The sequence below is a fragment of the Spermophilus citellus genome (genome assembly GCF_964194105.1).
Source record: "Spermophilus citellus genome assembly, chromosome: 14".
Taxonomy (NCBI): domain Eukaryota; kingdom Metazoa; phylum Chordata; class Mammalia; order Rodentia; family Sciuridae; genus Spermophilus; species Spermophilus citellus.
Genome location: NC_138194.1, coordinates 93,893,555 through 94,137,347, shown reverse-complemented (window position 1 = coordinate 94,137,347; position 243,793 = coordinate 93,893,555). Strand labels below are relative to the sequence as shown.

Here is a 243,793-nt window from a genome sequence, read left to right as displayed (position 1 = left end):
AGGGACTCCTCTGAAGCTGGAGCCCTGCCTCAAGGGTGGTGACCTTGCGGGCCATCGCTACGCCTCGCGGAGCTGGCCCTTCCTTCTCCATAAAGGGAGGGCAATGAACCCCCACCCCCAGCGCGCCCCACACAGCCTCTGGCCGGCCTGCTGTGACTTGCCCAAGGTCACCCAGCTCCGGCCCACAGCGCCCTGGCCGGGGAGGGCACCGACCAGCTAGCTGGGCGCTGCAGCCCCGCGGCAGGTTTTGGGGTGGGGGCCGGCGCGGGGCGGTCCCGGGGCGCGGCGCGCGCTGACGCCGGGCCCCCGCGATGCGGCGGGGACGGGGCGCGGGGGGAGGCGCGTCGCGAGCGTCCTCCTTTTGTGCGAGCGCCGGCGGCTCGGCTTCTCGAAGGTAAACAGCGCTTCCTCTTCCTCCTCGCTGCGTCTCTTCCTTTTATAGTTATTTCTCGCCTGGCACTCGCCGGGGCCGCTGCTGCTGCTGCTGCCGCCGCGAACCTGTGGCGGTGACGTGAGACCCGCCAACCCGGAAACGGCGGCGGCGGCGGCGGCACCGGAGGATCCGAGGCTGCTGCGCTCCCGCGCTCCCCTCTCCCGCCCGCCGGGGCCGCCAGGTACGTGCCGGGGCTCCGCCGGCCGGCGCGCGCCCTTGGAGCCGCCCTGCACCGGGCGAGGGCGCGGGAGCGGGGCGCGCGTGACGGGGGCGGGCAGGGTGGGGTGCGCTTCGGGCCGCGTGGGAGGAGGGCGCGCGCCGCGGCGGAGGGGGCGTCAGGCCGGGCTGGCTGGCGCGCGGGCACGCGGAGGGGGCGCTTGGGTGGGCTGGGGCCGCGGGGGCCGCGCGGGGAGCACGCCGCGGGACCGCCGCCCGGGTCCACCCAGCTGCGGGGAGCGCGCAGCGGCGTCCTGTGCAGCCGAGCCGTCGTGCGCCCCAAGGCGGGGGGCGCCCGGGTCGCGGTGGCAGCCCTCCCCCCCGCCCCAGGTGGACCCTCCTGTGAGCCAGGTGAGGGCGCAGGGCTGCCCTCTGGCTAACTTCATTGGGGGGCTGAAGGCCAGTCGTTTGGAATTGAGGAACTAGAGGGCTGAACAAAATCTCCATTGGTCTCAAGACTTCCTTCTGGGGTGGTCCCCCCGCCTGTGTTTAACGAGCACTTCCTCTTTGCCCTTTATCTTTTCATCTTTTTTTAAAAATGGAAGTTCAGTGTCAATGGGTGGATGCCCTTGCAGTATGCAGAGCCTTGGGGCTTGTATGCGGTGGGTCTGGAAGGAACCTGTGTGTCCTTTGAACGTATGTCCTGTGTTGGGGTGGGAAGAAAGAGGAACCCAGGAGAGGACTTCCTTTGCCGCAACCCTGGTGGGGTGTCTTTGATCCCCACCTTGCAGCAAAAAATGGAGGGTTGGGGAGGAATTGAGAGGGAAGGAGGCACCTCTTGGACTCTGCCACCTATTAGTTTTGCGACCTTGGGTAAGTTGCTTACCCTGAGTCTTAGGCTCCTGGCTGTAAAATGGGCTAGAGAAAATGAGCAAATCTGGCCTGCAGGGGCCGCAGTGATGGGAAGTGTTAGTCACCTTTCATTTCTTCAATCCTAAGGTCTAAGAGGGGGACCTGGAGCACAGGTCAGGCACTCTACAGATAATTGTGAAATGAATGGGTGGATAGTGAATTTTGAGAAGTGAGCTGGTATGGTTCCTCATTTTGGCTTCCTTGGCCTGCAACATCCATCCCACAGTCCCCCCAGAGACTTTTGCCACCTGGGCTCTGGAATCCATCCTTTCTTTGAGAAGGATTGTCTTGGGGAGGTATTGAGTCCTTGTGAAAAAAGAGCTTCAACTCTGACTTCGAGACGCTCCCATTCTTGGAAGATTGCATTTGGTGGTAATAAAGAGGAAGCATCGTTTTGATTGCCACTGCCAGACGACTGGCCGAGGTGGCTGCCAGGGCTGCCAGCTGGGATGATTTCCCAGGCCTGGGGCTTTCTGTAACTGTGGAGGAAGCTGGAGAAGAGGTGGGTTTTCTCCTGTGGTTGGGCATGCAGAAGTGGTCATATGGCTTGTGCTTTCTTCTGGGTAATTTGCATTTTCTGGATCCTTGTTGGTCTTTGAGCAAGGGTCAGGCGGTCTGTGTGTGTGTGTGTGTGACGGGAGGGGGGGGCGGGGAGGGAGAGAGCAATATGGAGTGAGAGAGGGAGACTTGGAAAGGCCTTTTGAATAAAGGCCTAGGGTTCGATATGTCTCTGCAGTTAGCTTGGGACATTTTCAAGACATTTTGCTTTCTCTTCAGCCATTCCTTCTTCTTTCTCAGTTTCCAAAGGCTTCTGTTTCCCTCTTAGGATTCTTAGCCATGTGGGGTCCCCTCTGCCCCAGGAGGACAGGAGATGAGTCTGAGTGGTACTGTTATTTTAAGGGGCAAGAGCAGGTGACTCCGTGCAGCCACAAGCTGCAGTCTGAGCATGTGCAGACTTGTTCTGAACTCATGTTGTGGTCAAGGTTACCTGTGTTGGTAGAAGTCTTATCCTCATTTTGCCCAGGCTTGGAGAGAGTATAGGACTTACCCAGGACCCTGGGCCAGTGAGGAGCAGATTCCCTGTACCCACTAAGTCTCGAGCTGCAAAGTCAAGGTTCTTTCTTGTAGGCCCTGCTGTGTTCTGAATGTTCTTTGTGTCTCTTGGCACCTTGCCGGTCACCTAGCAAATGCCGGAGACTCCGTTCATGCTTTTTTGACAGAATGAATAGAAAGCAATGGTTTCCCCTTTGTTCTTTGTGAGGTACATTCTGTCTGCATCTCAGGGTCAGCATAGTGGCCTGTCGGTGACCTTGAACTTGTTCTCTGGTGGTTCCTCCCAATGTGCCAGTCCCTGACAACTCTTCCATCAGGATCCAGACACTGATGCACAGGAAGGACTCCTGAGGGACACTGGTGCCAGGAGGTTGTGGGCTCATGCTCAGCATTCCTGGTTTCTCTTGATTGACGAGACCACCATTCATGTGGCTTAGGCAGTTTAAGACTTGGATGTCTTTAGCGAAGCCATCTGAGGCAGTGCTGTGCAGGTAAAAACTCAGATTTAAAGACTGGGCTCTTTAGCTACATGCTGGCCATGCAGCCTGGAACCTTCTTTTTCTACCAGAGTAACAGAGTAAGATCCAAATTCACTCCTCTTTTCCTCTCACTGATGATGATGATGATGATTTGTGTGTGCGGAGTGTGTGTGTGTGTCTGTCTTTCTGCCTAGAGCTCTGAAAATTCAGTTTCCCATTTGTAAAGTGGAGTAGAGGGGTTGCTTGCAGTAGCAGAAGCAGAGCACTGAGCACAGCTCTCTCCCATGTCTAGTGAATGGGGTCATGCAGGATTACCACCATCAACCACAGCAATAATGGCTGTTCCCTCAATAGGAGCACAGGTGTCTCTAAGGCAGGAGGTCTGTCTTCACTTGAATTGGAGCTTCCTGAGGGAAGTCCCTTGGGGTGGAGATGGGGACCTTCTCTGGGGACACCTGATAAAGGCCTGTTGAAGACAGAATCAGCTTGATCTTGTTTTTCATCCTTATCTCAGGGTAGAGGGTCTTTCCCTCTCTCTCTTTGTGTCTGCCTCTTATACAGTTGGCTCTTTATGCCTGTGATACTTCCTTTTGTATTTTTGGCAACCCTCCTTCCTGCTTTCAGCCCAGACTGGATTTCCCAGGTTCTCATATGGACAGAGCTCCTGTTGCTTTGGTGGAACTTAGGAATTGAGTCTTTGAAAGTCTTAAAAGAGTGATGGCCTCTGGGGTTGAAAGATAACTTTGTAGCCAAGGATGCAGGAGGCTAGCAATGACTTTTTTTTCCTCCCACTCTTTTGTAGTTCTGGAGACAGCAAGGGTGTGGGTTTGGGACCCAGACTGCTGGGGTTCCCACCCTGGCTCTGCTGCTTATGAGCTCTGTGACCCTGGCCAAGGTCCTTCCTCTTTCTTTAGGCCTTCATCTTTCCAATGAGGAGCAGTCAGGGCCACCTGAAGTGTCCTTGGACTCAACTCTCAGGTCGTGTGGAAAGCCTCCAAGGAGAGTGCAAGGCACACAGTAGGTGCTCAGCACATGTTTGCTCCTCCCACGCCCCTGGCTCTTTCTGTCCCTACCCCAGCCCCATCGTCTTGCGGTTCCCCTTGGGAAAGGCGCCCATGGCTGGCAGGTTATTCCTAGATTTAAGTTGGATCCTCCACGCTTTCCGAAGTCCAAGTGTGCTATTTTAAACCGATTGTTGACCGGCTGTTGTATGGCGCTGCCACTGAATGGAAGATGATTGCACCATGCTTGTCAGGAAGAGTAAATGCGGGAGTCATCAAGTTTACATTCTGTCCCATTGATTTTTTTTTTCCTCCTTTTCGAAGACTTACTAGCTGCCATCTGCTCCTTGAACATCATGTTCATAAATATATAAATAATCGAAGTTGACGAGGAGGTTTGCTTAAAGGAGTGTTGCTGAGAGTGAGTTTTATAAATATTTAAGATAATCCGAAACCATTAAAGGAATTGCAGGGCTTATTAAAAAAAAGACTGAAAATGTGTTTTGGAAAGTTTCCTTTTCTTCCCAATTTGAATAAATGGCAAGAGTGAAAAGTGAGAGGAAGGGGATAGCGATGTCACTCGGTGATAGAGTGCTCATCTAGCATGTGTGAGGCCCTGGGTTCAGTCCCCAGCCCAGTAGTAACAACAAAAAGACCAAAAAAATAAAAAATAAAAAAAATAAAAAAATAAAAGAAAATGGGGCTGGGGGAGCATTTTCTTTTCTTTTTTTAAATTGTTGATGGACCTTTATCTTATTCATTTATTCATATGTTATGCTGAGAATCGAACCAGGGCCTCACACATGCTAGGCAAATGCTCCACCCCTGAGCCACAACCCCAGTCCATGGGGGGGGGGGCATTTTCCGAGCACAAATACAGCAGGCAGCTGGTCTCATCATCTCTCCTGTTAGATGATGGCAAGCATGCAAGTCACCCATTTTAATTGTGGGGTGGAGAGGGCAGGGGTAGTCAAATCCAGGGGACCAGGACAGGCCTCACTGGTTTCTAGAGCTTCCTGAGCTTCCTTGAGATTCTGAGAGGGCCACTGAGTAACATGTGCCTGGCACCCCTCTGGGACCTGCACATTTCAGATCTTGCCGTGATAGTCATGGCCGTCTTCTAGAAAGTTCCTCAGATGAATCTTTTTTGGGTAACGATTGACTCTGTTTTAGTGAGTCCTGCTGAGGTCCACAAATTGGGAGGCTTCTAGGTGGTATATCGGGAGGAATGTTGTGTTGTGACTGGAGTGTTCTCACAGATCACTTGGGGCTTCCCCTGCAGATTCTGAGTCAGAGGTCTGGGACAGGCTGAGATTCCTCATTCGTAACCCTTTCCCAGGGTGTGATGCCTCTGGGTTGTGGGTTGCACTTGGAGATAGCTAGTCTGACCTCTCCTCCTCAGTCACTCTGATCTGGAATATGCAGAGGATGCAGATCCGAATATGACCCTGGAGGTTCCCAAGGCAGCTCGGAGCTAAGTTAGTGGAAGAGACAGACACAGAAAACATATACAGAAAAACCATGGAGGCCCAGGATGGACTTCTGTGTAGGCCAGGGTGGGAACACAAGGGCCAGTGGGAAAGAGAGGTCTCCTCATCTGCCAGCAGGTGAAGGAAGGCCCAGGCGCTGTGCACCAAGGAGTGGAGATGGTACAGGGAGAGGAGGCAGGAGATAGCTATGGAAGGTTTGAGCAGGATTCTCATGCCCAGAGTTTCGGGCCTTGACTGTGCTCTACTCTCATACACATGATGAGGAAACTGGGACCCACAGGGGGAAGTGTCTTGCTCAAGAGGAAGAGTCAGGGCTGGTTCTCAGACCTTCTGGCTCCCCAGCCCAGCTTTTCCCACCACCCTACAGCAACTGCCTGTCTGCGCCTTGAGGATGCCCCTGTGCTGCTGTGCTTTAGTGAGGAGGGGGTGCTGAGTGCTGCACCCTTCCCAGCTCACAGTGTACCTCTGCCCTTGATGATCTGTGGGCAAGGGTCCAAGCCTCTAAGTCCACAGTGAAAAGGAAGGCCCAGCATGGACGAGCGGTGGCTTGGAAATCAACACATACCACAATAGAAGCGAAGGGCTGGCTCCCAGCGCCAGCATCGTGGGATTGGGAAGGGGAAGGACAGCGTTTAGGGGGAAGGTTTGAGCAGCCAAAGGAAGAAAAGAACCATCTCTGCTCATCTCCTAGGAGTCTTCTGTGATCTGCTCTGTTGGCCCCACCCCCCAGTGCTGTGTGACCTTGGGCAAATCACATCTCCTTGCCGAACCAGAACTGTCCTTCCTAAAGGTGGCCTAATACCTCTTTGGGATGTTTGTAGGACTAAGTGGGGTCATGTGCATAAAAGCATCTAGCATAGCCCTTAGCAGAAGTGCTCCCTAGACACCTCCTCCCCAAAGAACATGGTCCTTAGTGGCCTAGAGCCATGATTTGTCCAGTGGTCATTTCAGGCCCAGGCTATGCTCCCAGCAGAGACAGGGTATGAATTGGATGGAAGGGGGTATTTCTTCAAGGTGTTTTTATACTGCCAAGGGAGAAAACCAAAATATGCAAAACAATTCTCTACCGAGGCGGTTGGCACCTTTGAAAGGGGACAGTGGTGGGGTGAGAAGTGTGACCCTTGGAGCCGGCATCTCAGTTCAGACCTGATTCCTTCACTGTGAAGTCTCGTGCACATTCATGCCCTGCCTGGCACTGCAGTGCTTGCCTTCCAGCTTGCTGAGGCTCTTCAGTCAGAAAATGCCCGCCTGTGCCTGGCGTGGGGTCTGGCATCTGACAGGCGCTCAGTGGTGGGAGTCTCTGGTCCACACAGCCCCAGGTCTGGGACTCAGGGAGACAAGCGTAGGCCAGGGGACGTCTTTACTGCCAGTCTCTACGGCAGCCTCAGCTTTGCTCAAAACCAGAGTTGAAAAAGAATGTCAAAGACAATGTGGAAGCGAAACTTGGGCAATCACATCCTCAAATGTCTGATTTGCTCCCCTGAACTCTGGGTTTGGGCACTGCCCTGTGTGCCCCGGGCACCCAAGACCCATGGTGTGCATACAGATCAAACAGGCCTGCGGGGAGAGTGGCAATGGAGGTTTCTGGGTATTCTGCAGGGTGGTATTTCATCATCATCCCTGAACGCACCTTCACAGCTCTCAGGTTTTAGTTCATCATGGAGACGTGAGCTTCGTCCTGCTGTTCAACAATGATAATCAATTGTGTAGCCACTTGTGTGCTCGCCCTGTGATGGACATGTGTGGGGAGTAAATACCATATGTCCCATGGCCAGCCACACCATGCCCGAGGGGCCTGAGCAGCGCAGAGAAGGACGAAGGGGCCTTAGGACTTGTTTCTTCTGGCTGACCCATGCTCAGCCCTGCTAGGCCTGTTCCCCACTCAGGGCTAGATGGGCGGTGGGGAGGGGCTCTGTGAAGGACAGACCAGCAGCTGACTGAAGGGGAGCAGGAGCCGGGGAGTGCGGCAACACTGCAGAGCCTTTGTGGAGGCACTCACAGCCCAGGCAAAAGGCCACTCAAAACAAGCTGCCATAAACACGTTGTGGGGTTTGTGATTGTGGTTGTGCCAGTTCTTGTCTGTGTTGTGTAGGAATAGTTTGCCACGGAGGTGGGATGGTGTGCCGCGCACTTTGTCTCCTCCCTTCCAGTAACTGGGCAGCAGGGCTCTCGTCCCATTTCACATGTGAGGATGCTTAGGAAACTTGGTGGCTAACTGGAGTTCAACGTTTCATGCCACCATCGATGCCCACCAGCTGTTTTTACTGTCTCCTTTGGGTGACCTTAAACATAATTCAGAAAGTCCCTCAAATGGAGTCATCTGTCAGGAATAGACACTACTTCTATCTGTGGATCTTGCTAAGGGACGGTGGCATCTCACAGGACAGGCTTCACAGCAGCCATCGACATAGTGAACTTGCCATAGTGAACTACCCACTGTGAACTTGCCAGTCCAGGGCTCAGAATTGAAACGAGGCTGTTGCCAGTAGATCGCTGGGCTCATTTGCCCAGTGAGTTTCTGGTAAGTTCAGTGTGAAACCGACTCATACCGATACTGCGCATCTCGAGGTGCGTGGTGTTGGGATCATGGTGTGTTGCGTGGCCTGCATTAGCCTGCCTGTGTGCAGCCCTCAGAAGAAAGATGGGTGAAAAAAGGAGGGTCCTGAGCCCTTGTGCTTTGGGAGGTTGAATTTGAGAGGAAAATCTCAGGGTTTGGGCACCGGTCACTGTAGACTGAAGAAAGTGGATACGGGATGGGTATCTCTGCTTTCAGTGTTTCCCCCACCTATATTCTGTCTGTGAACTTGTCAGGATGTTCCGTGTGTGTGATTCTTCTTCCCCAGTATTTCCTTCATGTCATCATAACTGGAAGTCTTTAAGCTTGTGGGGAGGGTCAAGAATCCATATTTTTGAGGAGCTCTCATGTTCATGAGCACTGATTTCTGAGGTCGTGGTCACCGTCACTCAATCAGAGAAACACCTGTTTAGAATAACCTTTAGTCCATGTGACGGCTTTTCCGAACTCTGAGTGTGTGTGTGTGTGTGTGTGTGTGTGTGTGTGTGTGTGTGACAGGTAGTGGCTAGTTGACATGAGACAGAACATAGTGAGGTATGTTCTACTCCCCAGCCTTTCCCTGGCCGTGGCCCACATAGGAAGTAGAATTTGTCAGGCATGGGGTGGGGGCCACTGAAAGAGGAAGCAACTCACTGCTGGCAGTGACTGACTGGGGCCCTGCTGCCCGAGTGCTGAGGCCCACATCTCAGGACAGTGCCACCTCTTCTTAGACTCTCTGGTGGGTTCCCATTCTCCTTCAAGGTGGGCACCTGTTCAGATAGGCAACAGGGCCCCAGAGGCCATGTGAGTGGCCCAGGGTTGTGTAGCAGTTTGAAAACCCTCCTCTCTGCTCCTCATTTAAAGAATGGATGGCCAGGCCAGGGAGGTGCCAACCCTGCCAGGACCACACAGCCAGCGCGTGGCCCCCAGGGGGAGCGAGACTCTGGGCCAGACGGCCTGTCTTTGGAGGGGGGTTCTAAAGCCACAGGGCCCTGCCTGGTGCCTACCAGCCACTGAGTCCTGGCTTCCTGTTCTCATGGGAGGTGGCCTGTTTTTCTGCTGGTCCCTGAGTTTCAGACATCCCCCACGAGCTGAAAGCACCCGCATGGAAACCTGAGCAGCCACAGTCACGTCCATGTCTTCATTGTGACTTGGGGAGCCAGCCCGGCAGGCAGAAGTTCACAGTGAAAATGAGTCCTGACAGGCCCTCAGCCGCCTGAAGGGCAGTTTTCCATTCACATGGTTGTGTGTAGGCAATGTCACGTCAGCGCACAGACGCATGGTATAAACGGCGGGGACAACGTACGAGAAGGCACAGTGCTCACTGTAAAAAAGAAACACGAATATAATGCACAGGGTGAAATGCACGTTCATATTATTTAAAGTTTTTAAGTTATAACATTTTGTTTAAAGTTCACCCTCTGGGCCTAGTTGAATGAGACTCAGAAAGTGAGGGCCTGCTGCAAGCCCACTGTAGGCTGTGACACACCGAGGACATCTTCAGAATCTGTGTGCAGTGGGCTGCATGTGTTTTATCCACACCTGTGCAGGTGTTCCAGATGTTCTCTGCTCAAGGTGTTACCTTGGAGATATCTGTGGGCATCTGTCCATCAGGTGTGGGACCAGAAGGAGATGCCTCTCTTGACCTGGCAAGGCCCAAGTTTGTTTTTCTGAATGAAATAGAGCCTCTGGTCAGAGCAGCACCTCGATTTAGGCCTTTTAGGACTTTGTCATGTCTGCGTGTCTTGCCTCTGTGTTGATGCCCCATCCTGGGGTTGATCTGAAAGGGCCTCTGCCTCCTGGGTCCAGGGGAACCTCAGCTTTTGGGCCTGAGGCCCTGCCTCCCAGTGGACCTGTATCTCCCTCGTGGAGTTTCTCAAAGTTTCAATGGTGAAATGCAGGGGGAGTGTGGGAACATGCATCCGTGTGCTTCTAGGGTTACCTCAGACCTGCCATTCTCAGAAGTGAAGGAGAAATGCACCAGGTGTGACCCTCAAGTATCCCCTCACTCTGCTGGGTGCTGTGGCGCATGCCTGGAATCCCAGTGTCTGGGGAGAACGAGGCAGGAGGATTGTGAGTTCAAAGCCAGCCTCAGCAACTTAGTGAGACCCTGTCTCCAAAAAAAGGGGGGGGGGCTGGTGATGTTGTGACTCAGTGATTGAATGTCCCAGGGTTCAATGCCAGGTATCAAAAAAGAGTCCCCTCCCCCCAGCTGCCAGGATGGTTGTGGGTAGACAAGGCCTCTCTCCAGGCGAACATGACTTCATGGCTTTTGTCTCCAAACCTTGGACCCTTTAAAACGGAAAAGCAAGCAGCCTGGTCCTTTGTACTCCCTGAAAGCTTTGGAGTAGAAGGGAAAAGCTGGTCTCACCTTCCAGCCTTTTCTGTGCTGTGCATCTCGAGCTCCGAGGCTGTGAGGCAGAGTTAGAGAGAGCCTGAGGTCTCACGTGTGGACGTGCAGAGCCCAGAGTGGTCCCTGCGAGCTCCTGCAGAAACAGATAGAGCCCGGCAGGCCCCGCCTCCACCTGCACTGCCTGGGAAAGAGGTCACCCCTGTGAAGCACGGGCATCTTCTTGCTGGTGGCTGACTGGGTCCTTGAGTGACCCCTCTGGGCAACCATGGTCACCAATGTTGAGAGCCAAGAAGACCTTCATGACCTCTGACCTGGCAAACCCACTCTCGGGAGTCTCTTCTCAGGATGCGACTCAAGGTGTGGAAGGAATGTTGCCCAGAGACCCTCAGTGGCTACCATAACAGATTGCAGATGGAAGGAGCCTATGTCTGACAGTAAGTCACTGGAAGTCAGGGCATCGGAGGAGGAAACAGAAGAGCAGTCCGAAACACACGGGAACGGGGTCAGGAGCTGAGTGGCAGGCAGGTGGGGCGGGGGCGAGTCTGGAGGGTTTTCTCTTCCTTTGTCTCTTGTCCTTTTCCTCATGTGGGTTACCCCTCTCCTCCCCTTTTCCCCCTTTTTCCTTTCCACTCCCCTCCTCTCTCCTCTTTCTTCTCTTCTGTGAAACCTAGCACCTTTCTGTTTCCAGGGAAAGAAAGAAAACCAAATTTAGGCCACTTCATAAGTGAGATTCAACAAAACAGATCAATCCTTAAAAAGGCCCAGGCATCCTTGAGATAGAATACCAGTGGGGCTGACAGTAGGAGCTTGAGAGACAGCCAGCAGTTCCTGAATGTCACCACCGCTGCGCTGGACTCTCCGGTCCTCTGCAGAAGACCTGATTGTGGCCTGTTTATGAATCGGAGAGGTCACGTGATTTTTCCAGAATCCCACCGTTCCTTCCCTGTGAACAGTGGGTGGGATTAAGGGAATCTAGAGACACCCCAGGCAGTAACTTTCTTGAAATCATACAAAAACTGTTTTCAGGAAAGGGTCACATGAATGACAGCTGTTGACAAACAGGAGCAAAGTGTTTTGCTTGGATGTCATTGCCTGTTGGTGTCAAATTGGGTGGGGTGGAGAGAGCTGCGGTAACCTGTAACCTGTATCACCAAACACCTCTCCCTGCGGCCACACGTCAGGGGAGGGCGCACCTGACCTCCCAGGGGCAGGAACAACCTTCCAGAACCCTCTTCCTGTGGTCTGAGGCGGGTGCAGGCAGCAAGGAGAGACGGATGCATCTGCCATAGAGAAACCCATAAAGAGCAGGCAGATGAAGAGCCCCAGCGGGTGGCAGAGCTGTAACCGTTTATGGGATTGCGAGTTTCTAGGCAGATTTGCTGGTATTTAAAATGCCATCCTCTCTGGAGTTCCGTGTCTGTTATGCTGCCCACTTGTCATCTCTGCCTGCGTCTCGGGGGTGATCGGATTCAACATTCCTCAGGCACTTTTGAAGGCGAGGCACACAAGATTGAGGCTAAGGGGGCACACGCCTGGAATCCCAGCGATTTGGGAGGCTAAGGCTGGGGGATTGTATACTGGAGGCCAGCCTGGGCAACTTAGTGAGACCCTGTCTCAAAATAAAAAAAAAGAAAAAGGGCTGGGGATGTAGCTCAGTGTTTGAGCACTGCTAGGTTCAATCCCAGTTCCCCCTGAAATTAAAAAAAAAAAAAAAGGTTCATAGGTATCAGATTTGTTTGGTGAATGTGAATATATTCATTAATTTCCTGCTTCAGGTAGACAGTTGAAATTGGCATCTTTAAAAATACGTATGTCCCGCCCCACAAGTTTCCCCCTTTTTGCGGTGTTGGCGGTGGAACCCAGGGCCTCACACATGCAGATCTGCCATCTTATATGTGTACATACGTGTTTCTGAGAATAGACACCAAGTGGGCATCTTAGCATGTCACATAGACATTGGTTGAGTGTCTAGAAAGTGCCTGGTTTTGCCTTTGCCTCCCGCCTCTGTTCCTGTGCCCGCGATCTCGTGTCCTGGCTGGGGGCTCCCTGCTCCTCAGTGCAGTGGCTTGTCTTGCTGTGGATGGGAGGTGAGGACAGGCACCTCCAGCTGCTTGCTGAGCGGGGCCTGGGCTTGCCTGGCTGAGGGATGCGAGTTTTTCATTCTTGGGGGTGGGGGGAATGCTGACGGCAGAGGCCTCTCCTGGGCTTACAGCGTCTTGGTTGCTGCTGATGGGTGCGAAGTGGCGCGGGGAAGCTCCCAGCTCATAGCGACTGCAGCGGCTCCAGGTTGTACTTACCTGAGGGTCTGTGTACCTGTCCTGGCTGTGCCTCGCCTCTGCCTCCCAAAGCTCTGCTGTCTGTTTGCTCCTGGGCTGCACGTGTCCTGCCAACCTAGAGGACAGGGTGGAGTGTGGGGACCCCACAGGAGGCCCTGGTCATCAGCTCCACTGACATGCCTGACACTGCTGTCACCTCCCCCTGCCTGCAGGGCTGTGACTGCTCTCTGTGCCCCAGGTGGGGTCTTCTGTGCCTGCCCTCCCACTCTTCCCCCTCCCGTACTGTTCTCAGGCCAGGGACAGTTCCTGTTAGGGCGAATACTTGAGAGTCCGCTCTAGGGACAGACGTCTATGAATAGAGGTGCTGGGAGGACGCGTTTGGCCAAGTTCTAGCTGAGCCGAGTATCGTCAGCACTGAATTCAAGATGAGCTTCCTGGCTCTCTCTTCCTCTTAGCGTTGACCAAGCCCCAAGCTCTGCATCTTTAAAAAAAAGAGGAGAAAATGAGGAAGAGAAAAAAAGAAAGGGGCTCCTATGATAGAAAATAAAGTGTGCTAACAACACCTGGCATTGGGGAGCACTTGGCATTTAGTGCTTACACTGCCAACCGCAGGGCTGTCCTCTTCTGTATTGGATCTACAGGTCAGGCTCAGAGTGGGCCTTGCTCCAGGAGTGTCTGTAAAGTGAGTGCATGATTGTTTTTGTTTTTTAGAAAATCAAAGGCCAGAGAAGTTGAGTGATTTGACTATAGCTGCACAGCGGGTCAGGGCCACAGTGCAGACTTATTTTCTTAGCTCTGGCTTGAGTTATCCACTTGCTGGCAGATATGCGCTTCAGGTGGAGAATTTAAAGGTCAAAAGACACGATTTGTGAAAGGCGTGTTTACTGAGGCCAAGCCCCCCCTTTATTCTGAAGCCCAGGGGTGTCCTTGTTACTCTCACAACCCACCTGATCTCGTGGTGGCCATGTAAACCACCTTCTCCCTCCCCACCCGCCCCTGTCTGTTTAAGCATTTTCTCCTTCATGTGACACTCACTGGATTTCCTCCAAAGATCCCAGAAGCCCCATGGGACTGTATTGATTAGTGAGTTGAAAGTCAGGGTGGGCCGGAGCCGAAGGAGAGAAGACATCATCTTTGCTGAGAGGGGCCCTTCTGCTCTGTGCTATGTGGCCCCGAGCGGGTCTTCTCAGGGGCAGCCAGCTGGCCACCCATCCTTTCCATTTTCTTATCTATGGAGATGGTCACTCATCCACCAGGCTCTTGCAGAGCCCCTGAAGGGTGCTGGGTACTGTGTGGCAGGATCCTCACAGGAAATGCTACCACTTCCCTCCCGCCAACCCTGGTGGTCCCATGCTTGGGATTTGGCGCCTTCAGACTCCCAGGATGGTAGGGGGCGTTTTGAAGGTACAACACAGGTAGACTCACAACACAGAGAGCCTCTGCACCTCTGTCTCTTGTCCCTTCTCCTTTTGGGTCTTGTGGGTGAAACCTGCCCTTGGGCAGTCTCCTTTTCCCTTGTCACCCAGTGCTCATGCAGCATGAACTGCGTGCCAGGCTGTGGATTAGGTGCCAGGACACAGAGATTAAGAGGAGACAGATGCTGCACCCCAGAGGGTCCCAGACTGGACAGAGGTCATTGTAGTCATACGCAAAACTTTGAAAAATTAAAAACCTACAGAGCAATGCTGCATGCTGTTTGGGGGCACCATCTCATACAGCAAAGTTTAAAGAAATGCACAGAAATGATAAATGCCAAATTCAGGATAGTGTTTAGCTCTGGGGTTGAGAGAGTTACCATCAGCAGACCTGGAGACTTTGTAAACACTATTTCCTTCATTAAGCCGGGTGGAGGATACAGGAGGTAGTTTTATTATTATTTGTATCTTAAATACTTTAATTCTGTGCAGTAAAAGTTTTAAGATAGAGTTGCAAGCCGGGTGTTATTTGGATATTCTCTCGCCTGGTCAGTTCTCTAGCCAGATATGGATGTTTCTCCTCCACCCTTCCAGTCAGGGGGAGGATTGTGTCACTCAGGAACTACTGACCTGAACTCTGCCTAGAGGGAGGGGCAGGCTTCATGGAGAAGGTGACAGTTTGAACTGAGTTTCCAAGGCCAGGGTTGGAGCAACATTTTCAGAAAGGTGCTAACACAGGCAGGCAGGGGGCTCTCGAGGAGTTTCAGGTGTGAAGGGGCAGGTTGATCCCCGCTTTGGAGTAGACCTTCACCTGTCTGGCTTCCTCCTGACCATTCACCCTCAGAATGGCTTAGATTCCAGGCTGGCTTAGGGCTGACCTGGGAGGGACTCAAGTGTGGTGTTAAAACCCAAATCGTTGCCCGATAGAGCTTTAAGGTTTATGGGGGCCTCACCATTGTGAAAGATGGGTTCCAGCCCAGGAGACTGGCTTCATTGTCAGATGCAGAAAGCCACCGGTAAACCGAGGCTGCCACGAAGGGACTTGGACTAGGCCAGTGCAGAAGCTCACGAGACAGCCTCAGCAACGTAGTGAGACCCTGTCTCAAAATAAAAAGGGCTGGAGATGTAGCTCAGGGTAAAGTGCCCCTGGGTTCCATCCCTGGTACAAAAAAGAAAGAAAGAAAAAAGCTGGTGAGAAAGAAATGAGCCTCTGAGACTCTCGAGGTTGTCATTGTGTGACATGAAAGACCATCTGGAAAACCGATGCCTGCCCCGGGGTTGGGAGGAGGCCGAGGACCAAGCTCCCTGCTTAGCGGCTTGGGGAATAATGTATATTCAAGATGGTTTTCTTTGAAAACACTGGAAAGGCGGGGAAGCTCCTGGGGGAGCCAGATGAAAGCACTGATGAGGAGTTTCATCAGCGCTTAATCAAAGACATCGATTGTTTTCTGGGCCCACTGGTTCTCCTATTGTTGTCTTTAATTGTGGAAACTTGTTCATTAGGGTTTCATTAGGGCAGGCCCTGGGAGCACCCCTGCTTGCCCCTTTGATCTCTGAGACACTGTCCACTTCCTTGGGGAGTCCCTAGGCCTCCCCAGCTCCTCTACATCTTTGCCACTCATCCAGATTCAGGCCGGACTCTTCACACATATCTCAGAAGGGAGGTACTCCTCTGCACCCCAGTTCCTGCATCTGAGTTCCTTCTTGCACTGAGGGTTTGGGAAGCTGTCTTTGGAAGGGACCTGAGCTGGTACCTAGTACAGTGGCCAGCTGAGGAGACTGAATTCCTCAGAGATGAGAAGATAGTGAATGTTCTCGAAGGGCCTCCTCAGCTTCTGACACTTACAAGCCTCTTCTCATCTGAACACAGGTCCTCTGAAGGTGGTCCCTCTCCAGATGCAAATCCACGGGATTTTCAAGTGCAGTGTTGATGTGACATGTGGAACCCCATTAGCTGAATCGTGAGTCTCTGGCCCGGTCCGGAGGTGCTCAGCACGCATCTCCTGCTAGGGGAGCGATGACTTCTGTAGGAAGTTATGGTTTACATTTTACCCTGGAAACTCCAGCACTGTGCACATGTGCCTGGGCCCTTGGAGCATCCTCTTGCAAGTTGTGTTTCATCACAGTCTTGATTGAAAACCTACAGCGCTACCTTGCTTCTATTAGCTAGTCCTTATCCACATTTCATCTGCTTTCTTAAAAACACGTTTTTTCGGGTCTGTGTTTATCGACCTTGAGTAAATGCAAATCCTTGACTTTAATTAGGAAGCCAGCAGTGGCTAGAAGAGGAGGCTCCTTCTCTTCTGTTGTGCCACAGATATTGGAAGGGGAGGAAACCAGACAAGGGGTCCCCCAGTGGATGATCCAGTGGTTTGGAGTTGCCCCCTACCCCAGGACCATGCGCTGAACCAGCTTGAACACAGCTTGAATGAATCACTTCACATGTCCCTGTGTGTCAGTCATTCATGGAGCAAAAGGACGGTCTTCCCACCACATTCCATGATTGACCTTAGAGGTGGTGCTTTTTGCCAGTGTTCACTTCTGCATCTGTGTCTACAGTGCCACGGGGCTTGGGGAGCATCTGTGTAATGAATAAGGGGTTATAGGCATTCCATCGGTAGGAGTTCATATTTTTTTGTTAATCACAGCTTTAGGGTATCTTTCAAAAATAACCCTGGAGGCTGGGTAACAGAATGCATTAGGTCCCCAATGAGTAGTTAATCACAGGAAGGCAGATGGAACCCTAAAGTCCCCAGGGAGAGGGACTCTAAAAGCTGGCTGCAGCATGGAGTTGGTTTGGAAATCGGTATGGAGTTGGTTTGGAAATCGGTATGGAGTTGGTTTGGAAATCAGCATGGAGTTGGTTTGGAAATCGGTCTGAAGAAAGAGAAGTTAGAGACCGAGCTGGTTTTACTAGTAGGCAAGTCACTCAAGCTTTGAGACAGATTTCTCCCCCTGTAAATGGGGGAGAGAAAGGTAATGCCAGGTTCTTCCCTGAAGAGTCCTCACCCACCTGTCCCTACTTGGTTTCTGTTTCTCATGATGCAGCTGTCTTCCCACTGTGTGCCCTGGGGATGGCAAGGCAGAGAAGCTGTTTTTCAGTGGTGGTGTGGTGACAGTACAGGGTGCTGTAGCAGAGGGAGGCCTGGGTTGCAGTGGGCACATGGAGGGTGGGCATGAACCTGACCAGAGAAGTCAAGGAGGGCTTCCCAGGGGAAGCGCACCCAAGGGGTAAGAGCTGTTTTTTTTTTCCTGAACTTGGATTCCTAGCTCTAAACAAAGTGCCTCACATATGAGTGGTCAGTAAGTGACCGATGACAGGTAACTATGTCAAAGTGTCTTATTAACTGGAAAGTGCAGTGCTGTGGTGGCCTGGATGTTATGTGGAGGGTGGAGCTGGGTCACCTAAGACAAGCTGCATCTCCAGCTTCCCGAGCTTTAGCTGCTGCCAAGAGCTGGGATCTGCCCTGAAGCAAGGTTTGTGGATGACAGGCCAGCCTCTGCCTCCGTTCCTCCCACTGGGGACACAAAGTTTTTGGTAACCAGCAGCGTTCCCTCAGAGGATCCAGATTTGGATACCCAGCCCTAGTCCTCTGGACCACAGTCTCACGGCTGGTGACTGCTCAGGAGGTCACTCACTAGGGTGTGTGTATAGAGACGTGGGGTGACATTCAGTAAAAACTCAAAAGGTCTGGAGCATAGATCACACCAGTGACCTCTAACCACCCCCCAATTCTGTTGCCATCCCCCAAAAGATGCTTCCTCTTTTATCGTCCTCTTCGTAGCCAGCGGAACTTTGGAGATCAGGGAGGGGGACAAATTTGTCACTGGCATTGAACCAGGGGTGCTTTGCCACAGAGCTATATCTCCCGCCCTCTTCACTTAATTTTTTATTTTTTTACCTTTATTTATATTGTGTGGTGCTGAGGATCGAACCTCGCCTCACACGTGCTAGGCAAGTGCTCTACCACTGAGCCACAACCCCAGCCCTCTTCATTTTATTTTTTATTTTATCTTTTCAAATACTTTTTTAGTTATACATGGTCACAATGTCTTTATTTTATTTATTTATTTTAATGTGGTGCTGAGGATCAAACCCAGGGCCTCACATGTGTGAGGCAAGCGCTCTAGCCCTGAGCTACAGCCCCAGCCCTTCATTTTATTTTGAGACAGGGTCTTGCCATGTTGCCTGAGCTGGCCTTGAGCACTGGGTGAGGCTGGCTGATCCTGGACTGTGGGATTGGGGGCTCCAGAAGGACAGGACCTGATGTCCTTCAGTGCAGCATCTCCAGCATTTCTCCAGAGCCAGGCCCATATGAGGTACTCATTAAGTAGCTGGAGAATGGAGTGCGTTCATGACGGCAGAATCCTTGTCACCTGAGTGCTGTTCAGAGGGTTAGGAGGTGTTTCTGGCTCTCTGATAGGTGGGCAAGATGCAGAGGGGATATTTCCCCTCCTCAAGTTTTCAAAACTGACGGTCAGACCACCCCTCTGCTTCAAACCCTCGACAGCTTCCTGTTGTCATTTAAAAACTAAACAAAATGCAAGGCCCTGAGGCTTCAGCCATCTGCCTTGGAGTCCCCTTCTCCTGTGCTCTTCTGCACCGGCTTCATTCTGTTCCCTGGAAAACATGCTGTTCCCTCTGCCCCACATTGTGTTCCTGGGTCTTTGCAAAGTGGCTCCTTCTCCCTCAGTTTGTCTCTCCTCTGACAGCCTTTCTTGTAGGTCACACCTTTCTTCCTTCCACGCCCTCCTCTCCACCTGTGTGGTTTGCACGCCTGTTTGTTAGATCTTCGTATCACCCAAGGTAGGGGCCACGTTCCCTGCTCCTTCAATGTGGCACCCAGAGCCTGGCACAATGCCTGGCACTTGGTAAATATTTGCTCAGTAGCTGTTTGTTGTGTGAAACTAGGCTGGTGGTTCATCCTTTCAATCAAGAGATATCTATTGAGCACAGACTAAGTGCTAAGTGGTGCTAGGACCTAGGTATATAGTATAGAACAAAGGAGTCACAACATCTGCAGTTTCCATTTCAACTCCTCAACCTGTTCTGCCTTTAAATTGTGTTGTCTTCTGTACCAATTCATGCATGCATACCTATTTCTATGTATCACCACCTCCAAAGACCTGGTGTGGGCTGAGAGGAGGCTCAGGCTTTTGGGGGAGAGCGAGCGAGTTCTGGTTGCTTGTTTCCGCTGCCTGGATCAGGAGTCTGGCACGGTGCCCGCCCACCCTGTCCCCGCCGAGGGAGCGAGGCGGAGTGGCTCCTTATGTATTGATTTAGGTGCTTGCCAAAATCAGATTGTCTAGGGACTCACTTAATTTGGGTTCTTTTAAAATAATCAATGAGATGGAAATTTCAGAACACCAGGAGACTTAGATCCGAGTAGACCTAAAATTCTCTTTTTCCTTAGAACTGACAATAGTGTGTGTGTGTGTGTGTGGGGGGGTGTCAAGTCAGTGGCAACTGAAGGCATTTCTCCCACTCGGCCCTCCTCCCCTCCCTCACTTACCCCTGGATCTGTTCCCTAGCTCCCCTGCCAGGATTTGTCATTCTGGTCCCATTCTCCCCTTGGCTTAGAAGCCAAAATGAGGAGGACCCTTCCAGGTCATTATGCTGTGAGTGGTGCACCAAGAGCGACCCCAGGGGCTGTGTGAGTGGTGGGGATTCTAGACAAGACCCTGCAGGGCCCTCCGTATGGGCTGCACCCTACACTGGCTCTTTGCTTCTATAACAGTCTTATGAAGGTTGATGGCAGAGGGGATGATGGCCCCCCGAAGATGTCCATGCTCCAATCCCCAGAACCAGTGAATATGGTACACAGCAAAGGGACTTTGTAAAGGGGACTAAGTGTGTGTCTTGAGATGGGCTATCTGATAGGCCCTCTGCAGTCATTCCGTCCCTGGAGGAGGGAGGTGGAAGGGTTGGGACAGAACAGACTGCGAGACACACAGAAGGTCGGGGTGGAGCTGAGGCTGCTGACCTGCTGGCTTTGAATGTGAAGGAAGGAGCCACCAGCCGGGATGCTGGCTGCCACTAGAAGCTGGGCAAGGGAAGGGGTTGGGTGCTGCCTGGGCCCTGTGGCCCGCAGGAGCTTGGTCCTGACGTCACACCTCTGCGGCAGCTCATGAAGCCCATTCTGCTGACCTCTGAATTATAACGTGGACTGTTTTAAGCTGCTAAGTTTGTGATATTTAGCTGCAGAAGCAACATATGAAACTATTGCAAGATACATTTTGCATATCACAAAATCTGCCTGTTTCAAGTGTATAATTCAGTGATTTTTGGTTACCTTTTTTGGGGGGGTGCCAAGGATTGAACCCAAGGGCGCTTAACCATTAAGCCACATATCCAGCCCTCCCTTTCATTTTTTTATTTTGAAACAGGGACTAGCTAAATTGCTCAGGGCCTTGCTAAGTTGCGGGGGCTAACTTTGAACTCCCGATGTAGCCTGATCATATATGGTTTTGGAATATTTTCATCACCCCAGTAAGACCCTCTATGTCCATGTATAGTTGATTCCTGTTCCTGCCCCTCTCCCCCAGGTAACCACTAGTTGTCTTTTTGCTTCCCTAAGTTTTTCCATGGCTTTGCCTTTGGGGCATTTCCTATGCATGGACTCACGATGTGTGCTCTTGTGCCTGGCTTCTTCTAACTCAGCACAGTATTTCTGTGGTTCCTCCGTATTGTACTTTGCTCCTTTTTATTGTTGCATCATGTCCCACTGTGTGGGAGTTCCTGGCTCTCCTGAGCCTTCGATTCCTTATCTTCAAAAATGGTGGTGACACCCTCCACTGGTTGGAGATATCCCCCGGGGGCCCAGCTACTCACTGGTGCAGTGATGGCCACCGGCTCGCTGTCTTTTCATTCCTGCCGTGCGGTGAGCAAAGGAGCAGCCCCAAGTCCAAACTCCAAGCTGGTCCCAGAGTCTGCCTTGCAGGAGGCCTTTCCCTGGGTGACTGTGAAATAAAGCAACACTGAGCAGGGAACGAGCATCCTCATGCCAACTCACAGGGTCTGGTAGACATTTCTCCAAAGACCCGCCACTGCCCGGTCCACCCGGGACGTGGAGACACTTTTCGTTACCCACCTGCTGCTGCTGACTGTGCTGCTGATGTTGGCAGTGCTTACCTATGGTGCAGAGGGGCAAAGCCACCTGAGGTTAAGGCCTGGAAGGCCCCAGTCATCCTGCCAGTGACGACCCAGACCCCATCTTCAGAGACCCTGCAACACAGAGCCGAGTGGGAAGTACATAGAGAGCTTGTCCGTGGCTTGCGTTTTTAAGTGAGTGTGTTAGGGTTGTGATTGAAAGGAGTGAAATGAAGACCGAGGTATTTGTAAAGGTTAGCCAGAAAGGCTGAGAACCTGCCAGCTGTCCTGGCCTCTCTGTCCCCAGCTGCAGGAGAGGGATTTTACTTCTTGGAATCTCAGTTTCTACCTCTGTAAAATCAGAAGGTTTTACCAGAAGATCTCTGAGGCCTGTTTTTGGAAGTAACTCTCCACACATTGCATGTGTCAAAATATGCTCAGTGTCAAAAGAAGTTTTATTTGTGGACACTGGGTTGAATTTCACTTAAAACAGAATACCCCTCACTTTAATTGACATAACAGAGGCCGATTTAGCTCAGAGCCTCTGTCTGTGGGAGGTGGGTGTTGGAAAGGCCCTGAGAATCCTGGAGGGGCAGGAGCTATTTCAGAGGTCCTTTCCCCCTTCATCCCTGCAAGGAGGAGCCAAGGAGTGGGGCTTTGACCCGTGTGGACCAGATGTAGAACGTGAGGGGTCACTCTTGTCTCCAAAGCGCTCTTAGTGCTACCTGGGATGATGAAAACACTGCTCCTCTCTGGTGACATGCATGTCCCCATGTCAGGAGATGGAAGGACCTCTGTGCTGTCAGGGAATGCTCATAGGTTCCTACGCCTGAACTAGAGGCTTTGTGAGAACACAGGCCTTCAGGGTGACATGTCAGCTGTGTTTCAGGAACTTGCATCAGATCTGCAGACCCTGTGGAGCCCCTGGAGGACTTGTGTTTTAGAAAAGGTGGCAGGTGGGAGATGGAGTCTGGGGTTCCACAACGGGAGAGGGATGTTCAGGGCTCAAGGCCTGGACCCACCTCCGTGGTGCCATCTGCAAGGCACAAGCCAGACCTGAAATGTGGCCAGGGCAGGAAATGGGGCCTGCTGGCAACAGCAGCCTACCTGATCCACTGAGCTCTGTATTAGTCAGCTCTCTAGGTGGCAAGTGATGGCATCTAAACTCCAGCCAGCCCAAGTTTACTTACCCCCAGGTATGGCTGCTCCAGGACCATCCTGGCCCAGTTTGTCTCCCTTTGCCTCCTGGCTCAGCTTCCCCTCACCTGGCTGCCCAGGTGGCCTCTCCCTTCCAGAAGGCAAGAGGCTGCTGGCAGCGTTGGCTCAGGCTCCTGTCCTCCCACCTTAGCAACCTTGGGTGTGGAATAAAAAGCACCCCTTTCCCAGGGTCTTTAGCCAGAGCACCAGAGAGAGCGTTATTGTCCAGTCAGGGTCACAGGGCTGTTTTGAATTGTCCGTTGGTTCTGGAAGATTCCATGCTTTAATTGTCCTCCTGCAGGTAATGTGCCCCTAGAGCACTTGGAGAGGAGGGTTGGGGATGCCTCACAGGAAGACTGGGAGTGCTCCCAGGAGGGACCTGGGGTTGAGGCAAGCCAGATGCAGCTGGGCATAGGGGGCACAGCCTTGTGTCTGTCTCACTGTGCCTGGCCCTGGAGGCTTCTGCCCTAGTGGTGACCTGCACTTGCTGGAGTGAGTAACCTCAGGAAGGGAGATATGGCTGGCTCGGTGACTTGTCCTTGGGTCATTGCCACATGAGCCAGTTGTCCTCCACTGCTGTCTCCCTGCCTCTTCCTTCAGCATTTTTTGGGGTGCTGTTCCACTCTGAACCATTCAGAATCTTGCCCTCTTCCTGCCCCTTACCGTACCCTGCCCAGGGCCGATGGCTGGAGTACTTAACATTGAACTCAGAATACTTGCAGAAGGTGTCTGCTGCCTCTGACATTAACTCTTCCCTCCCTGGATGCCAGGGGTCTGGGAGCACAGTGGAGGGCCCCAAGGGACAGGGTTGTCTGGCAGCAGCTCTTTCCAGCCTGTCTGGAGGTATTGCAGTATTTGATCAACTGTGCGGCCATGGCCACGCGGTGTGGGTGGCTGCAAGCCAGGAAGTGCTCAGCGGGGCTGGAGGGCATGCCTCTCCTCTGTCCCTCCCCAGTCCCATGCACCACTTCTGTGGGCTTTTTGCAGAGGATACATGCCATTGGCCCTCCTGAGGTCGATGAGGAAGTGCGGGGTGGCTGCTTCTCTGGGCTCAGAGGTGTTCAGGATCGACCGCCTTTTCCTGGGAGGTGACAGTAGGCCACCTCGGTCACACTCATCTCTTTGCTCCCAAGTACCCCATCCCTTTACCTGCTCTCCCGAGAGCAGTTCAGGTTTATGGGTCTTGGAAAGGGTGCAAATATTTGATTTTAATTAAAGAGGTCTAGAATGGGGAATAGAAAAAGGTTACTTCTCCTTCATTATTTACGGACAGTGGTGGGTGGGGACACAGAATGCCTCCAGCCACATGGTCAGCTGGCATTGCCACTAGGATGAGGACCAGGCGCCCAAGAGGAGGGGCCAGGTGAGGGCAGAGGGTCAGCTGGCTAGGGGGCAGGGGATGAGAATGGCAGGTGAGGCTTGCCTGGGCCTGAATCCCGAGTGTGGAGAAGACGGGAGAAGGAGGGCACCTCTCATCTGAATTCGCTTAGTGAAACCACAGATAAGGGATAACTGTAGTCTGGTTTCAGTTACCCTCAGTCAGCCATGGTCCAAATATATATGGAAGTTTGCAGAAATAAGCAATTCAAGTTTTAAATTGCACACAGCTCTGACGAGTGTGTTGGGATCCCTGACGTCCTCCCCTGTCCTGACCAGGGTGGGGACCGTTCCTTGGTCCCGTGTGTCCACACTGTGTGCTCTGCCTGCCCCTGGCAGTGGAGACAGGGAGAGGCACGCAGGCCACAGTCACATGACTTTTATGACCGTGTATCATTACAAATGTTCTGTGTTATTATTATCATTGCTGATCTCTCACCAAGCCTGGGAAGGACCGTGTGGGAAGTGTAGTACACAGGGCTCGGTTCTGTCTACAGATTCGGCACGCGCTGGAGGACGGGGAGCGTATCCCCTGTGGCTGGGGACCCCTGTCATACTTGCCACCTGTGGGTTCTTGCTGCCACTGGCTCTAGCATCCTTTCCCTTCACTGACCTCAGTCCTCACCAAGCCTTTAGTGCTAAATATTCTAATTCCCATTTTATAGCCAAGCAACCTGAGCCCAGAGAGGTTAAGAAACTTGTTCCAGATCATCCAGCTTCTGCTGGTGAGGCGCCAAATCACTGCTGAAAACCATGGGCCCGGGGGTGGGGGTGGGGGCTGGGCTTGTGGCTCAGTGCTTGTCTAGCATGTGTGAGGCACTGGGTTTGCTTCTCAGCACTGCATATAAATAAATCAAATAAAAGTCCATTTGAAATTAAAAAATATTTTTTAAAAATCGCTCCTTAAGGCTTTGAGGGCCTGTTAGGGCAGCCTGCCCACTACTTGAGGATGACCAGTGGGCTCCTACCCAGTAGAGCCTGAGAATACAAAAAATAAGATTTTTTCCTGATGGGCAGAGACTGTCTTTTGACTGTAAAAGGGTGGAAAAAAGGTGTGGGGGATGGGAAGGTCAGTGGGCCGCATGGGGGCGTGTAAGAGGAAAGAGAATAAACCCAGGAGCCCAGGGTTCCTGTCCCAGTCCTGCCCCCAGCATCATGTGGCTTTGGGTGAGTCATACCAGCTCTGGAGCTGCTTCCTTCTCAGTGAAATGAGGGTAGCAACCACAATAATGGCATTTATTGTGGGTTTCCTAAGTGCCAGGTGCACGGAATCGGCTCCTGCCGTGCTTTCTGGGTTTGGTGAGGACGTGGAGGTTGTCCCTGCCAGCTCTGCTCCGGAGACACTGGATGGGAAGATCCTGGGGAACCGGGAGGTGCTTTACCAATAGTGGGGGAGGGGGAAGCCACTTGTGCTCTTCTGGCTCAGAGCCCTGCAAGCCATCTGACTGTTGTCCCTACAGCCAGAGGGAGGGAGAGAATCATTAACAACAGGATTCCTTGCCACAGCCCTAAATAGTGCACCTCTCTGTCGGAGGTCCTGCCTGGCTTGGCTGCCAGCAGAGTCACTTCTGCAGCATTCAGTGGGAAAACAGAGTACCCAGCTGGGCACACCGTCACCTGGGAGCTGTCTGCAAACCCTGATGCCCAATTCTGGGGCATAGCATTTTTAAAAAGCTCCCTGGGTGGTTCTGATTGGTGGTTGGCTTCTCTTGGGACCCACTGCCCCTTTCGGCCCAGGGATGTATTAATTAGGGCCGGAGGGGTACCATGGAGGATGGAGGTGCACAGCTGCTCTGGCTTGCAGACCCAGCCCCGCACCTGGGGCTGGAGGGGCCAGGTGGCCGCCTCTGTACATGCACCGCAGCACCTCTTAGCAACTGGGTGGAGAGTTTGCCTGAATGCTCTTTCCTCCCTGCCTGGATCCCTGCCCCTGGGGCTTTGTGGGGCCTGCTAAGGGTAACCTGGCACAGGAATTCCACCCAGTGCCCTGTGCTCTGTGGCACCTGCTTTTAAAAATTTATTTTGTTATTTTTATTTGGCAGGGTATTTTAATGATTTTATTAAGATAAATATAATTGATATACAATCAGAGAAATTACATATACTTAATGTATGCATTTTGGCCAGTTTGGACATACGTATGTTCTTCACCTAGATGGTGGTGACCTGGGTACCTTCTGAAGGGACTTGGTGATAGCTGGCAGCAGGCTTGGGGACAGAAATCAAGGTGTGGCAAGCCTAGTGGGCAGCCATGAAAATGTAGAACTACAATTTAAAATGGACAGGGATTCTGGAGGTCTGTTCAGAAGGGTGCTCATGCAATCACTTATTTTTTTTAGTTCAGAATCGGATATTTTCTAGCGTTGTAACATAAATTTAGCCACTTGTAAGGAAGTCCTATTTCTGGAAGTTCTACTATTGGCCAGCTACTTTCTGAACATTCTTGACAAGTAAATTTCAAGGATTGCTGATGAAGAAATTAGCGTCCCTGAGAAGTCCCATGCCCCATTAGTAAACAACCAGGCCCAGACGTGGACCCAGGTCTGCCTGCCTCCCACGCTCATCCCCAGGGATTGGCCATCCAGGACTGAAATTCCACATCAGTAAACCAGAGCTGAGCAGTCCCACAGAGTAGCCACTAGCTACTTGGAGCATTTAAGTTTAAATTGGTTACCATAAAATAAAATAAAATATTTGGTTCTTCAGTCCCACTAGCCAGACTTCCACTGCTCAGTAGCCACATGTGGGTGGCTGGTGCCGTGGTGATGGACAGTGGAGGTATGGACCATCTGCATTAAGGCAGAAGGTTCTGTGGGACAGCACTGAGCATGATTGGCCTGTCAGGGCTGACTCCGTTGGTGTCCACCACTGAGGTGACCAGCGTGCTGGTTGGGACTGGCATTGCTACACCTGGGAAACTCCTGGCAAATGGGGATGAGATGGACACCAACTTCATTACAATTTCCAAGTCCATGTCACTACTGTTTCCAGTGCCAGGACACAAAAAGGAATGTGTACCTACTGACTCCAAGTCCAACACCGTTGGAAGAACAGGTGATGGCCTCCTTCATGTTTATGTGAGCAATGCTGAGAGTGAGGGTCACTTGACCTGGACCCCAAGCTCCCAGTTAACAGTCTTTCAATGTTCAAAAAGGTTACAATCTTAGAAAAGATAGCATGTGAATAATAGCAGCTCCACTAAGCTTTATCCTGTCAGCGGTTAGCACAACTCAATTATTAAACTAACCCTGGTTATTTTTGAAAACATAAGACAGAGAATTTTTATAAACTTGTGATGGACCCTAGAATTAGTTATCCTGTCTCAAAAGGATCCCGGAGTGTGCATGGGATTCGCACATTGGTGGTGAACGTGCTTTGAAAGCCCAAGGTACCCTGTGTGGTTCTGGCATTGGGACTGTAGAAAGTTGTGTTTTAAAACCTGCACACACCTGCACAGAGCCTTCCTATTAAACCCTTCACGCTTTAAGGACATTCTTGGGGATTAACTTTGGCTTTGCAGATATCAAGGACACTCCTCAAGTGTCATGCAGGATTGGGAGCTGCAAAGACAGCTAGCTCGAGCTGTGATTGGGAAATGGAACAGTCTGGAGAGTGTGCCTCAGGGCCCTTTCCTAGCCTGTCCTTGGCAAATGATAGGAGTATACAGTGGGTCATGGGATACTTCAGAATACCCCAGCGCAAGGTAGAGTCCCTCCAGACGTGTTTATTCCAGGGCTCATCCTTGGTTCTCTGGTCTCTAGGGGTCCTCTGGAGGTCTGTCACAGTAGGGTTTCAGATGGTGCAATTTTTCCAACAACAAATCCAAATCAGCCAAGACAAATTAGAATCACTTGTGTGAGGGCTTCTCCATAACTATCTCACACTAGTAATTTAGTGCTTGGCTGACCAGAATATTAAATGAGACATGAGTTAGAAAGAGAAGGTCTAACATTCAGGTAATGGAAGTGTCTAGCTATTTAACATACCTAGAGGATCAAAACTAAAATTAATACTTCTAGAATACCGATACTGTGGGCCCACCTTGAAAGTACTTAGGATCTCATTGAAAGTGTCAAGGTAAAGGTGATAATAAAAAGTGGTCTGTCACTATCAAGCAGAGGAGTTGAGAAGAACCTATTAGGGCTGCCACTTCGATGCTGTCTTTGTGTGCCCTCGTCACCCTGTCTGAATCCAAGTCACCCTGTGTTGCCGTAGCCAGTCTGCATGCTCTCCTGGGTGATACCCTTGAAGGTGGAGTCTGGAACACAATGGTCAGTCATGATATTCTTTTTCAGGGTGCCAAGCCATTGTCCCATGTACGATCGCTTTTTCTCTCATTAGGATGTAACATACAGAGACCTGTGAGCCATGCTTGTTTTTGGATATAAGGTTTTAAGTCCAGTTGGTTTACAACATGGGGTTTGGAGAGGACTGTAGAAGATCTGCTGACCGTGAGCACCACCACGGGCAGCACATTTTCCCTTGTGCCCACTCCATGCCTGCTCTGCCTGGCACACACCAGGTCAGAGGGTGAGGCAGGAGTTCATTCCCTTGGCAGGGCAGGGAGACACCTGAAAATGTTCTTTAGTGAAACATTCTCATTGTGAATCAGGAATTGTCTTTCTTGTCGTGTCTGGTTTTCCTTCCTTCCTTCCTTCCTTCCTTCCTTCCTTCCTTCCTTCCTTCCTTCCTTTCTTCCTTCCTTCACTTCTCAGGACTGAGGGGTGCCGTGGACGTACATAAGACTGTCTTTCCCATTAAGCTCAGGGGGAAGTTGCAGTGAGAGACCCTTTGTGACGAAGGGCAGAGCTGGGGTTTTCAGGTAACTCTGGAACAGCTGAGTGTTAACCAGTAGCTGTTTCTGCCCCCCTGGAGTGGGCAGGTGAGTTACCTGTGTGTGTGGGGGGGGGCAGGGGGAAGGTTACTTGTGCTATTTTCCCATGAAAATGTGAAGAGGAACTGATTTGCATACAAGCCTGTTTCTGTGCCCAGGGGCACCGCAGGTTCTCCTCATTTTGCATGTTCCTGCTGAGTCGTGTCCTAATAGGGTGAACAAAGTTTCGGCCCAGTTTAGAAAAATGACCATGAATTAAAACAATTCTGAATACTCATTATAAATAGCTAATGTCTATGGCCTCTTTACTCTTTATTAGCCACTGTTCTGAGGGACAGTTTTATTAAATAAAATGATTCATGGTTGTTGGAAATATTAGAGTACTTGTAATTGAATGGGATTATGGGTATACATTTGTAATTTTATTAGCAGGGACAGAGTGAATCACGGTAAAGAAAAAAATAACAAGTAGTAAACAAGCCAATAAAATTACAAGATGAATTCACTGAGGGGAAGGTGTAATTATTTGAATTATATTTTCTTGTTTAATTAACATTTATTGTCTTCTGGGGAACAGGCCCTATTGGGTACTTTCAGATCTGCTATTTTATTTAATTACAAAGAGTTTGCCACTTCCAGATAAGATTTCCCATGGGCTTCCTTTGACTAATGAGTTACCCAAGCCTGTGCTTCTTGGTCCTGGCTGCCCAGGAGAATCACCTGGGGAGACTTGGAGACATCTGCAGCTGGGGTTCATCCTCTGAGAGTCTGTTTGCCTGTGCAGGGTGGTACCTTGTGAGAGTGTTTTAAAACTCGGCTCAAGCCAGAGATGTCATTTCACTTGCAGAAAAAATATTGACTTAAACTTTTCAGCAATAGGCAATGGTTGTGAACTTGAATAGTGTTTTCTGTGCCTGGGGGAATAAGCAGGACACCTATTTTCCTTTGCTTGTGTCTTTTTTTTAAAGTATTTATTTTTTAGTTGTAGTTGGACACAATATATTTTATTTTTATGTGGTGCTGAGGATTGAACCCAGGGCCTCGAGTGGGCTAGGCGAGTGCTCTACCACTGAACCACAACCCCAGTCCCCTGCCCGTATCTTCTTAAGTGGGAAGTGTCATAAGAATTGTGGAATGAAGCAGGCTACAAAGAGCTGCTCTAGAGGTTTCAAACCCAGAATTTCCAGGTGTGTTTAATTTGTGGCCTGGGTTTTGCTCTGTGGTGTTTATCAGAAACATTATGCTAGTGACTTGCCTCAAAAGAAGGTTATTGTTGTTCATTAGTTTTAAAGAAAACGGGACCTATTTAAGGACCTTCTGTACTAAAGTCCTTCTGTACTAAAGGTGATTCCTTTTAATGGAATACATACATATGGACAGACTACACGTATGTGAATAAAAAAGCTCAGGAGGACACAGAATTGTAAGGAACTCTTTTCTTTTGGTAGTGAGATCACGGGTAGAATGTCTTCTTTAAACTCCATTGTACCGAAGGTGCTTCACAGTGAACTTGGAAAGAAAAAAAACAAGTAAGTGGTTCGGAAGGCTCAGCTTCTCTTTAAAAATCATTCTGGCTTTAGATCACAGAGAATTAGCTCTAAGAATGATTTATAATAAGAAATATATTCAGTTCTTTTATAAATGACCAAAAAACCTTGGTCATCTTCATAAACAGATTTGATTCAGTGGGGACATTTAGTCCTTCCTGGAAAGCCTGAGGCTCCAGGTGTGGTGTGGCTGGGAACTAAAAATGGTTGTCAGTTTTCAGATCTCAAGGCTCAGTGTCCTAGGGAGCACCGGGAGGTAGAGTTCTGGGCTGGTGATCCAGCCTCCTAGGAGCTGTCCCCATGTGCTCTGGGTGAATGCTTACTGAGGGAAAGGGACCTAGGTGCCGTTCTGCAGGCATTTTGAGGATCTGCTGTGTGTCAGGCATAGCGCAGGCAGAGGGGACAGACACTGGTTCCACCAAAACCCGCAGCAGCCTTCAGGTATCCTGACACAGATTCCAGCCTTCTTCAGCTGAAAGAGGGAGTGGCTGAGAGGCTGATTGTGTGAAGGAGCCCTGGGTGGTTTAAAGAATCAAATGATAATAGAGGATGTTCTCTCCTTTGAATTCCAAGAGGACAAGGAGGAGGAAGGATAAGGGCTGATATGGGATGGTTGGGACCCCCCACTTGTGCCCCAGAGCAGACTCCAGCCTTCAGCATGCCAGTGACAGGGTTCCGGGGGAAGAGACCCCAGGTTATGGAGGACCACAGAATCGGCTCTGAGGCTGGGAAGGGCACTAGGGGGCCACCTGGTTCCCTTGGCATGTCCACCCTCCTGCACATCCAGTCTTCTCTGTTTCCACCTCCCGTGCTTGACCAGGTGACAGAGTGACCTGTGCAGGTACCCCGAATGCTGCTTCGATTCCACTTGCCTCTGGCCAATTCTAATTTGTCTCTTCCTCACTTTCACCATGTTCTTGGGGCCGTCTGTCTTAAGTTCTCCATCACTGTTCACCCCTGCTGAGCTCATGGGTTACCCCCTTCTGTGGTCACTGTGTACCTGTCCTCACCCTTCTGGTTGTTTTACCTTCTGGGTTGTAACTGCTTGTCCACCTGCGGTTGCTCCGGCTGATCTCTGAGAGCGGGGAAGGCACTGTGCCTGAAATTACTCCAGGGCCACAGCTTGGCACCCAGAGGGCACTCAGGAGCTCTGTGTGTGGAGTGAACATGAGTCCTTGCTCTATAGCAAAGGACACTGGGGCTCAGAGAGGTTAGGGGACTTGCTAGGAGTCTAGCAGCTCTGGAGCCCACGGTAGGAGTCCGCAGAGGAGACAGGAGGTGGTTTCTAGGGCCACATCCAGGTTCTCTCTGCCCCTATCTTGTAAGGGAAAGACAGGTGCCCTTGTTTTGAAATGCTCACCCTGCTTCTTCCAGAGCCATTCTTTGTGTCGTGGGTCTGTTTCCAAGTGGCACAGTGTTCCTAAAAACCAAGCAAGGCGGGAGTTCTGTGAGTTGTGTGCTTTTTCTAATTTCTAGGACTTTGCTGAAGGCCCTAAAATTTTTCCCAAGTTAACTCTTTGTCCCCATTTCCCATTTTGTCAGTCTAGTCCAAGTAGCAGAGAGAAGGAAAGCTCATCCTTACAGTGACAGGCGCGTGTCTGTAGCAAGAGGAATCAGGAGAACTGTCGTCCTGGGATGGGGCATGTGTGTGTGTGTGTGCATGCATGTAGCGTGACATACATGTGTGGCGTGTTTGTGGTGTGTGTGCATGTGCGTTCCTGGTGATCCATGTACGTGTGTGATGGGGTTCCTGGCATGTGTGGGATGTGTGCTACATATGAATGGCGTGTGGTGTGTGACATGTGATGTACATGTGCGGATATGTCCATGGCGTGTGCACCCATCTGAGGACACGGCTCGTGAGCACGGCAGGTGGCTCTTCTCTGGCCCCTGAGCCCCGGGGTCGGGTTGGGTGGCTGCTGTTTTAAGGGAGTGTTCAACCCCCAGGGCAGCAACCGCAGAAGCACTGTGCTGGCAAAGCAGCAGAGGTGGCAGAAACCACCAGCAGACGGTGGCTCCCACGGCAGTGAGACCTGGCCCCCAACCTTTTGTGAATAGAATGTGCTGGTTAAGTGGCTTCCGGTAGCTTCAGCACCCAGTGAAAAGCAAAACGAAACTCCAGGGCCACCGCACATTGAATCAAAATAGAGGCCAGGAAAAGGCCTGTGTTTCAATCCTTCCGGTGACCGGGCTGTCCAGACTGCAGGCTTTGCCCCGCTTTCCTGGCTCAGTGTGGTGCATGCATCCAGTGGGATGTTGTTTAACTCTGGCTTTTCTGAAAACTCTCTTTAATTCATAAACGTTTGCTGCTGCAAGAGATTTGGGGGGGGGGGTGACAAAGCTGGTGTCATGTACAGGTTTGCTCTCCTTTCTCTGCAAAGTAGAAAACTAAAACAGGAAGTGATTCAGGGGCACAAAGGCTGAGCTTTCTGCTGGGACCAGGACATGCTGCTGCAGTCTCCAGTTCCAGTGTCTTTCCCTCAGAATTTGTAATCTCAAAGGACAGACGGAGCCCCCCTCTCTGCCTCTGGGGCAACACTGTCCTGCAGTGGTAGGAGTTTGGTTTGGGTCTCTGCTCTTGTTGTGCAACCTTTAGCAAGTTGCTTAACTTCTCTGAATCATCATTTCTTTATTTGTAATACTCATGATTGTTTTGAGTATTACATGAAACTAGTGTGAAAGAACCCCGTAACAGTCTATAAAATGCTACTTGGACTTGTTATTCCCAGTGTATCCAGTTTAGGGAAAAGGAACAGTGACCAGAACTTACTGGGAGCTGTGTGCGTTGTAACTTGTTTAATCCTCTGTAACTCTTTTACAGGAGAAGGCACTGAGGCCCGGAGTTGGAGTCATTCGTTCAAGGTCACCACGTTGGTAAGTAACAGAGTTGGGGTGTGACTGTGGCCTTGTGGCCTCCAAGCCTGGGCTCTTCATCACTTCACTGAGGAGGAGTTCAAGCGGTGCGTGGCTATGGCCTGGGGGTGGGTGTGAGTTCAGCAGCAGCAAGAGCCTGTGCCTCTTCAAGTCAGAACACACACCTTCTTCCATTTGCTCTGTGGATCTCTCTTGTGATTATCAGATCCGATTTTTATTCTAAATAACTATAATTTTGGAGGGAAGGTGACATTTCCAGCCTTCCTATTGTCCATATTGAGAGTAGTAGGTCATACTTATGCATTTTTTTCTGGATGTAGGCTCTGTGCTAAGCACTATACAGGAACTGAGCCTAAGAGCAGCCCTACAAAGTTGAGGTTCGAAGAAGGAAAGTCCCTTGCCCAAGGTCACTGTGTTAGGACAGGGTGGAGCCTGTCTTCAACCACTGTGGTCTTGTCACACCATAGGCCCTTGTGGAAGACCACGAGGCTCTATGAGCCTCTCTTGGAGCCTGGGTGCCCTCTGCCTGACGGGCACTTCTGGCCTGTCTCTTCTTTTCTGGCCTAGTCTCCTCACTGCCCTCCATTTGGCCTGCTGGCTTGGGTGAGACTTCACCATAGAATGGAGACGCTTGACCGAAAGCCTGGTGGCACTTTGCTAGGGCATGCGACTTGGATTTGAGTGGAGCTATACATCCTGTAGAGCGCGCGAAACTTAATCACACAGCTTGAGGAATTTTTAATATATTGCAGCCCTCTAGCCACCCCTAAGCCAGGGTATTCTGTACGCCCATCCTTCCAGGAAGATCCCCCATGTTCCTTGGCGGTTAATATTGCCTAAGAGATAATCATGATTCTGACTCTATCATCAGATATTCATGTTTCTAATTTATCAAGATCCAAACATACCTGCTCGACCAAAACAAAACCAGGTGCAAGTAAAAACAACGCTTTGACAGCGTGGGTGACCCTGTCATTCCACCTGATGGGTGTCTCTCTTGGAGTGTGTGTGAATGGGGGCCACGGTCTGCTGTGGCCTGTGTTCATCTCTCTTCCGCGGTTATTTGAGAGTGTGAGCATCTTGTGCCATCGAGTGTTTTTCATATTTATACATGGTAATTATCCCACAACATGGCCCTAAATCTGAGCTAGCCCTTTCATGTGGTGCTCAACCCAAGAAACCAAATCCTGCTGGAGGGAGAACTGGCAGCATTGGACCTCATGAGAGATGGTTTGTCCGTCTCCAATGCAAGACCTTATTGTGGGACTTTCAGGAGGATTTGGACTCTTTAATTTTCATATTTAGACCCTAATCCTCGAACTAGATGCAGTTTTAATGCAGACAAAACTCAAGTGTGGGTAAGTGTTTATATTGGATTTGGTGACTTCTGGGAAATGGGGGACCAAGCTGATTTACATGAATCTTTCCTGGTACAAATGCACAGTTGAAGAAGATATAAGAATTCTATCCAGGGGAACTTAGGAAAAAAGAAAATCCACTAGTGTCAAAAATGAAGAGAGAAATGGAAGCCCAGTGGTGGCATGTGGGCCAAAGCTGTGACCATTCCTGGGGCTTTTACATCCAGGTTGAGGCCCACAAGTCTGGAGGCTGAGGTCTTAATATCCAGTGGGTCTAGAAATGAGGTCTGGGCTCAAGGTATAATTAAATGCTCTGGAGCCTTGAAGGTCTGATCTCTTCATGATAAGACTCTAGAAAAATTCCACTGACTGGAAATTTACCTTGAGTTGAAAAATGTCAGCAATGAGAAGTTAAAAACCTGGCACTGAACCATATGTAGTTGTAGAATATGTGTGGATATTTGTATATGGATATATATGTGTGTGTGTGTGTGTATGAACCCAGGAACTTACACTTGCACCTGCTGGGTGAATACCCTACCACTGAACTAAATCTTCAGCCCTTTTTATTTTATTTTATTTTGAGACAGAGCCTTGATATGTTCTCCAGGCTGACCTTGCACTTACGATTTTCTTGCCTCCTCCCAAGTCACTGAGATTACAGGTGTGCATCACCACACCTGGTGTGGAACCTATATCTTTATTACTTATAAGATATGAGATCCTTCTACCTGAGCAGTTAACCCTAGTAAGTGGTCTAATACTATAGAATCCCCTAAAACCAACACAAAATCACTCCATAGGTATATTTGAATAATCTATACCCAATGGAACTCCCACAGGAAAAACTAACTTTTCTGAAGATGAGTCTACAATTGAAAACTAATAATTAGGAAACCAAGCATTCTAACTTGGAAATATTAGAACATTCTAAGAGAGATTATAAAGTAGTATATTTAAAATAATTAAGGAAAAACAGTGAACTGGTGTGGTGGTGCACACCTGTAATCCTAGCTTCTCGGGAAACGGAGGCAGGAGATCACAGTTTGATGCCAGCCTTGGCATTTAGCGAGACTCTGTCTCAAAATTTAAAAAATAAAAAGGATTGGGATGTAATTCAGTGGTAGAGCTCTTGCCTTGCATACATGAGACCATGGGTTTGATCCCCAGCAATGCCAAAAAAATAAAAAAGGAATAATGATACTAAAGAGGTAAAGAGTTGTGAAAAAAAGAATATTAGAAAAGAAACCAAATTGAAGTGAGAAATAATATAATTAAAATCTAACCAAAGTTCAGTGAAAGACTAGACATAGCTAAAGAGAGAATTAGTAAACTGGAAGGTAATATTAACAGTTAACTTTTATTAAGTCTATAGTATGTGCCAGATACCGTTCTGCATACTTTACTCAATCCTCAGTACAAAATTATGAGGAGGCAGTGTCATTATCATCTGTTTTATAGATGAGGAAATCACGGCACTTGCCCAAGATAAGTGATAGAGCTGGACTGTTTAATGTAGCCTTGAGCTTGCGCTTGCAATCACTACACCACAAGAAATCAGCAGGAAATCCGCTGTAAATAATAAAGAGATGGAAATATGAAAGGATAGAAAAGAAACATAGAAGATACTACTTAAGTCTATATACAGGGACTAACGGAGAGGTAGTATAGAAAACACAGGGCTTAGATGGCCTTTGAGATTTCTTCCTGTCATTAGGTTTTTTTTTTTTTTTTTTTTTTTTTTTTTTTTTTTTTTAAGAGAGAGTGAGAAAGGAGAGAGAGAGAGAGAGAGAGAAAATTTTTTATTATTTATTTTTTAGTTCTCGGCGGACACAACATCTTTGTTGGTATGTGGTGCTGAGGATCGAACCCGGGCCGCACTCATGCTAGGCGAGCGCGCTACCGCTTGAGCCACATCCCCAGCCCCTGTCATTAGGTTTTAAGAATTTGTGACGAGGTGGGGTGCGGGGGGTCACTGGGATTATGACTCATTGATAGAGAGCTTACCTGGCACATGTGAGGCACTGGGTTTGATCCTCAGCACCCCATGAAAATAAGTAAATAAAGGTATTGTGTCCATCTACAACTAAAAAATATTTTTTTAAAAAAAGGAATTTGTAACCAGGTCAGCATCAAAGGCAGAATACTCAGTGAAGGATGGTATAGCCTCAGTTTACCCTGTAGTATGCATTGATATGCTGGTAAATATTCAAAGCAGACTCTCTGGGGAAAAAGTCCTCATCAGTAGCAGTTGCTGATTCCTGTGGTGTCCATACTTCCATAAGAAGATGTACCCTCTGACCCTGCAGTTCTATGTCAAGGATCGTATGACCTTATGTCTTATGATTTTTCTTAGTTATCACGTGTGTGAAGGTGTGTGTGATGTTTATTCATCGTCTGGAAGAGTGAGACTCTGGGAGCAACTTAAATAGACATCAGTAGAGAACTGACTAAATGTATATCATTAAAGTAGAACCTGTGCTACTGTTCAAAGTAGTTAGTGTCCTATATGTGAAGAACGAATGGTTTCCAGGATATGCACTTAAGCAAAAAAAAAAAAAAAAAAAAAAAGTCAATGTATAGCTGATGTGGTGGCACACTCCTTTATTCCCAGTGACTTAGAAGGCTAAGGCAGGAGGATTGCAAGTGTGCCCTAAGCAACTTAGTGAGACTCTGACTCAAAAATAAAAAAATAAAATGGGCTGGGAATATGGCTCAGTGGTAAAGTGCCTGTGGGTTCAATTCCCAGTTTAAAAAAAACAAAAACAAAAGTCAATGTATAGAAAAGGATGTGTGGTATGCGGTCATATGTGCAAAAAGAAGGGTATAAGTGCTTTTACACACCTCACCCCACACAGACACAGACACATGGTTGATTATGCCTAGACTATAGATGGAAAGAGACTTAAAAAAGAAAGAAAGGTGTTTGGGGGACCTCACACTTCCTAGAGAAAGGTTAGGGGATTATGGACTGAGATGGACAGAAGTCTTTTGACTATACATCTTTTTTTTTGCGGGGGGGGGGGGCATTTATTTTCCCAGTACTGGGGGCTTGAACCCAAGGCTTGGCACATTTTATTTTGGAAGTTTTTTTTTTTTTTTTTTTTTTTTTTTTGTGTGTGTGTGTGTGTGTTTTAAAGCATATAGTAGTTTTTGCATTAAAACTAAATTGGTTAAAATTGCTTGGTTGGGGGTCTTTACCATGAAAGCCCTTCCTTCTTTAGAGGGGGTTAGCAGGGCTTCTTGGTGGAGCCTCTAACCCACAATGGGAAACCGGCATTTAGTGAGCTGGGGCCAAGCCCCAGGCACATCCCTGTGCTGTCTGGCTTAGTCTTCAGTCGCCCAAAGGGCTGTAGGCCTCTTCGTTGCCTGGCCGATGAGCAATAATGGTGAACTTCATTTTCAGAGATGGGAAGAAAGTAGTTATGCAAGGTCCTGGGATGTGAGCAGAGGAAGTGCAGTTCCAGAATGTCCTGGGGGAGTTTCAGAAGCAAAGGTGATGCGGCTGTATGGTAGGGGACGGGCAAAGCACCCAAGACAGCAGGAAACCATTTTATGTGGCTGCAGCCAGGTTCAGAGGACACCACTTTCGTTGTAATCAATTAATCCCCTGAACCCCGAGTTCAGGTAGTTTCAGAACTTTATAAACCCTGCATGTAAGGAGAGGGGCTCAGAAGTTCACAGTCTGAAGAAGTTCACATAAAAGCAGCTTTTTCTTTCACTGTTTGGGCAAGTTAACCCTTCAAGGGCAACACCTGAGAAGGGGGGAGCTGCTTCTCCCCTTTCTTTCCTCCCCTGCCAGCTGTTACCAGGGAGCCCAATTGGTAACTTCTTTTATCTTAGAAATGTAGACATCTCTGTGAAGCCCCAGCTCAAGGCCAGAGGCCTTGTTAAAGGTTCTAACTTTTTTTTTTTTAATCAATTTTTGCACTTGCAAACACACTTCTACAAATGACTATACTGGATAATGTTTGTGAAAATCAAGTGAAGGGGCGTCCAGCACCTAGAGTGCTGATTTCTTCCCAGCCAGTGGCCAAGTAATAGAGCCACAGGAAAACAGGAAGTTTACCTGCATTGAACTCTTCTGTAGAGACTCTTTGGCTGATAGTCCTAAAATCAGTTATGGTGAAGATTTCTGGAGAAGTTTGGTTAAGATTTTCTGTGGGGGAGGGGGTGCCACTACAGCTGCCGTTAGCAATCTGAGGTATCCAGAAGGCAGCTCAAGCCTCCCTACCTCCTGCCACTGGTCTTGGCACCTCCCCTGGAACCACATGCAAGGATTCTGTCACTATTAATTCTTCCAACTGTAAGATTCTTTGCTCTGGAAAGTTCTGGAACAAATGAACCCCCCAGTGTGTTTAGAAAACAAGAAGCAAGGAGAATGTGTCCTGCAGTGTCCCCCTTTTCTGACTTAGTTTTTATCTGCCCAGTTCTGTTGAGGATGCATCATCAAAGTTCCCAGAGACAATTAACTTCCATTCACTGAAAAAGAGTGACCTTTAGGACTTTTCCAGAGCAAATAGATGTTCCCAGAAGAGCTTGTATTGTTGCTGTTGTTGTCCACGGTAGGCCACATGCCCAGCCACCACCAGGTGTTTTCTAGAACACAGGTCTCCTCCTGCCCTCTGTCCTGTTGTCATTTGGACATAAACTCAGGAAGTGGGTCATTCATCTGGAAGGGCTGTTTTTATGATGCTGCTCTAGTTTGATCACCATAGTCCAAGTGGGCAGGAAAATGGGAAAGACGAGAATCAGCCTCACAGGAGCTGAGGGGTCTGTTACTGGTGTCGTGTCGTCCGTAACAATCCCATGAAGTTCTCCAAAGTGAGGGTCGTTTGACCTTAGCACTTTGCTGGTCTCCAGACAGTCATTTTGTGCTGAAGTTTCATTGCCCTTCTGCCGCAGGGGATGCCGTGGTTTTAGTTTACTGGAAGGTGAATGTGAATCTGCCGTGGTATCTGACTCCCCCAGATTCTGTCTTTGGCGTCTGAGCAGTGGTGGAGAGTGTGCCCTGGGAGGCCTTCCTCATGCCCCTTCCTGTGCTCCCGCTGCACTCTGTGGATTTTAATTAGAGTGATTACTCCACTGGCCTCCCATGCTGCCAGTGGTGTGTGGCTGTCTCTGTATCAGACAGCCAGGGCCTGGGAGGCTGGTGGGGCTTATCTGGCCTCATCTGTGGGTAGCCAGTGTGGAGCATGTCACAGCCCTTCAGGTTTCATGAGTCAGGATTCTTTCCATCTCCAAACAGAACCCCAACCCGAACTGGTTTCTGTAGAAGAGGAATTTTGTTGGTTTATTTAATTGAAAAAATCTAGAGATGGAATTTAAGGCATGGAAAACCCAAGGCTTAAACAGTTATTACTAAGCTTTACACAGTTTTTCACCAGCTCTCAGTGCTGCCTAGATTTCATTTTTGGATTGTGGTATAAGATGGCTGTTAGCAATTCTAGCAGTTCCACTTTCTCACTAGTTCAACCAAAGTCTCAGATTCGAGTGTCGCTATTTTTGATTGGTCTTTTTTGGGTAACATGCACATCCCTGAATCAATCCCTGTGGTGAGATGGATGCAATTCTCTGACTGGCCTTCTTGGATCAATTGTCTACCCCTTGAAGAAGCTAGGCTGGGGTCTACACGTCCTGGGGCACAAGGACTGAGAAAGGGGAGCCGGGTGTAACCCAAATCAGTCCAGGAACCATTTGTGAATGGTGGGTAGGCAAAAGAAAGGAGGTCCAATAGAGTAGGTTTTTAATCAGTGTTTACTCGATGAATGAATTAACAGATGAATGAGCAACCGGGAGCTTGCTGCTGATTCTGTGAGCTGGTTACACAATACTCCAGAGTGGGGTTTTAACAGATGGAGCCTTTACAGAGAGGAGAGAGAGAAGGGAGCCCTGAAATCAAGTCATTAAATTGGTGGAAATATTTAGCAAGAAGCAGGAGACGGATATGTGGTAGCTAATTCCAGATGTCTGAAGGGCATTCATAGAGAGGGAACGTTTGCCATTTTCCTACTTGAGGCGCTGGTTAGAGACTTTAATGTTATCACCTCACTTTTATTTTTATTAGACAATCAATTCATGTTGAGTGTAGAAAATCCAAAAATGCCCAAGAAAGAGAAAAATGAAAATTTTACCACCTAGGGCTAATTGCTATGAATATTTTGATATGTAGACTTCCAATCTTTCTTCTCTAGAGTTGCATTTTCAAACATTCTTATTTAATTGTGTGTGTGGTGCTGGGGATTGAACGCTTGGCCTTGTGTACCAACTGAGCTATATCCCCAACCCTCTTACTTCATTTTGATAATTGTGTTTGTCAGAGAAAAAAAACAAACTGTGGCTCAGAGAATTTAGGAATTCGCCTGAGGTCCAAGACCTAGGCACTGATGGGGTTAGAATTCAGTCCCGTGTGCCTGAGGCTCAGAGCCCTCTCCCTTTCTAGTCTGTGATTTAACTGCTGCACAGCCAGGAGGCTACTCGATATTAGGGTTTCCCTCGAGTTCTATTCTGAGAATCTTGATTTTATCACTGGTTGTATGTCCACTCACTCACCTTCATTGGTTTACTCAGGACTTTTCACTGGGTGCTTTCTGGGTGCCAGGTGACAGCCTCTTTTGCCTTTTGGTTTTGTTATCAGATGCCCTTCTTTTATGGCTTTATGGCAGCCTTACAGGAAGGGGCTACCATCTCTCCCCAGAGACACGGAACAATATTTCTGAGCTTCGCTCTGATTGGACCATCTCAGGGCATGTGTCTATCCCTCAACCAATGATGGTGAACGATGGGGTAGCGCTCATTCAGGATCTACCTCCAGACTAGGAGACTGGTTGATGTGGGGAAGGGAGTAGATGTTGACAGAGGCTGGGACAACCTCTCGGTGGTGGTTGGACGTGCTGGGACCAGCAAACAAGGTAAGGCGTTTTCTCTTTTCATAGGACACTCACCTTCTTAGTACATGAACGTTACATTCCTGGAAGGCTAGGCACTTTCATGTATTTGCACACTTAGTTCTTAGAGCATCCCTGTCAAGTAGGTGGCTGTTTCCATGTGACGGGAGGAAACAAGTTTAGAGAGGTTAGGCTGCTGCTGGCAGCCCCCCTCCTAGGAAGCTGGAGAGAGGTGTCTCTGGGACGGTTGTTGGGAAAATAGATTGTTAATAGAGATCCTGAAAAGATTTGTCTAATGACTTCCATGATAAGCAGGACCTTGGGAATAGTTCCTGCTTTTCATTTTAAGATTTTACTAGGGAAATCCTGCCTGCTCTTTTTCTTTAACCAACTATGGATGGGAGGAAAACTCCTCTCTCAGGTTTAGGTAGGCAACGGGTAATTGAATGAGCTTCTAAGAAAAGCAGAACCATTGTCAACAAACAATGCTCACAAGAGATGGTTGCATCAGATACTTTTATAAAAATGGCTTCTCTCTCCTTTTGACTTTTCTGCCTGAGGCTGCCATTAGCTTTTAAGGCAGTAGAGTAACTATTATGTAATTATATATAACGCTTCTTTCCCTTGGGCCCAAGTTAGCTTGTGCCTTCAAAAAACAGATTACCTTTTTTTTTTTCCCCTTGCAAAGAGTTTACATAAAGCTAGTCTGATTCTTAAATTAAAACGCTAAAATGAGGACAAACAAGCTGGGTTTTCTGGTTTTCTCCAGACTCTGCAGAGACGTAAAATCCCACAGGGCAGATAGATGATTTGCTGAAAGTTGTGTGCTGGTGGCAGAATGTGCTGCCACTGCGCCTGCATCCAGCACATGTGACCTGCACTTCCTCTGTCAGGTGAAAGGGTGCTCCTCTGTTCACAGCCCCCTGACCTCACTCGCTTCTCTCCCAGAAAACACAGTTTCTCCCTAGAAGAAATTAAACAGAGAAGGGGAAATCCAAATGATGGCTGGGACCAGTTGACAAACTTTTCAGCTCAGATGCTATGATTTTTGAGTTCTTCTGTTTTTCATTTTTTTTAGATTATTACTAATGATAAAGTAATTTACCTATCCAAATTTTATTAAGTTGTCTACTATGCTTTGGGTCTTAGAGAGTTGGGCAAAGTGTAGTCTTCTTCAATAGTAGTCTCTAGTTGCCCTCCTCTAACCAAATTTCACCCCTGTTTGTTCACATCAGTATAATTTTGGGGTTCTGATTTACTCCAGGCCTGGCAAACTTCTTCAACTGGACCTAGGAAAGGTATGAAGTAAAAAAGTAAATAGCTGGGCGTGGAGGCACAGGCCTGTAATACCAGCTATCTGGGAGTCTGAGACAGGAGGATCACAAGTTGGAGGCCAGCCTCTGCAACTTAGTGAGACTGGGTCTCAACAAATAAAAAGGACTGAGGGTGTAGCTCAGTGATACAGTATCCCTAGTTTCAATCCCTAGTACCCCCTCCCCCCAAATAATACAAGAAAGGCCTGAGGGCTAAAATCTGTTTTTCAATGGCAGTTAAAGACTAGAAAGTTAGGGTTGCCGGGCTCATTGCTCATTGTATTACAACAGCAAAATTTTGCTTATCCTAACTGATGTAACCACTGCTGCCATAGAGGGAACAAGATTCATGGAACCGGGGCTGGGGATGTGGCTCAAGCGGTAGCGCGCTCGCCTGGCATGCGTGCGGCCCGGGTTCGATCCTCAGCACCACATACAAACAAAGATGTTGTGTCCGCCGAGAACTAAAAAATAAATATTAAAAAAATTCTCTCTCTCTCTCTCTCTCTCTCCCCCCTCTCTCACTCTCTCTTAAAAAAAAAAAAAAGATTCATGGAACCTGGGAAAGGTCATTGGGTGTGTGTGGGTGGGTGGGGGGATATGTTGCTTCATTCTGTATGACAGTAGTTCCCAAATTGTCTGCAGATTAGAATCACCTAGTGATATTTAAAAATTCCCAATACCACACACTAATGAATTGATTCACAAAATTCTGGGAATGGGGTGGAGACAAGCATTAGTTGTCTTTAAGCGTTTCAGCTGATTCACGATTCAGAAACCACTGTCACATGAGAGATATAATAGTATCATTATTATTTGAAGAGGAGTGGGATAATGGTAGTGAGAGGGGCAGCAGCCACTGTAGTGCTATGAAGTGTCATGACTGTTTTACAAATAGTCTCAGATCTAGTCTTTACTGTGCTTTGTAGGTAGATGGAGAGGAAAGGAAGGGACCATACCTTTCATATGTCAGCACGGAGTTGGCTGGCTCGGATTGTCAGGTAAAGACCAGAAAGAGGAGGTTGCTGGGCTTATCATGTTGACCCTAGAGGGACCACTATGTTAATCCTTAGGCTGAGATTTAGGTGTCTTTGTTACCATAGCATAACCTGTCCCATCCTGATGGCTGCAACCATCCATTTAAGAACCACAACAGATTCAGGAGTCAGCATATTTTGTGAAGTTATAAATTGAGGGTGAGTTTATTTTGCTTTGTGGCTTGGAAAGAGAAAAGAGTGGATGTAGTAAACCAGGCTATTAATCTTGGGTTGGTGGATTCAGCCATCAAAACCACTGTGCATGTGTCTCAAAGAATCCGTTTAAATGAATTAATGAATTATTACCTGTGTTTTTGTAGCACTTTTCTCAATGGATACAGTGCTATGCGAACCTCACAGCATGGCTAGTATGGTGGGCACCCCAGGAGGATTGCAGAGGGTAAATGGGACTGCAGCAAGTTACCATGAGGTGGAAAGAGAAACTAAGTTACGTTGAAATGCTTATTCAACAGCATAGAGGTCTCTGACCTGTAGCTCCATGTGTAGGTAGGGGCTTGGCAGAAAGCCAGGAGTGCTAGGGAAGGTGTTCCTAGCAGAGCAAACAGCTTGGGCAAAGTTGTATTTACAGGAACTCTGTAAGCAGTTAGTATCACTGCAGGTGATATCACCCCCAGTATCACTGCTGGGGGTGCCTGGGGGAACCTGGGTAATGTGCATGTCTACTCGTTTGTTTGTTTTCCCCTCCTGTAGCACACATAGCTTCTCACAATTTTTTTTAGTGATGGGAGAGAGTTGTGTGTAATGAAGACTAAATAAGGGTCCTAATTGAGTTGTCCCCCTTTTACCCTGAAAAATAACACTGGCCATTCTGAATGTTGCACATTGCTTATTCGTAGAGTTTTCACAGGACTCCATTGATACCCCAGTGGCCCAGACTGACCTTTGGAAATGAGTTCAGCAGTTTTCTGACAGTGTTGTAGACGTGAACTCCTGTGAGCTTCCCTTTGGGCTCAGGGTCCAGGCCTGGGGATTGATTGTGCTCTTGCAAACTCCTCTGGGCTCTTGAAGAAGGTTAAGCACTCTCTGGTTTTGTCTGGGTAAAAGATTGGATCGAAGGTGAAATCTGAAATTCCTTCCATTTCTAAAATTAGGTGATTCATTCAGAAATTCTGACGCAGGCACTCAGATATACAAATGGCCTTTTGTATAAAAATGTTAAATAAATACTGAAATGGGCACCACAGACCTTCTCTGTAGTCCATGGGTTGAGCAATACAAGACCCTGGGGAAGGTGACCCTTTTCTTAAACCTGTGCTTTGCCATGAAGTCACTCCAGGACTTTAGGGAGGAAGCTACCCAAACCAGTTCAGCTTCTTAACTTGGTACATACTGCGGCATCTACTGCCTTTTTGTTCAAACCTTATGCAATATCTTTCCTTTCTCACTTCAAAAAGTCACTGTGAGAATCTAAGCTCTTTACACTTTCAGCTCATGTTGGACTTATCCCCATTGTTCTGTCTGAAGCTCTGTATCTCAAATACTAGGTCACAGAACTAGCAACTTTATCATATAGACTACTTTTGAGGGGTTGTAGCTTATCTGATTCTCTGGTTGCAGGGCTGTAGCCATATTGGAATTCAGAGTTGGGTTAAAACCCTAGGACTGGGCTAACTCAGGAGCAGTGGACAGATGCCTTCTCCTTAACTGGCTGCAACTGTGTACTGAGTGCATGCCTCATGTCAGTTACTGTGCTAGGCTCAGTGCTTGCACTGGGGAATAGAGACAAAACAGCATGGCCTTTGCCCTGGAGGAGCTCTCAGTGTTCAAGGGACTGCACAGATAACCATTAATGACCGTGGTGATCTGTGCTGTAAACAAGAAGCTCTGAGATACTCGTAGCAGGGCATCTGACCTGGTTTGCTCAAAGTGGCAATTGCTGGACTTGCTAAAGAGTCCAGGCAGGCGGGTGGGGGCTGTTAAGAGCAGCATGTGATACCAAGTGCAGAGTGGGGACAGAAGAAAGGGTCAAGATTTAGCCCACAAACAGCCTGAGTGTCCCTGTGATGTGGTGAAATGCAGGACAAGGTTTTCCTCGGACATCTTATTACCATCCAGTCTCCTCTTTCCTCCCAAAGTAGGAAGGAACATCCTACTTCCCCATGTGACAAAGGATAGAATGATTGACTAATTGGGTAATGATGTTGGTGGCACATCAGTTAGCCTTAGTATGTGGCCAAGATGCATTTTTCTTGCATCTAGAGCAATAGAAGACTCTGGGCCCATGGCACATGCCTATAATCCCAGTAACTCTGGAGACTGAGGCTGGAGGATTACAGTTCTAGGCCAACCTCAGCAACTTAGACCCTCAACAACTTGAGACCCTGTCACACAATAAAAAAATGAAAGGACTGGAGATGGAGCTCAGTGGTAAAGCAGCCCTGGGCTCAATCCCCAGGACACACACACACACACACACACACACACACACACACACACAAACTTTGGACTGGTGAGAACAGTAACATGTACCAGCCTGGAATGCTCCTTTGTTCTCAAACGCACCAAAGCTTCTATTGATTGAAGCAGCTAATGGGGAAATTTATATCCACCTGGGAATAGTTTAATAGCCATTAGCTTATAATTCAAAGTTCAAGGTAAACTGGCTTTTCCTTATTGACATGATATTACCTAGTCTTCTTTCTGCCCCTGTGATTCTGTTGACATTAATATAGTAATAGCCACCAGCCACGGTCTTCTTTCTTTGAGTGCCTTCTGTCCTTCTTTATGTTCTTCATCTCCTTTGGCTACTTCTGATGCTTTTCTTCTTCTTGTTTATTTTTTGTTTGTTTGTTTGTTTGTTTTTTTGGTATCAGGGATTCAACCCAAGGCACAACCCCAGCCTCATTTTTACTTTTTATTTTGAGACAGGGTCTCACTAAGTTGCTCAGGACCTCGCTAAGGTGCTGAGTCTGGCCTTGAACTTGTGATCTCCCTGCCCCAGTCTCCTGAGTCGCTGCATGGAGGTGTGCTTCATCACACCCAGTGCTTCTTGCCCTCTCTTCCTTTTCTCCTGTCTAAACTCTTCCCTTTCCAATCACCATTTTTTTGAACAACAAATTGCTCAAAACATTAGAAAAGAATATATTTCTTTTGTGCTTTCACCCTATTATCATTGAGTTTTAACTTCTCTGATCCTTTCTGCCGTTTGCCCATATGAATATGTATTGTATATGGATGCTACTCTGTTATACAGACGGTTTTGTACTTTGCTTTTTTAATGTAATATTCACACTTTTTCAATTGATAGATGTTAACTGGGCTCCTGCTATGCACCGGGCTTTGTTTTAGGGGTTAGGAACGCATCAGAGAACAAATCAGACTAAATCTCTGCTGTCGTGAACCTAGGTCTGGAGAGAGATGGTGAATAATATACGCTATGTTGAGAGGGGATAATGTATGGAAAAAGTCTTCTTTAGTCCAGAGTAGGATTAATGAAGATTGGTAATGTTAATTTATAAGAAATTACATTTTTTCACCTTTCTACCTTTTCCCTATATACTTACTTGTTACCCTTAATGTCAATAATTATAATTTATTTAAAACCTTAGGACTATACAACTTTAAATCTGGAGAGAACTTCTGAGTTACTGGGCAGAAACCCTTCATTTCTGAGACAAGGAAACAGAACAGAGAAAAGAAGTGACTTGCTCGGAATCTCATAGCCCCTTGATAGTACAGCAGGGTCTTTAAAATTAAAAATAGTCATTAAACAAAGTTTTTCAGAACACTACTATGCTCTTTCCCCACTGTGGGAATTTTAATTTGTTTCTGGTTTCTATTGTAAATAATGCTGTAATGAACAACTTTATAAACACCATCTTAGTGAAAGTAGCAAATTCATTAATAAAAATAATAGAAAAGACTAATATTTATTGAGTACATTCATTTGCCAGGAACTATGTGAAATGCTTTCCATGAAATAAATAACTTACTTCTGACAGTGAGCCTTCTGACTCAGCCCCTGTGATCTACAGCCTTCCAAGATTGAATATTGTTTTAGTCAGCTTTTTTGCCACTGTGACCAGAAGACCTGACAAGAACAATGTAGAGGAGGAAAAGTTTATTTTGGCTCATGGTTTCAGAGATGTCAGTCCATAGATAGCTCACTTTGTAGTTCTGTGCCCAAGGTAAGGCAGACCATCATGGTGGAAGGGCATAGTGGAGGAGAGCAGCTCAGGACATTGTAGCAGAAAGCAGAGAGAAAGAGAGAGAGCGTTCTGCTTACCAGAGTTAAAATATGAACCCCAAGGAGTGACATTGGCAAATTAAATTTTTTTATTGTATGCATGTATGAACATGTAACAAAAGATCCCACCATATAACAACTATAATGCACTAATAAAAAATGTGGGAAAATATAAACCCCCAAAGGCATACCCCCGTGACCTACCTCCTCCAGCCACACCCTGCCTGCCTATAATTACCACCCAGTTAATTCAAATCAGTGGATTAATCCACTGATTAGGTTACAACTCTCATAATTTCATTTCATTTCACCTCTGAACGTTCTTGCATTGTCTTACCCATGAGCTTTTGTGGGACAACACTATATAAACCATAAGAAATATTAAAATAGCAAATGTCAAGTCCCATCATAATCAGTAATATGTTTATTTAAGAGTGTACCAAACATTTAAACTTTGCTGAGTTTTTACATGTTAGTTTTAACTGTATGTAATTGTATGTAATTGCTGTTTTTTTTTTTAATGCCTAATGACATTTCGAACATGGGAAGGTTCATATGTTCCTATTATTTCGTTAATTTAATAACTATTATTAAGTGACTACTGTGTCAGTCTTAGGGATGAGTACTGTAGCATTTTAAATGGAGCTTGGACACTGAGAGGTTTAGCTAATATTTACTGAAAGAAAGGAAGAAAGAGGGAGGGAAAGCAAGGAAGGTGGAATGGTTGATGCGGAGCCAGCACCTGCTAGGACCAGGGCTCAGCTCCTGCCTCTGCCTGCTAGAACCTTTGCCACCTTCGTCAAGATACTTGTGCTCTTTCCCACTCACTTTTCTCGTCTGGAAACAAGGGGTAATGATATATCTGTCATAATGTTGTAAGGCTTAAATGTAAATGGGTGGAGATCATTTTGTACAGTGCCAGCTGAAATGTAGCAATTGATAGGGATATTGGTGGCAATAGTTCCATCTGTCATTATATTTCAACCAAATTCTTTCCTCCTAAGCAGATTTCTGTTGAGTATATAAAAGAATTTTTAGAATGGCATTGATAAATTGATGACCCTGACTATGATGAGGGGTTCTTTTTCTCTTAGGTAAAGCTTTCATCAAACTCTGATGGTGTCATCTGTAAGGTGGGTGGAGCAGCAGAGCTTAACCTCTGTTTGGCTTTGGGGTCACCGAAGGGTGAAGCTCAGAAATGAATGGCCCACTCAGACATTCTTCTTCTTTCTCTTCCTCTTGTGCCATCCCTGAATTTATGGCATCTTGTCCCCACCTTCAGGGGAACCCCCTCCTGGGCCTGCCTGTTACCCTTGCTGGGGGAGGGGATGTCATTGTCAGAGCTGAAGATGCCAAGTGGGCGGTCTTTCGTGCTGCAGAACCTCCCAGTGGGCTGGAGGAGCTATTTGTGGAGAAGGGCAGCATATCCTGAGTGTGCCCGCTTGGATTTTTTGGCAGCCAGTGAGTCTGTAAAAGGAGCCATGGGCTTTGAAGGCAAACTGCTTTCAACATCAGTAACCTTTGGACCAGCCCCTTCCTCCTGGGAAAAACCTTGCCTTGGGGTTGGGCTTGGGACAGGGAAGTGAAGGCGTGTGCAGAAGTCTCTTTTTCTTTTTCCAATTAAAATCTTGGCAAGAAAAAGACCTCGTCATTCTTGTCCCCTGTATCAGCAGCAGATTTGAACTTTGAGGCATTGTCCTTGCTTTATCATACTTCAGCTTTTCCGGCTGCAAACAATTTTATTTTCCTCATTGACAGGGCTTCTGATAACTCCAGGTGGTGAACGGGCTGCAGGGGTACAGTTCTGTGGAAGGCGACACTGAAGCAGTACAAACACAGAGGGAAACAGGAGAAGCTCCACAAGGGGAAGTGCTGGAATGAAACATTTTACCTTTATTGGGGTTGAAGAAACCTCCTCTTTAGCTTAACTCAGACTTGATTTGAGGGCATGTGTACCCAATGGGGCATTATGTAGCCTTTAAAAATTATGTACCTAAAGTACCTTTCCTAAGGAAAAGTGACCAAGATATCTGTGAGATGGGACACAGAAGATTACTATTCAGACATGGGAGCCATTTTTATAAAAATATATGGTATCTTTATATAGATACCTAAAAGACGTTTGGAAGGGTATCCACATGGTGTGGGTGGCTAGATCATGGCTATTTATATTTTCTCCCTTTTGCTCATATTTCTTTTCAAATTTTGCTGCAGTCAACATGTATTACTCATACTGTCATGGTGAAAAATGTACCTGAGGCTGGGACACCCCGTTTACTGACTCCCTGGGCACAGGCCCTTCTTTTATCACTAAGCATATTTATGTGCCTTCCTAGGAGCTGAGCACATGGCAGGGACTGTGGGGAGCATGATAGCCCAGTCTCTGCATTCACAGAGCTGACATTTCCGAGCTTAAAAAAAAAAAAAAAATGGGGGAAGGAAGGACAAGGTGCTGTGAAGGAGAAAACCAGCCTCGTGGTAAGGAATGGGTGAAGGGAGGGGGGAGCACATCTGTGGGAAGGGGGATGGGGAGGAAAGTCCAAAGAAGTGTGTTTGAAGTTCTGAGGAGGAACAGTCAGTGTGAGGTGGTGGGTTTTTGCCCCTTCTTGCCTATCTCTGGAAAGAACAACTTTATGACTCCTTGGGGGTTGGTTAATGTTTTGGTAAATAACAGGAAGGTGTGGGGTTTAATTTGTTGGCTTTATTCTTGGGCTCTTTTTGAATAGCAGCTCTGATGTCATCTTTCAGTAAGGAATGAGCTTCTAGCTCTACCCAAGGGATTCCCAGGTCCCTCCTTCCCCCTCTTCTGCATTCATACAATATTCACTGGATCCTCAATCTTAATGCTACACTGAAGTCTTAGCCTTGAGCCCCTGGCTGTGATGGAGATGTTTGTAAGGTGTCTCTTTATTCAAGGATTTCTTGTTCATTCATCTAGAAAAGGAAGGGAGAAGCAGGTGATAGACCCCCCTAATGTTAGATCGAGGAGAAGATTGGATGCAGAGGTAACAAAAACTATTCTGTAGGTGCTGGCACATACTGAATGGTATATTTAGGTTGAGTGCTCTCTAAGGCTATTGGACAATACAAATCAAGAGCCATAAAAATGTTCAAATTCTTTGACCTAGTAATTTCAATTCTGGGAATTTATGCTGAGATTGTCTTTTTTTTCTTTTTTTTTAAGAGGAGAAATGAAACAGATGTTTATTATAGAAAATAACAGTCAAAAATGACTGTTTTGGGGTTTAGAAAGTATTTTCCAATACAGTATTTATAGGAGCTTTATAGCATTCATAGGAAGTGGGTAGATTCTTATGCTCACTGCACAGATAGGAAATTGATGTTTAGAGAGATCAAGTGAGTGGCCCTGGTTCACTGGCAGATTCGGGCTCTGAACCCCGAATGCATGTGTCATTGCCTAGAAGGTTTGGTCAAAAAGTTGAGGTCCAGTGGCAAGAATCAAGAAAGCAGAATGAGAGAACAAAGACTGGAAATAATTATTTAACTTAGCCTATGCCTCGTTCAGTCTGCAGTATTTTATAAATTTTATCTGGGTTAATACTTAAAATACATTGTGGGGAAAACCAGCTCTAGAAGGTTAGATAACTTGTATGAGTTGTAGAGCGGTTTTCAGATCCTGACCGGGTGAATCCAGAACTTAGAGGTGGCGTTGGTTTTGCCCTCTTGCCATGTGCTTCACAAGAACGTATTGTGGGATGAGTGAATAAATGGATAAATGAACAATGGACTGGAAAGGGTTTGAAGGGTTAGGATGTGAGAACCAGTTCAAAGCATAGTTAGATTTCAGGATCCCCACAGATGACAGGTTCCTTCTCAGAGCTCTACAGTTTCTACACACAAGACAGTTGCCCAAGCCTCTCCCAGGAGAGTTGCACCCTTATTGTCCCTTATGGCCACACTTTTCAAACACCCTTTTATGCCTAAAGGCTGTCTTTCCTGGCTCAGCTCATTTCTTGCAAAATGCCCAGAGCTGAGTGAATTTAGAGTAAGCCAGGCACGTAGGGTGTGGACCTTTTGCAACTGAAGGAAACTGAGCCATTTCAACACGATGAGATATTCTGCAGCTATTAAAAAATGATAAATGCAACTGTGTAGAAATATACAAAAGTATTGGGAAATAGTTGCACATATCTGAAGATGCAGGCTAATGCAGTGTGCATACCTATGGATGAAGGTTCGAGGAGAACAGGATTGAAAATTGTGTAAAGATATTGGGATTGGATGGTGTCACCATGCATTTAGTCCGTTAAGCGAGGTAGCTTGGGATCATCCTCTGAGCTTCTGTTTCCTCTCACCCCAGATTTGACCAGTCATAGATTCCTGTAGATCCTATATCAGTATCTTAATTCTGAGGCCTATTCTTCATCCCCACTACCAGTTTCCTAGATTAGGCTCTCTTTTCTTTCTGCAGAGCTGAGGATCCAACCCAGGGCCTCACATATTCTAGACAAGAGCACTACCACTGAGTTACATCTTCAGGCCATCCTTATCTGGACCCTTCTATAGCCTCACAGCTCCTGAACATTCTGTCTTACTATAGTCCATGTTGGACACTGCGGTCCACGTGATCTTGTTAGACAATAAATCTGATTCTGTTTCTCCTTTGCTTAGAGGCTTCTATTTACTTGTTATTGCTTTGAGGAGTTAAGCTGAAATGCCTTCGCATAACAGATGAGGTCCTTTACAGCCTCATCCCCTCAGTCTTTCCCCTAGCATGTCAGACTCTGCTCCCTCTGCCTCTGTACCTTTTCTTTTTGTCGCTTCCCCTTTCTCTAAAAGATTAAGCCTTCATAGCTGTCTCCAGGAGAGTTGGTTCTTCTGCCCTAAGTTACCATGAGTTATGCTGTGCTGTAATTGTGAGTTTACGGCCCTTCCTCTCATTTAACTCCAAGCCCCTCAAAGAACAGGACCACATGTCTCACTGTCTTCCACTCAGACCCTCAGTATGGTGCTTAGGACTTAGTAGAGGGGCAAAAACATGTGTTTTTGACAAACTATGGAGTTAACAGATTGGGTTCAGATCATGGGTCTATCACATACTGAGCTTTGGATTCCTCATTTATAAAATGGACATGAAAATAGTATTACATAGGATGACTATGAAAGACAGAGGAGGAAATGCAAGTCGAGGACTTAGAACAGAGCCTGGCACAGGGTGAGGACTCCAGAAGTGCTAGCTAGCCCTGACAATTGCGTCACCACTGAGAGGCCAGTGCCTTCATGTGAACATCCTTTCTTGGTGTCCTTCTGCTTGTTTTTGCAGTCTAAAACTTTAAAAGCTTCAGCCTCAGCTGAAATGTGATTACACTGATGAAAGACGATGAGGGATCATGGAAGAATAAATTCAGCACTTCTTGTAGGGTCTTGTTTTCTGAGCCAGCTTCCCTTCAAAGGATAATGGCAGAGTTTACTCATGTATTTTCTCACAGGCCAGGAATTGGGGCTCCAGCCCCTGAGGAGAGAGGTACCTCTGAGAGGGGTGCTCCAAACTCCACACAGGATTGTCCTCTTTACTGTTATCATGTATCAATGAGCTCCTTGTGCTGGTATCATGTCTGTGTTGCTCCCTGGAGATAAAATTAGGACTGATGGATGAATATTGGTGGGTACCAGATTGCTGTTCAGTGTTTTAAAAAGGTTCTTCACAAAGGAGGCTGTTAATTACAGTACCAAGCTCCCCACAATTGAGATATTCAAGCTAAATTGGAGGTCCAGTATGGGATACCAGGGAAGAGTTCTGCTTTTAGTGGGAGGTTGGTTAGAAGGGGTGTGTGGTTTCTCAGAGCTCTTATCTAAGGGATCAGGCAGATGTATGAACTGTTCTTCTGGTTCAAATTAAGGACAGTGTGCACATATGGGGACTAATGGATGTAGACGTATCAGAAAAACAGACCAATGTTCTTGGATTGGATTGTGAGGACAGTTTCATCAGTATCAATATTGCACAAATACCAACTCTCCCAGTTTAGTCAAAATGGATGGAAATTATAATAGGTACACTATGGAATCCCCAAGTCCTTAAGTGAGATAGTTAAGGTAAAGTTCTGAAGTCTGGGATTCTTGCTTAATGTGTGCTTTGAAAAAGCCACCTAGCCTCTCCATGGCTTCCTTAACCTGTCTTTATGTACTGTGGTGCATATTATATACTGTCTGGTCTTCATGTAACTCAAGAGGACAGGCGCTAGCTATAAGGTAAAGGCTACTCTTTAGTATTGGGGGCCAAAGAGTGATTCATTGGCCACATACAGTAAGACCAGTAGTTCCTAGAAGGATACCTATTTGACTAGAGAGGGCCTCATGATTAGGGCTTCAGAGATGGGCTTCCTGGGTCCATAAGTCTTCAGAAATCTATGTATATATGTGTACATTCATGCATTTTCCTGGGGAGGAAAGTCCATACTTTCATGGGGTTTTCATTTGGGCATTTGACCTTGTGTTCACAACCCTTTAGTTCCATGTTAGTGATCTGCCAGCAGATTTAAAATACTCGCGGGAGAGGTAAGCTTGCTTCTCCTTTACACTTTAATTTTAATGAAAACAAATCTGGGCTTTTACAGCAGGATTTGGATGAGTTAGTTAGATAAGATATTCTGTTTTATGTTTCGTTTCATCCAAGAGTGATGGGAAGAAGGCAAGTAATGAAATGGCTGTGCCCTCTGCTACATTCAAGTTCTTGGTCCACTGGACATTTCTGTGCAGTCCACTCCAGACAAGAGTTGGATTTATCTGAAAGTGCTGTGCGTGGCATGCCACGATCTCAAGTGGTGTCTGGTATCTTTTCTCAGACTGATCATTTAACACCTCCCAAGGGCGTCTGCTTGATACCATCGCTGGCGATAACGGTGCATCTCTTGGCTCTGGGGAGCCTGCCAAGCGCATCTGCTCGTAGGTACCTGGCCAGAGAAGGAAAGGCGTGCCAAGAGCCCAGCCATTCCAGGCGTGGGGTGCTGGAATGTGGCAGCTCCGCTGGGTTCAGCACCGAGCCTGAGTGTGCGAGTCGCGAGCTCCAGTTTTTGTCCTTTCCGAGCTCGCTGACCTGAGGCAGGTCGCCGCCACTTCTGAACCTCAGTCTCCCACTGGTACAAGGAGACTCCAACCCACCTAGAAGCTCTCTGGGCGCGAAGGTGCTGCCCCTTTAAGGAGGGCGGGGGCGCGGAGGGATGGCCCGCCCCCTTGCTCTCCGCGCGACCACCTGTCTCCGGCCCTGCCACGCCCCTTTCCGGAGGGGCGGAGGACTAGGGGGCGGAGAAGAAGGGCTGAGGATTTACCTTGAGGGGCGGGCGCCTGGCGCATGCGCACGGCCGGACAGGTCCCCGGCGCCTTCACTTCCTGGCATTCCCCCCTCCCCCTTCTCGCCGTTACCCTGTACATCCGGGTCACTTGCCCTCCCCGCTCGGAGCCGCCGCTGCTGCCGCCGCCTCCGCCGCCGCCTAGTTCGTCGCGGCGCCGCCACAGGGGCAGGTGCGGAGGGGCTCCCGGTCCGGCCGCCGCCGCTCCCCGCTCCGGGCCCGGGGCTCCCCCTAGCGCCGTTGAGGAGCCGCCGCCGCGCTCGAGGAGGGCGGAGGAGCGGGGCTGAGAGCCTGGAGGCTCGAGGGAGGGTGAGTGAGTGGTTTTTACCATCTTCTCCTCTTCCTCACACCCTGGCTCTCCTGCCCAGCGACCCGGGTTTGGCGGAGAGACGGTGCGGCGGGGCCCGCGCGGGGCTGCTCGTGCCCCGGTCGGTGGGCCCTCCGGGGCGCCCGCCCCCGGCCCCGGCCTGCCCGGCGCTCATTCATTCGGAGCCTCTTTTCTTCTGCCTGGTGCTTGCACTTGCACCTCCTCGCGCGTGCTCGCTGTCCCCGAATCCTGCCGCCGCCCGTGACCTCTGGCTCCCAGCGGCTCCGCGCGCGCCGACCTCGCCCCCGCCGCGGTTCCCCGCTGCCGGGCTCCGCGCAGTGCCGGCGCCGGGCTTCACACCCGGTGCCTGGGACTCCGCCGCGCAGCCCAGCCCAGCCCTCCGGCCACTGGCGGGGAAGTTGTTTTTACTGCCCCCAACACTTGGTCTTCCACCTGGGCGGCCAGACCTGTGCACGTGTTGACCTTTTAATTCCCAGCGTTTAAAGTCCAGATGCTCAGTCCTAGGGTGTGGTGTTAGTGTGTTTCCAAGTCTCTGAATTTCTACTGTAATTACCCAAATCTGAGACTGTCAAACTCTCGTGGAAGTGGCAGTTGCGCTGTGTGTGTGTGTTGGGGGGGGGGGTGTTTCTAACTTCATGGCTATTTTGGGCCATACCGAATACCTTTTCTCTTGCTTCCTCCTCTAGAAGAGCATTTGATGAATTGATTTTTTTCTGAGTATAAAATTCGGTTTATTATTATTATTGTTATTATTTTATTTTTTTCCTACTGGTTCCATGACCGACTTGCAAGTGTTACCTGTTAGTATTGTTTTGTCTCATCATCAGCATTTATTGAGTTCCTCCTATATGCAGAAGAATTTGGACCAATACTTCTTAACCACAAAGTGCCATTCTGGATAAGGCCGAGACTTTTGAAATTTGTTTACATTCCCTCCTTCCTGAACTTTTTTTAGCTTGGCATCTTTTAACTCTTTAAATACTGTGTCAGAAATGTTTATCAGTACATTTTGTTTTCTTTTTAGTCTTGCAGTTTGGCATGCTGACATTGCATACAAGTGTTCTGTGTAGCTGAAGGAATTTCATTCACACGGGTGTTTGGTACCTTATTATTGCAAATCATTTTAGGCTAATGTACCTCAAGAGAAACACACTGATCCTTTTAATTCTTTAATTAGGTTTAATAATAGAAATAGAAGCTTTGTGTCTAGAATGACTTGATAATTGAAACCTATTTGATAGCCCATTTGTAAAGTGTTGTAGTTAACTGAAACTGCCTAAACAGTGTTCATAAACTGAAATGACAGCACCCCCCAGTTTTGTTGTCCATAATAACAAATGCCAAGGGAGACTTTTAATAATAAAAGTCACCTACCTATATATCAGTATGAGAATGCTATTGCTATCAGTATTAATAGCAGCATTTTCTAACAGGCCTCTTTTTCTTGGGAGTTAGTTTTTAAAAGGGCATTGTTTGTTTGCATTTAGGTTTTGGATAGCTGCTTTAAATGGAAGATTTCTTAACTCAGGATTGCATTCTTTGTGACCAGCACAATGGTGCATACCTGTAATCCCAGCTGCTTAGGAAGCTAGTTGGAGGCAGGCCTGGGCAATTTGGTGGGACCCTGTCCCAAAATAAAGTGGGATTGTGCCTTAGTTGGTAGAGTGCTTGCCTAGCAATGTGAAGCCTGGAGTTCAACCCCTAAGATTACTTTCTTAGGTGTTACTTACTTTCTTGTTTTGTTAGATAATTTTTAAATAAAATTTAAACTTTTCAATAGGTACAGTTGCCTCCAAGGAAACTCTTGCTTTGTAAAATGTTGTTGGATATATAGTATAGATTCTAGATTCTCTGTAATTGGGTAGAGACTAGATTTTTCTTTCCTAAGAAAATGATTGGTTGATCAAAGGGAGATGTGACTAGTGAGTTGATTCTTGTTGTGAAAGCAAAAATAGGATTTCAACTGTTGAGTAAAGCTAAGTGAGGGCAGTTTATTTTTGATAAATTACAGCTGATAATTTCTCTGGACTTTCCAAAAATAAATGGGCTTAAAATGCTACATATTATGGTACCACTCTTGAGATTATTTGATATTTGACATGGTCATTTATCTTTACCTAGTAAATAGTAATTGGTGGAGTGATATAGAGAGATGCTCATTTTATTCCTATTCTCCTTGGGGGAAAATACTGGCTTACCACTGATCAGGTTACCTGCCTCTTATTAAGTATTGGTGCATTCAACCATAAAAGCTTATAATTTTCACTGTTTAAGGAGAACAAGACTATAATATTTGAAGATATTTAATTATGTTGTTGATGGCATGCCTCCTGTTTTTGGTTTCTCCTTTTCTGTTCCTATTTTCAGACTTTAGGACAGTTTCTGTCTGGTGTATAGTGAATACTCTTATTGAACTGTTGAGTGAATGGCAAGGTCCAAGAGTCTTGGACTAGAACAACATTTTGTAATTATGTGGCAAAAGTTAGAAAGATGTTGATTGCTTTGAGCTTCAGTTTTCTCAAGTATTTTACATATTTTGAAAATTGCCTGTAATGGGCTATTATTTTAAATTATTTTGTGAGTTTTAGGGGAGAAAGTACAATAGACACACCATTTGGTGTTACAATTTAGTTCATAGAATGGATTTGTTTACTGAGGGTATTCAGTACATGCATCTTGTCAGCATTCGTGAACAGTAGTCAATTTAGAGAATTTTTGTGCATTTAAAGTTTCTAAAAGTCAGCATAAAAGTTCTTGGATGTGTGAGTTCATCCTGTATTTTGATCAGTTCACTAAATTAGGTTTATCTTTCAAAGAATTTTTTTTTTCATGTAGCAGAAATGGAAGGTATAAAATACAATGGTAATTTACTGTTTCAGTGGTGGTTCTGATGATAATGTTAATAATAATTAACACTTGTATGTTGTCCACTACTAGCCAGGCAGTGTTCTAAGACATGGTTTAATCTTTACAACAACCTTGTTAAATAGGCATTAGTATTCCTGTCAGACATCTGAGAAAACAAGTAACAGCTAATAAGTGATAGGGCTGTGTCCTGACTCTTAATTATTGTGATGAAATATTGAACACTTACCTATACCCCAGATTGTTTATATATAGTGGGTAGGTTTCACTATATCCTTGCAAGATATAAGTTAATTTCTATTTATTTTCCAGTTAACTCTGGGAAAGTGCATGTTAGAGAGCTTAGGTAATTGAAAAAATGGAATGTAGAAGGTTGGTATTTGAACCCAGGCCTGTATGGCTGATAATCTTTATGAAAGTTTCATTTTGACATACTAATTTTAAGCTGTATATTTTATATTATTTGGAGGGTATAATTAAAACAGCAAATCTCAAAACTTTCAGCTACCACATAGGAGAAATAATGTCCCCTTGTTCTGTACTGTTCCTTTGAACATATACAGGATTATTATTTATTTCCATAGCTTCACTCCTTTTCCAGTCATGCAAATAAATGGAATGTAAATGAGTGATATTTGTAAAACTTTCAAAACAGGGAAATCATTCTTAGAATTTTGATTCTTTAATTATATACATTGTTGATATGCGTTCAGGTAATCTAGATTATACTGAATACCAGTTTAGGTCAAATATTTTTAGAAAATATTTATTAAAGAAAAAATTATGAAATTTCACTGATTCTGTTATTCGGGGGTTATTTGTGCCATTTCTCGTATTCTCAGGGTAATAGAGAATTGAATGCACTAAAGTTTAAATTAAAACTGAGATTTACTAGGTCTTGAAAGAGACTTTTCTGTGTGTGTGTGTGTGTGTGTGTGTGTGTGTGTGTGTGTTTTCAACCCAGGGCCGTGTACAAGTTAGGAATATATTCTACCACCCAGCTACACCCTTAGAAGACTTATGTAGTTTGTAGTTTTAGAGATTCTTCTCATTGTAAAATTTTATTACCATATATATGGGCAAAAATATTGCATTTAATTGATAACATGAAGATCCTCAGATTATAAAGTGGGAATAACACTCTCTCTCTTTCATGTCTTAACATTGTTGTGGAATTTTTGTGTTTATTTCTATGTAACAAAATAGGAAAGGCAGGAAGACATAATTTCCTTGATACCTGGCACAATATTTGGTATATGGATTTTTATTTATTGCTCAAATAGTTATTGAGCAACATATTATAATGAATAAAACATTCATGGTCCTTCCTTATGGTAGAAGATAGAGAAAAGTAGACACTGCAATTACACCGAGAATGTGTTACCAGAATACCCACTCTTAAGGAATCAAGATAAACCCTCTTCCACTTTGTATTAAATGCCACCTAAACTAAGACTTGTATAGTAGACTGACCAATCCAGCAAAAGGGAGAATGAGGGGCTGGATTTGTAGCTCAGTGGTAGAGAGCTTTCCTAATATGGGTGAGGCACTGGGTTTGATTCTCACAAATAAAATAAAGTTATTGTGTCCATCAACAACAACAACTCACTCACTCACACACACACACACTCTCTCTCTCATATATATATATAAAGAGAGAGAATGAATGGCAGTATGAAGACCAAAAACCTAAAGATGAGAGGTCATGTTAGAAATTGATACTGGCTGTGTTTGACTGTAATGTGGAATGTAAAGTAGGAATAGGAAAGATGAAATTAAAGAAGTAAACCTTAGGACTGTATGCAGGAGTCATGTTAACAAACTTCAGTTCATTTTGGACTGAAGGTAGTGGGGAAATCATTCTAGGGTTTAACAACAGAGAGTAAAATACTATTTTTGAAAGATTTTTCTGCTTTTAGGGAATTAGGGTGAAATAAGATTAGATACAGAAAGAAAATTAAGAGGCAGTTTTCAGAGTTTAGGAAAGAATTGATAGTGATTTATACTTTTGATAAAAAGGGAATGGTGTTAAATTGATAAGATTTGATGATTTAATGGGTGTGGGTAGTTTCACCCCAAGAGCTGGGAGGCACTTTTTTATGTAAAGTTGAGATGCTGCTGTGTGGGTGGAGGCTAAAATAGATGTTTTCAAATGTGTTTTCCCTTAACTTACTACATTGTTAGTCATTGATTATAAGCTGATCCACCCCAAAATAGGAATATCAGGCTGGAGACTCATGAGACCTCCATGAGTCATGTATTCAGTTTCCACAGAGCCCAGATGCAAGCTAATAACTACTTTTCAAAAGTACCTGATACCTGTTCAGGGAGGCAGAGTCTAAAAAGTCTAAGGATCACCTCCAGGTGGAGACTCCCTCCATTTGCTATATGCTTCAGTCAGTAAAATCCTGAGTCACTGAGACAGGTAGCTTAAAATGGTCATTAGGGTTGTGGGGCCCGAAATTAACACTTTTTTACATATGACCCATCCTGATTGGAAGAACCTTTCTGGCATTATAGACAGGAAAGTATAAGCATATAACATATCCATTAGTTCCTGCTACAAATTAAGATATAGAGATAATGACAGTACTTTAGACTGACCCAAAGAGCCCCACCCATACATCACTTTTGCTTCCTAACCCATTGGAAACCCTACCCAAATCCTACTAATTGAATCTGAATGTCTTCTCTCCCCTAAGATCAGGTAGACTACTGACCTGGATGCCTTATCCAAGAGAGCTGTAACATTTTGAGTCCTTCTCTAAAGTTTCCTGGGCAACCTTAGATGGTTGTGGCTGGCTTTCAGTCAGTCCCTCCTATCCCTAATCATATTTCTTCTTAAAGAGTTTGAGTGTCTGGAAGCAGAAAGAAATCAGAATATGGAGAGAAATCAACTCTGCCGGTAATCAAGGTTTTGCATTCACTTTCAGTCATTCCCTCTCAATTCAACCAAAGAAATTTCTAATGCCTTTGGTCATTAGAAGATATATAATTGGCAGTAAGGATAACATTACTTCTACCTTTTATTTTGCTTGAGGGATTTCTTAACTTTGCAGTCCAGTTACTTTTTACCTGGTCCATGAGGCTAGTTTCATTGTGGATTCATCCTTTACTCCTCAAGTCCAAAAGAGAATGAACAGCCAAGCCACCATTTGGGTTGCCAGTTTCAGTTTTACTTCTCTTACTGCTCAGTTTCTAAACATTATTACTTCAGGTTCTGTAAATGAACAGGTAGATTTATTTATTTATTCCATTCATTTGGGTCACCGTATACGAGAATTGAGAGACTTGGAAATGTAAACTAATCTAGCTCTGGTGGAGCGACTTTTAAATTGCTAGTGGGTAAAAGTAGGTGCCTGGGTATGTACACATAAATAATAACAGATCCCACTGTTATGTTTTATAATGCTCCAAGAAAAGAGGGGGAAAATGTGCCTGAGAATCAAGAACTGAAGCATTTTGGAAATAGTCTTCATGATAATCAAGATTTCCTATATTAAAATGTGAATGTAGTTAAATTAAAGCTTTTCCTTTTATTTATAGAACAGTTTGTTGAAGTAGTATTCAAAATACGTAGTCTGGGGTTGGCAGACCTTTGAAATGGGTGTGCCAGAGTTCACTGTGGTATGTGTGATGGTGACAACTGGCCAGTATTCTTTGGCATGTGGTGCTGATCCTTCCTAGTATTCTATTAACATGTATAATATTTGTCTTCTAAGAACTTTATTTTAGCTGATCAATGTTCTTTTTAATCCACTTTTAAAAATAGTGCATGTTGTTTTGTTTTCATAGATTTTTAGTGAAATGAAATTTCTTAAAACCATTTTCAGTTTGCCTTGTTTAGATAGGGAGATAACCTGTGCATTTAGATAATTTATTTTTATTTTTTATTTTTTTTGCTACTGGTGATTGAATCCAGAGCCTCACACATACTAGTCAAGTGCCCTGCCTCTGAGCTGTATCCCCAGTCCTATTTAAATAATTGTTTTTAAAAAAGAAACCCTAAACACTTCAACATTCTTCCCAATTGAGGATGTTTTCACGAAGTCCTATTACTGTCTCCTGCTCTCAGATCTCTTCTTAGATCTTTGGGTCCTATAAGTAAGAGACAAGCAAATAGGTTTGTATAACTGATTTCCAGTATTTCAGGAAACTATCCTGAGTCATGAAGAAGAATTAAGCAAATTTCCTAAGACAATTTATTTCATAAGTCTTTCCCCCATCAACGTTCCTTTGCTCATCAAGTCTTGTAGCTAATCTTTATATATGTCCTTTATCCTAATCCTCTTTAAAATGGGAACTATATGTAGATCACTTTTTTTAAAAGTTTATGTTTTAGTTGTAGGTGGACACAATATCTTTTTTTTTCATTTTTATGTGGTGCTGAGAATGGAACCCAGGGCCTCACGGGTGCTAGGCAAGTGTTCTACCATTGAGCCACAACCCCAGCCCCTGTACGTCACTTTTTAATGAGTAAATCGAAAATACTGGACTACCGCTTGAGCCACATCCCCAGCCCTGACTTTTTTTTTTGGACTGCTAGGAAGGATTCACTCACTATTTGCCACTAACCTCTTAAGATGTGACCCTTCTGGATTTCTATCCAGAGAAGGTTCTGAAGTATGTTTGGGTAGTTCTCTTTTTTTAGTCTCTAGTATAGGTGTGTACGAAGGTGTAATACACATATCTGAGTGTATTTTTGTTTCTGTATAGTTAAATTCATATTAAGATTATGTGTAGCTGGAGGATATAATGTAAAAGACAGGTGATTGTTTTAGTCTTTCTTAGTAAAGATCTGATGCTAGTAGTTAATCAGGTAAAAAAGATGTACTAAAATTTTTCTGCTAAAATGTAGAAAGTAAAATCATGTATAGTTTTGATAGTAGAGATAAATGGTATGTGTATGATTTTGGTATGCCATTTAAGTGGACATTTTCATTTAAAATAGTTATATCATTGATTTTTGGCTTTGGCATCTAGGAAAAACTCAGTACTTCCTTCAATAAACATAGTTACGAACCAACTTTAAAATTGTCTTTTAAAAAACAGTTTTATTGAGGTATACTTTATATTTGTGCTGTTCATCTTATTGTGTTGTAAAAGTTGGCTCTGAGCTCTTTATCAGATATATTGTTTGCAGATATTTTTCTCTTTCTGTGACCTATCTTTTTATTATCTATCTATTTATTTATTTTGCTAGGCTGAGGATTGAACTCAGGGTCTCAAGCATGCTAGGCAGGCATTCTCTCTCTGAGCTATAACCCTAGCCCTTTTTATCTTAATGATATTTTTTGAGGTATGAGGGTTTGAATTTTGGTGGACTCCAATCTATTTATTTTTAAGAATGGTGCTTTCAGTGTCATATCTAAGAAATCTTTGCCTAACCAGAGGTTACTCCTGTGCTTTCTTCTAAAAGTTTTGTTTTTAGTTCTTATGTTTAGGGCTATGATCCACTTTTTTAGTTAGCTTTATAGTATTGAGGTAAGTTCCCAAGTCCAACCTTTTACATTGGATATCCAATTGTATCAGCACCATTTGTTGAAAAGACTGTCCTTTGTTGAATTGCCTTAACATCCTTGTTGACAGTCATTTGATTGCAGATGAATGGGTTTATTTATGGACTTTACTGTTTGTTTCGTCTGTGTCTTTTCCTACTATGACATGGCTTAATGATTATAACTTTTGGGGGCAGGGGTAACAAGGGATTGAACCCAGGGGTGCTTAACTGCTGAGATACATCTCTGTCCCTTTTCATTTTGAGATGCGGGTCTCATTAAGTTGCTTAGGGCCTCACTAAGTTACTCAGGTTGGCTTTGAACTTGTGATCCTCCTGCTTCAGCCTCCCAAGTTGTAGGAATTACAGGAGTGTTCCACCACACCAGACTTGATGATTGTAACTTTTCAATCATATTTTAGTAATCAAACTAATTTCTTGTAGAAGTATACGCTCATTCAAATAAAATAGAAATATTATAGGAAAGCAAAAATCACTGTCTAGGTAGTCACTTGATGACCATTTTTCCAGGCATCTTTACTCATGTATTCATATTATGTGAAAACACACACACACACACTCACACTCTCTCTCTCTTTCTCTCTCTCTCTCTTCACATTTGAACATAAAGATGCATCAGTATTTGCCCACATTCATTGTTCTTGTGTACTTTTTCAGTGAATACACTTATTGTCAGCTCTAAGAGAGAACTGATTATTTTTCTTTAGGCACTTTTGTAATTCTCTGCATTTTACTGACATAAACTTCTGAGACAAGCCTCTTTGGACTAAGAACTATGAATGCCTTTTTCTTGGTAGCATGTTTAAATGGAATTTACTTCTCATTTCATCTTTGGAAAGAAGACTTTAAAACATTTTAAAATGTATGCTCTATTAATGAATAGCAAGTCATGTGAAACTTAACAAAATCCCCAAGTCCAGTTTTAAACATTTAAAGTTTTCATAAATCTGCCCTAGAGTATTTAGATTAACTTTTTGGCAGTTGGTGACTGTGATAGTGAAGCTAGAAAATGTGTATGTGTGGTGATACTGAATGTTATTTGCAATACTGAGAACTAATCCCTGCTGCAAGCTTAGTTTTACCCTGCTAATAAAGGAACAACAACCTTTGCTTTTTTGCACTTTGTGAATTAATCCTGTAACCCTTGATGAACCTGAGATCCTTTCAGCAGCCATAGTGCGGGGGGGGGGGGGGGGGGGCTGAACTCTGGATTGCTCATCAACCAGTGTAGGTCAAATCCTGTTATCAGAAACTTCCCTGACATTCACATTTTTCTTGTAGTAGGATTTTATATAATGAATATGTGGTTTAAAATCACATTTAGAGATGTAATAGCTGTAAGAGACTGTGTAGGTTATGCTTAATGTTTAAAAAGATGGAAGTTTAACCTCTGGCAGTGGGAAATGATTAAAGGTTGGAGGTTTAGGGAGTGACAAAATGAGACAGATTTTGAGACGAGTTTTAGAAAGACCACCCGCACCTTGATTTGGTAGAAATATGGTGTTTGAAAAAGGCATACTTAAATTATGTGGGAAACTGGATTACTCAATGGAATCATAAATGAAAAATTTTTGTGCCAGGTTTAAAAAAGTTGAAATAAGAAATTTTTCAGATGACAGATTTATAAAAGTGAAGTATTAACAGTGGCTAACTCTGGTTAGATTATGGATTTTTATTTTCCTGCTTTTTATGGAAAATTCAGAAATACAAAATGTATAAGAAAATGTAAAAATGGAACCCTTATTCTGGGTTTGGTAAGTCAACAAATGCACATTTCTGAAATGAATTGCAAGACACCATACAGGCCTTGTAAAAGCCAGAAACTAGATCTTGTGACTTTTTTTTTTTTTTAGAGAGAGAGAGAGAGAATTTTAATTTTTTTTTTTTAGTTTTCAGCGGACACAACATCTTTATTTGTATGTGGTCCTGAGGATCGAACCCAGGCCGCACGCATGCCAGGCGAGCACGCTACCGCTTGAGCCACATCCCCAGCCCTTTTTTTTAAAAAAAATATTTATTTTTTAGTTGTAGTTGGACACAACACCTTTATTTCACTTGTTTTTAATATTTGTATGTGCTGCTGAGGATCGAACCCAGGGTCTCGCATGCGCGAGGCAAGCGCTGTACCCCTGAGCCACAACCCCAGCCTGATCTTGTAACCTTTAATATAAACCTACACATCTATTGATATAAAAGCATTAAAAAGTTGGAATTTTGAAAAGTTTTTGACCTGAGTTCTTGAAGATTGGGAATGTTTGGACCCAGTTGTGGTGTTCTAGCAGTCCCTCCTTCTTTATCCACCTCTGTGGGAGGGACAGGGAATGAAGAGTGTTCCTCTTTAGTAAAAATAGAAGGGGGTTGATGGTGACAGTATGGGGAACTTAATATGGAAATCCTGCAGTTTAAGGAACACAGTAGATTTTTGTCTAACTCATGTCTGGAAATTTTAAAGGATAAAAGAAAATAAAAATTGTGAGTTTAGAAATAGATCACTTTATGTCATCAAAAAATACTTTTGTAGCATGGCAAAGTGAGCTTCCTGTGTGAGTGACTGCCATTTCTCCCCCAATTTGGGGAGGGCAAGGAGTCTTGTGTTTCCAGTGGACCAGATGAGGACCATTTGTGAGAAAAAGCTTGTAAGAATGGGATGGAAGTGGGGATAGGGTGGTGATGAGGATGGATGCTAGATTCTCAGAGATGCCTTGTTTTCCATGGGAATTGGATGAGATTCCTAGGACTGGGATAAATGAGAACTTCTAAGGAATCACTGAAAAGATTCCTTGATGGAATCAACTATGAACATTTATTTATTTATTTATTTATTTATTTACTTTCAGTCTTGAGAGTGCCTATGGCCTCCAGTGACACTTGATTGCCCCACCAGAACTAGCAGAGTGGAAGGGGATGGGTGAAGGTACAGTCCTCTTGAATTGTGTAGGGCTGGCTTGGAGCAGGTAGAGCTGTGACCTTGAATGGAATTTTTGGTGATATGTTAGTGATCTGTCAGTTTCTAAACCCTTGTTATTTTTCCTTGAAAGTGTCCAAAATCATGGGGATTGCCTAAATAAAAGTTCAGGGACAATAACTTGCCACAGAGTAACTTTAAGGGACAGTGGTGGACAAAAAGTGTTTTTTTGTGTTTTTTTTTTTTAAACATACCACAGGCTCTACTCGTTCATTGTAATGGCTAAATGTTTTTCTAATAGTATATATATTTTCTTTTTAGCTTTTGCAATATCTTGATTTTTTTTAAGTTATGCATGACAGAAGAATCTATTTTGATATATTTATATAAGCATGGAATATATTTTATTCTATCTAGGATCCAGTCTTAGCAACATAAACAATGTTGAGATTCACTGTGCTATATTCATAAATGTACATGAAAAAGTTATGTCAGATTCATTCCATTGTCTTTCCTATTTCTATCCTCCCTCCCTTTCCTTCATTCCTCTTTGTCTAATCTACTGAACTTCTGCCTGGTCCCCTCTTCCCCAGTGGGTTAACATCAGAGAGAACATTAAGCCCTTGGTTTTGGGGATTGGCTTATTTTCACTTAGCGCAATAGTCTCCAGATCTGTCCATTTACCAGTGAATATCATAAAGTCATTTTTATTTATGGCTGAGTAGTATTCTATTATGTATATATATCACATTTTTTAATCCATTCATCTGTTAATGGGCATTTAGGTTCCATAGCTTAGCTATTCTGAATTGTGCTGCTATAAACATGGATGTGGCTGTGTCACTGTAGTATGCTGATTTTAACCCCTTTGGCTATATATTGAGGAGTTGAATAAATGGGTCAAATGGTAATTCCATTTCTGGTGTTTTGAGGAACCTTCATATTGCTTTGGAGAGTGATTGCACTAATTTGCAGTCCTTCCAACAATGCACAAGGGTACCCTTTTCCCCACATCCTTGCTAGGATTTATTGTTAACTTATATTCTTGATAATTGCCATTCTAGTTGGAGTGAGGTAAAATCTCAGTATACTTTTAAAAAATATATATATATTTTTAGTTGTAGATGGACACAACATTTTCATTTTATTTCATTTATTTTTATGTGGTGCTGAGGATCAAACACAGTGTCTCCTGAGGGGCACCCACTGCCCAGCCCCTCAATATAGTTTTAATTTTGCATTTCTTTAATTGCTAGAGACATTGAACATTTTTTTCATATATTTGTTGATCATTCGTATTTCTTTTTTTGAGCAGTGTCTGTTTAGTTCCTTTGCCCATTTATTGATTGAGTTCTTTGTTTTTTTGATGTTAAGCTTTTTGAGTTCTTTGCATATCCTGGAAATTAATGCCTTCTAATAAGAAAAATATTAATGAAAATGAATTTTCCTAAGAAGAATGTGCTGATTGAGGCATTTTGTTGTTGATAAAAATGGCATTGATTTTTGAACAGATTGTTCTGGAGTTATTATCAGCCTCTTATTAGCACTGATATGGTAAAAGTAAACTAAACTTTGAGAATTCATTTCCAAATTTGCTTTTTAAAAAGGATACCATCACAACACCAAAAAAAAAAAAAAAATGATGGTCTATAGCAAAATGTGTGTGCATAGTAGACATTCATATTAGTACCTTCTAAAAACAAATGTTTCCTCTAGTTGTATTCTTATTCTACTTACCATATTTTGCTTTCTTGAAATGTATTTATTAAAAATACTAAATAGAGTTATAAGATTTGATATGAATATGGGACATCCTATCAAGGGTGGAAGACATGTTGGTTTTCAGCGTTGACATAAAGTCTACTTTTGATTTGAAATATGGAAGATTTTTCAGAAGGAATGAAAAGTTGTTTTACTGATGTGCATGAGGAAGCATATGAATTAGGAAATTAAAGGAAAGGTGAGCCCAGATGGAGAATCTTTCATTATTGTTCTTGGAATAATTTGAAATAGATGAAACAAGGAAGCATTTTAATCTTTTTTTTTTCCAGTTGTAGATGGATGGAATACCTTTATTTTATTTATTTATATTCATGTGTTGCTGAGGATCGAACCCAGTGCCTCACACATGCTAGGCAAGCGCTGTACCACTGAGCTACATTCCCAGATCCAAAAGGAAGCATTTTATGCAGAGAGAACACTGTAAAAAACACTATCATTCTTATATTCTTAAAATGTGCTTCCTTGTTCTTGTACTGGAAAGTTGTTTTAGTTTTTTTTAATTATTTATTTATTTATTTTAATTAAGTATATATGACAGAATGCATTTTGATTTATTGTACATAATTGCAGTACAGCTTTTCATTTCTCTGATTATACATGATGTAGCTGGAGCATCACACTTATTTGCAGTCATACATGTACTTAGGATAATGATGCCCATCTCATTCTACCATCTTTCCTGCTCCCATGTCCGTGTTTTAGTTCTTTGTTTTTCCATACTTAAAACGTGACCATGGTGTGTTATTTTTTTCTTGGATATTATATTTATTTAATAATCAAACTTTATACTTTGAAACTTCAAGTTTTTTTTTTTTTTAATAGTCTAAGTACTTCTTAGAAGTCTTAAAAACTGATTTACACCATCTTTAATATCTGGTATCTTTACTTCTGGGTTACATTTGCAACAAAGTTAAACTTTGCTTAATTGTAGAAATGACTTTTTTTTTTTTAATTGGTTGTTCACAACATTACAAAGCTCTTGACATATCATATTTCATACATTAGATTGAAGTTTGTTATGAACCCCCAATTTTACCCCAAATGTAGAAACGACTTTAAATAGAAAGGAAATTACAATTAACTTTCTGATACAAAGTGTGTGTGTGTGTGTGTGTTTTCTGGGAATCAAACCCTAGGGCCTTGGAGAATATTCTTTATAATTCATTAAAGAGTCCTTGGTGCAAGTAACAGAAACTGGGTGATTTGGGTGAAATAAGAATTTATGGGATGATTGTAGATAGTTTGCAGGATTGGTGGAGCAACTAGGAATCAAGGTGCACACAATGAGCACTAACCAAAGGAAGATGAGCAGCAAGAAAGTACAGATCAGGTTTATGTTGCTGTCATGTCTGTTCAGAGCAGGGTCTGTTGCTGTCATTGTGAATCATTTTCCAGGTATCCCTGCTCTTTGGACTGCTCTGTCAGGATACAAAGATTAGGTGTGTCAGGTAATGTTTGTGGTTTGACTTTTCTGAACTCTCTATTTCTGTATCCATCACCTTCTCAACATCTTCCATTTGATTGCTCCTAGTTCTTTCAAATTTAACATGCAGCTGAGCTCCTGTTCCTTTTTTAATCCTCATACCTGCTCCTTCCCATAAAAGCAAGTTGTTTTGTAGGTTATTTCATAATCTGGGCTTGGTTTATAAATGATTCTTCAAAAATAAGGCAGATTATATATACTTGACGAGATTACCACACAAGTTAATGTTGACTGTTTCATATGTGTCTCATCAGGGGGCTTACATGCCTGTTAACATTTTTGGTGATAACTAAGTTTAATAATTCCTCAGTTAAAATATATCTGCCAGGTCTCTCCATTGTAAAAGGTCTCCATGTGGTAACACTTTGACATCATGTGAACATCTAGTTTCCCCCAATTTTTCACCCAATATCTTAGAATAGAAGATAGTAGGCACTTTAAAAAGGGCTGTATGTAGATATATATTTGAGTAGTAGTTATCAGTTATTATTAAGAGGTTATGACACAAAATGTTAATGTTTTATTTTTTTAATACAGCTGAGAAAAGTGAATGACCTGTTATCATAGATCTCACATCCTGAAAAACTCATTTAGTCAACATTAGCAGTCATTTTCTAATTTGGGATGCAGAGGTAACAATTAGTGGCTGTATATTTTTTTTCCCCGCATTGGTGTTGGAACCAGGGCCTTGTTCGTGCTAGGTAAGCACTCTACCACTGAGCTGCTCCAGTTTATTGTTTGTTGTGGTGGTTGTTTGAATATATGACTAATGTCTGAGAAAAAGATACATTAGAAATGAGGTTGCAAGTCCCTGGAAAAAGGAATATTGATGCTGTGTTAACTTCAGTCATCAATACTTTCTCCTCGTTCCTCATTTAGCATAGATCATCAACATTTTCTCCCATATTCATAGTTTGAGTACCTGTGATGCATTTTTATTTTTTCTGACATCTTTAAAATATTTTCCCCCTTAATCTGAGGAAGCAAAGTCTCCTTCTCAAGTGGCTGACACTTTTTTCTTGGTTCAAGAAGTCTAATTCTGAATAGAATAAATTCTAGCAGATGCAAATGAAAGTCATAAGCTGTGCAGTGAAATTTATAAAATATAGGCACTTCTACATTTGGTAGAGATCAGATGAAATGGAATGACGAAATGTACAGATATAAAAGTGTCCGAATGAGGGCTGGGGTTGTAGCTCAGTGGCAGAGCGCTTGCCTAGTGTGAGGCACTGGGTTCAATTCTCAGCACCCCACATAAATAAATAAATTAAATAAAGGACCATTGACAACTAAAAAAAAAAGTATCAGTGAATGATCTGAAGAGCAAAGGACCAAACAGCCAGGATGTTAATGAGTTCATGGCTTCAAAATTGAATTTAAAATTATATCTTGCTTATTTATCTTCTTCAGGTTGAAATATGTAAGTAAAAATTGCCAGTGGTACAAAAGTCTGTGAAACATAGCAGGGGAAGTATATCTCATTGGCACATTCATTCTGTTTGTGGGTGATCATCTGTTAAAAATAATTTAAACTAAGGTCTTAAAATCTAGGAAATAAAGGTAGTACACTCCTAGTTTCTTCCCTCCATTTTTAAATTTTTTTGCATTCTGTTCCTGTGTTTACATTAATGTTTTAGAATAAAGACACTTAATGTGCTGTTTTGAACATGTAGCATATAATATGCCTGCTGACAATGATTTCAGGAAATGGACTGTCCCTTCTTACTACATAAAAGGCAATATGTATACAGTCACACACCAAGATCTGGAAATACCAAATGTTTTTCACTTGATTATCTCTGCAAAACTTCTGAAAGTTAGAAGGAAAGAATACTCAAATCTTGAGAAATTAAATGAACCAATATGATGTGATACTTTTGTAGTTTGTATGTATTGACATTTTAACTGTTGAACCTTCTAGACATCATGGAGCTACTAGTAATCATATAAAGTAGTTATTAAAAAGAAGAGATAACAGAAAAAGAACAAAACATTTCATTCCAGGACATTAGTAGATTGGAATGTGTGATTTAAATATAAAACTTTAGCTCATTAAACTCTCTGATCATTAAAGAGTAATTTTTAGAATAGTACGTGCCCAAATTTGAAAGCATCTTCTCATTTGATTTATGAGTTCAGGCTTGAATAGTCAACATTTGGAGTTATCTAAGCTCTCCAATAGAAGTAAGAGAAGGGCAAACATTAAGGCTCAAGCATATACACCAAATTAGATGGTATTTGTTGAAGAAATTAGTGTGGTTTTATATTTTTAAGTGGTACTGAAAATACTTCTCCATTTTCTGTTGAATTCTTGATGTTGTCTCAGTCTATCAAAGCCTTTTTCTTGGGAAGATATCTTCTTTTCCACTTTAATGGATATGCTAATACAAAACTTTATAAATATTTTACTTAATTTGAAGCATATGAAAACTGTATCTTTGGAAGTTGTTAGTACCAGTGGTGTTTTTAAAATACACAAGGCAAACTTAAACATCATCAGTTCTCTAGCTTTCTCTTCTACTCTCCTGTAGACATAATTCAGTTATTTCTCATCTGTTTTCCAACAGCAGGCTAACCATAGTACTCTAGTGTAGCATTTTATTTAGTTACACTGTATTGTAATTTGTGTACATGTCATCTCAAAGACTGGAGGGCTGGAGGGCTGGAGGGCAGGTCTTGCTTTACTTAGCATTTTGTATTACTCTGCCTTGCATATAACATCAGGCCTTTGCTGATTGAAGGTTGTCCTTTACTGATCTTTGTTGAATTTGAGCACATTTCTTAGATTATGTAATAAAGCCCTTTAAATAGTCTTTTAAAAATCTATTACTTTGATTGCTACCAAGACATGCAGTAATATATTATGACCTATAAGATACACACTATTTCTTCAAAGAGGTAATTTGTGCTTATTGTGGTTGAGTTATTTTGTCAGCTTGAAAAAACCATCATCCATTTTGAACACCTTAGCATATTTTATCGAAGGTCTTTTTATTATGTTAATTTTTTTTTCCTTTACTGAGAATTGAACCCAGGGACATTTAACCACCTAGCCACATCCTCAGCCCTTTGTAATATTTTATTTAGAGGCAGGGTCTCAGTAAGTTGCCGAGACTGGGTTGGAATTCGTGATCCTCCTGCCTCAGCCTCCCAAGCTGCTTAGTACATTAATTTTTAATAGGAAAAATTACATGGCTTTAAAACTTTTATCAATTTTCTGGTACTTCGTAGCTGTCTTTTCTTAATTTTCTGAACAGATCATTGTGGTGGAGTAATAAGTCTTCTGGGGCCTAACAGTAAACAAGTTCCAGCCTTAGATCTTTTGTCATCTTTATTTACTTATTCAGTGCATCGATGTTGGAGACTTTACTGTGTCAGTATGGTGTTTTGTGCCGGGGAGTATAATACAGTAACTGTGAACAGGCTGGAGAACCATCCTCAGTCATGGGAAAGGGCTGAGCACTTTGCTGAGTGAGGTACTATTCTCTGGGGTCCACGGGGGTATACTCTCTGTCACACTGTCCTCCTCTCTAAATTTCTATTATAATTGTAATCTGTAAAACAACCTGTGTTTACAAATTATTGTTATGACTTGTTACTTTTTTATATATGAAAGTATTATCTCCACAGGAAGTAATTAACTTCTCTCAGAATGAAGATTTCTTATTTGTGTCTCAAGACCTGCTAGAACTACAATAAGGATCATAATCTTGATTGTTGAATTATTGAACACAAACTTCCTAACATTCTGGTACCACATAAACTCTGTCCTCATAAGCACAAAGATGGTAATTAGAGGACCTATTGTCCTAATATGACAGATAAGACCTGGTAAAAGAACCAGATAATATAATGTATTCTTCCATTTTTTATTGAGCCTCTCAATAATCTTATGAGCAGGTATTAACTTCCTTTCTTAGAGTAGCCTGCTTTGTGGGTTTTACTTGATGATCATGGTTCCTCTTTTCAACCCTTCAAAAATAAAAGAATTGTTTTTATAGTGTTTAGCAGAATAAAAACAGGAGTGTGGGGTTAGGGTTGGTGTGCGTTAGGATTTGCAGAGACTCCTGCTTTAGGTAGACACAACAGTGTTGTCATATCTGGAGTTGATATTTCCATAGCATGTTTCTTAATCTGGGATTGGACAATCCTGGTTGTATATTAGAAATACTGTGTGGCTACTTAAAAAGACATACCTGATGTACCCTTACATGTGAACTAGAATCTGCACAATAGCCACTGTACAAAAATGGAAGCAATGCTAGGTGGGGTAGGTTTTTTTTTTTTTTTTTTTTAAGTTAAAGTAGAGCTGAAGTTTTTAAAGAAATCATACATTTCTTGTATAGCTGCTTTAACAATACATTACCAAATATTTAAGAGAAATCTTGTGAATCTTATTTTTTTTTTTAAATTGAGTCAGCCTGAGATCTTTGTTATATCTTGTGACATTACTGTTACTGAAATATGCTGGAACGATGCTAATTCTTATATGCTGTGTAGATGTGATTGGATTGCTATATTAGAAGGATCAATGTGATAGTACTACAGAGAAGGAATTAGAAAGAGGTTAGCCTTGAAGCAGTGAGGTCCTCTTCAGAGGCTACTGAAGGAGTCTGGCTTGAATTAGTACAGTGGTAGTGGGAGTAAAACAGTGTATGGATAGGCGGATCATTAGGAAATACAGTGGCCAGTCTTTTGGACTTAGAGTGTGGTAGGAATGAGGACCAATGAAACCTATGGATGAATGGTATTGGTGTATATTCGAAGTTCTATACGATCATAGTTCACATCTTGTACTTTTGGAAGTTAGCATGGTATAGATGTGTAATCAATATTGCTAAAACAGCCTCAGCAACTCAGCAGGGCTGTAAGCAACTTAGCAAGACCCTATCTCAAAATTTAAAAATAAAAAAAAGGGCTGGGGATGTGGCTCAGTGATTAAGTGCCTCTAGGTTCAATCCTTGGTACCAAAACAAAACAACAAAACATAACACAGACATACACACACTTTTCTCAGAAGTGGACATGCTAATATATGTGTACATTGCTAATAATACTGTGAGTCATTGAATATTTACTTGGTGCATTTTGGTAATTACTAACATGCATTCTTACTGATTCTTTTTTTTGTGGGGGGCGGGGTACCAGGGGTTGAATTCAGGAGCATTCGATCACTGAGCCACACACATCCACAACCCTGTTTTCTACTTGAGAGACAGAGTCTCACTGAGTTGCCTACCACCTTGCTAAGTTAAGTTGCTGAGGCTGGCTTTGAACTCAAAGATCCTCCTGCCTCAGCCTCCTGATCCACTGGGATTACAGGCATGCACTACCATAGCTGGCTTCTTAGTGATTCTTGTTTGATCATTTTAGCAGTGCCATAGGAAAACCATTAGCTTCACTTTATAGATGAGGAAACTTACACTTAACTAGCAGTGTGACCCAGAGTTATTGGTAGCAGTTGTCAGAACTAGGATTCATACTAGGATCTGACTGATTTCAGAGTCTGTAAACTAAACCTTTTATAAATCTATGCTGTGCTGTCTCCTTTTGTTGTAACACTTAAATATTGAGCATTAAGTAGGGCACAAAATATTTGAAAAACAAAAAGTTTCACGCCTTCTAATATTTTAGTTTCTTTCAGTAATATGACTAATACACCATAGGAATTGCTTTCTAAATGGAACACATTTCGGGACCACAATGTGCTTAGGCTGTTGGGGCTTTGCTTAGACCACTGTAGAAGGATGTGTGTGAGGAGTAGAATTTGAAACCAGAATCTGGTTTCCTAAATGTGCTGATTTGAGAATGTATCCTTAAAAGTACTGGAAACTATTAGAAGGTTCCTCCCTTCTATGCTAGGGACCATACCCAGGACCTTGTGTGTGTTATGCAAAGTTTTTAAATAGGGCAGGGAGAAGATATAACTAGTGTCTCATAATGCTTGACTAGTATCAGCTATTCAAGTATTTATGTAATAGAAATAGATTGGGGGAAGATTAGAATTAGGTTAAAAGATTTAAAAGATTCTTGTACTTAGGAATGAGAGTGTAAAAACCCTGAACTAGAGAAATAGCATTGAACTTTATCTAGAAGAAATGGAAAGTAGTGGAAAGGAAGCCTTTTTTGAAGAAGAAAGTTGAAGCAGGAGACTTCACATTTCAGAAGAAAGTGGAACAAAGATTTGCATTTTAGTACTGACTGCCTAAATTTAACCTTTCTGGGTTTCATCTTTCTCATTTGTGGAGTTGGGATAAAATATGATTTTATAACAAGCTTTTTTTTTTCAGCTTTAAAATTCTTTGACTAGCTGGATTTTCTTTCACTGAACTACTTCACAGATCACCCATAGACCAGATTTCACAATTAAAATGTAAATATAAATGTAAGAGTCAGGATGTCTGAATTCTAAAGCTCTGATTTTATGAGCTTCAAATAATGCTTATGCTTCAAAAGCTTCATTTAGGTCTATGTTGTCATAAGTATTAATAAAATAATAACTTGTCAAACATAAGGACTGGTGTTATAAGAAAAATTAATTAGTTTAAGTTTTAGGTATATATTTATAGATTGGAGAGAGAACTTTCAGAGACTCTAGATATTAGATTCTTTACAGAGTGAATACTAGTGTGTTTTAAAGTCTCCTGGCTCTTGGAAAATTCAAGTTCTTAAGATCAACCCCCAGAATTTAGTCCATTGTGACAAGCCAGAGAAGCCACATTTTTAGCAGATTCAGGTGCAAGAGATCTATGAATCATTTTTTTAAAACAGTTTTATCAGTGTCTTAATTCATAAACATACAGATATGTTTAAAGTATAGAATTTGATGAACTTTAATATAGATAATGACCCATGAAATCATGGCTACAATCATGATAATGTGTGGGGAGCTACTCTGAATGACCCACACCTTCCATCCTGAAGCAAGAGGCTACATTCCACTACATTTTGTGGTGACTTGGGCGTTGTCCCAGCCCAGGAAGTAGAAGGCGTGTTTTCAGGAGCTACACTCACCTATTCCTTTGTAATACTAACCCTTTGCCCTGTTTGGGATAGAATGTTCCATGGAAACTTCCTATGTGTGTCCCCTCTCTTGCTCTGTCTTTAGGCGTGGCTTTCCTAGATGTCAGGCAAACATCACAAGGCTAGACTCAATCCCCTGAAACCTGATTTGAATGACTTCTCAATAAAAGGGTTAAGCACATGCTCCCTCACTCTCTCTTTCCATGGACTGTTAAGATTAGAGGAGCCATCACAGGACCCAAAGAAAAAGGTATCTCTGTCTCTTGTAGTTATTTCATGCAGCCCAGTTCACCTGGAGTGACCCTGAGTGTTTTAGTCATTAGGAAAGTGAGAATAATGAATACATCCACCAGCCCCCCAAAGTTTCTCCTCCCCTTTGAGATCCTTCCACCCTACTTGCTCCTGTACCCCAGACTACTACCTATTTATTTTCTGTCATTATAAGGTTAGTTTGCATTTTATAGAATCTCATATGTGAGAACTCATACAATATGTAGTCTCATACGTCATGGGTATATTGGTCAGTTGTTTTATTGCAGAGTAGTATTCCAGTGTGTGGATATACCACACTTTGTCCATTTATTTGTTGATGAACATTTGGGTTGTTTCTAGTTTGGGGCTGTTAGTATAAAAGTCAAGTTGCTATGAGAATTAGCATATGATTTTTTATATGAACATATGCTTTCATTTTTCTTGGGTAAATACCTAAATAGAAGGACAGTCATAAGGCAGGTATATATTTAACTTTTTAAGAAGTTGCCAGAATGTTTTTAAACTGGTTTCATGTTTCCAGATGTATATGGGAATTTTAATTGCTTTGTATACTCACCAGCACTTGTTATGGTCATTAAAAATTTTTCGAGCTGTCTAGTATGTTTTTGATTTATATTTCCTCTAATGATTAATAATGTTGAAGATCTTTTTTAGTATTCATGATTCATTAATCTTTGGTGAATTTCTATTAAAACCTTTTGCCTGTATTTAAATTGAATTCTTACTATTCAGTTCTAAGAGCTCGTTATAAGGCAGTCTGCACTTTGTGCATATTGTTCTGTGGTCTTTAAAATTAGTTTTTGTCAAAATGTAAACTCTCCCTTATTATTACTTATAATGCTCAGGGAAATGGATGAAATAATAAAACTGGTATTTACTTAGTATAATTTAAGCATTGAGAATTTAGAGTCTTGCATCTTTATATAAAAGCTTATCACGAATAGTTGAACCAGTGCCTGCTTTCTTCTGCCCTATTGTATAACTTACAGTGTGGAGGGAGCATCATTTCTAGGCATTGGCCAAATTGTTGTTATTCTAAGTTTGGATTCACTTCTAACATTTTATTCATTGCTTTTTTTTTTTTTTTTTTGGTACTGGGGATTGAACTCAGGGGCATGACCACTGAGCCACATCCCCTGCCATATTTTGTATTTTATTCAGAGACAGGGTCTCACTGAATTGCTTAGCACCTGGCTGCTATCCTCCTGCCTCAGCCTCCTGAGCTTCTGGGATTACAGGTGTGCACCACTGCACCTGGCTATCTGGTGCACTTTTAATGTCATGAAATACATCAAGTATATCAGAGTTCTTTTAAAATAAAGATCTCCGCTGCCCCGGCTGGTATAGGTGCCTCTGGGACGTCTTCATCCTCTTCATATAATCACTTCCCTCTTTTATGTTGATATATTTGCCTTCACAAAGTTCCTCTGGCTGCACATTTGATTTCCCTGATGACAGCAATGTCAACATTCTTGCAGCTTTTCTGTAACCCCATTTATATTCTTCTAGAATTTCATTTTCAGTGTTACCACTTTTATTTCTTTGCTACACTTTTTATCCTTGCTGGCAGGAAGCCCCCCCCCCTTGGTTTTGTATTTTTGTAAAATGCCACATCAGTTTTTTCTTGGGAGACAAAAACTACATCTCCTATGGTTTGCTGAATAACAGGTATACAGTGACCGGTCATTGATAGGCTCTGAAAGAAGTGATGTTTGGCCACTGATTGGAGAAAATAATAAAATTGTAAAGCATTCTGTATTTTCAGTGTCTTCATTGCTTATTACATTTTATAAAGAAAGAACTAGGCATTTTAGAAAAATATATATGGGTATGGTATGGTCTGTAATAATAATAACATCAACTTAAAAAAGTACTTATGTGTCAGGGTCTGTTTTAATGCCAAAATACTTGTTTATTTAATCCTTTTAGTAACCCAGTTAGGTAGGTAGATACTGTTGTTATCCCCCATTCCATAATGAGCAAACAAAAGCAGAAGTTAACTTGTCTAAGACTGAGCCTGACAGTTTGGCTCCAGAATCCATGCTTTATTTATACTAGTGTTACTTAAAGTGAACTTTGCAAGCACTACTTCATAAACTGATCATTGGCAGTCTGCAAAGATTTGGAAAGTTTCAGATCATGTTGTATGGAGTTACTCTAGCTCTGACCTGTATTCAAAGTATATTCCTTTGGTCTTCATAAAAGAAATAGTGCATGAATGCACATACGTACGTACGTGTGTGTGTGTGTGTGTGTGTGTGTGTTTTGAATGTTTCTATCAATAATTTCAATTAATTGAACAACTCCTTGCACTGATTATGATGGAAAAGAGGGCCTCTGTGCTAATTATAGCACCTTGAAGAAAAGGCAAAGTATTATCTCAAAAACTCAGCTATATTTAAACATCATTTAAAAAGTGGAGCAGATCCCTGAAAGTCATGTCATACTTAGGGTTCATTGTGCTTTGTATGTAGGCTTATAAGTTTAATGGCAGTAGAAACCATACTTGTTTCCTGTCACCATCAACACAATAATCAGATTAGAAATTTACTGAATCATTTTAACTTGAACCATTTGTTAAATGTGCCTCATCAGTTGTTCTTGTTGATCACCGTATAGAATTATTCAAAGGGGGGGAAAGGCAAATATTAAGTCTCAGTGTTTTGTTTTCCTTTGAATGCATCCTCTATTCTCAATCCTCAGCCTCAGATTGTGACCCAACCCTTCCTGCTAGCCTTTGAATGCTTATTAATTTTGTGTTAATTTTTAAAAAATAATTGTAAAATATGTGGGAAAAAACATGTGCAGGTTATAAGACATTAAGAACTAGGAAGCTATTTTGTTCCTTTCCCATACAGTTGTTTCCCCCAGGGAGGGGGGGATGCGTTCTTAAATTTTGTCTTTATCATTCTTTTTCTTTTGGGGCAGGGGCTTGGGGGGAGGGTTGGAGAGACCCAGGAAATGAATCCAGAGGCACTTAATCTCTGAGCTACATCCCCAGGGCTTTTTTATTTTGAAGTTGCTGAGGCTGACCTCGAACTTGCAATTCTCCTGCCTCAGCCTCCCAAGTTGCTGGGATTATAGGTGTGCGCCACCAGGTCCAGCTGTTTATCACTCTTACAGCTTAAAAAACAGTGCGCCACCAGGTCCAGCTGTTTATCACTCTTACAGCTTAAAAAACAATTATTTATTTCTCTAAATAATGTAAAATTCAGTTTTACTGTTTTTTGAGCTTTATAAAAAAATATGTAGGTAGTCTTCTGAGACTTCATGAATTCATTGTTCCAAATCATAGCTCTTTTCATTGCTCTGAAAAGCCACAATTTGTTCATTGTCAGGGAACATTTTTACCCCTTCCCTAACAAATAAGGCCACAGTAAATAAAGCTACTTAGAACGTGCTTTGATGTTTCTTAGCACATTGATTTATGAGATTCTCTTGGTATGTACTTGAGCATAGAATTGTTGGATTATAGGGTATGAAATGTTTTCAGTTAATAAGAATGCCTAATGTTTTCTACAATGATTATAGCGATTTATAATATCATACATTGGGTGACGAAGAAAATCATCTTACACATCTTCATGGCAACACTTGATATTGTCAGCTGCATTTTTACTTAACCTAATGGATGTTAAATGATATTTCATGTGGTGTTAGTTAAGCATCAGGGTTGAAGGTGTGTCGTCCCCCCCCCCCTTGTGTTTATTTGCCTTTGTGTGTATATGTCTCTGTGTGTTTGAAAATGCCTATTTATAGCTGGGTGCAGTGGCACACCCCTGCAATCCCAATGATTTGAGAGGTTGAGGCAGAAGGATCACAAATTTGAGGCCAGCTTCTTTTGAAGCTTAGTGATACCGTGTCTCAATTAAAAAAAAAAAAAAAAGGCCCAATGTTTTCTCTGATAAGTGGATGCTGATCTGATCCATAATGGGGGAGAGGGGTTAGGGGGGTGGGGAGGAACTTTGGATTGAGCCAGAGGAGAAGGAAGGGAAATGCAGAGGGGAGTGGGGAGCATGGGAGGGGAAGATGGTAGAATGATATGGACATTATTACCCCTTAGTATGAGTATAATTGCTCAAATGGTGTAACTCTACATTATGTACAACCAGAGAAATAAAAAGCTATACTCCATTTGTAAAATAAATAAATAAATACATTTTAAAAAAAAAGAAGGCTGGGGTGTAGCTCAGTAGTAGAGTGCTCCTGATGACTATGATCCATTTTAAAAAATTGATTTCATTGTCTTGTTCTACCAAATTTTGCAATTCTTCAGTATTTTAGATACTGATTCTTTTTTTGCGGGGTCGAGGGGGCAGAATCCAGAGATTGAATCCAGGGGTGCTTACCACTGAGCCACATCCCCAGCCTGATACTAATTCTTTCTCTAATATATGTGCTGTGATATCGTCTTATAGCCCAGTGGTTTATATGTTTAGTTTCTTTAATGTCTTGATAAATATAAGTTCTTGCTGTTATTTTGGTCAAATTTATCCATCTTTTCATTTGTGGCTAATTCTTTAAGTTTTTGCATCCTTTAAGTTGAGCCCTTCTTCTTTTCCCCAAAATCAAAAAGAAGCATTCTGTATTTCCTTCTAGTAGTTTTGAGTTTTTCCTTATATATTTAAGTTTTTAATCTCATGGAAACTGAGATTAAACTGAGATTTTAGTCTCATGGAAGTCTTTGTACTTCCCTGTGTATAATGATTTAATCAATGCTCTACCAATGAGCTGCATTTAGCCCCCCACCTTTTTTTATTATTTTGTGACATAGAGTCTCTCCAAGTTTCCCAGGCTGGCCTCAAATTTGGGATTTTCCTGTTTGAGCCTCTCAAATAGCTAGGATTACATGTGTGTACCACTACACCTAGCCCATGGGAAACTAATTTTTATGCATGATGTAGGATAGGGACTTTTTTCCTTTATGAAGAACAGCTACCCCAGCCCCATTTATGCAACAGTCTCCTCCTTTCCCCCTTAGTCTGCAGTGTGATCCCCCTTAACATTTGCGTACTTTTTTTAGTCTGTATATGTTTATTGGACTGTGTATTCTGCTTCTAGACAGTGTGTTCTTTTCATTTGCCAGTGTGGCTTTATCTAAATACTATTATATTGTAATTACTATGGTATTATTTTGAACCTTGATATCCAGTTGGGCAAGTTGTCCTACATGATTCCATAATCATTTTGACTATTCTTGAATTTTTGCTTTTCCATGTAAATTTTAGAATCTGCTTTTATTTCACAAAAGAATCCTTTTTGGGATTTTGATTGGAAATGCCTTTATATGAATTTGGGAGAATTTGGATTTATGAAAATTGTCATTTTTACAGTATGGAGTTTCTAGTTGTGAATGTGACATCTTTGTATTTACTTATGGCTTTCTATTAAGTTTTATAACTCTTCTATGTAGATATTGTACAACTTATTAACTTAAATTGTTAGATTTATTTCTTGTTACTCTATTGCTTTCCATTACTGCAAATGATAACTTCGAGGACCGGATTTTTTTTTATTTTTATTTTTTACTTGAGATGAAACACAACTGATATCTTTATCAATAATAATCAGATTTATGAATCATACAATTTCGGTGTTTTCTTTGTAAGCAACCATTTTGATAAAAGTAGAGGTTTTATTATTTCCTTACATTTTTTAAGAATTAAAATTTTTTTTAAAACATTGATTTTTAGTTGTAGGTAGACACAATCTAGCCCCCCACCTTTTTTTTTTTAATTTATTTTTTTATGTGGTGCTGAGGATTAAACCCAGTGCCTCACATGTGCTAGGCAGGTGCTCTACCGCTGAGCTATAAGCCCAGCCCTCAAAAAATTTAACACCATAAAAACAAGTAACCCAATCAATAAATGGACAAAGGAACTGAACAAGCAATTCAGAGAAGAAATAAGAATGGTCAACAAATATATGAAAAAATGTTCAACGTCTTTAGCAATTAGAGAAATGCAAGGTAAAACTACACTGAGATTTCATCTCATTCCAGTTAGAAAGACAGTTATCAAGAATACAAGTAACAATAAATGCTGGCAAGGATGTGGGGGGGGAAAGGGTTTACTCAGTCATTGCTGGCGGGACTGCAAATTGGTGCAACCCCTATGGAAAGCAGTATGGAGATTTCGTTAAAATACTTAGAATGGAACCACCATTTGACCCAGTTATCCCACTCCTTGGGTTATACTTAATGGACTTTAAAAAAATCAGCATATTACAGCAACACAGCCACATCAATGTTTTTAGGAGCTCAATTTACAATAACCAAGCTAGGTGCCCTTCAACAGCTAAAGGAATAAAGAAAATGTTGTACATATACATAATGGAATATTACTCAATGATAAAGAAGAATGAAATTACGGCATTTGATGGATGGAACTAGAGAATATGATGCTAAGTGAAATAAGCCAGTCCCAAAAAATCAAACGCTGAATGTTCTCTTTGGTATGTGGCTGCTAACCCACAACAAGGGAGGGTAGGGACGGGAAGAATGGAATTTCATTGGATTAGACAAAGGGGAATCAAGGGAAGGGAGGGGGAGGAGAACAGGAAAGACAGTAGAGTTAATTGGACATAACTTTCCTATGTTCATATATGAATACATGACAGGTGTAACTCCACATCATGTACAACCACAAGAATGGGATCTTAATTAGAATAAGTTGTACTCCATGGATATATGTCAAAATATACTTTATTGTCTTGTGTATCTAAGAAGAACAAATACAAAACAATTAAAATTTTTAAGCCTTTAGTTTCTTCCTTTCAATTTTTAACTCTGGGAACTGCAATTCAGTGTTCAATACAAATAGAGATAGTGGATGACGTTCTTTTCTCACTTCAGATTTTAAAGAAAAAGTTTCTAGATTCTTTCCATTAAGAATCATGTTTATCATAAGCTTTTTGGTAAAGGTAGTTAACCTTTTATTATTTCTATTCTGATTTTACAAAGTGTTTTTTATAATCACATGTGAGTATAGCTTTCATGAACATTTTCTGCATCTTTTGAGGGAATCTGGTTGCTTTCTTTTAATCTCTTACTGATGTGAAAACAATTTTTAGATTCTGAACCAACCTTGCATTTCCAAAATAAGTCAGATTGTATCTTATTTTAAAACAGCTTTTTAATTTGGACAGTAAATTAAAACTTGACATAATTTTGGATATCTGTATTTTTAGCAGGATGTATAAATTCAAAGATGGATGTACTTGCTCTATTCTAAAATTGACCCTGGGAGAAATGTTGTTTTCATTATATGTAAAATTGTAAAGTTCTCTTTTTCATTTGTCTTTACTTGTCTTTTGTTCCAGTCCTTTAAAATTAAATCATGTATGCAGATTTCAGAAGGAATTGTGAGCATACAGAGTAGATAAATGGGCAGTGCCAAAAACACTATTTGTATCTTAATTATTTGAATTTGTAATTTTATAGCATTTGAAATTTGTTTTACAGAACATATCTTAAATTTGTGGAATCTTTAGCTCAACCTGATAGCATACAGCATCTGCTGTTAGAATGCATTTTGCAGTCTTTGCATTTATTGCTGTACATTGCAAAACATACCTAAGTTGAAGTATCAAAAAAAAAAAAAAAGCCTATTGTAGAATGTTTAGTAGTCAGGGCAAGGTGTTGACAGCAACCAGGAGATCCAGAGTAAGAAAGTTCTAAGTTATGTTCCCAAGGCCAGGTGATCATCTTAAACAAGCCCTTGCCTCGTTTCTCAGTTCTGCTCTCTCTTATTATTATTAGTAGTAGTAGTACTGGGGATTGAACCCAAGGGCACTTTACCACTGAGCTACATCCCTAGTTCTTTTATTTTTTATTTTATTTTGAGAGAGGGTCTCACCATGTTGCTGAGGCTGGCTTGGAACTTATGATCATCCTGTCTTAGCATCCTGAGTCACTGGAATTGCAGGTGTGTACCACCGTGCCTGGCCATAAGTTATTTTAAAAGGAATCATTTTAAATTTTAAAATAAAAGTTAGGAAGAAAGTAGTATTTGAGTTATAGAATTCACATTTACAGAAAGGAATATTATTATGTATTAGACAGAGTTGTTTCTTGGAAACAAGAAATCTTTCTCTTCTCTCCTGAATTTCTTATTTCCCTTGCCTACTTCCTAATCATGACCTTGGGCAAGATACTTAATCAACCCTTTGAAACCTCTGATTTATCATGAGTGAAAAGGGGCTAATAATTTTATCTTACTAGGTTTTTAGGCTTCAAGGAAATAAGAAATGCAGAGTGCTGAGCAGTGTCTCAAACAGTGGGTACTTTTGAAAAGGCTAACTAAGTAGAAAGGGATAATTAGGGCTGGGGATGTGGCTCAAGCGGTAGCGCGCTCGCCTGGCATGCGTGCGGCCCGGGTTCGATCCTCAGCACCACATACAAACAAAGATGTTGTGTCTGCTGAGAACTAAAAAATAAATATTAAAAAAAATTTAAAAAAATAATAAAAAATAGAAAGGGATAATTATACTCAGTATTAGAGATTTATATTGAATGTCTGATCTACAAAATTCACACATGACTATGTGAGGCCTTAATAGAAAAATGGGAAAGGACTAGTTTATACAAATATGGGGGGAAGTGTCTACCACATTAGTAGTTAAAAGTCAGTGTGAGCTGAATGTGGTTGGCACATGCATGTAATCCCAGCAACTTCGGAGGCTGAGACAGGAGGTTCAAACCCAGCCTCAGCAAAATTAAGGCATGAAGCAACTCAGTGAGACCCTGTCTCTAAATTTTAAAAAATATGAAATAGGGCTGGGGATATAACTCAGTGGTTGAGTGCCCCTGAGTTCAATCCCCAGTACCAAAACAAACAACAACAACAAAAAACCCAAAACAGTATGAAAGAAGGGACTGTGTGTGTGTGGGGGGGGGCTGTGTGTGTGTGCACATACCTACAGGCACACTTTTTTAAATAGTGAAGCACATGTCAAGGATGATGTGAGATTGACCTTTGTCAGGTTCAGATGACATTATAAACGGAATGATCTGTGGATAGCAGTTAAGGATTAGGTATCAAGACATTGATGTATTCTAAACATTTTTAAGATTTTTTTTTTTTTTTTGAGAGTGAGAGAAGAGAGGGAGAAAGAGAGAATTTTATTATTTATTTTTTAGTTTTCGGCAGACACAACATCTTTGTTTGTATGTGGTACTGAGGATGGAACCCGGGCCGCACACATGCCAGGCGAGTGCGCTACCGCTTGAGCCACATCCCCAGCCCCCATTTTTAAGTTTTTTTTAACAAAGATTTATGTCGGTCATAGTGAGGATAATTATGCAGAGTGTTCATGTGGTCTTCTGCACAGGGGTGCCACATCTGTGTATGTCAAGTACAATGTAGACATATCACTTCTGAGATTAGGGCTGTGTGTGGAGATTCTTGGCCTTCTGGGCCTGGTTCTAGCAGCTGCCTGGTGCATAAATGCATACTGTACACATGGCATGTCAGGACTCAGGAGAGCTTTGTGCGTATACTCTGACCACATGGATATATATAGACTTGAGCTCTGGGCACCCCCTCGAGAAAAAAATCAGAGACCTGATCGAGTCTCTGATTTTTTCTCCTCCTCTGACACCCCCAAAACCTACCCTGACACACACCTCTTTGCCCTCTATTCTGATAGATTCAGTATGGATGTGGTAGTTCCATCTGAGAAAGTTGGGGCAAGACTGCCTGGCACTGACTTAGGTATTTTGGTGCTTAGATGTTGAAGGATGTTTGTAAGTAGACGTGACTCATGGGTACAGGGACACGTATTATATATTGCCTGGGTTATTTGCTTATTAATAGGTTATTTTTTTAAATATTTATTTTTAGTTATAGGTGGACACAATATCTTTATTTTATTTTTATGTGGTGCTGAGGATCGAACCCAGAGCCTCACAGGTGCTAGGTGAGCGAGCACTCTACTGCTGAGCCACAACCCTAGCCCTCCCCCTTTTTCTTTTAGTTGTAATTGTAGTTGGACTCAATACCTTTTATTTATTTTTATGTGGTGCTGAGGCTCAAATCCAGCACCTTGCACGTGCTGGGCAAGCGCTCTACTGCTGAACCACAACCCCAGCCCATGATATTCAGTTCTTTTCATAAGTGCACAGTACTTGCATCTGACCTATATACATCGTCCCATATACTTTAATCTGTAAGTTGCATATGATACCTAAAACAATGTAAATGCTAAGTAAATAGTTGTTATACCATATTGTTGGGGAATAATGACAAAAAAAAAAACAACAACATTCTGCACATATTCAGTACAGATGCATTTTTTTTTTTGGTCACCCCTAAATATTTTTGATCCAAGGTTGGTTGACTCCATGGTTGGTTGACTCCACAGCTGGTTAATTCTGTGTATGTGGAACCTTGCAAATATGTATGGGGCTGACTGCATATTATACATACATTGATATTTGTACCTATATAGAAATTATAGTTTTGGATATAGCAAGGAGGGGACCTCTTAATGTTAACTTTGTACCTTATTTTGACAAAACCATATGGTGGCAGTAAGCATGGTGTAGAATGACAAGGAAGCCTGAGATTTTTATTCAGACATTTGAACTCTCATATATCTTAGGCATAGTTATTCTGAGAAGTACACCACTTTAGATATAGTATACAACTAGAGAAATATGTATATCTTACTATAATTTTAATATTAAGAAGTAGTGACCATGTTTAATATAACTAACATTTCCCTTAATATTCATACATTCTAGATTATATTTGCTATCTTACAAATAAAGGAAACTGATGCTTAGATAATTTAAATATGTGAAAGTCTTCATTTTACAAACAATAAACAGATACTTAAGGAACTTAATAGTTGAAAAAATAAGTCATGGGGGCTGGAGGTGTGGCTCAAGCAGTAGCGCACTCGACTGGCATGCGTGTGGCCCGGGTTCAGTCCTCAGCACCACATACCAACAAAGATGTTGTGTCCGCCGAGAACTAAAAAATAAATATTAAAAATTCTCTCTCTCTCTCTCTCTCCCCCCCCCACTCTCTCTTAAAAAAAAAAGAAAGAAAAAATAAGGAAAAAATAAGTCATGACTCTACCCTGGTCTTCTTCCAAAACCAGTGCTCTAGTTTGCTGTATTGCTATATATATATATTTTTTTACTATTTTGCCTTCCTAAATTATAATAATCTTTCTTCTTGACTATATACATTCATGTAAACTCTCAAGACATTAGGATATCCTTTATTTTTAGTTTTTATAAGAGTAACCGTCTTTCCACTTAAAATTTCTCATGCTTCAAATTTTAGTATTTTACTTTTCCAGAGAAAGTAAAATACTGTCTTATATTTTTTAAGATTTAGATTTGAGAAGTTAAACTCTAATCCATTCCCAAATATAGACCAAAAAGACTCTCAGTTTTCCATGGGTTATTTTAATGACACTTAAGAAATAAATTTTTCATTCTTCATTGCCCTGTGATGATACATTTCTTACCTAGAATACTTTTGAAATTTTCGACACCTTTTCATTCTCATTCAAATTTCTATTCATCCTTCAGAGCCCATTTCCGACACCAGCGCTTCAGAAAATCTTTCCTAATACCTACTTTCTATGCTCTACTCTTAACTGGAAATACTCTTTTCTTAATTGCCACAGTAAGTCAGTCTAGGCACTTCTTAAGAACATATTGCTTTTCATCAGGGTATCTCCTGGGTTATCTGTGTTGGTATTAGGTATACAGTAAATTTTGATAAACATTTGTTTTCTTTTTATGTACATTTGGACCTTTTCTGGTTTCATATATTAAGAATTGCCTTAGTTAGCATGTTTCTATCAAAGATGGCCACAGCCAACCCTATATGCATTTAACTTTGCAACTTTACCCAAATGATTGTATATACCAGTTTCACACTTTTTTTTCTTAATGAGGACCAGTTCTTCTCATATATTCTGCTTTTTAGAAAAATTTTGGCCAAATGAATATTGAATACCTTTTTAAAAGTTCTTAAAACACACATATATTTGTTAGAAGTAAATAATGCTCTCTTTGTATGTGTGTGATGCTGCTAGGCAAGTACTGTACCACTGAGTTATGTCCCCAGCCAATAATGCACTTTTATAATTTTATGTAATTTTATTGTTTGATGAGGAAACATGGTCAGTAGGCCTGTTAATTCAAGTGTTATTTTCCATTACTAAGGTGGTTTTTAAGATTGTTTTGTGAGGTTGGTGTGATCTTGAGTTCAAGGCCAGCCCGGTCAACACAGTGAGACCCTGTGTCACAAAACAAAATAAAAATGATTGTTTTCTGTATGTCAAGGGGACCTTAAACAATTGAATTTCATTCAATTGTATCATATACCCAAATGGATTACAGCCTAGGTTGCACAAACCAGTTTGTTTTATGTACCATCACTTGCTAGCAATCAGCAGAGGTAACTCAGTGCTCTAAATTTGTAGCTCTATGCCTTATCTTTTGCTGGAGGCAAAGAAATTTTAACATGTAAAAAAACCTTTATTTTTTTATTTTATTTTTTTAAATTTTTTATTATTAGTTGTTCAAAACATTACAAAGCTCTTCACATATCATATTTCATGTATTTGATTAAAGCAGATTATGAACTCCCATTTTTACCCCGTATACATATTGCAGATTCACATCGGTTACACATCTACTTTTTTACATACTGCCAAACTAGTGTCTGTTGTATTCTGCTGCCCTTCCTATCCTCTACTATTCCCCCTCCTCCCCTCCCCTCCCCTCCCATCTTCTCTCTCTACCCCATCTACTGTAATTCATTTCTCTCTCCTTTTTTCCCCCTTTCCCCCTCACTTCCTCTTATATGTAATTTTGTATAACAATGAGGGTCTCCTTCCTTTACCATGCAATTTCCCTTCTCTCTCTCTCTCTCTCTCTCTCTCTCTCTCTTTCTCTCTCTCTTTCTCTCTCTCTCGTTCCCTCCCCCCTCTCGTCCCTGTTTAATGGTGATCTTCTCATGCTCTTCCTCTCTATTCTGTTCTTAGTTGCTCTCCTATTTGCGGACGACATGATTCTATACCTAGAAGACCCAAAAGGGTCTACAAAGAAACTACTAGAACTAATAAATGAATTCAGCAAAGTGGCAGGATATAAAATCAACACGCATAAATCAAAGGCATTTCTGTATATCAGCGACAAAACTTCTGAAACGGAAATGAGGAAGAACACCCCATTCACAATATCCTCAAAAAAAATACTTGGGAATCAACCTAACAAGAGGTGAAAGATTTATACAATGAAAACTACAGAACCCTAAAGAGAGAAATAGAAGATGATCTTCGAAGATGGAAAAATGTACCCTGTTCATGGATAGGCAGAACTAACATCATCAAAATGGCGATAGTACCAAAAGTTCTCAATAGGTTTAATGCAATGCCAATCAAAATCCCAATGGCATTTCTTATAGAAATAGATAAAGCAATCATGAAATTCATATGGAAAAATAAAAGACCCAGAATAGCAAAAGCAACTCTTTAAGCAGGAAGTGTGAATCAGGCGGTATAGCGATACCAGATTTCAAACTGTACTACAGAGCAATAGTAACAAAAACAGCATGGTACTGGTACCAAAACAGGCAGGTGGACCAATGGTACAGAATAGAGGACACAGAGACTAATCCACAAAGTTACAACTATCTTATATTTGATAAAGGGGCTAAAAGCATGCAATGGAGGAAGGGTAGCATCTTCAACAAATGGTGCTGGGAAAACTGCACCATATGCAACAAAATGAAACTGAATCCCCTTCTCTCACCATGCACAAAAGTTAACTCAAAATGGATCAAGGAGCTTGGTATCAAATCAGAGAGACTGTGCCTGAAAGAAGAAAAAGTTGGCTACGATCTACATATTTTGGGGTCGGGCTCCAAATTCCTTAATAGGACACCCATAGCACAAGAGTTAATAACAAGAATCAACAAATGGGACCTACTTAAACTAAAAAGTTTTTTCTCAGCAAGAGAAACAATAAGAGAGGTAAATAGAGAGCCTACATCCTGGGAACAAATTTTTACTCCTCACACTTCAGATAGAGCCCTAATATCCAGAGTATACAAAGAACTCAAAAAATTAGACAATAAGATAACAAATAACCCAATCAACAAATGGGCCAAGGACCTGAACAGACACTTCTCAGAGGAGGATATACAATCAATCAACAAGTACATGAAAAAATGCTCACCATCTCTAGCAGTCAGAGAAATGCAAATCAAAACCACCCTAAGATACCATCTCACTCCAGTAAGATTGGCAGCCACTATGAAGTCCAACAACAACAAGTGCTGGCGAGGATGTGGAGAAAAGGGTACACTTGTACATTGCTGGTGGGACTGCAAATTGGTGCGGCCAATTTGGAAAGCAGTTTGGAGATTCCTGGGAAAGCTGGGAATGGAACCACCATTTGACCCAGCTATTGCCCTTCTCGGACTATTCCCTGAAGACCTTAAAAGAGCATGCTACAGGGATACTGCCACATCGATGTTCATAGCAGCACAATTCACAATAGCTAGACTATGGAACCAACCTAGATGGCCTTCAATAGATGAATGGATATAAAAAATGTGGCATTTGTACACAATGGAGTATTACTCTGCACTAAAAAATGACAAAATCATGGAATTTGCAGGGAAATGGATGGCACTAGAGCAGATTATGCTAAGTGAAGCTAGCCAATCCCTAAAAAACCTTTAGACTTGGCTGGGATTGTGGCTTAGCAGTAGAGCACTCACCTAGCACGGGTCGGGACCTGGGTTCAATCCTCATCACCACATAAAAATTAAAGGCACTGTGTTGTGTCCATCTACACCTAAAAAATAAATATAGAAAAACCCCTCTAGACTTGTAGTTGGATGGTGCCTGGATTTTCCAACTTAAATGTGAACTTTATATTATATTTTATTTCTAAGGATGAATATAATTAGAAGTCATTTAATAAGTCTTGGTTTATTAAGAATTAGGATAAATTTAATTTCACCATGGCTTTATTCAGATGACACTTCCATTTGTAGAAGTGGCCAGCCAAGCCTTTTTATTTATTTCTGGGTGACTCTAGAGGGTCTTAGGGAAAGAAGTTTTGCTTTGGCAAAAAAAAAAGATTCATCCAATTTGTAATCACATTGATGGAAGAGAAGCTTTTGAGGAAAGCCACAGTGGTAAGGCTTTGAACATAAATAGCTTCCACTCATAGTGTAACTGATAGACATGAATTAATATATAATAAATTGTAGACAAAATGAAATTTAGAGCAGAAGTTTCAGATGGATGGTTCATTCATAGACTGTTTTATTTGACCTGTTTCTTAAACTTATTTCATTAGTTGGCTATGTCTAAAATCTGAAATGAATGTCTAGCACTGCATCCCCTGCATTTTCGGCATGGGATAATAATAGCAATGACACTGTGCCAATATATGTGCATGAAACACACAAATATTGATTGCCTTAGTTAGCATTTCTATCAAAGATGGCCCCAGCCAACCTTATATGCATTTAACTTTGCCTAGAGCCTCTTGAACACAGAAGAAGTGGTAGATCTAACGCTGCTCATCCAGCTGAATCTTCAGCTTTGAGTTAATCAGAGATAATAGGTGGGAGGATTTTAGTGAGAGAGTAGGTGGAATATTGAGTGTACAAAAGAGAGTAGTGGAAGAGGGCACCAAAGTTTTCAACCTAAGCAACGGAAAGGAAAATGTTATCACTTGAGAGAGGGGAGGTCATCTGTAAATCAGATTTTAGGAGGGAAGTTGAGAAATTCAGTCTTGGACATGTTAAGTTTGAACATCTCATTAGAGATGCCGAATAGACAGTGGCTGTGTGAGTGTGAAGTAGGAGAGAACTGTCTAGACTTCACATGAAGTGCCTCCTGACAGAAGCCATTTCCTTCTCCCCCAGAATCAGAATGTTTAATCTAGAGGAGCCTAAATTTTGCCAATTCTACTTCCATCTGTTGTTGTTTCTTAAAAACTGTAAGAGCATCACTAACAGCTCAGCTTTTTTATTTTATTATTATTTTTTGTTGTTGTTGTTGTTTGTTTGTTTTGTGGTGCTGGCTATTGAACCCAGGGCATTGAACGTGCAGGGCAAGCACCCTACCAACTGAGCTATATCCCCCACCCAGCTCAGCTTTTAGAAGACTAATAAGATCATTTACCATCTTAGAAGATAGTGGCCCCTCAAGATGTTACGTAACATATGAAAAATGTGTGTTTTGAGTTATAAAATACACAGTTAGGAAAAGGTGGCTAGTTACATTATTTAGATGTCTCTCTCTCTCTCTCTCTCTCTCTCTCTCTCTCTCTCTCTATATATATATATATATATATATATATATATATATTTTATAGAATAAGCTAGTTTGTTATGGTGGCTAGACTTGCTCTTGGTTGCAAAGGTATTTAAAACAAAAAAATCCTCATTGTAAAGATTTCATTTTGCCTAAAATCATTTTAGGCTTTAAGGTGGTAAAATCAATCCTTGAGAGGAATTTGGGATTTACTTGAAGTTTTGCCAAATATGCCTCTGGTAAATAAATATATTATAGATGATTTTCATGGAGTAAGGATTTTAGTACCTGTGATAAAACTGGTTTCTAATACATCAACACTAAATGAATTTAACCTGTGCCAAGAATGTATAAACATGACTTTTCTGATAATTTTAGGCCCATTTTCAAGAATAAAAAGGAATTACTAGTTCTTGTATTATCCCTTATTTCATAAATTGAGAATTATGTATTTTTCTTGGTATACCTATTGGTCTTTGGGCATCGTGTAAGGATGGCATCTAGGTTGTCTTGTCATTTGTTTGTGTTTTTCCAAGACTTAACATGGTACCTTTCTCTCTCTCTCTCTCTCTCTCTCTCTCTCTCTCTCTCTAGCACTGGGGGATCAAACCCAGGGCCTCACACATGCCAGGCCAGTGTTCTACCACTGAGCTGCATTCCCAACCCTTTTTAATTTTGCTTTGAGGCAGAGGATCTCGATAAGTTTCCCAGGTTAGCCTTGAACTTGTGATCCTCCTGCCTCAGCCTCCCAAGTAGCTAGGATTATAGGTGGTACCAGAACACGTGGGAACATTTTACTCTTAGTAGGTCATCTGTGAACAGTGGCTGAGTTACTCTAAGGAAATAAATATGTATGTATAGGACATGCATGTTATAGCATTCATGAGCTATATTTCTAACATTTGCTATATAACTCATTTAAAAGTATAATAATGTTTTAGACTTTCTTCCTTTTTTTCTTTCTTTAAACAGAAAGAAGGACAACAACAGAATCACCAGCACTGGCTGAAGGTAAATATGTCTTTGGGTGAAATGATTATCTAGATATAAATGTAAAATTATGACTTAAGTAAAAACCTACATTGATTAGATAAAATTTAAGGAAAATGTATATTCAAATACTAAAATTGTCATTAAGAAATACTCTGTTATTTCTGACTTAAAAAAGGAAGTAGTGGGGGAAATTAAATTAATTTGAACTCTTTTCCTTACAGCTCTCTTTCAATAGGAGAGGTATGTGTTTTCTTTGAATTCCCTTGTAAGTCATTTTAGCTATCACCTCAATAGTTCATCAATAAAGGTTAAGCTCTAGTTTTCATACTTTTAAAAATGTGTGTATTTAAATTCCCCAACCCCATTGGAAACTAGAAATGAAGACACTTTTACACATCATTTTAAAGAATTCTATTATTGGTTTTGGTCCTTATAAGTAAAGGTTACTAAACAGTATATGTAGTTACTATTAAAGCTTCCTGAGTACCTAAATACTTACAATCCTACACTTATTTTTCTGCTCCAATTATTTTTCTTAAAACATGTTAATAGGTATTCAAAAATGTATATATTTTTTAATAGCTGTACTTTGTGTTCTTCAGGTAAAAACAATCAGTTTAAAAATGTCTTCCTGTGTTCTTCTAGTCAGAAATGGGATATATATTTATAGGGATATATATATATTTTAAAACCAGCCTGTCGTTTTGTTAGAGCTGATAGGATAATTAATTATGATGGTCCTTGAAAGTTGTCACTGCTTTACCTACTCTGTGTGCCACAGCACTTAACCAGTTTGGGTGCCAAGGAGCTCTTTGGTGAGGACCTAGTCTGGAGAATCCTGTGAATTCTGCCCAAGAATGATGATTCATGATTATATGAAATAAAATACATAGGATTAAAAAGGAAACCAGTTAGCTTAAAGCACCATTAACACATATTCAAAATATAAATTTGTGGTTGATGATGTATGTTTGTTACATTAGAGTATAAGGTTTAGGAAGGATTTTGCTACTCACTGTAATTTTAAATAGTGATGAGCCTGCAATATTTGTAATATAATATGAAAATACCTATAATTTCCATTAAATGACAAGTGCATAGATACTTAAAATATTACTGTGGTTTGTTGACCATAACTTGATTGAAGGAACTGCTAGTTTTCATAGAGGTTAGTAAAAAGCTTTTCATTCAGATTTACATCATTTTATTATTACGGTGACCCCCTGATTAAAAGCCCCAGACTGAGAACCTTTGTTAGTGAAAAGTCAGCTTGACTTTACTTTCTCTCTTATACTTGAGTAAGTGTAGTTATTTTTGTCGTATATAACTATCTTAAAGAAGTAGTTACACATCTGTTCCTTTAAAATATCCTAATTGGCCAGGCATGATAGTGCACATCTGAAATCCCAGCTACTTGGGAGCCTGAGGTAGGAGGATCACAAGTTTGAGGCCAACCTGGATAACTGTCTCAAAAAAATTTGTAAGAGGCCTGGGTGTGTAGCTCAGTGATAGAATGTTTGCCTAACATACTTAAGGTTCTAGGTTCAATTCTAGTCCCCTCGCCACCCCCCACCCCCCCCAAATCCTATGGTGTAGTGTAGAAGTTTGTGAAATAGCTTTGGGTGTGCTTTTCAATAATAAGAAAAACATATATGAAAAGGGAATAGTAAATAGGAGTTAAGCCTTAGAGAATACCAGCCTCCAAATATTCTGGTACAAGGAACATGAAGTAATAAACAAGTTTGTGTATTGTGTGTACATGTATATGCATATGTATATATGTGTGTGTTTATCAATGTGAGATGCTAAAAGTTTTTGACAAGAGAATTGCCATTGGAAGTCTGCAGACAGTAAGTGCTCTGATGCTTCTGGTCTGGAAGCACATAAAAAGGTATCTTGTGGAAAGTACCCAAATGTTTTGCAGTTCCTTCAGTGGTATGAAACTATTAGAGTGATAATGCATCAGCCTACTCTAGAAAGAGCCTAGGATGGTGTCACTAAATTCCAGTGCTTGTCTAACACCTGGTAGCTGATTGCTGTAAAATTAGGGAATGGCAGGTCTATTGAAATTTGGTTGATAGCAAAAACAGCATTCACTATGGTTTTGGAAAGGACATGATAAGGTATTTAAATCAATGTGATCTGGCTTGATGCCGTATTTTAAAGATGTTCTCAAAAACTGCTCTGCCAGGGTTTTTAAATTAAGCCCCACTGGGGCTGGGGATGTGGCTCAAGCGGTAGCGTGCTCGTGTGGCATGCGTGTGGCCCGGGCTCGATCCTCAGCACCACATACCAACAAAGATGTTGTGTCCGCCAAATACTAAAAAAAAATAAATATTAAAAAAAAAATTCTCTCCCTCTCTCTCACTGTCTCTCACTCTCTCTTAAAAAAAAAAAAATTAAGCCCCACTATTTCACTCATCATCTGCTTTTGCCTAAGTCACCAGATTTCACTTCAGGAGTTGGGGGTACATGATTTATTTTGTGCTCCTGTTTTCTGGCCTTTCCCATACCTTCACTTCCTTTTCTCTTCCTCTTTCTTTCTCAGCAACTTTGAACAAATAGTAAAAACATTGAGGGTAGTTTAGTGATTTGAGTTGGGCATGGTGGTGCATTCCTATAATCTTAGCTACATGGGGGAGGAGGCAGGAGGATTCCAAATTCAGGGTGGGCCTTGGCAACTTAGCAAGATCCTACCTCAAAATAGAAAATAAAAAGGACTAAGAATGTAGTTCAGTTATACAGTGTCCCAGGGTTCAACCTCCAGTACTGAGGAGAGAAAATTAGTTTATTGATTTGAACTTGAATATATATAAATAATTCTTGTTTGAAAAATATATGAAAATGTAAAAGCTGTAGTAATTAGATATTGTATTTAGTTCAAAAAGTTTATATGACATACACATATTGTTTTTTATCTTCATTATTTGAATTCATTTAAAATTATCCCCAGCACCATAAAACAAGTAAAATAAAGTGATATTAGTGTATTCCATTCTTATTGCTAAGAAAATAACTTTTTGTAGAACAGCTCTTTTGCTTTTTGTTAATTTAAAATGAAGTTTTATTATTTAGTCAATGTTACCAGACCTTGTCATTTGAATAATTATGGAATATTCTTTTTGAATTTACTCAGGAATTTTGTCTCGTCTTCAGTTGAAATAAAATAATATTTTTAAAAAGAATATAAAGAAAATTCATACATTCGGCTGTAATTAGTACCTCCTTGGCAAGATGGGAAGGTAATTCAGTGGTAAAGAATATGGTGGGAAAATATTGTTGTCTAGGTACACTTCAATATCTTAGCAATAAACATTTGCCTGGTAACCTTGTTCTTGATTTTCTTAACCTTTGTGGAACTTGAATTATTTCTTAGTAGGTAACACAGTCTATATCCTTACTCCTTAATTTATAAAGCTGCATTTGTTTCATTTGTTTTAAAGTCACTCCTTTTATAGGATGTTTTTAATTTAGGTATTCTCTTTTTAAAAGAATAAACTTTTTTGCTTGATTTGTTAATTTATTCATTCAGTAAAATCTTCATCAAGACTGGCTGTGTGACAGAATGTCTGCTAGAGGCCAAAGTTTCAAAGATGAAAAAGATGTAGACTTTTAGAGATTTAGAAGAACTTTTCTAGAAAACTTATCAAGGAACTGTTATACTCTACTATTCACAAACTGTTCCAAAGAATATAAAAAGCATATACATATATGCTTTGATAGCAGAACCAGAGGGAAAAATTATAGGTCAGTCTCAGTTGTGAAATAATCCAAAATGAAATATTGGCAAACCAAATCTAGAAATATATATATTTTTAAATGACCAAATAGGTCCCAGGATTACAAGGATGGTTCAGTAATCAAAAATGAGTTCATGTAATTTACCATATTAATAGATTAAATGATAGAATGGGTAGTGTTAAAAGATGGCAGTTCTGTCTCAGAATGATATGCACATTTAATGCTAATCAAATAAAAATCCCACCAGGATTTCTTATAGAAGTTGACAGTCACATGGATGATAAAATGTCAAGAATAGCCAAGGCAGTTTTAAAGAATTAGTACTTTAGTAAGCACAGACCACCAAGAAAAGAAGAAGAATTAGACTATATCACATGTAAACAATGACATGAGACTAGGGGAAGGAAGCATTTGCCTTGTGCATAAGCATCAAAAGATATGTAGGAAAGAAAAAGGTGGTAAATCAGTCAGAGTTGAGTTCAGAAAACAGAACCACTCTGGGAATGTCAAAAGAATTTAACATAGAAGATTGGTTACAAAAGTATTTAAAAGACTGGAAGAGTCAAAGGGAGAAGTAATATGCTGGAATCCATAGGTTGTTCTTGCCTTTGATTAGAGAATTGGATATTGGTAACACCCTATTCACATTGCTTTAGCAACTGCCAGCCTATTCTGACCAGAAACTTGTCAGATTGAGACAGCCTAACAGGAACTCAGCTGGCAAGGATGTCTGGAAAATGTTTATGGATTGTGAGTCCCAGTTATACAGAGTAGTGGCAGTATAGTGTCAGTATAGCACCAGTTCTCAGGCATAGCAATACAGAAAGGTAGACAGGGGCTGAGAGATAGTAGGAAAACAGTTGGCAAAGGAAATAAATATGCAATTTACAGATGGCCTGTGTACATATAAGAATGTGCACAGTTTTAAAGGCAATGAAGCAAGTGTAGATTAAAACAGGGAGATGTTTCACAGTCTGTAAATTAAAGCTTGAGGCTTTATGCATGGGAAAGAGGAAGTATTTTACCAGTGGAACAATGAATTGATAGAAGTAGTTTGGAGAGCAGTAGAGCCCCCACCCAGTAAATTTGCAGCTACCTTTTCATTTTATAAAGACTCTTGTATGTGGGGCACAAGTGTATGGATGTATTAGACATAATTTGATAAGAGTAAAAGTGGAAATAACCTCACTATCAGTAGGGAGAATGAACAAATGATTTTTTTTTTGAATAATGGAATTGTAAATAATGGCTAAAATGAACAAACATGATAATTCTCAAAAAAAATCATTGAGAAAATCCAGTTTTTAGAAAATTAAATACAGTGTTTCATTTATGCACATTGAAAGCCAGACCAATATGGTGTTATTTAAAAAATACACATAACTTTGTATTTAAAAATCTTAAAATGTTGGAAGCACACTTTTAAGATACTGATTTCCTTAAGATAGCGAGAAAAGTTAGTTGGGAGATATTAGGAGACTAATTGCACAAAAAAATGGAGAGGTCATTTGAAGCATAGCCAGTTCACTCCCTGTATCCACAGGTTCATTATCTGGATTCAACCAATTATGATAGAAAATATTCAGAAAAAAAAAATCACATCAGTACTGAACATGAACTGACTTTTCTTTTTCTTTGTGATTCAATAAAAATAACAGCAATAGCTATTTACATAGTATTTGCATAAATAATCTAGAGATGATTTAATGTAAAAGGTTGCATGTGAATAATGATGTAATTTGAGCATCTATAGATTTCAGGGGATGACTGCATGGCAAAAATGTTATTGCTTTATCTAGATGATAGAGTATATGAATATTACTATTTTTTGTCCCATATTTGATTCTTTTATGTTTGAATTAATGCTTAATTTAAGATATGGTAAATAAGAAAGAATTAAGAATCAGCCACTCTAGGAAACCTTTACTGATCTTAGCGAGGCTGAATTAGGTTATTCCAGAGAAATGTGTTCATAGTGTCCTTTGCTCATTTTACTATGGACAGATGTCACACTATCTTATCTGGTCCTTTCCGTTTGTCTCTGAATTCCTCAATGTCGAATATTCAGCATCTATCACTGTGATTGGCAGACAGGTGATAAGTAAAAGTTGTGTGATTTAAAACAACCACTGACACTGCCAGGTGCTGTAAACACTAGATATAAAAATGTTTGAGGTTTTGAATAATGGTAAATTTATGAAAATAGATCACTCAGGGGCTGGGGTTGTGGCTCAGTGGTAGATCGCTCACCTAGCATGTATGAAGCTCTGGGTTCGATGCTTAGCACCACATAAAAATAAATAAGTAAAATAAAGGTATTGTGTCCAGCTACAACTAAAAAATAAATATTTAAAAAATATTGTGGCTCAGTGGGAGAGTGCTCCCTAGCACGGGCGCAACCCTGGTTCGATTTTCAGCACCACATAAAAATAAGGCATTGTGTTATGTCCATCTACAAAAAAAGATTCTCTCCCCCCCCCCACACACACACACACACTCTCTTTCTCTCTCTCTCTCTCTCTCAAAAAAAAAAAAAAATAGATCATTCATGCTTTGGAGCATGTCTATTGGGAAGAATTGAATTCCAATCCAAGCTTTTTGAATGAACCAGTCTCATGTTCTGTTACCCATCAACAACTTCACATTTTAAGATATTTTTAATTATTGTTAAATACAAAAGAATGTATATGCCCTGTGAATTATAAAACCTGAATTTGCCAGTAATTGAGGAATTAGAATATTATTTGTGGTTTTGAAAGCTGTGCATTCCTATGGTTATCTTCCCCAGAAATAATGATATCTTTAATGTTATTTAATTTAATGTTATCATAATTTTCTATTTAGTTCCCTTACTTGGAATTATGTTTCTACTGTTTATCTGTTATATAGCTGAACTTAATTTATTTGTGAATATCGCTTGTGAACTTTCATAAGCAATGTCAAGTTCTTATTCCAAAATGGTCATACTAGCAGTATTCTTATTGTTTTTTTGTCTCTTTCATTGCTCTATTGAAATATATAATGGAGTGAAACTACTTTAAAATGTTTTATTTCCAGGTTAATCATCTTTAAAACTATTGGCATATATTTGTTTTGTAACATGATATTTAAAGAAAGCCATAATTCAAAGCAGAATGCTACTCCAACAAAATAAAAAGGGGTAACAACTTTGAGCATTACTTATGGCACTGGATGGGTAGCCAGGCTGTTCTTTTGAATTGTTGACATGAAGTAAAATTTATTATTAGTTTGTATTCATGGATTTAAAATGGTTTTAATTATTAAATTAATAAAGTGAATTCAGGATAATATTTTGATTATATTTTTCAAGACAAAGCTTTGTACTAAGTACTTATAAATTCATAATTTTGAGTTTTGTGTTTGTTTTTTATTTTGTTTGCATATCCCCATCACACACTATTCTGAATACTCCTCTATTACTTACCTAGGGACTTTCTTGCTACTTTCTACTCAGACCCTTTGTTTGTACCTGATATAGCGATTGTAGCAGAAAACATTTATGTGCTTTCATGTTCTATATTGGCAGCTCTGATGGTAATTTGTATTAGTGGTTTAAATTTTAAATGACTGAGGCACGAAAGAGTACAATAATCTTTGAATCACAACCAGATACCATGACAGTCTGATATAATACTATTATTGTGGTTCACTTCCATGTATTGATCTCCTCGTTTATTATGTTTAATGTACATGACCTGATATCCTATGGAATTAAATAGTTGAAATAAGATTTTTTCATTTTAAAGTACAAAGTGTGAGTGCATCCACTAGATGTCAGTGTAGGAAAGATACAGATACAGGATAGCATGTATAATTGTAGCCAGAAGCAATATGAGAGATTTAGTCTAACAACTGAACTGACTTGTGTGAAGTCACACAGTTTGTGAGAGTTAGGATGAGAAACCAAGTCTTCCAATTTTTATTCCATTTTTTGTTCATGTCACATTTCTTTAAGTCAAGTCACATATTAACTGTGTGTACTTTACTAGACTGAAATGAAAATATGTCAATCTTGATGTTTGTTAAGAAATCATAGTGAAATTTTAATTGTACTATTAAAATCCAGGAATACCTGAATCCTGCTGTCCTTGTCTCTTCCTTTACATTTCGTAAAGGAAGGAGAATTGAAGGCTCACTTTATTCATAGCTATACTAGTACCTGAAAATAATGGCTTGAGAAAAATGGTAAAGTTAAGGATTAAGCTGCTCTCTGGAATTTCTCTGGTATCAGTCAGATTCTAACCAAGAAAGCAGAAACTATCTAGGCATTTTAAAACGGGGCTTGATATTTGAATTTATTTATAGAAATGTTGGAAGCCTGAGCTAAAGAGGAACCTAAGGTAACTTAGATACTAATGGAAACTGCAGGAAGCAAGTTATTTCAAGGGCTGGGGGAACAAAAGGAAATAAATGGATTAGGAGAATGTAGGAACTTGGAGGAGGAACCCTGTAGTCCTGGATGCTGAATTCTGGGGGGGGGGGGGGGGTACTGCTCCACACAGCTGCTGGGAGTTCCACAGGAAACCAGAGCCTTGACTCCCATCCATCTTGCTGTGGGAAGACTTTAGGATAGTACTTGACAAACAGAAAGAGGGGTGTTTTTTTTTTTTTTTCTCACTTTCTAGTTTCCTTTTCTTGACATTGTCTTTAAATGGTGGTGGTGCACTTTCATAAAAGCAGTTCAGTAAGTAGACTGTGCATGCAGTGTTTGAGGTTCATGGTGTCTGAAGGGTTTCAGAAGCAGAGATTTTTAAAACTTACTACTATTCTGGCATGTACTTGTTGCTTTTAGCAACCACTGAAGGAAGAAATGTTCATCTTTAATTAAACCTTAGATCTAGAAAAGTGTCAACAGAGTGATGTAACTGGCTTTTAGGGTAGTAAAGCCATAATGACTACTTACCTTTCAACTTTGGTTGCATCTTCCTAACTTTATAGTGTTTTCTATAGAGTAGTTTGATCAGAAGAATCTTTTTAAAATGTATTATATATTTCTGTAATTACACTTTAAAAGTGTATCAATTTGGTAACTTCAGGTACTCATTGAAATTCTTGTCACTGGAAGGTCTGTGAAAAGAGCATTTCACAGCAGGAGAAAAGCAGGTACAAAGATTCTCCAAAAAGGGGGGCCATTAGAGAAGCTTCAGGAAAAACATTGTGGTTTGATGGAGATGAGGTCAGAGTGAGCCAGAGATAGGTCATATAAGGTTTGGGACTTGATAAGGGTTAGGATTTTATTCTGAGTATGATGGGAAGGTATTGCTTAGTTTTGAGCAAAGGAAGGATGTGATGTGGTCTGGTTTATATTTATGTACTTTTACGTATATAAATAATATGTATTAGACATATCTATATATAAGTAAATACAAATATAATAAATGATAAATCTATTAATATGACATTGACATAATTTAATTATTATGAATATGATTATAAATTATATTACTATAATACAATTATATAAGTAATGTCATATTTGTGTGTGTGTGTGTAGGATTTTTTTGGGTGGCGGTTCTAGGGATTGAACACAGAGGTACTCAACCACTGAACTGCATCCCCAGTCCTTTTTATTTTTTATTTTGAGTCAGGGTCTTGCTAAGTTGCTTAGAGCCTCACTAAGTTGCCAAGATCAACTTTGAACTTGGCATCCTCCCGCCTCAGCCTCACATGCCACTGGTATTACGAGTGTGTGCTACCACTGCCAGCTGGTTTATATTTTTAAAAAGATTGCTTTGCCTTTTATAATAAGAAATTGTAGGAGGCGGCAAGGGTGACAGCAGGGCTCCTGTTAGGACCCTTGAAGTAATCTGGCAAGAGGTCATGGTGGCAGAGATCAGGAAGGGTGGTGTAGCAGTGGAACAGGTGAGACATTGTATCCTTTAAGCTAATGACAAAACGTATTGAGAAAGGAAGGAGTGTTAGTTATGTCAGATGCTTCTGACAGGTGGTATGGTGAGGAGTTGAGAATTAATTGACCATTGGAATTGGCAACATGAAATTAACTTGGTGGCCTTTTCACAGCAATTTTGGTAGTGTGGGGTTGGGGCAAAAGCCAGATTGGAGCAGGTTTAAAAGAGAATGAAAGGAGAGGGAAAAAAAAAAAAAAAAAAAACAGGGAGTGTGGAAGACTACATTTAAGGGATTTTGCTGTGAAGAGAAGCAAGGGAATAAGACGGAGGTGATAAATTTTAAAATGGGAGAAATAAATGCCTACTGACAAAGGGAAGGGTATTGAAAAAGAAAAGTGATCAAGTAGGAAGGAAACAGGAGAATATATTGTCCCAAGTATCAAATGAGAAAATGTTTTAGGAAGAAATGGGTCAAAAGCTATTGCATTCAGTAAGTTAAATGTGAGAACTGGCCTTGAAATTGAGCTAGATGTACAAGTTTTATTGATCAGCAGCTTTGTTGCAGTAATGGGTATAAAAGGCAAATTGGAGTGAGGCAGAAGAATAGGATTTGAAAAAGTGGAATTAAATAATTATAGACAGCTGATTTGACAGGTCTCATTAGTTAGAGAAATACAGTGTGGTAGTATAGGGGACTTGATGTCCTTGGGCAGATGAAGACAAGCAGGAGAACCAGGGCCCAGAGGAAAGGTTGTCCCTCAGGAATGAGGTGCAGAGGGTGAAGCACATGATTAAAGTCATTTCTTTCATGGGAGAAAGGGGGTTGTTAGAGATTTGAAGAGTTTTTTTTTTTTTTTTTTTTTAACCCGTGGTGTAATCCCCTGGGGATATGTAGTAGGATTGACAGACAAATCTGAGGATGCACTTCATATTTGTGGTCATTTGTTAAAAGCAGTGGCTGTCAACAAGGGACAGTTTTGCCTCCCAGGAGACATTTGGGCAGTACCTGAAGACATTGTTGGTTGTCCCTAGTAAGAGCCTTGAATACTGTCAAGACATCATACCAGGCACAAGATAGTTTCCTGGGCAAAGAGTTGTATAGCCAAAATGTTAGTAGTACTGAGTGTAGGAAACCCTAGTTTAAAGTAATACAGGTCAGTATATGAGCTTACTTTCCTTCTCTCTCCCCACCCACAAGTATTTATTGTTTATAAGCTGCACATGAGGAAAGCCAACAGTTTTAATTTAAATAATTTGGGCAAGGGATGTAGCTTAACAGGTAAAATGCTTACCTAGCATTGCACAAGGCTGTGGGCTCACTCCCAGCACCACAAAACAAAAAACAAAGTAGTGTAATTTAGATTGTGATATGCTAATAGGGTATGTTGGGTGGTCAAGTGGAATATAACTGGGGTGGCAGGTGCAACCACTTTCAAGAAGATTGGCAGAGAAAAGCTTCTCAGTGAAGGGCACATCTGAGATGTGGCCCAAAGAATGAAAAGAAGCTAGCCTTTGGTACATCTTGGAATTAATTGTAAGCAGAGGAGACAGCAGTGCTAAGCCTCTCAAGCTGGAAGGAGTAAATAAAGTAACATTGCTTGTGAAGTTTCTAGAAAGTTGGAGGAAGTAACACAGTAACTGAATCCTGAAGTTCTGTTTCTGTTATTCTATAAGGAACTTCTTTTAAAGTGTTTTATGGGGGAAATGGTTTAATGTTAGCTTAAAAATACATTCCGCAGAGTACCTGCCAGGAAGAGCTTGCTCTTTTCCAGATGAGTCGTCCACTTGGAAACAAGCCTGTAACATAAGAGTTCATTCATGGTCACAAAATTCCACCATAAATATTACAAACTCTTGAAATAAGCCGTCTGGCTTTCTTGTATTAAATTTGTATTGATTTTTTTCTTAGCTTATTTAATAAACATAGTATTTAGTTGAAATTCAAGAATTACAATAATAATTAATAATGTAAGTCTTACTTAGAGCTTAATATTATTATTTTCTAAATAATAATATTTATTATTTATTTTAAAACATTCCTCCAAAATATCCCAGCCATATTTTGGATCTAGTTTTACATAAGCTATTTAAAAAATCCTTTTAGATCAGATTTATCCATTTATCTGAAACTTAGAAATCTCATTAGTGAAAATTCTTCTTAGATGCAGTTGGCAGAAATCCAGCTCAACAAGTAAAAGGGATAGTGATTAAAGGGAGCTAAGGTATCTTTAAATGAGAAGAAAATCAGGCAGTCTGAGACATTAGTGACTGTGGGACACTTTCTGCAATTCTGTCCTGCATGTTGACTTCCTTTTTCTCTGACAGCCTGGCGTCCTCTATGGCAGGAAGCAGGCTGCCACATATTCCCAGGCCTCACATTCCTCAGGCTTTGCTACTAGAAATGACTCGTAGTTATGTCGCTCCACGATGCAGCAGTAATAGCAGCAAGTAATCTGCCAGGCATGGTACTAAATGTTTTGATTGTGTTTTCCCTTTAATGATTTTAGGGACCCTCTGCATTGAATATCATTATTATTTTTTTATAATTTTTTATTATAGTTGAACACAATACCTTTATTTTATTTATTTTTATGTGGTGCTGAGGATTGAACCCAGGCCCTCGCACGTCCTAGGCAAGCGCTCTACTGCTGAGCCACAACCCCAGTCTTGCAGTTAATTTTAATAATGTATGTTTTACAGATGACAAAGTGGAGGTATGGAGAGGTTAAGAGATTTAACTAAGGTCACCAAGGTTGGAAGTGACAGGGTTTTAAACCCAGGTAATCTTGCGTCCCTACTAGAGCTGATAGTTAAGAGCTATAATTCAGTCACATTGAGGTGGGTTTTTTTTCATATTAAAATAAGGCAAACAGGTATGGTTTAAATTTTTTTGTTTATCTTTGTAAAAGACAGGAGAACTAGTAATGTTATAATGGAACAATTTTTCAGATTTTTGAAAAATTCCACGAGTTTTTGTTAAAAAAGATAAATGGTGTGGTTTCCTACATAAAAAGTTTGTGTTCTGTATGCTATAGGATAGGAAGACTTTCTTCATTGGGCAACAGGGGCATTTGACAAAGACATTTTTGGTTATTATAATAACATATGCTTGGGAGTTGATTCTGGTTTCTAGTGGATTGAGGTTCAGGATGCTGCTGAGTATCCTCCATTGTGAAACAAACCCTACGATAAAAGAATTTTCCAGCTCCAAATGTTAATGGTGCAATGAGAAACACTATGCCAGATAAATTGAGTCACTTTTCACGATCAGTGTCTGTATATGGGGAAAAACAATTCTAAATCACTCAGGACTTTTAGCATCAAATATCAAGTATCATGCAGTGGTGAGAAACATAGACCACATTAGACTGGGTGCCTGGAAAGGAGAACCAAATAGTGCAATAAGTTGGAGAAGGGCCGCAGGAAAATGGGGCAGACATGTTGGCTAGTTGCAGTATTTTCCCTACAGGTGGATTGTGCGCACATAGGTAAAATGGTAAAGAAACCAAACCTTTCCCCTCTGCCCCAACTCACATATTGATGCTGATCTCCTACAGAGGACTAATTTTGATAGCATTTCAGCAATATTCTTGACCAAAATGGGCTAAAGAGAGTTTTACTCTGATTTAGGAAATTGAAATTATTTGATAAATTGAAGACTTGTGTGTCAAAAGAATTACAACCTTTGTTCTTTTTAAGAACTGATATTGGGATTATAGGTATAAAAACAGCCACCATTTTTTAAGTGCTTACTGTATGCTGGATATTGCAGAGTCAGTGCTTAAATCTTTAAACCTTTGTAATAACCCTTTAAGACTGGTACTATAGTTGTCTTTGTTGTATTAGTAATGAATCCCAGAAGTTAACAACTGTTCTTAAATTCAAACAAGTAGTAAACTAGAGTTAGAATTATGGTTTGATTACTCTTAGCCCTGGATAGTCTATTGCCTTTTTTGTGTTGAAAACAATTATGGTTCATTTTTATGACTTGTTTTGCACCTTTGGTTGCAGTTTTGATACACTAGATAGTTTTTTGTATCTCTAATATCAGTTCTTGTTAATGAGAGATTCATATATTTGGAAACATAATCCATATATGTTTGAAAAGATTAAAGCTGTGAAAAATATTTTCAAATGGTTCTTTCAAAAACTTATTGAATAAATGTAGTAACTAATTTGAGGTAATTTGGATGTGATGATTTATGAAAAGTGCTTTTCCTTAAATACAAAGGCTTGTATTATTAAACTTTTTACATGTAAGATAGTTATTAAGGAAATGTTTTCTCAGTGAATCTATTTCATTTCACCTAATTCACTCATGTAAAACATATAAGAACATTGAAATTCTATGTAATAGAAATATTAATGTAAATAAGATAAATTTTGGAGGAATATCATTTGAAAATAGAGATACCATTCAGTATTTATCTTCCTTGCAAATAAATTTGATTCTTATATAACATTTTATGAGAAATGTATGTTTTGTCCACTCAACTTTCACACGTGAATTTATCTCCTCTGGGAAACTGACCATAAGGAATATAACCATTGTTGGGGACTAGGTGGAGGAAGGGGGAACAGAGAGCAGGTGATCATAAATGTTTGTCCTTTTCACACTTCCTACAATGGGTGTGATAAGGTGTCTTCTTTCATTAAGAAAAATATTATGGTTTTTGTTTCATTTACATCTGCCTGCAGCTTAGTTTTTGGAGAAAAAGCTCTGTAGTTGATGGGGGAAGTAGGGTGTGAGTAGCTCTGATGTCACAGTTTGCCTTCCCCTTTTTTACTCCAGTTTCCAGGTTTGAACCTGGTTTCCCAAGTGTTCTGACAGTACTTTCCACCTTCATTCTCACTGAATTATGGCAAATACTTGGACAAGATTTATGCCAGTGCCTTATTTTTATTTTGTTTTGCTCTGCAAATTTACCAAGTTGTGATAATCGCTCACTCCTTATATGCTTATTTGCTGTATTAGCTTTTGAGTTTTATGTATGGTTGTATATAGTTGAATATTTAATTTAAGACTTAAATAATAGAAGTTGATTAATCTTAGAAGATGTAAGAAATGTTGGAGTTGGTTTGGTGATTTTTAAAAATGGGTCATGTAAAAAAAAGGGTCATTAATTGGTAACTTCCTTCAGTGTAATGTTTAAATGTGGTTAAATACTATCTTCTCTGTTTTCCCATAAGATTTAATTCAGCAAGAAGAAAAATATTGCACTAATTTAAAAATAATGGTCTCAATGTTTACTTAATTGAAAAATTTAGTTTTGCTATTAATTTAAATTTAAAATATATACCTCAAAAATTTTAAAGGATCAACATTAACACAGATATTAATCAAATGGAAATATTGCAAGTTATATGTAAAAATATAATCTTTTTTTCCCACTTTGCTTTATGTAACACTTTTGACATGTGGAAAAGGACAGGATCTATAAACTTAGACAAATGTGCTTTTGTTGTTCCAAATTTTCAATGCCAGAAGCATATAACCCTGCACCTGTTGGTAATTATGAACAAGCCAGCCTTTGCCGAATCCCAGGCCTCTGCTTAAAAATTTTTTTTACTGGAACTAAATGATGTTGCCATTTTTATTTTTAGGTTTGCTGGCATGGGTAATCTCATTAAGGTGCTAACCAGGGACATAGACCACAATGCAGCACATTTTTTCTTGGACTTTGAAAGTAAGTCTCTTTAGCCCTTCACAGCTGGTGCATAATGGTAAAGGTGAACGATTAATTATAGTCACACCACAGTGAAGGCCAGCCAGAATATTTGTTAATTAAACATGGGGGATCAAACCAAGTTTGCATGATTTTTTTTCTTAATTGTAGGCAAACATCACCATCATACGTATAATTCTTTAGTTCTTCATTTGCTAAAATCATGTTGAGTCTGTAGCCAGTGCTGTCCTTTCATTAGTCCATGAAGCAAGTAGCCTTATGATGAACATTCTAATAGTATGCTTTAGTGACTATGCCAAACAATCTGTTTGCTTATAATCCTATAATAATTTTCTTTAAAAAATAATAATTGTGCTGCATATTTGGAATCAATGCTTTGAATAACCTTCACAAATTATTAATGATTCAAATTTGATTGAAAATATATGCTGTACTTAATGGCATATAGGAAGTAAGTTTTATATTCTGCTATTTTAGGATGAGAGTCAAAGGTGAGCTTTGAAAGCCAAACCTCTTAATATTTGGCTTTGATATATATTGGTGTTTCAGTGCTATACTAACAAAATTACAAGTGAGTAATTCTTGATCAGAATTTCTTTTTCAGAATACTAGCACTATTGGAATACTTAAAGAATTTTTCATTATAAGGCCAATAATGAAACTTGTCTTGGGAGAATTTTAAGAAGAATTAGAGCAACAGTTGTGTCATTGTGTACAGGAAAAACCACATTTCACCTCTAGGTCTTCCATACCAACACCTTGAGAACCCGGTTTGCTGTCTGCCAGAGCACAGTCTGGGTAACCTGAAGGATGAATTCATGGCCTAATGAACATTTTCCCTATTACCTTTTTTTTTTTTTTAAAATAAATTTCAGATGTTCTTTTTTATAAAGGGATATTTTCTCTTTTCTCATTCTTGTCTTGACAGGTACCTTAACATGGGGAATCTTCTTAAAGTTTTGACATGCACAGACCTTGAGCAGGGGCCAAATTTTTTCCTTGATTTTGAAAGTGAGAAGATGATTTTATATCTATTTCTCTTTGCCTGCAGTAGACTGCGTTTGTCTTGCACTTAATGAATGTTTCCACTTTGCCATCTTTTTAACTGCTTTGCATGACTGAGCTGTGAATTGTTTGAGTAAAATTTCTGGTGCCTTCTAGAACTGGAAGTTAGATTTTATATAGATTAAATTCTGATGAGAAAATGTCTTTATTTGAATTTTTATAAGACATTTCATATTTCTTAGTTGGAGATTATTTTATAATTTGAAATATACGCTAATGGAACATTTTTATGAAAAAAATTTTGGTGGAAAAGAAAAATACTACCTCAAGATTTATTAATACAAGCAGTCTTTGGGGAAAAATTGTATTACAGTTGAAAATTGACTAGGTTTCAATTACTCTGTGTATGTTAAACTATTTTAAATATGAAATCTGTTCATGAAGGCCATTCAGAGCTCAGTATTTGGGCATAATATTAAAAGGTAAGTGTGAACCTAAATTATTTAATCTTTGCAGATAATTTGAAAAGTTAAAAACGTAATTTTATGTATTTCAGGAACTCATTTTTCTAACTCGAAATAAAAAGAAAAATAATAGGTTCACAGACCTTTAAGTAATTTGCCTTCTGTTTGTTTTATGTTGCATGACCTATTGTAATATGGTCTAAGAGTGGCAGGTAAGTGTCATTGACCTCTGTGCATGTGTGCAAAGCTTTTGCTTTTTTGGCTGATGGTATCGCTTTAGCTTGTCTGGTTGTCAAATTGAGAAAAATGATAATTTTATTAAATTGGTCTTTTAGCGTGAATGTTGCTGTTTTAACTGATCATTAGAAAATTGTTAGGAAAGGGTGAAGAGATGGCATTTAGGTTAAATCTCATGATTCCTTACACTTTATCTGAGATTAAAACATTTGAATAGATTCCTAAAATTTAAGACTTTTTCTTTTAAAAATAAAATAAATCCTTAAAATGAACCCAAAGAAAGACATTGTCTTTACTACCAACTTCTGTTTAGTTTTTATATAGTTTATGTTATGAATCATTTATACTTTTTTCCCTTTGAGCCAGGGCACTTGTTATATGAACACATCAATTTATAGCATATCTCCATTTTATAGAATATTTATGGTCACTGATATTTTCAACATTTACTACATTCCTATAAATGATCTGTTACACTTTGTGTACTGTGTGTAGGCTAGTAAAGAGAAGTAATGTCAATATCAGGACCATATTAAATTGTTGTTGTTGTTTTTTTTTTTTTTTTTTTGAAGGGGAAAATGTTTATTAGATGTATTAATTTTCTTGACCCTTCTCAACAATTTAACAATGCTATTTTAAGTGCATGTTTAGCATGACTTCTAATCAGCTTGGGGATGTTGAGCAAATTGCTGACTTTTAAGATTATTCTTTCAGAGGAGGCAACTTACATGAAAGCTGTATTTTAGTTTATTTGCATCTGTTTCAAACTTGGTCTTGTCTATTTTTCTGTTCTTCTCTCTCTCCTTTTTCCTCTTTGTCCCAAATTTTTTACATTTGCAGAATCTTGGCTTTGATGTAGTCAAGATCTTGTTCAAGACTTGGCACTTGATCTTTTTATAAATCTATCATTATGTTGTGGTCCAGTGGGAAGCATGAAGTTAAATGTAGTATTTAAAAGATGATTTGTCTTGACTTTTCCAGTCTTAAGGGGATTGGGTCATTAACATAAAATTTTAAATGGCAAACTTAGTAGCAGGCAAGGGTTAAAATTGCTAACAACAGTAATATCTAATAATGTAGAATTACATTGAAAGTATTAATTTCTTAAAGGCAGATAAATTTAAAAAATGATACCTGTTGTCCCCCATCTGCCAATGTAGAACTTTTATTTTGACGCTTCCTGGTATACTATACTATAAGTGAAATCTAGTGAAAACATTATACCAGAACAGAGTTCACTTGTTGTTACTTTATATTTTTAAATATGTTTTCCTTTGATTCTAACATTGGTGTTTTTTTTTTTTCTCTCATCTTTTTGTGTATGTTTCTTCATTTGGAAATATGCATGTGTGAAACATTGCCTTATCTTTAGACTACATAGGAGCCTTGGTCCATCAAAGGGACCTCTCAAATTTTTTTTACCACATTAAAAATTGCCCAAACAGTTAATTTACCTGTTCCTAATTATTACTTAGAATAAAGCCACATTTTTTATTAAATGGAGTAGTTAATAATACTACATTGCTTATTTCTAGATATGTAGTAATAATATTCAGGCCACCAGTTCCATCATTCTAATTGGTTAAATCTTGCTCAGTATACCTCCATAGTTAAGCAATGTAGAAATAATTCCATGTAGATAAATCTAGCTTTTTATGTACTAATTTACATGCAAATTTTGGTATTCTAAATAAATTAAGTATTCTAGTGTATTTAAAATATGATTTAATGAAATCTTAAGAGTTTACAAAATGAAGACCATCTTTAAATAAGTCTTTATTAACTGTCCCCTTTCCATACCGTTTTTCTACTTCAGTTTAATATATGCATACTTTCTCCTGTATACCAGCCAGAAGGTGCTGGGGATGCAAAGGTAACTACATTCAGGGAGTTCTCAGTCTGATAGCACAGCATAGACAGAAATGTAAACTCATAGTTTACTTCCATAAGTTACATTCAAGGCATATATCAGAAGGTATTAACTTAGCAAAGTGTAGATTGGACATCACCGTGAAAAACTTATCTTATGGTGGTGTTTGAATTAGATTTTATTTAGAAGGTGAAAAAAGCCATTTTAATGAAAGACACTGTAGAAAGAAGCATCAACTTACAAAGACCTTAAGGCATGATAAGTCATTCTGTGTTTATTAAAACATGCTCTTTGGGCAGGGGGAGTTTTTTTTCCTTAAGACAAATTACATCTATATGATAAAATTTCATTTTTATTTTATTTCATAGTGGCAGTTAAGATATAATCCCAGTATCGCTCCATAAAATTTGATAGCAGTTATGCTGATAAAAGTATGTGAAAAACACTGAATGGGAGCCCATAAAGTCTCTTCTCATTCTTGGAATTTCCTACTATTTTATAACATCATTAATTTATTGCTCATTCTAATGACACATCTTTAGCTTGCATAACTTGGAAGAAGTGGGACACTTACTGTTTTTGTGTCCCTTCTTAACCTTAGCAGAGTACTTTGTAAGTAATAGAAGTTTTATATTTGTTAAATTTATATCCAGGTAGATCAGAATAGGAGTAGGAAGTGGTCATTCATAAATAAGAACTAGAGTACCCTTTCTGAGATTCTTTGTTTTAACAGTGCCTTCCCATTGACTTGTACATTTCCTCCAATGTCTTTTTGTGTTGCCTGTTTCCCACCATCATTTAAAAATGTAGGTATCCACTCTTTAGTGTAACTTTATTTTTTTTTCCATTTTCTCACATACATTTTCAATTGCTTTGATCCTATACTTGGAAGTTTGTTTATTCTAGTGGCATTTAAAATTTTCTTTTTATAAAATTATGTAGGGTTATATGTTCAGAGAAAAAAACGCATAATAGCCTCCTTTAATTCATGTTGGAGGATTATTTATTGACCCTTCTCATTCATTCAGATAATATTATAGGAAATTTAGGTATTGATTTATATACTTTACCAGGGGTATGGAATGTACTTTTTAATTTTTTTTTATTTTCTTTTTTAGTTGTAGATGGACACAGTGCCTTTACTTATTCATTTTTTATATGGTGCTGAGGATAGAACCCAGTGCCCCAAGCGCTCTACCACTGAGCCACACAACCCTAACCTGTATAATGTACTTTTTAAATATACATATAATTTTTTAGTTGTAGATGGACACAAAACCTTCATTTTATTTCTTTATTTGTGTGTGGTGCTGAGGATCAAACCCAGTGCTCACACATAAGAGATGAGCACTGTACCACCGAGCTACACTCCAGCCCCTGGAATGTACATTTTGATCCCTGACTTAATGAAGCTTATAGAGATGGATTGAAATATTTATGAGTGAATGAATATAATGTCAGATTAAAGCAGAAAGACTTTATTATAATTTTTATGTTGATTTGCTTTTTATTTTTTTCCTTTCATAGCTATTTTGCCATTCCTTTTAAAATATAATATCTTCAATTTTAGCAAATATGATAGTGAATCATCTTCTGTTACCCTAAGGAAACGGGTGTGAAATTATTAAAATAATTCATTTTTATCTTTATACAGTTTGTCTACTCTCAGTAGTAGGTACATTATTTTGCAATCAGATAAGTGTTCTTTTGTTATCAGACTGTACATTTTTCTTGATTTAGTAAAGCCATTCTTTGCTATGAAAAATCAAAGTGACAAGTCTTGGTTGCATATTATAAAAGGCCATTTTTTTGAAAAAATGCTTTGTTTTATACAATCTTTTCCCTCCCTAGTATTTCACTCCTTTGCATGACTTGCTTCCAGTAAAGTAGCGCATACCTGTCTGCTGTTTTCTGTTTGTCTTCATTTCTACAGCAGTCTTCAGCAGCTTTCAAAATTATAAACGTGACTTTCCGTGACAATCTAACAAATGTTTAACCAGTGTGGTGCTGGGTGTTTTCCCCAGCCTTAGGGGAAACTTGAATCTTCTCCTTTATTTTTAAATTTCTTTGTACTTATTAAACCTTTACTAGTATTAACTACTTACAAGGTCTATTTAATTCTACTTGAAAATGTTTCGTCTGTGTGTCTCAGTGTCATATTTTTGTGTTAACAACTAGTCACCACACCAGAAATACAGTTTAGTGTTTTCAAACTTCACAATTGCTTTAGATGTATAATAGATAAAATATTGTCCTTTGTCATGAATTCCCACTTCATGAATTCAAACTATAATGTGTGTTTATTATTGATGTTATGTCTGTAGTTCCACAATTCCATAATGAAAAAGTATAAAACTGTCATTTTTGCATGTAAAAAGTATTTTCCTCTGCTGCCTCTGTGTAAGTATTAAAGTTATGGGTGTGCCTTCTTTTCAGTTTGTGTCTAATTACGACTTTTGAAAATGATGGTCTGGCTAAATGTTATAAAAATTTACTGCTATAATGACAAATCCTGATTTTTAAAAATCTAGTGATGCCTTTGTAGATTTGGACAGAGTCTTTAGTGTTTTAATTGGCTTCTTCTGTGTAATTAATTACTTTGTCGTAGCATTTTTATTTTTTTTTACAAAGTTTTGAAAAGAAATTTGAAAAATAAGGGAACAGATATGTAAACACAAATTTTATAAATTGGCTTTGCATATTAGTGTTACTTAATTGTTGTAGTACTGTTTTACATATGTTAAATTTAAAATTTGGTACTGCAATTGTTGATTTTTTTCAAATTATATGTTGTACATTTTTGATTAGTTGGCAGGTTTGATATTTGGAATTATGACTTGCTCCTAGCACAAAATAAAGTTGTAATTTGAAAGCATCTTTATTCCTAGTTTCATGTGTGAATTAAGTTTCTTTTAAATTTTTTAAGTAAAGGAGTAAATAGATCATTTTGTATGTGTGGGGAGGTGAAGTGGTTATAGACAGTCTAGGTACTGGTTTTATATGACAAAGAGATTTATCAGAAGTGTTCTTAATTCATCTTATAAATTTGGACTGCCTCCCTTCGCTCCTATTTTAGCATGGAGGAATCCTGCCAGCATAATTTTCCTCTAAAACATTATGGTAATCATAATGTTTATCATTTTAAGTGCTTTATGCCTTACCTTCAATGTCAAGTGTGGTCTAGTTGGAAAGATTTATGAAGAAATGTGTCCTTGTGGAGTCCCCCTTTTTCCTTAAAAAGAAAGGAAGAAAGAAAAAGAAACAAATGTATTAAAAAGGTTTGGCTTTAGAGAAACAGGTGACCAAGTTTTTAAAAATAGGGTTTCTGTTATCTCAACTCTAGCAGAGAGAAATCCAGATTTCATCACCATTAGCATATGTTTTCTGGCTAACACCACAGGTGGTGAAAATGCCCATATGTTGTCCCGGATTATGTTTTTATAACTGTTTTTTCCCCTCAATTTTTCTCTCAGTACCAAGTGTGTAGAAACTCCGTATTTGCTGTAGTATTTAAATTTTTCATTGATAGTCTTGTAGTTTAGCTTAAAGTATCTTGCTTTCACCAACTCAGGAATTCTGTAACAATTTTATAATTTGAACTTCCTCTGTGCAGAAATCTTGGCCTTCTGTTAATCAGCAGTGAAGTTCAATGATATGGCCTTAGTTTATTCTTAAATATGTATACCCTGCCCTATGTGATCTTATTGTCAAGACAATTCAAAATGGTCCCTAGAAAAGAGTATCTAAAAACTATTTTTTGAAGTTTTTACTTTTTCTTATCAAAACTCAGTTGTTAAAGTGAACTTTAAAGGAAAATAAAGTAGTGTTAGTCTTAAACTGTAGATTAGCAAGATATTTTAGTAGGCTTTCATTTCTGTTGCATTAAAATAAATAATTATTGATGCATCTACAGTCACTAGTGAGTGACAGTGATCAATGTAGTAGAAAAAGAGATTATAAAGAATATCAGTTTACATTTTTAATTTTAATTTTTGAATAATTTACTATACCAAGTCATAATTTGTAACCTAAATAGTAATATTTGGTGCTCCCTTAAATCTGTAATTTAAGTGCAAAGTTAACATTGAATAAATGTAACATATCTTTGAAAATTTGTGTTAATTGCTTAGAGTTTACGTGTATTAAAAAAATTCATGTCACTGTAAATTTTTTTGTGCTTTCCTGCTATTTAGATGCCCAGCCTACAGAATCTGAGAAGGAAATTTATAATCAGGTGAATGTAGTATTAAAAGATGCAGAAGGCATCTTGGAGGACTTGCAGTCATACAGAGGAGCAGGCCATGAAATACGAGAGGTAAAATGTGTTTATGTGCTTTCTAGGTAAACTAAAATTAGCTATGTCTCACCTCTTTTTAATGTTATCTAATTCTTCATTTCATATGAAATAGTACATATAAAGAAAGAACATTGGGCATTATTTTGGAAGTGTTTGCAGTGATACAAGGATGAAAACAGTGTTGACAAATGTGTAATTTATGTGTTTTTAAGGAAGCTTCAGTGTTTTGGTTGCTCTTGCATTTGAAATTTCCATTTCCATGGGGAACTGTGTATGTTTTTCTTTTTCTGGGCAGTGGGGAGAACATGACTTTTCTGTGGCTTCATTCTGCCAGTATTTTTTTTTTGTTACTCCTAAGCTGTTTAGGAGAATATTGAAATCAACCAGGGTGTGGTCTCTTCACCTCCACTTCCTCCCCACTGCCCTCCTTTCCCATGACTGCACCACAAGGAAGGTGTGTGGGGTGCTCTATTTCAAAAGCTTTCCTGCCCATTCTCTGAACTTAACCAGGCTTCCAGCCCTGTCCTTTTTAATTTCTTCTACTTTTCAGAAATGCTGGTTCCCTACCTCTTTACCTTTATTCTCCATACTTTTCTGGAACTTCTTTTCAAATTATTCTTTAATTCTTCTTCTTCTTCTTCCTCTTTCCTTTTCTTTTTCTGACTTCTTTCCCTCAGCATGTACTTACTCAGTTGTTCTAAAGACATAGAGAAATTCTCTAGCCTCTGGACCTGAATCTCATTTTTTTTTCATTACCATATTCTAAGGCAGGGCCCACTGTTTGTTTTTCATTTTCCCTACTTTCTGCTTCTGTTGTTTTCAGTGACAATGAGTGCAGAAGTCATCAAAGACCATTCTTTTGGTCTTACAGTTCCTATCTTACTTGATTTCTCTTCTGGTACTTGGACTACTGGTGAAGGCAGAGTAAAGTGCAGACTCTAGAAGATGACAGTTCAAGAGATACTGTGGTATTGGATATTTAATGTAAGGGAAGAGGGAGAATTGATTCCATGGCTTTGGTGTGGTTAGCTTCTGGGGACTTACGGAGAGAGTGAATTCCATTTCTTGCCTCTCCTGCACTGGATTGCTTGTGCCCTGCTGTCTTGCACATGCATACTTCCTTGTTTTTGTCTGGGTTGCCCTTCTTTTATTTTCCTGTTGAATTCCTATCCTTCCTTCCAGTCTTCTACTTCCTGTTACCCCTTTGCCTGGCACTGCACACACATTTCTTTTTTGATAAACAATATCCTTTGTAAAACCATTGGTACTGGTATTTATTTCTCTACCAGTATGCCCCCCAGTTTGAGGAGAGTGAACCTGGTTTCTTGCATATTTGGATATTATCAGCACCTGGCATAATGTTTATTAAAAGCTGTTAACTGCTAAAGAAATAAATATATAGCCTTAGAATAATCTTAGCAATATTATTAGCTTAAAACCTTAAGATCTCAGTAAACAAAGGCATGTAGCTGCTGCTGTGAACCAAGTTCTCTAAACATTTAAACATTTTGAAAAATCAAACATGTATGGAAAGGAAAGATTTAAATGTTAAGTAAATCATAAACAACTAATTAGTAAAATCGTTCTTTTCCTGTAAGTCTTACCAGTCCACAAGTTGTTCTAACATGATTAATAGTGCTACAAATGTGGCTCAGTGGTAGAGACATGCATGGTGCCTGGGTTCGATTCCTAGCACCATAATATTAATATAATATAATATATATTATATAATAAATGATAGATAGTGTCTTCATGTTGATTCAAGTTTGTTTTATAATTGAATTCTTGTCATGGGGTTATAGTTGTCTCCCATAAACAATAAAGAAAAAAATCTCATCCATAATGGAGACAAAGACCATTTGTTATCTATTTGCTTTTTTTCCCCCAAAGGTAGAATGCTGTTGTTCTTCACTGTTATCATTATTGTTGTTGCTGTAATACTTTCCATTAGAAGGATTGTTCTGCTATATTTAGAAAGATTCTGTATAATGAAAAATAGTATTTGCCTCAGTTTGTATATAGAAGTAATTGAATGCATATTAAGATTTAGTTGGGGCTGGGGATGTGGCTCAAGTGATAGCACGCTTGCCGGGCATGCGTGCGTCCCGGGTTCGATCCTCAGCACCACATACAAACAAAGATGATGTGTCCGCCGAAAACTAAGAAGTAAATATTAAAAAGAAAATTCTCAATAAATAAAAAAGAAAAAGATTTAGTTGTAATCTTCTACCAGAGAGTATAATGATAGGAAAGCTTATATATAGGACATTTCAAAGAGGGCTTTAGGGCTATGAAACCAGGAGCTCTTAACACTGTGACCAAAAGATGAAGTTCCCCTAGGATGCCAGATCCATGCAGTGGTGCTATTTTCCTGAGGAGATACAGTTTAACCACATGTAGTTCACTCATACTATGCCATGATTGGTGATAGGGAGAAGTACATAAGTGTCCTAAGGGCTTTTTCCCCCCAAGTTTATATACTTAAAAACACTGAAGAATACCAAAGTATAAGGAAAAAATTAAAAGTAGTGGTAAGAGATTGACCTTTCCCAGCTTTAAGACTTATAAAGGTACCACCAGTTTGGTAAAAAATTAAGAACAAAGAAATAGGTGAATATAGATATGAAATATGGAAGATATAAAACTAAAAAAACTGCATTTAAATCTGTAGATGGGGACAAACGTGTAAACTACTCGGATAGTTGAAGAAATTTTCATTGAGAAATGTATGGTGGTGTGAATGAAGGTTTAATGATACAAATTAAAAAGGCTTTTGAATAGTAGATAAACAAATTAAGAAAGAAGGCACTAGTGAAAGTTCAGTGTATGTCCAACATATAGAGAACTAATAATTATAATGGTCATAGTTGAATATTAAGATTTAATATTGCTGATTAATTAATAAGACTCAATAGAGCATTGAACCATATGACCCATGAAAAAGCTTAGACAATAGGAAGAATCTTAAACCATGCTAATAAGTAGACAGTACTGTCAAGAAGTTTTAGTTATTTTATAAAGAAAAGATAATCTCAGTGCAAGTGATAGTGTCGAATGGTGGTAGTCTTTTTGGAGGTCAGGTTGGCAATGTATAAAATAAGAACTTTAAAATTGTTTGTACTCTTGTGCCAGGGGGATTTTGGGAAAATATATTCCAAGCAACTATAATTCAAAAGGAAATATGAACATAAAGCCTTTCTGGTGCCCTTATTCACTGTAACAAAAATATAGAAGCAACTCCTTGAGTTGCAAGTAAAAAAATAAATAATTTGTGTAAACAACGTAACACCATGCCTGACACAAACCTAACATAAACTGGGACTTTCCTATTAGTTATACACTAATGATGTAGAATTATATTTGTTTTAAACAACATTTTGTTAAACATGATTTAAAATAAAACAAAATGTGATATAAGTTAGAAACTAATAGTCAAAGCCTTATTTTATGGGATATACTACTGTCAAGGAAAATAAGTACTTTCTACTGATGTTGAGATGTGTCCTTAACAGTTTTAACATTTTTAAAAAATACCTGCTGCTACAGGATAACCTTGCCACTGACACATATAAGTGCCCTTTTGTATGCTAAGCTTTCATATGTGTTGACTGAAACCTTACCTGCCAACAGTGAAACTCATTTCAGTAGAGAAGGACTGGAAGTTGAAGGAGACCCATAAAATGTTGGTCATTGGGCTGGATTGTGGCTCAGCGGTAGAACATTCACCCAATGTGTATGAGGCCCTGGGTTTGATTCTCAGCACCACATAAAAATAAATTAAATAAAAGTATTGTGTCCAACTACAACTAAAATAAATAAATATTTTTTTAAAAATAAATGTTTGTCATAAAAGAGCACCCTGTGCTCTTTCAACTAAATTCAGACCAGGGGCACCACGGAAATTGTGAGCCCTTTTCACTTATGAACATGAATGACATTTGCTGGACATTTTTGGTATTTTGAGAATGAATTTATATTTAGCAAATAACTTGTAGATTCTTGGAAGAAACATTGAATGGGCTTCTTCAGAAAAGGAAATGTTAATTTTCATCTGTTTGATTACTTCCTGAATAATAAACATTTATATTATTTGATATAAAATGTTACTGAGTCTGAGCTTTAGCCTAAAAGGATTTTTTTCCATTTATATCAGTATAATATCAAAAACTTTTTGAAGTGTTCAGATTAATATGTGAAACTAGGATTGTTATATGTTGTGTCAGATTTTCTTTAATATTATGAAATTTCTAGATAAACATATAGAACAGGCTCTAGGCTGCTGTTGAATTTAAGCAGCATTCAAAAATTTTGTATTGAAAAAAAATCAAGAAAATCTGAAATTACTGACACATATAAATAACTTAAGCAGTATACAGACCATTTGATTTGTAGCTAGTTTATTTACAGCATGCTATAAATTTATCTGGGTTTAATTTTAGTTTGCTTTCTTGATTTTTGTTTTTGTTTAGACAGTCTCTCAGAGTACTAGTGCTTTGGAAAATGTGAAATGTGTCATTGAGTACCTCTGATCATGTTCATAAGCAGGCCTTGGTTGTAAATTTCAACTTTCACGTGGTGTGTTAGTTGTTTGGAGATCGTAGATAAAGCTTTAAGTTCTCTGAAGGATGAAGAAAGCATCTGTAGACAAAAGATTAAAGCAAGAAAATATATTTGTGGATAACCCTCAATACTCAGAAAAGATTGTCCAATCGCTTGAAAGGTTGGATATTGAAAGAGACATTTGTTTTTTTATATTAAGGATATATAGATTATGTTATTTTCTCCCTTTTTAGATTAGAAACTAGTTTTTTTGTTGTCTTATTCAGAAGAATCTAAGAAAACTTGAAGTCTGATATAGATTGTAGTTATAGGGAATGAGTATCTATGACAACTTTTTTTTTTTATTGGTTGTTCAAAACATTACAAAGCTCATGATATATCATCTTTCATACATTTGATTCAGTTGGGTTATGAACTCCCATTTTTACCCCAAATACAAATTGCAGAATCACATCGGTTACACACTCATGTTTTTACATAATGGCATATTAGTGACTGTTGTATTCTGCTACCTTTCCTATCCCCTACTATCCCCTCACCCCTCCCCTCCCATCTTCCCTCTCTACCTCATCTGCTGTTGTTCAATTCTCTCCCTTGTTCCCCCCCCCTTCCCCCTCACAACCTCTTATTATGTAATTTTGTATAACATTGAGGGTCTCCTACCATTTCCATATGCTTTCCCTTCTCTCTCCCTTTCTCTCCCCCCACTCATCTTTGTTTAATGTTACTCTTTTCCTCATGCTCTTCCTCCCTGTTCTGTTCTTAGTTGCTCTCTTTATATCAAAGAAGACATTTGGCATTTGTTTTTTAAGGATTGGCTAGCTTCGCTTAGCATAATCTGTTCTAATGCCATCCATTTCCCTGCAAATTCTATGATTTTGTCATTTTTTAGTGCTGCGTAATACTCCATTGTGTATAGATGCCACATTTTTTTTATCCATTCATCTATTGAAGGCCATCTAGGTTGGTTCCACAGTCTAGCTATTGTGAATTGTGCTGCTATGATCATTGATGTGGCAGTATCCCTATAGTACACTCTTTTAAGATCCTCAGGGAATAGTCCGAGAAGGGCGATAGCTGGGTCAAATGGTGGGTCCATTCCCAGCTTTCCCAGGAATCTCCATACTGCTTTCCAAATTGGCCTCAACAATTTGCAGTCCCACCAGCAGTGTACGAGTGTAACCTTTTCTCCACATCCTCGCCAGGACTTGTTGCTGTTTGACTTCATAATGGCTGCCAATCTTACTGGAGTGAGATGGTATCTTAGGGTGGTTTTGATTTGCATTTCTCTGACTGCTAGAGATGGTGAGCATTTTTTCATGTACTTGTTGATTGATTGTATATCCTCCTCTGAGAAGTGTCTGTTCAGGTCCTTGGCCCATTTGTTGATTGGGTTATTTGTTATCTTATTGTTTGATTTTTTGAGTTCTTTGTATATTCTGGATATTAGGGCTCTATCTGAAGTGTGAGGAGTAAAAATTTGTTCCCAGGATGTAGGCTCTCTATTTACCTCTCTTATTGTTTCTCTTGCTGAGAAAAAACTTTTTAGTTTAAGTAAGTCCCATTTGTTGATTCTTGTTATTAACTCTTGTGCTATGGGTGTCCTATTAAGAAATTTGGAGCCCGACCCCAAAATATGTAGATCGTAGCCAACTTTTTCTTCTATCAGACACAGTGTCTCTGATTTGATATCTAGCTCCTTGATCCATTTCGAGTTAACTTTTGTGCATGGAGAGAGAAAGGGATTCAGTTTCATTTTGTTGCATATGGATTTCAAATTTTCCCAACACCATTTGTTGAAGATGCTATCCTTCCTCCATTGCATGCTTTTAGCCCCTTTATCAAAGATAAGAAAGTTGTACTTTTGTGGATTGGTTTCTGTGTCCTCTATTCTGTACCATTGGTCCACCTGCCTGTTTTGGTACCAGTACCATGCTGTTTTTGTTACTATTGCTTTGTAGTACAGTTTGAACTCTGGTATTGCTATACCTCCAGATTCACACTTCCTGCTTAGAATTGCTTTTGCTATTCTGGGTCTTTTGTTTTTCCATATGAATTTCATGATTGCTTTATCTATTTCTACAAGAAATGCCGTTGGGATTTTGATTGGTATCGCATTAAACCTGTAGAGAACTTTGGGTAATATCGCCATTTTGATGATATTAGTTCTGCCTATCCATGAACAGGGTACATTTTTCCATCTTCTAAGATCTTCTATCTCTCTCTTTAGGGTTCTGTAGTTTTCATCATATAAATCTTTCACATCTTTTGTTAGGTTGATTCCCAAGTATCTTATTTTCTTTGAGGATAATGTGAATGGAGTGGTTTTCCTCATTTCCATTTCAGAAGTTTTGTTGCTGATATACAGGAATGCCTTTGATTTATGTGTGTTGATTTTATATCCTGCCACTTTGCTGAATTCATTTATTAACTCTAGCAGTTTCTTTGTAGACCCTTTGGGTCTGTTAAATATATTATCATATCATCCGCAAATAGTGATAATTTAAGTTCTTCTTTTCCTATCTTAATGCCTTTAATTTCTTTTGTCTGTCTAATTGCTCTGGCCAGTGTTTCGAGAACTATATTGAATAGAAGTGGTGATAGAGGGCATCCCTGTCTTGTTCCAGATTTTAGAGGGAATGCCTTCAGTTTTTCTCCATTTAGGATGATGCTAGCCTGAGGTTTAGCATATATAGCTTTTACCATGTTGAGGTAAGTTCCTGTTATCCCTAGTTTTTCTAATGTTTTGAACATAAAGGGATGCTGTACTTTGTCGAATGCTTTTTCTGCATCTATCGAGATGATCATATGGTTCTTGTCTTTAAGTCTATTGATTACATTTATTGATTTCCGTATATTGAACCAGCCTTGCATCCCAGGGATGAATCCTACTTGATCATGATGCACAATTTTTTTGATATGCTTTTGTATTCGATTCGCCAGGATTTTATTGAGAATTTTTGCATCCAAGTTCATTAGAGATATTGGTCTGTAGTTTTCTTTCTTTGAAGTGTCTTTGTCTGGTTTGGGGATCAGGGTGATGTTGGCCTCATAGAATGAATTTGGAAGAACTCCTTCTTTTTCTATTTCTTGAAATAGCTTGAAAAGTATTGGTATTAATTCTTCTTTAAAGGTTTTGTAGAACTCCGCTGTATACCCATCTGGTCCAGGGCTTTTTTTGGTTGGTAGTTTTTTGATGGCTTCTTCTATTTCTTCCTTTGTTATTGGTCTGTTTAAATTGTGTGTGTCTTCCTGACTCTATCTGGGCAGATCGTATGACTTAAGAAATTTATCGATATCTTCACTATCTTCTATTTTATTGGAATATAGGGTTTCAAAATACTTTGATTATCTTCTGTATTTCTGTAGTGTCTGTTGTGATATTGCCTTTTTCGTCCCGTATGTTAGTAATATGAGTTCTCTCTCTTCTTCTCTTCGTTAGCATGGCTAAGGGCCTGTCGATCTTATTTATTTTTTCAAAGAACCAACTTTTAGTTTTTTCAATGTTTTTTTTTTGTTTCAATTTCGTTGATTTTTGCTCTAATTTTAATTATTTCTTGTCTTCTACTACATTTGCTGTTGTTTTACTCTTCCTTTTCTATGTTTTTGAGGTGTAGTGTGAGTTCATTTATTTGTTGGTTTTTCTATGACAACTTTTAAATCACATTTTTGAGGTTGATTTAGGTTCGTAAATACTTGCTAGGTTTCTTAGAGCTGGTTCAGTCCATGGAATTTGAATTATTATTTTGTAGTCTTTCCCAGAGATGGCATCTTCATTTATTGCCTTACTTATATCTGTTTCAAGAAAACGAAAATGTTTTGTAATAGAGTTGAAGTATTCACGAAGATGACAAGGTCCACTCCCAGCGTTAGTGGGTGCATTATTCTAAATTTTATAAATTGTATCAGTGTTTTCTACATTCTATAAAACCTGTATTTTAATGCAAAAAATGATACTTGTGATTTTTAAAAATCTAACTATTTTTATTCTTTGGATTTTAAAGGCAATCCAACATCCAGCAGATGAGAAGTTGCAAGAGAAGGCATGGGGTGCAGTTGTTCCACTTGTAGGAAAATTAAAGAAATTTTATGAATTTTCTCAGAGGTTAGGTAAGTTGAAAGTTTGTAATTATTACTTCCCTAGTGAAAAACATCTGTAAGGTCAAAATTATTTAAGAGTATTTCATGTTCACAGTACTAAATTTGGCTGGGATCTGCTTATAATCCCTATCAACCCAGGTCTTTGAATTATTTAGATCATTTTCTGAACAAATTATCACAAGAAAAATTTCATAAGAAAATTGCTTTTATTTCTTTATATACTAAAGGGTTTTAGTTTGAGAAAACTATTTGAAAGAGTTGTGTCCAACTCTATAGTCAGTCCTTCCCTGTATGATTTTTAAGAACACAAAAATTTGAATAACTCATGGGCCTGAGGAAGACTGTTAAATGTAAAGAGAGTGGTTGTTTATATAAGTTCTGTTTATTACTCTAAATAAGAATTATGATTTATTGTCCTAAGTGTAAAAATTAGTTCTTTTTACAGTATTTGCCTTTCAATCAAGTATCTGTATAGTCTAGCAAACCCTTGTGCCTCTGTCAGCTTGGGACCTTTCATCTCAGTTATTTTTTCTGTGTATTTAGAGCTTTTCCTGTCCTTAATACATAGGTGCATGTGCAGTTTTTAAAGTGCTTTAAGTGATCTTGGCCTCTTAGCATATGTCATTTAAAAAATAATAATAATTGAAGTATAGGTCAAACAAGTTGGACTTCAGTGTTCTCCTGTATTTAAACCATAAGAAATAACCAGTCTAGTGGCACTGTTCCATTTCAGCTGAGGAACGTAGTAGCACAAGTAAATGCAAAAAGCTATCCATCTTGCTGTTAACATTTGGAAACCCTGAACCTTCATAATTGTACACAAGGGACTTCTCTGAAGTACTAATTTAGGATATATGGTACCCTCATCTTTTGATCAATAAACCTGGTTAATTATGTTTTCTAGTTTCCTAGCTGGCAGATAGCATTTCCTCTCTTGCACACAATAGATATTTAATGTTTGTTAAATGAGTAAGTGATATATTGATAGATAAACACACCTGATACAGCACCTATGTATTAGGTATTTAGAAGCAGTCATAATAGTAATTTTAGGCTTTGGAGACATAATGGCCCATGTTATCACTTATTAGCTGTGTGGTCTGGATCACATCACTGCACTTCACTGAGTTTCAATATTCTCTCTGGACCTCCTGTTTATTCAGTTCTTTCCATTATGTCCCCTAATCCTTTCTCATTTCATCTCTTACTGCACTGTTGAGCCAGAAATAAAGATAAATTCCACAAACAGCACATGGAACACCACATGGATATCAAGTCACACATGGTCCTTCAGAATCTTTCGATACTACGAAGATGTTTGTGTGAACTGAGTATTATAATCACCAGGGGTTATACTCCAGAAGAGGGACCCTGATCCTTGCTGGTTTATATATTTATATGTAGAGAGGCAGGGCATGTATCACCTGACTAATGTGGAAGGTACAGGGGATTTTTTTTGTTTGTTCATTTTAAGAAGATACTGAGTTTTGCTAACAGGCCTGGGGAATTCTGATACTTGCTTGCTTTGGTCTGAGGCCTTGGAACCATTCTTTTTGAGACAACTACCTGGTTGAAGTTCTGTGATCACATGGTAGGCACATCACTTCGTCTTGCCTTGGTCTTCCTTCTGCACAAGGGGCTTATTTTTGGGAGTGCCCCTTGAGTCATAATGAGCAAATCCATCCAGCGTGTTGAGTTTGTGTCACTGGGCTAAATCTATTTAAATCTACATAAAAAGTTCATAGTACCCATAGTAATTGTGGTCGTATCTGCTTACTGTCTTAAAGTCCCTGTCCACATTTGAGTTGTTATGTGAGGATGCAAGGGCTAGTGTTTGTGAATGGATGTATGGCATTTGGTGAGAACAGATAGCTGTTGTCTCTAAAGTAAAACTCTGCAGAGACCTCCTTTTTGTTTTGCCATCTCATCTTCCCCCTTCTGGTTCTAGTCTGTGAACTGATTTGTCTTCATTATTTCTCCTAGTTGTCTTTTTCTTCCAACTTGACTTTGTAGCTTTGACTCTCATTCTAAGACAAGCTGTCCTTTATTTCTTGCAGAATTCAGAGCTTAGTAGCTCAGTGATTTCCTTCTGTCATCTGCTTTTCCTAAAATTTCTAACCATATGGTTTTGTTTTAGGAGCTTCATTAGAGTTTAATCCCTGAATCACTTCTTTTTTGACCATCCTTTCTTTCCAATTCGCTAGAGACCTGGGCCACCTTCTGTGGAGTCCTTTGTCCTTTGTTGTTTTTGTTTTGTTTTGTTTTGTTTTGTGTGTTTTTTTAGTTGAACACAATATCTTTATTTATTTTTATGTGGTGCTGGGGATCAGGGATTGAACCCAGGGCCTTGCCCATGCTAGGCGAGCGCTCTACCGCTGAGCCACAATCCTGCCCTGTCTTAGATTTTTAAGGCAGGAAATTGTAGGTTTTGTACCAGCACAGACTGCAGGGTGAGAATACATCCAGCAGCTTTATTTTTATTTTTTTTATTTTCTATTTATTTTTATTGTTCAAATCACCTTATTAATCCAGCAGCTTTAAAGGCAGAAAAATAGCCTTACCATCTTAAGTTTCCCTCTTCTGGTAGCTTCACCTATGAGTACTTCAGCCATTCATAGAGATAAAGTTCTGTAGCTATTGGTCACTGGCCGTTGGAACTAAGTCACATGACTCCACTCACCAAAGTAGTAGAACATGTGGAATACTGCTGTTAACCCTGAGATTTAGCTGGGCATGGTGGCACACACTTACAATCCCAGCTATTTGAGAGGTTAAGGCAGGAGGATTCCAAGTTTGAGGATAGCCTAGGCAACTTAATAGGAACCCTGTCCCAAACTAAAACATTAAAAGGTATAGAGTTATAGCTTAGTGGCAGAGCACCCTGGTATCAGATCTGTGGTACCAAAAAAAAAAGAATAAAAACAGAAAAGCAAACAAATACACAAAAAACAACCTTGAGACTTGATTAAATATAGGCAAATACAAATTTCTTCTTCTCTTTAGCATCCTATAATAATTTCTTGTAATATCTTTCTATTCTTACGTTTTTCAAACTTTACTTTGCACTTATATTAACACTGACACATGAAATGAATCTTGGGGAGAAGTAAACAGTTTTTTTCAAAATAAATTTTGTTCTTCTTAATTGGTCTTCTTCACATAAACTCTTAGATCTCTGTTAGCTCTGTCAATACCCTACAATCCAGTCTCCACACTGCAGGTGAAGTGAGGTTTTAAATACTAATCTGATGATGTCGCTACCATGTTTAAATGGTTTCTCCAGGGACATGGGAATTATAAGGCGAGAGTGCCTGACATGGCGCATGCATGGTATATGTATTGTCTTGGTCTTTGGTTACACTCTTCTTTGCTCTCCCTATTCCACCCTTGTTGGTCTTCTTACAGTTCTGTGACTGTCGTGTTCTTCTCAGCTCAGGGTCTGTCTTCCTGCCCTATCTGCAAACTCCTGCTCATTCTTATGTGCACTCCAATCTCAACCCCGATGTCACTTATTCAAGGAAGTCTTTTCCTGCCTTCAGCTAGGTGAGGCCCATTTGTATATTTTTCCACTGTTTCCTGTACCACACACTCTTTTTTAGCTTTTGTCACAACTGGAATCATGTCTATGTATAATAAGGCTCTCTGTGGGCATATATCTTCCTCTGTTCTCAGAGCTTGGCATAGAGGAAGCAGTTAAGTTTTCTGACTGACTTAAAAAAGGTTAATAGCTGCTATTTGGAGCTATTGTGTAGATGGAAAATAATGCCTGTGAAATGTCTAGTTCAGTACCTGGCACATAATAGATACATATCTTAAATAAGGTTACTGAAGGCTACCTAGAATGTTGCTTTATTTGGAAGAGAGTTTATTAAGTTGGACTTGGGAGTTAGAAGACACCTGGTATTTGCTAACTATCACCTTGTGCTCTAACCTATTTCAGACTCAGTTTATACATCTGTAATGCCTAGGTCATAGTTGATGGTGAAAGTTAAATGAGTATCTACTTTAAAAAATGCAGGACTGGGGATGTGGCTCAAGCGGTAATGCGCTCGCCTGGCATGCGCTGGGTTCAGTCCTCAGCACCACATAAAAAAATAAAGATGTTGTGTCCACCAAAAACTGAAAAATCAATATTAAAAAAATTCTCTCTCTCTCTCTCTCTCATAAAAAAAAAAATGCAGTGTAGGGATCTTTACAAATAGTAGAGCCGGTCCTTTCTTAAGGGTTGATCTGACATAAATCTATTAATTTATCATCAATATTTATTAATCTGACATTTATTTATTTTTGAGAGAGAGAGAATTTTAATATTTATTTTTTAGTTTTTGGCGGACACAACATCTTTGTTTGTATGTGGTGTTGAGGATCAAACCCGGGCCGCACGCATGCCAGGAGAGCGTGCTACCGCTTGAGCCACATCCCCAGCCCTGACATTCATTTATTAATGTTGTTATATCATCATTTAACTCTAAACTCTATCTAGTATCGTTTTCTGATTCTGTAACCTTATAACTAAGTTTGAGGGTTTTTTTTTTTAAGTGAAATAATGGTTTTTTTGTTTTTAAACATAGTATTTATTGATCTTGCATTCCAAAGGTGGAATTATTTCAAAGGAGCTAATTTGCTATTTAACAAATTAGAATATTTATATTACAGTCCCAAATGCAATGCCCAAAGATAACCTAGGAAGCTTATTAAACCCCGTATTTTGTTCTTAGTAACTAAAAGAAAGAAGATTGTGTTTATAAATAAGTGGCATATTCTTCAAGGTATAAGAAGTTGGTAATCAAGTCATAGCCACATAGATTCGATTGTGGACATAGTGCTATTGAACAGGTTACTCAGCTAGAGGTAATAATTACTGTTTCATAAAAAGCAAATTTTATACTATGTGGAATGGTGAAAGAATTTAAATTTGCCCTTCATTCCTGATGTTATACACATTCGCATTCTGTGTTATTTTGAAACCTGGGTTTACATATTGAATAAGTCCCTTTTAAGTTTCGTTGTGTTAAAAAGTATTCAAATTGAGTATATGCAATATATGACTAATGGCAAAATTTAAAGTTCTTTCATTGTTTTGATTATATTATGTAGGTCATTTGTGTTTTAGAGACCTTTTTTGGAATTGAAATCAAAACATTTATGAATTGTTCACTTTTATCAGAGAGATACAAAAACCTTAACATTTTTATCTTTCTGTTAGAAGCAGCATTAAGAGGCCTTCTGGGAGCCTTGACCAGTACCCCATATTCTCCCACCCAGCATCTAGAGCGAGAGCAGGCTCTTGCTAAACAGTTTGCAGAAATTCTTCACTTCACACTCCGGTTTGATGAACTCAAGGTAGAATTTTCTGCTTGTCGTGGTCAATATTAAAATCATGTTTTCCAATGAGTACTAGGAGGAAACGCCTGGAATCCTTAATAAAATGTGTTAAATGATGTCTAACTAGACTTTAGCATGAATGGAAAACTGAATTTGAAAGTATGACAGGTCTTTTGGTATAAAGAGCAAATCATCTAATATTGAGTCTTCATATTTTAAAATCACTGAAATAATAATACTGAATATTCTTTTCTAACGTTTTTTCTTTTCTGCTCATCCCCAGTTTTTTGCACCATTCTTTTAACATAAAGTTGTTAAAACTTTTGTCCCTCCCCCCACAACTTTTTTCTTTACTCCTTTTCTCGATCTAGCTAATTGTAGTATTTATAACTATAAATATCCTATTGTTAGAAGGGTTAGTGTAGAGGAATAAGTTCTGGGTTTTACATCAGACTTGACTTCAGTTTAGGCTCTGGCACAGTAATCAGCTATGAGACCTTGGGTTGGTCCTGGGCACCTTGTCTAGAAAACGAAAGAGCTAGATTGTGAACTTGGACATTTACAGTTGTATTATAGACGGTTATAATTATTTTATTAATACTTCTGCGCACAAATGATTTGTATGTAAATTTTAGTTTGCTTGAGAATTATTGCCCTGTTGCCTATGTTTATATACTTTTATCCAAAACAAGTGCCTCTGTATTCCTTTTTGGTTTTTTGTTTGTTAATGTTATTTTTTTTTTAAATATACTTTTAGGGTAAAAAGAAAGGAAGGTGTGCTTACTACCCATGACTGAAAAAACAGTCTGTATGGTTTCTGTATGTTCAGTTAGGACTGAGTACAGTCTTTTAAGACTTACTGGGTGATATCAGATTCGTTCTTAAAATGACATTATAAAATAGTCAACATTTACATAGCTAGTTAAAACTATTTAGTAGGGGTTTTTTTTTCACTTAAATTTTACATAAGTATCTGGTTCATAACAATTTTTTCTTTCATAAATGTCTTCTTTAGATGACAAATCCTGCCATACAGAATGATTTCAGCTACTATAGAAGAACATTGAGTCGGATGAGGATTAATAATGTTCCAGTAAGTTAATGCTTTGTATCACAGGGTTGGTAAGAATAATTCTTTTCTCAGTCTATTTATTTTATTCTTTTTATTCATTCATACAGCAAGTATTAAAGTTAGTGATTATGGACAACCACAGCTGTGGGAGGAGAGAGCAAATTGTAGCAAACCATGTGGTTTTTGCCTGTTTTTAGTCTTTTGAACTCCCATCACTACTTTAGTAAAATTGCTTTTTGTCTGTATAATATTGATACTATAACTTTCTCTGTGTATTCTCATTTTAACTGTACAGAAACTTTTAACATTAGTGTATGAGGTTTTTTGGTCCCCATATTCTTGGAGTGGAAGACTCCTGGAGAGAAATTGACCTGTACTAAGAGAAATAACTGATGTTGACAAGAGAGAAGAATGAGGTCATGGACTGTTAGCACATCTACACCTCATTGTGACTGAAGAAAAACGGCTTCTGGGCCTGTTCCTTGGCTGGTGCAGCTTGTCATCTATTTTTCTTCCTTTTTTTTTTTTTTTTTTTCCCTCCTGTTACAGGAGATTGAACCCAGGGACACTTTACCACTGAGCTACATCCCTAGCTGTTGTTATTATTTTGCTCTGAGGCAGTGTTTTGCTGGACTCAAACTTGGGATCCTCATACCTCAGCCTCCCAAATTGCTGGGATTATAGGCATGGGCCACTGCTCCTGGTTCTGCTGTTTTCTTTAGGCCTGTTAATCTCTTGTCATTCTCCTTTTTAAAGCTGCTTAGTGCTCTTTTTTCTTAAGGAGTTTAATACCATAAGTAAAACATTAGACATGAAGAAAATATTATCTTCTGCTTTCTGTATTTTGAGAATCTACATTGGTATAAAAAATAGAGAAATTTCAAAGAACAACCCTAACCTCGGATAGGTAATTTAGCAGAGAAATGCTATAACTATGTGAGGAGGAAAGAGATTTAAAAAAGAAAAAAAATGCAATGGAACCATTAATTTTTTTCATTGGAAAGTACTTATGAAATAACCGCTCTAAGACAGGCCCTGCTTTGGAGGTAATGATTTCTCTTCTATGAAGGATCTGTTTTTTTGCATCAGTTTGGTTTTATATAGACCAGTTCCTAATGTGAAGTTGACTTTTTTAATAAAATTAAAACACCCAATCTTACTGTAGTCATCCTTGCCCCATAACTAGAGGACAAAGGACATTACAGACATCTTTGTACTGTTTCTCACTCAGTTATTATAGGTAAAGCCAATAGTTTCCAAGTGAGATATCTTTCAGATTTCTTCCCCATCCTCCTTTTCATCTCCTGCCACTTTTATCCCAATGGAGCTCCCACTTCCCAATCTTATATGGTCATTCTATAGCAGCATAACTTATTTCTGACCTGCAGTCTTCTTACTTTTGATACAGTTCACCTACAGTCATGAGTTAAATTTCATTAAAGAATTGACTTGCTGTTCTTCCAACATTCTATGTGGTTCCCCATTCTATTTGGAAGGATAATAGGAACTTAGCATTTATGGCACTCTACAACCTGACCCCAGTTTAAATCTTTTGCTAGTTGCTGCCCTGCTGTTACACTGATTTTGCTAAAATTTATTCCACCAGGGCATTTGAAAGCATGCTTTTCTCTTTGCTGGTTAGGAATACCTTGCTCATCTATCATCATTATAAAAGTCTAACTCTTTTATGAGGCCTTCTTAGTTTCTTCTTATCTAACTCAGTATTTTTCTTACTTCCTTTTTCTGTCATTGCCTTTTAGCCGGGTGGACAGGATATACTTTCATAATTATCTCTCTATCCTCCATAGCATTTAGAACAGTTACTTGTATGTAGTAGAAAGTCCAACAAGGTTGTATTTAATTTTTTAATATCATTTAAGATATTTTAGAGGTTAATCTTCTAACGAAACTGCTTACTATCATTTGTAATTTTTTTATTTTTTTAAACAATACATAAGTAGTTTGTATATGTGAGGGTCTGAAATATAATTTTTAGAGGTATTTATTAGTTTGATAAACATTAATGAGGTAGGCACTCTGTCTTGGTCCTTTTAAAATATTTTCATATTTAATAATTAATAAACTAATATCAGGCACTCTTTACTTTTTTATTCAGGCAGAAGGAGAAAATGAAGTAAATAATGAATTGGCAAATCGAATGTCTTTGTTTTATGCTGAGGCAACCCCCATGCTGAAAACCTTAAGTGATGCTACAACAAAATTTGTATCAGAGGTAAGTATTGCCTAGGAAAATATTCTTTGCACTGACACTCTTCCACCTATTGCAGACATGATGATCATAGCAAGTCTCATGACTTTAAATACCTTCTCCACAAATGTGTACATTGAATCCTAACCTTTCCCTGAGACCCACACACACAGGTCTGCCCACAGTGAGCAGAGGTACAGTAGATACCACAGTGATTGCATGGCCTAATTGTACTATTGGTTGTCTTTTTCAACCCTGTCCTTTTCCATTCTTGCCTTTCTCAATTAATAGTACCACTGTGCAAACAAAACTTTTGGGGTTATCATTTTAAATTCCTTTGTTTACCTCAGTCCCCACATCTATCTTATCAACCAGTCATTTTGACTTATCCTCAAAAATATATTATGAATCTGAAAATCTAATCCATGTTATTGCTACCTACTCAGATCAAGCCACCACCCTGTCACCTGGATCACTGTATCCAAGCTGCAGTTGCTCTTCAGTTTTTCACTCTTAGCCCCACTGTAGTCCTTTCCTTGTATAGCAGCAGATAATCTTGAAACATAAACTATTCCATTCTTAGCTTAAAATGTGACTTACTAATACCCTTAGGATAAAATTCAAATACCATTTGAGCCTCCAGCCCGTATCTGCATGGCCACTCTTTTTCTCCCTCAGCTAGCATGTAAGCACTTTTGGGGACAGCTGTATTTCAAGTTTGGTAGAACAGTGCCAGTGCTTAGAATCTAGGGCATTATTTAGAAAGTTAGGAGTAGGAGCTAAATAATAAAGTTGCTAATTTTTCATATTATGATAAGTTTTAAGTTATTGTTAAATAACTTTGTCACTTTTCTTGTTCTCACACTTACAGAATAAAAATTTACCAATAGAAAATACCACAGACTGTTTAAGCACCATGGCTAGTGTATGTAGAGTCATGCTGGAAACTCCGTGAGTATTTTAGCTGACCTTTTCACTCCGACAATACTGTTGAAATGATTAGTATTTCAGAACATACTTAAATATGCACGGTTGCCAGATGCCCCACACTAGAAAGACTAATTAACTGGTCTCTTAGGAGCAGGAATTGTGTGGTGGTCTTTTAGGCAGGGGAGGGAGTAAGGGAAAAGCTCTAGTTACACCTGTTATAAAAACTGTTTATTTCTGTTTAGAAAGAGCCTTGCCTTTTTGCCAGAGGGCTTTTTATCCCTTTCTCTCCTATTAGTTCTTTACACTTGAACCTGAATTCTTTTCTGAGAATTTTTTCCTGTCAACAAGCAGAAAGAATCCCTCTTGGATTTTTTAATAATATGTTTTTTATTAGGTAACTTTCTTTGTTTTGGTGGTACTTTTTAAAAAATATTATTCTCTACCTCATTGGAAAACCTCATGAAGCAGGAAGACAACTTTCCTCCTCCTCCTCACATCAGGGAACAAGGTCCTGGGAAATGAAGGACTTCTTGCATGATGGCCAACCCACACATGTCTGGCTGTCCCTGGGCTGGACCTGGATGCTCTCTGCTATGCCATACTGCCTACCATAAAGATGTTCACTTTTTTTTCCCAAATGAGAGAAGAATATTGTTAAATTTTAGTAAAGTTCAAACCAAGTGTTATGATAATACATTTAGATCAAGCTGGGTTCTAAAATAGCAAACCAACTTGATTTGTTAAGCTGGTGACTTTTCATCATATTATTGGCAGTAGTTATTGTGTAATATCCATCCCCAAACTGTTACTCAGAGGCTACTTTTGATTACTATAAAATTATCACTGCCTGTCAAGCAGAAGGGTTAATATACTAAGGTAGGTGCACATGGAAACTAGAAAATGTGACTATTCCACCACTTTCTTCTCTCTGGGGACCTCATTGTGGAGAAAAGGGCTTAATGTTAACAACCCTGTTAGAGAATAAAGGGAGAAGTCAGTATCAACTGAAAGTGAAGTCAGCTAAGAGTTTTGTGATGTGCCTCATCTTTTCTGCCCTCCAGGGAGTATAGAAGCAGATTTACAAATGAAGAGACAGTGTCATTCTGCTTGCGGGTAATGGTGGGTGTCATAATACTCTATGACCATGTACATCCAGTGGGAGCATTTGCCAAAACTTCCAAAATTGATGTAAGTTACACATTGTTTTATATAATTCCAAACAATTTCTTACATGAAAACCTCAGGCTTTTATTTAAAAAGCTGGCAATGGACTCTCATAGAACCTAATTATAGTCTGTGATAATGATGGATTTTCTGCTTTTGCCATATTTCTGGTAGCTTATTTACAAGTGGAATTTAGTGATTGAAGGAGAATGTATTGTTGTAGAATGTCTCCATAGGGTCCTTGTACATATTTGGCAATATAAATAGATAATCAAATAAGCAAAATTTTCAAATTATGTTCTTCAGTTCCTTTGGCCAAAGACCATTTCAAAGAAAATGTTTCTTTTCAAAGTATATACTAGAAGTCAGCAGTGTTGACTCTAAGAAAAAAGTGAAAGAGTTTACTTATTTTCTCTCCCCTTTCCATTCATAATAATTTGTGATTATAGCCAGAATTCTACTTTCATTGTCTTTGTAAAAATTTATATTAGAAAAAAATGTCTTTTTCTGGTTTCTCTATTTTATTAGAGAAAACAATTACTTATTATTTATAAGTAATTATATAAAATTTATTTTGTCACCCTCATATTTCATTTGTCAAAATCTGACTAGTATGAGTTCACACTTACTGTGTGTTACCATGTCCCAGGAATTTTGCATTTGTTTTCCTGTGTCACTGTGACAATCCATTTAGGATATAGGTATTATCTCCTCTTCACTACTACTGCAACTAAAGATAAGGAAATGAAGTAATAGAATTGTTAATGAATGGTAGAGTGAGGTGTTTAAACCTGCATTCTCTGGTTTCCCAAGTTCTTTTTCACATTAACCAGGCTAATCTTAAGGGCCACCTTCTTTGAGCTGTTCCCCTTTTTAACAATTATAGTGAGTCCCTGTGCCTGGCCTGTCAGTTCTGCATGGTCTCTATGACTCCCCTCTCAGTCCTGCAAGACCTGCAAAATTCCTGGCTGCCATCTGCATGCTGTGAGGCCTCAAAAGTGCCTCTTTTCCTTGCTAGCATATCAATTCTGTCCTTTAAGTTGCTACTTAACATCTTTTCCAGGAAGTCTTCCCTTAGCAAACAGTTCACTTTTCCTTAGCATGGGTGGTACTTGTAGTTTGACTGATTTGGTTCTCAAAAAGTTAAGTCTTACTGACAAACTGAAAATAACACTTAGGTATAGGGGTGTGTGTGTGTGTGTGTGTGTGCGTGTGTGTGTGTGTGTGTGTGTTTCTTCTTCTAAGAATGAATGATTTTTGGGCTAGGGTTGTGGCTCAGCGGTAGAGCGCTTCCCTAGCATGTGCAGGCCCTGGGTTCGATCCTCAGTGCTCATAAAAATAAATAAATAAAGATACTGTGTCCAACTAAAAAATAAATGTTAAATAAAAAGAATAAATAATTTGCTGTTTCTAGAATGTAATCTCTCAAGTTCTAAATTATTTGTGGTCCTGATTTATTTTGTTTTATTGCTTTGAAAATAAATGTTAGATAAAAAAACATATTTTGGTTTTTCTGTTTGTTTTTTTTTTTCCTTAGATGAAAGGCTGTATCAAAGTTCTTAAGGACCAACCTCCTAATAGTGTAGAAGGTCTTCTAAATGCTCTCAGGTGTGTATGTACACAAACATATGTATAGAAGAAATAGGTTAGAAAAAATGTTTCAAATGTGAATAGTATGGATTCTGCCATTTCAGCTGAGTAGAAGCTTTGACCGCTTTTATTAAGATGATGGGAAGTGCTGTAGAAGCAAAGACTGCCTGAATAAAGAAGATCTATTCTAAATGAACATAAGAAGGATTAGGAGCTTAGTTTTAAACTTTTTATAATGTAAAGCTATTTTAACCATAAGCCTCGTGTTTAGAATTTTGTCTCTTGAGGTTTTTATAGCACATACTTCATTGGTTTTTACCAATCCGGTGTTTTCTTTTCGTTCTTGGTTCTTTTCTGGATACTCCCGTTGTCTCATCCTGGTTCCCCCATGTCCTTTTTTTTCTGATGGGTCTGACTCTGAAGCAGCAAGAGAAGGAAGTCTTCTGTTAAAACAGGAAATTGAGATCTAGGAGATTTGGTTATTTTGTCACCTTGAAGGAAGTATGCTTCAAATATTAGGTTAGAAACCTAGAATCTAGTATTATTTAGATTTTTAAGGGTAATTTGGTCCCATTTTCCTTAGAGTTAGGACAAAGGAGAGCAGTGTTGGTAAGGGAAGGATGGAGTGAAGGAGGAGGGGAGGAGGAGGAGTTAGCCCCCTTGGAGGCAGAAGGCACCTATCAGCTTTGTTAAGCTTTCTTTCCAAATATATAATGGAAAGTACAAAACAGAATTTTGTGATAAAGAAAATTCTTGAACTCTTTGGTTCTTAGTGTATTCTGTATGTTCTTTTTCACCTGGGAAGTTATATAAGCTTAGTCATTATACTTGGATGCTTTGTAGTAGTGGTTATGGTTAGTACCATTTCATAGCACCATAAATTGATAGTGAAATTTCATATATATGTATAAGAGTATTTTTTGCAGCTCACTTAGATAGGGATGGGTATCAATATTGACAGTATCTCCATTATATGAACCTCAAAATTACCTTAAGTTCTGAAGAACCTGTTTTCAAATTCAGGATTTCATTCTTGATATTCCAAATACTTTATGCTGTCCCATTAAGTCTTGGGTTTATCATGTGTTGAACTTTAGTATGATCACTTGGACAATTGTGAAAAATGCAGATTCCCAAGTCACCACCTTCAGAAATCTCTTTCATTAGGTCTGAATTGGACTCAGGCACTTCATTTTAAACAAACACCCTGGCTGATATTTTGAGAAACATTGCTTAAACTAACTTGACCCAGCCTACAATATGCTACACTCAGTAAATGAGATAATGTTAAGGAAGTATTTTAGAACCCCAAAAATATATTATGCAAGTATTATTTAGAGCCCTATAAATTAGAATTTTCCTTTAAAGAATTAATGACCAAAAGATTTTAAATGGAAGTATAATTGCATCTGTGTCCATGTGTATATTTTGAGTGCTGTTCTGCAGTAATTATATAGTATCTACAGCTTGCCATATTTCTATTTAGAGAAAGTAACAGGTCATGTGTACATTTTACCTGTGGAGAAATGGAAGCAAATATCTTAGTCATGAGAGGTTGAGTGGTAGATGAGTGGCTTATTAAATTTAAGAGTAAAAGTAAATAATAGTTGTTTCTTCAGAAGAAAAGTCATACACACTTGGAAAAGGACTTTGTTTTTATGCACAAAGGGAAAGAACAACAGACTCTTCATAACGTTATTTTCACATACATTTGTTATTATTGGCTTTTTCTTAATAAAATAGTGATGTAGACTGACTCTGTCCAGGGACAGCTGAGAATGGCTAGAAGCCAGGATCACATCTACAGAAGAGATTTGTGTTATGGTAGACAGAGGAAAACACTCGAGTTCTTTAAGTGTCACAACGTGGGGTTGGGGTTGTAGCTCAGTGGTAGAGCCCTTGCCTAGCATGTGGGAGGCCCTGGGTTCACCCCTTGGCACCACGTAAAAATTAAATTAAGTTATTGTGTCCATCTACAACCAAAAAAAAAAAATTTTTTTTAAAGTCACAACGTATTGCATAGAAATATTTCTAATGCTTCTGCAATAGATTTATTGTGTACATTGCTTGTTTTTTTCCAACATAGGAGAAATAGAAAAAAAAACAGAAGGGAAGAGTTGAATATCAGAACTTTGTTTACTGATATCAGGAGGATCATGTGTAGCTTTATATACTTTATCTGCATACATGGAATAGAAGGGCTAAGTCTTTGCCATATATGAAATTATGAAATTACTACCCATTTAATATAAATATTCCTCTATAGGTTTTTTCTTGCTAGCTTGGCAACCTACCTTTTCTTTCTACCACAAATATTGATAGAACCTCTGTTATGTACCAGTTACTCTGGTGTTTATTCTATAATAAAAGAACAGGTTAGGAGTCATTTCTCAGTGACATCATAAAGAATACTTAATGTTAGGTATTTTTTAAGCATGTGTCTATCTCTTTGCCTCTCCAAAGATCTCTGTGAGTAAAGTATTCAAAAATTAATACTTTAATTTTTTAATTTATTTGAAATAAACCTCACAGTTGACTTTAAATTCCTTTAACAGAGAACGATCATCTTTGTGAACTTGCTTAAAATGATCTAATCCTTAAAAAGATTATATATGAAATTCTTTTAAACCAAATTAATTTGTATGAATTATCTCCAAAATATAACTCATATTGCATATCTGTCTTCATTGTTACTAATCCAATCAAGCCTTGGGCATCTGTCTTGATCCTAAGTAGCAGGAATCCTTAGGATTCCTGTGGTGAATCTTCATTCACCATTTAGTTGGGGGATTCTTAGTTTGGATTTGCATGCTCAAGTGGAATGTATCTGCTGGAAATAAGGTACTTAAAGAGAATTGAGACATTTTTAGGGATGTGAGCTATAGTCTTTGAGCTATTTTAGTACAGAATAGAACAGATCTGTAAGGGACCAGAGAGGAGGTAAGTAGTTCAGGCTTTCTGGGCCACATGGTTTCTGTCACAGCTATTCAGCTCTGCCATTGTGGCAATAAAGTAACCATAGATAATAACATAAATTAATCAACTCAGTATATTCCAATACAACTTTTTTATGTTAACACTGAAATTTTAATTTCATATAATTTCCATGTTAACATCAAATATTACTATTCTTTTGATCTGCTTCTCCACCCCTAGCCATCCAGAGTTATAAAAAAATATAAATATGCTTGGCTCACAGGTCATTCACAAATAGGTAGTGGATTAGACTTGGGCCCTAATTTACCAACCATTGTAATAGAACCATTAACTTTCCTCTGAGAGAAAGGTTGCCAGTTGTGTACTTGTGAGTTGAACCAATCATTTCAGCAGGGTAGTTGTAATTAAGTGAAACAGCGATTGGCTGTTCTGTTAGGTGGTGAACAACCAAAACTGGGTAGCTGCAATGAGAATGCCTAAATAATCTTGTGAGAGATGTACCTGACCAATTGCTCATTTTGTTGTAATCATAGAACTGGATGTGGATTTTGTTTAGTTCCCTAATTGATCAAGGTTTTCTTTTAGGTACACAACAAAACATTTGAATGATGAGACTACCTCCAAGCAAATTAAATCCATGCTGCAATAACTGTTCTGGAGTAAGCACCTGCTGTAGACAGAAGACAGTATTCTGCAATGACTGAGAATGCAGTTTTTTAGTGATTGCAATTACTATCTCATTTATTCTTGCTTTTATTTCTTTCCTCGGTTCCTCTTCCCTCTTTTTTAATCATGTTCTTGTTCTTAAGACTTCTTTTCTGTGCCAAAATCAGTAAAATTATACTCTGAGGGGACGTTGTCCTTTCAAACAGGCCATCTAAGGCAGCTAATTATGCATTGCATTGGGTTCTCTACTGAGAAAAATTCTGTGACTTGAACTAAATATTTTTAAATGTGGATTTTTTTTTTTGAAAACTAATATTTAATATTGCTTCTCCTGCATGGCAAAACTGCCTACTCTGCTATTTAAAAAACTTTAATGACTTTATTTTTTACTGCCGCTTTTTTCATGTGCAGCCAAAATGAAAATGTTTAAATTAACTGTGTTGTAAAAATGGTACCCAACACAAACTTTTTTTAAATTAGTTAAGACTTTTGTTTAAAGTTTTAAGTTTGCATTTTGACTTTTTTTAAAGGATGTATGTTGTGTGTTTAACCTTTATTAACTAACGTTAAAAACTGTGATGTGTGCGTAGATATTACGTATGCATGTTCATGTTTAAAGGATGGCTGTTGATGATAAAATAAAAATCAGCTTTCATTTTTCTAAGTGTGGTTTGGTTTACTGATGTTTTGTTTTTAGGCTGGTGAAGTTTTCCCCATGTATAGTTTTATGGAATGCATATATACATTGCATAATTTTTCCTTCTGTTAGGGTATAGATAATTGGGTCTCTAGTATTGTCTATGTACATCATTTTAATCGCTTTTAAAACTGCTATGTATATAAGCCCAGGATATTGTCATTAACTTGCCTTCTCTTCTTGATTTATTCTTCATGGACATAGTGATAGAAGGAAATGCACGCTTGCTTGATTCTCGGTTTCAGGAGTGCAAGGGCAGAATCATGAAGCATGGGGTGTGGAAGGAAGAGTGGCCCTTATAACACTGGGAGAAGAGTGAATAGAAGAGGGACTTCCCAGGAGGCAATTAAAGGCCATGATCTCAGTGGTGGTAGAAAACTAACATGTTTTTTAGTTTAAGGGTCATAAAACCTAAATCATGCAATCTGAATCTCTTGGTTGGGAGAAGCTGCTTGAAGGTTGTCTAATCTAATGTGGCAGTAGTGTAATGAAGAGTATCTGAGGTATGTAATACAGTTAAAATGATTAACCATGGAAGAACATCACTGCAGTTCCCACAAAACCTTCTGGATTCATCCACCAGATCATGGCACACACAGCCCTTCCTGACCAAATTCCTGCTGACTTATCTGGCCTCCTGCCCGATACTCTCCCACTTCACACCCAGTTCTGCAGCCGCGCTCAACTCCTTGCTGTTCACAGATCACTCGACATACGTCCATAATTCTGATCTGTCTGGAACCTGAACCTGGTTTCCTCTTTCTCCTCCTTTTGTATCTGACCAATACCAACTCTCTTTCAAGGATCAGTGTATGTTACCTCCTTCATGAAACTTTTTGGATAATATTGGCATCTTTCTAGGCATCTTCTAAGAAGATTGTAATGGGCTGAATAGTAACACACACACCCCCCCCCAATACATCTCTCTGGAATCTATAAATATTACTCCATTTGGAAAAAGGGTATTTGCAAATGAAAATAAGAACTTAGAGATGACATCATCTTGGATTAAGATTGGCCCCAAATCCAATGACAAGTTCTTAGAAGAGAAAAGAACGGGAAACACACACAAAGCAGAAGCTAGCCATGGAAGGATGGAGGCAGAGGTGAGTAGTGTATCTACAAATCAAGGAACTCAAGAATTGCTGGAGCCACAGAAACTAGGAGAGTCGTGAACAGGGTCTCCCTGAGAGCCTCCAGAAGTTTCCGACCTTGCTGATGTTTTGATTTAAGACTTCTATTCTCTAAGACTGTGAAGCCACCCAGTATATGGTAATTTGTTACTATTGCCTAAGAACTTAATACAAGTATCTCATAGAACACCTCTGAAATATAACTGCACTTTGGGGTGTCTTTTCTGATACTAGGAGAAGCATAATGTCTGGAGAGAAGACGTCTTAATTGTCCTTCAGTGACCCAAAGAAGGAACTTGCACAGTACCCAAATTTGAATAGGTGCCAAGAGAATGCTTGAATAGCGTGAATGGATACAAATAAATAATGATTGAAATAGAGGTAGTGATACTGCTGTGGTCTATTTGGTAATATAGTTCACAATCTGCATGTGGAAGAATAAGTGGGAAAAATCCCTTAACTCTAGCCCTGAGGTCAGCAAAAACTGGTCTGTGGGCCTGTTCGCCCAACATCCATTTTTGTATAGCCTGTGAACTGAGAATGGCTTTAAAAAAAGGTTGGAAAAGAGAATAACAAATGGTTTTTTAAAAGGTTGAAAAAATATTTTGTAGCATGATAAAAGTATATGAAATTCAAATTCCAGTGTTCCCAAATAAAATTTTATTGAAACATTGCCTCACTTTTTGTTTATATATTATTTTTGGCTACTTTAGCATTATAGCAGTAGAATTGAATTGTGGTCCTCGGGCAAAAACATTTACTGTTCCTCTACAGAATTTGCTCATCCCTTCCCTAGTTACCAGAGAAGGTAATTTGAAGACCTCAAGTACTAGGAGCATGGTGCTGCTGTGGGATAAAAGGAGTCATCCCTGCTGCCAGATGGTTTCAGCTTCGGGTCTAATATTGCTGTTCAGATAGCCTAAAGATAGGAAGTAGGAATCTGCTCACCTGCCACATCTCATCTCTAGCATCTGCCATTTGAATGGATAATCATGGGGCTGGGCACAGACTCATCAGGAAAGAGGGCCAGGATTAGTTGGCAGGGTCTGCCCTGCCTTTTGGGGAGAGGTGTGGCCCCATTCTGATGTAGGTAAATTTTATCACTCTTTAGCTGGCCGCCTCTTACTCATAGGCAAGCCCTCATGCCTCTCCTCACCACAGTGAGGTAAGGCATTGCATCATTTACCAACTATACTTACGATTATTCATTGTCCCATTTCTGCATCCCTCAGTGTGAATCAGTGGCATGTAACTGGTCATTTTCTCACTTTAAAAGATTTGGATTAAAAAGTGTTCTCGACTAGCCAGGTATGTGTTGTATACCTGTAATCCCAGTGATTTGAGATGCAGGGGGATCCCAAGTTCAAGGGCATTCTGGGTGACTTAAACAAGATCCTGTCTCAAAAGTGGGGATGGGGATATAGTTCAGTAGTAGAGTTCCCTGAGTTCAATCTGCAGTACTAAATTTTAAAAATAAAAATAAAAGATATTTGGGGCTAATAAAAGATTGTTTTACATATTATACTTGTCCTAAGAACAATTGGCATTTGTGCTCAAATTTAGGTCTTTTGAATTAGTATGCCATTCCAGCTCTGTTTGAGGTTGCAGTAATGGCAATTCCAGAAATTCTTATAAAGTAATCCCTTACAGAACATACTTTAAAATCTTTAGAATGAGATAGACCATGAAAGATATAATGGGAAGGTCTGTGTTGAATCAGGAGACCCCAGTCCTGTCACTTCTTAGGAACTCTGTTTTCCTCACCAATAAAATGAGAACTGAAACAAATGATCTCTAATATTGATTTCCATGTCACACACAACACCTGTCTTTTCTCCGCTGTCTGAAAAGGTGAAAGTACTTTAGCCAGTGTTTGGCCTCCCTGGCTTGGATTAAATCTCATGTCCTTATTGATAAAATGAAATGATCCTAACATCTTCCTCTCACATCAGGTATGGTGGTGCACACCTGTAATCCCAGTAACTCTGCTGAGGCAGGCAGGATTGCAAGTTCAAGGCCAGCCTTAGTAATTTATTACCCAGGCCCTAGACAACTTAGTAAGACCTTGTCTCAAAAAAATGGGTTGAGGATGTGGCTCAGTGTTTAAGTGCTCAATCTCAGTACCAAAACCTTCCTCTCTAGGGTGACCGCAAGGATTATGTTAGTTTATGTCCATTACATCCTGTGCATGTAATAAATGCTTGGTGTTAGTACTGACTGTGGTCTATTTCAGATATCGTGTTCATGAACATGCATTGTTCTTCATTTATCCACAGTAACCAACATACTAGTTCTAACTATTTAGTTAATGCTAGGTAATTCTGCACATTTTTTTTTTCAAGTACTGAGGATTGAACCCATAGTCTCATACTAGGCAAGCTGTCTACCATTGAGCTACATCCCCAGTCCATTTTAAGACAGTCTTGCTACATTGCCCAAGCCAGCCTCAAACTTGTGATCCTTCTGCCTCAGCATTCCAAATAGCTGGAATTGCATGAGTGCATCACCAATCCTAGCAATGCTGCACAATTTAATCCTTTAGAAAGATACTGTAACTACTAACAAAAATTTAGTGTGTGATAACAAGTTTTCTAAATGGGCAGGAGATTACCTGCATATTTGCAATTTGTTTCCTGTAGTGTTGGGGGTGAACTCAAGGCCTTGTGCTTGCTAGGCAAGCACTCTACCATTGAACTATATATCTACAGCCTGTACAACTATTTATTGTAAACATCAAGCTCTAATATATGTTGCCTTAGCACATTCACAAGCAGTTTTTCTGTCGATAACATTTAGTAAATAAGAGGCACACATAATTTGTATCCTAGGACAATAATGATGGGTAAGAAGCACCAGTTTTCGGGTACGCAGAGAGGACATTTGGGATCAAGGAAGCCATATGTTCTCTAGTATCCAGTCTGAATATTAACACAAAATACCAGGATCTTTTCCTCTCTCTTGTTTTGAAGGGAGGTAAGGTAGGTAGGTAGGCAGTTGTTAAACAAAATAGCAGGATCTATCCGTTCTCTCTCTCTCTCTCTCTCTCTCTCTCTCTCTCTCTCTCTCTCTCTCTCTCTCTCTCGAAAAACTCTCAAAGACTAATCTGTGGTATAATGGAGATAAGTTAGATAGGCCTGGGTCATCCAACTAAATTCTATGGCCTTGGCGGCTCCTTGAAGTTACTGAAGTCTCAACTTCCTCTCCTGTAAAACAGAAAATAGTGGTTGTGAGGAATACATGAGATTTGGCAGCTGCTGTGGAACTTTTGGTTTCATCATTTTCTGAAGCTGACACATCAGGTTTTCACAACTGAAAGTTAACACTACCTGTAAGCATGCAGGTGAGTCCACTTTTATATTTTAAGGTGCATAAAGCAGTTTGTCCATATCTTATTGATGTTAACCCTCCCTGGGAAGATATTGAGACCTTTGGGTATAATGCTTCCATCTATTCTTATGCCCCCATGCCCTCCCTGGGGGGGAGTAATGCTATATGATCAATTTGCTTGGTGAAGTGGAATCCTAGGGCACATTCAGGCTGAGAATGTTCTGTCTTCCTGGCAGTCTCCTTTACTATGTGCCTTACACTTGGAATTAGCGGAGTGATGGTGTGATTTTTGTTTAATGCTTGCCCCCTCTCCCACTTCAGATGTCAGCTCTGTAAGAATAGGACCTGTTCCCTGCACAGCTGTGTTCCCAGTACCTTGACATCATAAATCACTAGATTATATGGTGGAAGACACTAAGTGCTATTGAAAATTCTAGGTAGGCTAGGAGTGCTGGGCAGGACAGAGTTTGCAATTTCCCAGGGTGGATGAGGAAGGGTAGGTCTCATTAAGGAGCATTACTCAGGCTTAAAGAAGAATGACTTTAGGACATTGGCCAGGAAATGGATGAATCTGAAGACTATCTTCCTAAGTGAAATGAGCCAGTCCCAAGAAGTCAAACGTCAAATGTTTTAATATGTGGAAGCTAACCCACAATAAGGGGGGAAGAGGGGAAGAATAGTTTTCAGTAGATGAGACAAAGGGGAATGAAGGGAAGGAAGCAGGGATAGGAAAAGGAAAACAGTGGGATGAATCCATAATAATTTTCCTATATACATATATGAATACACCATAGTGAATCCCACCATCATGTCCATCCACAAGAATGAGGTCCTAATTAGAATAAGTTATATTCCAAGTTTGTATAATTACATCAGAATTAATTCTATCATATATAACTAAAGAGAACCAATTAAAAAAAAAAAAAAGCATTCAAGCCAAGCTAGGAAGGAAGGCAGGCAATTGTTAGTGAGAATCTGGAAGGAGTCCCACAGCCCAGAGCAGGTGCAGAGGCCTTGGCACAGAGCCCAAAGGAAGGAAGATGCAGGCAGGGGTCATGGGTCAGATCATGGGAAGCCTATGGCCCCTGGGAAATTTGGGCTGTTCTTGAGACGTTGGAGAGCTCAGAGACAAGGAGTGACATGATCTTATGTAATTAAAACACTTCATTCCAACTGCCCTGCCAAGAAGAGGCAGGCTCAGGGAGACCTGTTAAACAATTGCTATGATGGAGGCTAGGAATTTTGGCAGGTGGTTGCAATAATGTGGCAAGTTGATGGTTCTATCTTCAAATTACATCCTGAAGTGCCCACAGGATATAATTTGAAGACAGAACCATCGACTTCTCTAGCAGACAGGATGTATGAGAGCGGGGTCTGGAGTGATGCTAGATGGGTGGAGATGGGACATTGGGGTGGAGCAGACTGGGGTGGGGGGCTACTTCTAGGCTCCATAGTAGTGTCCTTTTCTGGGGGCTGAGGGTTTTGCCCACAGAGGCTTTGACTGGTCTGGTCTGGGAACAGGGACATTTCTCTAGGGGCTTTGAGGAGCTGGGAAGAGTGAGAGGTGTGAAGGACAGACAATGACGCAGCCAAATATAGAGGGACACACCTCTGCACCCCTTTCTGCTCTTAACTGACTCTGTGACTTCCCTGGACCCCATCTTCTCTATCCATTAAAAAAAAAAAAAAACAACCCTACAGTCCCAACTCCTACCTACCTTTGCTGAGGTGATACCATCTTCTCTTTGGGGAGGTCCAGGAAGCTGTTCAGGAGTGGCATCTACGCACTGAGCAGTGAATTCTATATTGAAGCCTCAGTGGCTGGCTGCCAAGCAGCCCCTCTATGTCACCTCCTCTGCCAGCCCCAAGCTAGTACCTCCTGGAGAGAGCAGGCCTTCCTGCTGAAAGGTAACCTCCTCTGAGCACAGTTGAGGTGGGCTCTCCGGGAGGCCCTACCGAGATGAGGGGACACATCTTTACTGAAGAGCTGCTTGTTCTGTAACATGCTCTTCAGGTGGCACAAACATGAGGAAGCAAACTCAGAGAAGTAAGAAACCTCAGATCACCTGCTACTGATAGGGCCAAGTTCACCTCATATCCATTGGCTTCAGAACCTTGCATGACTTTTCTCCAACTTAGATGAAAGGAAACTTACTTTCCATAATGAACTTGACTTTATAAATCCATTGTTACATGAAGATCACTTGTAATTTCAGGCAAAGGTTACTTTTGAAAAAAGTCAAACTTTCTTCAAATATTCATCATGTGCACTGGGATGACCTTTATCAGTATGTTACCACAGTGAAGAGACTTTCATTGCTACTGTTCATTCTCTCCCATGCAAAAGGACAGATTCTTGCTGGGAAAGAAGACAGGTCAGTCTGAATGGTGAAGGTCAAAGGGCAGGTTGAATGACAAAGTGGGGTGAGGGGCTGGCCAGAGGTCGTGTTGAGGAGTGACCAGTGGAACTGGAGGACTGCTGGAAGTGAGGAGGTGACAGGGATTGGGACTTTAGTTTAGATCACATATAGGAGTTCTAGTGTCTTTGAGACATGTGAGTAGACATTGAATTTCTTTTAAATTACTTGTGGCTGCCTCACTATACTTCTTAATTAGAACAAGGGGCACTTCTGATCCCATAAGAGCAATGTGCAAAGAGAGACTTGGGTTGGTTTGATGGATTGGACCACTTGAACAATGTGAGTGAAGAATATCCATATTCTTGCTTCCCCACAGAGAGGAGCCCAAGCTAGCACTATTTAGGCTGAGGAGACTCTGAAGGTACAAAGTGTGACACGGTGCCTCTTTTCCCTCTCCAGGACTTATTACAAGGTCTGCAAGGATTTCCTTGTCTGAAGCTCAGTTTTCTTTTTTTGTACTGGGGATTGAACTCAGGGGCACTTAACCACTGAGCCACATCCCCAGCCCTATTTTTTTTTTCAAAAGAGAGAGAGAGAGAGAGGAGAGAGAGAGAGAGAATTTAAATATTTATTTTTTAGTTATCAGCAGACACAACATCTTTGTTTGTATGTGGTGCTGAGGATCGAACCCAGGCCGCCGGGGCCGCACGCATGGCAGGCGAGTGCGCTACCGCTTGAGCTACATCCCCAGCCCTGAAGTTCAGTTTTCATGTTACCAGGCATAATTCACTAGCATGTACACAATATGTCACATTTTTAGCAAGTTTACATACATCTATCTCCAAATTTTTATGCAGGTAGTTCATATATATGCATAGGACTGAAAGGATAAACACCCAAATGTTGATACCAATTTTATCTGGGGTATGGGACTAGGGCTGGTAGTATGGCTCAGCGGTAGAGTTCTTGCCTAGTATGCCTAAGCCCCGGTTTGATCTACATAAAATAGAGAAAAGAACTTCAAATGTTTATATGTTTTCTTTTTTTCCTTTCCTTTTTTTTTCTTTTTTACAATGAGCATTGTTTTAATCCTAAGTTTTATCATTAGAAGAGAACATGTAAGATGATATTGCTCAGTGTGAGCCACACCAGGTGATCTCTCTGTCTCATGAACTCTGTCTTAATGAGTTCTACTTTTGTCTGGTGTGCTCTGCTTGGAAGAGGATAAGTGCAGGATGTTGGGATTGAGCAGGGTAGCCCTGGTCTGGTGGCCTGCCATGCCCTTGGGCTCTTCCTGCTCGGTGTCCATGCCCCCAACATACACATAAACACACAGCCTTGTTGGGGAAAGCCTCTGTGAGAAGAAATCCTGTCCTAGGGAGAAGCTGGGAGTGACCCAGCAAGCCCAGGCAGAAGGAAGACAACAGAAAAAGCCCTGGTCTCCGGGGGCAAGGCCCAGCCTCTGGTCCTCTGCTGAGAACTCCTCTCTCAGCTCAGCACTCCCCCCACCCCCCTGCACTCTGGAATCCCTGAAGGGTACAGTTGGGTGAGACCTGAGTTCAGTCCATCTCTCTCATCTTACAGATGGGAAAATAGGCCAAAAGATTGCTTCAGGACGGTGAAGTTAAGGGTAGTTGTCTAAGTCTCTGGTTACCCTAGAGAGCAGCTTCCCTCAGAAAGAGTGATATTGTGAATATCAACATCATACAACAGCCAGCAGCCGGGAGCTCTCCCAAGTTTGTACGTATGATTTAAAATATCCTCGCTACATGATTTGCTAGTGATGGTTACCATCCTTGTTTCACAGAGGGTCACTTTACAGGAGGTTGGAGCATAGAGGGGGCAGAGGCGGCCCAAAGCTGCACAGCTGTCAGTGGCAATGGAGCAGGACATCAAACCTCCATTACCTCAGGAAGAATCCTGATCCAAGGCGGGACCCTCGCCTAACAGTTCACAGCCAGGCCTGTCAGCACCCGTGGCCTTGGAAGGTCAGCGACATCCTGGCTTGCATGGAGACTGGGACTGTAGATGCCTGGTGTTGGGATGGCTATGACCCTCCCTGCCCAGACACTGGCCTAGAAAGTTCTGAAAGGCAGAAATCATGTCACCTTGGCACTGCTGCATGGTCTTAGGGAAGCTGCCTGCCTTCTGCACTCTGCCCCTCAGTTTCCCCCAAACACTCATCCAGGGTGGAGGTGGCTTCACTTCACACGGGGCTTTCACATGCACTGTGCCCTGTTGTCCATGGCCTTGAGAGGTGGTTGATAATGAGAATTTGGTGAGTCTTGCTGAGGCTGTTCATGCTGTTAATACAGAGCCAGGCCAGAGCCAGGTGGGCCTGAGGCAAACATGCTGCAACCTCGAGCCACAGTGCCCTGCCTGCTGGGTGACCTGGGCAGTCCTGAGCATCTCTGCACCCAGTCTCCTTTTCACCAATGGATGTTGAGCTGATGCCACACCGGGACTCAGCCTCACCTTCCTCCACGCGCACGCAGCTCCTTCCTGCCTCCTCTTCCCCTCCTCCCTGGGCTTCAGATAGGAGGCTCAGAGCCAGGCTGAAGGTCCCTCACCAGGGCTACTCGCCAGGCTGAGCCTTAGACTCCTGGCTGAAGTCCAGGTGCTAAGGCTCTGCTCCTTCCCGGCCCTTTGGCCCTGACGGACCCAAGCTCCATTTAGCAGGGGTGGGGAGGGATGGGGTGAGCATGGCAGAGCCCAGATGCCCCTGTGTCGTGGCTTGAACCTGGAATGTCCTCCAAAGGCTCATGTATAGAAGACTTGGTCCCTGATGCAGCCATCCTTGGTCCCTAGGCTCCATCAAAGGTGAGGCCTAGGGAAGTGGTTGGATCTTGAGGACTCTGATATCAGCAGAGGATTAATAATTTATGGATTCAGTGAATGAATGAGAGAACTACTGAGAGGTGGTAGAAACTGTAGGAAATGGGACTTGGTTGAAGGGGGCTGGTCCTTTGGGGTGTGGCCCTTGAGGACTATACCTTATCCCTATCCACCCCCAGCCCCCATGCTTCCCTGCTGCCATGAGTTGAGCAGTTTTGCTTCGCCACATCCTCTCCATGGTTATATTCTGCCCAGAAATATACACAGGCCCAGAAATGTGACGCCAGCCCACCATGGACTGAACCCTCTGAAACTATGAGCCAGAATAAATCTTTCCTCCTTTAAGTTGTTTTTCTCAGGCATCTTGTCACAGTCATGGAAGGCTGGCTAACACACTCTGCCTTCCTGCTGGAGTCTTGCTAATCATAGAGTTTTACCCCAGCTGTCCTCCTCTGCCACCAGCTGCAGCACCTGTAGGCCACGACTCCGTCGTGAGGGTGGTCGCTGCTTCTCTTTGGCCACGTGGCTCTGTCCCTGGACCATGAGGGAGGCACAGAGAGCAGGGCATCTCACCCTCAGGTGTCCAGGGCTGGTAGGGGTGGGTCTTGGAGGCAGACAGGAGGACAGCAAAGGCCCTCTTTGTTGTTGTAGATGTTGAGCCCCGGACCTGGCAAATGCTAAACAAAGACCCTTCCACTGAGCCACACTCCCAGCCTACAAGAGTCCCTCTTTATGAAGAGATTCACTGTTCAGGACAGGAGCATGAGAGGTTGGAGCAAAGGTATAGGTCCAAGGTGGGGCAGAGGAACCCCCAAGTGCAGCAAGAATGCCATTCTGCAAAATGTGCTGCACACCAGCTATCTCAAGGCACCCGGGGTCAGGCCAAGGCACATTGGCATGGCAAAAACTCTATAGAGTCCCACAGTAAAGCAGTGGGACTTCTTTTGCCTTGTTAAGCATTTTCCAGAGCTTGGTGTATCCACTGTGGGAACTGCTGGCTGGAGTCACGGGGTCCTGCCGCTGGACAAACTCCAAGTGGTCTCTGAGTCCCTCCCTCGCATTTTACTTGGGGAAGCTGTGGAAGGAGGGAGTCAGCCCTGGAAGCAGGAAGTCCTCACTGGCCTGGTAGTGTTACCATTCCCACTCTCCTCCCGCCAGGAAAGTGCAACTTAAAAGCAAAAGTAATAGAACTCCTGCTTCTTTACCTGGCACACGTCCTGCATAGAGACCAAAACTCCCAGCAAGATTTGGCCACATAACCTGTAGTGGCACCTCCTCCTTCAAAGAGAATCTTAATTAAGCTTATCAGCAAGAATTTCTGCAAAGAAGTTCAAATGTAGTTAAGCTTCCTATTTCTTGTTGCTCTATCTTGCAATAACTAAATTTGGTCGTGGGCCTGGAGATCAGCACTCCAGATGCTGAACCCCCCTTTATTACTTTTCACAACGTCTATGGGCTATCTAGTGTCATAAATTTTCTGTCTTAAACTCTATATGATTATGTGTAAGAGTTGTCAGGCAGGAAGTGTGTTTACAAAAGCAGAACGTGATAAGGGAGACTTAGGCCTGAAGCCTTCAAAGGGCATATGCACTTCAAAGGAAAGTAGTTAGATCCTGGGGAAAGTCTTTTACAATCCAAAGGGTAAAAGTGAACAGTGCTAATTAGGTTCCTTGGAAATCAGCTGGCAGCCAGGGAGAAATCTCCCTTTCCTAAGAACTAATTTTCTCAGTGTCCTGGGTTTATTCAGGTCTGGGTTAATTACCTGCTACGATTAAAAAAAAAAAAAATCTTTTTTTTTTTAAAGAGAGAGTGAGAGAGGAGAGAGAGAGAGAGAGAGAGAGAGAATTTTTAATATTTATTTTTTAGTTCTCGGCGGACACAACATCTTTATTGGTATGTGGTGCTGAGGATCGAACCCGGGCCGCACGCATGCCAGGCGAGCGCGCTACCGCTTGAGCCACATCCCCAGCCCCCCACCGAAAGAAAACTTTTATGTAGACTTCTGCAAACTGTGAGCCTCCGAGCTCCTTTCTTCTTACTCATAATTGTTCTTGAACTATCAGCACTATTAGTATACAATTGTAGAGATTTCTGGTCTTGGAGTTCAGAGGGACAAATGGATTTAGGCAAAAGCCCCCACCTCTGGACCTGGCTGCAGCCAATAAACCTGCTTCCTGCTAATTCCTCAGTGTCTAGCCTTGTCTGTCCTACTTCACACTGAGAAAAAAATAAAAAATAAAAATAAATAAAAATAAATTTAACAAAACAATTCATTGCACGGAACTATGTTAATATGATTTTCTTTTTCTTTCTTCTACTTTTTTGAATTCTGGGGATTAAACCCAAGACTTTGTACACACTAGACCATATGTGCTACTGCTGAGCTAACCCCTGGCCCAGTGAGATTTTAACTCACAAGAGTTAAAAGAAAGGAGGTATTCCCTCATACATTGACTGGCGGGACTGCAGATTGGTGCAGCCAACATGGAAAGCAGTATGGAGATTCCTTGGAAATCTGGGAATGGAACCACCATTTGACCTAGCTACCCCTCTCCTCAGACTATACCCAGAGGACTTAAAAACAGCATCCTACAGGGACACAGCCAAATCAATTTTTTTTTATTGGTTGTTCACAACATTACAAAGCTCTTGACATATCATATTTCATACATTAGATTGAAGTGGGTTATGAACTCCCAATTTTACCCCAAATGCAGATTGCAGAATCACGTCGGTTACACATCCACAATTTTACATAATGCCCTATTAGTAATTGTTGTATTCTGCTACCTTTCCTATCCCCTACTATCCCCCCTCCCCTCCCCTCCCATCTTCTCTCTCTACCCCATCTACTGTAATTCATTTCTCTCCTTGTTTATTTTCCCATTCCCCTCACAACCTCTTATATGTAATTTTGTATAGCAATGAGCGTCTCCCTTCATTTCCATGCAATTTCCCTTTTCTCTCCCTTTCACTCCCATCTCATGTCTCTGTTTAAAGTTAATCTTTTCTTCCTGCTCTTCCTCCCTACTCTGTTCATAGTTGCTCTCATTATATCAAAGAAGACATTTGGTATTTGTTTTTTAGGGATTGGCTAGCTTCACTAAGCATAATCTGCTCTAGTGCCATCCATTTCCCTGCAAATTCCATGATTTTGTCATTTTTTAGTGCTGCATAATATTCCATGGTGTATAAATGCCACATTTTTTTATCCATTCATCTATTGAAGGGCATCTGGGTTGGTTCCACAGTCTAGCTATTGTGAATTGTGCTGCTATGAACATCGATGTGGCAGTATCCCTGTAGCATGCTCTTTTAAGGTCTTCAGGGAATAGTCCGAGAAGGGCAATAGCTGGGTCAAATGGTGGTTCCATTCCCAGCTTTCCCAGGAATCTCCAAACTGCTTTCCAAATTGGCCGCACCAATTTGCAGTCCCACCAGCAATGTACAAGTGTACCCTTTTCTCCACATCCTCGCCAGCACTTGTTGTTTGACTTCATAGTGGCTGCCAATCTTACTGGAGTGAGATGGTATCTTAGGGTGGTTTTGATTTGCATTTCTCTGACTGCTAGAGATGGTGAGCATTTTTTCATGTACTTGTTGATTGATTGTATATCCTCCTCTGAGAAGTGTCTGTTCAGGTCCTTGGCCCATTTGTTGATTGGGTTATTTGTTATCTTATTGTCTAATTTTTTGAGTTCTTTGTATACTCTGGATATTAGGGCTCTATCTGAAGTGTGAGGAGTAAAAATTTGTTCCCAGGATGTAGGCTCCCTATTTACCTCTCTTATTGTTTCTCTTGCTGAGAAAAAACTTTTTAGTTTAAGTAGGTCCCATTTGTTGATTCTTGTTATTAACTCTTGTGCTATGGGTGTCCTATTAAGGAATTTGGAGCCCGACCCCACAATATGTAGATCGGAGCCAACTTTTTCTTCTATCAGACGCAGAGTCTCTGATTTGATATCAAGCTCCTTGATCCATTTTGAGTTAACTTTTGTGCATGGCGAGAGAAAGGGATTCAGTTTCATTTTGTTGCATATGGTTTTCCAGTTTTCCCAACACCATTTGTTGAAGATGCTATCCTTCCTCCATTGCATGCTTTTAGCCCCTTTATCAAATATAACATAGTTGTAACTTTGTGGATTAGTCTCTGTGTCCTCTATTCTATACCATTGGTCCATCTGCCTGTTTTGGTACCAGTACCATGCTTTTTTGTCACTATTGCTCTGTAATATAGTTTGAAATCTGGTATCGATATACTGCCTGATTCACACTTCCTGCTTAGCATTGCTTTTGCTATTCTGGGTCTTTTATTTTTCCATATGAATTTCATGATTGCTTTATCTATTTCTACAAGAAATGCCATTGGGATTTTGATTGGCATAGCATTGAACTTATAGAGAACTTTTGGTAATATCGCCATTTTGATGATGTTAGTTCTGCCTATCCATGAACAGGGTATATTTTTCCATCTTCTAAGATCTTCTTCTACTTCTCTCTTTAGGGTTCTGTAGTTTTCATTGTATAAATCTTTCACCTCTTTTGTGGGTTGATTCCCAAGTATTTTATTTTTTTTGAGGATATTGTGAATGGAGTGTTTTTCCTTATTTCTGTTTCAGAAGTTTTGTCGCTGATATACAGAAATGCCTTTGATTTATGTGTGTTGATTTTATATCCTGCCACTTTGCTGAATCCATTTATTAGTTCTAGTAGTTTCTTTGTAGACCCTTTTGGGTCTTCTAGGTATAGAATCATGTCATCTGCAAATAGTGATAATTTAAGTTCTTCTTTTCCTATTTTTATGCCTTTAATTTCTTTTGTCTGTCTAATTGCTCTGGCTAGTATTTCAAGGACTAAATTAAATAGAAGTGGTGAGAGAGGGCATCCCTGTCTTGTTCCAGATTTTAGAAGGAATGCCTTCAACTTTTGTCCATTCAGAATGATGCTAGCCTGAGGCTTAGCATAGATAGCTTTTACAATGTCAAGGTAAGTTCCTGTTATCCCTAGTTTTTCTAATGTTTTGAACATAAAGGGATGCTGTACTTTGTCGAATGCTTTCTCTGCGTCTATCGAGATGATCATATGGTTCTTATCTTTAAGTCTATTGATGTGGTGAATAACATTTATTGATTTCCGTATATTGAACCATCCTTGCATCCCAGGGATGAATCCTACTTGATCATGGTGCACAATTTTTTTGATGTGTTTTTGTATTCGATTCGCCAGATTTTTATTGAGGATTTTTGCATTAGGTTCATTAGAGATATTAGTCTGTAGTTTTCTTTCTTTGAGGTGTCTTTGGTTTCGGAATCAGGGTGATGTTGGCCTCATAGAATGAATTTGGAAGAGCTCCCTCTTTTTCTATTTCCTGAAATAACTTGAAAAGTATTGGTATTAATTCTTCTTTAAAGGCTTTGTAAAACTCCGCTGTATACCCATCCGGTCATGGGCTTTTCTTCGTTGGTAGTCTTTTGATTGCTTCTTCAATTTCATCCATTGACATTGGTCTGTTCAAATTGTGTGTATCCTCCTGACTCCGTCTGGGCAAATCATATGACTTAAGAAATTTATCGATGTCTTCACTATCTTCTATTTTATTGGAATATAGGTTTTCAAAGTAATTTCTAATTGTCTTCTGTATTTCTGTAGCATCTGTTGTGATATTGCCTTTTTCATCCCATATGTTAGTAATTTGAGTTCTCTCTCTTCTTCTCTTCATTAGCATGGCTAAAGGTCTGTCGATCTTATTTATTTTTTCGAAGAACCAACTTTTAGTTTTGTTAATTTTTCAATAGTTTCTTTTGTTTCAATTTCATTGATTTCCGCTCTGATTTTAATTATTTCTTGCCTTCTGCTACATTTGCTGTTGTTTTGCTCTTTCTTTTCTAGGGCTTTGAGATGAAGTGTGAGCTCATTTATTTGTTGGTTTTTCCTTTTTTTGAGGAATGACCACCAGGTGATGAATTTCCCTCTTAAAACTGCTTTCATTGTGTCCCATAGATTCTGATATGTTGTGTCTGTATTTTCATTTATCTCTAAGAATTTTTTGATTTCCTCCTTTATGTTTTCTGTAACCCATTGATCATTCAGTAACATATTGTTCATTTTCCATGTGATGTAGGATTTTTCCTTCCTTCTTTTATCATTGATTTCCAGTTTCATTCCATTATGATCAGATAAAATGCATGGTATTATCTCCACCCCTTTATATTTACTGAGGGTTGCCCTATGGCATAATATATGGTCTATTTTTGAGAAGGATCCATGTGCTGCTGAGAAAAAAGTATATCCATTTGATGATGGTTGATATATTCTATATATGTCAGTTAAGTCTAGGTTATTGATTGTGGTATTGAGTTCTATAGTTTCTTTATTCAACTTTTGTTTGGAGGATCTGTCCAATGGTGAGAGAGGTGTGTTGAAGTCACCCATAATTATTGTGTTGTGGTCTATTTGATTCTTGAACTTGAGGAGAATTTGTTTTATGAATTTTGCAGCACCATTATTTGGTGCATAAATATTGATAATTGTTATGTCTTGTTGGTGAATGGTTCCTTTTAACAGTATATAATGACCTTCCTTATCCCTTTTGATTAACTTAGTCTTGAAGTCGATTTTATTCGATATGAGGATGGCCACCCCTGCTTGCTTATGAGGACCGTGTGCGTGGTATATTTTTTCCCATCCTTTCACCTTCAGCCTGTGTATGTCTTTTCCAATCGGATGTGTCTCCTGGAGGCAGCATATTGTTGGATTTGTTTTTTTAATCCATGATACCAGCCTATGTCGCTTTATTGGAGAGTTTAAGCCATTAACATTCAGAGTTACTGTTGATATATCGTTTGTACTTCCAGCCATGTTTGATTATTTATCCTTTTTTAAAAAAATTTAGTTTATTTCTCCATGATTATCTTTCCCCTTGCCCTCTGTCTTTGGTTATTGTTTTTCATTTCTTCCTCGTGTAGTGTTTTGCTCAAAATGCTTTGCAATCCTGGTTTTCTGGCTGCAAATTCTTTTGTTTATCATGAAAGATTTTTATTTCGTTGTCATACCTGAAGCTTAATTTTGCTGGATACAGAATTCTTGGTTGGCATCCATTGTCTTTCAGTGTTTGAAATACATTGTTCCATGACCTTCTTGCTTTCAGCGTCTGTGATAAAAAATCCGTTGTTAACCTTATTGGTTTACCCCTGAATGTAATCTGTCTCCTTTCTCTTGTAGCTTTTAATATTTTCTCTTTGTTCTGTATATTGGATATCTTCATAACAATGTGTCTTGGCGTTGGTCTACTGTGATTTTGTGTGCTCGGTGTCCTGTATGCATCTTCAATTTGTATATCTGTTTCCTTTTTTATTTCTGGAAAGTTTTCTGTAATTATTTCATTCAGCAGGTTACTCATTCCCTTGGTTTGAATCTCTGTACCTTCTTCTATCCCGATGACTCATAAGTTTGGTTTTTTTATGTTATCCCATAACTCTTGGATGTTTTTCTCGTGATTTTTTACCAGCCTTTCTGAGTTGGCTAGACTGTTTTCAAGATGATATATTTTGTCTTCATTATCTGACGTTCTGGCTTCTACTTGCTCCACTCTGTTAGTGATACTCTCAATTGAGTTTTTAATTTGGTTTATCGTTTCCTTCATTTCTAGAATTATTGTTTGATTATTTTTTATAATCTCTATCTCCTGATAAAAATGCTTAACTTCTTCTTTTATCTGTTTATGTAATTCATTCTCAATGTGTTCTTTCGCTGCTTGAATATGCTCTTGTGTCTAGTCACTTCCCACTTTTCCTCTAGCCAGGCCCCTCTCACGGGTGCCGCTCACCACAATACTGGCTACACGTCAGGTCTGCTGCTCCTGGGAGCCCTGTTTTCATGAACAACTGGGTACACTCTCCCAGTTTGCCATTCCCTCAGACCCTAAGTTTGTAGAGCTTGGGGCTGAGAATCCTCAGCGAATTTTACTTGCCCTCCAGTAGCCACGCCCCCGGTAGCTGGTGCAAGAGACCTCAGCTGTCAGCACTGGTGGGAGCGGTAGCCGGGAGTTCCGCGCGGTGGGTCCCGCGCCACATCTGATTCCCTCAGTCTGGCTATCGCGCTCACGGGAGAGCTGGGAGGGGCCCTTAAGGTTTCCCTGATGTGTGGAGAGGGAAGGCTAGGGAATTACACACCTGTAGCTGCAGGTTTCAATGAAGTTATCTCCTCCGCCACAGTCTGGTGACGTCAGTTCTCTGCCATGGTGGTATCCACATCAATGTTTATAGCAGCAAAATTCACAATAGCTAAACTCTGGAGCCAAACTAGATGCCCATCAGTAGATGAATGGATTAAAAAATGTGGCATTTATACACAATGGAATTTTACTTGGCAATAAAAAAGAATAAAAGCCAATGGGAAACCCACAGAAGTGGTGGGTACAAGTTTCAGGTGGTGCCCTTCTCTTTACCCTCTCTTGCTGTCTGGCATACGGTCATGATAACTGGAGTTAGTGCAGCTTTCTTGGTTCATGAGGTAGAAACCATAAATTGAGGATGGCAGGGTGACAAAATAGCAAGAGACTGGATTCCTGAGAACTGTGATCTGCCACTGCAACCCTTTGGCTCCTGTCTGGACTTTCACATAAGAAAGAAATATTTGTTTTGAGTCACTATTATTTTGGGTCTTAATCACTCACTACCAGGGTGACTAAATGTCCCGTGCTCCTGGAACTCTTCTGGTTTTAGCATTGAAGGTTCTGTGCCCTGGGAAAGCCCTAGTCTTAGGCAAACTGGAAAGGCTGATCCCTCCACAGAAACCCAATCCTACAACATTCAGCCTCTACATATTAGAAGATCAACAGTCAATGTGCAATACCAAGATGTTTCCCTGCTTCCCAGCTGACCCCGCCCAGATGCATGGTGCCACTTTCTGGCAACACACAGGGGCAGGTCTGCATGTTGCAACACCTGCTGCAAAACACCTGATTCGAAGGCCAGTCATCTATACATGCAGAGACCACACTGCAGTTTAGTTGGTTTGGCTGAATATATGGTTTGGAATGAACAGACTCAGGTTTGGACATGGCTCTGTGTCTCCCTGGCTGTGGACTCCCCAGCAAGGAACTTGACTCTTTGGGCTGCAGTGTCCTCAGCTAAGGAAACAGTCATAACAGTGCATATCTCCTGGAATCCTCTAGAGGAAGAGATGAGATAAAATCTGTAGACAGCATTTACTCTGCTATGGTAGCCAGGCTCACCCAGAGGTGGGTGTTTCATAGGCATCTGCATTCACGAGGATGGTGAGGGTTGGGGACAGCTATGATGCTGTCACTGCAGACAGCAACTCCCAGAATTCCTGTGTGACAGTAAGGGGGACCTGAGTTCCACAAGGCTAACTGACCTAAGAATAGCGCTGAAGAGATGCAGGTCAGGGCCCAGGAGCCAGGCAGAAAGAAAACAGAGTGTCGTCAAATCCACCCGGGGCACACACCTTCCTCACATCACTGCTTGGTCCTTGCGGGGACTCTCCAGCCTGACAAGAGAAGCCAAACTGAGGGCCAAGCACCTTGCTCAAGGTCACACACCCAGCCAGAGGCAGAGGCAGAGGCAGAGTTTGTAGGACAGTCAGGGACTATTGTGGTGGAACCAGGGCTGAGACAATGAAATAAAGCCCTGGGGCCAATAAACCACTGCTCTCTACTACTCTTTGTAGCATGGCATGTGCCTCCAGTCATGTTTCTTTCTTTCTTTCTTTCTTTCTTTCTTTCTTTCTTTCTTTCTTTCTTTCTTTCTTTCTTTCTTTCTTTCTTTTTTCAAAATTGCTGGGATTATAGGCATGTACCACTGTTCTTGGCCCTCTTGCCCTTTTCCATGGATCTGTTGTGATACCCTGATAAAACCACAGAAGCAAAATATTTGTACAAGTTGAAATAGTTACTGGGGGACAACTTAAATAAATCTTTTAGCTTCACCTATTCTTTCTATTTTATTTTTGGGGATACTGGGATTTGAACCACTGATCCACATCCCCAGCCCTACTTTGTATTTTATTTAGAGACAGGGTCTCACTGAATTGCTTAGTGCCTTGCTGAGGCAAAGGCTGGCTTTGAACTTGGGATCCTCCCGTCTCAGTCTCCCATGCTGCTGGGATTACAGGCGTGCACCATGACTTTACTTAATCAACTTAAAAATCACTGATTTTAGAGGTCACAGAGCTGGGCAATACATTGTTAGTTTCCCACTAGTTCTATCTTGGATAACACCTCTGACATGTGGTGATGACGATAACACTTGCCTAAGTTACTTTTCAGGGACTTGAAGTTCACTTTTGCTGAAAACATTGACTCTTCACTTGGGCCTGCAGCTGCCCACAGGTGACTGGAATGGGATCTCTGTTTCCACATGTCGTCTGCCCCCTGTGCTGCCTTAACTTTGGGGTCAGATTCTACTCAGCTCTGCATGTAGACATGCTGTCAGTTGGAGCTGGTGTGTTTTCTTCCGCCCCATTCTTGTGCTTTCTCAGCAGCCACAGCAGCCAAGCACTCAGTATGCTCCAGACTTGTCCTAAGGCCAGTTTGAACCCCAAGGCCAGGATGTCTGCACAGGAGGATGGCGCCAGCTGCAAGAGTACACCTTGATCAGAACTGCCTAGGGACCCGAGTCCTATGCAAGAAGGCACCGCTGGCCAGAGGGATCTACTAGAGCCTGGCCACCCTCAGCAAGGCAGTAAGATCATGCATCTCCCTGTGCTCAGTGAGCAGCCTGGTTCCCCCATCAGGGTGTCTCCCTTCAGGTGAGCCCCTCCGCCCACTTTAGAGCTGAAGTTAATATCCTACTTGGAAATTCACATTCCCATGGTTCAATTTTGTTTTTACCTTCCCCAAGTCAAAAGCTCCTGTCTCTGGTAGCAATATCCTAATGATGGGATATTTTCTTAAATTGTTTTGTTGATGATCCTCTCTCCATTTTTTAAATAAAAGCTTGTGTCCTCTTTTTTTGCCAACACATTTTGTCTAAATGTTAATCTTCTTGAACTGCTCTTCTAAAAGTTTTCTAGTTTTTTTTCCTATTTTTCATCTTTTGGCTTTTGGATTTGCTTTGGGGGAAAATCCTCAACTTCATCTTCTTTCTGTTAAGTTTTTCATTTCGGCATCGTTTCTTTAATTCTTAAGAGTTCTGATATATTCTCTCAATGTTCCTTTTAAAATACTATTCTGTTACTGCAAAATTATTTCTCCTATTTCTTTGAGGCTATTAATAATTCTTTTTTTATATATTTATTTTTTAGTTGAAGTTGGACACAATTTATTTATTTATTTATTTACTTACTTACTTTTATGTGGTGCTGAGGATCGAATCCAGAGTTTCGCACATGCTAGGCAAGCACTCTACTGCTGAGACACAACCCTGGCCCCATTAATGCTTCTTTTAAATCTGATATGTGATTTCTTTGCTCAGGGTAGTCTGAGTCCTTTGAGCAGCTTTTGGTTTGTTTGTGACTCTGCTTCTCAGGTGTCTGATGATCCTGATCCACTCCCTTTTGGAGAGAGACTAAAACAACAGACTGGAGTTTGAGCAGGTGGGTGGTGTTTATTAATAGCTGACTTCCATGGGGGTCAGTGGTGCTCAGTGCTGGCTTTGGCTGCACAATTAAGTCAGAGCTGGAGGTGGGGCCCAGGTATTCTGTTTTTATGAAGCTCCTGGTGGATTCCTGTGTGCTCTCTGGGCCAAGAGCCTCCACCAAGACTGTCAGCCCTGCTGTTTTCTTGGGAAATCAGATCCAATGGCCGGCTGCTGGCATTCAGGGTGCCCCAGGGTTCCAGGTGGATGCAGGTGGCCTTCAGTGTGTATGTGGTCACATTGCTTTGTTTTCAGTTTCATACCCTCGCTCACCTTTGTGTCTGGTGGGTTTGCGCCATCAAATTGGAATGATTTCAGACATGTTGCTCAGATCTTCAGGACGTTGAGATAGGAGGATTGCAAATTTGCAGCCAATTTGGGCAATTTAGCAATACCATGTCTCAAAATGAGATTTTTTCTAAAGGGCTCTTTTGATATTAAAGTAATGCATATACTTTATTAAAAATCCAGAGCATGGAAGCATGTATAGGGTAGGGTCACCCCTTCCCAACCCCAACGCTGCTCCCCAGATCCACCCTCTCTTAACACTCAGGTTGGTGTCTGGGTTAGCTTCTCAGGGCTGTGGTCACAGAGCACCACCCACTAGGTGGCTGAAAACTATAGCAACTTATTGGCCACTAGTTCTGAGGCCAACCAGTCTGAAACCGTGGGGCCTGGGGGAGGAGACCTCCTGCCTCTTCCTGGCTCCTGGAGGCTGCCCGCCATCCTCGGGGCACTTAGGCTGTGAGCACATCAGTCTCTGCCTCTGTCTGCATATGGCCACCTCACTGGGTGTCTTGGTGACTCTGTCTTCTCCTATAAAGACACCAGTTGGGGCCTGTTGGGAAACTGAGGCAGCATGAAGATCCCCTTCAATCCCCGATTCTTGCAATCAAATCAGAACGATTTCAGACATGTTGCTCAGAGTAACAGGAATGAGCTTACTGAAGGGACAGGGAGAGGGAAAGGGGACACTCTCAAGGGAGAGAGGGGTCCTCCCTGAGGAGAGAGGGACAACGTGCCTCTCCTGCTTTGCAGCTTTACTGGGGATTCCAGAGAAGTTTCCAGAGAGTCCTGCTCAGGTCTACCTCTTGAGTTTTGACTGACAGCAAGGTGACATCAGACTCTCAGGTTCTTACTGCCATGACAATTCTAAGTTCCCTTGGCCCATGCTGACAGGTTCTAACTGGATTCTTCCCCATACGTTCTTATAGACTTTATTGTTAGGAGGAATTATCCCTTTGCCTCTGAGTTCAGGATCTGGTCACAAAGGTCTCCTGGTTTCCTCCCATAGACCTTCCCTTGGGCCTGCATTTCCCCTGCAGATAGCAGGTAGTTTGCTGAGGAATGTGACACAGCCTGACCCTTAGCCTAGGCAGGGCTGCAGGTAAATTGCTTCTTGGAAAAGGAAGCAGGTGGGAGTCAGCACAGTGGGCCCATTGCGTAGAGTTATTCCCTTCACCTCATGTTCCCCCACTCTCATCTGTCTGTCCCCTAACAATTGAGCACCTTGTTCAGTGTGACCTATTTAAAAAAAAACTATCCCAGACCCTTGGTACAGGAGGGTAAGGCAGACTTTCTTCAGGCCTGTTGTGTGAGGGTGTGCAGTGGGGTTTTGGAAGAAGAAGACACGTTGGGCTCAAGTCCAACTACAAGAAAAACTGGGAATTTATAGTCAAGGAGCCGAGTAAGACGTGGCTGGATGGGAAATTGCCAAGGAAGCGCCGGAGGCGCTGCAGGGGGCTGGCCTGCTGTACAACTGAGGCGCCACAGAAACTCCCGCTTCAAACCCTGATTCTTGTAACCACACCAGAAAGATTTTGGACTTGCTACCCAGAGGACAGGCAGGACTTTATTAGAAGGGATAGGAAGGAGAAAATGGGACACTCCCAAGAGAGACATGGGTCTATCCTTTTGGGGATCATGATGGTATACTCCTCCTGCCCTCCAGTTTTATTGGGGGTCCCAGGGAAGTTTCCAGAGATTCCCATGAAAGTCCCCCTCTGAACTTTTAACTGACAGCAGGATTGCATCAGACTTTCAATTCTCCTCTTCACATAACAATTCTAGGAGACTTTGGCCCGTGCTAACTCGTTTTTTTTTTACAGATTTTATGATCAGGAGGAATTATCCTTATCTCCCTGAGTTCTAGGATTGAGGTTGTGTAAAGATCGCAAAAGTTTTCCCCTTGAGGGTGATTTGTGTTGTTGTTGTTGTTCTTCTTCTTCTTCTTTTTTATTTTAGTTGTAGATGAACACAATACCTTTAGTTTTAATTTTTTATTTTTATATGGTGCTGAAGGTCGAACTCAGTACCTCATATGTGCTAGCCATGCGCTCTACCACTGAGCGACAGCCTCAGCCCTAACTTGAGTTCTTTTTATGGGCATTTCAGGCCTTCATTTCCCTGAAGGTGAGAGGTTGTTTGCTGAGAAATGTAACACATCCTGTTGACTCAAGCCAGGCAGAACTGCAGCAAAATTGATTTGTAAAAAAAGAAAGTATGTGGTGGTCAGCAGAGTGGACCAGTTTATAGAATTATTTCCTTAACTTCATGTTTCCATTCTCACATTTATATCTGTTCCCTACCAGGAGGGATCCAGACTCACCCTATCTGAGGGGCTCTGATGAAGGCAGGCCTGTCATGAGATGGGGGCCTAAGGAGGTTCCCCCAGGACAGAAGGGAATCTCAACTCAACCGGTTATGGTTTAGACGTGAGGTGTCCCCCAAAAGCTCATGGCTGACACAATGCAAGAAAGTTTAGAGGAGAAATGATTGGGTTCTGAGAGTCTTAACCCAATCAGTGAATCAACCCCCCCTGATGAGATTACCTGGGTGGGAACTGAAGGCAGGTGGGGTGTGGCTGGAGGAGGTCATTGGGGGCATGGCTTTGGGGTATATATTTTGTATGTGGCAGGTGGAGTGTCTCTCTCCCTCCCTCTCCCTCTCCCCTTCCTGATCATCCTATGAGCTGATTCCTTCCACCACACTCTTCTGCCATGATGCTCCTCTCATCTGGAGCACTGGGAAATGGAGCCTTCTGTCTGTGAGCTGAGACCTCTGAAACCCTGAGCCCCAAATAAACTTTTCCTTCTCTAACATGGTTCTTGTTAGGTTTTTTAGTCACAGCATTGAAAAAGCTGACTAAAACACAGCCCTTGAAGAGTCCTAACATATATTGTGGACAATTTTAGGACATGTCAGAAAAAGGTACAAACAGAGATACATTGAGAAAAGCAAGGAATACTCTCACTTGAAGGGACAGGAGTGAGAAGCACTTTTTCAGATTTGGGCTCTTGTTTTAAAAGAAACTTTGTAAATGGTGAACATGAGAAAATGGGGGATGGTGTCTACCTGGTGTGTTTGATTTTTTTAAAGCATGGGCAGATCATGGTGGTCTGGTTTTTGCAGGATCTGTAGGCTGGTGCTATCTAGTTATAGAAAGCATTTCAAATGTACCTACATCAAGGGGTCTCTAACTACATTTTCTCTTGGTTTTATTTAGTCTAAGGAAAATATGTTGTGTAAGTTAGCAATGTATGTAAGCATTAATTAACTGGACCAGCCATTCTCTAATATTCATGGGTTTTTAAAAAGTTCCACCAGAAAATTTTAGAACTGATAAATGAATTCAGCAAAGTAGCAGGATATAAGATCAATAACCATAAATCAAATGCATTTCTATGTATAGGTGATGAATCCACTGAAAGAGAAATTAGGAAAACTACCCCATTCAAAATAGCCTCAAGAAATATAAACTACTTAGGAATCAATTTAACAAAATAAGTGAAAGACCTCTACAATGGAAACTATAGAACACTGTTGAGAGCCACAGCCAAAGGGGCCCCAGCAAACTTCCAGCTGCCAGCTGATGATTGGCTCACAGCGGCCCCAGCAACATCTAGCTGATTGGCTCCTCTGCGGTGATGTTCATTGGGCTGTTTCCCTGCCCTTCAGACTGCCAGCTGATGATTGGCTCACAGCGGCCCCAGCAACATCTAGCTGATTGGCTCCTCCACGGAGCTGCTCATTGGGGGACTTCTTTGGCTCTGCCCATGCAACCCAGCCAATCAGCCTCAAGAGCAGGAGGATTGTGGGAGGTGGTGAGGCTTGTGTGGGTGAGAGGCTTGTGGAAGCCGGTGGTGGCAGTTGGGCTCTGAGGGTTTTTTCCTGAGGAGCTGTTTTGTTTGGTGTTTGTAGTTCTAAAAATAAAGTTAGTTTCTTTTGACAAGTGGCTCCTGAATTGTGCCCAGCCAGACTGCGGCATTTGGTGGCTCGCACGGGGAGCGACTGAGGGTAAGTAAACTGCTCGCCCCTGAGGGCAGGGCGAGAGGATGGGTAGCCATTCTAAGTTTCCTTTTTTGTTTTGCTTCATTTTTGTTTTAACTTGCCTGTCCCTGGAGATGAGTGAGACGGAAGAAAAACCACTCACATCTGAGGAAAAACTATTTGCGTCTGAGGAACAGATAGGGAGAAAGGACGGATGCACATTTCAGGAGGATAGAAAGGCTGATATAATGAATTTTTGTTCCAATTTTATTTCATTCTGTCTCGGTTTTGTTTGGTGTTATCTTGTTGGGTTGTATTATAGTAGAAATACGGGATCAGAAATTAGTAAAAAACAAACTGAAAGACTGTTAAGTAAATTGTTAGAGGAAGGAGGCATCCCAGTAAAATCAAGAGCAGTCAGGGCATACGTTGATACAATACAAAAATGTAGCCCATGGCTTTTTAAGGAGGAGTTGTTAATTATATCACAGTGGGACCATCATGGTGAAGATTTAAAAAGAATAGAAAAGAACAGCCCAGGGACTCTGCCAGTTGGCACATTGCCATTGTGGACGTTCGTATCTGGTTTGCTTAGTCCAAAGCCTTCAATTCAGACAAAGGTAGAGGAAGGAGAAGACATATTGATTCAAGTAAAAGAGAAGGTCTCTCAAATTAGTCAGAAAGAGGAAAAGATTCAAGTAAAAGAGAAGGTCTTTCGAGCTAGTGAGACAGAGGAAGGAAGTTTAGAGCAGAAAAAGCCATCAGGGGAAAAGTTACAACAGGAGACTGCTAATAACACCTTTCTATCAGAGAGCGTAAGTGTCCAACCAACAGCACCACCTCTACAGGAGACTGCTACTAACAGCATTCTATCACCAGAGGGCATAAGTGTCCAATCAACAGCACCACCTCCATATGCTAGGAGGCTCCCAACCCCCGCAGTTGATAGTTGGGATCCTGAGTGAGACAGGATCTCAAGTATTAACATGCCCTGTATTTGAGGTAGGAGGACAGCGAATTTACCAGGGTTTAAATTTCAAAACAGTGAAGGAGCTAAAAGAGGCTGTAACAACCTATGGTCCTCAAGCACCCTTCACTGTAAGCTTGGTCGAATCCATTAACAACTTGAACATGACACCAGCAGATTGGGCTAAAATGTGTAAAGCTGTGCTAAATGGAGGTCAATATCTGTTATGGAAGGTTGCCAATGAGGAATTTTGTAAGGAGATGGCTAGGTGAAATGCAGCAGCTGGTTATCCTCAGAGAAATCTAGATATGTTGTTAGGAAAGGGACCTTATGAGGATCAGCAGCAACAAATTGCATATGATCCTGGCGTATACTCACAAATTGCTGCAGAGGCGATTAGGGCATGGAAGACTTTACAAGGACATGGAGGTTTACAAGGTCAATTATCTAAGGTAATACAAGGAGCTAATGAACCTTATGCTGAATTTGTAGATAGGCTTATTCAAATAGCGACCAGAATTTTTGGGAATACAGAACAAGCAATGCCATTAATAAAACAACTGGCTTATGACCAAGAGAATCGTTGGTGCAGAGATATCATTAGACCATGGAAACAGGAAGATTTAAACACATATATTAAATTATGTAGAGACATTAATGAACAAGAGCAAGTCATGGCAGCTGCAGTAAAACAGGCTTTAGATGCCAGAGACATTAATGAACAAGGGCAAATTGTGGCAGCTGCAGTAAAACAGGCTTTATATACCAGGCCAAGAACATGCTACAATTGTCAACAAACAGGACATTTTAAAAGGAATTGCCCCATAGGAGGAGGGTTTAACAAAACTAGGTATTAAAGGAGTAGAATACCGGGTATTTGCCCACGATGCTGTAGAGGGAGACATTGGGCTAATGAATGCCGTTCTCAAACCACCATAGAGGGTACTCCATTACATTGGGCTAATAAATGCCATTCTCAAACCACCATAGAGGGTACTCCATTATCAAAAAACGAACAAGGACAAGGTGTTTATCCACAATATCATGGACAAAGGCATCGGGCTCCGTTGCCAAAAAATGGACAGGGGGCCCCAATGCTCCGGGACCCCAAACCACAAATATACGGAGCACTGGAGGAACCCAGCAACCCCATCAGGGTAGTGACCAGGACACATTGTCCATCAGATCCCTCATCAGACAAACCAGAGGGAACGCAGGGTTGGACATCTGCGCCTCCGCCAGATCAGTACTAACTCCAGAGATGGGAGTTCAAATCATTCCCACAGGGGTAAAAGGACCTCTTCCCAAAGGAACAGTAGGCTTATTATTGGGACGCAGCTCTTCTACTCTAAAAGGACTTTTGATAAGTCCTGGGGTAATTGATCCTGATTATGAAGGTGAAATAAAAATTATAGCCAGTTCTCTAAAGGGTATATCAGTAATTTCACCAGGAGATAGAATAGCACAGTTACTAATAATACCAAGCCTACATGACAAATTTTCCAGTCATGGTGTAGAAAGAGGTTCCAAGGGATTAGGCTCCACAGGTGTAGATTGGGCTATGCTTTCTTTAAATTTAGATTCTCGCCCCATGCTAAAACTAAATATTCAAGGACATGAATTTAATGGGCTACTGGATACAGGTGCAGACCTTAGCATCATCTCTCGTCAAGAATGGCCAAAACATTGGCCATTACAACAAGCCACTCAAACGCTTCGAGGCCTAGGAGTGGCGACTAATCCCCATAGAAGTGCAATGGTATTAGATTGGAAGGATCCTGAAGGATGTGAAAGAACTATACAGCCATATGTATTGGATCATCTTCCCGTAAATTTATGGGGATGAGATGTCTTAGATCATTAAATGTCTTAATGTTTGACATTAACAAATAACATCAATCAAAATGCACCCACTATTGTGGCTAGACAAGGTTTTAGGAAAAGAAAAAGATTAGAAAAACAAGAACAAGTTATAGCAGCACCAATACAAATAGATCAAGGAACAGACAGACATGGGTTGGATTTTCACAAAGGGCCACTGAGACAATAAAAATAACATGGAAATCAGAAAGACCAGTATGGGTTCCTCAGTGGCCCTTGACTAAAGAAAAGATACAAGTAGCCCATGATCTGGTCAAACAACAATTAGCAGAAGAACATATACAACCTTCTGTATCTCCCCATAATACTCCCATTTTTGTCATCAAAAAGAAATCTGGTAAATGGAGATTATTGCAAGATTTAAGAGCCATTAATAATGAAATGGTCATTATGGGACCTGCTCAATCGGGGATTCCTCAATTGTCTGCTTTGCCAAAAACTTGGTATGTTTTAGTTATAGATATTAAAGATTGTTTCTTTTCAATTCCAATTCATCCTGAGGATAGTCCACGTTTTGCATTTACTATCCCTGCACTGAATCATGAAGGTCCTGATCAGAGATATGAATGGAAAGTACTCCCTCAAGGGATGGCTAACAGCCCAACTATGTGTCAAATTTATGTTAACAAAGTAATCCAGCCACTTAGAAATCAAAATCCTGAACAACAAATATTTCACTATATGGATGATGTATTATTAGCACACAAAGCTAAAAACACATTGCTAGAATGTTATGCCACACTTACAAATTTATTAAAAAATTATAATCTAGAGATAGCAATAGATAAAGTACAATTAAATTTTCCAATTAATTATTTAGGAGTTCTATTATCCTCAACCATGGTCCGTCCACCAAAAATTCAAATACGAGTAGATCAACTCAAATCACCTAATGACTTTCAAAAGTTATTAGGAGACATAAATTGGATAAGGCCTTATCTAGGTATACCAACAGGAGAGTTGGGACCTTTATTTGATATCCTAAAAGGTCCATCAGACCCAAATTCACCCCGAATGTTAACGCCTGAAGCAAGAAAGGCATTAAAAATCATTGAAACATATATGGAAAATATGCATTTGGATAGAATTGATATAAGTTTGCCTTTATTATTTATTGTACTACCAACAAAAAATATTCCTACAGGAGTATTTTGGCAAGAAGGTCCATTATTATGGATACATTTATCTTATTCTCCTAACACTATTCTTACTAGGTATCCTGAGGCTGTAGGACAATTAATACTCAAAGGAATAAAAACAGCAAAGGGAGTATTTGGAATTTCTCCCAATAAAATTATTACTCCATATACTATGAATCAAATTGATGAGTTAGCTAATGAGTTAAATACTTGGGCAATAATCATGTGCAAATCTAATGTTTCATTTGATAACCACTTACCATCTAATCCTTTATTGTCTTTTTGGTCATTGCATCCTGTAATTTTTCCAAAAATGACAAGAAAAACACCTATCATGAATGCTCCAAATATATTCACTGATGGGTCAAATAATGGTACAGCAGCAATAGTTACACCTGATCAAACTTTTACATTTTTAGTACCCAAACAATCAGCTCAAAAGGTAGAGCTTAATGCAGTATTACAAGCTTTTGTGATGTTTAAAGATTGTGTATTTAATTTATTTTCTGATAGTCAGTATATAGTTAATGCTATAGTGTCCCTTGAAGATGCTGGTAGGATTTCCCCTTCTTCTACTGTTTTCTCTTTGTTTTCCACTATACAAAGTTTAATCTGGGACAGAAAAGATCCATTCTTTATAGGACATATCAGGGCACATACAGGATTGCCTGGAGCCCTTAGTTTGGGCAATGATTTAGCAGATAAAACTACACATGACATACATATTTTCTCTACACTAGAAGAAGCTATAAATTTTCATAAAAGGTTCCATGTCAATGCTAATACTTTACAAAAGCATTTTAAAATAACTAAGGAACAAGCTAGACAAATAATAAAACAATGTCAAAATTGTGTGACCTTTTTACCACAAGTTAATCTTGTGGTCAATCCTAGAGGATTGATACCTAACCATATTTGGCAGATGGATGTCACACATTTGCCAGAATTTGGAAAATTAAAATATTTGCATGTTACAGTTGATACTTCTTCTGGATTTTTGATGGGCTCCCTTCATGCCGGAGAAAAAACTAAAGATGTTATAGCTCATTGCTTACAAAATTTTGCCACTGTGGGCATTCCAAAACAGTTAAAAACAGATAATGCCCCTGGTTATACTTCTACCTCTTTTAAACAATTTTGCTCATCATTTGGCATTACTCACATAACAGGAATCCCATACAATCCACAGGGACAAGGCATAGTTGAAAGAGCTCATCAAACTATTAAAATGTACTTATTAAAGCAAAAAGACAGAATTGGGAAGGGGTATATATTCCCCAAAGATAAACTTAAAATAACCCTTTTTACTCTAAACTTTTTAAATTTGGATTCATCAGGACTTAGTGCTGCAGAAAGGCATATGTGTCCAAAAAATGTACATAAACCCAAGGTACTTTGGAAAGATATTCTAACAGGACAATGGAAAGGTCCTGATCCAGTAATTGTCTGGAGTTGGGGGTCTGTTTGTGTGTTTCCACAGGAAGAACAGCAGCTGATTTGGATTCCAGAGAGATTAACCAAGGTCCTGACCCAGTGATTGTCTGGAGTCGGGGGCCTGTTTGTGTGTTTCCACAGGAAGAACAGCAGCCGATTTGGATCCCAGAGAGATTAACTAAAGCGATTTCTACAGACCAAAAAGAAGATGATTTGGCTCAAGTCCATAACAGCTGATATCCAAAACTCCAATTTGGCTATCCTTACATCTGTGACAGAACCAGGATGCTTTTTCAATATCTATTTTATTATTGCCCTTTCCCATATCATGAAGTTCTATTTTGTTTTTTGAGCTCATACAGACCTAGGTTAAGTTTTGCTGATCAGTTCTATTTTTTTTTTTGACTATAGTTTTTAAACATTGCAATGGAGGTTTCACCTGTAAAAAGTTATAAGGCCTTTACTATTATGTTATGTGTTGTATGTATTATATTATGTGTGCACACTTGTGTTTTGTGTTATATGTTTGAATGTACGTATGTCCATATATCATATATGATGAGCGCTCGTGAAAAAATGGATCCAAATTTTTTTTTTATTCACGTGATTTAAATGGTTTAATTTAAATTGGGTAAATAACTGTTAATGATTGTTTTAATATGTAAACAAAAAAGGAGGTTAACAGATATGTTTGTTTACTTTCACCTTTCCTTTTCATTATATTTAATAATTCTCTTCAAGATAATATAAATTGTTAAGAAAATTGGCCTTCTGGAATGTTACATAATTTTTTCTTTAGCCATTATTGCCAGAATTCCTATCTTCATCCCAGTGCCGGTGAAGACAAAGATAAAACTAATCTACAGTTTCTGCAATAGCCATCACTGAACTGCTTGCAGAACTTGCCTAAACTATGTGTCACTTGTATGCATTGTGAACTCACTTGTATGCATTGTGAACTATCTGTTGGTGCAGTGACTTGTGGTAGTGTTGGGGTATTTTTGCTGATGATGTCATTGGTGGTACAATTTTTCCAGCAAGAGCCATCAATTGGCTTGGTGTATCTTCCTCCCTTCTGCTTGTCATGACAAAGACCTCTCCACAGGTGTGGCTGTATACTGGACCGGTAGTCAATGACGGGTAAGATCCAATTACAATGGTACCAACCTAAGACAGGAGGCTGATGCCCTGAGGTCAGCTCATCCGAAGATGGGTAAGGACCATATATAGTATTGGACAACCTAAGGCAGGCACGGTCCCCAAGCCACATGCTTGTTGTTTAAACAGAGAGGGGGAGATGTTGAGAGCCACATCCAAAGGGGCCCCAGCAAACTTCCAGCTGCCAGCAAACTTCCAGCTGCCAGCTGATGATTGGCTCACAGCGGCCCCAGCAACATCTAGCTGATTGGCTCCTCTGCAGTGATGTTCATTGGGCTGTTTCCCTGCCCTTCAGACTGCCAGCTGATGATTGGCTCACAGCGGCCCCAGCAACATCTAGCTGATTGGCTCCTCCACGGAGCTGCTCATTGGGGGACTTCTTTGGCTCCGCCCATGCAACCCAGCCAATCGGCCTCAAGAGCAGGAGGATTGTGGGAGGTGGTGAAGCTTGTGTGGGTGAGAGGCTTGTGGGAAGCCGGTGGTGGCAGTTGGGCTCTGAGGGTTTTTTCCTGAGGAGCTGTTTTGTTTGATGTTTGTATTTCTAAAAATAAAGTTAGTTTCTTTTGACAAGTGGCTCCTGAATTGTGCCCAGCCAGACTGCGGCAGAACACTAAAGAAGGAAATTGAGCAAGACCTTAAAGATGGAAAGATCGCCCATGCTCTTGGATAGGCAGAGTTAATATTGTCAAAATGGCCATCTACCAAAACTCTTATACAGACAATGAAATTACCATTAAAATCCCAATGACATTCTTCATAGAACTATAAAAGGCAATCATGAAATTCACTTGGAAAAAGAAAAGACCCAGAATAGCCAAAGCAATCCTTAGAAAAAAAAAAAAAAAAAAAAAAAAAAGCAGGAGGCATCACAATACCAGACCTTAAACTGTGCTAGAAAGCAGTAGTAACAAAACAGCATGGTATTGGCATCAATATAAACATGTAGATAAATGGTACAGAATAGAAGACAGAGACCAACCCACATGAATACAGTTATCTCATACTAGACAAAGACGCCCAAAACAGACATTGGAGAAAAGATAGCCTCTTCATCAAACGGTGGTGAAAACTGGAAATCCATATGTAGCAAAACAAAATTAAACCTCTATCTCTCATCATGTGCAAAACTTACTCAAACTGGATCAAGGAAATCAGAATTAAACAAGAGACCCTGTGCCTAATAAAAGAAAAAGTAGGCCCAAATCTTCATCATATTGGATTAGGCCATAACTTCCTTAACAAGACTCCTAAAGTGCAAGACATAAAATAAAAACCAATAAGTGGGATGAATTCAAACTAAAAAGCTTCTTCCCAGCAAAAGAAACAATCATTGAGGTGAAGAGAGGGCCCACAGTTTGGGAGCACATTTTTACCACACGCACATCAGATAGAGCAATAATCTTCAGGATATATAAAGAACTCAAAAGACTTAACCCTCCCCAAAACAACCCAATCAATAAATGGGTGAAGGAATTGAATGGATACTTCTGAGAAGAAGATATATAAGTGATCAACAAATATAATATATAAAAAAGTGTTCAACATCTTTAGAAATTAGAGAAATGGAAATAAAAGCTACTCTAAGATTTATCTCACCCCAGTCAGAATGGCAGTTATCAAGAATACAAGTAAGGGATTCCACCTTTTGGGTCCCCTTCTTCCTCCGGGAGGGAGGGAGAAGTCTTTTCTGCTGTCCTTTAATAAACTTCTAATTTCTACTCTGAAAAAAAAAAAAAAGAATACAAGTAAGAGGATACAGGGGGAAAAGGTACACTCATACATTGCTGGTGGAACTGCAAATTGGTGCAACCACTTTGGAAAGCAGTGTGGAGATTCCTCAGAAAACTTAGAATGGAACCACCATTTGACCCAGCTATCCCACTCCTTTGTCCATATCCAAAGTATTTAAAGTCAGCATACTATAGTGATATAGCCACACCAATGTTTATAGCAGCTGAGTTCACAATAGCTAAACTGTGGAACCAACCTAGATGCCCATCAATAAATGAATGGATAAAGAAACGGTGGTATATATACACAATGGAATATTACTCAGCATTAAAAGAGAATAAAATTATGGCATTTGCAGGTAAATGGATGGAGTTGGAAAATATTATGCTAAGTAAAGTAAGCTAATTCCAAAAAACTAAAGGCCAAATGTTTTCTCTGATTAGTGGATTCTCATGTATGATGGGGGGGTCACATGGGAAGAATGAAGGAACTTTCAATTGAGCAAAGGGGAGGGTGGAGAGGGGTTATGGGGATAGGAAATATGGTGGAATGAAATGGACATCATTCCCCTCTAGGTACATGTATGATTGCACGATTGGTGCGTCTTTAGACTGTGTACACCAGAGAATTGAAATGTTGTGCTCCATTTGTGTATGATGAATTGAAATGCATTTCTGCTTTCATGTACAACTAAGTAAAAACAAATAAAAATAATAATAACCCTGGAGGCCTTGGAGTAAAGTTGAGGGTGTTCATGAAGCATCTTGGATTTCAAGTTTATTTTCCCTTCTATTAGTCTTCTTTCTACCTATCCATGTTTCTTCTATCCTATCTCAGGCTCATCTAGGGGATGCTGAGTGATGAGGATTCTGGCTAGATTTTGAGTCAAGAGTGCTCAGATATTGAGGATGGGGTTTGGGGCTGAACTGACTCAGCAGGATTCTTGCTTGACTTGGGTGGTGCTAGGCAGACATGGAAGTCACAGGTTGAGGCTTGGTTGGAGAAGGACTCAGAGGAGCCTAGCTGAAGTGTGGCTAAGGAGAGAGTCTTCAGCCAGATCTCATTTAAATCTAACTATATCTTCAAAGACTCTATTTCTGAATAAGTCACATTCTGAGATTCCTAATGGATGCATATCTTTTAGAGAACATGATTCAATTTAGTACAACATCCTTACACATATTTTTCTTAAACAGAATCTTGAGACATTTCCTTTCTTATCCTGCTTTTCTCATCCCACAGCCCCATCCCAGCAAAAAGTCGACTCTTAGTGGGAGGAGGAAGCAGGGAAAAGTCCGGGAAGGTTTCAAGGTTTTATGCCTAAAGGTTTAAAACCCAGAAAAGGAAGGGGGTTTGTGGGCCTCCATAAGATATATTCACCAGAGTCTCATTGCCAAGGCTTGGAGTATCTTCATGCACCTAATGTGCCTGTCATTATTCCCACTGGGAAGAAGGAGGCAAGGAGAGAATGTTCCAGAATAATACCATTAATTGGTGGGTGAGGAAGGGAAGTAAACCCATGGTCCATTATTGACATTAAACCCATTTGAACCACACCTTATACTTTGCCTTGATTTTCACATCCACAGTTACATTAAAATTCCCAGACCACACTCTCCTGCTGAGTCAGCTGAATGAAGCAGCATTATAAAGATGATCTCTATTTTGTAAAGGAACAGAGTTGTTGAGAGATACAACTAAAGTCACATAGCAGTGCTAAAGTGTGCACTTTTTGTTTTCTTTTATTCCCTTTTGAAAAAAAATTCAATACTGGGGATTAAACCCAAGGATACTATATCCCTGAGCTACACCTTCATCCTTTAAAACAATTTTAAAAAATTGGGGCAGAGTCTTACTAAGTTGCTGAGGCTGACCTGGAACTTGAGATGCTCTTGTCTCAGCCTCCCTAGTCGCTGGGATTACAGGCGTGTTCCATCGTGCTAAGATGTTTTCTTTTTCTCTAAATGAATTCTACCCAATAAAAAATGTAATTTAAAATTCTTTAGTAGCTATATTTAAAAAGTAAAAGGAAACAGAAGAACTTATGCAACATATATATGTAATAAATATATCTTAACTTCACCCAATATATTACAATATTGTTTTAACACTTTATTGACATAAAAATACATAATGCCCTTTATATTTTTTGTATAAAATCTTCAAAGCCAAGTATGCATTTTAGTCTCACAGCTCTTCTCAGTTGGAACTAGCTCCATTTCAGGGGGTCAGTTCCATAGGTGGTTAGTTGCTATGCATCTGGAGGACACAGGTGTCAATCACGTACTATCTGAATGCCTTATCCTGCTTGCCCCTGAAGAACTACGAGAAGCGAACAACATGAAGCCCTGGACAGACAGGTGGCCTGGTATGCACTGATTGCTCCAGATGGACATGACTCTGACGTCTCTCTGAGTCTCTAATGGAGCCCTTGGCTTCCTGCCTTCTGTAAGAGTTATTTGTCCTTTTGTGCATTCCTGAAATGGCTTTCCCAATTTTCCACTGGGCGTTTCTGATTTGAGCTTCTGTCCTTGAACTCTCCAGGAATCTTTGAAAAATCCAGAAATTCCAATGTTTTGGCACCTGCTCTCTCTCTCCCCACCCTTTTTCTGACCTTTGTGTATCAAGAGTCTGGATATTTGTGTTGCTGAAATTTTTGGGCCATATGGAGAAAACTGGGCTATTTCCCATCCCAAATTGATACAGAAATGCAAGAATACAGAGAGAACACTGAGTCTTGCAAGGAAGAATACCTCTGTTAAACTATAGAATGACGGTTGGGAATTCATGAGCCAAAGGAGCCTAAAGGACAGAGAAGGGCCAGAGTGTAAGGGCGTGCCAAACATATTTAATAACTTTCCAGTTCAATTTTTCTGGAATGTAGCAAAGGAGGTTAGGGGCCAACATGGGAGGAACCATCCATACCCTCTGGCCTGATCACCTGATCAACCTCCCAGTCCCACTGAACTGCCAGACACGTGGATGTAGGTGGAAACCTGCAAGCCAAACCAGAACCCCCACTGGGAAAAATGACCTTGGTGTCAATCACTGTTGCACACTCACCTCCCTTCCTCAGGTCAGCTCAGGAGAGAAGTCTCATTTTAATGAGTAAAGACCAATTAAAAATAAGATTAACTCTCCCACTTGAGCACAGAGGAAGAGAGTCCCCCAGCCTCCTTTTTCTTATAGCACAAATTTATAGAGAATTTCTCCTTTCTTTGAAATGTACATAAATTCTCTTGAAACCTATATAGGCCACTTAACAGCTGAAGGGCCCAGGAATGACTTTCTCAAGGACCTGGGAGCCATCTCTTTGAAATGCAAACCTCATAGGAGTTAGTAGCTCAATCTCTCAGTTTCTGGAAGAGGGAGGCTAGCTGGGTGGGTATCTTGCTCACTGCAAAATTACCTTCTGTCTTAAAGATAAGACAGTTTGTTTCCTCTGGAAAAGCCAATTAGCCAACCGGAGATCATCCCAATTACCAGATGAATCTAGGATAAACTCTGCCTGAAAAATGGACCTGTCAAGTCCTCTGACTTGAGGACTAATATTTCTTATCTTCAAAATATGTATGGAATGTTCTGGGTCTGCTGGTGTAAAAAGGTTAGGTTTGTCTCTTAGCTGCTTGCCTGTGATGTGTATTACATTCTATTTTCAAACATATCTAATAATAAGTTTTTTCTTTGACCTTTGTAGACAGGTTTTTTTTTTTTTTTTTGGTTTTAGAAAATATTTTCCTTTTAATTACCGTATCTTTCCAAGAGCTGAACTTCAGAGGGACCCTAATTTCTCCAGTTACACAGCAAATTCTATGGCAATCTTGCACATGAATTTATTTTCTGAATTGTTATGAGAGTTAAGTTCGTCTGTGTGAATCCAGCGTTTTCAGCCTGGGTACACTTCACAGGTTGGATTCTTTTCCTGGGTCCTAAGTCATGTAAAGAGTGATGTCCTTCTCGCCCCCTGGTGGTCAGGACGTGACATGCAGGCACTGCTGAGAGACAAGCCTCCTCTAGAACTTCACTCAGCTCATGTTTTTCAACTCTTATAATAAAATATGATATTTTTGAAAATAGGGCTCCTTTTTTAACTTTCTCCAAATTGAGAGTACTGTGTCATTCACCATGATCTTCACTAGCACCGCCATCTCCTGGTGCCCCCAGTGGTTTTGTTAGCTTTCCATTGCTGGGACAAAATACCTAAGAAAAACAACTTAAAGGAGGGAAAATTCATTTTTGCTCAGTGGTTTCAGAAATTTCACTCCATGGTCTGCTGCCTCCATTGTTTCTGGGACTGTAATGAGGCAGGGGATCATGGTGGAAAGATGTGGTAGAGGAAAGCTGTTCCCTCACTGGTGGAGGCCAGAAGCAGAGAGCTAGGAAGGGATTGAAGACAAAATATGCCCTTCCAGGACTGGGCCCCAGCTAGATACATGTCCACCACTAGGTCCCATCTCCTAGGGCTTTCATCTAGTAGTTTGTCCAGCTATGAATACATCAGTGGGTTTACCCATGATCCAATCACTTCCCCAGATCTCCACCTCCAAACACTGCTACATTGGGGATCAAGCCTTTAACCCATGAGCCTGTTGGGAATATTCTAGATCCAAACCATTGAATCTAGAATAGCAAGCATCTCTGACCTCTCTCCTAACTCTGAATCCCATTCTCCCCATTAAACCTCAGTAGAGAGCTGGTTGGGTGTGGATGGTCTTCCTCCAGAAGCCAGGGTCCACCTACTCCACAGGAGTAGAAGTCCAGCTGCCCTCTGTTGCACCCACAGGAGGTCCTGACACCAGGACCCTCCCTCGGTCAGGATCATCAGTGAGGACACTGCAAGAGAACCTGGGAGTGTGCTCCTGTCCTGCAGCTCGGCCCCAGCTGAGTCAACTGCCCTCTAGCTGGGACTCCACATCAGAAGGACGGTTGGTCCTGTCCCCAGCACCTACATCATGCCCAGGTATGTGACTGACCCTGACCATCTGCGCACATGGCATCCAGCCCCAAGGTGTGTGTTGGGGACTGTGTGTTTGGAGGATGGTGACAGAGGGAGAGATGTAGATAACATCCTGCATGGGGCTGTCAGGGCCTTGGGGCTGTCCTTGTTTGTGTTTGTGTCTTCACTATCTTTGGGGGTTTTGATGTGGGTTCATGGGTAACCTGAAGGGCTCTGGGGCTCCCTCTGCTGAGCTTCTGAGAGAGGCAGGACCTTGCGTGATGAGATGGTTGGGATTGCAGCCTGGCTTTGCCCGTGCTCAGGGCACCTCCAAGTGGACACTCCAAGTTGGTCCCTTCACCTGAAGGAGACGTCTCAGCATCTACCCCTAGCAAAGTTTCAGCAGGCCATGCTTGGAGGTGGCTGTGGGTGGGGGGACATGTGTGTGCCCAGACAGTGACGAATGTTGCTCACCCTTCCCCTGGACAGGGAAAGCAGAAGAGGTGGCATGTTAGTGGTCTCCCTTCCCCACACTCCCCTTTGCTCTATATAGTCTACCACGCGGCCTGCGCAGTGGTTTCATTAATGAGGTTCTAGGCATTAAGTTAGTTAGAAGAGATCAAAATAAAACACACAAACCAGTACCTTATTTTACATTGCTAGGTCCGAGACGGCTCGCCTCCCTGGTTCCCGCCTCTAGCCGCCCAGCAGGGCAGCGAGGATTACTCTGGGCTAGCAGGAGAGAGAGAGAGAGAGCGAACACGCTGGGGAGTAGCCTTTTATTGGGGAACAAGAGATTCAGGGGAGAATTCCATCCAATGAAGGTTGAGGGGGGCTGCACTCCAAGGTCAGGGTCAGTGATTGGGTCTCCGGGGTCCGTGGTCACGCACACCCCCACACGGATGGGCTCTCTCATCAGGAAAGGGTCGGGATAGCTCTGACACAGCCAGAGCGCCTCAGGCCCTTAACGGGAGTCACCCAATCACGTGTCAGAATGGCTTCCCACATATTCCCCCTTTCTTTTCTTAACAATGAGGTGGCGGTTCACTCTCTGGAGTCCCTGGATTCTTGATTGGAAGACTCGCCATCCTATAGTTACAATACAAAAGAGAATTAACAGCAAAGAGAATAATCCAATAATGTACCAAGCGGAGTGTTTAAGAAAATTTCCAGGGTTGAATCCATTTAACTCCTTCAATATTTGGTTAGCCAAGGAAGAAGGATCTGAAAAATCAGCTCTATTATTTTGAATGTCTTGGATATGGTGATGAAGTTCCAGAATATCCAAGCTATTATTACTATTTTGCCAAATACCTAATAAATGGTTTTTAACCTTCTCCCAATCCCAGAGAGAAGCATTGTACTTGGCAGCTGTAACACATACATACTTATAATTAGCATGGCATTTAAGCCTTTCCTTAAATTTTAAGGCTGAAAGTTCATTACCAATGTTTATAACAGTCGCCTCTAAGGCGTTTAATTTAGTCTCAATCTTTTCATCAATATTTACTTGATTACGCAGAGCCTTGGAAGTATTTTGAGCTAAATTATTAAGAAATTTTGCATGCTGAATATTCTGAGACAATGTCAGAGATGCAGAGACAGTTGAGGCAATAAATGAGACCAGTGCTAAGACACCAACAATTATGACTCCAATAGCACGTTTAGGTCTTGTTAGCTGGGCATGAATTTGCTGCAAGACTTGTAAACCAGCATCAGCATACCATGGCTCTGAAATATTAGCAGGTAATAAAACAAAAGAGGGCTGATGAAGTATCAGCACTCCTTTTCCTCCATTATACCTAGAAATACAATTGGTTAGGTTGCACTTATTACAAGTAACAATATATCTATCACATATCCATTTAACTTTTACATTTCCAATAATTAAAACATAAGGAGATTGGACACAGGCTCTTAGGCCATAGCAAGATCCCTCTTTACAGTTCTTGCCGACAAATTTTGGTAAAGGTTTATCTGTAAAATGTAAATATTCTGAGGCAGCAATTAAACGCCAAATATCTTTTTGAATACCTCCTTCACTATAAGTCAAAATATTACTAACAAATCCTGCAGGTGTCATAGCAGAATTTCTTCGTAATTGTCTCTTATCAATTATTGGAGACCAGTCTAAAATATACCCACTAGCTTTAGACACCTTATGTTGTACAGGAAAGGTATTTACACAATCCATCCATTTAGGAAAGGTGCCAATTTCAATTGTAGAACTATTTGGACAGTGGGGTACCGGTGGAGGTTTTGCAGAAATGACTGGCTTGTTATGGGAAAGTCCCATCTTAATTACTGATCTAGTATTAGGTTTTAAGTCTCCATAAATAGAATTATTTGTCAGTCTAGGTTTACCAATCGCTGTCTTTTCTTCAAATGATACTTTCAGACAGCCAGCATGTTTATCATGTGACCAACACAAAGGTAATTGGGCACTGTAGCCAGAATAATTAAATCTAGTCACATGATTGGGAGTAATATGAGTATCTGTAAATCCTCCCATCATGAATGAGTCATTAGTAAATACTGGAATAGATTCTCCAGACCACACAGCTGGGTGTACCAGGGGTGGATCTGGGAAATATGTCCAATAAGTGTCTACTTGATTCCCTTTTACCTGACAGCCCAGTAGGGCAATTACTGTCACTACCATCAAGACTGGGGTCCTGTTCTTTCCTAGGCGTCGAAGTATTTGGGAAGCCTGGGTTGTCAATTTCTTCACATCTTTCCACGAAATCAGCTTCTCGGCTGGTTCAATCTGGTCTTTCTTCATCTTTTTCCGATATCTCCTCCTTCTGGGTTGTGGCTCCTCCGGGTCGATCCTCAGTCGCTTGAGTCTGGGTTCTATTTCCTCCATGTCTGATAGCACGTTCAGGCACCCAAATAGGACGGAAAGCACCTTCTGGAAAAATACAGGCATGCCCTCGGCCCCATGTTATTACCGGGTCCGGCCCCTTCCATTGACCAGTCTGTAAATCTTTCCACAGAACTCTGCCTAAAGGGCCTGTTACTGAGGGAGACATTTGCCTCTCAGCAGCAGTGTGACCTTCTGTGTCACAGTTTAAAAAATTTAAAACAAACAAGGCATGATTAAGGCTATTTTGGGGAGTCACTATCTTATTCCCCCTTTTCAATTTTTGTAATTGAAGCTTAATAGATAAATGAGCTCGTTCTACAATGGCTTGACCTTGGGGGTTATAAGGAATTCCTGTTTTATGATTAATTTGAAACTCTTGGCAAAATTGTTGAAAAGAAGAGCTTACATAAGCTGGAGCATTATCTGTTTTAATCTGCATAGGGCACCCTAAAACGGAAAAAGCTGCTAAGCAATGAGAAATTACATGTTGAGTATTTTCCTTAGTACGTGCTGTGGCAAAAATAAATCTAGAATAAGTGTCCACTATGACATGCACATAACATTGCTTACCAAATTGAGGAATATGCGTTACATCCATTTGCCATATCTGATTTGGTTTTAATCCACAGGGATTTACCCCTGATGGCAGAGATGGAGTGTGAATAACACACTTAGGACATTGGCTTACAATCTGACGAGCTTGTTCTCTGGTAATATTAAATTTTTTACGTAAGCTAGAAGCATTTTGATGATACAAGGAATGGGAAGCTAGTGCACAGTCATACGAAGACATCTGTTGACAAAAAGCTACTAATTTATCAATTTTATCATTACCTGTAACTAGAGGTCCAGGAAGGTTAGTATGCGCACGGATGTGTCCAATGAAACATGGGAACTTTCGCATTAGCACTGTCTTTTGTAAATTATGAAATAATTTAAATAACTCCTGTGATGAAGTAAACCCAATAACTGAGGTTTCAATATTTTTGGCAACTCCGACTGCATATAAGCTGTCAGAATAAATATTAATAGGCTCATTTGAAAAATAATCTAAGGCACAAATCAGAGCTTGGAGCTCTGCTCTTTGGGCAGAAGTATAAGAAGTTTGTATTACCTCTGTGTGAACACGGCTGAAGAAACCTGCCTTACCAGAGTTGGAACCATCCGTGAACACCGATAAAGCTTCCTCTATTGGATGAGAACGTACAATCTTTGAAAAAATAAGTGATGTTAATGATGCAAATTGTACAATCTTATCATGAGGATAATGGCTATCTATCTGGCCAGGGAAATCTGCAAAAGCTATCTGCCATGAGCTAGAAGTTTGAAAAAGCCAATTAGTCTGTTGAACAGAAAATGGAATAATTATGATATCAGGCTCAGATCCAATTAATTGTAAAATTATATTTCTACCTTTAATTACTAATTGAGCTATAGAATCATGAAAAGGAATTAATGTTTTTTGAGGGGAATGGGATAAATAAATCCATTCAATAACTCCTAATCTTTGCCATATGGCTCCTGTTGGGGTATGCTCGGTTGGAAATATTAATAAATACATTATTTCTTTAGGATCTATTCTAGTAAGCTGTGCATTTTTAATTGCAATTTCCACTTTCCTTAAGGCTGCCTTGGCCTCCAAAGTTAGTTGATGTGGAGAGGTTGGAGAAGGATTTCCTTGTAATATCTGAAATAAAGGACTTAACTCAGAAGTAGTTAGCTTTAAAGATGGTCTTAGCCAGTTAATATCTCCTAATAGTTTTTGAAAATCATTAAGGGTATGTAACTCTTTAACTCTTATCTGAAGATTTTGAGGACGGATTGTACGTCCCTGAATTATCTGACCTAGATATTGAAAAGGAGATACCTTTTGAATTTTTTGAGGAGCTATACATAAACCCATCGCTGTAAGTGAAGTCTCTAACTGAGTAAAAATTTTTGAAAGTACTTCTGGATTAATATGAGCCAATAGTATATCATCCATAAAATGAATAATGTATGCATCAGGGAAGCTATTTCTAATGGGATCTATTGCCTGGTCAACATATTTTTGGCACAGTGTAGGGCTATTACGCATTCCCTGAGGAAGTACCTTCCAACAATATCTTTTAACAGGTTCCTTAAAATTGATTGCTGGGACAGTGAAAGCAAATCTTTCACAATCTTCAGGATGTAACCTTATAGAGAAAAAACAGTCTTTTAAATCTATTACCATCAAGCTATAATCTAAAGGAATGGCTGTGGGGGAGGGAAGTCCTGGCTGTAATGATCCCATAGGCTGAATTGCATGATTTATTGCCCTTAAATCCTGTAGTAATCTCCAATTTCCTGACTTTTTCTTAATAACAAAAATAGGTGTATTCCAAGGGCTAAGTGTTGGTTCAATATGACCAGCCTGAAGTTGTTCCTCAACTAATCTATGAATTATTTTAAGCTTTTCCCCTGAGATGGGCCACTGAGAAATCCATATAGGCTCTTCTGTGAGCCACGTGATTTTTTCAGCTGTCTTAAGGATCGGGGAAGTACTCAGGGCCCCTAATAAAAATTTTGGTCTGGAGTATTTACTAATCCTTGTCGTGGAGACTGGCTTGTAAATAGATATTCTTTCTGAAAGGTCTCCTTATCATCTTCAGGAAAATACCTCTGATTAACTTCTTCAACTGATCTTATAGAATTTGAAGTAACTAATAACAGTCCCATTTTGGCTAATATATCTCTTCCCCATAGATTAGCTGGTAAAGACTCTAACACATAAGGTTTAAATACTCCACTGTTCCCATCAGAATCTTCCCAATGGAGATAGTTGGCACTTTGAGCAGGCTGTGAAACCTGTCCTATTCCTTCTAGGTTGCTGGTGCTGTATGTAAGGGCCATGTCCTGGGCCAAAACCGGCTGGACAATACTGAGCTATCAGCCCCTGTGTCTATGATGCCTAGGAAATTTTTATTATTAATTTTAAGTTTTAATAAAGGGCGTTCTTGTCGTACTAACTGGGACCAATGTACTCTGTCCGGCGGTTTAGAAACTGAATCTACCGGCAGGTGCCTTTCTGAGACACAAGGCAATAATATTAATTGAGCAAAAATATCCCTTGGGGTGAGTCTTAGGGCATAATTGGATCTTACAGTAACATATAATTGCCCTTTAAATTCTGAATCTATCACACCAGGTATGACTTCAATGGCTCCCTTCAAATTATCACGCCCCAAAATTAAACCTATAGTATTTTTAGGAAGTGGTCCAAAAATCCCAGTAGGGATTTGTGTTGGTCCCATTTCAGGATCTAATTCAACTGTCTCTGAAGGTCCTAAGAAAACTGTCTGTGATCCCTGTCTCTGTCCCGGTAAAAATCGCGGACTGCCTTGGTCGGCGCTGCCAGTGACGTCACACTGTGCGACCGTTCCTGGAATTCCCGGGCTCCCGCTAGGAGGAAATGCCAGCGGCGGTGAGAAAGCGGGCTGATCCGCGCCATCTGAATTCTCCGCATGGGGCTGCGAGTCTAAGTTCACATTTCTAACCTTGGTCCCTAGTGCTTTTGTTCTAAAATGGCTCAAGGGAAAGGTAATTAACTTAGCCTTAGGCCGATTTTCCATTTGAATAGACTTAATAGCTCCTTGAATGGCTTTTAAAAGGTCTTCAGGGGGCTGCGAACTCTGGCCCATATTTTTAAAAAGACAAACTTTTTTCCTTCTTAATTTCTCCCAAGTAAGTAAATTTGGAGACTCTTGGTCACAAAACCAAGGACAATATTCACCTACAATCTTTAAGAATTGTAATAACTGAGTTTTCTTTATCTGTTTTCCTTTCTGATTAATTATACTGTCTAAAATAGTCAGATACATTTCCTTATCCGAAGAAGTAGTATTTCCCATTTTAAGTCATTTAACGTCTCTTTCCTTCAATATCTCCCGGTACTTTTGTGACCCAAATGTCACCTCTTCCTTATCTTTATCTTTATTCCTTATTTTCCTTTTCTATTCTTTCCCTTATCTTTTTAGCGCGTGCTCCCACTCAATCTAACTAATTCAGAATGCCCCACGTTGGGCGCCAATTCTACCATGCCGCCTGCGCAGTGGTTTCATTAATGAGGTTCTAGGCATTAAGTTAGTTAGAAGAGATCAAAATAAAACACACAAACCAGTACCTTATTTTACATTGCTAGGTCCGAGACGGCTGGCCTCCCTGGTTCCCGCCTCTAGCCGCCCAGCAGGGCAGCGAGGATTATTCTGAGCTAGCAGGAGAGAGAGAGAGCGAACATGCCGGGGAGTAGCCTTTTATTTGGGGGACAAGAGATTCAGGGGAGAATTCCATCCAATGAAGGTTGAGGGGGGCTGCACTCCAAGGTCAGGGTCAGTGATTGGGTCTCCGGGATCAGTGGTCACACACACCCCCACACGGATGGCCTCTCTCATCAGGAAAGGGTCGGGATAGCTCTGACACAGCCAGAGCGCCTCAGGCCCTTAACGGGAGTCACCCAATCACGTGTCAGAATGGCTCCCCACAATATAGAGTCCATCTAATCCTCCCATGCTACCCCAAACCCCATTATGAATCAGCCTCCTGATATCAGAGAAAACATTTGGCATTTGGTTTTTTGGGATTGGCTAACTTCACTTAGCAGTATATTCTCCAACTCTGTCCATTTACCTGAAAATGCCATGATTTTATTCTCTTTTAGTGCTGAATAGTGTTCCATTGTGAATATACACCATATTTTCACTATCCATTCATCTACTGAAGGGCACCTAGGTTGGTTCCACAGTTTACCTAGTGTGAATTTAGCTGTTATAAACATTGTATAGGCTGTATCCCTGTAGTATGCTGTTTTTAATTTCTTTGGGTATAGACTGAGGAGTGAGATAGCTGGGTCAAATGGTAGTTCCCTTCCCAGTTTTCTGAGGATTCATATGCTTTCCTTATTGGCTGCACCAATCTGCACTCCCAACAGCAAAGTATGAGTGTGCCTTTTCCCCACATCCTTGCCAACACTTATTGTTGTTTGTATTGTTAATAGCTACAATTCTGACTGGGGTGAGATGAAATCTTAGAGTAGTTTTGATTTGTATTTCTCTAATTGCTAAAGATGTTGAACATTTTTTCATATATTTGTTGATCGATTGTATGTCACCTTCTGAGAAGTGTCTGTTCACTTGGCCCATTTATTGATTGTGTTATTTTTTTTTTTTTGGTGTTAAGAGTTTTGAGTTCTTCATATATCCTAGAGATTAGTGCTCTATCTAATGTGTGTATGGTAAAAATTTGCTCCCAAAATGTAGGCTCTCTCTTCAAATCACTGATTGTTTCTTTTGCTGAGAAGAAGCTTTTTAGTTTGAATTCATCCTGTTTATTGATTCTTTTTTTTAAATTTTTTAGTTGTAGTTGGACACAATACCTTTATTTTGCTTATTTATTTTTATGTGGTGCTGAGGATTGAACCCAGGGTCTCGCACGTGCGAGGCAAGCACTCTACCGCTGAGCCACAACCCCACCCCCCTGTTTATTGATTCTTGATTTTAATTTTTGTGCTACAAAACTCTTATTAAGGAAGTCAGGGCCTAATGCAACATGATGGACATTTGGGCCTACTTTTTCTTCTATTAGGCACAGTGTTTCTGGTTTAATTCCTCAGTCCTTGATCCACTTTGTGTTGAGTTTTGTGCATTGTGAGGGATAGGGGTTTAATTTCATTTTGTTGCATATAGATTTCCAGTTTTTCCACCACCATTTGTTAAAGAGGCTATCTTTTCTTCAATCTATGTTTTTTGCATCTTTGTCTAACATAACTGTATTCATGTGGGTTTGTTTCTGTGTCCTCTATTCTGTACCATTGGTCTACAAGTCAATTTTGGTGCCAATTACCATGCTGTTTGTGTTACTACTGCTCTGTAGTATAGTTTAAGGTCTGGCATACTGATGCCACCTGCTTCACTCTTCTTGCTAAGGATTGCTTTATGTTTCCAGATGAATTTCATGACTACTTTTTCTATTTTTATTAGGAATGTCATTGGGATTTTGATCAGAATTGCATTAAATCTGTATAGTGGTTTTGTAGCATGGTCATTTTGACAGTATTAATTATTCCTGTCCAAGAACAAGTGAGGTCTTTCTATCTTCTAAGGTTTTCTGTAATTTCTTTCTTTAGCATTCTGTAGTTTTTGTTGTAGAGGTCTTTTATCTCTTTCCTTAGGTTGATTCCCAAGTATTTTATTTCATTTTTTTGAGGCTATTGTAAATGGGGTAGTTTTCCTCATTTCCCTTTCAGAGGATTTGTCACTGATGTACAGAAATGCCTTTGATTTATGGGTGTTGATTTTATATCCTGCTACTTTGCTAAATTCATTTATTAGTTCTAGGAGTTTTGTAGTGGAATTTTTGGGGTCTGCTAGGTATAGAATCATATCATCAGCAAATAGTGCTAATTTGAGTTCTTCTTTTCTTATCTGTATCCCTTTAATTTCTTTTGTCTGTCTACATGCTCTGGCCAGTGTTTCAAGAGGACATCTTGATCCAGTTTTTTGAGGGAATGCTTTAAATTTTTCTCCATTGATTTTGTAAATCAATAGATTTTGTAAATGTCTATTGAATTTGCTTATGTCCAGCAGTCTTTTTGTGAGCTTTTAAAGCTCTTCTAATTATAGATCCATACCATCTGCAAACAGTGATCATTTGACTTCTTTTTCTATTTTTGTCTTTTTTATTTCCTTCTCTTGCCTAGTTGCTCTGGCTAGAATTTCTAGTACTACACTGAATAGGAGTGTGAGAGCAGTCATCTTTGTTCTGAATTTTAAAGAAAATGCTTTCAGTTTTTCTCATTCACTATGATGTTGGCTTTGTGCTTATCATATAGCCTTTATAATGTTGAGGTAAATTCCTTCTATTCCTAGTTTCTTTAGTGATTTTATCTTGAATGGGTGCTGAATTTTGTCAAGGTATTTCTTTGCAGCTATTGAGATCATTGTGATTTTTGTCCTTAATTATATTTATGTGGTGAATTATAATTATTGATTTGCATGTATTAAACCATTCTTGTCACCCTGGAATAAAAACAATTTTGTCATGAAGTGTAATATTACTAGTATGTTGTTGAATCCAAGTTACTGATATTTTCTTAAGAAGTTTTGAATCTAAATTTAACAGGGATATTTGTTTGTAGTTTTCATTCTTTGATGTATCCTTATTTGATTTTGAATGAATGTAATACTGGTTTCGTAGAATGAATTTATAAGTGTTCCTTCCTTTTATATTTCATGGAATAATTTGAGGAACATTGACATTAATTCTTATTCAAAAGGTCTTGTACAAGGTAACTAAAAATCCATCTGGTCCTGGGCTTTTCTTTGTTGGAAGGCTTTTTATTACTGCTTCTGTCTTATTGCTAGTTATTGGTTGACTTAAGTTTTCTGTTTCCTTGTTTCAATTTTGGCAGGTCAACATATCTAGAAATGTATCCACTTTTTCCAGATTTTCCAATTTATTAGAGTATAAGTTTTCAGAATATTTTCAAATATTTTTTTTTGGATTTCAATAATATCTATGATTTCTCCTTTTTTCATTGCCAATTTTACTAACTTGGGTCTCCTCTCTTTTTCTTTTGGCTAGTCTATCTAAGTGTTTATCTTTTTTATCTTTTCAAAGAACCAACTCTTCATATCATTGATCCTTTGGGTTATTGTATATTCAGCATGTGGCTGTCCTTGCCTGTATGTTGTGTCTCTTGCAAACAATATATAGTTGGGCTTTGCTTTTTAACTCATTCTGCCAGTCTATGTCTCTAAATTGGATAGTTGAAGCAATTTACATTTAATGCCACGATAAAAAGATATTTATTGATTCCTGACATTTTGTTTTATTTCTAATGTTTAATTTGGTCTAATGTTTAATTTGTTTCTCATTCCTTAGCTACTCTTCCAATGAGATTTGTCCATTTGTGAGCCCTGGGGCTTGGTTTTGAGTTCTTCCATTTCTAGTATTTCCTTAAGTATTTTCTGTAGTGCCAACATAGTAGTCATGAATTCTTTTCACTTCTACTTACCTTGGATTTTTTTTTTATATCTTCTTAAATTCTGAAAGTTAGCTTTGCTAGAAATAGCACTCTTGATTGACAGTTTTCTTTCAGAACTTGAAACCTTTCATTTCCAGCTGTCATGGAAGTTAGAGTTTGTGCTGAGAAATCAGAAGTATTCTGATTGAATTGCCTCTAATGGGACCTGACATTTTTCTTTAGAGACTTTAAAAATTCTATCTTTGTTTTTTGTGTTAGATATTTTAGTCATAATATGTCATGGAGAGATTCTTTTTTTTTTTAAATATCTTATTTATGTGGAGTTCTGAATACTTTCTGTATCTGAATGTCCATCTCATTCTCAATGTTTGGAAAATTTTCTGTTGTTATTTCCTTGAAGAGGTCATTCATCCCATTAGTTGAATTTCACAGACCCCTTTCAATTCTAATGATTCTTAAATTTGGCCTCTTTATGTTGCCCTAGTGATCTTATATATTATGGTCATGGTTACTTCTTTTCTTTAATACTGCCTGAGTGTTCAAGGCTGACCATTTTGTCTTGTAGTTCTGAGATTAATTCTTGAGCATGGTCTACTTTATTAGAGAGGCTTTCAATTGAATATTTTATTTGATTTATTATGCCTCTCATTTCCAAACTTTCTGTTTGGTTCTTTTTCAGTATCTCTGTCTCCTTATTGAAATTCTCATTCATATCCTGTACTGACTTCCTTAATTCATTTAATTATTTTTCTGTGTTATCTTGGAATTAATTTATCACTTTTGTAATCATTCTTTTGAATTATTTATCTGGCATTTCATCGGTGTCTATATCTTTGGAATCAGTTGCTGGTAAATTATGGACTTCAGGAGACATAATGTCACCTAGTTTTTTTTGTATTCTTGTATTGCCATATTGTGTTTTATGCATTTATTGAAATGGAATTCTCTTCCACTCTTCATTATAGTGGCACACCTTCTCTACAGAAAATCTTAATTAGGCTTCTCCAGAGACCCTCACCATAATTGTTCTTAGACTGTCAGCAAGAATTTCTGCAAAAGAATTCAATGTATTTAAGATTCCTATTTTCTATTTCTCTGTCACACAATAACTAAAATTGGCCGTGGGACTGAAGAGAATTAGCACTCTAGATGCTCAGCACCCCTTTACTAATTTTTCACAACATTTATGGGCTATCTAGTGTTGTAAATTTTCTAGTCTAAAATGATATATTGATTGTGAAAGTTCTCAGGTGGGAAGTTTGTTTACAAAAGCAGAATGTGATAAGGGAACACAAGCTCCTTTGTTGAGGCTTTGGGTGGGGAGCCTTCACAAGGTTGTTTACATTTCAAAGAAAAGTAGTTAGATCCTAGGGAAAGTCCTTTACAACCCAAAGATAAGAGGAAATTGTGCAAATTAGGTTCCTAGGAAACCAGCTGGGGTAGGGGTGGGGGCGGGGAACTCCCCTTTTTCCAGGTATTGATTTTTGCAGATAATGTCCTTGGTTTATTTTTGTATCCAGACCTGGGTTGATTGCCCAGTGCAATAGAATAAACCTACTTTTAGGTGGACTTCTGCAGATTGTGAACCTCTGAGGCCCTTCCCCTACATACTGAGTATAAAATTCTAAAACTTTCTGGATCTGGTGTTCAGAGGAAGAATTCTTAGGTGAGAGCCTCCTCTGAATCCTGCAGTCAACAAACCTGCTTCCTGCTAGTTCCTTGGTGTCTAGCCTCATCTGTCCTACTTCAACATGTGGGTATTTTTAGGGCAAAGCCTTATCTTGCATTAAGATATTAGGTTCTTGGGCTGGGGTTGTAGCTCAGTGTTAGAGCACTTGCCTTGCATGCGTGAGGCACTGGGTTCGATCCTTGGCACCACATAAAAATAAATAAATAAATAAAATAAAGATACTCTGTCCATCTACAAAAAATATATTTAAAAAAGGATATTATGTTCTTGTAAATCTTTCCATATACTTCCAAGTGGGCTTTGTGGTATATTTTCCTTGATAGTTCTTTGATGATGATTAGTGGTGTTTTGATATGGTATTTTGTGTGTGTGTGTGTGTGTGTGAGAGAGAGAGAGAGAGAGAGGAGTGAAGAGAGAGCTTTAGGATTCTGCTTTTCCTGTAGGTCTCAAATGAATGGGGTTTTTCTTGTATATCTGGTGATTGTGTTATATACAGCAGGTTCTGTGGGGTATATCCTCTGTGATTGCTCCTCTTCACTTAAAGGGGTATATGAGTGATTTAAATTGAGAACCCCTCATAGGTGTGTTGTAGTCTTCATGTCAATTCTTTCTGTTTTTATGGCAGGAATAGATGTTGTAATTGCTAATCTGAATTGACAACTTGATTGGATATAGAGGCCTAAGATTAAGAGGCTACTGGCTGTGCCAATGAGGGTGTTTCTAGGAATGATTGGCATATGTGATAGCAAATGGAAGAGGAGACCCACCTTAAGAATTGGCAGCACTGTCCAATAGGTCAAAATTTTGAATGTAATAGAAATTGGAAGAACAAGGAGGCAGTAGCGGATGCAAGCTTGATTCTTCTTCAATAGACTCTTGATTGATGCTGTGATCACCTGAGAACAGGTAAATCTCCAGAGTTTCCAAGCCTTTGGACCCAGATTGGGGTGGCATCATTGATCCTTCTTGTTCTGAGGCTCCAGCATCTTGGATTGTGTTACTGGTTCCTTCAGCTTCCCAGCCTACAGACAGCCATTGTGGGACTATCCAGCTTCTGATTTTGTAAGCCAATCTAATAAATCCCTTTTTATGATCATATATATTTGAATATATGTACACACACACACACACACACACCCCACAAACATACATAACCTGTTGGTTCTATTTCCTCTAGAGAACCCTGACTAATGAGAAATTTGTATCAAGAAGTGAGGTTGTTGCTGTGACTAACCTGACCATGTGGTTCAGAAGTTTTTGGAGCTTTTTGGAATTTGTTGGAGGATTTGGGAAAAGTTAATGATGCAACTCAAAAGCTTTAGTTTTAAGTGAAGCTTACTAGGTGTTTCTGGTGGGAGCTTAGAAGAACAGAATGCCAATAGAACTGTGCACAGTAAAAACAGGGTTCAAGTGGTTCAGAGGAAGAGGACTCTATTGGTAATCGGACTGGTGGCCATCCATGTTGTCTTCTGGCTGAGAAGTTGTCTACATTTTGCCAGTGTCCTGAGACTTTCTGAATCAAAAGTTGATATCAATTTGTTTATCTGGTGGAAGAAATTTCTAGACAGCATAGTATTTAGTCAGTGGCACAGATATTGCTGGTGGCTTTTAGCCAAGTTTATTGTAATATTCAGGAGCAGAAAGCAGAGCAGAAATATTTGAAAAGCTTGGACTTGAAAGACAGGAGTAAAGCTGGGGCTGTAGTTGTTAAAGAAGTTGTAGTTGTTAAAGACTTAATTACCACCACTAAAGAAATGCTAAGGATGTTGCCCCTAAACAATGAGAAAGATGGCTTGAGTTGAGGTCATTTTAGGAATTGGCAAGACCACACACCTCTCAGATTCAAGGAAGTAAAAGTAAAAATTCTCTTGAGAGGAGACCAGTGGCGCACCTTTATTTTAAAAAGAGGTTTAGGAAGTTTTTTCAACATGCTCAGCTACCCAGGCACTCAGGGGCTGCTTCAGCCAGGGTCCCTGGAGGCTTGGCTACTGCTCAAGATGGCAGCAGACCTTGACATCAACCAGGTGGTTCTGATTCTGCAGGAATTCAGGATGCTGGAGTGAGGGGCTCATGGAGGCTTCCACCAAGATTTCAAAGGAAGGTTTTGGAGGCCAGGGAAGGTGCAGCAGGGTTAGAGTCCCTGGGGGTCACCCGCTGAGAGGGCAGTATGGGAGGAGATGGGAGGAGGAAGCTGAAGCTGCAGTGGAGACCCACAAGCTTAAGAGATGCCAATAATTTGGCACATTATCCTAGGACAGTGGCAGGAATTGAGCAGTGTCAAGCCAACAGAAAGGCCACTTAGGCTGCAAACAACATGGCCACAGGGGCAGAGCTACACACGCTCTTTGGAGAGAACATCACGATGCCATGTGCCCCAGATGCTGGACATGAAGCTATGGGACTTGTTTGCCCAACAGAATTTCAGTCTTGCTTTGGTCTCATCCCTTCTTTCTATGCCCCTAATATTATGAATGAAGATGTTTACTCTGCACCATTATATATTGGATACTTTTAAATCTCTTTTAATTTTACAGGAGCTCACAATGGGAGATTGCCTTGGCCTGTTCTTCTTATGGCCCCTGGAATTTCCTCTCTTCCTCATCTCCCCTGTCCATGCTCTCCTCACTACTGGTCATTGGTGTCCCCTTTGTCTACATGTCTATCTTAGTTTTTCTATTGGATTCCGGGTTTAGGGGCACAAGTATGAAAGTATCTGTCTGATTGGGTCCCCCCTTGTGTCAATGAGAACTTTTGTTACCTGGGACGTTGACCTCATTGGAAGACCCTCTCCATGTCCTTTGGTCTGGCCCTGCCCCTGACTTCCTCCCTTTCAATCTTGCCCTGGCTGCCTTCGCCCTCCTACACCTCCCTCAAGACGGGAAACCATGAGTCATGGCAAGTAAGCGGGGGCTGGTCTGGAAAACTCTGGAGGGTAAATCATACATGTGTCACTCTGGGTGCATTTAGTGTACTGGTGAGGACGAGCCGGGTTTTCTTAAGGGGCTCCTTTGGCTCTTAAACAGGTGAATAAATAGGTCTTACTATGTCATGCAGAAAATATTTACATGGTGATTTGAAATCTTCCCAGAGAGATCTAGTTGTGTGTCAGATATGCACAAGGAAGAAGCAGGCACACACTGTGCCTGATAGTGGCTGGGAGGGGTCCTACATTTTGCTTAAGCAACTCTCTAGCAGAATGGTCAGTGGGAACAGAGATGAGGTACCTGGGCTGTGAGTTCTTGCCAGGGTCAAGGGGGACTGCTGAACACCTGGCTACGCCATGAGGGGCACAGGAAGAAGATTTCCCTTCCACAGGCCTGACATGGCCTTTCTTGAGCCACCCTAGTGAAGACCAAGCCAGGCAAATTGTCGGACTTCACTCACCAGCTGGAGGGCTGCTGTACGGATGTGAACTGCCTGTGTTCAGGGCTGCCAAACTGGAGCCTTCAGGATTCCATACAAACCTGCTGGAACAGAGGAACACATGGTGTGTTCCTCATGAAGATGGGCAGGCGATGGTTAAATAGGACAGCCTGGGAGCCTATACCATGGTTCCAAGTGGACAGTGGTTCTTTGAAACGTCACTACCGGGAGAAAGAAATGTGGAAATGAGCTTCAGGAGTCTGCAGGTGTTCAAGGGCCAGGGCTCTGGGAAGTGCATCTGGACATTGCCCTGCAGGGCTTTGCACAACAGATAGTAACATTTTAAACACCAGCTCTGTGTCAAGTACCATGCACAGGTTATATAATCCAGCCTTGCAGCAGTCTTTACTTTAAAGGACCCTTGTAGAAAGAAGGAAAAGAACTGCCCCATGTCCATGCCTTTTCCAATTACTCCCTGTGACCTTAAGGAGTTAATGAAGTGCTTATTGGGACAAACAGCTGTGAGGCAGGTTTTCTGTAATATCCCCTGACATGCAATTGACACTGCTTCACTTTTTTTTTTTTTTTGTCTCCTTACTTGTTCCTGGTACTGACAGGGCTCAGCTTGTCCAGCTGCCCCTTCTCTGCTGGTCTTCTTGTTCTCTGAGGATCAGCCACATGGCCCTCCTTTCTGCCCGCAGCAAGTCAGGCTTATTCCCATCTGAGACCTTTCACACTTGCTTCACTTGCTTCTTCTTCCCTTGGGTGCTCCTGGTCAGTCCTGTCCTGCTCGGGTGTCTCCTCCTACAAGGACCACCCAACCCAAGTAGCCTCACCTCTACCTATTGTGTCATTCCCGCCCCCCCTCGTGTCTCTCTCTCTCTCTCTCTCTCTCTCTCTCTCTCTCTCTTTCCTATCTATTCTTGAAACTATCTTATTTGTTCTTTTAAACACATCTGTCACCTGTTCCAACTCCAAGGCAAATCCGTTGGGTGTGGAATTCTGGCTCGTTGACCTCTCTATCTAGATGTTTCTTGCCTTGACCAAACTCTAGTCAGGTTCCACTGAACCTGCTTCTCAATTGGACCGCTACCTCTGTGTGTTTGCCATGATATTTTCCAGTTGGAGAAACACTCCTGTCAAGTGAAGCTAGCCAGAATTCCCACTCTGAATATTAGGTCACCTTCAATACCCAGTCAAATCCCTCATTCCCCCTCCATCACCAGAGCATATTGATTATCTAGGTTGCCTTCAGCAAGTGTACTGTCCGGTCATTTTAGGAAAATCTACCCCTCTTAGTAACTTTCCATTCATTGACCACCCCCAGCCATAAATTGCTACTTTTCCTTCTCACATTTGGAATGGAACCAAGTTCTATACTCAGGTCATTTCCCTCTTTTCAATGGCTCCTGAATAAAATCTGTCTCTGCTGCCTCTTTTCTGTCCAGCTCTGGTTTTCTTAGACACTTCCCAGTACTGGAATCTAGATAATGTGTACAAAAGTAAACCTAGAACCTCGAAACCTTAGCCCGGAGTTAATTTGTATTTGTTGACTCACTCAGTTGGGAGTGAATTTCAAGAAGGGTGAACTACATTGCATAAGTGTCACTGGAGGGAGTCCAGGGAGTTTCCAAGAGGGGACCTCAATCCAGGATGAGCGAGGCTCTTGCAAACCTTGTAGAAATGAATTTAAATGGAGGCACTTTCTAGGGAGAATGTGGGCTATCTCAAGGGTGAGAAACAACCCCCGGGTCTGGGGTACTAATATGTATAGAGGGACAGTAGCTAGAGGCTACTGAGGATGGAGTTGTGCAATTTGGCACCAGTTTTCCTTGTGCTTGTGCAATGCCTTTACTCCATGCCACTTTCTGTGTGCAAGGTCAAGGGTGCAAAGAGGTGGGCTGGGCTGCACTTGAGTTGCTTATTTTGTATTCCAACAGCCCACAGGTGCTTGCTTCTCTTTTAAAACTCAGTTCTTAAAATTTCTGTATCCCCAGATGCATATCTCAAGGAAGGGGACAATGTGGGCAAGATAGACAGTAGGAAGTAAAGGGGCAGAAACTTAAATGACCTGGTGGGGAGAGGAAGATTAGGAAAGGAGGTGCCAGAGAAGTAAGTGGAGGGGGCGGGGCCTCAGAGAATGGAGGTTTGCATGAAAATCTGCATAAAGACTAACTCGAAAGTGCAACTGATGGAAAATTGGCAAGGAAATAGCATATGCCATACAAAGACCGCAGCTACCCCTCCCAAGTAGATATTCGTCACTCACTCTTGGTTCTTAAAGCATGAGGTGAAGAGCTTACATATAAATGTACAATGTGCAGATTCCTGCTTTGAGGTCAGCCAGGAGGGAAGCAGAGACTGGGCAGAGATGAGCAACAAAGGGGCTGCTCACAGGCTTACACTGCTTCCTTCTAGAAGGAATTTGAGTTTTTTTTTTTTTTTTTAATTCCTCTCTTGCTTTCCAGGATTGCACCTTCCCCAACAAGGTACTGTTCTCAGGGCTGGGGCTGTGGCTCAGTGATAGAGCACTTGCCTAGCATGTGCAAGGCACTGAGTTTGATTCTCAGCACCACATATAAATAAATGAGTAAAATAAAGATCCATCAACATCTAAAAAAAAAAAAAAAGATACTGTTCTCAGTACAGGAGGTTCCAGGATTTTTAGTTGCTACCAATTGTTACTGGAAGGAAATGTCTGGTCTGGGCTGCCTGCCTAATATTTTTTTTTTTTTTAAAGAGAGAGAGAGAGAGGAGAGAGAGAGAGAGAGAATTTTCCAACATTTATTTTCTAGTTCTCGGAGGACACAACATCTTTGTTGGTATGTGGTGCTGAGGATGGAACCCGGGCCGCACGCACGCCAGGCGAGCGCGCTACCGCTTGAGCCACATCCCCAGCCCCTGCCTGCCTAATATTGAAGAGCACCAATATTGGGGATTTGCATGTTAGCAGGAAGGAATCAGGTTTATTCAAAGCTGGCTGTAAAGAAAGTAGAAGGACTAGCTCCTCCAAGCTCTATCTTGCTGGTCTCAGGGGTGTGAAGGGCTTTGTGGGGAGGGAAAGGAGTCAGTGGAGATGCAGGCTGGTGGTCCTTCCTCAGCTCCGGAGTGTCTTCTCCAGGACATGGCAACAGGCTCCTGCCTCCTGCATTTTAGACAGACACAATACTCTTCTTGTGAGTTAATTTATACTCTTGTGTTAGTTGATGATACAATAAGTGCTATTTATCATGGAGCCATCTAGGTGGGGATACTCTTTAACCAAAGCCTTAGGGAGAGGTGGAATGGCGAGTGGGGCCAGACAAAGGACAATTTAGAGGGAGCTCCTCTTATTCTGTGTGTCTGACACAGCTCTGAGTCAGGCTCCCACAGAGTGCACCTTGGATTCCCAAAGTGGAAACAGCTAGACTTTTCTGAATGTTGAAAGGAAACAAAGGTAGAATAAACGCATTGTGAAATTCTGTACCTTCCTCTTTGTGCCCATGATGGGAAATGTGAAGGTAGCTCCTGGCTCCACCTTCCATATACTGATGAACTTGATCCTCCTCAGTTTTGAGGCTCATCAAGATCTCAGTGTCCACTGGACTCACATAAATTCCCCCAAAGCAGAGTTATTTTGCTCTATTTCTAGAATATCCAGTAGCAGGATAGGGCACCCAAAATGCTGGAGAATTGAATAGTTGTACTGCTGCCCCCAACCAGTGCGGGCAGCCAAACTAAGGGTTGCTCGAGTGAATTTCCTAGGGTACCAAATAAAACACAGACACACAATTTACCTTTAATTCAAGCCCCAGGACGGCTCCTCTGCCCTCGGCCTCAAGCCCCCCAAATGGGACAGTGAGGAATGTCACGAGAGGCTGGCGAGAGAGAGCTAGCACGTTGGGGAGTGGGCTTTTATTGGGGGGGGGACTCTTATTTTTTAGAAAATTCCATCCAAAAAAAGTCAAGAGGGGCAGGGTTACAAGGACAGGTAGGGTCATGTGACCCTGGGGCAGTAGGAAGGCACGCCTGCGCATGAAGACACACTCTGTGACTTCCAGGATCGGGGAGCCCTCTGGGGCCACTTGGATGTGGCCAAATCACTGGAAGTGACCGACAGAGCCTTAACCAATCAGGGAAGGAAAATGATGGCCACTCAGTGCGACGGCCCCCCACATTGTACATGTCACTAAACATTTACACCTCAAGTCTATGAATTTTACAGTGTAGTTAGAGAAAGCAAGAGTCCCTTTTGGTAAATCTTGCTTGGTGGTGACAAGGCAGAGGACACAGCTCTGAGTCAGGCTCCCACAGGGTGCACCTCAGATTCCCAAAGTGGAAACAGCTAGACTTTTCTGAATGTTGAAAAGGAAGCAAAGGTAGAATAAATGCATTGTGAAGTAAAAATTACCCCACCCTAATCCTGCACTACCTGATAACCCAGCTGAATTTCTACTCCACCTTCATCTCCCCTTTTTTTGAGGGACCATAAAGAACCATGAAAGAAGTACAAGGAGGAGGTGCCCAAGTTCCTGGAATATACCTGCCCATTGTCAGGAAAGACAGGACTCTTCTTCCCTCATACTAGCCAGTCTGTCCCCCTCATCTCTTTTTTCCTGTATCTATAATCTCCTGACCCCCAACAAGTTGAGAAGATTTGTGAGTCTCAGCCCCTTGAAGAAGGGCTAAGGATGCAGGTCCTCCCACCTTCCCCATGTGGCTACATTGGTTAAAGCTCCCTTTCTGCTTTTCTCCATTGCGTTTTTCTATTTGGTGTTTGGGGCTAGTGGCTGGATCTGATTTGTTGGATCCCCAGAACGAGGCCTCCAGCCTTGGACTTTGGAAACAATTTATCTTTAAAATAAAGACTATTGCAAGGTTGGACTACATAATTACATGCTGGACCTGACACAGAGAAGGTGTTAAGAAAATTCCTGGTGTCCCCAACTCTACCTATGGGCAGTTCCAAGACTCTCCCCGGGGCCCTGGCAAGGGCCCCCACCCTTCCCAAGGAGGGCCCTTTCTTGCTGTCCCACAGTCTTATGTTACAGTCAGCAAACTGAGAGTGGGATATGAGCCAAATGAGTTGATTCAGCCTGAGTCCTAGGGAATCTATGTCAAGGACTTGTTCAGCTGGTTTTTGTATAAAGAAAGGGGCACACCTCTGTCTACCCTGAGCTAGAAAAGCCTCACCATTTTGTAATCAAATGCTACCTGATTCTGTTCCAAAGAGGAGTTCTGGCTGGAGAGGACTTGAGAGCCGAGATTCTATGATTCTTGGACTCAGTTCCAGACCTGGTGTCCTGGAAAAGAGGAGGGCCCTCCCTTTGCTCAACTTTTGCCAGAATCCTTTCCTGGAAATTGAATCAGAGACACGTGGGTTGGAAACAAGCACAGAGAGGAGAATCACATTGGTCTGGTCTCTGGGATTGCTGACTGATTGGCTTGACATCAGAAGGTCTGAAGGCTCAACAGACCCCACTCTATTGAGTTTTTTCTCTACAGAACAATACAATTCACAATATGGTAAGTGCTCATGGGGAACATGGAACGAGTAAGAAGAGGAGAAGATAGGAATGTCCAGATGGGCTTATGAAATGGGCTGAGAATTTTTCCTACATGTTTTGACCTGCAAGGAAGGTAGCACTTCTTCCTTAAGCACTCCTTAAGAGAATTAATGGAGAATTCCTGAGAGTGTAGGAGGCCATGGGATGGATCTGTGATACGTCTTTGTCCAGGTCTGGTTTTGGAGACTTTGCTTTTGTTCTTGGTATTCTCTGTTGTCATTGACCTTTTCCACGGCCCAACCCAGACTGAACTGAACCAATCACGTCAGGGTTGTTACACAAATCATTGAAAGTTCTGCCTCTTTGGTATTGAACATATTCAGCATGTTCAAAAACCCAATTCTTTATAGCCAGAAATCCTGTGCTTATTTACTCAGAAGGAAGCAATTGAAGTAGATCCCATTCATTCAGTGTGGTCTACCCAGTGCTGTCACACTTTGCCCTACTTGACTATGAAACATTCGTGTTTGTGACTTCATCTACTCTCAAGGTCTCCACTCCCACCTGTAGGCCCAACCATTTTTCTTTCCAGGGTAGTTTTCTACTGTGAGTGCCAATCTGTGTAACTGTCTGTTTTACTCTTCTCTTGGATCTCAAAATCAACGTGACCAAATAGGAATTCATCTTCCTCCTCTATATCATGTCTCCTAACAGAGTTCTCTTCTATTACTTAAGAAAATGGCACACCACCCTTCCTATTACCCATGCCAGAAATTCAGAAACCCCCTTTGTGCCCCTCCCTCTTCCTCACCACCCATGTCAAAGCCATCATGGATTCCTTTTGATTTTATGGAACTTCTCTGTCATCATCCAAGGCTAAGGTGCCAATAGCTTTTTCTTGAACATGGCTAGAAGTAGCCTGAGAATTAATTTATGCTTGTCCACTGTTGACCCTTCCACAATGAATGAGTTTTCTGAATCACAAATCCATTTAGGTTCCTTTCTTCTTTAGTTATGTACTCTTTTACTCTTTTGGTGGTATGGTCAGCCCTCCATAGCCATAGATAGGGCATCCGTGGATTTAACCAACCACCAATTGAAAATATTTAGAAATAAAATGACTTCTGTATGTGTACAGATTTTTAAATTGTTGGTATTCCCTAAACTCTGCAGCAGACAACTATTCACATAGCATTCAAATTTAAAGTATATGGGAGAATATATATAGGTCATATGCAAATGCTGTAGCATTTTAATATCCGGGACTTAAGCATCTTCAGGTTTTGGTATCTGCTGGGGGGTCCTGGAACCCACTCTCAGGGGTCCTGGGGACAACTATATTCAGGAACACAATTTCTAAGTAAAAGAGCTGCCAATTTTATTTTTGCACTTCACAATACAAATGGAAACTTCACTTTTTCTGTCTATCTTCTCCCCACCAAAATAATTCTTTGATAGGAAGTGGGGAGCTATTCTTCATTGTTATGCTTTTAGGAAGCACCCAGAGTTACAGCACCACCATCTCCTGGTGAAGTAGAAAAAGTAATGTGACTCTGACATAAAGAGGCCTCCCCTCTACCCTTACTGTCTGACTGAGTCATTCCTGGCTATATGGGAACCATCATGGGACAAGAAGTTCTCATCATTGGAAGTCCTTGCCTCGTTTTGACGTGTGGCCTCCCACAGGGACCTCATTCCAGAGCTCGGTCCCACTGGCATCATTCCGGGAGAAGGCCCATCACTGTCCTCTTGGGAGGGCCTCCCCATGGGGTGCTGGCATCATACCAGATGAGGAGGAATTGGTGGACCGGGAGGAAGTTGGCTCATTGCCCATGTTGGAGGAGATACAGAGGCTAGAGTAGGAGGTGTCCTTCTCTGTTGAATGCAGATATTGTTTTGTCTACCAGCCATCTCTTCCATCAATTTCTGATAGGAGACTTCCAACATTCCCTTTGTGTTTCCTTCTCCAGTAGTGTGTCTTCTCACAGATGACGAGTCGTGGGTAGGGCCTGCATCTCCATAGTTACAATAAAACTTGGGCATGTTGTGCTCTGGACAGTTGGCCACTTGGTTCCATGTTGTCCACATATGACTCACATTTAATTTTTAAAAATTATCGTATCAAGAAACTTAGTAGTACAGCCTGTGCTTAGCATGTGTGGGGCCCTGGTTTGAACTCTAGCACTGCACACACACACACACAAAGTCCTATAATTATAAGAACATTTAACATGAGATCTACCCTCAAAAAATTTTAATTGTACAATAAAATATTGTTATTTTATTGTTTTCTAGGTGCAAAGCCGTGCAGAGAGAATTTATTCATATTGCATAACTGAGACTTAAGCCCATTGCTCGGCATCTCCCCATTCCCTCCTCTTCCCAGCTCCTAGAAGCCATCATTCCACTCTCTGATCCTGTGACTTGGACAATTTTAGAGCCTCTTATAGGTGGGATCATGGTGTTTGTCCTCTGTGACTGACTTATTTAGTTAATGTCCTCAAGGCTCATCCTTCTTGCTGCCTTAACTCCTTATCTGGTGCATGGTTTGCAGATATTGCTGCCGTTCCATGGGCTGCTGTTTCATTCTGTTGACAGTTCCCTTTGCTGTGCAAGTCTTTGACGCAGTCAGTCCCACTTGTCTATGTTGGCTTTTGTTGTCATACCCATGAATGGTCACTAACATCAGTGTGAGGGAGATTTCCCCTTATGTTTTCTTTGAGGAGTTTTGTAGTTCTATGTCTTAAGTATAAAAATTCAATCCATTTTACATTGATTTTTGTGTATTGTCTAAGATAAAAGTCCAGTTTCAGTGTTTTACACGTGAATAACTAGTTTGTCCCAACACTATTTACTGAAGTCATTATTTTCCCCCATTGTGTATTCCCTTTTTTTTAACATTTTTAAAGTTATAAATACATACAATATCTTTATTTTTGTTTATTTATTTTTATGTGGTGCTGAGGATCGATCCCAGTACCTTACATGTGCCAGGCAAGTGCTCTGCCACTGAGCTACAGCCCCAGCCCCACATTGTGTATTCCTGACATCATTTTTCTCTTTCTTTCACACATTCTTTTCATTTATTTTCTTCCCCCTTCTTTCATTTCTTCCTTCCTCCCTTCCTCCTCTCCTCCTCCTCCTCCTCCTCTTCTTCTTCTTCTTCTCCTCCTCCTCCTCCCCTCCTCCTCCTCCTCCTCCTCCTCCTCCTCCTCTCCTCCTCCTCCTCTCCTCCTCCTCCTCCTCCTCCTCTGCCACCACCTCCTCCTCCTCTGCCACCACCTCCTCCTCCTCCTCCTCCTCCTCCTCCTCCTTCCTCTTTCTCCTCTGTCGCCTCCTCTTCCTCCTTTTCTTTTTCTCCTCCTTCTCCTCCCCTTTCTCTTCCTCTTCTTGTCCTCCCCTCCCCTCCTCCTCCTGTACTGGGGACTGAACCCAGAGACATACTTTATAGTTCTTTTTCCTAACTACTTGCTGGAATGCTTAATTCATTCATTTTCAGTCATTTCTTGTTTTCTAATAAAAATATTTAAACTTCCAGCGCATCTCTAAGAACCACATTAGCTATATTCCACAAATTTTTATTCATTAACACTCCCCTTGTCATTTCTTTTTTGACTTTCTAGTTATTTGGATACTTGATTTTTTTTTAGCTCTCACACATCTTGGGAATTCAATTATATTTTTTATTATTAATTTAGAATTTAATGGAGCTGGTTGCAGTGGTACCTGCTTATAATCCCAGCTACTCAGGAGGTTGAGGCAGGAGGATCCCAAGTTTGAAGTCAGCCTCAGCAACCGAGAGCCTGTTTCAAAAAATAAGAAGGACTAGGGATGTAGCTCAGTGGAGTACACTCCTAGGCTCAATCCCTAGTCTGTCTCCTCAAAATTTTATGGAATTGTTATAAACATATAATATGAGTAATACTGATTCTTGATATTTGTGGAGGTTTGTTTTATGACATTTTTCTATTTTGTGAAGATTTTTCCATGCGTGAATACAATGAGCAGTCTCCTCATCAGGTTATGCAGTTCTTTATAAGCCCATTAAATTGTGATATCTATACTGTTCACATTTTCTGTATCTTTGTATACTTAATGAACTAATTATTATATTCTGTCTAATAATATTCGTTCTTAAGTTTTTTGAGATTAGATTATGAGATTCACCCATGCTTTGAGTTGTTACATTCTTGTTAATATAAAGTTATTGGGTCCCTTTCATTCATGGTGTCAATCATGATTTATAACTACTTATGCATTTATCAGTAAGGTCATTTGGTAAATATCTGTCTTTATCAGTGTACTGTGCCCCAAGAGACCAGAGACCATAGGAACATGTTCTCAAGGCAGGGCCCTAGCATCTAAGATACTTGTTAAAACTTCACTGACTAAATGAGAAAATAAATGAATGAGCAAATCAATAAACATATCAGTTTTCTTTAGGAATATAGGCTAAGCACTGCTTCTTGGTTTAATGGCTGGTGGAGATCCTGGGTTTGTTGAAATTGGAAAGCAGCACAAGAGCGTGGCCCTGTTTTGTTTTGTTTTCTTTCTTTTCTTTTTGGAAGGGGTGGGGCGGTACTGGGGATTGAACCCAGGGTGCTTTACCACTGAGTTACATCCCCAGTCCTTTTTATGTTTTATTTGGAGACAGGGTCTTGCTAAATTGGTGAGGCTGGCCTTGAACTTGTGATCCTCCTACCTCAGCTTTCTGAGTCACTGGGATTACAGGCATGTGCCACCTGTGCCTGGCAGAACAGGCCCTGTTTGATGGCTACATGTGCAAGGGATCGTGACACTTTGTAAAAGTGATTGACTTTATGGTATTTATAGAGAAACCTCATCCACTAGGAACAACAGTACAAGCTTCCAGGTTGTACTATTTAAGCATCCCCTGCCCATCTTCATGTGCCCATACTGTGTGCTGTTTCTCTTCCAGCAGGTTTGTATAAAATCTTGACAGGCTCCAGTTTGGCAGCCCTGAACACAGGCAGTTCACACCCATACACAGCAGCCCTCCAGCTGGTGAGTGAAGTCGGACAATTTGCCTGGCTTGGTCTTCACTAGGGAGGCTTAAGAAAGGCCATAGGTTAGCCTTTTGGAAGGGAAGTCTTCTTCCTCTCACACAGCAGCCAGGTGCTCAGCAGTCCCCCTTTACTCTGGCAAGAGCTCATCTCTGCTAGAGAGTTGCTTAAACAAAATTGGGACCTTCCCAGCCACTATCAGGCACTCGTGTCTGCCTGTTCTTCATTGTGCACATCTGACAGACACCTAAATCTCTCTGTGAAGATTTCAAATCACCATGTACAACTTTTCTGCAAGGCATATTAAGACCCATTTATTCCCCTGTTCAAGAGCCAAAGGAGCCCCTTAAGAAAACCCGGCTCGTCCTCACCAGTACACTAAATGCACCCAGAGTGGCACATGTATGATTTACCCTCCAGAGTTTTCCAGACCAGCCCCCTTTACTTGCCCTGACTCATGGTTCCTTATCTCACCTTCCCTGCTTCTTCAACACCCGCCACCCCTTGCTCCCCTTGACTCAACCTCACTTTCTTCAAACAACCCATGTCAGAAATGTTCTCCTGATGTACACACAGCACTTTCCTGAGCCATTCTGGGGGTGAGAGCTATGAGTGCTCATGGAGGCCACCTTGCCAACCCACCCCTTTTGTAGATGTCGTCTCTACCTGTGGCACAGACTGGGATCTGATCCCTTCTCATTGCTGGGAGTGCTATGACTTGGTCCAGTCCACTGCCAACTCTCACCTGGGTTATTGTAAAACCACCCCAACTAGACCCTCCACTTCTGCCCCTCCTGTCTCACTGCAGTTACTGACAGCCCAGAAACCACAGGCACCTTGTCAGAAATGCCCCAGAGGCGTGAGCTCAAAGCCCTCTAATGGCTCCTGATCTTGCTACAAGTGAAAGACAGAGATGACACTGACCAACCAGGGCCTGAGCCAGCTTGCAGCAGTGTCTGCCGGCCTCACCTTTCTTTTTGCACCCCACTTATTCAGGCATGGGTTGCTTCAGAGTCTTTGCACTTGCCGATTTCTCTACCTGGAATATTTTTTTTTTCACGTATGTTCATTGTTAATACCCACCTCTTCTAAATTTCTGTCCAAATGTCACTTGTCAATGAGGCCTTCTCTGAAAAATCTGTAAAATGACCAAGGCCATCTCAGCTCTTCCATTACCCATGTCTACTTAACCTAAGCCCAACCACCCCTCTGTGCTGTCATTTGAAGAAAAAATTGAGCCCTTCTTCTTCCGGTCCTTTGGGATCCCTGGGTTACAGATGGAGGTGGACCAGGATTTCCTACCACAGCTATGGGGGGAGCAAATTTCTCAGGAGTGCTTCTGTCAGAAGACTGGCCTGTCTTCAGAGCAGAGAAGTTGAGGGAGCTCTGAGCTAGTTGCCCCAGGAAGTGAAGACCTGATGGTCTCATGTGTAGGTTCTCTCCTTTATGAAAAGTAGTCGGGGGTCAGGGAGAGGTAACTGCTCTCTTCTCTCTGCTCCCAGCAACATGCCCTCCATATTTGAACGTGTTAGCAAGAAGATGGTCAAAAACTTTGGAGGCAAAGACCTGAGGCCTGTCAAATCCCTGTTGGATGCCACCCATTTCCGTCAGTTTAGTATTTTACGGAAGAACCCTCAGTCCCAGTTTTGGGACCAGCCTGACATTCCGGTTGAGTACTCCCTCATGGACATCCTGGCATTGGGTTCCTCAGTCCCAGGTATGTTGGCCAGGGGCCAAGGCTTCAGGGGTGAAGAACAAACGTTCTTAAACAGAAGGAGCTCCACATCCAAGAATCCTGGAGATGCCTCACGAGGTCCATCTCAGCTCCCTCTCACCTTAAGAAAAGGGCAAGGAACATTATTTGAGAATCAACTAATTATCTGGAACCAGGCATTCATCAGGTCATAGAATGCTCATCAGGGCCTCTTGAGGTGGCGATATCATCCCCATTTTGTGTAAGAGTTTGAGGTTTATAAAATAATTCATTTAAAGTTACATAGCTGGGCACTGGAAGAAGTAGGATCCAGACAGGTCGTTCTGTCCCCAAATCCTAAACATTTTCTAAATTTGCTGGGAAAGAGGGTTCTCAGGGTCTTCTGGACACTGAACAAGTGATGCCACCATTTCTTAGGGTTAAGACTGTCCCTGTTGTGCAACGCTGAAGTCAAAACATTTGCCCTCCAAGGTAGTCTATGCTTCAACATTAATTGATGGATTAGTGTCTTGATTGAGAGGTTTTAATGAGTGGAGGTGTTGGGGCAGAATTGGCCTCAATTTTCCCTTCCCACACCCAGCTCTTCCAGAGTGAATTCTTGACTAAACCTCTGGTCATTTTTCTCTTTCCAGAAGTGGAAGTGACAAGACCATTCTTCTTCAGTGACACTGTGATCCAGAAATGGAAGGCAGGTGTGAGTGTCAGTGCTGGGGTAGATGGGAGTGCATCAGGGGAGTTCACTCAGTCCCGTGGATCCACCCTTGAGTTCCAGAAGGTTACCGTCCCATCCCGAAATCTGGAAAGACTTCAAAACAGGTGAGGCACCTGGAGAGGAAGGGGTGGGACATTGCTATCCCAGCAGTGGTGTTCTTGCAAGCAAGAGGTACTTACCAGGCCTTGAGGAGGGGACAACTCAGACTGGTCCATTCCTCTTGGGTACCCATTCCTTCCTTCCTTCAGCCAGGAGCTATCCTTCCGCAGTCAGTACTCAGTGGAGCAGTGTTTACCCATGACTGCGTTCCCCAGGATTGTAGGCTGGGACAGAGAATAGGACAAACCCATGTCCCTGTCCTGGGACAACTTGTGCTTAATGGAGACAGGGATGGGCAGGTAATGAGGAAAGAAGCAAAACAAATAAATTAATGAAGTATAATTAAAATGAGACAGACTCTGGAACTCTCTAAATAATATCTCGAGGTTTTGGGATTTATTTTATTATTTTTTTCTAATTCTCTTGTGGTATAATTGGGAACTGGAATTGTGTAAATTAAATTTTTTTTTTGTAGTTGTGTATGGACAGAATGCTTTTATTTTATTTATTTTTATGTGATGCTGAGGATTGAACCTAATGCCTCACACATGCTGGGCAAGCACTCTGCCCCTGAGCTACAGCCCCAGCCTGGAATTGTATAAATTTTTTAAAATTTTAGTTGTTATTTTTAGTTATACATGACAGTGGAGTGTATTTTGACATTTTATATATACATGGAGTATAACTTCCTATTCTTGCAGTTCTACACGATGTAGAGTCACACTGACTGTGTACTCATATATGAACACAGGAAAGTTGTGTCCAATTCATTCCGCTGTCTTTCCTATTCCCATTCTCCCTCCCTTCCCTTCTTTCTCCTTTGTCTAATCCAATGAAGTTCTATTCTTTCCTCCCCCCTTATTATGTGTTTGCATTCACATATCAGAGAGAGTACTTGACCTTTTGTTTTTGGGGATTGACTTATTTCGATTAGCATGATAGCCTCCAGTTCTATCCATTTATTGGCAAATGCCATGATTTCATTCTTCTTTATGGCTGAATAATATTTCATTACACACACACACACACACACATACAAACACACATTACATTTTCTTTATCTATTCATCTGTTGAAGGGCACCTAGGTTGAGTTGAGCCACTCTAAACATTGATGTGGTCATATCACTGTAGTATCTTATTTTAAGTCCTTTGTGTATATGCCGAGGAGTGGGACAACTGGGTTGAATGGTGGTTCCATTCCAAGTTTTCTGAGGGATCTCCATACTGCTTTCCAGAGTGGTTGCACTAATTTTCAGTACCTTTTCCCCACATCTTTGCCTCCCTGCCAACATGTATTGTTACTTGTATTTTTGATAATTGCCATTCTGATTGGAGTGAAATGACATCTCAGTGTAGTGGTTTATTTATTTATTTATTTTTGGTACTGGGGATTAAACCCAGGTGTGCTTAAGCACTGAGCCGCATTCCCAGCCTTTTTTTTTTTTTTAAGTTTAGAGACAGGGTCTCACTGAGTTGCTTAGGGCCTGGGTAAGTTCCTGGGTCAGGCTTTGAACTTACGATCCTCCTGCCTTAGCCTTCTAACCCCATCATAGGCATGAGCTCCTCCACCTGGCTCTCAGTGTGGTTTTTTTTTTTTATTTTTATTTTTTAAATTATTTTATTGTTGGTTGTTCAAAGCATTACATAGTTCTTATTATACCATATTTCACAGATTGATTCAAGTGGGTTATGAACTCCCATTTTTACCCCGTATACAGATTGCTGTGTCACATCAGTTACATTTCCATTGATTTACAAATTGCCTTTCTAGTGACTGATGTATTCTGCTGTCTATCCCATTCTCCACTGTCCCCTCACCCCTCCCCTCCCCTCCCCTCCCCTTCTCTCTCTCCATCCCCTCTACTATAAATCGTTTCTTCCACTTATATAATTTTTCTCCTACTCCTCCTTTCCTCTTATATGTAATTGTGTATAACCCTGAGGCTCACCTTCCAGTTCCATGCAATTTCCCTTAACTCTCACTTTCCCTCCCGCCTATCATCCCTGTTTAATGTTATTCTTCTTCTCCAGCTCTTCGTCTCTACCCTGTCCTTGGTTACTCCCCTTATATCAAAGAAGACATTTGACATTTGTTTTTTAAGGATTGGCTAGCTTCACTTAGCATAATCTGCTCTAATGCCATCCATTTCCCTCCAAATTCTATGATTTTGTCATTTCTTATTGCAGAGTAATACTCCATTGTGTATAAATGCCACATTTTTTTAATCCATTCATCTATTGAAGGGCTTCTAGGTTGGTTCCACAATCTTGCTATCGTGAATTGTGCTGCTATGAACATCGATATAGCAGTGTCCCTGTAGCATGCTCTTGTTAGGTCTTCAGGGAATAGACCGAGGAGGGGAATAGCTGGGTCAAATGGTGGTTCCATTCCCAACTTTCCAAGAAATCTCCATACTGCTTTCCAAATTGGCTGCACCATTTTGCAGTCCCACCAACAATGAACAAGTGTACCCATTTCCCCGCATCCTCGCCAGCACTTGTTGTTGTTGGATTTCTTAATGGCTGCCAATCTTACTGGAGTGAGATGGTATCTTAGGGTGGTTTTGATTTGCATTTCTCTGACTGCTAGCGATGTTGAGCATTTTTTCATGTACTTGTTGATTGATTGTATGTCCTCCTCTGAGAAGTGTCTGTTCAGGTCCTTGGCCCATTTGTTGATTGGGTTATTTGTTATCTTATTATCTAATTTTTTGAGTTCTTTGTATACTCTGGATATTAGGGCTCTATCTGAAGTGTGTGGGGTAAAGATTTGTTCCCAGGATGTAGGCTCCCTGTTTATCTCTCTTATTGTTTCTTTTGTTGAGAGAAAACTTCTTAGTTTGAGTAAGTCCCATTTGTTGATTCTGGTTGTTAACTCTTGCGCTATGGGTGTCCTATTGAGGAATTTGGGGCCTGACCCCACAGTATGTAGATCATAGCCGACTTTTTCTTCTATCAGACACCGTGTCTCTGATTTAATATCGAGCTCCTTGATCCATTTTGAGTTAACTTTTGTGCATGGCGAGAGAAAGGGATTCAGTTTCATTTTGATGCAAATGGATTTCCAGTTTTCCCAGCACCATTTGTTGAAGATGCTATCCTTCCTCCATTGCATGCTTTTAGCCCCTTTATCAAATATAAGATAGTTGTAGTTTTGCGGATTGGTTACTGTGTCTTCTATTCTGTACCATTGGTCCACTCGCCTGTTTTGGTACCAGTACCATGCTGTTTTTGTTACTATTGCTCTGTAGTATAGTTTGAAGTCTGGTATCGCTATACCGCCTGATTCACACTTCCTGCTTAGCATTGTTTTTGCTATTCTGGGTCTTTTATTATTCCATATGAATTTCATGATTGTTTTATCTATTTCTACAAGAAATGCTGTTGGGATTTTGATTGGGATAGCATTGAACTTATAGAGAACTTTTGGTAATATCGCCATTTTGATGATGTTAGTTCTGCCTATCCTCTCAGTGTGGTTTTAATTTGAATTTCTCTAATTGCTAGAGATGTTGAACATTTTTTCATATATTTGTTGACCAATCATATTTCTTCTTCTGTGAAGTGTCTGATCAAGTTCCTTTGCCCATTTATTGATTAGGTTGTTTGGTTTTTTGGTGTTAAGTTTTTTGAGTTATTTATATACCTGGAGATTAATGCTCTATTAATGCAGGTGGCAAAGATTTTGTCCCATTCTGTAGGCTCCCTCTTCATGTTATTGATTGTCTCCTTTGCTGTGAAGAAGCTTTTTAGTTTAATACCATCTCATTTATTGATTCTTGATTTTACTTCTTGTGCTTTATCTATTTGCTCCATATCTCACCCTGAAATTGTCTCTGGACATTTCAGAGTGAATACTTAACTTTGAAAATAGGATCTTCTAAGGACTGGTCTCAACCATCTGGACCTTATCTACTTCTAGCTTTCTGAGAGACCCTCGGGCTGGAAATTGATAAATGGCCCCTTATTAGGATCAGTGTAATTTTGTACGATGCAGATGCTCTTCACAGTGTATACCACCATTAGAAAATGGAGTGGCCTTTATCCTGCACATCAGAAAAGGTGTTCTGTGCTCTGGACACCTTAACCTCATGGTCCAGCATCTTCCTGCCACTGAGAACTCACCTGTCAAAGTTCAAAGGCATGTACCCCTCTGGGTTTTGAGGAGAAGGGTAACCCAGAGTGCCCTGAGAGGCATCGCTTCCTCACTCTGACCACTTACCTCACTTATATCCCCAGCAAACTGTTGGATCCAGAACCATCCTTTTTGAAGCATTGCCGGGAGAGAGGGGACAACCTGTACGTGGTGACAGAGGTTATCGAACTGACCAACAGTACTACACTGCATGACAAGAGTAGTGTGAATACTTTGGGAAAATTGTCTGGCTCTTGGAATATTTTAATTAAGGTATGGCATGGGGACACCAAGAGTATGCCATCTAGCCACTACATCCTCATCTCCCAGGATCTCTGGGGGGATGACGATTTTCTTCATCTTATATGCCAAGGTATCCTGAGACTATATTATAACTTCTTAATTTATAATGCTTTACATTAGGGGACTGTATGTTATTGATGAGATTAGAAATGGATTTAATTATTGTTACCATGTTGTGTCTTGGGTAAATAGTGAATTTTGCTGAATCAAATGTGAGCCTTGTGTACAGATCCAGTTTTATGACTGGAGGAAACAGGAACATTAAAAGCAAACCTCAGCTGTTAAAGTAACCTAAGTCCTATGGTGACCTGTTTGTTTGTCATCTTTTCGTCACTATGAGTGAAATACCTGAGAAGAACTAGTTGGAGGAGGAAAGATTCATTTTGGCTCATGGTTTCAGAGGTCTCAGTCCATGGTCTATCGACTATATTGTGGAAACATTATGGCAGAAGGGCATGGTGGTGCTCAGCCCATGGCCGCTGGGAAGAGAGGAGGGGTAGAAGAGAGAGAGAGAGAGGGAGAGAAAGAAGAAAGAGGAGGAGAGAAGAGAGAAAAGAAAAGAGAGGGAAGATGAACTCTTCCAGAGCACGCTTCTGATGACTTACTCCCTCCAGCTAGGTCCCTCCTCCCACAGTCCATCCAGCTACCAGTGGATTTTGGATTAATGCATCAGAGCCATCATGATCCAATCATTGCCCATCAGACCTCTGATCCTGGCTGCATTGGGGACCATACTTCTAACCCACGCTGGTTTATCAACTTTCTCCCTGCTGTGATAAAAAGACCAACCATAGTAACTGTAAAGGCGGAAACATTTGGTTGAGGGCTCATGGTTTCAGAGGTCTCAGTCCATAGACAGCAGGCTCCATTCCTCAGGGCTCAAGGTGAGGCAGAACATGATGGAGGAAGAGTGTGGTGGAGGGAAATGGCTCACATAAAGACCAGAAGCAGAGAATGACTCCACTCACCAGATATAAAATGTGTACCCTAAAGCCATGTCCCCAGTGCCCATTTCCTCCAGCCATACCCCACACACCTTCAGTTACCACTTAGTTAATACCTAGTAAGGGATTAATTTATTTATTGGGTTAAGGCTCTCACAATCCCAACATTTCTCGTCTGAATCTTCTTGCATTGTCTCACATAGGAGCTTTGGGGAGACACCTCACGTTCAAACCATAAGACATTACAAATCTAAACCATGATAACCAATAAGAAATATTTTAAGGAGTAAGATGCAAATGTCCTTAAGCAATGTGATTTACATAATTCACTCACAATAACCAAAAAAATTTTAAATTAATTTAAGTAAATTTATTTGTAACTTATTCAGATCAAGTATGGACATGTAAAATTTGTGTCTCATCATGTGCTTTTATATACAATATATTTCTGTGTAGTTAGTCTTCACTTAAGAACTTCATAAACTAAAGGAAAAAAAACTGAGATATGCATAACTTTCCCAAGGCCAGTGAATTATTCCTGGAGGAGACTCGGGCTCCGTCCAAGTCCACTGGGTCAGCATAGATCCACATCACAACATACGAGTGTAGATTTTCAGGGTGCTTACCTCAAAAAGAAAATTGTACATGTTTCTAAAAAGGAAAAAAAAGTCATATTTCAAGAAATTTCTGCCTAGAATTCTATGTCCGGTCAAATATTACTCAAATGTGAGAGTTTATATAAAATAAAGAGGTCTTTAGGTATGCAAAGTCTTAAAGCAGGTGTCCCCATCTTCCCTGGAGAGATGGAGTAATGAGGCAGAGAAGGCACAGGGGTATCACATTAAGTGATAAAAGCAAGATCTGAAATGAGAAGCCAGGTCCCTGTGGTCTGTGGTCTTCTACAGTGTTGGGATTCATACACCTAATTTGGAAAAACTATAATATTGCAACATGACAACTGGAAAATGTGTAGGTAAAGCTGGACAGAAGAAGGAGAAGCTGATGGTAATGGGAAATAGGACCTGGAGGAATGAGAGAGTGGGGCCTGCTGTTTTTCTCATGAGCTTTCTAGATGTATTTGACTTTAAAACTACAAGCATGCCTTGCTGTGATGAAAAGGAAACAGGATTTTTAACTGTGCTGTGAGGCAGAGAGATGTAAGCTTCTATCTAGGTATGTTTTCTCTCTCCAGGGTGAAGTCCAGGGACAGATTGTCAAGGATGGAGCTATGACACTGACGATCCCCCAGGGCACAGTGATGGCCTATAAGAAGAAGCAGCTGGTCATCAAAGGGAATGGCGTCAGTGAGTACAAACCCGGGAGGCACCTGGGGTGGGGTAGGGTGGCCCTGCTCCTCCTGAGGAGAGAAACAGAAGAGAGGCCACTAACATGCCACCTCTGCTGCTTTCCCTGTCCAGGGGAAGGGTGAGCAACATTCGTCACTGTCTGGGCACACACATGTCCCCCCACCCACAGCCACCTCCAAGCATGGCCTGCTGAAACTTTGCTAGGGGTAGATGCTGAGACGTCTCCTTCAGGTGAAGGGACCAACTTGGAGTGTCCACTTGGAGGTGCCCTGAGCACGGGCAAAGCCAGGCTGCCATCCCAACCATCTCATCACGCAAGGTCCTGCCTCTCTCAGAAGCTCAGCAGAGGGAGCCCCAGAGCCCTTCAGGTTACCCATGAACCCACATCAAAACCCCCAAAGATAGTGAAGACACAAACACAAACAAGGACAGCCCCAAGGCCCTGACAGCCCCATGCAGGATGTTATCTACATCTCTCCCTCTGTCACCATCCTCCAAACACACAGTCCCCAACACACACCTTGGGGCTGGATGCCATGTGCGCAGATGGTCAGGGTCAGTCACATACCTGGGCATGATGTAGGTGCTGGGGACAGGACCAACCGTCCTTCTGATGTGGAGTCCCAGCTAGAGGGCAGTCGACTCAGCTGGGGCTGGGCTGCAGGACAGGAGGGGACGTCCTCACCATGAGCACACTCCCATGTTCTCCTGCAGGGTCCTCACTGATGGTCCTGGCCGAGGGAGGGTCCTGGTGCCAGGGTGGGTTCAACAGAGGGCTGCTGGACTTTTCACTCCTGTGTGGACCCTGGCTTCTGGAGAAAGACTATCCACACCCAACTACCTCTCTACTGAGGTGTAGAGATGCCCACTAAGAGCACCAGGAGATGGCAGTGCTATTATTAAAGATCACAGTGATTAACAAAGTGCTTTTAATTAAGGGAAGGAAAGAAAAAGAGCACTATTTAAAAAAAACATTAACAACAAACAAAACAAAAATACATAGTCTGTATATAGGAGACCCCATCGGGCATGGGGTTGTAGTATCCAGAGAGAACCAAGACCATGTTCACTGGTGGCTGAAGTCTGGTGAATTCTGGTGGATAAACTGCGTGACCGAGGAGTGAATGCGAGGGAGACCGTGCAGACACAGCATAGATGACCCCTTAGGGAAGCTTTCTGTAGGGGAAAGTGGGTGACAGGAAGCCACAAAGACGGAGCATGGTAATGTGGATCCTGAGATGGCTTGGGCTTGTTGTCAGGCCAGGGAAGAGGCTGGTGAACTCAAGAGGCGGAAGAGGATTGGTGTCAGTCACGTGGCTGGATGTTGATTCTTTGTATCAGCTTGGTTGAGAAGGTCCTGATTCCATTTTACAGTTGAGATGAGAAGACTAGCACTCGGGAGAATTCTAATTTTCTCTGAAGTTACTAGCCTGTGGTGTGGCAAAGTACTACACTGTTCTGCACATAATATTCCTGTTTGTTATGTAAATTTATTTATCTTGCAATTTATCTTGTAAATCCAGCCCTGCCTGCCAGTTGGTTCCCTTCAATTGGGCCTGCGTCGTCAGTGGACTTCCCCTGTTGCCCTCTAGTGGTCAGGGTGTGACTGGCAGGCAGTGCGGAGCTCAGCCGTGTCTGATTCCATGGATCGCATTCTCCAGCACCTGGGAAACTGTTCTTCTTCATAAGCTGTTCTCCTAGTTTGGTGTTAGGCAAGTTTCAGACCTCAGGACATTTCTCTATATGAAACATGAAACCACCCGAGATTGCAAGGTTGGGAATTGATAAGTAAGGTCAGCACTGGGAGGAAAGATTGACAGAGAGACAGTCCCTTGGGCAGGCAGGAGGAAGCCAGTCCCCTTGACCTGGAGAAGAGAGTTCTTTGTTGGAGGCATAAGGATCCCTCAAGGTCTCATCCAGGGATCTGATTCACAAGACCCAGAGGCTTGGTTGACAAACATCCCGGGTGGTGTATCCATGGGTCCCCAAGCTCCAGGTGCAAGGTGTGGAACACAGCTCTCCTGACTGGATGCTTTTCTGTGCAGCCTTTCTTCTCATCTCCACGGATGCTAAGCAGAAAACCTTTCAAGATGGTGAGTCCAGAGCCTGGCAGATTCTCTGCCTAGAACTTGGGCCCTGGTGAGTCCTGACCCCCTTTGGATATTGCATGAGCCCACTCCACCCCCCCACTGGGGCCAGTCATTAAAAAACCTTCCCCCCTCACCATCCACATTCCCTGTCTTGGACCTGGCCAAGACCTGGGGCCAGGGAGACCAGCTCTTCCCCTCTGAACACTGGGATAGGTGTGAGTGTGATGGGGGTGGGTTCTGCCTGGGGATCCCTTTCTCTGGAGGAACTTCTCAATTGAAGTAGTGGTATGAGGTGAGAAAAAGAGAAAGGAGGGAGGAGTTGGAGAGGTGAGAGGTGGAGTAAAAGAGGTAGAAGAGAGAAGAGGGGAGTCGGGGTACTGGCTCTTGGTGAGTGGACACTTTCTCTCTTTTCCAGAGTTACTTAAATTACGGCATTTTTCAAAAATACGTTTCAAATCAGGTAGGTGAACCTGATGCCTCTCCGGGCCACTCTGCACAACAGAAACCCAACTACCCGATTGCCTTTGCTGCAGTCCCCCCCCCCCCCCCCCCCGAGGCAGGGGGCGGAGCAGAGAAGAAGAGGGAGTGAGGGGAAGTAGAGGCAGGATTTGGAGAAACCAAGTCTTTGGGACTAACTCTTGGGTCACATGCTCTTTCTAGGCCAGCCTGCACTTTCCAGCCTTTCTATAGGTGAGTATAGGTGAGGGTGTGTGCTGGAGGCGAAGGTGGGAATCCCAACCTGCAGGTAGCAGGCCTGAGGGTAGATTGCCCCTGACTTGGTTGTCACTATTCTCTGCCCTCCCCGGGTCCTGTGGATGAGAAGGGTCCAGGAGGGCCCGCATGGCAAAGGGAAGGACCAGGATGGGGTCACCAAGAGGTTAACCAGGACAGGGGAGACAGCGGGTGGGCAGACCCTCCAATGAGCCTCAAGCAAATTTGAGGGTGAAGAAAAATGATCAGTTGTGATTCAATTCCTAGGAAGAATAGAGGAACCTTTTTGGCAAGGTGAGTGTTTATTAAGGGGAATCTGGGGTTTCTGGGTGGGAGATCAAAGGCCAAGGTAAAGAAGCCAGTCCCAAATTAGAGTTTCCTTGCAACTGAGAAAACAAATTTACTCCCAAATGACCACTTTGGTTAGCTCCACTCATTCATTCATGCACGCGGTCACCATTTGTTGAGGACTTATGGCCCAGCAGGCTTTACAGAATGCCCAGCTCTTTGGAGATTCCACTGAGGAGATCTCTCACTCTCAGTAAGTCACCTTGAAGCTCCCTGAAGCCCCCTGGGGAAATCAGCCCCCAATATCTACCACTTGATCAATTCTTTATGCATGTTGAAGGTGCTGGCACAACTGCATAAGGGTAGACCCTGTGTGCCAAGTGCTTTAGAAACACAAACTCATTTAATCCTTGCCATATCCCCATTTAACAGATATGGAAACTGACCTCAGAATACCTGAGATTTTTCTCTCTAGAGCCCAACACTGGATTTCACAGTATCCCTGAACTGTCTCTGAAATAGCCACTTGGTCTTTTCCTCCAACTTGCAATGACTGTTTTGAGAATGTCTACATCTGCTCTCAATATGCTGTCCTTTCAGAGCCTGGGATTGGTCATCGTTCTAGCCTCATTATAGTCCCATCCCTGGAGCCCAAGCAAGCCAATAGCAGAGGCGCTTTTGGTCAGTAGCTGAAAAGGATAGAGGTGTTTAGCTGATTTTGGTGGGAAGGGCCATCCTCCCTGGGAGGTTCTAACTAAAGATTGTTCCCACTTTTTGGTTGGTGTTGATGGCTGAGGGCAGATTTCAAGCATCTACAAGAGGAGGTTTTCCAGAAAACTGAGGCACTGGCCCAGTTCTCAAAGGATGTTCAGGGTGTCGTGTTCTACAATATCCTGCCCATGCTCGGGGACAGAGGAGCTCTGCAGGACCTGATGGATGTGGTGGGGATGTCCCGCAGCTTCCTGGGGCTGTCAGAGCTGTCGGGGGGACAGGTAGGACATATGGGCACCGATATACCTGAGGGAGGAGGCGTGGGCAAGAGGCCAGGCAGTGAGGAGGATGTCAGAGTGGGGATTCTGGCCTAGGCACAGTGACCAGGGCCACAGAGTGCAGCCTCCTCCATCTCTAGAGGCCCTGGGAATCTGCTGGTGGAGATAGAGAGCCATCAGCCCACTCCTTGGTCATCATTGATGGACACAGGAGACACTGGCAGATCACACCACGATGATGTTATTACTGTTGTCATGAACAAGCCACCTGTCTCCTGTAGCTGGACTTGGACAGCTGGGATCATTTGAAAGGCCCTGGCAGCATAATCCTAAACAAGCTGCGACAGGACTCAAGACCTCCATGGGTTAAGCCACAGGACAGCATTCTTTACCTTCTCCAAGCCATGATGGGTAAGAGTGATTTGTGGGCAGAGTGGGAGAGGCACAGTTGGCCCCAGACCCTCTGAATGAACGCTTTAGATGCTAATGCTCCAGAGTACTTCAGTTATCATGATCCTTTTCATCTACCCTCTCTCCAAGTTTAGGAGGGCCCAGTGTGACACTGACCAAGCCCAAGGACTAGAAAGTGACTGACTGTTGATCGTATAACTGATCCTTGAGGCGGAAGACCCCAACCTCCACCCTAAAACACACACCCCGGATTATGCTGTTCAGTTTCTTGGAGACATTCAAGAGTAGAAGGAGAGCTGGGCACGGTGGTGCACGCCTGTAATCCCAGCAATCTGGGAGACTGAGGCAGGAGGGTTTCAAGCGCAAAGCCCACCTCAACAGCTTAGTGGGGCCCTAAGCAACTTAGTGAGACCCCGTATCAGAATAAAAAAGTTAAAAAAAAAGTAAAAAAGAAAAAAATAAAAGGGGCTGGGGATATAGCTCAGTGGTAAAGCACCCTGGGTTAAAACCCTAGAGAAAAAAAAATGGTAGAAGGAAGAACTTCAGCCGAGCAGGGTTTATTCCTCTACCTCAGCATTCCCCTCTCACTGGTCTCCTAGTCCATGGTGAGAGAGTATCTGAACTCTGTCACTCTTCCTCCACATCTCTCCCTCCCCTAGTGCTGAGTGACACCCAACTTGAACTCCTGGCCCTGTCCATGGAGAAGAGGATTCTGCTCTGGCAACGAGAGTTGGTGAGAAATCCCCAGGGGCCAGCAGTCCAGGGAGGAGGGTGAAAGAAGGAGGGTAAGAATGATTCTGAGGATTCTAAGAAAAGAGAGAGGGTTCATGTTTCCTCTGGAGGGGAGATGGGCACTTGGAAATCCTTGGCTGCATTCTCCTTCCGGGATCAGGCCTCTTGGGTGTGAGGTTATGTCAAGAGCAACTCTGTTTTCATGCCAGACCCACCAGTGGGCCCCAACAGGCCCAAAATATCCATATAGGAACTCTGTGGCTTTATAATAAGGGGATGTGAGTAATCCACACCTTGATTTCACTACAAAGGCACCATTTCAAGCTGCTCTTTACCTGTACTGTATACAAGTACTGACTCATATTGCATGCACATATGTATGTACACCCATGCACATACATCTACAAATATGTGTGTGCAGACATATACATATGTACCCATGCATCCGGACAGCCAAACACCACTATTCTGCAGGTAAGCTTTAGCAGTACCATTTCAAAGCAGAGGAAGCAATGCACCATGCTTTTCAACCAATGATCACACCCTGGCTTGGCCCCAAAGCTCCTGCTTCCATTGTTCTGCTTGGTCCCTGATGTTGGGATAGATGATTTCTCCCCCCATCTCCAAGTTTCCACTTTCCAATCGGATAACTCTTCTTCTAGGTAAGGGTCATCCTAGAGCCGAACTTCAAGTACCCTTGGAGCATCCCCTTCACCCTCCCCCCAGAGCTCCTCGCCCCACTCCAGGGTGAGGGCTTGGCCATCACCTATGGTTTGCTGGAGGAGTGTGGCCTGAAGATGGAGCTGAGTAGCCCCAGGTCAACCTGGGATCTGGAGGCCAAGATGCCCCTGTCTGCCCTCTATGGGACTCTGTCATTGCTGCAGCAGCTGGCAGAGGCCTAAGCCCTCCCTGTGCCCGTCCTTGGTGGGAGACAGTGCTGTGCCTCTTTGCTTTTCCAGGCGGGGTAGAGACAGGGGTCTGCAGAGACTCAAGGGAATGTTCTCGGGTGATGAGAATATGCTCTCCCTTGGCATGGGCTCATGTAACTGTCAAAGCTCCTCAGTAAAGCACAGCTCTGAGGTGACACTTTGGGAAGTGACTGGATGATGTGGGCTCTGGCCTCTCCAGTGGATTAATTCATCGAGCAGACCATAGGGAGACGGCTGAACCTGTAGGCAGGTGGGGCATGGCTGGAGGAAGCAGTCACTGCAGGCCTGCTCTTGGGGACCATATCTTGTCTTGGGCCCCTTCCTCTCTGTCTGCTTCTTGGGTGCCATGAGCTTAGCAGCTCCCCTCTACCATACCCTTCTGCCATATGTACAGTTTTACCTCAGGCTTAGAGCAATGGGACCAGCTGACTATGGATTCAAACCACTGAAACCGGAGCCAAAATAAATCTTTTCTCCTCAAAGTTGTTCTTGTCAGTTTTTTTTTGGTCACAGAGGCAAAAAGCCGACTAAGGTACTCTCTCCTCCTCGTCCCAGCCTCTGGTAACTGCTAGTCTACTATCAACTTCTGTGACATCAGTCTCTGCCCAGTCTTCACAGGAACTTCTTCCTCGTGGGCCTTTGTCTCTTTGTTTTTATGGGGATACCAGTCACATGGGTCACTCTATTGCAGGGTGACCTCTTTTCAACTTAATGCACTTGTAAAGATTCTTTTTCTGAATGAGGTCATGTCCTGAGGTTCTGGCTGGATGTAAATTTCCAGGTGAATGTCCTGACTGCAGGGTCTTGGTGAATAAATGGTGTGGGTAGGAGAGGCCTGAGGACACAGGGTGTCCCCATAGAAAGCCACTGAGAACCCTGTTGAGACACATGCACAGAGTTGGAACTGCTGCACTTTGGGCTTGCTAGCCACCAGTTAGGAGTCCCTCAGGGGCCATAGCAACATGTTTAGATTTGCTCCAAGTGAAAGTCAAAGCCACTGGTGACTCTGGCTGCTGAGTGAGCAATGGGTTGGAAGGGAGCAAGCAATGGATGGGTAGAACACGGAGGAAGGTTCTCTAATTGTTCAGCTTCTACATGGTATATTTTAAAAGTTTGGAGCTTGAAAGGTGAATGCTATGAAATCTATTTTAGATGGATTCCGGTCTCTATTTAATCACCTCTATGGAGGTAATTTGTTGGTGCTTAAGATCACAGCGATGTGGTTTGTATGAATGGCTGGCACTATTTTGTAATGAGTTTCTAACTTTGCCAGCAGATGGCAGCATTGTCCAACAGTAAGACTCAAGGGTGGTGCCTGGCACTCTCCTTTAACTGAGTGAAGGCATCTCTCTCCCACCCTCTGCTCACCTCCCTCCTCCTCCTCCCTTCCTCCCCTCACAGCTTCCTTCCTGCTGGGTTAATGTGGGGTGGGCTGGGAGACATGGGGCAACAACGGAGGGGTTCACGTGGGTCTCTTCATATCCTCAGAATGGAATCTCCCTCTTAAACACTACATTGATTGTATTAAATGGCTTTTTTAAAAAAAAAAATCTCTGGAAGGCAGAACCTGAATTATGGGGAATCTGGAGCTATTTTTAATATTTCAGAAAAGCTATGACTTGGTAAAATGTCAACTGCTTACGCTGGGATTATTATGGATCCTGAGATAAACTGGGTTGTCTCATGCCGAGCAAAGACCTGGGCTGGGAGTTTGAAATGTCTTTCAGTAAGCATGGAATTATTGTTTCTCAATAAGTTCAGCAGACAGTTAAACTCTTTCAAAATACTGGCGCCTTGGTTGACACATAAGAAAGAGGGTGGTGGAAACCTGTGTCTTCAGATCTGGGTGGGAATGTAGGATCACCTCTGAATATTAAATAGTCCTGATGTGAGAAGTGGGGACAGCAGGAGGAGCCTGGGTTTGGAGTTGGGTGATTGCTAGCTTTGTGATGCTCTTAAATAATTCAAATTCTCATTCTGTTGGGTAGCTGTTGGGCTGAGTTAAGTGGTGTGGATAAAGAACCTAGCAGAGTACCTTGGGCATTCAGGCTTGGGAAGCTTCCCATGAATGAACTGCACTAGTAGCAATTGTAGCTAATTCTAGCTAACTAGCAACCATGAGTTCCACGTGTACCTTGCTTGCTGTGTGCCTGATATGGTGGCCACAGGGCAGGGGGTACACAAAAGCAATGAGTAGAAAGAAGAGAAGGATGTGATTTCTGGTCTGGGACATTTAAATTATTGCTTTTAACTTTTGGATATTTTTGGGCAATTGAACACATTTAAAAATGTGTGCCTTCTTTGGGAGGGGTGGTAAGTGAGTGAGCTGTCAGGCTAGCTTCTAGTTTTCCTACAGATCTCACAGCATGGAGCAGGGTACAGAATTTCAACTCTGGAAACTGAGTTGTTAAAAGAAAGCAAGGCATGAGTGGGGTCTGCAGTTGACCACAGGTGCCCTCCACTGCCCGAAGTTGCCTGGAGGGCAGGCCTTGCCCTTTGCTCGTATTCCAGGGGCTGCATCCAGCTCGTCCTAGAACAGTCTCCTTAGATACTCAATAGAGAGAGGGAGCATGTGGGCAGGATGTGGAAAATGCTGGCACTGTGTCCACCTTTAGCTTTTTGGTCTGCAGAAGGCAGGAGGGTACACCTGCCACCTGCCTCCAGGTGTGTGGCCAAGAGGCAGGAGGGATATTCTGCAACCACGGTCAGAAAGGACTGAAAGGCTATCTGGTCCAACCAGCTTTCACACACTTGTGCTCTTGCTGTGACACTGCCTTCAGGGAACTTCTAGGTGATACCCTAGTGGGGACCCGGGCCCCGTCTCCACTGTGAAGTGTCTTTTCCTTCTCTGAGAAGTGCAAACTGCTCCAGATGTGCCCTTCATTACATGCTCTTGCCTGAGTATATGTCAAGCCCTTGCTGCTTCCGGCTGAATCTCCCTCCCACCCAGCAAGGAGGAGGGGTTTGCAAGTTCCAGTGGACTTTCCCCATAATTTCTAATAGCTCCTTTGATAATCATGCTGCCTGGTGGCTCTTTGTTGAAAAGTGTCTTTTTAATAAAAGGATCATACTCTTGTTTCTGTGGGTGAAAGATATGTACGTAAAGGTATCTATAAAGTTGGGGAACAAGCTGGTCATTAAGTGAGTTCCTCCTATTGCTAATTGAGTGCACATAGGATACTGGATGCCGGATGAAGGAGCCAGCAAGACCCAAACCTTTCCTTCAGAGAGTTTCTATCTGGATGAGCTCTTGTGTTATCCATTGCTGTGTCATGGAGCACCCCCAAACATAGTGGTTTAAAATAACAAACATTTGACTTGTACCTCCTCATTTCTGTGGTCAGGAATTTGGCAGAGGCCTTGCTGGCTGGTTCTGGCTCTGCGCCTTCCTTGTGTTTTTTGTAGTCATATGTTGGCAGAGGCTCCTGTAGACGTCTGAAGGCCTCCCTGAGCCTGGAGAATCTGTATTGAAGAGAGTGCCCTCACCTGGCTGTGGCAGGAGGCCTCAGTTCCTTGCCAATTGGGCCTCTCTGGAGACAGCTGAGCACCCTCACAACATGGTGGCTGGCTTCCCCCAGGGTCAATGATGGTAGGGTGGAAGAGGGGAAAGTTGAGATGCCTTTGTGACCTAGCCTAACACTGCCATCCTCTATTTGTTAGAAGCAAGATACTAAGCTCCATGCCATGCAAGCTTCATTGCTCAAAGGGAGGTAACTAAGAATTTGTGGACTTATTTTAAAGCCATCAAACAGATGCATAATTATACTTTTATACTATACTTTTATACATCTCCAGAAGCTGTGAGAATGCACACCTTTGTAACCACATATTTATTATTTATTGAGCACCCATCATTTTCTAGGAGTCCCAACATTGAAACACACCTCTTTCTCTGTTCACAGGAACTGTGAAAGAGAAAACAAAACAAAACAAAACCAACCAAACAAACAAACAAAACACCAAAACACCAACACCTTGCTCCCACCCCCAGTTTGGTGAAAAATTGAAGGACCCAGATAGTAATATTTTCTAGAGTAAGAAACAGACCATCTAACCAAGGTAAGGGTGCCATCCACCAGTTGCTGATTAACAGTGCAATTGCACTTAATTCCAGTGTATTCTGGGTCTCTTTGGGTCTCTTTTTATTTTGGAAATCCTTCTGCTTTTGTAATGGTTGCCTAGCAACTAGAGCTTTGCTCAGTTCACACCAGGAGTGTTTGAGCAGAGTGGCTCAATAGCATTAAAATTCCCTGGGTTTCCCAAGCAGCAGAAAAACTGCTCGATGCGGAGTCCCGCTGCCCACCTAGCTTTGCTGTGGGTGGATCATGGTGGAAAGACCTCAGGGGGAGTAGAATTGGCTAAGGTGTGGGGATCGATGTGTGTGCCCATGAGTGTTTCTCCCTGTGGGAGCTAAGAAGGCATGATTCTCATCTGAGAAAGGATAACATTTGTTTTAAAACCTCCTTGATGCTTGTGTCAGCAGGGCTTACATGAAATGGGAGTAACACAGAGGGAGAATGTGGTTAGCAGATCCCTCCCGTTTGTGAGCAGTCCACAGTTCCATGATTAGAAACTGTACATTTTAGGATGTGGCATGTAGGTAGATCACTCTGCATCTTAAAATTTGCACTGGCTCAAAACAAGAAAATAAGATTAGCATCCTTTTTAAAATTGTATTTGAAATCAGTTAAATCTGATAAGCATCTATTGAACCTGTGCTTTTATGCAAGACTCTGGATTAAATGCTACTGAAGTGAAAAGATGGTGTTTGGCATCTACCATTCAATCTATCAATAAATATTAAGAGTATAATACATTAAGAGTACATACTCGGTTATGTTTTGGGAACTTAGATGGTGGACTCGCCATCTTCAGAGTGTACCATTCTAAAGGGGCTGATGGTGTAACAGGGAAAGGAGAAGAACTGTGTAACTGTTCTAGGGAAGAAGAGAGAAAGACATCTGTGGGTGAAATGAGGATTTTGACAGCTACATGGAAAACCAACAGCCACAAAAAGCATCTTTCTGGATGAATTTGCTATGAATCCCTTCCATCACCCCATCCACAATGGGTGGGCACCTACGAAACAGACATATTTATAAACTACCAGGGGTTCATTTGGGCTTCCAGAAGTAAAACTGTAACTTCTTCTCCACCCGTATTGACAATTATTAAAATGTCACCTCTTTTTAAGTCCCTCCCTCTCAGAGAAGGAGGGCTCTGAAATGTTCCAGTGTGCTGACAAATGGCCACTGCCTGAGCATTGCAGGGGCTGGCTCCAGGGAGAAGTCACTGGAGGCTCATCGGTAGTGGGGAGGAATGAGCTTAGAAAAGCATCTTTAAGATTAGTTCACTGACAAGGCTAGAAATGAACTGAAGGGTGTGGAATTGGGATTTAGAAATACACTAGAGAGATGCGCTGCACAGACAGTTGACCTTCTGTTACTTTGCTTTGGCTGATTAGTTTCCTTCCCCGACTTGGGGTGGCAGCTCCTTGGATGCTTTGGGGGCCATCCTCTGCACTCTCAGGCATTGTGATTTGGTGGGGAGGGTTTGACCCTCACCTGGGAGTAGCGTGAATGGACTTGGTCTGACCAGTGCGAGAACCTACAGTGCATTGTTGTCAGGCCACAGTAATCCTAGGATGGGGAACGCTTAACATAGGTGAGCCACAGCAGCATTTGAAATTAGAGATGGCTTTGACAGAGCTAGAAAAGAATGTGATAGACCAAGGAGACAGGGATGTGGCAGTGGGACTGAGCAGCCTGAGCCAAGTGATCTGGAGGATGCTGGTGTCCTCAACAGAACAAAAAGAAGTCAGGAAAATGACCCACAAGGGGGCGGAGGGGAGAGCGTGAAGCCCCCTGAGGACAGGTGCACTGCCAGCACCGCTGGGCCTGCAGCCCGAAGATGGGGCCAAAGCAAAGGAGGGAGGCCATTTCTAAAATGGGAGGCAATAAGGAAACAGGGACATAGAGAGTGAAATCATGAAGGGAGAATACGATGGGTACCAAAGAGCGGCCCTCGGGTGACTCCAGGAGATGACCCGGCTCAGGAGTGGGGGTGCTCAGCAGTGCAGCCAGCAGGAGTGGTGTCTTACTGCTCGCCAGGCATGCTGGGCCCTGCTCCCCTGGGGCCACTGCTCTGTCCCTCACTTCTGTGGGCAGTTCAGGCAGCCTTCCTGGCCTGCCCCTTACATGCCCCAGTTTTCCCATGTCAGTTTCCCATTGCGTTTATCGCATTTGATTTTCATTATGTCTGTGAGTTGTCTGCTTCTGCAAAGGACTTGGCTAGGATAGGAAACCAAATCTTCCCAATTCTAGAATAGACACCTTTCCCACCATGCTTTGCTTTGCTAGCCTATCTCCACGGTGGGGAAATTGAGATCCTTGCAGGAGCTGATGTATGTGACATTACAACTTAACATATGTATGTAAGCAATATTACTATTATAAGTCTGTTATTGACTGCAAGTGTTAGTGTGTGTTTACAGTGACATTATAGCAAATGCATATCGTATTTGTGCATATGCACATTAATATGTAATAAAGCCTATATATAACAGCATTAACATTTTATGTGTGTGGAATTATTCTTATAAGGGTATTTATGCACTATCTAGTTATATGGGTGTGAATGTGTATTTATTTCAGTACTCAGAGACAAATTATTGACTTTTAAAATATGATCTAAACAAGAATTTAGGCTCATGTGGCATGTCCTGGTAATAGAATACTATAAATGCTTCCATTCATAATCTTGGAGGTTGATAATAATGATGATTATTCGTTGCTTGTGAGTTGGTGGTTGTTAGCCTACAGAGCATGACCACAAGCTCTATTCTCTGTGTGTTCTCACATGGAGGATCTGATTGGTGTACTTGGAAAAGTCCAGGCTTTGATGTTGTGTAGTCTTAGGATGCTATTCTGGCCCCTGCCCATTTATTGGCATGTCTATCTGGAGTACGTTACAATAGGGACATTATCAAGTGCCTTTTATGTTCATTCATTTACATATTGTTGCTAAGCATAGGAGGTCTCTACAGGGGAGATATTGCTTCCTCTTGCAGACGAGAGAGCACTGATTCATGGGATTTGGAAAGAATGTGTACGGTGATAGCTGGGGTTGTGTTAAAAAATGTCAATTAGGTCAAGTTGGTTGATAATACCTAAGTCTTCTCAATCCATGCTGAGTTTCTGTCAATTTGTTCTATCAATTATATAGTTACGGATATTAAAAGCTCAGGCCTAGAGCTAATTTTTTAGCTAATTGCTAATTTTTCTACTTCTCTTTTTGGCTTAATCATCCTTTATTTCACATATTTTGAAACTCTTTTTAGGTCTGCAAATCTTTGGTACTGTTATGTTCTCTTGATGAATTGATCTCTTATTATTATGAAATGGCCTTTGTTTATTTCTGGTAATATTTCTTTTCTTTCTTTTTTTGTTGTGGTGCTGGGGATCAAACCCAAAGTCTTCAAGCATGCAAGGCAAGCATTGAAGTACTGAGGTATGGCCCCAGTTCCCCCAGTAATATTCTTTGCTCTGAAATCTATTTTGTTGGAATTTAATATACTACTCCACAGGGCTGGGATTGTGGCTCAGATTGTGGTAGAGCGCTTGCCTAGCATGGGCGGGACCCAGGTTCGATCTTCAGCACCACATAAAAATAAAGGCATTGTGTTGTGTCCATCTACACCTAAAAAATAAATATTTAAAAAAACATACTACTCCAGCTTTAGTTTTGATCAGCATCAGTATGTTAATTACCCCATCCTTTTTAAAAAATATATTTATGTCTTTTATTTAAAGAGCATTTCTTGTAAGCAACATATGGTTGGAGCTTACTTTTTTGTAGTCTGAAATTCTCTGCCTTTTAATAGGGATGTTTACAACATTTATATTTAATGGGATTATTGACATGGTATACTGAAGTCTATCATCTTGCTACTGATCATTTAATTGGCACATGTGTTGTTTCTTCCCCCTTTTCTTGAATTCTTTTGGAATGAGTATTTTTATAATTCCTTTTTATGTCTGTTGATGGCTTATTTTACATTTCTTGTAGAATGGCTTTGCTTTCATACATCTGTAAAAGTTTTTATTTTAAAGATTATACTTGGCAGGAAATAGAATTCTTAGTTGGTAGATTTTCTTTTAGTACTTGTACTTGGGGTATCGGGATTCATGACTGTGGACTTACATTGCTTGTCAAATTAGGGCATTTTAGACTACTGTTTTTTCAAGTACTTTTATGTCTCCTATCATTTTCCTTAAAGGATTCTGATTATTATTTTTTTGGTTCTGGAGATTGTTTTTTGTTTCTGCATTCAGGAGCTGTGTTCTGGGAAGCAGCTAAATAACTTGGAGACAGATTCTTTGTGTGTTTCCTTTGAGAATTTTTAGACTGGACCAGAACAATGCTCAGTCTGGAACTAACAATTCCTAATAACTGAGGTTAAAAAAAGCCTTGTAAGAGTTCTATCTACTGTCCAGAAAGTCACAAGTCTGTTCTAGCTTGGGGACTCTGCTCTATTTCTGAGCCTGGGTGAAGACTGGGTGCTGTTCCTTTGTAAACCTCTTATTGGTGATCTTCCACCTCCCTGTCCCTGGACCCACAGTCTTGGGTAGTTTCCTTACACACGAGGGCTAGACAATTGAATCTTGATGAAGATCTTCTAAAGGTCTCCACTATTTTCTCTTTGTTCAGTTTTTTTCTCTCTGACAGTTGTTTGTTCTGCATGGTTTAATCACCTTTATGTCCCCAGGCTCTCAGCTGAGAGTTTTCATTTATTCATTGGTTTATTGGCTACATCCATTTGGACTCTTGGTTCATTGCTATCACATGAACCTTTTCCTTCTCCTCTTCTTCCTCTTCTCCTTCCTTTCCCACTTCCCTTTCTTCCTCCTTCTCTTTCTTCTTCCTCTTCTTCCTCCCTTCTTTTTTCTCTTCCTCCTTGTCATTATTATTATTATTATTATTATTATTATTATTATTACAGTATTGGGAATTAAACCCAGGGAGGCTTTTCTACTGAGCCACATCTCCAGCCCTTTTATTTATTTTTTAAAATTTGAGACAGGGTCTACTAAATTTCTGAGATTGGCCTCAAACTTGCAATTCTCTGGCCTTACCTTCTGAGTTGCTGGGATTATAGGCATTGCCGCCATGCCTGGCCTTTTGGTGATTTCTCTAGGCATTACTCTCTCTCTATCTATCTATCTATACACACACACACATAAAACAATATGTATTAATATATATATATATACACACACACATACATTTACAATAATATTTAGGCTTAATATTTTATCCCTTCAAGTAAAGCATAGAAGCCTATGGTCACTAGGTAACATCACTCTCTTCCCTTCTGTCACAATTGACATATGTATTATGTGCAGTATTTTGGAGCCTCCCAGATAATGCTACATTTTTTTTTGCTTTCAACAGTCATAAATATTTGAAGAAATTAGGAGAAAAAATAGTTTATTATATTCACCAAGTATTTACATTTATGCAGTTCTTTCAAATCTGAAGTTTTGTTACCTCTGCTCCTATTTCCCTTCAGCCTTACGAACTTCTAGCAAATCTTTTTTTTTTAAGAATTTTTTAATATTTATTTTTTAGTTTTTGGTGGACACAACATCTTTATTTTATTTGTATGTGGTGTTGAGGATCGAACCCAGCGCCTCGCACATGCCAGGCAAGCGCGCTACCGCTTGAGCCACATCCCCAGCCCTCTAGCAAATCTTTTAAGATTGATCTATCAGTTACAAGGCCCCTTAGCATTCCTTCATGTAGGAATGTCTTTACTTAGCAAGATAATTTTTGTGAGACATAGCATTCTGGTTGACAGTTCTTTTGGCCCAATAAAAATGCGATTCCACTGTTGTCTTATTCCACTTTGTATCACTATAATAAAATATATGAGACTTGATACTTTATCAAGAAAATAGGTTTATTGAGCTCACAGTTTTGGAAGCTGAAAGTCTAAAAAAGCATGGTACTATCCAGTAAGAGCCCCCTGGCTTCTTTGCAATATGGTAGAGAAATGGAAAGTGAAATAGCCATGAACAGAAAGGGGGGGCACATGTGTCAGTGAGGAAGCAAGAGAGAATCCATTCCTGTAAGACCTAACCCACTCTGTGAGCCCAGTATTCATCCCTTCCAAGGGTGGTGCTCCTATGACCTAATCAACTTCAGCTAGGTCCACCTTCTACAGACCCCCCCCCCCCAACTTCTGCATACTGTTATGTGGGGATCCCATTTCTGTCACATGAACCTTTGAAGGATCTGGCTCCACGGTTTCTGTAAAAGTGTAATGATCCAAGCTATTTTTCCCTAAATGGAATGTGTCATTTTTCTCTGGCTGTTTTCAAGATTAAAACAAATAACTTTTTTTTTTGTAGTTTGATTAAGATATGTCTGGGAATAGTTTTTATTTTTATGTTTACCCTGTCTGGATTTCACTAAACTTCATTGTTTCATTATGTACGTATGTCTCTATACTTTTGAACTTGTGTCTTTCTTATCTTTCTGGAACTCCAATAATGCACTGTAAGATTTTTTTTTTTTTTTTTTTTTTTTTTGGTGGTACAGGAGATTGAACCCAGGGCTCTCTACTACTGAGAGACATCCTCTCAGTCCTTTTTTTTCTTGCAGATAAGACCTTGCTAAGATGCTGAGGCTGACTTCAAATTTGCAATTCCCCTGCCATGGCCTCTCAAATTACTGGGATTATAGGCATATCAGGCATGTGCCACCACACCTAGCCTGGCCAGAGTTAGACTCTTGATGTTATCCATCATGTCCCTGATACTTGTTCTTTTTAAATCACTCTTCTTCTTCATATTGTATAATTTCAATTGATCTGTCTTTGTTTACTGATTCTTATCTATTGTTATTTCTATTCTGTTATTGACACCATTCAGTGACATTTTTATTTTATTTTGTATTTATCAGTTCTAAAATTTCTATTTGATTGTTTTTAAAAATAGATTTCATTGCTTTGCTGAGAACTGCTATCTACTCATTTACTTCAAGAGTGTTTACTCTTACTTCATGGAACATGGTTTACATGGCTGCTTTAAAGTCTTTGTTCCATAGTTCTAATCTCTGGATGATTAGGTGTTGGTACCTATTGATTTTCTTTTGAGTGTTGGACAGAGATTTCTTGCCCTTGTGAGTAGTTTTGATTTCTATTCTGGACCTTTATGAATTCTGTTTTGTCAAACCCTGGGTCTAGTAATAATCTTCTAATTAGAGATTTCTTTTTTTCTTCAGGCAATCCACTTAGTTGGTTTCAGAGTACAAGTTTTTCCCATCCACTGTGGACCGATGTTCTCATGTCAATTCAGATTTTAAAGGTTTTGCTGTGCTTCTTTGAGTTTGTATGCCTATGGACAGTTTGATGGTGGACCTGGAACTCATATTAGCTCATATTCCACCGCTCTCTCACTCCTGAGATTGCTCCTGTACATTCAGACCCCCGTAGGCTCCTTTTCCTGTTTCTTTGGGGGAAAGATGGAGCTGTATCAGAGCCATTCAGTTCCATGCCACTGAATTGCCCCTGGGTCAAAGGTAGCGATACAGAGAGAGACAGCAGAACAGGGATTCCCCCAGCATTCTTTGCATGACAAGGGCTTCCTTTCCCAGTTTTCCCTGGAGAGATGATTCTTCTCTTGGGATTTTTGGTGCTCCTGCCTCCTCCATCATGGCAGTGCAGCCTGGGGCTGAGTGGACCTGGTAGGACCTGGAATCATAAGAGAGGAAGAAAAGAAAGAAGAAAGGGTTTCCACGTCATTGTCCAACATGTGGGAGTGCTCTTTCCGGGAGTGCTCTTTTCCTTTTCCAGGTTCTTTGGTTGGAGGGTGATGGTTCATCCTGGAGTTTTGCTGTGCCCACCCACTGCACGATTCTTCAAGGTTTGAATTCTCCTTGGGTCAAATCTGAGAGGCAACAGAGAAAAAGTTTCTCATGACATTTCCACGTTGTCATCAGTTACTGCTCAGGTTTTGGCCTCAGCCCCCTCTCTACCTGCCGTTGTCCTCCGCGGTTGTCTTTTGTTCTTTCCAGAGTTTTCACTGCAATCAGTGGAAGAGGCCAGCCCAGCGGTTCCCTCCTGGCAGGCACCTCGAGTTCTTCTGTGCTTTTTCCTTTCTAGACAGGAAGTTCCATGAGGCAGGGCTGTATGTCAGGCATCTCAGTGTCCATTTCATGAGGTGAACTATGCAGCTGTTTAAGGACATGAAGGGTAAGAAGCCTGGCCTGCTCTGATGAGCTCATTTTCTAACCAGAGGGTACTAAACACAGATTGCCCCGTGAGGACGGAGGAACACTTTGTGTGGTTGACAGGACACATATAAATTGACTGATAGGAATGAATAAACTTAAAGACAGATTGCACATATTATCAGCCATTTGTTTTAGGGAGAAATTTTGAAGTTTCACTTATAGAATTCATTGAAACAGATAATATAAGGCATTTATTTAGGATAAAGATGATTTGGTACTATACAGATCATAAAATTAAAAAAATGACTTTATAGGAAGAGATATTTTCCCCCTACCAAATCCCACTCTCGTGGGTGCCTGAGGACCTGCGTTGAAGACCAGGGAATCCCAGGTGAAGCTGGCCTCTTAGAACAGCCCTTCATGCTCCTGGGCTGGTGGCAGGTCCCAGCCAGTTCTCAACACGAACTTTGGAATCAGTTAACAGGGTGCGTCTGAGCATGAGGCGCACACACGAAGTGACTCTCAGTCTGCTGGTGATGCTGTGGCAAAGCACTGTGGATAGAATGGCTTAAACAACAGACACTCAGCCTTTCACAGTTCAGGAGATTGGAAGTCCAACATCAAGGTCCTGCCAGGGTTGGTTTCTCCTGAGTCCTGTCTCCTGGGCTTGCTGATGGCCGTCTTCTGTCTGGGTCCTCACATGGTGTTTCTTCTCTATATGCACATCACTGGTGTCTCTGTGCACAAATTTCTAGTCGAATTGGATAGGACCATGGCTTAATTTTTAACCTGACCCTTTTAAATTATTTTTTGTGCTTAACTTTACCTTTTAAAGTTTCCATCTCCAAGTACAGTCTCTCTGAATTACTGGAGATTAAGGTTTAAATTATGAGATTTTTTTTTTTGGGGGGGGGGAAGGGACACATTTCAATCCATCATAATGACTAAGCATGAATTAATATTAGATTATATTCATGACAAACAATATAAGTGAACAGAAGAAGAGAAAAATCCTATTAAGTATATAAAGAGGAATTTCAGAAAAAATGTAGTTTACCTGTGGAAGCCTTTGCCTTGGCCCTAGTTACTAACCCTAGAACTATAGTCAACAAATCTTTGTTGCATGTGATATTTTCAATGCTTAGTCTTTACTTAACCAACTTAAAGATTGTTGCCATATTCTTATAAAACCTGTAGTATCATTTACTATTTTTTAGATCCACTTCTTTGTTTTTATGGGAAGAAATTTGAAGAAAAAGAAAAATTTCTATTATGGGTTACACTTGCTGTATGTAGATGACAACTAAAATATATACACAATGAAAATGGGACATTATGGGCTGGGGATGTGGCTCAAGCGGTAGCGCGCTCGCCTGGCATGCGTGCGGCCCGGGTTCGATCCTCAGCACCACATACCAACAAAGATGTTGTGTCCGCCGAGAACTAAAAAATATTAAAAATTCTCTCTCTCTCTCTCTTAAAAAAAAAAAAAGAAAATGGGACATTATTAAATTCTCTCTTGCTGGCCAGGTGCTGAGCGTGAGGTCTGCCTTCTCTCTGTGACACGTTCCCTTTGGGAAACATGGGTTGGGTGGGTAGATGGATGGAGTCACTGAACACAGGTTTATGGAGCCTCCATGCACAGAGATCATGGGACCTCAGGCTACGCCGCTGGAGCACTGTCATCTAGCTGTGCCATGGGAAGGAGTGGAACCAACACTTAACTGACAGCAGGTGTTGATGGGGCAAAACTGGGTCATCTTGGAAAGACGTAGAAGGTCGGGGAGCCACCCGGACGGGGACTGCCTCAGGCTGCTGCTCCCGTGCACAGCCACCCAGCTCTCCCTCCCTGGGCTGTGGTGCACAGTGTGCTGCCTGCGATGTTTGGAATGGTCTCTTGGTGGTGTCACTGTGCCAGACATCCTTGCTTAGTGTTCAGCGAGAGCCCGGCTTCCCCTGCAGGGCAGGCCGCTAGCAGCACCAGCAGGCGGAGTGCGCTCTTGGTTAGAATAAATCCCCCGGAGTCAGGGGCAATAGATCATGGGCCCTTTCATTTATGGCCTATAAATTAAAGGGTGGCTAGGAAACCTGGCCTTGGTGCCTGGCTGCTTGCTGCTAAGATACACAGGGTCACTCTTTTACTGGGAGTGGCGGGGGTGGTTGTTTGGTCTCCTTCGGAACCCCCTGAAAGACAGTATTTACAGGCTATGGAAATACCTTTGCCACATGTTTATTTCTTTGAGACAGTCTGCCCCGAGCTCATTGGCTCCTTGTTCTTGTCTCTGTCCTGAGCTGTCTGGGCATTTAATGGCCTTGGGTGGTGCGCTCTCCACATTTCCAAGGCTCCTCAGTGGCAGCAGAATATGCTTTTAAAAACGCCACCACACCCAGAGTGTTTGGGGTTTCATAATGGCAAAGAGTGGCTGTCTTTGGCACTCCGGAGGTTGCATTCCTGAGACAGGGTGTTCCTCTCTTTCCACTGAGGCCACAAGGCTCTATTGATGGCTGGGACTGTCCCATCCCTGCTCCTCGACAGGCTTGGCACCACTCTTGGGGCTACTGCCTCATGCAGCCTGTCACATCACCTTTGAAAACAGAGGCAGGAATGTGGAATCCTAGATTTCAGGATAAACCTTGCCACGATAGGGAGATTATTCTCCGAGACATCTCTGCAGGGTTCAGATTCTGGAAGATTGTGCTGTCTCCACTTTTGGAACTTGAATGTTATCATGTGTGCAGTCCTCGGATGCCTAACATGACCCCTCCAGGGTCAAGCCTGTTGCGATCGTGGGATTGCAGGGGCGGAGGTAAATTGAAGGTTCTCTGGTCCAACTCTTTACCAGGTCATGGAGGACATCCTTGACCAGGGCTGGTCAGCTTCAGCCTGCTTCCACTCCTGGATCCCAGCTTGGCAGCTCCTCTCTGCCAGCTGGAACCTCAGCCTCATCCATGCCAGCCTCCATGCCAAGCTCCCAGGAGCTGTGCTGACCCAGGCAGAGAGTTTTAAGAAACTCTAGATAAGGCAAACGAAACTCAACTTCAGGTCCCACTGGGGATGGTTGTCTAATTGCCACTTTTTGTCCAGTTATCTGGTAACTGTGATGAACTTGACCTGATAACAGCCACCCTTACTAATTCTCTGTGCCCAAGCCCTCATTTTCATAATGCATCTTCCCAGTGCTGCCTTGACCTAATAAGATCTTCCTCTCCAAGGTAGCCTTGACCTTGAGCCACAGCCCAATGAGTCAAGCTAAGTTACTTAGCGTCTTCGTGTTTCAGTTTTCTCATCCATGAAATGGGGCTACTAAAGCCTCCTGGAGTGGTTGTTAAGAGGACTAAATCAGCTGACGAATTCAAAGCATTCAGAACACTGCTTAGCTGGGCCTGGGGATGTTAAGCATCATGGCAGCAGCACACAGGCGATGGTAAAGCCAGGCTTGCAGTGAGGACCCTGGGGTCTAAGGCCATCCCTCCTTGGCACTGCAGGGTGCTCCTTCCAGGCTTGAAGCCTGGGAAGTAGCCTGGTCACCTGTTAGGAGACAAGTCTTGGCAACCAGTGAATGCCTTGCTTTCCCTAATTTTGAACTCATCAACCTTCATCTGCAAAAACCATGTAATCAGTCTGTGTGCCAAGAAAAAGTGTCTAGTGTCGTGGTTGAGAGAATGAAACTGGCTTTCAGCACACCAGGATCCGGGATCAGGCTCTGCCACTTCCCAGCTGGTGATCTTGGGTAAGTCAGAAAATCTCTCCTACCCTCCATAAAAGAAAGAATAAAAGTTTTCTTTCCCGGTGGCACTTAGAAGGCAGGGGCAGGAGGAAGAGTGCCAAAGGCTCTTGTTAAGGTCCAGCTTCTCATTTGTAAAGTGGGTGATTATATTAAACCTTCCCGTAAGGATTAAGTGAGAAAATCCACATAGAGAGCTCAGCGCAGTGCCTGGCACAGAGTAATGCTGGATAAACGCTAGCCATCGTCACCGTGGTCACGATCATTAAGACATCCCATGCAGATGTATTCAGTCGTTTACCTCTGATGAGGGGTTCGGTGATGGCATCCACTCTGTACTCGCCTCTTGTGCACAAACGCAAGAATCTGCAAGACAGTTGCCCCGCATTGGGGCCTGGAGGAGGGCTGTGAAGCAGATTTTCCCTTTGCCTGCAGATAACTAGCCTCCAGGGGGCCTCGAAACTGTGACCCTGTCTTCATTAGCCATGTGAACTTGCTGGCCTGGTCTGCCCTTGGTAATAATTCCTGCCAGGTCACAAAGAATATCTTACCCCATGAGCCTTGGGTTAATACCAACCTTTGACCCTATTCACTTAAAAGGTAATAAGCAACAGAAGCATTCATTCATTTATCCAGCAAACATTTATCAAGGGACATTCTTGAGTTTCTTAGTTCATCATGCCTCGGTGCGCCTGCTGCTGACTCTTTCAGGCTGCCGCATCCTCCCCGAGATAAGAACAAAGTCAGGTATCTGAGTTTCCGTGAATTTGGGCCATTCATCACCTTTTCTTTTCTCTCCACACCCAATCGAGTCAGGGACTCCCATTAAAAGGGCTTTGAGCTGATGACTCTGAGTAATCCCAGGGCCCTGACTCCCCTTCCTTTATGATCCCATTAGCGGGCTGATGGGTGAAAGCCATGTGGGGGCCTGAACGCAGGAAAGCATCATTGACAGACGCAGAACACATGTTTGCTGTCGCGAGGACACCGCACTTCCTTCACCCTGCAGGTTTACTTAACTCCGCGCAGCCCAGCAGGGTTTGGATGCGTGCCCGTTTGCTCACTCATTCAATGATTCATTCACCAAACATTTTTTGAGTGTTGTATACAAGCACTGTACCATACTGCAAACTAGACGGGAAGCAGAAGAAATCCATAAAGCCAACCCTGTCTGCCTTCTAACGGGAGATGCTGTTTGTGTTGGCAAAATATTCAGCAAAGAAGTACGTGGGTAGAAGAGAAGGAAACATTATTTAGCTCATGTATCACTCAGTCATTCATTCATTCAGTTTATTAATTACCAACAGACTGTCGTGTACAATGCCAGCTGCTGGTATCCAGAGATGGGCAGCAAAGGCTCCGATCCTGGGAACTTGGGAGACAGCCTTAGATCAAAGAACTCCACAATTAAACTGAGCTCTCCAGGGTGACAATGAAGTGGCTTGGCCAAAAGTGGGGAAAGAGAATTCAGGAGAGGGAAGAGCACAGGCAAAGCCCTTTTGTGGGGGAAAGGATGACATTTTTTTTTTTAATTTGTGTTATTCACTTTTTTATTTTTGGAGAAGAATAATACAAGTGGAAGGATGACATTTTTGAGGGGATATTTTGAAAACAGCCTATGGAGATGATGGAGGGGAGAGTGATAGGGATGAGATTGGAGAGACAGAAGGGGCCAGGTGAGGCTGAGTGCCGCTGCAGGTCACGGCTGGAGTTTGCGGACTGTATACATGGAGGGCAAATGGGAACTGTTGAAGGGTTTGAAGCTGCACGCTGTCATAATGCAATTTACCACGTGCCTCTGATATGTCGGGGTTTGGGCTGAGGACTCAAATAATGAAAGGAATGCTACCGAATTTATGTGTCCAAGGCTATTTACCCCCTTTGCACAGAAGCATTCAGCAAGCTGAACATCACTAATTACTTCCATGTGTGGGGTAGAAGGTTTTTCTTGAACATCAGGAGGAGAGAGAACTCAATTCAGTGGGTGAGACTTGTGTGGGACCTTCTTGGATTCAGAGTTTGGTGAATGAACAAATGACACAATGAACAGAAAAGTGTCACGTTAACCGCAAGACACTATGGTAATAGGGTCATCACAGTGCTACAGAGACCATAGCTCTCCACTGAGAGCAGAGAGCAGAGCAACAAGGCAGACTCTGCTCCCCATAAATTTTCTTTTGCCCTTTCTTTGTGGGGCTGGAGATTGCCCTGCCACTAAGCTGAGCTGCATCCCCAAACCTTTTTATTTAGTTTTGAGACAGGTCTTGCTAAATTGCTTAGATTGGTCTTGAACTTGTGGTCCTCCTGCCTTAGTCTCCCTAGCCACGGGGATTACAGGCCTGTGCCACTATGCCCAGCTTCCTGTGAATTTTCACTCCCCCCTCTCCAGGCATATTGTGGGGAGTTGTGTGGTACCTGGCTTCTTTGTGCAGATGGGGCTTCTATCTTGAGGGTCAGAGATGCCACCTGATATCAGATGACTGTGAGCGGCTCAGTGTCCCTCATGTAGACATGTGCTGAGGACTGACCTTGGGCCCGGCTCCAGTTTGGGACTGTGAACTACAAATATCCAGGCAGAGAAGAAGGACCTTGAAATCATTGAGACTGGGCTGTTCCCTGGGCTATTCATTGATGGTTCTGCGGGCTTGCAGGAGAGTGAGGAAAGTGAGCAGAGGTTTTGGAAGCTCAGTTTATGAATTCATAGAATCCCCTTCATTCTGAAATCACATCCTTCCTTCTCTTCTGTTAAAATGTAATGTTTTTATTTTGGGGTTTATTTGTGTTTTTACAGAGTGACTAAAATAGTAGATGGTAATGGAATCTATTTTAATGATCTATTGTTGGTAAAAAGATGGCAACCCTCTGTCATCTCCATTTTGTGTGTGTGTGTGTAGAACATTTTTATTGGTTCAGGAAACATGAAATCTGTAAAGAATCTGTGTCATTCGATTAAATCCCTCTGTGTGCCTTGACCAGCTGCATAAGCATTCTGAACAGGACACTATTAGTAATCCTTCTAAGGAAACTCCTTGCTTCTTTGTAAAAATTAATTTTAAAATGTCTCCTCTTTTTTTTTTTTTTTTTTGCTGGGTGCGGTGGCACATACCTGTAAACCCAGTGGCTCTGGAGGCTGAGGCAGGAGGATTGTGAGGTCAAAGCCAGCCACAGCAATTTAGTAAGGGACTAAGTACCTCAGTGAAACCCTGTCTCTAGATAAAATATAAAAAAGGGTTGGGGATGTGGCTCAGTGATCAAGCAACCCTGGGTTCATTCCCTGGTACCAAAACCAAAAACAAAACAACAAATAAAGATCTTTTTTTTTCCTTCAGTACTGGGATTAAACCCAGGACCTCATGCATGCTGGGCAAGTGCTCTACCACTGAGCTACATCCATAGCCCCCAAGTTCCTCATGTTAATTACTATCTTATCACTTAAATTGTCTAATATCAGCTCTCTGTTCATCTGTAAGAATGCATTCACTGGTGACTTGAGAGGCTTTTCCACCCGTAGCTAAGGTTTATTAAGCATGGCATAAGTGCCAATCATCCTATCAGGGCCTGGGTCACAAAGATGCAGATGACCAAAGACCCTTCTTCTATTTGAGGACAACTCCTGTCTCCCCTCCTTGGCTCTACCTCTTCCCTCCTCCAAGTTTCTCTGTTTCAGATTAACCCGCCAATCTCCTTTTACACAGGAGAACACTAAGTTTTCAGACCACTTGGATCCATCTTCCCAAAATGCTCTTCAGTTTATCTGACTTTTTTAAAGCTATTTCTCTGGAAATTGCGATATTCCAATGCAGTCTGACCCATGGAGATTTTCAGAATGTCCCTCACCTCTACTATTATGATATTCTGATTAGCTGATATATTTTTTTCAGTGCTGGGGGTGGAACCCAGGGCTTCAAACATGCTAGGCAAGTGCTCTACCATGGAGCCACCTCTGAGCTTACTTATATCTATAAAATTGAGCTGGTTTTTTTTTTTTTTTTTTGGTACTGGGTATTGAACCCAGGGGTGCTTAACCACTGAGCCACATCTTCAGCCCTTTTGATATTTTGTTTAGAAACAAGGTCTTGCTGAGTTGCTTAGGCCCTTGTTGAATTGCTGAGTCTGGCTTTGAACTCAAGGCCCTCCTGCCTCAGCCTCCAGAGCTGCTGGGATTACAGATGTGTGCCACTGAGCCAGGCTTGAGCTTTTATTCTTGTTAATACACT

General features: G+C 41.3%; 3 protein-coding genes across 12 annotated transcripts; 2 read left to right on the top strand and 1 right to left on the bottom strand.

The window, feature by feature from the left end:
* Nucleotides 1-267: 267 nt before the first annotated feature.
* CYRIB (CYFIP related Rac1 interactor B) lies at nucleotides 268-144,856 on the top strand. 10 transcript variants are annotated; one of them, XM_081266313.1, is made up of 15 exons: nucleotides 268-614; nucleotides 15,993-16,083; nucleotides 32,989-33,041; nucleotides 94,608-94,646; nucleotides 94,850-94,868; nucleotides 110,855-110,937; nucleotides 117,696-117,817; nucleotides 126,364-126,469; nucleotides 131,667-131,803; nucleotides 132,801-132,878; nucleotides 134,974-135,090; nucleotides 135,938-136,017; nucleotides 137,058-137,184; nucleotides 138,698-138,768; nucleotides 142,273-144,856. In XM_081266313.1, exons 6-15 carry the CDS (start codon nucleotides 110,865-110,867, stop codon nucleotides 142,334-142,336), a joined length of 975 nt encoding a protein of 324 aa, XP_081122439.1. In that variant the 5' UTR covers nucleotides 268-614; nucleotides 15,993-16,083; nucleotides 32,989-33,041; nucleotides 94,608-94,646; nucleotides 94,850-94,868; nucleotides 110,855-110,864; the 3' UTR covers nucleotides 142,337-144,856. The 10 variants fall into 10 exon arrangements, with proteins under 10 accessions (XP_081122439.1, XP_081122446.1, XP_081122442.1 ...); XM_081266320.1 differs by lacking the exon at nucleotides 15,993-16,083; XM_081266316.1 differs by lacking the exon at nucleotides 94,850-94,868 and having other exon boundaries at nucleotides 269-614.
* Nucleotides 54,484-55,484, bottom strand: LOC308633521 (uncharacterized protein; the record flags this gene model as incomplete). Its single annotated transcript, XM_081266372.1, has 2 exons — nucleotides 54,484-54,757; nucleotides 55,227-55,484. The coding sequence occupies 2 exons, from the start codon at nucleotides 55,482-55,484 to the stop codon at nucleotides 54,659-54,661; spliced, it is 357 nt and encodes a 118-aa protein (XP_081122498.1). The 3' UTR covers nucleotides 54,484-54,658.
* Nucleotides 144,857-209,754: 64,898 nt separating the features above from the next.
* GSDMC (gasdermin C) lies at nucleotides 209,755-223,587 on the top strand (the record flags this gene model as incomplete). Its single annotated transcript, XM_081266371.1, has 11 exons — nucleotides 209,755-209,965; nucleotides 210,595-210,778; nucleotides 215,015-215,183; nucleotides 217,350-217,461; nucleotides 219,510-219,557; nucleotides 220,533-220,559; nucleotides 221,154-221,234; nucleotides 221,355-221,494; nucleotides 221,824-221,953; nucleotides 222,613-222,686; nucleotides 223,348-223,587. 11 exons carry the CDS (start codon nucleotides 209,755-209,757, stop codon nucleotides 223,585-223,587), a joined length of 1,416 nt encoding a protein of 471 aa, XP_081122497.1.
* Between the last annotated feature and the right edge of the window lie 20,206 nt (nucleotides 223,588-243,793).

Coding starts and splice junctions, on each gene's coding strand:
- CYRIB (XM_081266320.1), top strand. CDS start 110,865: ATGGGGAATCTTCTTAAAGTTTTGACATGCACAGACCTTGAGCAGGGG. Junction 132,879..134,973: donor TGAGGATTAATAATGTTCCA/GTAAGTTAATGC, acceptor TTTTTTATTCAG/GCAGAAGGAGAAAATGAAGT. Junction 137,185..138,697: donor CCAAAACTTCCAAAATTGAT/GTAAGTTACACA, acceptor TTTTTTCCTTAG/ATGAAAGGCTGTATCAAAGT.